Source organism: Sardina pilchardus, chromosome 20 (genome assembly GCF_963854185.1).
Source record: "Sardina pilchardus chromosome 20, fSarPil1.1, whole genome shotgun sequence".
Classification (NCBI taxonomy): domain Eukaryota; kingdom Metazoa; phylum Chordata; class Actinopteri; order Clupeiformes; family Clupeidae; genus Sardina; species Sardina pilchardus.
Window position 1 is genome coordinate 16,571,598 of NC_085013.1, and position 225,162 is coordinate 16,796,759.

The 225,162-nt window shown below is 42.7% G+C and overlaps 13 protein-coding genes across 24 annotated transcripts; 8 read left to right on the forward strand and 5 right to left on the reverse strand.

Annotated features, from left to right (window-relative positions):
- The first annotated feature begins 2,434 nt into the window (after nucleotides 1-2,434).
- si:ch211-132f19.7 (adenylate cyclase type 8) lies at nucleotides 2,435-38,239 on the forward strand. 2 transcript variants are annotated; one of them, XM_062522099.1, is made up of 20 exons: nucleotides 2,435-2,497; nucleotides 3,423-4,367; nucleotides 5,647-5,796; nucleotides 6,385-6,515; nucleotides 6,661-6,772; nucleotides 7,921-8,048; nucleotides 24,278-24,436; nucleotides 25,426-25,657; nucleotides 27,776-27,964; nucleotides 28,772-28,872; nucleotides 29,707-29,908; nucleotides 31,068-31,166; nucleotides 31,449-31,621; nucleotides 32,277-32,358; nucleotides 32,460-32,618; nucleotides 34,707-34,853; nucleotides 35,054-35,146; nucleotides 35,577-35,691; nucleotides 36,510-36,768; nucleotides 37,564-38,239. In XM_062522099.1, the coding sequence occupies exons 2-20, from the start codon at nucleotides 3,468-3,470 to the stop codon at nucleotides 37,709-37,711; spliced, it is 3,579 nt and encodes a 1,192-aa protein (XP_062378083.1). In that variant the 5' UTR covers nucleotides 2,435-2,497; nucleotides 3,423-3,467; the 3' UTR covers nucleotides 37,712-38,239. The 2 variants fall into 2 exon arrangements, with proteins under 2 accessions (XP_062378083.1, XP_062378085.1); XM_062522101.1 differs by lacking the exon at nucleotides 37,564-38,239 and adding an exon at nucleotides 36,995-37,302.
- Nucleotides 38,240-43,856: 5,617 nt separating this feature from the next.
- xdh (xanthine dehydrogenase) lies at nucleotides 43,857-63,928 on the forward strand. Its single transcript, XM_062522098.1, has 36 exons — nucleotides 43,857-44,046; nucleotides 44,366-44,423; nucleotides 45,277-45,373; nucleotides 45,868-45,976; nucleotides 47,816-47,942; nucleotides 48,125-48,186; nucleotides 49,011-49,106; nucleotides 49,528-49,623; nucleotides 49,826-49,967; nucleotides 50,441-50,533; nucleotides 50,906-51,057; nucleotides 51,424-51,517; nucleotides 52,182-52,291; nucleotides 53,334-53,518; nucleotides 53,715-53,877; nucleotides 54,429-54,518; nucleotides 54,811-54,980; nucleotides 55,301-55,427; nucleotides 56,337-56,456; nucleotides 56,783-56,879; nucleotides 57,581-57,705; nucleotides 57,907-58,040; nucleotides 58,159-58,246; nucleotides 58,351-58,437; nucleotides 58,720-58,911; nucleotides 59,538-59,683; nucleotides 60,010-60,091; nucleotides 60,283-60,378; nucleotides 60,862-60,990; nucleotides 61,127-61,201; nucleotides 61,636-61,688; nucleotides 61,813-61,927; nucleotides 62,200-62,265; nucleotides 62,682-62,870; nucleotides 63,193-63,360; nucleotides 63,518-63,928. The coding sequence occupies exons 1-36, from the start codon at nucleotides 43,969-43,971 to the stop codon at nucleotides 63,566-63,568; spliced, it is 4,062 nt and encodes a 1,353-aa protein (XP_062378082.1). The 5' UTR covers nucleotides 43,857-43,968; the 3' UTR covers nucleotides 63,569-63,928.
- A 339-nt stretch (nucleotides 63,929-64,267) lies between these two features.
- Nucleotides 64,268-65,382, reverse strand: LOC134068029 (adenosine receptor A2a-like). Its single transcript, XM_062523529.1, has one exon. The coding sequence runs from the start codon at nucleotides 65,380-65,382 to the stop codon at nucleotides 64,369-64,371; it is 1,014 nt and encodes a 337-aa protein (XP_062379513.1). The 3' UTR covers nucleotides 64,268-64,368.
- A 4,660-nt stretch (nucleotides 65,383-70,042) lies between these two features.
- Nucleotides 70,043-77,458, forward strand: LOC134067779 (protein lin-9 homolog). The gene is made up of 14 exons (XM_062523216.1): nucleotides 70,043-70,109; nucleotides 70,256-70,338; nucleotides 70,465-70,566; nucleotides 70,962-71,092; nucleotides 71,197-71,322; nucleotides 71,550-71,707; nucleotides 72,244-72,377; nucleotides 73,660-73,785; nucleotides 73,942-74,043; nucleotides 74,147-74,227; nucleotides 74,325-74,450; nucleotides 75,073-75,255; nucleotides 75,752-75,849; nucleotides 76,163-77,458. The coding sequence occupies exons 1-14, from the start codon at nucleotides 70,058-70,060 to the stop codon at nucleotides 76,266-76,268; spliced, it is 1,608 nt and encodes a 535-aa protein (XP_062379200.1). The 5' UTR covers nucleotides 70,043-70,057; the 3' UTR covers nucleotides 76,269-77,458.
- Nucleotides 77,459-77,712: 254 nt separating this feature from the next.
- zgc:162964 (uncharacterized protein LOC560569 homolog) lies at nucleotides 77,713-82,699 on the forward strand. 2 transcript variants are annotated; one of them, XM_062522754.1, is made up of 8 exons: nucleotides 77,713-78,194; nucleotides 78,572-78,713; nucleotides 78,946-79,086; nucleotides 79,553-79,711; nucleotides 80,332-80,500; nucleotides 80,697-80,838; nucleotides 81,267-81,536; nucleotides 81,917-82,699. In XM_062522754.1, the coding sequence occupies exons 1-8, from the start codon at nucleotides 77,957-77,959 to the stop codon at nucleotides 82,117-82,119; spliced, it is 1,464 nt and encodes a 487-aa protein (XP_062378738.1). In that variant the 5' UTR covers nucleotides 77,713-77,956; the 3' UTR covers nucleotides 82,120-82,699. The 2 variants fall into 2 exon arrangements, with proteins under 2 accessions (XP_062378738.1, XP_062378739.1); XM_062522755.1 differs by having other exon boundaries at nucleotides 80,700-80,838.
- A 3,070-nt stretch (nucleotides 82,700-85,769) lies between these two features.
- Nucleotides 85,770-90,168, forward strand: LOC134067780 (C3a anaphylatoxin chemotactic receptor-like). 3 transcript variants are annotated; one of them, XM_062523218.1, is made up of 4 exons: nucleotides 85,770-85,828; nucleotides 87,319-87,424; nucleotides 87,686-87,805; nucleotides 88,622-90,168. In XM_062523218.1, exons 3-4 carry the CDS (start codon nucleotides 87,802-87,804, stop codon nucleotides 89,611-89,613), a joined length of 996 nt encoding a protein of 331 aa, XP_062379202.1. In that variant the 5' UTR covers nucleotides 85,770-85,828; nucleotides 87,319-87,424; nucleotides 87,686-87,801; the 3' UTR covers nucleotides 89,614-90,168. The 3 variants fall into 3 exon arrangements, with proteins under 3 accessions (XP_062379202.1, XP_062379201.1, XP_062379203.1); XM_062523217.1 differs by lacking the exon at nucleotides 85,770-85,828 and having other exon boundaries at nucleotides 87,244-87,424; XM_062523219.1 differs by lacking the exons at nucleotides 85,770-85,828; nucleotides 87,686-87,805 and having other exon boundaries at nucleotides 87,244-87,424.
- A 7,555-nt stretch (nucleotides 90,169-97,723) lies between these two features.
- Nucleotides 97,724-101,573, reverse strand: LOC134068172 (C3a anaphylatoxin chemotactic receptor-like). The gene is made up of 2 exons (XM_062523729.1): nucleotides 101,507-101,573; nucleotides 97,724-101,248 (listed from the first exon to the last, which is right to left on the reverse strand). Exons 1-2 carry the CDS (start codon nucleotides 101,526-101,528, stop codon nucleotides 100,188-100,190), a joined length of 1,083 nt encoding a protein of 360 aa, XP_062379713.1. The 5' UTR covers nucleotides 101,529-101,573; the 3' UTR covers nucleotides 97,724-100,187.
- Nucleotides 101,574-103,532: 1,959 nt separating this feature from the next.
- Nucleotides 103,533-105,516, forward strand: LOC134067527 (C3a anaphylatoxin chemotactic receptor-like). Of its 2 annotated transcripts, none has more exons than XM_062522829.1 (3): nucleotides 103,533-103,598; nucleotides 103,860-103,930; nucleotides 104,036-105,516. In XM_062522829.1, the coding sequence occupies exons 1-3, from the start codon at nucleotides 103,558-103,560 to the stop codon at nucleotides 105,112-105,114; spliced, it is 1,191 nt and encodes a 396-aa protein (XP_062378813.1). In that variant the 5' UTR covers nucleotides 103,533-103,557; the 3' UTR covers nucleotides 105,115-105,516. The 2 variants fall into 2 exon arrangements, with proteins under 2 accessions (XP_062378813.1, XP_062378814.1); XM_062522830.1 differs by having other exon boundaries at nucleotides 103,543-103,584.
- A 10,326-nt stretch (nucleotides 105,517-115,842) lies between these two features.
- On the reverse strand, nucleotides 115,843-128,906 carry LOC134068030 (epithelial cell-transforming sequence 2 oncogene-like). Its single transcript, XM_062523531.1, has 20 exons — nucleotides 128,823-128,906; nucleotides 128,631-128,743; nucleotides 128,335-128,497; nucleotides 127,915-128,167; nucleotides 127,455-127,579; nucleotides 126,243-126,369; nucleotides 125,736-125,945; nucleotides 125,314-125,442; nucleotides 124,995-125,087; nucleotides 121,687-121,863; nucleotides 120,975-121,078; nucleotides 120,503-120,637; nucleotides 120,159-120,364; nucleotides 119,933-120,080; nucleotides 119,644-119,717; nucleotides 118,889-119,045; nucleotides 118,536-118,601; nucleotides 117,622-117,710; nucleotides 117,154-117,326; nucleotides 115,843-116,643 (listed from the first exon to the last, which is right to left on the reverse strand). Exons 1-20 carry the CDS (start codon nucleotides 128,904-128,906, stop codon nucleotides 116,513-116,515), a joined length of 2,757 nt encoding a protein of 918 aa, XP_062379515.1. The 3' UTR covers nucleotides 115,843-116,512.
- A 2,180-nt stretch (nucleotides 128,907-131,086) lies between these two features.
- On the reverse strand, nucleotides 131,087-134,099 carry ccdc28a (coiled-coil domain containing 28A). Of its 2 annotated transcripts, none has more exons than XM_062523561.1 (6): nucleotides 133,952-134,099; nucleotides 133,258-133,418; nucleotides 132,906-133,069; nucleotides 132,432-132,586; nucleotides 132,300-132,322; nucleotides 131,087-132,149 (listed from the first exon to the last, which is right to left on the reverse strand). In XM_062523561.1, exons 2-6 carry the CDS (start codon nucleotides 133,407-133,409, stop codon nucleotides 132,095-132,097), a joined length of 549 nt encoding a protein of 182 aa, XP_062379545.1. In that variant the 5' UTR covers nucleotides 133,410-133,418; nucleotides 133,952-134,099; the 3' UTR covers nucleotides 131,087-132,094. The 2 variants fall into 2 exon arrangements, with proteins under 2 accessions (XP_062379545.1, XP_062379546.1); XM_062523562.1 differs by having other exon boundaries at nucleotides 133,258-133,436; nucleotides 133,952-134,098.
- Nucleotides 134,100-134,446: 347 nt separating this feature from the next.
- Nucleotides 134,447-136,707, forward strand: LOC134067820 (uncharacterized). Of its 2 annotated transcripts, none has more exons than XM_062523270.1 (6): nucleotides 134,447-134,587; nucleotides 134,772-134,839; nucleotides 134,979-135,050; nucleotides 135,231-135,314; nucleotides 135,611-136,153; nucleotides 136,258-136,707. In XM_062523270.1, the coding sequence occupies exons 1-6, from the start codon at nucleotides 134,548-134,550 to the stop codon at nucleotides 136,258-136,260; spliced, it is 810 nt and encodes a 269-aa protein (XP_062379254.1). In that variant the 5' UTR covers nucleotides 134,447-134,547; the 3' UTR covers nucleotides 136,261-136,707. The 2 variants fall into 2 exon arrangements, with proteins under 2 accessions (XP_062379254.1, XP_062379253.1); XM_062523269.1 differs by having other exon boundaries at nucleotides 134,976-135,050; nucleotides 136,258-136,705.
- A 1,479-nt stretch (nucleotides 136,708-138,186) lies between these two features.
- dync1h1 (dynein, cytoplasmic 1, heavy chain 1) lies at nucleotides 138,187-178,989 on the reverse strand. 3 transcript variants are annotated; one of them, XM_062522857.1, is made up of 77 exons: nucleotides 178,666-178,989; nucleotides 177,060-177,147; nucleotides 176,548-176,721; nucleotides 175,992-176,247; nucleotides 175,534-175,720; nucleotides 174,958-175,229; nucleotides 174,472-174,699; nucleotides 173,014-174,090; nucleotides 172,624-172,803; nucleotides 172,223-172,372; nucleotides 171,852-171,998; nucleotides 171,498-171,638; nucleotides 171,125-171,301; nucleotides 170,833-170,943; nucleotides 170,546-170,665; nucleotides 169,780-170,019; nucleotides 169,332-169,487; nucleotides 168,763-168,987; nucleotides 168,415-168,624; nucleotides 168,088-168,234; nucleotides 167,694-167,860; nucleotides 167,330-167,503; nucleotides 166,857-167,022; nucleotides 166,557-166,745; nucleotides 166,123-166,317; nucleotides 165,494-165,776; nucleotides 165,160-165,260; nucleotides 164,720-164,879; nucleotides 164,271-164,511; nucleotides 163,852-164,035; nucleotides 163,473-163,685; nucleotides 163,017-163,255; nucleotides 161,057-161,213; nucleotides 160,565-160,792; nucleotides 160,203-160,433; nucleotides 159,751-159,891; nucleotides 159,327-159,560; nucleotides 158,808-159,014; nucleotides 158,469-158,590; nucleotides 158,139-158,304; nucleotides 157,661-157,824; nucleotides 157,088-157,217; nucleotides 156,634-156,767; nucleotides 155,889-156,003; nucleotides 155,399-155,560; nucleotides 154,888-155,102; nucleotides 154,403-154,607; nucleotides 154,137-154,310; nucleotides 153,892-154,011; nucleotides 153,616-153,736; nucleotides 152,095-152,290; nucleotides 151,442-151,559; nucleotides 151,030-151,245; nucleotides 150,586-150,798; nucleotides 150,244-150,371; nucleotides 149,837-149,990; nucleotides 149,441-149,587; nucleotides 149,017-149,167; nucleotides 148,606-148,859; nucleotides 148,178-148,312; nucleotides 147,955-148,049; nucleotides 147,557-147,731; nucleotides 147,131-147,203; nucleotides 146,702-146,862; nucleotides 146,184-146,295; nucleotides 145,871-145,931; nucleotides 145,508-145,631; nucleotides 145,082-145,195; nucleotides 143,657-143,827; nucleotides 143,291-143,508; nucleotides 142,930-143,033; nucleotides 141,355-141,563; nucleotides 140,994-141,147; nucleotides 140,592-140,734; nucleotides 140,002-140,170; nucleotides 139,543-139,667; nucleotides 138,187-138,700 (listed from the first exon to the last, which is right to left on the reverse strand). In XM_062522857.1, exons 1-77 carry the CDS (start codon nucleotides 178,913-178,915, stop codon nucleotides 138,572-138,574), a joined length of 13,923 nt encoding a protein of 4,640 aa, XP_062378841.1. In that variant the 5' UTR covers nucleotides 178,916-178,989; the 3' UTR covers nucleotides 138,187-138,571. The 3 variants fall into 3 exon arrangements, with proteins under 3 accessions (XP_062378841.1, XP_062378840.1, XP_062378839.1); XM_062522856.1 differs by lacking the exon at nucleotides 152,095-152,290 and adding an exon at nucleotides 152,772-152,967 and having other exon boundaries at nucleotides 147,131-147,206; XM_062522855.1 differs by having other exon boundaries at nucleotides 147,131-147,206; nucleotides 178,666-178,988.
- A 953-nt stretch (nucleotides 178,990-179,942) lies between these two features.
- Nucleotides 179,943-215,198, forward strand: ppp2r5ca (protein phosphatase 2, regulatory subunit B', gamma a). Of its 3 annotated transcripts, XM_062522336.1 has the most exons (16): nucleotides 179,943-180,050; nucleotides 180,197-180,265; nucleotides 181,787-181,955; nucleotides 201,541-201,740; nucleotides 203,462-203,572; nucleotides 203,988-204,080; nucleotides 204,187-204,317; nucleotides 204,455-204,514; nucleotides 204,861-204,969; nucleotides 205,311-205,364; nucleotides 206,071-206,241; nucleotides 206,912-207,039; nucleotides 207,934-208,035; nucleotides 208,391-208,463; nucleotides 209,170-209,286; nucleotides 211,462-215,198. In XM_062522336.1, exons 1-16 carry the CDS (start codon nucleotides 180,024-180,026, stop codon nucleotides 211,594-211,596), a joined length of 1,749 nt encoding a protein of 582 aa, XP_062378320.1. In that variant the 5' UTR covers nucleotides 179,943-180,023; the 3' UTR covers nucleotides 211,597-215,198. The 3 variants fall into 3 exon arrangements, with proteins under 3 accessions (XP_062378320.1, XP_062378321.1, XP_062378322.1); XM_062522337.1 differs by lacking the exons at nucleotides 179,943-180,050; nucleotides 180,197-180,265; nucleotides 181,787-181,955 and adding an exon at nucleotides 193,446-193,586; XM_062522338.1 differs by lacking the exons at nucleotides 179,943-180,050; nucleotides 180,197-180,265; nucleotides 181,787-181,955; nucleotides 209,170-209,286 and adding an exon at nucleotides 193,446-193,586.
- The last annotated feature ends 9,964 nt before the right edge of the window (nucleotides 215,199-225,162 follow it).

Sequence of the window (225,162 nt, forward strand, 5' to 3'; positions counted from 1 at the left end):
GCTCGGCGAGGACCGCACAACTAAATGATGGCATGGCCTTCGTGAATAGTGACTTTATCCCTGTAAAGCACCTTCAGGCAATGAGGATTATTGTTGGCAAAATAAATTAAAGAATGAGCTTTGTCCACCGCTTTGGTGGGACAAGAGATCACCCACTTCAGGACATACAACAAGGTAAAAAATGTTTAGGGTTGAGGGTTGTTTATTTGAAGATTGTGTTGAATGCAGAGCTTTAATTAAATCGGTGAATAGCATTCTGATGTGTGTTTTTGGTCCTGTCCAGTGAAGTGCAGTGGAAATTGCATCCTCTGTCAACCTGCTGTGGGTGGAAGGAGAGGGTGATGGTGGCTTAGATTCTTACTCCTAATCGCTGCCTAGATGTGCTCCAGCACTTCTTCAGCACTTGACGGCACGTGAAAGTTCAAGGATTTTCAAGATTTTATATTAGGCCTATTTATTGCATTCCTAAGAGGAGTGTGCTTTGTTATTGCTATAGAGTTTCTCTTTTTGGCCCTACAGTAATATGACTGATGGACGGAGTGCAGTCCTCAGTCTAACTAAAGTCTTCTTTAAAGGCTGAAGACTTAGTTACACTGAGGACTGCACTCCATCCATCAGTATTTTTCGTATTTTTTTTTTGGTGCATTTCTTTGGAGTGAGGATATTACTGCGCAGAGTCTAAGTGCTCCCAATGTTATTCCGCCACACAATATAGTTATCCCTCTTACCTGCTTAGAAATGCACCACGTTTTATTTTGTCTCACCATACTTGGTCGTGTGACTACTTGTGTAACTGTTTTTTAATAGGGAAAACATGGAGGTGTTTGGTCGCTTCTAACTTCATCTCTGTTTGGATCCTAATGAATGCATTGAGCTAGCTAAGTGCTATCAAAGTTGCACCGCGCGCCAGAGCCAGTGAGTGCACGCATTGAAACGTGAGAGGTATGTATCAACTCATCTTAATTAAGCGAATAACATAGTTTGATATGAAAAAACAGTGAAGTGTTCCTTTCAGTCTTGAATTTTCCCTTGGGGATCAATAAAGTATCTATCTATCTAAAGCTAATGTCATAATTTGGTGAAATCAATTTGCTAATTTAACACCATGGGCAAGACATTGACCCACAACATTGATGAGACTTTCCCTCAGTTTGAGATGGGAGAAATACGGATTTCAATGAAACCCATGAGTGGGACTTCAACATTGAAATCCGTATTTCTCCCATCTCAAGGCAAACTGAGGGAATGATGAACGACCATTCAAAAAATGACTGGTTTTCTAAAGATACACCGCTTAATGCTAATCGGTGAAGAGTCCCTTTAAAGTAGGGCCCTGTGACTTGTTTGGAAGGTGTGCATTGGAAACAATGTCCATAGCTTCTGCAGGCAATACTGTACAGATGACTTGGTCAAGTTGCTTTCTGACCTCATGTGCATTGTAATTAACTTGATCAGTATCAGGCACTTGATCCAGCTTATCCCCAGTGCATCAGACTGGAAACTATGGTCTTTGTTTCAGGGAAGGGGTCAGGGGCTGGCTTAACACATCATTCCCAATCAGTGCCCTCAATCCTTGGACCACAAATCTCGGCCAATTACAAAAAGGCCAAGACCCAGGTAAGCCACAAGACTCCAAAAGTGAGTGATCAGGATGTTTCCAGAGGTGAGTGAACATCAGCTCACAACTCTCAGGGCTTTCTCATTACACGTCAAGAATCTAATTCTAAATCCTTCCTGTAACTCCTGAGCTATTGAACATCTTGGACCATACTACCATTTGTTTACAAATGACACACACACCTGGACTTACCCTGGATGGCCTCGCCTGTTGGTAATCCTCTACAGATAAGTCAACCCTCTGCATCTATTTCAGGCTCCCTGGGAAAGAGAAGCATGTAAGGATCATTCTGTTTGGGACACGTTTGCGTCTTCTGTGAGTTTTGAGGCTGTTCAACTCATCTTTCGCTCCTCCTGTGGGAAGGTGGTGGGCCACTCATTTGGATTAGTACCCGACAGATTGCAATCCATCGACCAGAGACAAAAGGGTGAAGAGGAGCTTTTCCCAGGCCATCTGGCTCCGGCTAAGAGGCCGGCGTGAGGAGCTTTGGTGCAGTACGGCTCAAACGAGTTTACAGTACAATCTGCCAAAGTGGTTCCCTGTGTGCCTGCCTGCATGCTTGGAACTAAAGGAATGTGTAACTTGCTCCAAGCTGAGTTTCTTGCGGAAGTGATGTGATGACAAATATTGCTCCCAGGACCAGGTCTAAAGTCTTGGAAAAATAATCTTTCGCCTGTTTACATGGAAATACTGTGGAAAACACGAGGGATGGATTTTGGCAGATGGAATGCTCCAATGGAAAATTATTTTTCCCTGTACTGTACTCTTTAACCATGCTGATGAGAGCAAAGTGCATGTTATTCTTTGTTTTGTACTCTGTCAATTCACACCAGGAGCAGAAAGCCTTCATGGATGCTCCATTTCCCAAATGTCTGTGTGGTAAGTGCTCTAAATATATGCTCTTCAGTGGTAAGGGCTCTAGGTATATGGGTTAGCCATCTCCGTGTCTCTTTGATGTCTATTGTAGTATCTGTTAAGATTAAGGTTGTTTTCCTGTTTAAGTCATTCTATGGTAACACCTTCCGTGAGTACACTTTCGTGCAGCACCCTATGTGCACTGTGTGCTTACTGGCATAGTGTGCACATTTGAACAGAATAGTGTTGTCTCATATCAAACGCTAACCTCCGTGCACTTCATGGAAATGGCGATCGTAACGTTTAAATATAATCATATTGGTGCCCTCTATTCCACTGTGACATGGCCGTACTGTGTCAAAACATGAACAGTTTATGTTATAACTTGCTTGTACCTCTGTAAAGTGTGTTTTCCACCACTGCTGCTTCAGATTTCTCTACCGCGATTTGTACGAGTTCGAAAATACTCCCTCCCCTTCCGTTATATAGCCAAGATGGCGTCCGTTGAGGGCGAAAAGTGTCCATCGTTCCACACTCAACTTTTTGACCGTTATGAGTGCACCATCCGGGGACTTGCAGTGCCCTTCGTATCGTTTGAAGTTTCAGTGTGAACGCCCTCACGCACTCAAATGAAGTATTTTAAGAGCAGAAATGTGCCATTTGAGACACAGTGCTTTACTATGCCCAAGTATCATGAGGTAAATGATGACGAACTTGGACTTTTATTCATTCATCATGTGAATGTGAATGTTATGACAAAAAGGCAAATACAAATTGAACCAGCAGATTCTGTGGATCTTTGAAGAAAAAAAAGTGTTAAGTGTATGAACTGTCTGATTCTGATTCTGTATGAACTGTCTGATTCTGATAGTGCCTTACCCATGTACCCTTGTAAACACTGTAATACATGTGGCCTCGCTGTGGGTGCTGACCTGATCTGTGTCCATAGAGCTTGTGACCAGCCACGTTCTGTGAGCTCAGGTGAGGTCTCACCATGACATCTGGGGATGAAGTCCGCAGCTTCACGGATGTGATGCTACACCCCCCTCCCCCAACGCTGTCAAACGACAACGTCCAAAAGACGCCCAGCCAGAAGCGCAAGCAGCTGAAATGGCAGAACGCCGTTCGCCACATCATGGACCAGCGAGAGCAGGGCCAGACGAGCCCGGACATGCTGACCAAGCACAAAATCATCGTCACCGACGCATACATCGAAGACATCAACCGGCAGATCCGCAACAAGCTGGCGCGCGGCGGCGGCGTCTACAAGCGGCGCTCCTCGGCCGCCCGCGTCCACCCCGCCCGCAACTCCACGAGCACGCAACAGAGCATGGACGGCGCGGGCAGCGACGCCGACTTCTTCGTCAGCTGGGGCTCCACAGTGCGCGGCGTCTTCCTGCCCATGCTCCACCACACGTTCAAGTCCCTGGACCTGGAGACGCTCTACCAGCAGTACTCCTCGGACCAGCGCCGCACCTCGCTGGTGGTCACCAACCTCATCGACATCGTCACCAAGCTCCACATCATCGTCATCTACCTGGCCGTGGCGCCGGAGATGATGGACTCGCTCCGCGGCTGGCTGGCAGGCCTCTTCATGGCCATGGGCACCGTGCTCTGCATCCTGGTGCTCATCTGCAAGGGCAGCATGTCGCCGGCGTACCTGCGCTACGCAGGGCTGGCCAGCTGGCTGTCCCAAACGGTGCAGGTGCTGGGGGGGCTGGTGTACGGCCTGGAGAAGGACCAGTCGTGGTATGTGCTCTTCATCCTGTTTGCCACCTACACACTGCTCCCACTGCCTCTGCTCTGGTCCATATGCGCCGGATGCCTCACCGCGACCCTCCACCTCCTGGTAGAGACCATACAGAACTATAACGACGTCGCCATCGTAAGGAAGGTGAGGCTGACAGTGCTCAGTACACAGATCACACACAATCTGTTGTTTTAGTAGATTAGAGGATATGAAAGTTACAAAGCAGTCAATCAATCAACTTTACTCAAGACACAAAGGTCCATCGAGGCAACGCAGTGCAAATAAGAAAAAAACCAATACAAAACATATAAGAATGATGCAGATTAGGCATCATTTATGAAGCATAAACAGGCTTCAGGTCGAATGTTTCCAAAAGCAAGATGTGTATCTTGTGTCACTCTTAGAAACATCAGCTGGACACAATAATCATAGTCTTACACCCTGTCAGTCTGCACATGAATCTAATTTATACACAACATTTCTTAAAACAGCGTTGAAAAAAGGGCACATTGTTAGACACAAACATTTCCATGGCACTACTCCACCTAGCAATTTAAGCACAACTCTCAGTGCATCATTATAAGCCACTTAAAATGTTTTCATTTTCTCACTAAAATTGCACCACAGGTGGGAAGTTTACAGTGGAGTGCAATAGGTTTTGAGCAGAGAGATTTTAACAGTCGTAGCGCACAATGTGGAATTTGCGTGCCAGCATGTTTGCCTGCCCAAACAGTTTTCCACACTGACGCTGCACATCATCATCATCACAGAGGTCATCTCTGCATGTGTGTCAGTCAGTTAATCCCATGCCCTGGAGCATAGCCCAGGTTAGCAAAGGTTGGCCAGGTCAATCAGATCCTCCTCCTGTGTCTGTCCAAGCTTAGTCAGTGCTCATGACGAGCAGTTTCACTCTCCCTCTGTTATAGTAGTTGTGGGTCTGATCATAAGTGCCTCTATACCAAAATAGCTTTGTTTCGTAAACAATGTCTTAGTCCTAAGTACCAATAATCAACACTGTCCTCCTTGGAGCCTCTAGAGTTTCATTAATGAACTGATGCTTCAACAATTGGAGAAACTGCATCTGCATGTGAGATTTTACCATGGTTAATGAGATTTTATCAATTTATATCACTTTACGTGATATTGATTCTATTGGCACCTGTGCTACTATTGGATTCACATGTCACTTTTACATTGTTAGCATTGTTAAATACGAATTGTTTATGCCAATAATAGTGCTTGTAAGTACTTGTGTACTTACAAATAATGTTCACAAGGAGACCACATGAAATACATGATTTCAAATGATTGAATTGAGGGAATGAAATCGTGAAATCCTCACTTGTATATTCAGGATCGGTAATTGTTCCCAGATTGATGTGAACCATAATCACAAACACTAGAATTTTGGGGGGGATTTCAGGTGATGTCAAAGGGACTGCTGTACATGGGCATGAACACAGCAGGCCTGTTCATCCACTACCTCTCAGACCGTGCCCAACGCCAAGCCTTCCTGGAGACCCGTCGCTGCATCGAGGGCCGGGTCAAGCTGGAGAGGGAGAACCACAGACAGGTCAGGAGCTGGTGTGGGGGTGCTGCTCACATCTGTTCACGTCAGGTAGATAAAAGCACAACAGGGCAGCCAAGACAAGGAGAGGACAGCAGGGGTCCAAAGAGAGGACAGGAGGAATCCAAGAAGAGTGACAGTAGTGAGAATACATAGTCACCTCACCCAGTGTCAAATCCAGGTCTCCAGGTAATAACTCTGTACCCTCCCTGACTGCGATACCAAACCAGACTCAGACTCTGTGATAGCATTCCATCATAGAGACCCAAAATGAGGTTTGGTTATAGAATGAAGTAGCTGTAGAAAAGATCAACAGACAAGTCAGGGGGAGTATGTTATAAGAAATTAAGCTGACAGTTAAGGTATGTTTAGTAAATAAGCTGACAATTATTATTTTATTTCACAGTTTAAACAATTGTAATTGTTATTGATGCTAAATTGATGCAGGATTTTTTTTATTATAATGTTCATGTAACATTATTTCACATGGCTTTGGACAAAAGCATCTGCCAAGAACCAAACAACTTAGAATAGAACTGAACTGAAAGGAACTGAATTGAACTGAACTGATTTTAATTGCATTACTCTCTGAAGGAGCGTCTGGTTATGTCTATCCTGCCTCGTTTCGTTGCCTTGGAGATGATTGCTGACATTAGCACCATGGACGATGACCTCCTATCTCATCAGTTCCATAAGATCTACATCCACCACTACACGGACGTCAGGTACTTTTCATCCTACTTTAAGTCCTTCCAAAAATCCCTCTGATACTGGTAGGCGGTGTGTGTCCGCTCTCTATCAATTACTGTAAGCCTTTAGTGCACCCTGAGCCTGACCTGTAGTCTATGTTTTTTGTTTTTTTCTCCTCAGTATCCTGTTTGCTGACATACAGGGGTTCACTACAATGTCAATGACCATGTCTGCCCAGGACTTGGTGCGGACGCTCAATGAGCTGTTTGGCCGTTTCGATCATCTTGCAGAGGTATGTAAAGCAAAAGCAGAAATGTTGCAGTTGCAGAACAGGAAATGCATGCGCAAGTGCTGTTTCTAAATGAGGCTCACCAGGTGCAGCGTGATTATGATTCATGTTTTCTCCAGAATGACGTCTTTCTCCTGTTGGTCAAGAACACAAATTATATTAGGTTAATGCATGGGTCACCAAACCAAAGCCCGTGGGCTGACTCAGGCCCGCCACCCCTCTTTGACTGGCCCCCCAGCCCCTCTGCCCCCCACCACTTGAACCGGCCCTATGAAGCAATCTCCAAAAGTCGTCATGGCCTATTTTTTTTAATTGCTTTTTGGAAAATAATAGCATGTATGCATCTGGTATTTTGTTGATTTTTTTCAGATAAAAATATTTATTATAAAATTAACTATTTATGTTTGCCGAATTTTCGTCACCCAAAATGCTCGAGATCAAGTAGTGACAGACCACGCACGTGCAGAGAACTGTCAGTGTTCAGGACAGCAAAATGGATAGCGTTAAACAAAAAGTTGAAAAAGAGTGCAAAGAGTTTTCAAAGAATAGTGGACCAACGATTATTATCATACAATTCTATGTTATATAGCTGACCCAGCCTCTGTCCCCCCATCACAGTCGGGAACGATAATGTGGCCCTCAGAGGAAAAGGTTTAGTGACCCCTGGGTTAATGAATTGTTCTAGAGAGAGAGAGAGAAAGAATAGTTTGTACGGTTGGCTCTCTTAAGATTGTTCTTAAGAGATCGATCTTGAGTGAAAAGTGAACTTGCATAGCCCCCTTGCTCAATAGCATCATATAGATGTTTGAAAATCAGTGATTACTGATCCCTGCTGATTTGAGCAAACTCCTGGGTGCTAGCATGTCAGTACATTTCCTGTGATAACACATAGTTTTAACATGTTCAGTTAAATTCATTTCTAAATGGAAGTTTATTTTGTGAGTGGCCAACTCTGGCCAAAGCTGAAGATATAATGACTAATGTATGAACTGGTGGTATGGACATATGATATCCTCACATGACAGCCGTATTACTCCATGATAAATAAACACATCCATGCTGTTTAGTATAACACATTACCTAATAATGTACCAGACTACTTTAAGTGCCATAAATCCATATGTGACGATGGCTCTTTGCTGATTTATCAGGAGCACCACTGCATGAGGATCAAGATCCTGGGGGACTGCTACTACTGTGTGTCGGGGGTCCCTGAGCCCCAGCGGGCCCATGCTCGCTGCTGTGTGGAGATGGGCCTTGCCATGATCAGCACCATCAGGTGGGTCAGGGAGCCTCTGCTCTGATGGCACTGGAAGATATGATCATCAAGATTATCTGGAGGAGGTTCTCATGAGCTTGCTAAATAGCACAAGCTATTCGGTTCTTAAGTCGTCACAGGACCAACAGCTATTTTGTGAAAAGACGTTTACTAACGCAGCCAGGTTTTTGCAACTTGTAATGACTGTAGCTGTGCAGCCAGATGATATATTCAAGGGTAACGTCCAGGCTTCTGCGAAAAATAGCATTTGATTAGGTTGAGGCAAAAAGTCAGTATAAGATGACAATTCCCTTAAAGGCTATTCAGAAAACTGGAAGAAAATTGTTTATTTTACTGTCTATGGAGAAAAACATGTGAGTCTGACAGCTGTTTGACCCAGAAACCACAGTATTACATCATCAATGCAGAGTTCAACACTTTCTAGAAAGCAAAGCAGAAATTTTAGAGAAGTGTTTTATTTCACCATACTGTCACATCAAATATAGTGTTTTTGCGGAACTACCCTCCCTCCTCACCCCTTGTGATTCAAACTGGTTCAATCACCCCGCTACACTCTCTACACTTCTCCAGGAATATTGAGTAGTTAAGATAAGATAAGATAAGATAAGACTTTATTAAATACACACATGGGAAAGCCCAATAACTAAATACAATAACTAAAAATATAGCCGCAAGCGGCGATGGCGGGCCCGAGCACCTGCGGTGCGGAGACCTGTCACATTTCGGAATCTAACAAAGCAACATGTGCGTGTTGGTGGGCATGTGCATGAGCAACACACATGCCCACCAAATTTGGTCAATTTTCCTGAATGTATGTGTCAGCCACAACAGACAACATGCTAGGTAGCGCTATAGAGTCCCTAAGCCACACCCTAGGCCAGAGCTCTATCTCTGACTATCGATAGCAATAACGCACAAGCCCACCAAATTTGGTTCATTTTCGTGAATGCGTGTGTCAACCACAACAGACAATGCACTAGGTGGCGCTATACAGTCCCTAAGACAACTTTGGCCAGAGCGCTGTCTCTGAATAGCTATAGCAATAACACACATGCCCACCAAATTTGGTTCATTTTCGTGAATGTATGTGTCAACCACAACAGGCAATGCGCTAGGTGGCGCTCTAGAGTCCCTAAGCCACACTCTAGGCCAGAGCTCTGTCTTTGACTAGCGGTAGCAATAACACACAAGCCCACCACATTTGATTAATTTTCGTGAATGTATGTGACAACTACAACAGCCTATATGCTAGGTGGCGCTATAGAGTCCCTAAGCCACACCCTTGGCTAGAGCTCTGTCTCTGACTAGCAATAGCAATAACACACAAGCCCACCAAATTTGGTTCATTTTCGTGAATGTTTGTGTCAACCACAACAGATAACGTGCTGCTAGGTGGCGCTATAGAGTCCCTAAGCCACACCCTTGGCTAGAGCTCTGTCTCTGACTAGCAATAGCAATAACACACATGCCCACCAAATTTGGTTCATTTTCGTGAATGTTTGTGTCAACCACAACAGATAACGTGCTGCTAGGTGGCGCTATAGAGTCCCTAAGCCACACCCTTGGCTAGAGCTCTGTCTCTGACTAGCAATAGCAATAACACACATGCCCACCAAATTTGGTTCATTTTCGTGAATGTTTGTGTCAACCACAACAGATAACGTGCTGCTAGGTGGCGCTATAGAGTTCCAAAGCCACACCTTAGGCCAGAGCTCTGTCTTTGACTAGCAGAAGCAATTCCACATATAGCTGCCAAATTACATCCAATTCAAAACCTTTTTTCTGCCTATAACACCAACTTCCTGTTTCTTAATAAAACGCCATAATTCAAACCTTCGCCATTTCGATATACTTTTGAAATTCAAAAATCTGGTCTCAATTCCTCTCGGGCAACCCCTCAAGATCATTTTAGTGATTATATGACATGATTTCGATAAACTGTGTAGGAGAAGTGTTTCAAAATACGTGATGTGCAAAAATCATAATCATAATCATAACTCAAATTCTTCTAAGATTTACTATATTGTTTAAATGTAAAAGTTGTTCAGATTAATACAACACATATGCCCACCAAATTTGGTTAATTTTCGTGCATGTATGTGTCAACCACAACAGATAATGTGCTACTAGGTGGCGCTATAGAGTCCCGAAGCCACACCTTAGGCCAGAGCTCTGTCCCTGACTAGCAGAAGCAATTCCACATGTAGCTGCCAAATTACATCCAATTTATAACCTTTTTTCTGCTTATAACATCAACTTCCTGTTTCGTAATAAGACGCCATAATTCAAACCTTCGCCATTTCGATATGCTTCGAAAATTCAAAAATCTGTTTGCAATTCCTCTCGGGCAACCCCTCAAGATCCTTTTACTGCTCATATGACATGATTTCGATAAACCGTCTAGGAGAAGTGTTTCAAAATACATGATGTGCAAAAATCATAATCATAATCATAACTCAAATTTGTTTAAGATTCACTATGTAGTGTAAATGTAAAAGTTGTTCAGATTTATACAACACATCTGCCTACCAAATGTGGTTCATTTTCGTGCATGCACGTGTCAACCACAACAGACAGCGCGGTAGGTGGCGCTATAGACCCCCTGAGCCACACCCTAGGCCAGGGCTCTGTCTCTGCGTATCAAATGCAATTCTACATATGCCTGCCAAATTACAAGAGTTTTGGAGCATGCCAAGTTGGTGAAACGGCCAAACAGGCTAAGACGAAGAGAGAATAATAAATATAGCCGCAAGCGGCGATGGCGGGCCCGAGCACCTGCGGTGCGGAGACCTGTGACATTTCGGAATCTAACAAAGCAACATGAGGCGTGTTGGTGGGCATGTGCATGAGCAACACACATGGCCACCAAATTTGGTCAATTTTCTTGAATGTATGTGTCAACCACAACAGACAACGCGCTAGGTGGCGCTATAGAGTCCCTAAGCCACACCCTAGGCCAGAGCTGTTTTTCACTAGCGGCAGTAATAACACACAAGCTTGTGAATTTTTTGTGAATGTAAATGTCAACCCAAAACGGCTAACATGCTAGGTTAAGGGCTAAGACGAAGAAAGAATAATAATAATCTGAGCAAAAACAATAGGGCCTTGCACCTACGGTGCAGCCGCTGCTACAGCGGCCGCACCTCGGTGCTCGGGCCCTAAAGATGTGTGGGTGTAGGGTGGGGCATGGACACCCTCTTTACTAGATACAACAGAGCTTGATAAAAGCCATGTCACATTAGGAGGGTTTTGCTTTCTTTTTAGGGCCCGAGCACCGAGGTGCGACCGCTGTAGCAGCGGCTGCACCGTAGGTGCAAGGCCCTATTGCTTCTGCTCAGATTATTATTAGGGCCCGAGCACCGAGGTGCGGCCACTGAAAGTGGCTGCACCGTAGGTGCAAGGCCCTATTGTTTTTGTACAGATTATTAGGGCCCGAGCACCGAGGTGCGGCCACTGAAAGTGGCTGCACCGTAGGTGCAAGGCCCTATTGTTTTTGCTCAGATTATTATTATAGTTTTTTCCGTCTTACCTAACTCCTTTTTTCACCAACTTGGCATGCTCTAAAACTCTTGAAATTTGGCAGCTACGTGTGGAATTAGTAACGCTACTCAGAACCAGAGCTCTGGCCTAGGGTGTGGCTCAGGGGCAGTATAGCGCCACCTAGCGTGTTGTCTGTTGTGGTTGACACATACATACACGAAAATGAACTAAATTTGGTAGACATGTGTGTTTTATTAATCTGAACAACTTTTACATTTAAACAATATAGTGAATCTTAGAAGAATTTGAGTTATGATTATGATTATGATTTTTACACGTCATGTATTTTGAAACACTTCTCCTAGACGGTTTATCGAAATCATGTAATTTAAGCACTAAAATGATCTTGAGGGGTTGCCCGAGAGGAATTGCGACCAGATTTTTGAATTTCAAAAGTATATTGAAATGGCGAAGGTTTGAATCTAGGTGTCTTATAAAAGAAACAAAAAGTTGGTGTTATAGGCAGAAAACAGTGACTAATTTGGATGAAATTTGATGGAGTATTAGTTAGTGTGTTTGTAGTGACAGTCATATACAAAGTTTTGAATTTGGTGTTGTTTGTGATTTTTAAAAGCGCATTAATGATTGTGGTGGATACAGTTTTAGCTAGAATATTTTGAAGCGAGTTGATGAATGATTATAATCATATCAAGCTATGCTGCAATTTTGATTTTAACCATGTTAACAGAAAGTGAGTTATTTTTAATTTCATATTTGCCCAATCACACAGCCCCTCCTCTCTGTCCTTCTCTGCCTCTCTCTCTGTTGCAACTAACAGACACACGCACGCACTCTGTCACCCCCCTTCTCGGGTCCTCCCTAACTAACACACACACATTGACACACGCGCGGCTTTCTAGAGACACAGAGACAGACACACACAGACACACACACACACACACACACACACACACACACACACACACACACACACACACACACACACACACACACACACACACACACACACACACACACACACACTTTGGGCAACCGTGGCCTACTGGTTAGGGCTTGGGGCTTGTAGCTGGAGGATTGCCGGTTTGATCCCTGACCAGTCCACAGCTGAAGTGCCCTTGAGCAAGGCACCTAACCCCTGACTGCTCCCTGAGCGCCGCTGGTTGGGCAGGCAGCTCACTGCTCTGAGTATAGTATATTAAAAAGTATACAAAAGTATATTGAAATGGCGAAGGTTTGAATCTAGGTGTCTTGTAAAAGAAACAGAAAGTTGGTGTTATAGGTAGAAAACAGACTAATTTGGTGAGTATTAGTTAGTGTGTTTGTAGTGACAGTCATATGCAAAGTTTTGAATTTGGTGTTGTTTGTGTTTTTTAAAAGTGCATTAATGATTGTCGTGGACACAGTTTTAGCTAAAATATTTTGAAGCGAGTTGACGAATAATTATAATCATATCAACCTATGCTGCAATTTTGAAATTTTGACTTTAGCCATGTTCACAGTAAGTGAGTATTTAGGTTTATTTGTGTTTGCATATGTCTTATACTCCATCCATTTAGCTGAGCAGGAGTAGGTGCTCTCTCTCTCAGCTGCATGTCTCTCTCGTCCCCTGCTACTTCTCTACACAGACTCACAGACACTCTCTCACCCCTCCCCCGTCATTCTCTCTCTCTCTCACGCACGCACGCGCGCGCGCACACACACACACACAGACACACACAAACGCGCACACACACACACACACACACACACACACACACACACACACACACACACACACACACACACACACACACACACACACACACACACACACACACACACACACACACACACACACACACACACACACACACACACACACACCCTCCCTCTTTCCTCCCTCCCTCCTTCCCTCTGGGCAGCCGTGGCCTACTGGTTAGGGCTTGGGACTTGTAACTGGAAGGTTGCCGGTTCAATCCCCAACCAGTCCACCACTAAAGTGCCCTTGAGCAAGGCACCTAATCCCTCACTGCTCCCCCAGCACCGCTGGTTGGGCAGGCAGCTCACTGCTCTGGGTCAGTGTGTGATTCACCTCACTGTGTGTTCACTGTGTGCTGTGTGTGTTCACTAATTTGGTTAAATTGGGTTACATGCAGAGAAATAAATTTCCCTCACGGGATCAAAAAAGTGTATATTCTATTCTATTGATCCATTTGTCTCTACCCCCTCTGTCTGTGTCTGTCTAGTGTTACTGCTATCGATAGTCAGAGATAGAGCTCTGGCCTAGGGTGTGGCTTAGGGACTCTATAGCGCTACCTAGCATATTGTCTGTTGTGGCTGACACATACATTCAGGAAAATTGACCAAATTTGGGGGGCATGTGTGTTGCTCATGCACATGCCCACCAACACGCACATGTTGCTTTGTTAGATTCCGAAATCTCACAGGTCTCCGCACCGCTGGTGCTCGGGCCCGCCATCGCCGCTTGCGGCTATATTTATTATTCTTTCTTCGTCTTAGCCCGTTTGGCCGTTTCACCAACTTGGCATGCTCCAAAACTCTTGTAATTTGGCAGGCATATGTAGAATTGCATTTGATACTGAGAGACAGAGCCCTGGCCTAGGGTGTGGCTCAGGGGGTCTATAGCGCCACCTACCGCGCTGTCTGTTGTGGTTGACATGTGCATGCACGAAAATGAACCAAATTTGGTAGGCAGATGTGTTGTATAAATCTGAACAACTTTTACATTTACACTACATAGTGAATCTTAAACAAATTTGAGTTATGATTATGATTATGATTTTTGCACATCATGTATTTTGAAACACTTCTCCTAGACGGTTTATCGAAATCATGTCATATGAGCAGTAAAAGGATCTTGAGGGGTTGCCCGAGAGGAATTGCGAACAGATTTTTGAATTTTCGAAGCATATCGAAATGGCGAAGGTTTGAATTATGGCGTCTTATTACGAAACAGGAAGTTGGTGTTATAAGCAGAAAAAAGGTTATAAATTGGATGTAATTTGGCAGCTACATGTGGAATTGCTTCTGCTAGTCAGGGACAGAGCTCTGGCCTAAGGTGTGGCTTCGGGACTCTATAGCGCCACCTAGTAGCACGTTATGTGTTACAAACATTCACGAAAATGAACCAAATTTGGTGGACTTATGTGTTTTTGCTATCGCTAGTCAGAGACAGAGCTCTGGCCTAAGGTGTGGCTTAGGGACTCTATAGCGCCACCTAGTAGCACGTTATCTGTTGTGGTTGACACAAACATTCACGAAAATGAACCAAATTTGGTGGACTTATGTGTTATTGCTATCGCTAGTCAGAGACAGAGCTTTGGCCTAGGGTGTGGCTTAGGGACTCTATAGCGCCACCTAGTGCATTGTCTGTTGTGGTTGAAACATACATTCACAAAAATGAACCAAATTTGGTGGGCACATGTGTTATTGCCATCGCTATTCAGATACAGAGCTCTGGCTGAGGGTGTTGCTTAGGGACTCTATAGCGCCACCTAGCATGTTAGCCGTTTTGGGTTGACATTTCCATTCACAAAAAATTCACAAGCTTGTGTGTTATTACTGCCGCTAGTGAAAAACAGCTCTGGCCTAGGGTGTGGCTTAGGGACTCTATAGCGCCACCTAGCGCGTTGTCTGTTGTGGTTGACACATACATTCAAGAAAATTGACCAAATTTGGTGGCCATGTGTGTTGCTCATGCACATGCCCACCAACACGCCTCATGTTGCTTTGTTAGATTCCGAAATGTCACAGGTCTCCGCACCGCAGGTGCTCGGGCCCGCCATCGCCGCTTGCGGCTATATTTAGGGCCCGAGCACCGAGGTGCGGCCACTGAAAGTGGCTGCACCGTAGGTGCAAGGCCCTATTGTTTTTGATCAGATTCTTCTTATTATTCTCTCTTCGTCTTAGCACGTGCGGCCTTTTTACACCAACTTGGCATGCTCCAAAACTTTTGTAATTTGGCAGCTACATGTGGAATTACAGTCGCTAGTCAGAGACAGAGCTGTGGCCTAGGGTGTGGCTCATGGACTCTGTAGCGCCACCTATTGAGCTGTCTGTTGTGGTTGACATATACATGCACGAAAATGAACCAAATTTGGTGGGCATGTGTGTTCTATTAATCTGAACAACTTTTACATTGCGACTACATAGTGAATCTCAGACAAATTTGAGTTATGATTATCATTATGAATTTTGCACATCATGTATTTTGAAACACTTCTCCTAGACGGTTTATCGAAATCATGTCATATAAGCACTAAAATGATCTTGCGGGGTTGCCCGAGAGGAATTGCGAACAGATTTTTGAATTTTTGAAGTATATTGAAATGGCAAAGGTTTGAATTATGGCGTTTTATTAAGAAACAGGAAGTTGGTGTTATAGGCAGAAAAAAGGTTATGAATTGGATGTAATTTGGCAGCTACATGTGGAATTGCTTCTGCTAGTCAGAGACAGAGCTCTGGCCTAAGGTGTGGCTTCAGGACTCTATAGCGCCACCTAGCAGCATGTTATCTGTTGTGGTTGACACAAACATTCACGAAAATGAACCAAATTTGGTGGACTTGTGTGTTATTGCTACTACTAGTCAGAGACAGAGCTTTGGCCTAGGGTGTGGCTTAGGAACTCTATAGCGCCACCTAGCACATTGTCTGTTGTGGTTAGGGTTGCAAAATTCCGGGAATTTTCAAAGTTGGAAACTTTCCATGGGAATTAACGGGAATATACGGGAATTAACGGGAATAAATGGGAATTAATGGGAATAAACTGGAAATATTGTATCTGGCAAGTTAGTATATAACAGACACCTTAATGTAGTTGGAAAAAAACATATTTCAGCATAATGTTAGTTAAAACAACCTGATTTAATGCAAATTCAGTTGAATTTCTTCCCTGCACACAGGTCAATTACATGCACACAACAATCACCATAGGCTACTAGACATATAGGAAACCTAATTTTCCCGGTGAAAACGTCATTGCAAACGTTATCTCATGTGAGAATAACTGGTGCGAAACTGGGGGAAGTTTGCGAACAGAGTCGCCCAGTTCTTGGCGTGTCATCACTGTTGTCCTCATGTAAATGGAAGAACATAATTTTGCATAAGCTCTAATGGGATGGTTAATAATCATATGGTCATATTACTGGTCTGATTTAGCTTGGCACTTTTAAAATAATCACAATCTGTGAGGTTTGGGGTCATACATGTATGTAATATCGGCATTTTTTGGCCAACCGAGGATTAAAATAAATTCATTAAACATTTTTGTAACAAGTCGAGTTAAGTCAGTGTTCACGGCAGTCTTGGCTAGCTAATGTAAACTGCTAGTAAAAAACTAAATTCCCGTAAATTCCCATTAATTCCCTAATTTCCTGTAATTTCATAAAAGTTTCCAATTTTGAATATTTCCAAAATTCCCCAGCTTAACTTCCCATGGGAAATTTCCAGAAAGTTTCCGGAAATTTACCGGAAATTTTCCGCCCCTTTGCAACCCTAGTTGTGGTTGACACATACATTGATGAAAATGAACCAAATTTGGTGTGCTTGTGTGTTATTGCTATCGCTAGTCAGAGACAGAGCTCTGGCCTAAGGTGTGGCTGCGGGACTCTATAGCGCCACCTAGCAGCATGTTATCTGTTGTGGTTGACACAAACATTCACGAAAATGAACCAAATTTGCTGGACTTGTGTGTTATTGCTATGGCTAGTCAGAGACAGAGCTTGGCCTTGTATGTGGCATAGGGACTCTATAGCGCCACCTAGCGCATTCTCTGTTGTGGTTGACACAAACATTCACAAAAATGAACTAAATTTGGTGGGCACATGTGTTATTGCCATGGCTATCAGAGATAGAGCTCTGGCTGAGGGTGTGGCTTAGGGACTCTATAGCGCCACCTAGCACATTGTCTGTTGTGGTTGACACATACATTGATGAAAATGAACCAAATTTGGTGGGCTTCTGTGTTATTGCTATCGCTAGTCAGAGACAGAGCTCTGGTCTAGGGTGTGGCTCATGGACTCTAGAGCGCCACCTAACGCATTGTCTGTTGTGGTTGACACACACATTCACGAAAATGAACCAATTTGGTGGGCTTGTGCGTTATTGCTATCGATAGTCAGAGATAGAGTTCTGGCCTAGGGTGTGGCTTAGGGACTCTATAGCGCCAACTAGTGTGTTGTCTGTTGTGGTTGACACAAACATTCAAGAAAATTGACCAAATTTGGTGGGCATTTGTGTTGCTCATGCACTAGCCCACCAACACGCACGTGTTGCTTTGTTAGATTCCGAAATGTCACAGGTCTCCGCACCGCAGGTGCTCGGGCCCGCCATCGCCGCTTGCGGCTATATTTATTAATATAGCCGCAAGCGGCGATGGCGGGCCCGAGCACCAGCGGTGCGGAGACCTGTGAGATTTCGGAATCTAACAAAGCAACATGTGCGTGTTGGTGGGCATGTGCATGAGCAACACACATGCCCCCCAAATTTGGTCAATTTTCCTGAATGTATGTGTCAGCCACAACAGACAATATGCTAGGTAGCGCTATAGAGTCCCTAAGCCACACCCTAGGCCAGAGCTCTATCTCTGACTATCGATAGCAGTAACACTAGACAGACACAGACAGAGGGGGTAGAGACAAATGGATCAATAGAATAGAATATACACTTTTTTGATCCCGTGAGGGAAATTTATTTCTCTGCATGTAACCCAATTTAACCAAATTAGTGAACACACACAGCACACAGTGAACACACAGTGAGGTGAATCACACACTGACCCAGAGCAGTGAGCTGCCTGCCCAACCAGCGGTGCTGGGGGAGCAGTGAGGGATTAGGTGCCTTGCTCAAGGGCACTTTAGTGGTGGACTGGTTGGGGATTGAACCGGCAACCTTCCAGTTACAAGTCCCAAGCCCTAACCAGTAGGCCACGGCTGCCCAGAGGGAAGGAGGGAGGGAGGAAAGAGGGAGGGTGTGTGTGTGTGTGTGTGTGTGTGTGTGTGTGTGTGTGTGTGTGTGTGTGTGTGTGTGTGTGTGTGTGTGTGTGTGTGTGTGTGTGTGTGCGCGTTTGTGTGTGTCTGTGTGTGTGTGTGTGCGCGCGCGCGTGCGTGCGTGAGAGAGAGAGAGAATGACGGGGGAGGGGTGAGAGAGTGTCTGTGAGTCTGTGTAGAGAAGTAGCAGGGGACGAGAGAGACATGCAGCTGAGAGAGAGAGCACCTACTCCTGCTCAGCTAAATGGATGGAGTATAAGACATATGCAAACACAAATAAACCTAAATACTCACTTACTGTGAACATGGCTAAAGTCAAAATTTCAAAATTGCAGCATAGGTTGATATGATTATAATTATTCGTCAACTCGCTTCAAAATATTTTAGCTAAAACTGTGTCCACGACAATCATTAATGCACTTTTAAAAAACACAAACAACACCAAATTCAAAACTTTGCATATGACTGTCACTACAAACACACTAACTAATACTCCATCAAATTTCATCCAAATTAGTCTGTTTTCTACCTATAACACCAACTTTCTGTTTCTTTTACAAGACACCTAGATTCAAACCTTCGCCATTTCAATATACTTTTGTATACTTTTTAATATACTATACTCAGAGCAGTGAGCTGCCTGCCCAACCAGCGGCGCTCAGGGAGCAGTCAGGGGTTAGGTGCCTTGCTCAAGGGCACTTCAGCTGTGGACTGGTCAGGGATCAAACCGGCAATCCTCCAGCTACAAGCCCCAAGCCCTAACCAGTAGGCCACGGTTGCCCAAAGTGTGTGTGTGTGTGTGTGTGTGTGTGTGTGTGTGTGTGTGTGTGTGTGTGTGTGTGTGTGTGTGTGTGTGTGTGTGTGTGTGTGTGTGTGTGTGTGTGTGTGTGTGTGTGTGTGTGTGTGTGTGTCTGTGTGTGTGTGTGTCTGTGTCTCTAGAAAGCCGCGTGTGTGTCAATGTGTGTGTGTTAGTTAGGGAGGACCCGAGAAGGGGGGTGACAGAGTGCGTGCGTGTGTCTGTTAGTTGCAACAGAGAGAGAGGCAGAGAAGGACAGAGAGGAGGGGCTGTGTGATTGGGCAAATATGAAATTAAAAATAACTCACTTTCTGTTAACATGGTTAAAATCAAAATTGCAGCATAGCTTGATATGATTATAATCATTCATCAACTCGCTTCAAAATATTCTAGCTAAAACTGTATCCACCACAATCATTAATGCGCTTTTAAAAATCACAAACAACACCAAATTCAAAACTTTGTATATGACTGTCACTACAAACACACTAACTAATACTCCATCAAATTTCATCCAAATTAGTCACTGTTTTCTGCCTATAACACCAACTTTTTGTTTCTTTTATAAGACACCTAGATTCAAACCTTCGCCATTTCAATATACTTTTGAAATTCAAAAATCTGGTCGCAATTCCTCTCGGGCAACCCCTCAAGATCATTTTAGTGCTTAAATTACATGATTTCGATAAACCGTCTAGGAGAAGTGTTTCAAAATACATGACGTGTAAAAATCATAATCATAATCATAACTCAAATTCTTCTAAGATTCACTATATTGTTTAAATGTAAAAGTTGTTCAGATTAATAAAACACACATGTCTACCAAATTTAGTTCATTTTCGTGTATGTATGTGTCAACCACAACAGACAACACGCTAGGTGGCGCTATACTGCCCCTGAGCCACACCCTAGGCCAGAGCTCTGGTTCTGAGTAGCGTTACTAATTCCACACGTAGCTGCCAAATTTCAAGAGTTTTAGAGCATGCCAAGTTGGTGAAAAAAGGAGTTAGGTAAGACGGAAAAAACTATAATAATAATCTGAGCAAAAACAATAGGGCCTTGCACCTACGGTGCAGCCACTTTCAGTGGCCGCACCTCGGTGCTCGGGCCCTAATAATCTGAGCAAAAACAATAGGGCCTTGCACCTACAGTGCAGCCGCTGCTACAGCGGCCGCACCTCGGTGCTCGGGCCCTAATTCTGCTACAGCGGCCGCACCTCGGTGCTCGGGCCCTAATTATTGTATTTAGGACTCAGTCAGGAAGTTAGGTCTCAAGATAGCCACAGACCCAACCCATGTCCTAAATATGGAGTATGAGCTGTTGCCTCTGGGCAAAAGGTACCGACTCCCATTCTGTAGGCTTAATCGATTCAAGTTCTCCCTAGTACCATTATCAATTAAGCTACTCAATGATGGAGCAGGGCAATAGTGCAATAACTGAAGGGGCATTTGTGCAATAGCTAGTGGCTGGCAGCTTCTTTTTATACTATCTTATCTGATGAGCTGTGCTTGTGTTGTGTGTGTGGGGTGGGGGGGGGGGGTATGGGGTGGGTGTGTATGCTATAGTGCTAGTTGTTTTTTATAATGGTGTTGGGGAGGGGGGTACCATACTGTATGTTTTAATGTTTTATGTTGTATGTATGTCATGTTAAAACCTTGTGTACCGCTGATGCTCCTGTTGCCCAAGATGAATTTCTCTCGTAAGAGAGACAATAAAAAGTACTTAACTTAACTTAACTTAAAAGCAAAAGAAAATTGTATACAGTATGTCCAGCATATCAGCACACCTAAAAAATCACTCAGTGATTGCAACATGCCATGGGGGTATGGATGTACAGTGCCTATAGAAAGTCATCATACCCTTTTGAAATAGTTACTTTTTTTGTCTTACAGCCTGAAATCAAATCCCATTTAAAAAAAAATCTTTTCCAGTTTTATTTACAAATGTAGCTGTACAACATCAAAATAATGAAAAAAAAGTCAACAGTTCTGAAAATTAATAAAAAATTAAAAACTAGAATAACAGGGTTGGAAAAGTCATCATACCCCTGACTTAATACTTTGTAAAGCTTCCTTTTGCCTTCATTACAGCCATCAATCTGTTTGGATATGTCTCTATTATAGCTTTGCACACCTAGATAGGGGAATATTTGCCCAATTTTCCGTGCAGAAATGTTAAAATTTAGTCAAATTCTGTAGGAAATGGCGATGGACTGCTCTCTTCAAGTCAATCCACAGATTTTCTATAGGATTTAAGTCAGGGCTCTGACTTTGCCACTCAAGGATATTCACCATTCTATCCTTAAGCCACTGCTTTGTTCTTTTGGCAGTATGTTTAGAATCATTGTCGTGTTGGAAGGCGAATGACCTCCCCATCCTCAGCTGTCTAGGAGAGGGACGCAGGTTTTCCTCAAGAATTTGGGTGTACTTGGCAGCATCCATTTTCGCTTCTATCCTGACCAATTGCCCAGTCCCTGCTGAAGAGAAACATCCCCAAAACATAATGTTGCCCCCACCATGCTTCACAGTAGGTATGGTGTGTTTTGGGTGTGTTTGGGTGTGTACAGTATACTGTGTTTGGTTAGCGCCTGGAGCTCAGTCCAAAAACTTCAATCTTAGTCTCCAAAAAGTTCGATCTTAGTCTCATCTGACCATAAAAGCTTTTTCCACATGGTAGCAGAATATTCCAGATGTGTTTTTGCACTGAACTCCAAGTCCAATGTTTGGCGAAAACCAACACAGTACACCACCCAAAACACACCATACCTAGTGTGAAGCATGGTGGGGGCAACATTATGTTGTGGGGATGTTTTTCTTCAGCGGGGACTGGGCAATTGGTCTGGATAGAAGGGAAAATGGATGCCGCCAAGTACACCCACATTCTTAAGGAAAACCTGCGTCCCTCTCCTAGACAACTGAAGATGGGCAGGTCATTCGCCTTCCAAAACGACAATGATCCTAAACATACTGCCAAAAGAACAAAGCAGTGGCTTAAGGATAGGATGGTGAATATCCTTGAGTGGCAAAGTCAGAGCCCTGACTTAAATCCTATAGAAAATCTGTGGATTGACTTGAAGAGAGCAGTCCATCGCCATTCCCTACAGAATTTGACTGAATTTTAACATTTCTGCACGGAAAATTGGGCAAATATTCCCCTATCTAAGTGTGCAAAGCTATAATAGAGACATATCCAAACAGATTGATGGCTGTAATGAAAGCAAAAGGAAGCTTTACAAAGTATTAAGTCAGGGGTATGATGACTTTTCCAACCCTGTTATTCTAGTTTTTAATTTTTTATTAATTTTCAGAACTGTTGACTTCTTTTTCATTATGTTGATGTTGTACAGGTAAATTTGTAAATACAACTGGAAGAAGATTTTTTTTAAATGGGTTTTGATTTCAGGCTGTAAGACAAAAAAAGTAACTATTTCAAAAGGGTATGATGACTTTCTATAGGCACTGTACATGGGTTTCGCAAATACGTTGAGGCAAGTGGTTCTTCATATACATGCTGGTGAAATCTTCATATCATGTGTACAGTGGAAAATGCACATGTTGGTTTTGAAGTCCAGAAGTGATGACATAACTAAGTAGTAACATTACAGAGTTATATATTATAAGAGTATACATTATAATGGCACATGGAATAAAAGACCTGCGAAAGCGTTCTTTCTTAAATGATGGGTGTAGTAGTCTGTTACTAAAAGAACAGCTTTGCACAGCCACTGTCCCACGGAGAGGATAAGAGGAATTGGCCATGATGGATGCCAAATTGTACAGCATCCTCCTCTCCCCAACCGGTTCTAGTTGGCAGCCCAGGACAGAGGGGCCCTTCCCGCCAGCTTATTTAGCCTCTTCCTGTCCTTCTCAGAGAACCCACAGCCCCCCGACTACAGCAGAAACAATGACTGATGCCACGACTGTGTTATAAAAAGTCTTTAATAATGACCTGCACACACCAAAAGACCTCAGTCTTCTTAGCAGGTGGACTCTGGCCCTTCTTGTACAGCGCATCTGTATTGTGTGACTAGTCCAGTTTATTGTTAAAGTGAACACCCAGGTATTTGTATACTGATACCACCTCAATGTCCACTCCCTGGATGTTCACTGGTCCAATTGGTGGTCTCATACGCCTGAAGTCACCATCTCCTTTGTCTTACTGGTGTTCATCTGTAGATGGTTCTTTCCACACCATTCCACAAAGCTGGTGATGACCCCCCTTTTTAACACAGCCAACAATGACTGTGTCATCAGAGAATTTCAACATAAATTTCAACATAAATCTAAACGCTATATGATATGTTAAGATACGTGTTTTGATCTTGTTGCTGTCGTTATAAAGAGCCCGGGCTTAAAGTTCTCAAGCACTATGCCGGAATTTAAGTGTGTGCTAGGTTGTTTAAGATTTGAAAGTTTGACTGATTCATTCACTGGTGTAGTGATTCTTACACACTTCATGAAGCCGGGTTCACATTGTAGGCACAAGCGGCGTTTTGCCTCTTTGCCGCTGTTGTTTGTCTTGTGGCGTGCTGTAAATCATATTTATTCATCAGTATTTGAGCCTGGCGGCAAGCACAACACATTTCTTTGGGATGTTACCTCAAACAAGAGCAACCTAGTGGCGAGCGGACAATGTGAACATGGCTTAAGACTGACATTAGTTGCTTAGTCTCCAGTTATTTCTGACCCACTATAAGAGCATAGAAGATTAGCAGCGTAGTAGCATTTTATTCATTATTCTCATCTTGACAAAAAGCTACATGTAAGTCTTCCCATAGTTCTGTGCATTGTTGATTGGCAAATAAATGGGTTGCTCATTTGCTGTAAGTTTTAGTGGTTTCTGGCCACTTTGTTTGAATTCTGAACCCAATGCTGCAGGTCTGCGTTATATACTAGATAAAAGAGTCTGCTAATACCAGCCTTTTTACTTTGCTTTGGACGTATCAGGTATGTGCGTAGAGAACTGAAGCACAATGTCGACATGCGCATCGGCATCCACTCTGGCTCCGTTCTCTGTGGAGTCCTGGGCCTCCAGAAGTGGCAGTTTGACGTGTGGTCCTGGGACGTGGATGTGGCCAACATGCTTGAGGCCGGAGGCATACCTGGGTAAGTGATCTTCCTGAAGCTCAGCTGGAGAGCTGGGTGCTCAACCCAATGCCAGGTACAGTGTATGTAGAATGCACATATGGATAGCCTATCAGGCTTGTGCACAATTACAATTGGCCTCCATTCGATTCATGAATTGGGACTTGAATTGAATTGGGCCTGCCCCACAGGAAGTTGAATTTGAATTGGAATGGCAGGAAGTGGAATTCAATTCATGTCAATTCCACAGTCACACAACAGGAATCTCACATACATTCAGTTTTGGGAAGGCTACCTTGGAAATATAATTGGTTACTGTTTTCAATTATATGTTATGTGTTTGTTGCAATCATATCTGACATATATTGTGAAACCTCCTTGTTAAACACTACTCTTAAATTGTGTTTATGAATTTCTTCAAATTTCATTGCATTTTAATTCTACTTCCTTTAATTCAAATTCGAATTATAATTCTACACCCTGTTTTTGACCTCAATTCAAATTCAAGAATTTTATTAGAATTTAGGAGTCATTCTCAATGCAATTCTGAATCCTGAATTCAATTTGGCCGAAGCCTGATGGGGGGATGATTGTTAGGGATCCATCCATAGATCTATCAGGATTACATAGACATTGTTCTGTAGTTGTAACATTTTACTTACTTACAAAATCAAATAAAGACAAGGAAATGTTTTAATTGTAATGACGTTATTTTAATTCTCTCTAATCTAATTAAATCTCCATGAGGAGCACACATTATTGCTTCTTGTTTCTAGTGTTACGAAGCTGTAAGGCCAAATGCTTTAACTTTGTCTAGGGATTAAACTAAACTGAGCCTCTCGCAGTGCAACATCAAACAAACATAGAAAGAATCTGACTTTCCCTTCCTTGCGACCCTAACCTATCCTAACACTATAGTCTCTTCTCTATAAGCCCAACATGACTAATAACTTGGGTGCATGGCATGGTAGCTTATTGTTTTTTTTATCTTTCTGTTCATCATTCATTAGGAGGATCCACATCTCACAGGCCACCCTCGACTGTCTTGGTGGAGTCTATGAGACAGAAGAAGGCCGTGGCTATGAACGCAATGAGTTTTTGCGTAAGCACAAGATTGACACCTTCCTCATCTGCCAAACCCCAAAGGAAAACGTGGCGCCGCCCAAAGTCCGCCGCCCCAGCCGAGAGGAGACTTCTTGGAGCGCTGAGCTGCCCTTTGACAACATCATCGGCATGAACTGCGTGAGTCCTCCATATGGTTCATAGGAACTGAGTTCAGTTCAGTGTTGCGGAATGCACTGGAATGGCGTTTAGTTTTTTTGGTTTTATGTGTGCTCCTCATGGAGTTATTATATAGAACGGGAGATAGGGAAGAAGTAGCCCCCGTTCATTTCAATGGCTCATGCTAATCTAGTCACGTCAGCCAAAAGTGTAAGATTCACCACAGCCATCTTTTTCAAGATGGCATTTCAGAGGGCTCATTTCTGGCACCATGTTAGTCAATTAGGTGCCATATTACCGTGGAGACAATGGTACAGTATATCATCACATCAGATTTGGAGGTGGAGCTTGCAATTTCCTCCTGAAGGGATCGGCCAGTCCACATGGATGATATGATTTGTGGATAATTTGTGTTGTCCCTGTGGATTGGTTGGTCCTCCCAGCAGCAAATTACCAGCTCAACCACCAGTCTACACAGATGGCATAATATATGGCCATCGGAAATGTACTGTAGCACCTAATTAGCTTGTTTGTAAACATGGTGCCAGAAGTAAGCACATTTCGAAAGCCATAAAGATGGTGGCGGCCAGTTGGAATACCAACCTCCTGGTTTTATTGGTAAATGGAAAATGGACTGCATTTTATATAGCACTTTTCTGCTCTTCACTCCAAGTAATTTACAATCTCAAGCCTCACATTCACCCTTTCACACTCATACTCACACTCACACATGGATGGCGGAGGCTGCCATGCAAGGTGCCAACCTACACACCAGGAGCACTTTGGGGTTAAGTGTCATGCTCAAGGACACTTCGACACTTCGACTCAAATGTATGGAAGCCCATTGCCACAATGAAGCTCTCTCTAGCCATTAAGGTTAGTAGGTCTGGTGCTTGTACCTGTTTTCTGTGGTGCTGGGTGGATGAGAGTCATTCCGTCCCCTTGGATGGGACCTCAGTACATTGCAGGTTAGCCCCCAGCCAAAGCTGATACTTGGGTGCATTACTGTAAGATGATGCAGATCAAGTACTCTCTCCAAAGGGCACAACATTTATCTCATATTTCAAATGACTGATGGAATTTTATTTGATGACCTTTCGGTTGCCAGTTCTACTGAATAGAACAGTGAGCAATGCCATCCACTCAGTGAAGAAGTGATAAGACAAACATGTCCGATATAGAGACAATACTTTTAAGCACACCCCTGAATACATGAAAAGCACACAAAGTAGCAATAGAAGATACAGTTAAGAGGCCATAGCTCTACCTTCTGTAATGCTGCACTGAATCTATTGGGCAGTCCTAGCACTGAGCAAGGGGATCTACTCTGCTGCAGGATCAGATGCTCATCCTTACCTAATGGGCCTAGCACTGATTAAATTAATGCTGATTTGGCACGTGGGACTCTAAGGTTGCCTGGGTAAAGTATGCACATGACCTCCACATTGGCATCCACACAGTTTATCTTCAACAGATCAGGTAAAAGTAGTTCATAGCAGATTCAACAGAGAAAGCTTTTAATTGGGTGTTAATTGCTTAACATTAGTACAACAACAGTAGTTGTAGTCCAATACAGTGATCAAATGGAATGAGCTTGGTTGGGAATTGAGCCAGGACATCAGGAAACCCTACTCTTTACACTGATTGCCATGGGATTTATTATGAGCTCACCTCAGTGAGTCAGGTAAAGTTGATTTAACATTTCACACGAAGGACAACATCTTCTACAGTGCAGTGTCTCCATGACTGGACAGAATGGGATTGTTCTGTGACCAGAGGGAAGATGCCTATCTGCCCGTCAACACCAATTCCAGCAGCAACTTAGTTTTCCCAGGTGGTCTCCCATCCAGTCCTAACCAAACCCACAGCCTACTGTAGCCTCAGTTATTCAGCAGAGACAGGGTCTGTTGATCTTGCTGTTAGCTCCAGCAACTTACAGGATAATGTATTTATAGATATTATACTATTTTACACTCCGAACAAAACCACTTAAAAAGATTGAGTCAGTTTGTATGATTGGGTAATTCAAGATTGTAAACAAAACTATGTCATAATGTTAGCTGTGATGTTATGTTTTATAAGGGATCACATTGATTGTTTGATTTAATTGAGGTATAATGCTGTGCTCATGTTCTGTAGATCTTGGCAACGTTCACCAATGGCTCGTTGGTGCAGCTGCCCAGTCAGATCACAGCGGGGAACTCTGGCTCACGGGAGATAAACAAGCGCATCATGCAAGCCATCGAGGTGCGCAGCAGCGAGCTGATGAGGAAGGAGCACATCACACCCTTCACCCTGGTCTTCAAAGATGGACACATCGAGGACAAGGTGCATTCACATGCAACATGATGCACACCCTCTTGTTCTCTGTTTTTCTCTGTTCTCTGTTCTCTGCCCGTATATATACAACAGTATATTTCACCATTTAGCATTTAGCCCTTCTGTCCATAAAAACAAGGCAAAACTGAAAGACAAACGTTGTAGTGTGGACAGTGAAAACACTGAGGGCCAGATGTACTAAGACAGCGCAAATAGCGAGTTTTTGTATGCGCAGAGTGCGAACGCTGTGCTTTGCTATATTGAATGGTCTTTTGCGCGGAGCCCAGCAGTAACCATAGAAATAGGAGCGGTAACAGCAACACAAATCGTAGAACGTTATCTCAACCAAGAGCAACCTAGCGGTGAGCGCAGCGCATGCCGTCTATAATGTGATCGGGCCTTGAGACGGAAAAGCGCAAATAGCCATTTTCAGCTCCCACGGCAGGCAGTCTGCGCGTTTCCCTCATTGCGGCTTGTTTGTACATATCCTCCCCATGTTTATACGCGCACGTTACGCCTGAAATGGGCGCAAAACGTTAGTACATCTGGCCCTGAGTTTCAGAGACGATGATGTGGACTTAAAATTCTAGATTCTAAATGTTATTGAACTGTACGTTCATATATTTGAAGGTTATTGACATCCTAAAGAAATAACATGAAATAAATTCAGCACTCATTCCAAAGTTGTATGATTCAGAGAATCAGGATCATTCTCAAAATGTTACATTGTTGTGTGTAACAACACTGAACCTTGTTACAGTAAGTGACTTTCTTTTTGAGGTCAGTTTAATAAAATAAATGCATGTTTTCTTCCAGTTTTCCCAAATGAGGGATGAGATGTTCAAGTCCAACCTGGTCTGTTCCTTCATGCTGGTGCTCTTCATCATGGCCGTGCAGGTCCTCATCCCAGCCCCTCAGTGAGTAAACACCAGCGCTCGTGTTGCTGATGTAGTAGAGCTCAGCAGTCATCGCCCACCTCCACGAGGGCCTAGTCTCCGAAAGTACATTTCCCATTCATTTCTCCAATCAGTTACGCACGGGACAAAAATATTTGTTTGACCTAGTTATATTGCGAGAAATAATGTGACATTTTCGGGATGACGAGTACACTAGTATGTTGTCCAATATGCTTCATAAAAACGTGAGTAAGGTCAGTAGTTTCTGTTTAAAACATGCTGTATTAATTGCCCCTCCTATGTGTCTCAAACGACACGCATAGGTGGGGCATTTGAGACAAATGTCAACTTACGTTCAAAGTTTGAAAACAGCGCGATCATCCAACATATGTGTTAAATTACACTTGTAACTAAGACACAACACATGTGAGTTGTTGATCACATGATAAAAATGTTTGTGTACATAACGTAATCTTTGAAAAGATCGTTTAACTGAAAAGTGTCTCAATTGACCCGGCGCTCCCCTACCTGTCAGTGAGTCTGAGCTCTTCATAACTCCTCCATCCTCCAAGACAGTAAGAAGTTGGCTGCTTTAAAGAGTCAATATTTATATGATTTAACTCTCTTTGAGTCCATCAGAAAGGACCCAACTTGCATAACAAAATTGGTTATCTTGCCTTCCTCAAAACAGACTCCAGTGAAACAAGGACATTAAACTTGTGGTAACTGTGCCAGTCTTCAAACTGGAAAAAAATGCCAGTCATCACATGTAACTCTGTGTGTGTGTGTGTGTGTGTGTGTGTGTGTGTGTGTGTGTGTGTGTGTGTGTGTGTGTGTGTGTGTCTTTCTCATCAGCATCTGTCCCATGATAGTGCAGTTCTCTCTGTTCCTGCTGGCGTACGCACTGCTTCTGGTGGTGACGCTGGCTGAGGAGTTCAAGTTCTCCCCTGCTGCCCTGCAGTACTTGTGCTGCTGGATCCAGGAGACCAAGAGCGTCCGCAATGTCCTCACCCTCACCGCCATCGCCATCAACTTTGGGGTGGCATCCTCAGACATTGTACGTGAAACAGAACAACTTCCTTCCATCATGCACACAACAAATCACCTATTGCATAACATATGCATAACAATATGAGAGATGTTTTTGTCTAACTGAAGCAAATTCCTGAGTGTATGCAATCAAGTGCAAAATCATAATAATAGACCAGCATAGTCTAAAATACAGTATATTGTACACTGTAAATTAATTAAATTAATAATCTATTCTATGTAAAATCAGTCAGAATCCAGAAAAATGGTTGCTGTACTGTACCATCTCAGATTTTGCTCAGAGTTTATCTACATAATGTTCAGGCCCCAAAATGAAGATTTTCATATTTTCTTTGCCCTTGGATTTTTGCAAACTTAAGAGCCACATTTGTACATTACTATCTGAAAAAGTAGTCTTCCTAGTTAGTAAAAATGTGAAAATCTGTTGTATCATGTTTTCTTCATAGATACATACACATGTACACAGATTACATTGTTCTAGCCCTGCTTTTGCTCTCTTGCTCCTGAGGAGCTCTAGCTGCCTTGTCCCTGTGCAACTCCGTCTAATGATTTATGGTACAACATTGATCATTTGTAGACGAAATGTCTATACATTGAGCTACTTACATGTAGATTTTCAAGATCCTACAAGCTACCATTCATACCATTTTGTAAATGTCCAAATAACACAATTACATGAAATATTCAGATATTTGCGCAACATTATACAATATTGTATTCAAAGGGCACATAATGATTGCCACTTTTTTGTAGAAATTCAGTGAGCATACCATGCAAATGTGTCATGGTTCAGTCATACTGAGAACATGGTTGTCTTCCATGGTACAAAGTCTGTAGGCTATGGATTTGTCAAGACATTGATAATGTGTTTTTAAGATTGTCAAACTAAGTAATATCAATGACTAAATATATGAAGAATATATGAATATATAAAATATATGAAGACAGGATTTGAACAGACATATTTCACAGGTTTTGGGACCCATTCATGGTGTATAATGTTTGAACAAAATCTGAGATGGTGCAGCAACAGCCTTACTAAACTTGATTTGACACATGATAACCCTAACATTTTGCCATTCTATATTGGGATAATTATGTGTGCAAATATTCTGTGTGTATTACTGTGCAAGTCTTAGTCTTTGTCTTTGACTCTTCTCCTGCAGCTTTGGTGCAACAGCGCGGAGTCAGAGGGTGAGGAGACCAACACAAACTCCCAGGAGACGCTGGCCGATGGGCCGGTAAACATCTGCACTCATCCCGAGGTAAGAGGGAAGGAACCACTCTAAGGTCACCCCAGGTCAAAACAGCACACATTTCAGATATTTTTTATCTAATACTTTCACATCGTAAATATCAGTGCACTACATGTGTATCTTACTTTTTTGTGACATTGGTTCTAAATTCTGGATATGTTCCTCTATTTATGTTTTTTTTAACTATGTCTAATAGTGAAATTATCCGTCTTTATTGTTCGGATTTGTTGTGCTGATGACATACAGGAATGGTGACTAAAATGACTCATCATTTGTCATTTTCCCTTGTAGTACTTTGTGCTGAGTGGGGTGCTCGCCATGGTGACATGTGCCGTGTTCTTGCGGCTCAGCTGCCTGTTAAAGTTAGTGGTGCTTCTGATGGTGATTGCTGTCTACACATACTTCATTGAGGTAGCACTGCATGTCCTCTTCATCCGCCAACATCACAATGGCCCACTCCAAAGGTATAGCTCCACAGACGGTCTAAAGGCCTGGGCACACTGAACCTATATCTTTCAATCAAAATTGTTGAATACTTCACATGACTCTGAAATCTTTGTCCATTTAAAAGAAAAAAAAAACATTTGGAACAGGTTTGATTTAGATTTTTTTATTTTTAAATGTCAGAAATGGATTCAGCATCCTCAAACACCTTTAAACCACTCTAATATTGTCTGAATCAGCCAAGCAGTTGCTGAAACTATGCTCATTTTTGCCAATTGTGCAGATTGCCTAATATATGACATCTGCATTGGTGGTGGTAGTGTAGAAGCCGGGTTAGCTTGCTGAAAAGTCATGATTTTTATTCCCAGTTGCTCCCATTCTACACCTTGACTTAACTCTGAGTTACCCTGCAATTAATTGACATCTATATGAAAGTGTCAGCCAAATAAAGAAATAGAAATAAAAATGCTGGGAACCCAAACTATACATTTCGAAAATAAAACTTTGGGGTACTCCATTTCTGGGTTTGCCTGGCTGGCAAACAGACTAATGCAAAGCTACGAGTTTTCATGTGCAAAGGTCTTAACATAAAAATGTTATGTTAGCATACATTTTGATGTGTAGGTCTCAGGTAGAATAAAGGCTATTCATTTATCTTTTCTCACTTTTCCCCAGGTCTCACTACCTCAGAAGACAGGGGATTTCAGTGTTGCTGATGACCATGTTTGTCATTGCTGTGCTCTATAATAGTCGAAAGGTAGGCCCATAACTATATTTGCATTTGAGGTGTTGAATGTGATAATAGTGCAGTTTAACACAGGGTACAGTGAAACATCTCTCAACATACTGCTCACTCAGCTGGAGACGACAGCGCGGCTGGACTTCCTGTGGCGACTGCAGGCTCGTCAGGAGGTGCAGGACATGAAGGAGCAGCGCGAGCACAACGAGTGTCTGCTGTACAACATCCTGCCCACACACGTGGCACAGCACTTCCTGGCTAGGGAGCGCCACAATGAGGTACCGTTACCCCACTGAAGAATCCAATAGAAGAAAAGCACATGAGCTATACCATTTGATACCAAAAATGTATGTCATGCTCACAAAGTTTATGTATATAATAAATATGCCAATTATACCAAAATACAGTCATGGCCAAAGTTGTTGGTACCCTTTCAGTTTACTGAAAAAAATTTAATTTCTCCCTGAAGTATGATAATTTAAAGCAACACTATAGCACTTTTCCTCTGTCGCTCATCACTATTTGTTTGTCCAGCAGTGGTTGCTTTAAAGGCAATTTTCTCATGTACGGCTGCATGTCTTTGGTGAAAAAGATGATAAATAATTGGATTGTAGCGATATTTCAAAGTAACTTATCAATGTATCGGATCTATTTGATCTTGTATTCTGTCATTCAGCCCATTCAAATGGAGAAAAGTAGTCTGCAGTTTGGCATCATTGTGTGTACCAAACTGGACATGGACCAGAGAAAGCGAAAGAGAAGGTTGTTTGAGGAGACCAGAAAGAAAATTATTAACAAGCATGTTAAAGGTTAAGGTTATCAGCTACTTGATGTCCCATTGACTGCAGCTGCAAATACTATTATGAATTTCAAGGTCCATGTGACTGTAGCCTACTGTACATCCTTGGATGTGTCCATAAGAGGAAAGCTGACTAAATTGAACAGAAGGAGTGCTGAAACATATCTGTAGAGTCTGTAGAAGACAGATACAGCTGGACAGTTTGCTCAGGAAAAGTGAACCAAACTACCTGCTGATGTAATGGTAATTAGCTAGTATATAGCTGTGCAGTGTGTACCTTACTGCTCCCTCCCAACACCTTCAGAGACTAGTGCTAGTAGTTAGTGATGCGAGCAGCATAGGATTTTAGCCCATGTGCTAGCATGTTTGACTCCCAACAAACTCCCAACTGCTGTGAGTTGTCTGTTCAAGTTCAGGGAGTTGCCAGGCTGAGTCACACGGGCAATTTAACACAGCCAGACTGACAAATGCAGAAGTGTCATAAAAAGTTACAGAAAATGCTTGGCACTGAGAGCCTTTCATGTTTGTACAACACTATTACGTAAAGTGTGCCATCATTTTTGTCTATACCATGTTGAGTCAAAAGTAAAGTCTGGTTTGCATTAAACAAATAAATGCTCATTTGTTTCAAATTATTTCAGAGAAAAAATGAAGAGTTTTGCATTTTTTGTGGAAGGGTACGAACAAGTTTGGCCATGAACGATGTCTTTATCAATGTATCAATATGCACTGTATGTTATCAATGTCCACTGTATTTTATCAATATCCATTGTATGTTATCAATATCCACTGTATGTTGGGCTTTACAAACAACATGCAAAGAGCAAGCCTTGGTGTGACAAGCCTGTGCAGAAATCCAGCTGCAGACTGCAGGCGGGGCATGAGCGTGGCAGCTGCGTGGCATGTCCCTTTTCATTTCAGCTCCCATGTTAACAGGTTAGAGGTTGCACACTGCCTGCATGACATCTTGGCCTTGAGCCACGCTGAAAACGCGTGCTTGCTAGAAATAGAACCAGCGCCTATGTTTCATACGACACGCGCATGTGTTGGAAGCGTGCCTGAGACGTGCATGTCACACAGGCAGTGTGACTGTTCGCAATGAGTACAAATGGCAAACTGGCCACAGGACGGACAGTCTTTGTGCCCAAGTAGCACTGCTACGCCCCACCCCCGGAGTGGAAAAAGTGAAGGTGGTTGCACGGGCAAGGCCCAAGGTTGGCCCTAGCAGCAGTGGCAACAAAAAGTGCTGTCCAAAGCGAACACAAGAGGTCTCTCAAATGACGTCAGCCAACCACGGTTGATGACCCCACCGATCAGTTGCACCAACCTGCCTGTCAGACACACAACAAAAAGAACAGACACAAAGGATACCCAAAATACACCATAGCAAACCCCACAGGGTCGTAACAGTGATGATAAAGGAATCCCTTGCGCTCTTGCCTCTCTCTGTGGAGGTGGATGCTCATAGAGCAGAGCAGTAAGAGCAGCTAAATACTGTACTATGGGCCACTTCAGGCAACTGATTCCAAGGAAGGCTCCATCCATCTTTTCCTCTTCTGTTCCTCAGGACCTGTACTCCCAGTCCTATGAGAAGGTGGGGGTGCTGTTTGCCTCCATCCCAGGGTTCACCGACTACTACGAACAGAAGGAGCTCAACAACCAAGATGTAGAGTGCCTGAGGCTCCTTAACGAAATTATAGCTGACTTTGATGAGGTGAGGCAAACAGCTACTGTGTACTCATTCTTCTCTCATTGATGTCCTGACAAGCCCCTATGGGAACCCTGCAAATCACACACATTTTGTCAGGTTAAATAAGGATACAACTAGATTTGCTCAAAGATATTCATTGTTTATGAAGTTATTATAATTTCATTTCATTTTTTGTTTGTTTTGTTTTCATTTTTCTGTCTTAGTTGCTTGATGAGTCCTACTTTCAAGACATTGAAAAAATCAAGACTATTGGCAGCTGTTACATGGCTGCTTCTGGGTTGTCCCCCGATAGGGCGGTAAGTTTCCAACTTCCCACCAGTTATTTTGAGACCACAGATGCATGTCAGAGCCAGTCACAAAGAGACAGCATGACTTTGCATGAAGATCCACCAGCTGCTCTTACTAGACAAAGGAAATAATTATCCTTCCAGGCTGACGGTAGATGGCTTTGGTCATTCCATTTTACATGGACTACACTGACTGATTAGTGCAAATTAGTGGCAATCCAGAGCAGATAGACACACTCCCACACACACACACGCACACATGCACATACAAGTACACATACACAGCTTTCTTGGGATCATAGATGATGACTTCACATTTTTGAAATTATACTGTGGACTGTTTTGTAGCTTCTCTTCTAGATTTGCCCTCCTTCTCCTCCACGTTCATGATGAATTTTCTCTTAATTCAGTGCCTGATGACTATGCTTCTTCCCCCTAGGCCAGCACAGATGAATGGGCACACCTAAGTGAACTAGTGCTTTTTGCTATAGCCATGCAAGAGACGCTGAAAGAGATCAACAAAATCACCACCAACAACTTCCAGCTTCGAATTGGTGTGTATGCCAGCTGTGCTACTGACTGAAACATGTCATTTTTTACTGTCTTACTCTTTTTGGATTACAGTTGTGTGCAGGGTCTAGGCTAGCTAACCAATGAGCCTGACAGTTCTACCTGAGACTAAGCAGAGGCAGTAGATCACGTTTATTAAATTTGATATTATCTGGTGGCCATGGTGACTTGAACCTATCCACCTCTGATTTAATTAGACCTTGCTGAGGTACAGTTAATGCTACCAGACCAGTGCACTGGGAGTAGAGTAATAGTGTGGGGGACAGCAATCCATAAAGATTTGATTGCACAGAAGTTGAGCTGAGTCCCAACAAAACAGTCTCAGGAACGAAACCAGAGAGGATAACGTGGATGATTAATGTGAAGTGGAGTGGTTTTAATAGGAAATAAGATCTCTAAGCAGTTCTGAATGGATACAGAAATCACGTTCAGTGTGAACGTGCATTGCTTTTTAGGATGATCGTATTCCAATTAATCACTTTATACAGAGGTGATGGATGATTTAATTTACATCCATTTTGAAAGGTTTAGAAAGATCCACAGCAAGTAGACAGAGAATGATTATATGCTGTTACCATGTACAGTATTGAGCTGTAAGACCATTCTGGTCCTGATGCCCAGTAGGCAAAGTGGAAACTAAGAGGTTTAACAAGGAGGCACTTCAATTCATTCAAGGACACAAAACATCAGCTTTCTGAACTGAAGTGAACTTAGTTTACCATTGTTCCACACAGTTCTGTTTCGTACTATTCCTGCTATATTTTTCAAACCCGGATAAAAATGCCTGCTACTGTACATTTAGGGTTAGCACATGGCCCAGTTGTGGCAGGGGTTATTGGTGCCACCAAGCCCCAGTATGATATCTGGGGGATGACGGTGAACCTGGCCAGCCGTATGGACAGCACTGGGGTCAGTGGCCGTATCCAGGTTCCAGAGAGCACCAGCAAGCTCCTGGTGGACCGCGGCTTCAAGCGCGACTTCCGCGGCGACATCTTCGTGAAGGGCGTGAGTGAGCGGCACGGCGCTGTGCGCACCTACTTCATCAGTAGCCGAGAGCAAAGGTCCGACTTCATCTTCAATGTTGACATGTCCTCTTTCCACCCACCCACCCTCCTCGCATTGCAATACAAATATTATACTGTATACATCAGTGTTTCTTAACTGGTGGGTCGTGGAACTGTTCTGGGTGGGTTGCAAAATAAAAATAAATAAATCAATCAATAAAAATAAATAAATTATTTAAACTGCTACCTTATCAGATCTAATATTGGACCTTTGTTTTTATAGACTTTATTTGTATGGTTGACAAGAAGTAGGATATGGATTCACTTAAGGACAAATATGGGACAGAAACCCCAGTGGGTGGTGTGCAGTGAATTGCTGGCACTTAAGGGCATGAATCCATCAACACTGTCACATGGAAACCGAGCACCGCTGACAAACCTGTCAAGTGGCGTACTGTACTTTGAAAGGTGTCATGAGGAGTTGAAGACTTCATGAATGCCATGCCAAACATCAGCATCTTCCAAACAAGTACTAAGCATGTACTGTAGCTTATGAATGCTAAAGACATTTATGGGTCACAATGTGATGAACATGGGACATTTTGGGTCCCAAAGCCAGACCAGTTAAGAATCATTGGTATACATATTATACAGTATATATTTGATACAGTACTACAGTAACACAATCTGATTCAGTATGGTGGCAAAAAAGCATCCTAATAAAGATGATTATAAACGCTGCTAATGTTATTTATAGTTTTGATCATTTTGTTTGTGTTATAATGGTTTTGTTTGTGCAAGTCACCTTGGCTAAAATGTCTACTAAATAAATGATGTTGACTTAAACCATAGATCCAGCTATGCTGAGCGCCTGACTAACCGCTCAGGCCTGTACGGGCGCAACACACTGGCCGGAGTGGTGTTCACACTGGTGCAGGCACGCAAGAAGGAGACGCTGAGAGAGGCCAACGGAGGCTTCCATCTGCTGGACGTCTCCTAGTGTTTGATCTCTGGGGTCAAGGCAAGCAGGGCCCCTCATACAAGAGCCACAATTGACAGTTGACCAAAATACCTCCACAGTGGATCTGCTGAGCGAGATTTGGCCCCCCTGAAGATCTGTGAATGAAAATGGAGCCGTCTTGTCCTCAGTGATCAGCTGACCACATATCCTCAACTTTGACCTCACTGGAAACACAGAGTTCCATAAAAAAAGTCATCAAGACTGATCATGTAAATTGTGAAGGGAAGTGTTACTCAGTACTCTGCTATGATACTCAGGTAGCCTACCTTATTATGTACACACAAGTGCACAGATGAGGAATTCCAATTTCCAAAAACTCCATTTATAATCATAGGTTAGGTATATGACTTTTTACTGTGACCAGCATACTGGCATGCCATATACTCTGGGGCCCTTCCTGGGTTAGACTATTTCTGCACTATTTTTTTATCATGTTTTTTGTATGAATTCTTTCAACTGTGTACATTTTCCTCACATTTTGTCAAAAATAATTCTCATTAAAATGCTTATGAACAAAATCATACACCAATACCATGTATTTTTTTTATTTGTAGTAGCAGTTTTCACTCCTTTTTTCCTTTGATTGTATAATATATTTCATCATCTAGTAGTACAAGAAAAGGCAAAAATAGTAATGTTACTAAAGTAAAATATCAAGGGGGAAATGAGTAGGTGTGTTGGTAAAGGCCTGCATGTGTGTGTAGATGCAGGGAGAGAATCAGTATGTTGAAATGAGAAATGAAGGAGACAAAGAAAACGCTACAGGAAGAGAGATAATAGGGATGACATGACGATAAAGTGCCGTTCAAAAAAAATATCTAAATAGTGCTCCCAACTCACTGTCATGGAAACAACATTTCCCCCCCTCCCCAGGGCAGACCCACATCCCTGAGTGTAAAATAATAAAGATAAAGAATTACAAATAATGTAACAACAGCAGACCCTAGTACAGCTTTCAGAATGCATCGTTGCAATCACAGTCCCACTGAAACAGATCATTAAGGCTATTCCAAACCTGAACTTAAGTGCCTTAGAACCTCAAACTAAAGTATTAAAAAAATCATTAAAAATCTGCAACATAGTCCCCCAGGTAGCCTGGTCTGGTGCGGACACTAACTGGTCGTGTGGCTGGATTCAGAGGGCCACCAGAACCTGGATCTGGGTCTCGGATGACCTCCAGGTCTGCCGCAGTAGGTGGCGGCACTCGGCGGAGGCGGCGTGCGTGCCACCTCGTTCCATCCGACAAGCGGAAAGTGGCAGGGCCCAGCTGTTCAGTCACTTGTAGAGGCGCGGACCAGAATGACAGGAACTTATGACCCCGTATAGGCCTTCGGACCCTGACCCAGTCCGGGTCTGATAGAGTAGGGGCATGCAGAGACTTTATCACGCAGCTGACCAGCTGACTCATGCCGTGCACTCTGTGGCACCCTTGACGTCAGGTGAGCAGGGATGAACTGTCCGTCGTGGAGTGCTGTGTGGCTCGATAGTGCAGTAGAGTTCGCCGGAGTGCTGCTGAGAACTGGAATTCTTCTGCCATTTTTTAGTGTCTGGTTCATGCGTTCTACACTCCCGTTTGCCTGTGGGTTGTAGAAGGCGGTACGGATGTGTCTGATCCCTCGCTCACTCAGAAAAGTGGTGAACTGTGCTGAGATGAATTGTGGGCCATTGTCTGTGGTTATTGTTGTGGGCATGCCCCAGCGGGCAAACAGCTCCTCTAAAAAGTCAATGACCGCACGAGTGGTGACAGACCTGGTAGAAACCGCCTCAGGCCACTTAGAATGAAGGTCGTAGGCCACGATGAGGAACCGTTGGTGGTGTGGGACGCCATGAAGCTCTCCACAGATGTCCATCTGGATGTGCTCCTAGGGCCCAGCTGGCCACTGCAGTGGCTGAAGGGGAGGTGCAAGTGGAGGGCCAGTATTGCCACTCACTAGGCACGCTGTGCAGTCCTTCACCATGGTCTCGATGTCCTCATCTATGCTTGGCCCCCAGACTACTTCACGGCAACGCTGCTTGACCTTGACGATGCCCAGATGGCCGTCGTGAGCCATGGATAGGACCTGTGCCCGTAAAGCAGAGGGTATGACTGTGCGATGGCCCCAGGCTACACAGTGGTCATTCCAGCAAAAAAGTTCATCTTTAAAGCGGCGAAAAGACGTCAGGCTGTCCGGCAGGCTAGAGGCTGGAGGCCCCCCGGAGTGGATGAAGTAGCGGAGCTGTGCAAACACTGTGTCCTGTTCAGAAGCAGTGACACTGTTGCCTCCAGAGGTGACTGGAGGAGCTGGATGAGGTCGAGATTGGTGTGGTGTCAGCATTGAAGTCCGTAGCTGGAAGTTGTGTGGGGCGTGACAGTAAGTCTGCCACCACGTTCTCTCGGCCCGGTGGGTACTGCAGCGTGAAGTTGTACTGGTGAAGCCTCTCATACCAGCGGTGGATGCGCAGAGGCCTGTGTCCACAACCAGATGTTGCGAGCAGGGCCGTAAGCGCTTGATGGTCAGTTCGTAGAGTGACTGAATGGCCATACAGGTAGATATGCCAAAGTTCATATGTGACGTCATTCACTAGCACTCGGTGGAAACGGCAATATGACCAAAGAAAATGATCTGCATGGAATCATTAGCCACTAACTTTCACCTTCTTCTTCTTCTTCTTTCTAACTGAACTCTTTCGTGGGGAATTATGTGACTCCGCATCTACCAATAGGTCATTGCTACTTGAAGATATACTGTAGTCACACAATTTACAAAGAATGAATTAAAATACAAATAGAAAATGAGTGACCACAAACATAATACAACTGTTAAGTGAATTAGTCCAAGGAGCCTTATCTACAGTAACACACTTCGCAAAACTGTAGGTACAATCCACTGCACAGCACTCTCTTTGCAGAACTGTAAACACAACTTAAGCTACTGCTTTAGACTCAATTTCCAAATGATCAACACACTCTAAAAAAAATATAACTATAGGCTACACATGTATGCCTATTTATTTGCACTATTTTGCCAACTGTCTGTCACTTCATGAAAACTGTTAGATACTGATAGATGTTCACTTTGCAATCAGCCTAAAGCCTACCTTACACTGACAAGATTTGGGAAAGATTATTGAAAGATTATAGTCTTTTAACTAATGCCCCTCATTCAGACTTTACTCAAAAGACTACAGTCTTTCAAGAATCTTTCCCAAATCTTGTCAGTGTAAGGTAGGCTTAAGCAGTATAAATAAGCCACAGGTAAGCTGCTTGTGTGGAGTACAGCAGGAAGAGTAAGAAGAGTTAGAATTAGAGGAGGCCGAGGAAAAGGACGTGGAGGTGAAGAGGAGGAAGAGGATGAAGAAGTGAAGAAGCGAGAAGGAGAGGATGACAAGGAGGTGAAGTTAGGGGAAAAGGACAAGGATGAGCAAGAGTAGGACGAGGAGGGGGAAAGAGGAAGGGTAAGAAGAGTAAGAAATAATATAATCATGGAATGACCCTGCAGAAGCTGCAACAGGTTCGGCCTAACTTGAGCCGAAATGTTAGTCTCATAGGGCTGCTTTGGTCTGCCACTGGTTTACAGATCACCCACTCTTTACTGTACTCAACCACCCCTCATACTCTCCATTCTTGAATCCAATTGAAGAGTTCTCTGCCTGGTGCTGGAAGGTCTATAACCAATGCATAGGCAATGCATTGGTCATGTATCCTTTTACAGGCAATGGAGGGGGAATGAGGGGATATTGGCCAGGCATTATGGCAGATCTGGATATGGCATTACAGAAGATATTTTCCCCGGTGCCTTGGACTAGAGGACATTGCATGTGATGTAGATTCAATTTTGAGAGAGAGACGACACAATGTTTTTTTGTGCTATTGTGTTTGGACTTGGAAAAACACACTTGTGTTTGTTTTGATTTGTGTAAATAAACACCAATACTTGAAGTTTGGATCCCTGTTTGTTTATAGAACTATGACAAACGTATTACTTCAAACTGACATAGCCTACCTTTATGCTCAGAGAAAGCAAAAGCCAGATGTGCTTTTTACTGATACTGTACCATCAGTGTGTAGTTGGTGCATTGTGTGCTTATTAATCTGATGACAAGAGAACTATTTTGTTGATTTGTGAAAGGTTTTCTTATTTGTGTGAAGAGGTTTGAAGAAAAAAACAAAAAAGCAATAGTTACAAAAAATGTTCTTAAGCAATCAGAAAAAAACCCTGTAATAACTTGTCTAAGTGTTATTTAAGGTTGTGAAGTCTAACACGTTCATGTAAGGGAGTCAAAAGATATTCAGATTAGGGCTGTGAATCGATTAACATTTTTAATCTAATTAATTACATACTCTGTGATTAATTAATCTAAATGAATCGCATATAAAATGTAATCGCAAAATCGCAATGTCAACACTACTTCTTTGCAGTAATGTGGTACTTAAGAGTTGATGAACTCCGGTGATATGCAAATTCTGTGCTGCAGACATTGCAGCGGACGTTTTTTTTAAAGTAAATGTTCCAATCAATGATCCAGGCAGCACATTCTCATCTCCCCATTTTACGGTCTAATGGTTACTGACTAGAATGGCTCCGGGTCAAAGGTCATCGATTAATCTGCGTTAATTTTTTTAATCAGTTATCTCAAATTGATTAATCTAAATTAATCAGTTATTTTGACAGTCCTAATTCAGATACAAAAATCAAGAAACATGGAAAAACTATTATCATTGATAAGATTGTTATAGTCGACTCCAGCGGAGGTCTTATGGCCCGAGCTATCCAACTTGACGTCACTATCATATTCTCCAGCCATGGTGACCTCCCTTGCAACAACACAAGAGACCTCACTGTCAATATGAATAGACAAAGTCACTTATGACTATATTAATAATATAAAAACACTTGCCCAAGACATTTTACAGTTTACGACCATCATGAAGGCAGTGTTAGTAATTCATCCTGATACAATTCTCCAAAGTAAAAGTTTGGAATAAGTCTTCTTAGATCTGGCCACTGAGTTAGTAATCTGGGTCAAAGGGTATTGTCGAGACAAATAATGTATTGTCCCTTTGTGGTATTTGGCTAGATAGTAGGCTTATGATTATGTGTAGGATTATACAGGCCGTTTGTATGTAGGATTATGTAGGTTATTTTTATTTGTATGAATTTAAGACTACTTTTTGGTAGGGTCTACCCATGGTGCTATTGGTGGCCTGCACAGCTGAGACCACACATGCCCCAGTCAGAGCATTATGCTGACTGATTATATTTATACTGCATGGATCTCTGCTGGACAAAAAAACAGCCTGATCATCTTAAAGTGGTTTGATGGTTAACTAGTTTGTTAACCAGCTTGTTTGACCACCCTGATGGTTGACCAACTAGACCAGCAAAACTCATGCAAAAACATACCTCCAGCTGGTTTACCCATTTTACAATGGTAATTCAGATTGTTTTGCTTGTCGTACCACCTCAAGCTGGTCATTCAGTTTGGTGAAGCTGGGCATTTTAGTTGGTGTTGCTGGTCTAGATTGCTGGTTTTTACTGGCCATGCCAGCTTATGTTGGTCATGCTAGCAAACCAGCATGACCAATTTACACCAGCTGCAACCCACATGAGGGCTGGTCACACCAGCTTGACCAGCTTCCTCACGCCAGCATGTCCAGCTGGTGGCCTAACCAGCAAAGACCAGCAATAGCTGGAAGAAAACCAGCAAAGACCAGCTAAACCAGCTACCAGCATATTTCTTGCTTATTATTTTTTTCCAGTAGGGATTATTTTAACTAAATTAATGAGGCAGCCGAGTAGGCTATAGGCCTAGGAGTTAAGTAATCCGACCTCCCTCAGAGTTTATTAAAGCTATTTCCACAGTGATGTGGTCCAAAGGTCTGATCTTCATCGTGTTTTTTTGTTATCGTGTTTTTTTATAGACAGTTTATCCTAAACATTTTTTTTTTTTTTTTTTTTTAAAAACCCGAATATTTTTCAGAATTTGTTAAAACTATCAGACATCAGTTTTTGGCAATATATAATCTATCGGATTACGTAGGCCTATGGGTTTGTAATGTCTCATTTTTCCATTTCATAACTTTGTGGCTACCCATAGACCTTTATCAGTAGGCTTGTGATATGCCTTGTCACGTGCTATAGTTCTACAGTCACCAGCTGAACACTGGTGTGAAATGATCATTCACTGTCTGCAGAATCTGTCTGACATCCATCCGTTCCTCGACGACGACGGCGCACAACTGCCACAAAAACGTGATGAGTTCTCATAGGGGAAAACTTTATGCTATGGAAACATCTGGGGATGAACTTGTTTTCTTTGTAAACGGGAAAAAGGTTTGTAGTGGGGAAAACCCTGAATATTCTCGAATTCATTATCTTATATGCGGAGATGTGAAAGTTTCAGAAATAAAAGCCTAGGCCTAGGCTACTATGTATTGGTTCTACCTGCTCACACAGGTGATTTCACGTAGTTTAAGAGTTTGGCAGCTGGTGAAGTGAAGGGTTGGAACAAAAATGTGCGAACTTTTGCTTTCTGAAACCGAACTTTAACATCTTCGCTTACATGATATCCATATGTTGTCGCCAGGCAAGTTTCAGCTGTTACAGCGAAATTGAACATAATCTTTGAACATCTATGTATCGTGTATTGCAGATTGTGGAGCGAAATGCAGAACCAGAGATGACGCTATTGACTTACCTCAGAAGAAAATGTATCCACACCTTTGTGTGTGCACTTTCCTTGTATTTAGATTAATACAATTGTGTTGTATCTGCTGTCCATTTGATATGTAGGCTCAAAACCAGCCCATATAATGATCATAATGCATTACATTTACGATTACTTTTAAAAACAAAATAGATGTAGGCTATTATTTAGCAGACGCTTTTATCCAAAGCCACAAAATGAGGAATAACATTCACGGTACATTGCAAAGCGGACCTTAGGTAACAGTAGGCTACATTAACCTGCCCTATACCCACCAGAGGATGAGGGTGCATAGGTTTATGGCACAAACAGATAGGCTATAACTTCAAACTTAACTTCAAACATTTGGAAGGTAATATTGATTTTAAGAAAGGGTATGGTGCCGGTGAAATTAGGAATGCGAACAATGTAACAGTATCTAGTATCGAGTTCTAGTTCTAGTTTGGTTTCCTATTGGGTTGTGATAAGCCTCCTAACAGATACATTCCTGTAATGTTTTTTGAAACATTCAATATTATGTGTCATGATCAATGATGAACCTGAATAGCCTAATTATGTTTTAAAAGCAATGATACTGAAATGAAATTGCCTTGTGTCAAATTAGAGATAGATTGAAGAGCTTAAACTGTGTGACTAAAATCTAAACATGTTGCCCATGTTTTTTTTATTCTCCTTATAATGTGTCTCTGCCTTTCCTTATCTGACCACTTTTTAGCCTCCTAATTGCCTTGGGTTATAAACAGTTGTATAGATTCAGGTGCATTTTTTGATGCTGACAGTATCTCTGTAGTGCTTGTGAAATATCCCTGTTGATCCATTACCGTGGCGTGTACTGCTCCTTGACGATTGTCTGTCAGTGGGTCTGACCGGAACCAAGCTGGGCTGTGCTGAGGGAGGCTGTGGTGCTTGCACTGTCATGGTCTCCAAGTTCCACCGGCATCAGGACCGCATTGTGTATCCTTTTCAGACAGCTTTTGTTGCTCTCACACAATATGAAATGTACACAGAGACACGCACGCACGCAGGCACGCAGGCACGCACGCACGCACGCACGCACGCACACACACACACACACACACACACACACACACACACACACACACACACACACTCACACACACACACACACACACACACACACACACACACACACACACACAGCCTACATTACTGCTTGCACAACTGACACAATTTCCAGTAATTATAGTCATAATCATGTTATGTGTGGCAATGCAAACACCCTTCTTTCCATCATAGCCCTTTAAATCCACATGAATGGATACTCAAGTCAAGTCAAGTTTATTTATATAGCACATTTCATACACAGAGGTCATTCAATGTGCTTTACATAAACAAAAACCAAACAGTGAGGAAGTGAGAGACAGAGTTAACTGATTTGAAGGAGATGATCCCTGGCGTTCTGTGTCCTTAACTAGCCCTCTTGTTAGGCACCATGCGGTGAATGCCTGCTTGGCCCCACTCTGCTCTTTACATCACTGTGCTGTCACTACCGTGGAGGGTATTGGCAGCGTCGCAAGCAAACTTCATCCTGTTCAGGCAAGACTGCAAACGTCTGCATACATTACAGTTTTTTTCAATCGCTAACAAGCGTTTGTCCATTCAGTTGACACATTTTCAAAGCTCTAAACACAGTTAGCACAGCATTGGTCTTTTGTGGCCATACCATTCACACATTTCACGTTGTTTTCACAGAGTATGCAGTCAGTGAATACATTTTCACAATGCTTACATTTATTTAACAGACAAACTATACCTCCCAACAAAAGAATGGATCGTTTTTGTATTATTTTCGAATGTTAACACACAACATCCCACAATAGTTAACACAATATTCCAAACCTTAGATACAGTATAAAAACCTCTGTTTCTGCAATGTTATCAATTGAAAAGCAATATATGTCAGCTGATAATAAACAAACAATCGAATAATTGACACACAGATGATTTATGTTGGGCAAATTGGGCCAACCACAGCTGATTCCAGTCTATCTTAGACTCAGTGGCAGGGGTCATTGCTCTCTATTACATTGACACTTACACAGTAAAAAGAGGAGGTGATGTTTTTGGAAGCAGAAACTGAATAAGACAAATACCGTACTGTAATGTCTGGACGAGGAAGAGTAAGAGTAAGGGGCCCAGGGAGAAGAGAAGGCCCAGTGACAGATGCAGTGAGAGGTGCAGGAGCACTGAGAGGAGCAGGTGCAGAGATTAGACACAGTAATATTGTGCTTTTTTTTTGTTCACCCCCTTTTTATCTGGGATTTTTGCTGTTGTTTTTTGTTCAGAATGCTCTTGTGTTTCATGGATATTTTGTTCACTGCTCGGTTCTATCATAGTCTACTGTAAACAGTATAGGCTACTGCACCTCCTGTAGGCCTAGTGAACAGTAAAAAAAAAAAAAAAGATTTGCTTTTTACTGGAATGTATTTGAATGTGGACATCTGGACATACAGTTTCCAACCAAGAAATTTAGTGTAAAAATGCTGGATTGCATGTTTTGCATGCAAATACCTGTAAAACTGAAACATAAAAGTCTATGCAGTTTTTGTAATGTCAACAGTAGTCAGTATTTTGAAACCTAGTGTACTCTGATTGACTGCATGTATCTTGTGAAGTGAAAACAAGCTTCATTCTTTGACAAAATAACTTCATTTTGAGTCAGGTTTCCAGTGTTTTGGTAAAGTTAGTGTGTGCAGAGAAATGACGAGTTAGTGTATATGTAACAAAATGTGGTGTAACAACATGGGATGTGCTTTTGAGAGGAAAATGATCCATTTGGCCAATTGTGTTTTGTAGGTGAGAGTCTGTGTTTAGAGTTTTGAAAAAGTGTCAAATGAATGGACAAACGCTTGTTAGCGATTGAAAAAAACTGTAATGTTTAATTCAAGACATGATATTGTGAATCAGTGTCCCTTATGGTACAGTACAACCTGTTGTTGCCAGCAATGTCCCTTCCACCAATGTGTTCACTTAACTATTGACCTGCAGTTTTCTCCACTCAGTATCCAACCAGAGGTTTATACATTGATTTTGCTACATGTCTTCAGCTATGAGGTTTATACACAGGGATTGCATTTCTTTTCTTCATTCTTCTTTATGATTTAGCTTGATCTAATTCTGATTCATTGGGCTATCGGGCACTGTTCTTAATACACAGCAGGTGTGATTAATACATGTATTTTATTATATTTATTTGCATAAAACACTGCCCTGCGGTTTATACACAATGATTGTGCCATTGTAGATCTAACAAATATTTCTATTAGAATAAGACATCTTTTATCACTCTGTAGAATATGTTCCCTTTCTGTTGACCCTGATGGCCAATCTGATGACTGGCATAACACTGGCTTTTGTGTTGGATGTTCTCTGCAGGAGAGGATTGCCAAAGCCCACGGTTCCCAGTGTGGCTTCTGTACCCCTGGCATTGTGATGTCCATGTACTCATTGCTCAGGAACAAGTCACAGCCATCCATGCAAGATGTGGAGGAAGCCTTCCAAGGTGGGAAATTATATTGTGTGTGCTGTATATGCTGTTGACAATGTGGTCCTGGTCTCGTGTGGATTGTGCCAGATTGGCTACACGAAAGTCTATTATTTTGATATTATGTGTTTATTGATGAATATTTGTCCATTGCTGGTACACTGTATGAAGTGTTTACATATATTTATTTGTTTCCACAGGTAACCTTTGTCGATGCACTGGCTACAGACCAATTTTGGAAGGTTACAAGACATTTACAAAGGTGTGGTTAAATATCAGTGATCAACTTAGTGCTAATCCCTGACCTTTCTGTCACAGGCTATAGGAAGTTGACTATGAAATAATGAAATAAACCATGATAAAAATATTGGTAACACTTTACATTACAGTTCAGTAATAAGTGGGTAATGTTATGGTAATATGCAATTCATGGTAATAATATTTTTAAACCACATATTGCAAATGATTAATGTGTAATTTCTAGATAATTACTGTGCAATTACCATACAACAACAATGCAAATAACTTAGTTAGAATAAAATGGTAATAACTGCTGTAAATATGTACTTACCGAAGCAATACATATTTAGTATTAGTTATCATATTGTGATTTGTGACATAATGTTTCTGTAATTACACCAACATGATGGTGCTATGAAGGACTAAATTGTTATGGCACCATTACACAGTGGTCAAAGTTTTTGTAGGCCTAGTAGTTAGTTTGATGGTAAAATGTGACTTGTTATCTGTTATTATGATGAAATAAATTAGGTAATTTCACAATAACTATATGGCATCAGGGCTGTAAAATACTAATAAGTTATTTGCATTGTTGTCGTATGGTAATTGCATGGCAATTGTCTAGAAATTACACAATAATTATTTGTAATATGTGGTTTAAAAATATTATTACCATTAAATTGCATACATATTGCCATAACATTACCCACCTATCTGTAATGTAAAGTGTTACCAAAATGTTCATATGGATTGGTTTGGATGTTTAATATAGTCTTTGTGGTGAAATAATGTAGATACAATGTGTCTTGTCATCATGCCCTGGATCTCTGTCCTATTTCTGTCCAGGAGGGGGGCTGCTGTGGGGGGAGAGGAAAGGAAAATGGCTGCTGTATGACGAATGGAAATTATACAAATGGCGACTCAACAAATGGACACATCAACGTAAGTCAAGCCTGTTGACGTTGATTAATTATCTATTTAGATTACTTTGTGACAGATGCAATATCATTGTAAATACATGGTGATGAATAGTTATCCGTTGGGGAAGTCACTGATGTTGACCACGTTTCGGTCTTCTAAGGTAGTTTCTCCCTGGTCTATTATTCAGCGCATCGTTTGCATTCATGTTTGATAATCAATGTGTCATGGCTGACTTGCACTCCCAGAGCATACTAGGAATCTGGTCACATGTTTGAACTGAGTCTTACTCGTGTTCTGAAGGTCAGGAGGACTACTGAAAAAAGGATAACAGGGCAGGTTCAAAATAATAAGAACTTTTTCATAACCCTGCAATTAGCCATAATCGATCGATCAAACATCATTAACTAGACTGCCATTGATAATTGTGCGTGTTCTATTGCAGGGAAATTCAACTATCTCTGTCCAGCCACTTTATGATCCATCAGAGTTCAGGCCTCTGGATCCAACACAAGAAGTCATATTTCCACCAGAGCTGATGGTTAGTGGCATAACTCTTCTCAGAGCTGATCCTATTTATAGTTTTCTATTTGTTTATCAAAAATACAACCATGAAGGTTATATGCACATTTACACAGACGCACACAAACACACACACACACACACACACACACACACACCCTGAGCCATTTACAGAATATAGAATATACTATGCATATTCAGAGTTCTTTGTTCATCTGCAGAACATAAGTAAGCAATCTCAGAAAGAGCTGAAGTTCAAAGGAGAGAGGGTGCTGTGGATTCAGCCCAGTTCTCTCACAGAGCTCCTGGACCTCAAAGCTCACTACCCAGAGGCCAAACTTGTGGTCGGGAACACAGAAGTAGGTGAGCATATTTCACATGCCAAAGAACAGAGAAAGAAAAGAGACTCAAGCCGATGAACACAGCAGGGCAAAGTCCACACACTGTACTATACAGAACTACTATATAGAATTCATGCCTTTTGGTCAGGTATTGCTAAACCCACCACAGAAATGATTTACCGTTGTGACAGAAGGAATCTGTTAACAAAGACGTCTTGACCTTAGCTCTGGTTTTGCAATGGTATCTACTTTATGTATACTGTACATTAGCATTTTGTCATGGATTCGTTTTTTCCTTATATGACCACCATATTTGAATCTGTGGGCAACTCTTTTTTCAAGATTTTCCAAGTCTTATAATAACTTTGATGTTATCATAACTTGTCACAATCAGTAGTACCTGTGGTAGCTTTCATTATGTGACAGTTTTGTACTTTTATGAGTGTACTCGTTGACAGTAACCCACCCTCATGAATGAATCCCACTGTGTTGTAGGTATTGAGATGAAGTTCAAAAACCTGCTGTACCCAGTCATCCTGGCTCCTGCCTACATCCCAGAGCTCAACAGCATTGAGCACACACAGGATGGTAAGCATGTATTGTAGTGTTATATTAGAGATGCCTGCTTTTGCTTCACAACAGTGTTGCAATACCACTTTTTACATTGACAACCTTCTTGTCCTTCATGCCCAATTGTGGTTGGTCTTTCTGGTCTCAAACTGTGAAATCATGTCATTGTCCAAATGATTCAGAATTGTTTTGGAGTAGCAATGACATAATCCCCTGTACATAAACTGGGCCTCTGTATCAGTGCCTACACTAGCGCTACCCATAATCATTCACAACAGCCTCATACACAAACACTTGAAAATAAAGATTTGACATGTCTGTTTAAGTATGCATGGCTGCTGTGTACTGTTCGTTCATATTTTCCTTCATCTTTGCATTTCTGTGACACAGGGATCGTGTTCGGGGCCTCCTGCACGCTGACAGTGCTGGGGGAAGTGTTGCGCGCGGCCGTGTCCAAGCTGCCCGCGCACCAGACCGAGGTCTTTAAGGCCGTGCTGGAGCAGCTGCGCTGGTTCGCTGGTCAGCAGATCAGAAATGTTGCGGTACGTAACTGAAGCACTTCTCCAAACAAATTCAAGTGGAAAATACTGTTCTTTATCACTTGATACATAGACAATATCATATCACTATGCAAATATGTCATGAGAATATAAATATGTGTTTATCATATCAGAAAAGTTCTCACATCATTAAAAGATCATAGTGATATGGCCTTCCTGGGCAGATTTAATTGAGATGATTCTTGTAGGGGTGTTGGGTGGGTGGGTATTTCTGTGGCTTAGACAGAAGCAAGAGAGTATTTAAAAGAAAAACATCAATATTATTATTGCACTTAGTGCACAAGAGTTGAACAGTTAGCTGTGATGTGGTTTTAGCAGCCCTTTCATATGTGCCCCGTCTCTTTCCAGGCCATTGGAGGAAACATTATGACAGCCAGCCCCATCTCTGACCTCAACCCTGTATTCATGGCTGCAGCGTGCAAGTTGACCCTCATGTCCAAAGGTGCGCTGAGCAGTTTTGTTTTTATGTTTTGTCTTTGCCCAACAAATGGCAGTGGGTGGGTAATCATTTATATAATCTGAACTGATAAGGCGGCGCACTGATATGCACAAGTCATAGGATAGGGCCAGAGCGTGGGCAGGCCTGCCTCATAAACTTTGTGCTGCTCTCTTGTTCAGGAAATAAGCCGGGACTGTGAACTGTAAACATTTCTAGACATTTCTAGATATCTGATTGGATGTGTACACACAGACTTTCTAGAAATGTCTAATGGTGGGGTTAGGGAGCTGCTGAAGCGTTGTGCCACATCCAATGGAATTGATTGTTTGGAAGTCTGCTGAGTTTTCTGAGTAAAGATATAACTGTAGTGTTAACTATTTTAACTATAGTCAACTATTTGAGAAAGTTAATGAATCCGAAATGGTTGCATTATGACCTGCTTATGATCTGAACTCACTGTATGCCTATACCTGCAAAACAACCCAAGTATGCAGCACAGATAATTCACAGTGATCCCTTTTACAGTTATCGGGAGTGTGTTTATGTGAATGTGGGGAACTTTATGGCCAAGACAGATCAGCTCATTGCATGCCAAAGGGCTTTGACATGTACAGTACAGTTAGTTAGCGACATGACCTCTCATAAACCAAAGAACATCTTGTTGCAGGAGGAACACGTGTGGTTGAGATGGATGGGAACTTCTTCACAGGCTACAGGAAAACTGCCCTGAAGCCTGAAGAGATTCTGTTGTCAATTGAGATCCCATACACACAAAAGGTAAAGCATGCAAGCTCATGGAGTCTGTGTTATTGACAACTCGCAGAAGTGTCCCCTTACCTAACTCTGGGGTAGAGTGCAAATCAGCTTGTTTCCCAAAAAGTTGGCATGTTCCTTTAAACCAGGGGTCAGGTGCCACTATCAACAATAATGGTTAAAAACACACACACAAACAACGGAAATATACTTCTACAAATTTGGAATTTTATTTTACATTGAAAATGTGCTAATAAAATAAAATGTTAATTATTATTATTATTATTATTATAGCCATGCATAACAAACGAAACGGCCACAACATTTTATAGGCAACAGCAGGCCTATTTAACTGAACAGTGTGGGCTGAGGCTAAAATGGATCATAGGCTATATGTCTCAATTAAAAGGTATATCTTGCCTACCAGTCAGTGTGATCCCTGTCCTTGCTTTTCTTGGCTGAGCTTTTTTTATCTGGGGTTTGTAGTTTGTCACCTCGTCAGTCTGAGATTTTTTTTTTGCTGATGCTGGTGGCGCGTGCCAGTGATTATGCCTCGGTGTGCCAGCAGTGGCACCCGTGCCATAGGTTGCCTACCCCTGCTTTAAACAAACCCATTCTCAAAAGCAACTCAAAACTCAGAAACAAACCAGCCTCAGCCTCACTCCCAGGAGGAATGGTTCCAAACAATCTCTACCCTTCCAGGTGTAATCGCAACATGGTAACACTTAACTTTAATCATGAATTCATTCATTTATCAATTCATGATAATTGATACACCCTTCCTGCTACCTATAAGGCTGATCTCCCTTCAGTCCCTCGGATGTTTTGCTTGAATTGATGTTTACTGGTGCAGTACATGGATTGTAGCATTACTAAATAAGCCATGTACAGTAAGACACAGAATCAGCTAGGTTGAAGGTTGCAGTTGTAAATATAACATGGCGTATCTCACAACTGTTTCTGTTAGAATAAGACATTCTTTATCTCACTGCACAGTATGTGTCTGTATATATGTGTACATTGTGACCTCAGATTATAACTTATGTGTTCACTGTATGTGCTGCAGGGCCAGTACTTCTCTGCCTTCAAGCAGTCTCCCCGTCGAGAGGATGACATCGCCATCGTCACATGTGGGATGAACGTGGCATTTCAAGAGGGCTCCAACATCGTGAAGGACCTGCAGCTCAGCTATGGAGGAATGGCTCCTACCACCGTCCTTGTTAAGGCCACTAGAAACAAACTCATTGGCAGGTGTGTCAACTGTCCCTATGTCCCTTTGATTTGTTGTTGTTGTTGTTGTTAGCCATTCTGACTGCAGTTATGGTCTCTGGCTTATTTGATCATTACTATGGTCAGAACAGAAAGACCTAACTGTATTCATGACACAAATGTAAGCACACAAGCCCTTATGAATATGATCTGAGTGTGACTGACCCCTGCTGTCCAGGACTTGGAGCGAGGGGCTGCTGGAGGATGCCTGTATGTCCCTGGCTGAGGAGATGGCCCTTGCTCCGTCAGTACCAGGAGGGATGGCGACCTACAGATGCACCCTGACCATCAGCCTCTTCTTTAAGTTCTATCTGACCGTCCAGCATAAATTGGCCCAGGATGTGAGTGCTCTGGTTTCATTTAAGGAGAACATTAGCAATTCATATCGCGTCATCTTTTGGGAATGTAACGGAAATGGATAAATGCACTCTATCATGTTGCTTTATGTAATCGACAGTGTCTGCCAGTCATTATCAGACCACTTCGTCAAACTTCTATAGAAGAATTTTCTACGGAATTCTGAAGAACCATATAATATCATATATCACCTGTTAACCTATAATATGTTATAGCATATATGTTGTTATATATCTGACACTGAAAATAACAGACCAAGAACAACCTTGGTGTGAAAGTACAAAGAGCCTTTTTTTTTTTTTTTTTTAAGATTATTTTTTTGGCTTTTTATGCCTTTTATTTGGACAGGACAGTAGAGAGAATGACAGGAAGTGAGTGGGAGAGAGTCGGGGTGGGATCTGGAAAGGACCACGGGGCGGGAATCGAACCCGGGTCGCCAGCGTACGGTGCAGGTGCCCCAGCCAGTTGCGCCACTGCCGGGGCCAAAGAGCCTTTTTTAATGTGTTAAAATTATGTTGTGTTCATTCTTCTACAGGGAGTGGTTGTGGAGGATGTGCGACCAGATTACAGCAGTGCCACAGAGATCTTTCACCCAGAAACTCCCTCAAGTGTCCAACTCTACCAGGTAAAGCGCTGGCTACGGAATATCTCTCACTATCCTCCCTCCTTTCAGGAAAAGTGAAAAACTCTCTGAATAATATCTGAATATCTTTTTGGTGAAATGAATGAAATATTAGATTGAAGATTGCTTGTAAGGCTTGTAAAGTCCGGAATTAATCATTGGCTTCATGGTTACAATAACAAGTGCATCTGCTTTGGCCACCAGTTAAGCTTTTTTAGCACTGGTCATGTCTAAATTCCACTTAAAAAATGTCATCCCCCATTTCTCACTGGACTTTTGAAAATGTCTTCCTCAGACAGTGCCTCCTGGACAGAGTGCTGACGATGTCATCGGACGGCCCATAATGCACCTCTCTGCCTTGAAGCAGGCCACTGGGGAGGCCATCTACTGTGATGACATCCCTTGCTATGAAAATGAGCTCCACCTTGCTCTGGTCACCAGCACTAAGGCATACGCACATATCAAGTGAGTTCAAGCATCTAGCCTAGTGTGTTTAAGCTGTCTCAGTTATGAGCTGAAACCCAAAGTGAAACTACAGTGTTATCCAGATGCTTATTATGTGTGTCAGATATCCACGACAAAAATCCATCAAAATTCTTTGCTACTCTCACTACCCAACAGTATGTTTAAAAACTCAAAGCTATCAGAGGAATTGTCTGAGATAGCCAGAACAGGAATTGTGAATAGTGAAATTGTGAATGGTGTTTGAAATAGCAGCAACAAAGGAAAATAGAGGTTGTGCATTCCATGAGTTATTGAGAACACTGTCTCTGTGCGGTCATCAGGTCCATTGACACAGCAGAGGCCTTGGCCATTCCTGGAGTCGTCACCTTTGTGTCCTTTAAGGATATTCGTGGCAGCAACATGACCGGGCCAGTGGTCTATGACGAGACCGTCCTAGCGAAGGACACGGTAAGTCCCTGGGCCGCTACACACTACATTGTGCAAGCAGCAGTGGTGGAAGAGGTGGTGGGGGGGGGGGGGCATGTCGTGAAAATCACATGCTGTGTCTTTTTTACCAAAAAATCGATTTCTTTGTGTACACAAATGACTCAGTGATTTGAATGGGCAGCCGTTACACATGACACAGATTCACATGAATGGCCCGCATTCATGAAACGTGACCACAACTGTCATGTGCGAGACGAATGTGTGAGTTAAGCATTAGAGTACTTTCCTCTTAAACCTCAATGCTCACTGATGACTTTACATGTCTTGTATCTTACAGTATATGGTCACAAAAAAATTATTGCCAACGAGTAACTAATTGAATTAATACATTAAGTAAAAAATCTCATCGAATTCTTTTGGATTTTGGCTTAGCATAGTATGAAGTTATCATAAATTAGAGACAATGTGATTTTGTGAGAACTACCTTTGATCCATGTTCTAGTATGCAGCCTACTGTGAATGGTGCTATTCTGAACACTGACACTATGAAGACATGCGTCTTTGTTTCCATGTTCCTCACCTGATGCTGACTTTGCTCCTCCTGGCAAACCGTTTATTTTAGTTTATAGTTATAGTTATAGTTTATATTGCCATCAGTAGTGCAGTTATTCATCTCCTGTAATGTTCTCTTTTATCAGTAACAAGATCAATCTTTAGAATTGAGAATTCAGACTAACCTACTTATCGTGGAGATGCAGCTTTCCCCAAGGTTCACATAGTTGTATCTGTGCTGCACTTGTACAAGAAGAAAAGTCATTCTTACCAAACAGCAGAAAAATGATGTTTTATAATGACGATGCTGTCTGTGTGTGTATGTGTGTGTGTGTGTGTGTGTGTGTGTGTGTGTGTATTTGTGGTTGTCTGGTTTAGGTCACATGTGTGGGTCACATAGTGGGGGCGGTGGTTGCTGACACACAAGCACACGCCCAGAGAGCAGCTAAAGCCGTGAGAATCTCCTACGAGGAGATGAAACCCGTTGTCACCATCCAGGTTGGTGCACCCCCCACCCCACCCCCCCCCCCCCCAACACACACACACACACACACACACATACACCAACACACTCACACACATTCACATACATGACCATATATATTGAGAGTCTTCTAATGATCCTTCTAATGTGTATTTGATGTTCTCTTCTGTGTCGTGAAACCATGTGACAGTGTCAGTGTTATGTAAGCTGGTTTTCCCTCTAACATTTACTCAGATATCAAATTGATGGTATTCATCCAAATCAGGCGATGAGGTTAAATACATTTCCACAGTTCAGATTTTCCACCCTCAGATTTTCATTTTTTTCCACCCTCAAACAGGAAGCCATTGAAAGCCAGTCCTTCTACCAGCCAATACGGACTATAAAGAAAGGAGATGTTTCTCAAGGATTCAAAGAATCAGATCACATCCTTCAAGGTACTGTGAGATTTCATAAGGACTGTAATGTTGATGAAAACAGGTACAGTTTGTGTAATAATATGATATAAAATATATCTACAGTAGCTATCTACAGTATCTATCTATCCATGGTATGGTGAAGGGTATGTGATTATGTGGGGATAGTTTAATTCCAAAGGCCAAGGGAACTTTATCAGGATGCATAGTATCCTGGATCCATAAAAAAATTGGCCTTTAAAAATAAAAATCTGCTAAAGATTTTTGTGAGACCAAGACAAATCAGAAATCACGGTCATGATTTTGTTATACCTTGTAGCCTGGATGTTCCCATCCTGCCTTGCATGGTGATTTGATTCATGCTGCTAAGGCAGTCTGGAAACTACCGCCCTAATTTTTGCCTGAGATAGGGGACCAATCACAGAACAGGGAGGAAAGCAAGACGATGATGAGCTATGCACAGACGCATTTGATAGACATTCGTGGCGCCCAATGAGCGGATCTGGGCTTTTTTTCAAATACGAGAAAATGAACGTCTGGTTGCCAGACCACATCTCATTTGAGAAGTGATAGGCGCTAGCCAGGCTATATACCTCTAGTATTAATTCAACTTTACTAGTATGATACAACTACCATGATTCCTTGGTGTTTACAATGCTCTGTTTGCAAGTACCCAAGGGAGAATGGCTAAGGCCTAACTTAATGCATTTGGGGCACCACAGGGCAGATTCACATTGGAGGCCAAGAGCATTTCTACCTGGAGACCAACTGCACCCTGGCTGTTCCTCGGGGTGAAGATGGGGAGATGGAGCTTTTTGTGTCCACACAAGCCGCCACTAAAACACAGGTCAGCCATGACTGTCATAACGTTAAGGCAGATTTGCTCAAAAACTCATATCTCGTGATTCACAGATGTACCTCATTTTGTATGATAATTATAGAGGGAAATACCTGATACTAATTTACAGAGAGGTTTGTTTAGATCATTTATTGAAGTGCTAATGTAGGTGTTAGCTTCAAATATTTTAAATGCTGCTTTATTCCTTAGACCTTGGTTGCTAAGGCACTTGGGGTGCCAGCCAATCGGGTGGTGTGTCGCGTCAAGAGAATGGGCGGCGGCTTCGGTGGCAAGGAGAGCAGAAGCACCCTCCTTTCAACGGTGGTGGCCGTCGCAGCACAGAAGTATGAACTTTTTGGATTATGGTTTAGTGCCATATCTGTATGTTTACAGATATTAACGTGAAATATAACATTGAATTAAGAAATTAAATTATATTGTTTTCTTTTGTTTTCTACCTAGAGTCAATAGACCTGTTCGATGCATGTTGGACAGAGATGAAGATATGCTTGTTACTGGTGGTCGACACCCATTTTTTGGTCGCTACAAGGTTAGATGTTATTAGTTTTCATCATCATCAGAATACCATAATTTCACTGTTAATCTAAATTTCCCAGGCATGTCACTAATCTGAAATGTCCATTTGCTCCCCAGGTTGGCTATATGAAGTCAGGAAAAGTCAGAGCTGTAGAGGTGACGTTTTACAGCAATGCTGGGAATTCCATGGATCTCTCACTATCTGTACGTATCACCTCTTTCCTCCCTCTGTCTAAGCCCTCTTATACAGCTGCTTATTGTCTCTCCATGTTTTAAAGCTTGGTCACTCCCTTATAATACCTTATACCTACCTAGATTCTAATTTTGGGTGACTGTAGTCTCTCCCAACACTGCAACTCTGACTGAGAAGATAACTAAATAAGCCTTGCTGTCAAAGAAGTATAAAACAATGTTTGTTGAAACAAGGAGGTGGTTTCTGAGGTATAAAAGTGTCCGTATGTGTCCCTATCCTTGTGTTTTTGTTAGATTATGGAGCGGGCCCTCTTCCATATGGACAACTCTTACAACATCCCACACATGTGTGGCACAGGGTACATGTGTAAAACCAACCTGCCCTCCAACTCGGCCTTCAGAGGGTTTGGAGGACCCCAGGGCATGATGGTGGCAGAGAGCTGGATGAGTGACGTGGCACTAGCCTGTGGTATGCCATCTGAAGAGGTGACTGCAGTGTTTACCAAAAAGATATTATGAATACGCAACTGCCCATCTGAAAATTATTTTGAAGAAGGCATCATATCATCTCAACATAGCATCTAACAATGTAGTAATAGAGGATTAGAATTTATAACAATAAACAATATAACAATACAAGAGGTAAATTGGTATAGCTACCTGACAGCTTCAGAGCTCCAACCGTGTTTTTTGTGCAGACGGCAGCTATTTTCTGTACAAACCGAAAAAAAGCCCTAATCGCTGACCATTTTTTCTGCACTAATGCATTTCATTTTAATAGGCATACTATAGTATTAGTTGTAGGGTATATAACATTACATTACTTACTAGTCATTTGAATGATAATGTAATCAGTATACTTATCATAAACATAAAGCCTGTCTTGGAGAAATACAACAGGCAAATCTCCAGATCATAGTAAAATAGTAAAAATAGTAAAAATATCACTCTGTCTGTGTGTTATGGTACTTTATAACATCCTTATGTTTTCAAATCTACAGCATGTACAGGACTTGAATTATAAAGCTGATTTTTCAGTTTTCATTACTAACTCTGGATATTACTTTCCAAATATGCATCAAGTAATTGTGTTAATTATTGTGTTATAACAGTTGAGGAAGTTGAATCTCTACAAGCAGGGAGATCTGACCCCATTCAATCAGTGCTTGCAACAGTTCACCATTGACCGCTGTTGGGATGAGTGTTTGGAAATATCCAACTATCACCAGCGGAAGGCAGATGTGGAGAAGTTTAATAAGTGAGTGGCGGTGGGGAACATTTAGTTACACACAGGTCTGTTGGCCATGGTGATTATTGACAGAGAGACTACACTGTAATCACATCAGCTACTATAATAACACATAACTACATTTCTAATTAAGAAACTATTCTTCAGTGTTCCTCAGTTTAGCCTCTGTTGCTGCCTTTCTGTTATACAATATACTGTATAAATAATATTGCATCAAAACTTTCTGCCAGACCGGTATACGAAGTGATTGACTTGTGTGTCCACACCTCGTAAGTCATCTCATAAAGACCTGGACACTGGTTTTATACTGCTGAGCTCACTCTTTCTGCTCACAGGCAGCATCGCTGGACCAAAAGAGGTCTATGCATCATCCCCACCAAGTTTGGCATCAGCTTCACTGCTGTCTTCCTCAACCAGGTCACTTTAAAAACAGTTTAACACTGATTGTATAAAGATGTATTGATTTTGATGTCAATTTTTAGGTTTTATTGGTCAGGACCATGTGTGTGAGTTTGATCACCAGTGTACTGCTAAAGACAGATAAAGGGGTATGATAGGAGATAGCTTGTGACTTTGCGTTCTCATGTGTCCACCTGGTGCCATAACAGGCAGGAGCCCTGGCTCACATCTACACAGACGGATCAGTGCTGCTGACTCACGGAGGGACTGAGATGGGACAGGGTCTGCACACCAAGATGGTCCAGGTAACGACAGAAAACCCCTGCAGTGTGAAACAGAATTCATACTAAAGTAGATAAATACTAGCTATAGCTAGTAGCTAAAGGAAGATTTTGAGATTAAACTTTAACATTCCAATTCGGAGTAGGCCCTAGTACATTGATGTTGAAATGGCATTCAAGTGAGATACTGGGATTCCAATAAAAACTGTATTGCTATTGGAGAAGATACAGTATAATGTGATATTCTAGATTATAAGAATATAACTACAACCATAAGGTACAGGGCAGGGACTAAGATGGTCCAGGAAGAAAGCCTAATGCAAACTTTTTTTGAAAAATGTGTAATTACTTAACAAGGGGACACAGGATCATTTTGCACCTTTGGTTTGTCTTGTCCTTTGTATGAACTCAGCTCATGAGGGATATATTACAGTATGTCAAAGGAAATGGCACAGTGGCCAGGTTGTTTCTTACTCAAATACTGATGCATTTTCTGTGGCTGTTCAGGTTGCCAGCAGGACTCTGGGAATCCCCAGCTCTAAGATCCACATCTCAGAGACCAGCACGAGCACTGTGCCCAACACCAGCCCCACCGCAGCCTCCGCCTCATCTGACCTCAACGGCATGGCCGTTCACGTAAGACATCCCAGACATAATCACTGTTGTGAATATTGATATTTCAAGATAAGATGTCTACATGTCATTGGTTTTAATGGTGACTCATTGTCCAGCTTTTGCGTAATATATGACGCTCCCTCCTCCTTTGTTCCAGAATGCATGCCAGATACTACTCCAGCGTATAGAGCCATACAAGGCCAAGAACCCCACAGGAACCTGGGAAGACTGGGTCAGTGGCCCGTCATGAATATTGATCTCTGAGCCCAGATAGATGCACCCGCTTCAGCTAGGGGTTTACCTGCAATGGACTAGTGTCCCATCCAGTGGCAGTCACAGTGCAGCGTGCTCTATTAGCCTCCATGGCTAGAGGTGGATTAGCTAACATGTTATATGGAGGTAGTCCTTATCCTGGCACGGCACCTTGTGATATAACAGTTGCCTTGTGCTCAATCATAGCTCTGGCATTGGTCAGTAGTGTAATATTGGTGTAAAATGTGTTTGTAATTCTTGTTTTAATTGCTATTAATTCATATTTATGAATTGATTGTGACTTATAGTAAGGTATACAGTATATAGCAATTAAGTGTCTGCAGTGCAGTCTCTGTGTGATTTTACAAGGAATCTGTTATGAGTTGTGTGCTATTTTTGTATGCTTTTTTACAGGTTAAATCTGCATACTTTGACAGAGTCAATCTGTCAGCAAACGGGTTTTACAAGTGAGTCATTCTACATCATTCATTGATTGTTCCACATGTGATGATCCCATTCTGCACATTTCATTGATGGTGTAATCTTGAATTTGGAACGTATGATGGACTAGCAGCCTACTTTGCATTGCAGGACCCCTGACCTGGGCTATGACTTTGAGAGTAACTCAGGAAGACCCTTTAATTACTTCAGCTACGGTGTAGCCTGCTCAGAGGTGGAGATTGACTGTCTGACAGGAAGCCATAAGGTAACCCACTGGTGCATGCCACCTCTGGTGACTGGAGACACTATTTGTAGCTTGGCATAAAATGGTGGTCAGCTTTCTCGTTAACATCTACAGCATCCTTTATCAGTCCCTGACACAGTACTGTATGAAGTGTTGTGTCTCCCAAACATCCATGCTTTGTATTTACTATAAGCATGGCAGAAAGTATAGGAGAAAAACATGTCACAATTCAATCACTAGCTAGCTACTGTATTGTTTTACTGGTTTTGATATCTGTCTTCTATCCCTCTCAGAATGTGCACACCTCTATAGTGATGGACGTTGGGAAAAGTCTCAACCCAGCCCTAGATATTGGACAGGTGCAGTTACAACTTTTTATCCTTCAATAGACAAACTTGTGCTTCTTTACTATAACTTCACAAGATTATATGTGAAGGAATGTGTTGAGATAATGCAAACCTGTTGATGTTCTAGTGTTATCTTTCTTTCATCCCATCTTTCAAATATCCTAATCTAATATATTAGCCTTATACATTTTTCATCAACATTTTCCTGACTACAGCAGACTTGAGCAGTGTTTTGCATGACTGGTGTTGATGTTGAATTGATAATAGTAATAATAATAATAATACATTCTATTTAAAGGCGCCTTTCTTGGTACTCAAGGTCACCATACATACATAAAATGTGAAAAACAGACAAAGAAACAACAACAGAAAAATAAATAAATCAACAAATAATATATATTGATTGAATTGGCTTCTCTGATGATCAGGTGGAGGGAGCGTTCATGCAGGGCGTGGGCCTGTTCACTCTGGAGGAGCTGCGCTACTCCCCCCAGGGCTACCTCTTCACCCGTGGCCCCGGCATGTACAAGATCCCTGCCTTCGGAGACATCCCCACCGAACTGAGCGTGTCTCTGCTGAGGGACGCCCCCAATGAGAGGGCCATCTTCTCCTCAAAGGTAGAGGGGTCGAAAAACTGGGGATCATGGCGAAGATAATACTGTAGCAAAAGACACCTTGAGAATATCAGCCAGAAAAGCCAGAATATCAGGAAAGATATTTCAGGAATGCACACACCATGATGCCACATTAGTATTTGTCAAGGGGAAAAGCTTGCCATATTTAATCATTTAGCCCATTTGACTGAAAATGTTATTGTAGCTGTACATTCTTTTGTATTATCTAACACTCCTTTTATTCTCTGTCTCTGAGTTTGACTCTTTGACAAATGAAGGCTGTTGTAGTTCTATTGTTCTTATATTCTGCCTTTTTCCCTAACAGGCTGTGGGAGAGCCACCGCTCTTCTTGGCTGCTTCCGTGTTCTACGCCATCAAAGAGGCCATTGCAGCGGCCCGGGTAGAGTCTGGGTTATCTGGCCCATTCAGACTGGACAGCCCTGCCACCCCTGAGAGGATCCGCAATGCTTGTGAAGACCGATTCACAAAACTGGTATGTCTCTTACTAAGCTATAGCTTTCACATAAAGTATGTAATAGTTTACTACAGTTACTACTGGTAATGGTTTACTATAACATTCATTGTGTGTGTGTCTGTGTGTGTGTGTGTGTGTGTGTGTGTGTGTGTGTCTCTGTCTGTTTCTACTTCAGTGTCCTCATGCAAAGCCTGGTACCTTTACACCCTGGGCTGTCCAAGTTTAAACAACACGTGGATTGAAGAGCTACTGCCGCTTCAAGATCTCGCACAGTGTGTGTGTGTGTGTGTGTGTGTGTGTGTGTGTATGTGTGCTTGTGAGTGAGTGTGTGATGTATGCCACAAACGTGTGTGTGTATGCAGGACACAGAGTTGAATTGGAAAAGTGGATCATATATGGTGCAGAAAGACTCAACCCTCTGCCATGTCCTTACCACCAAAAAGACATACACCTTATTTCCACCTTTGTACTTTGCTGTTTTGTTTGTCTTAACCAAATATAAGAGTTGCGTCAGTTCATGTGGATGTTATATAATACTGTATAATGATTTCTTTAAGATAATACATTGAAACATTCAGAATGAAAATATTTGTATTCATTGCACATCAAAATGTCACATACTGTACTCATACATGCTGTACTACATAGTAAAGTATTTACAGTAGACAGCTTATTCACATTAGAACAGCAATTACTGAACAACACTGATTACTGAACTCTTAATTCAAAATAGATGTAATTGTGCAAATAATATTTATTACATATATCAACAGGTTAACAATGGTAATTTAATCAGACATGAATTAATGAATTATTTTAAATAATCCTATTCACCAACAACTATGTATATCTTTACAAATAAATATACAAAGTACAATGTGACCCATCATAAATATTCATCTTCAGTATTCCTCATGTCCAGGTGTCGAAAAAGTTTGTGAAATCACTTCAAAATGAAACACTTTAAAAGGGATCTCTCCTTAGTATGTCTTCATAACACCTTGCGGCCTTTAGAGGGTGATTTCTTTAAGTGGTATTCTTTTTGGCTGTGTCTCCATCTCCTCTGCTACTCTCCGGTTTGACAGTCGCTCTGCAGCACAGGAACACGTTCTTGATGGTCTGGCGGTACGACTTCATCCTATAGGCGTAGAGGAGGGGGTTAAAGGCCGAGTTGGCATGGGAGAGGATGATGGCCATGAGGATGATGGGCGCTGGCACATTGCACTGTGGGCACAACAGGAGGAAGCAGTTGACCACGTGCATGGGCAGCCAGCAGACCGTGAAGAGGAAGAGGAGCAGGAAGAGTGACGTGGCCTTCCTCACCTCACGGCGCAAGCTGGCGGCTCGGCTTGCGGCTCGGCTTGCCGGGACCTCAGCGGCAGTATGGAGCGCCGTGATGCGCCTCATCTGCCGCCGCACCGTGGCGAAGATGTGGCCGTAGATGATGAACATCACCACCAGGAGCACCAGCACACAGCCAAAGAAGTTGAAGTACACCATGTAGGTCAAGTCGATGAAGCAGTCGAAGAAGCAGGGGCTGGACTGAGGTGGGGTTTTGTGCCAGCCCATCAGAGGTATGGAGCCGGTCAGGAAAGCCAAGAGCCAAGTGACAAGTATGATCAGTCTAGCATTACAGGGCCTCATAATCCTCTGGTAGTGCAGGGGTAGAAGAATGGCTATGTAACGCTCCACTGCCACAGCCAGGAGGCTAAAGATGGATGTGTGGGTAAGCATGATGAGTACTGAGAGCATCAGGATGCAGAGATACAGGTTGTGGTAAGGCACGCCCAGGTTTGTTAGGATGGCACAGGGGATGGCCAGGGCTCCTACAAAGAAGTCAGCCACAGCAAGTGACACCAGGAAGTAGTTGGTGACAGTTTGGAGCCTCCTGTTTAGCTTGACGGCAAGGCAGACCAGGAAATTCCCTGTTGTGGAGAAGGTTGCTATGACCAGCTCTGCAGCAATGTAGGGCCCATCTAAATAGGGCTTGGGAACTCTGGCTGCATATATTTCCATACTGATGTTCTGGGTTTCATTCATTTTGAGTGCTGCTGTGTAATAATTCCCTGTAAATAAAGGGAGGACAGTTTTTCAGTCTTTCACCTCTTCACAGAAAGACATCTTCTTTGTTACAGCTTTCCTTGAGATTTATGTGATATCTGAGATTTATATTTCATACTTAAATCAAAGTCAGTTTTCAGACGCACACACACACACACACACACACACACACACACACACACACACACAAGAATGTTACTCTTCTGCCGTATAATGAGATGTAATAAAGACAATCTTGAATCTTGAAGTAGGCCTAATAGTGCATCGCGCAACCCCAAACATGATCATGATCAAATACCTGTTTAATTTAGTGTTTCAGTCACTTTGGCACATTTCTTGAATTAAATTAATGAATTCCTAAAGTCGTTGATCTGTGCACAATAATAAGTAAATTTTTTCAAATTGATTTGTACAAACTGCACCATACCACAATGGATTACCTACAAAAGCATGTGATTTGCTCAAAAGCCTGTTTATGACAATGTCAGTATCATCAGAATGTTCTAGGAAGGTATATTTATTTGCAATGTTTTGGCAAGATTTTGATAGCACTGATTGAAAACAAACAAGTTTATCAATATATATTTATCTGCACGATGTCCCTGTATATGGCAGAGTATAGGGATTGTCCAGGATTCACCAATTTTGACCAACATGACGAGCAATTGAACATGTAAAAATTGAACAGATAATTGCATGATTAACTGCATGCATTTGCAAAAGCATTTGCTGCTTGTTCAAAACTTGCTGACGTGAAGGATGCGTTTTGAGAATTTCAGTTCTGAGAAATGCACCAAAGCGACAAACTCGGGTAACACCACCTGGTGTTACAAAGGCAGTACTGCAGTAACATCAAAACAGTCAAAACATCTATAAATGAATGCATAAATGAAATATAACGCTGTTTCATTTTGTATAATTTTGTATAATTTTGTTTCAGAATTGCATTTTTAAAAATCTAGGTTTAAAACTGGTCACATTTTTATTAAAACAGACCCTGATGACAAACCACAGGCTACATAGTGCTACGTTTTATCAATGAAAGGTTATGAGTAGGTTTTATTCAAACATGTTGATAATGCATTTGTGCACATAAACATTTGGTTATAACTTCATTATTGCATGGGCAACATCACATTTGCATCCATTACAATATCTAAAACAGACATTACATTTAAAATAGAAGACTGTACCAATGTTTTGAAAAAAGAAATCTGCAGTAGTATATGATCTTAAACTATTTTTCTGTAAAATTCTGTATGCCTTATGTAGTTCTGATAGGAACAGCTCTCCTCTACAGCCTGATCGTTTACATTGCAAAAATGTCCTATATAAATAAAATCATCTTTCCTTGCCTTACCTATACATGCACATCACGTATTTCTGTTGTACAGTATATGTTCCAAAAGAGGCAAACTATTACAATGCAAATGACATAGGTGAATATACTGTAAATAACCTACCAACAGATCCTGAAATTCTGACAGACGATGCACAAAGGTCTAATGCTCTTGGACGCACTGCGATAAAACACGGTTCTGTTCATTGAGAACAAGGTGTGACTAGGTCAGCAAGCAAGTTTAAAATGGTCTTAATCCCTCAAAATGGATAATGCATTGACAAAGATGTATTCAATATCAAGAAAAAAACAAAAAAACATTTATAAACCATGGGCTGTCTGGAGGGTTTTTTTCTTATGCGCAATGACGAAAATCACCTGAAAGGGGAGAGTGAAAAAAATGTTTGCTTTTCTACTGATAGCATTGAGGAAGCTGATCTTGATAACATTTGAACATATAACAATAGTCAAGGAGGATGTGTGTTTATTATTTATTGACACTAGAATACATGGAATTAGATAATTATTAACTTAAACTCTTACGTGAAATGTGATTTGATGTTACATCAGACATCATAAACAGCATTATTTCGTGTAGAAAGACAGTCGGCCTACCTCTCAAGAGTAGTCTAGTTTAATAGAACATATCTAGTCAGGGGAGGGGAGAGGAGGGAAAGGGAAAGCTGAGTGTGACACACGTCACGGTGCAATGAGTTCACTAGAATCCATCTTACTTTCTGTAAATATTGTAACCAAGCCTACGTCCTGTCGGTACAGTCTACTCAAACTGGGATGATCAGCACATTTCAAGAGATAAGAAAAACATGAGCAAATTTGATTTACACACCTCCTCTACATTAATGGTGCCTATGTAGAGAGGATAATCCGTGAGAACATCACGGTAGTCACCAAGAAGTCCCAGCAGAAACTTCACTTCCCAAGGGTGTACAGGAAGAACACACTGGATAGCAAGCATGGAGACCTTCCACAGAGTCTGCTTCGAGGGCCTGCTGACATACTGTACAACATTTGTGCTTTACCAGCAATGGGCTACAGAGGATGGTAAAAACTGTGCAGAAACTGGTTGGCCACCCTCTCCCCACCCTGGTTGACATCTACAACTTTCGCTGCCTCAGCAGAGTGAGAAATATCATCACAGACATTGCACACCCATGCCACCATCTGTTTGATCTGTTTGACCTGTTGCCCTCTGGAAGGCAGGCTCAGATTCAGAGCCAGGATCATCCCCAGGGCCATAACCATGTTGAGCAACAAGAACTCATTTCCTCCTCACTGCCAGAGCAATATTTATTAGCATTCCATTCGGACCTCCTGTGTTTAACACCTGCCTATGTATTCTGTTTTTACATACATCTGTGGCGCAAAAATGAATGTATTAAGGACTTTAGCATTCAATCAGGTCAGGTTACTGTGTGAATGTGGCATGTCAGCTTCAAGCCTTGTTGTCTTTTTTTATATTGCATGTGCACTTTAAATCGCAAGGCTTTTAATTTCTTTAAACTTGTCCAATGACAAGTAGCCTACATTTCTGATTCTGATTCTGACATTGAGTGGTTCCTTTAGTGGTAGGCTAATTCAGGTGTTGGCTTGTGTGCTTTTCTGTGAAATGTTCTTCTGTAAAGTGCAGTTATTTTCCCTGAGGACAGTGGACACTGAGGAAAATAACTGCATCATAAAAGGTATAGCCTAAAAAATATTATATTACATTCTGCTTAGTCCATTTTTGTACCCACCAACTTCTCACCCATTTGTTGCATAGCCTACACTGTGAACAGTCAGTCAATTGGAACATCACGGTTTAATCAGCAGGCAATCACTAATAATGTTATTATACTACAAATGCCCTTTATTGGAAACAATATTTTGGTTTCTGAATTGTTTGAGCTAATATTTTAACAATAAGCCTATAGGCTACTTATGGGAAAGGATTTTAAGTGATTATCTGATGCATAGGCCTAAATTGGGACAAAACAATCAGCTAAAACGAGAACACAAAACCCTGTGAACAGATGAGTAGTAGTTTGGTCAGTTACAAAAATACTGAAATATATGGAAGATTATAATGTTATCAGTAGGCCTATTATTAGGCTGCCTAGTAGGCCTATATTATTAGGCTATCATGTCTAATCATTCAACTAGGTAGCCTAGCCTTTCAGGCGTTGATTTTCTATTTCAGCTTTTGTTTTCTGTATTTTATTAAGCATTGACTCCTTCCCAGACAATTTCTTCCTGGTATTAATAACATTTTAGCAACTCCCTAGGTACGAGGAAATCGGTCTTTTGTGGAAAGAACCAACTTGATAGTTTACAGTCTGTAGGCTACTCCTTTCGAATGGCCCTCTTCAGCTGTCTCCATCCCACAATGCACCCCGACCGGCAGCCTTTGAAAACGTAGCGCGGCTGATTCAAGATGGCGGAGATGGAACAGCTGCTGGACGAAAGTGAGTTACCAGCTAACGACGATACACTGGTGGATATTTAGTAGACGTACAATGTTTCGGCTTTAGTAGACCGTATACCAGCATGACGGCCACTTGACAAGATGCTGTGTGCTTATTTAATCAACGTTACACAGTTTATAACTACTTAACATTATTGTTGCAAAAATTGTTTTTGAGCTTCGGACCAGCTGCTGACTTTCGTCTACCAGTTGTTCTCATTTGCTCTGTTTTGACTTTTGCTTTTTGGTTAGTCAGCTAAATATTCGGATTTGTTAAACTCTGTTGTATCCCGGTTTGGGCTTCTCGTGATCTGTTTTCAGACAGATGTCAGTTGGCTTGTCTGTCTGTTAATTATACTGTACTTATTTTAGCTACTGTGGCTAGCTGATGAGGGTCCTAGCTAAGATAGTTGGCTTGCTACTGGATACCTTCGTAGCTAGCTAGCTCCAAACTAGCCAACTAGTGCTAGCCTTTACCTGTATCTGACTGGCTGTCATTTCACAAATACTGCGTCTGGAGGGCCTTGGTTAAATGTTGTCCATTAATGATGACTCGATTTCAAAGAAGCAGCTAGAGACATTACCATGATCTCCAACCCCCTTCAATGCAGTTCGTATTGGCCGTAAATGATTGTGTCGACCCCAATTTCATAACAAATTAGGCATTTTTCGTCTGAACATTTTCACTAGCTATGTGACGTTAGCTTGCTAATGATAACCATGAAAAACATAATATATCGAAGAGGGTTTGCTTTAAATACAGTAAGTTACAGAAAACGCTTGACATTCCACTTAACAGTTTACCTCTCTCCCTTCAGGTTCGTCAGCAAAAGCTCTTGTCAGTCTGAAAGGTAATGCCACCCACCGTGCAGCAACTGATTAGGCTAATAAACATTTCAATTTACCGTAAGAATGTGTATTAACCACAAAACAAGCTTAGAATTTTAATTAACCATATAGCAATCCTGTTGTTAACTCCATAATGGTTCTCCAAAATTCCTTCTGTGCACTGTTACCATGAAGTATTTGTTTTAAACCTTAATTTTCAGAAGGAAGTTTATCAAACACTTGGAGTGAAAAACATGGATCATCCAGATCTCCAAAGGGAAGGACAGATTTTTCACCTGTGGACAATGTATGCCTGACTCTGTAATTCATATTGCGCCTTAGCCTTAGTAGTTTTCATATAGTCGCCTTATGGTACATTAGAATCCTCTGCTTGGAGGCCACTCAAGCTTTGTCTTTCTGATATGAATTGCAGACCAGGGGTTCAAAGAGGAGCCGTGTTCTGTCTGAGGAGGATGAAGGGCCAGTCACCTCCAGATCGCCTAGGAGGAGTCATAGAGTAACCACTATGCCACAGGTTACAGTCTATGTATTTATGTACACTAGTGAATATTATGTTATCTATTGTAATTGTAAATGGACAACTTACTGCTAGACTGGAGAGACCTAGAGAAGGTCTATCTGTTCAGACTGTGACATTAGGCTCAGTTAACAATAGCCATGGTGGTGCACTAATTTATCCAGAATTTTGTTTCAGGTTATTGTGTTGAACTAAGAATATAGTAAAAAAAAAAAACACTGTTTGTGACATTTTTATTTATCTTCACAGATTGTGTTTTTCTTTTCTTTTTTCTTTTAATTTTGTGTACATGTTTGCTGTGAAGATAGATATCTCCAAATGGCTAAAATGTCTATGAAGTTTAAAAGTTATAGCAACATCGCCACTCTCTACTTTTGCCATCCTCTTTCCAGAAATTTGCTGATTTTGCAGTCCCAGACAAAAAGGCTTCTCAGAAGATTGGACTGAGATTGAGAAATTTATTAAAATTGCCTAAAGCACACAAGTGGTGCATATATGAATGGTTTTATTCAAACATTGATGGGTATGTGTTACCATGCACTTTTGTGTTAATAGCTCTCTGCTATTTGTAACATTTCTTTATGGACCACACACTGCCACTGAAAGTGTTTTCCCTATACTGTCTAGACCTTTATTTGAAGGAGACAATGACTTCTGCCTCTGCCTGAAAGAGTCATTCCCAGGTCTAAAAACAAGGAAGTTGACAAGAGTTGAATGGGCAACAATCAGAAGATTGATGGGGAAACCTAGAAGGTGATGTGGCATATGCAATTCTGGTGTCTTTTGAGGTTTCAAATCATCATTGTATACTTCTAGTTCTATTAATCTAAAATTATGTTAATAACCAGGATTTTTTTTACTAATGATTTTTTAAAAAAAAGATACAGTGCAATGTCTGGCCTCAGTCAGTGTTCATTGCACTGTTCACTGTAAATGTCATTTTTGATTGCAGTAGAATGAACTGTGAATGTGTTGGGCAGGTGTTCATCTGGATTCTTTGCAGAGGAGCGGTCAGCCCTGGAGCAGAAGAGACAGAAGATTCGACTTCTGCAGCAGCGCAAGCTGGCAGACTTGTTACAATGCAAAGACTTGCCTGAGGAGATCCCCTTGCCCCTAGTCATAGGAACCAAAGTCACAGGTAAGTTAGTGGAACGGTCTAGGTGTCCGGGGTCTATGTTAAGCATAGGCGTTTTGGCAAGCAGTGATGTTTTGTTTGGACGGAGGTCTAGAAATAGTTCCAGCAGATGGCAGTGTTTATGTGTTCTGATATTTAAGGTCGTCGTCATCACTGCATGAAGATAATACAGATCCTGGCAGACCCATTCAATGAATTTATTTTGTTTCAAACAGTATAAAATGTGTCCTACAGTTGATCACTGAGAACTTACCCACTTACACTATCCCTTAAGTGAGCAGTAAACAGATAGCAGGAAGGCATGTACAACTCTGTGAGGATGTTCTGATTTGTTTACAAGTTCAGTCTATGTTGTATTGCCGTATTGATTATAAACGGAATTCTAGAGACCAATCCCTTTGTCATAGTTCTCAGTGCTAGTTACCAGAAATGACCAGCTAGCCTAGGTGATGAGTGGTGTATATCCTGTTAGACAATGTCATTTCTTACCACACTTTTTGTGAAAATGTGGGAAACTCAAACACCCATCCCTCCCCTAGCTCGCCTGAGAGGTGTTCATGACGGCCTCTTCACTGGCCAAGTCGACGCTGTGGACACCGGTGCAGCCACATACAGGGTCACGTTTGACAGAAAGGGTCTAGGGACACACACCGTTCCGGATTATGAAGTCCTCGTAAGTCTGTTGACCACCGCTAGTGCTGAATGTGATTTGCAGACCTGGTGTAATTTAGTTTGGTTGCATACTGTGTTGTAAATATAATTTTAGAAGAGAGAATTGAAGGTGAACTGTTACCATTTAGGTCTACTGTAATCAGAAAACAACTGAGGTTATTCAGATTTCTGCTTCGTCAGTAGTATCGGTCTGCACAGTGACACTGCTTTGCACTGTTTTTTAGTTTCTTATTAGATATCTGGGCCCGTATTCACTAAGAGTACTCCTAAGAGTACCGCTAGAAGATTTTAGTTAGGAGTTTTCCCTTAAAAGTTATTCACAAAGCCCTTCAGACCTACTTTTAGTAAGGAGAAACGCCCACTCCTAAACTAAAAGTGAGTCTTCGTTGCTATGGTTGACGTCATTACTCATGCACGAGCTTGATGAAAGTGACCACCTTGATTGGCTGGTGATTATAACGCGGGAATGATGGCAAAAACCTCCCCTACGATGACGAGTTGAGTGACAGGTGTCAGGTCTTAGCTGGTGAGAATGCTTGCGCTATGTCGGACTGTGAAGGATGGAAGATGATGAATAAATGGATATAGCCTAAATTAATAAAGAGTAGGCCTAGGCTAAAGCAAATAGCCTAGGAGCATAATGAAACATGGACTGGAGCAGTAGCCTATATTTGCAACATGGTTTAAATGAATCTGTATGAAAGCACGTAGCCCACATTCGCAAGAGGATAAACAATTTAATTTAATTTAGCCCTACAACGACACGTTACATTTAGTTTACATGCAGTGGTGGTTTTTTGATTGTCGGTGGCGTTATTGCATCTCTTAGTTGCAATGCACAATGATTCCCTCGCATGACAGCTCCTGTAACCGCACGGTCATTTCACTACATTGCGACGTGAAATGCCACTAAAAGCGGTTTGTGAATAGGTCTTACTGAGTTAGGAGTCCTCTCGACTTCTTTTAAGCTGTCCTAGACTTAGGAGCTACTTTTAGGCTTAAAATGCTTTGTGAATTACTTTTAGTGAGAAAAATTAGGAGTCCTAAAGTTAGGAGTGACACGCCCATTATTTTTAGGAGTTTCTCCTAAATTCGCCAGTTAGGAGCTACTTTTAGCCCTAAAATTCTTTGTGAATACGGGCCCTGAACCTTATTGTGCATGACTAGGCTTCCTAGGCCAAGTTAGTAGACTACAGTAGACTACAGTTGAAACTTTAATAAGTTGCCGTCTGAAACCTTTTGTCTTGGTGTGTATACTATATACCATTATCCTCTGATTCCAGAGCCATGATCCAGGTGAGACCATGCCACTTTCAGCCTTTGCTCAGAAGCAGCGTCCAGCCCGCCTCCACACCTTCCTGACACCCACTCGAGAACCGTACCCCTCATCAGCCCCATCTGCACTAATGGTATCAGCCTTTCACACTCAATAGAGGGAACACTAGACTTGTGTGTTAGGGTAACACACAAGATCAAATGTATATCCAAAAACAAACCCCTGTCCTTATTTGGCCTTATATTCTACAAATGCTCATGCTTTCATTCTACTGTTTGTTTGTCTGCAGGATAATGACCCTTTGCTCGGTCAGTCTCCATGGAAGAGTACCCTGACCACATCTGAGGGAGATACACTTGGCGGCTTTCCAGTTAATTTTCTTGTTCAAGTTGTGAGTCATCTCCAAAGATTACGTATTTCTAATTAATTAGGCCCTGATTTTGATTGTATTGAATTTTGCGCTGATTGATAATCAGTAATCTCTTGTATTTCAGACACGGTTGTCAAAGATCCTCATGGTTAAGAAGGAGCATATAAAACAGTTAAAAGAGATGAATGCAGAAGCTGAAAAACTGGTATGTGTGTTTTCTGAGAAGTAGATGTATTTCTGTATTGTAATCTTCTTTCTCAGTGTGTTGAAGTATTGTTAATGTCTAAATTATGTTTTTACAGAAATCCTATGCAATGCCAATAGAATACGAGTTTCAAAGGAGATATGCTACCATTGTGTTGGACCTTGAGCAGCTTAACAAAGACCTCAATAAAGTGTTACATGAGGTTCAGCAGTATTGCTATAAGGTGATGACCCATCCTTTCAGACATATATACACAATGTAGGCTATGGATCATTTACCATTGGGGGCCTGCCCTCACATGCCACTTTATTAACCTGCCTGACTAGTAGTCAAACATGGTGGACTATGTAACTGAACTGAGTAAGTTACATCAGTAATATGAAGATTGTGACTAACATTTACATTGAGATTGTCTTTACATCCTCATTTACTGTAGAATACCGTTTTTGCACCTTGTCAGGGATTTTTGGACATTTTGGAAATTAACCCTTTCAATTGTCTTGAATTAATTTAAGGGACTTCAGATGACTTTCAATTAGCTTTAAAAGAAAATTGAACACGAGGAACAATTGTAAGACATAAAATAACTCAATGGAGGAATTGATATTTCTCAATTTTCAATTATATTTAGCACTATAACCATACTTGTGTATCTTAAAGCGGCAAATTGTCATGTTCCTGTGTATTAACAACTCTACATTGCACAACACCAATTGCGTTTTGGGCACACATCGACAATGGCCTAAATGCCATACTCCACATTATAAGTTAGTGTATGAGTTTGAAGCCATTACGTTGAGGTCAAAGAACTAGTGCGTTGTGTTAATCTCTGTCACCTCATACAGCTGGCTCCAGAGCAGGGCCTTCAGCCCGCAGAGGAGGCCATTGATGTGCGGCGGCGCTGCGAGGAGGAGGCCCAGAAGATGGTCAGGCAGGCCAACACCCTCCCCAGCGGTCAGCACTGCGTCAACAGCCCACAGCTCACCCAGCTCATCTCCAACCTCACCACACTGCTGCTGCAGATCAAGGTAAGGAGGCAGCACGGTATCCCTGTCACAGAAAGCATTTGTAGATTAGGGATCAATGACATGAATGGGATTGTTTATGAATTGCTATACATACCTATACCTATACGTACTTCAAGTCTCCTTGTAGTATTGATTGATTTTGGATATTTAGGTAAGTCATTTAGTTACGTGTGTGTTTATGTGTGGTGGATATTTGAATTCAACAGCCAATTGTACCCCTTCTCTTTCCTTACTGTTCTGAAGCACTGTGTTGATTGGCTGGTTGATTTTTCTAGTTCTGAATTCTACCTCAAAAGCAAACCCTGTTTTGATTTTAAATGTGTTGAAATTTGAATTTGAATTTGAATTGAAACAAAGATCAACTGTCCTTGAAGGTCAATTTGATTAGATGCTTGGTCATTGAATTAGTCAGCCAAGTTAAATGCCATCATATTCTAGCATGCAATAATTCTTGTAATATTCTTGTAATATTTAAGAAATACAATTTTTGTTTTAGTGCTTGGCTGAGGGAGGTGATTTGAATTCCTTTGGGTTTAAATCATTGACCGATTCACTCAATGACATCAAAAAGTCAATTGATACTTCTAATGCCAGGTAAGAGCATTCGCTAATTGCATTCTATTACCATGTACAGTGCCCTCCAAAAGTATTGGAACACATGCTTAAAGTTAAATATAAAATCATCTTTTGGAAATGTATCTTAATGCCTTAAATGAAACAATGAGGAACTATTCAACCTATTCAACATAACCTCCTTGGCGGAGGTAATAATAAATGTTGGGTGACAATGGGTAATCATGTTTTCAACATTTACCAACTTAATCATGATTAGGATTTTTGCCATGATCAAGCAGCCCTACTTCCCTTGCATCAGTTTGTGACTGCATGCTTTCCCCCCACTTAACAGCTGCTTCCAGAACAACGTGGAGATCCATGTGTCCCACATCCAGAGCGGCCTGAGTCAGCTGGGGAACCTCCACGCCTTCACGGCCAACAACACCCATAGCGCTTAATTCTTCCAGCATTTAGCAGATATCTAACAATCACTCTGTACATATCCTCTGACATAATCTTAATATACCTCGGACAGCAAGAAGTGCAACTTCAAAACCTCCAGAGAACATTACTCTTGATAGGCCAGAAAGTTGGAAAGTGAAGTTTTATGCAAGAGATTTGTGAGATGGGTAAAAATGTTTGCACAGTGTTCACACATAATCAGGGTTCACCTCCACAACACACACACACGCACGCACACACACACACTAGATTGCAAAGAAATGGACTGTTTCACCCTCTTCTCATACATCACACCAGGACCAGCCCTGTTTCCATGCTGAGCTTTTGACATTGATCCGTTTTGATTTCTTCCCTTGAATGGAAGTAGAAACATTTTGATTGTCCGTAGCTGCACTTCTGGCCTTCAACTCCCTTTTTAAGGGCTTGTTTTACTTTGAACCTCATTCTCACTTTTATTTTTTTAGCACATGTATGGAAGTAATTGTTTTTCTTCCACGGCTACAAACTGTAATTGCCTGGGTCTGCTGATTTGTATCAGTAGATGACGCAGGGCTCTGAATTGACATTGCACAGTAATAGATGCGTTACACAAACTCTCTGCATAGAGAGATGTAGAGCGTAGTGGTTTGTGTTTTGCTGAAGAGGTTTTGATGCTTCTGGGTTTTTTTTTTTTTTTAATGCCATGAGATGTTTGTGTTATAGCATTGCTATTCATCTTTTCAATTTTAATTTCTGTACATTTGTAACACTCAAAATGAGTGATTTCACAGAAATGCAAACCTGAAAAAAAGAAAATCTACAGCCTTATACTTTAACAATATTCTGTGCTATTTTTGTACTCCTGGTAGTGTGCTTATAAGTCAGAATAAGTATTTATAATCATCTCTGGAGTTCTGAGATGGCTGTAATGTTATGTGTAAATACTTCTAAATGATTTTTATCACGAGTCTTTGTACAGTTATTACCATAATTCTGGAAATGTATGTTAAAAATAGATACTTGCCTCCAGTAGTCATTTTGCTTAAATTGCAATGAACCCAACATAAGATCTTATTTATAAGTATATTTTATTGCATTTATGGTGCGTCAATCTCTTAAACCAAAATGGTGCACATTTTCCCTATGCAAAACTGCCTTCGAAAATCTTGTTTCCCCTTGATGTGTGAAATTAAAATGATTTCTCCCACTTCCGTTGGCCAATCTTTGTTCTGTTAGTTATTGTCATCAAATTCTCCTAGGCTCATTCAACTTTATGTAGCACTGCGCACATCTGGTTGTAAGTGAAGCATACTGGACTTTAGCACAATGCAAGCATTGTATTAAGCTCAGTACGCGTCACGATCAGCAGCCAGATCTGCGCAGCGCCTAATGTGATGTACTGACTGCACCTGCACAAGTTTTAAGTGTCTCGTGTCTTTAGTTACACCTGTTACCCTACTGGCCAGGTGCATACCTTACTCAAGTCAACCGTATAAGCCGCCTTGTCAATGATTCTTGTGTGACTACTATAGCCTAATCCTAGCTATTCGAGCAGTGCTTTTCGTTGAAGGTAAGGTGTTGACTTTTACGCGTAAGAGTCATTAAACGTGTCTGCCTAGAGTCGACAAATAAGAGCATTTCCGGGAGTGAGTACGGAAGGCAGTAGGCGACGTGGCCACCTTGTTTGACAGTTCGAAGTGGAGCTATGACTATGGAAGTGCTGAAAACAGAGGCTGACAGCGGCAACCCTTCTGCTCATCAGAATGGTTCTGACAGCCCACAGACGACCTCTGAATTAGATGCCCAGGTGGAACTTTCACCGTCCTTAGAAAGGACAGAGACGGATTCGCGCCCCGACGAAAATGTGGCACAATGGTACATAGACAACAACTGGGGTCTGTCGCTTGAGGAATTGTTTGATATGTCACTGATCTTTTTGAAAGGTAATATTTCATGTATTATGCACAGATTCACGTAGGCTATTGACAATATAGGCCTAGAATAGCAATCAATGGATACATGATTTAAAGATGGGCAGTTGTCTCAGAGGGCTGGGAATGTTTGGAATTCTATGCTTCTATCCCAGCAGACATTTTGCTTCAACTTAAGTTGTTTTAAGTGTTTCTATACAAACCTAAGACTCATATCTTATTCTGCACATAATTTTGTTTTTGGCAATCAGTATTCTCAGGAAACGAATTGTGTTGAACTCATTCATTATCTGCATTTCAGTCAGTGATTCACCAAATAGGTGAACTCACCTGCACCATGTTATCCAAGGTGATTCTAGTTGCTGACGATACTTGTTTTACATTTAAAGAGAAAGATGGCAAAGCTTTCCAACCGACCTATGAGGAAAAACTGAGGCTGGTTGCCCTACATAAACAGGCATGTCAAGGGCCATATGACCCTAATGCCTGTCCGGAAGTAGGTTTCTTTGATGTCTTAGGAAATGACAGAAGGTATGTCAACAAAACATGTACCAATGTGAAGATGCACTAGTGTAAATCACATGTTGATGTAGCTTAATACAAACACTTATACTTGATACAAATGTTCAGTAATACAAGATTGTTTTCAACTATTTTGTACACACATTTCCACAGTAATTAGGCCACATCTTAAAGCCAGGTTGCTTGTAATTCATCCCATTTTTCGTGCAATTTGATTCACTTGTGTTCATTGGTCTGACAGGAAAATATGGGAAAGCCTTGGCAAAATGACAAAAGAAGATGCCATGGTAGGATTCATTAAGCTGCTGCACACCTGTTGTCCTTTATTCTCTCCGTATGTTACATCTCATAAGATAGAAAAAGAAGAACAGGAGAGAAAAAGGTAAGCCTCATTTCCAATCATTTGCAGAGCCACAATTCTAATTTTGGTTACCACACATCTTTGGTTACCACACAGCTGTCCCGGGTATTCTGTCTATGGCCCAAACCTGTCTGTTTCTCCACATCTTGTTAGTGTGAATAGGTCATGGAAACTGAAGGCAGCTGTCTCAGTCCAGGTGTAATACATCTGGTTTTTCCTGTTAGAGACTAGAATGCAAGTCTTAGGGAGTCATTAGAGAGTTCAGATGCCAGCAGATAACCTATTGATTTTTATTTGCCTTGATCACTTGGACTGTCCCAACTGGACCTGGTTTAAAGCTGCAGAGTGCTCAGCTCTTCCCTAATCTGGAATTGCTTTTGTTCACAATCAGACAAACAATTGTAGCGGATATGTTAGCATTACCCTTTGACCTTTCAAAAACCTCTTCCAAAGGCTGAGTGTAATGTCTTCTCTTTGCTGTCTTCAGAAAGGAGGAGGAGGAGCGACTCAGGCTGGAGAGAGAGGAGATGGAGCGACGACGACAGGAAGAGGAACAGTGCCGCAGAGAGCAGCAGGAACAACAGCAGCGTGAGGAGGAGAAGAGGAGACGAGAGGAGGAGGAGCGACTACGGATTGAACAGCAGAAGTAAGTGGGCTTGCTCACGGTAGAAGTCCTGCCTTCCAAGATAACATTAGGCAGCAAGGCATCAAGGCATGTCCAAATCAAATGTTTGTGTAAAATTCAGCCTTGTAAGACAAGAAAGGGAAAAATTCAATGAAAAAATCTTCAAAATGTCTCTGCTTCAACGCCCAGTAATTAAAGTCAGCTGTTCTGTGTCCTGCTGTGTCCTGGCAACGGCGTTCTGTGTTGCTATATCTTGTTAGGCCATCCAAAACAAAGTTCATAGCTTGCACATGCCTGCTCCAACGAGGCTACAGGGTACACAAACCATAGGAGGTGGCAAGAATGCATGTATGATAAACTGTGTATCTTGTAGCCTTGTTTTGGTTTACACAATGGCCGCCACCTGAATAAGGCGAATGGCAAGTTAGACAGTTGAAAGCAGCAAGGCAGCTGCCTTCCATTCAGGACAAACCATATGTCTGCTTTACTTTTGGGCGAAGTCTTTGACCACAAACCTCAAACTTGCTGCAGTCACATGTCTATAACAAAAACACTCAAAATCATTAGGGTAAAATTGATCTTATTCATTATCGGTGACTGTATATGACCAACGCTGGGTCTTTGTTCCCTTGCCATGACAGACAGCAGATCATGGCAGCCCTGAATGCCCAGACATCAGTCCAGTTCCAGCAGTACGCTGCCCAGCAGTGCCCAGATGACCCAGAGCAGCAGCAACTCCTCATCCGACAGCTGCAAGAGCAACACTACCAGCAATACATCCAGCAGGCATGGCAACTATCCCAGCAACAGGTACAGTGATTCCCAATCCTCAACGACTGAACAAGAGGAATGCTTACTGTGGTCTGGAATGTATTCCAGACACTCGAGTGGCTTTAACTGGGCATAACTGAGTCTCTGCAGTTTGCTACAGCTAGCTACACCTCCTGTAAAGCTGAGTGTCACCGGTCTACTACAGCACATTACAGAGCCATGCCTTTTTATCCAGCAGACACAGGTGGAGCCACAGGTGGAGTCTCCAGATTACAGAGAGCAGAGTGAGGCCTGTGTGGGTCCTCACAGTGAGAGTGTGAGTGATCATCTGGACACTAGCCTCTCACAGGAACAAACAGACACTGATACACCACAAGGTATGTGCTGTTGTATGTTTGATTGATGCCTACAATGTGCTGCATTGAGAGCTTTGTGGTGTCTTAATGAACTTTAAGTACATGTTTAAGGAGCAACTCTTTGATGTGCTCAACACCACAGTACAGTGGTATGAACCCAGCACAGTGATACTGACCCCTGCAGCACAGTGACACTGCCCCTACACTGACCCCTTTGCTGTGCACTGATACTGACCTTTGCTGTGCAGTGCTGCCGACGTCTGTAAAAATGCATCATATTATTGTAATGACTGAAAGGTCATGTATTGATTGATACAGTTCAGATACAAGTCTTTTCCATTGAAGTGCTTTTTGGAATCTCTTCAAAACGCTGACCTTGAGTCATTCTTTAGAGAGCTCTCAACAACAGGCCTGTGCTGAACTTTCTCTTGTGTCCTTCATGTTTTAAGGGATCTCGACCCCATCCATGTGGACAAGGCCACTTATCAAAGACTTTAAGGAAAAAATGCACGATGATCCAGACTCTATAATCACAGTTGGTAGGGGTGAAGTGGTCACAATACGTGTGCCTACCAATGAAGATGGCAAGTATATGTTCTGGGAGTTTGCCACGGATCACTATGACATTGGCTTTGGGCTCTACTTTGAGTGGACAAATTTGAACGCTGGTTCCAGCAGTGTAAGCACCGGGATTGAACCTAGTGATGACACAGGGAATGGTGAGCATGGACATCCACACATACACACACATGTTATGAAATTGTTTTGTATTTAATGCAGTCATGGTAAATTACAACAATTAGAACTAGCCTACTGTGTCTCCTGTATTGTATAGGTCACTCTGTTAGTCACAGTGTATTTACAATTTACAAGTTTAAATGTATTTCCATGAGATAAAATAATAAGCAGCCTTGAATGAATACAAGCTTGACATTTTTCATGGAACATACAAACATTTGTGACGTTCAGATGTATGTTACATCTTCCTCAGACACTAGTCTTGTGCACCTTTTTAAGTAAATATACTGTATATTTTGTGAACATCTGTGTGCTCCAATTAGAGCAACTTTTCTCCACTCATTTGTTTCTCAATTGAAAGGGGAGCCTCCAGAGACAGCGAAGGTCACTCAGACGCCTTTGACCGAGGAGGTTGTGCCTGTTTATCGGCGAGATAGCCACGAGGAAGTGTATGCTGGGAGCCACCAGTATCCAGGACAGGGGACATATCTGCTCAAGTTCGACAACTCCTACTCCCTCTGGAGGTCCAAGGTTGTCTACTACAGGGTCTACTACACAAGATAAGGCTGGGGGCTGACCTGTTGGAGCTCAACTATTGTTGCCTTATTTTTAAAAAAATATTAGAAGGCATTACAAAGATCGACGTCTATGTTTTACAAATTTAACACAGTAACCTATTTCAAGCTGTATCTGGTGGTGTGGACCTCATGTTGGTGGTTACACTTAGAGGTGACAGTTACAAAGATAGACTGTGCAATTATAAAATGTTTAGAATAGCTTCACAGCAGTTATTCTCTTCATTTAAAATCACCTTTCAGCACAAACCTACATTGTTGCTGTTTCTCTTTCAAAGAAGAGCCATCAGCTGGACTGATATATTGGGGTGCACAGAACATGGAGTTTGTTTTTCTTAAACCTATGTACTTCCCCCACTAATGATTTTGCAAGCATTCTACTTGTATTATAGGCATACTGTAATTATAACGTCTTTGGCTGCTAAGAAGTAAAGAAATGAATAGCACTGAAGTACAATATATTTTTGTGTGTAGAATAAATATTTAATTTGTAACCAATGTAGTATCCACATCAGAGTACTGAAAAATAATTTCAAAACTGAAATAAAAAATGTATGAAACAATTGCAATTCAATGTCATCTCTGAGAAATTAACATCAAAGACAATGGAACTTTATCATTAAAATATTAATTTATCATTATGCACCAATTTAATTTGCCTCAGGAGGAAGTCCCATATGGACCCTAATTTGAATGATGAGTGAAATGCAGTCTTTAAGTCTAACCAAAGTTAATTGAAATGGCTAAATTAACACCATAGGGATTCCGGAACACCTTAACCATAGACACCGATGAATCAGTCCAACGTTCCCACCTACGAAAGCTACAACCTTCATACAGGAGAACTTTGCTTCTTTGCACCATAACACTCGATACAACAATCAATAATCCTGACATGAACCACCACCTAAAAGCATTGGTTGCACTCCAGGGCCTACACTACCCCTGTAGACCCTAGAGGTTAACCTTGTGACTGGCACAGATGTCTGCAGTTTTCTTTAGCTTAGCCAAAGATAATTAAGGGCGGAGCAAGATACTTCATGAGAAGCCACTTCCTCGAACCCGAATCGCAAGAGGGGGGGTCAAAATCCCCCTTTATGCAGAGCAGAGGCAGCAACTGTTCCATTGAAGTCTATGGACATAGATCAGAATTTCAACTATATGCTAAAATCTCCATTCTCTAGAGTTAGGAATGTGAATTTTGGGCACGGTTTCATGACCCTCAACCCCTTCTGACCACTTCAGGTACCTTTTTAGCATTTTTGAGCATTCCCGTCTGGAGAAAATCGACTTTATATCAGGTGTGCCCCTCTTGTTTATTCTGCTTATTGGCCGGTTGCTACGTACGCTCTACCTTGACAACATATAGCCAGCCAGCTGAACCAAATCCTGATTTGTGCTAACGACGATCAGATGGCGCTGGGGTAGCCTAACTTAATGAGAGCAGCGACATATTTCCATTATTCCATTGATGTTTTTATTCAATTCCTTGAAATGTATGCTTTGTGTGTGTTACTTCCATATTAGAACTAATAAATGTAGAGGGCTTGAAAGAGCAGCAAGATTATTTTGGAACATCATCAAGCATTGATAATCGAGTGCTTGATTTTGTACACCTGTGGAAAGGGACCTGATGAAACCAAGGGGGCAGGCATATTCCCGGAAGTAGAAACACGAAATGAGCTGGTGATCAACACTCTGCTAACTCCCTTGGACGGCCATAGATTTCAGATTTTTTTGCGATCCCATAACTTCATGTAACATGTGCCCTTTGTCTCCCTTATAGCTTCTGTGTATTCTATATAGGGTATCGAAGGCAAAATTAATTCACTTCTTCCCCGTATATTACGTTGGTTTCCCGTAAAGAAGTATTTTAGCATGTCTGTTGTAGGGAAGCTAACGTTCGCCCGTAATGTTTGGATAAGAAGCTGAGTGAGCCTGCACGAAAACCATGACGGAGAGTCATTCGCAAGATCAGTGAAAATGCGTGTAGCCTACGGTAACCTACTGTTTGATAAGGTAAAGCATTACCTAGAGGCAAGTACACATAATAATAATATTAAAAAACGAACGTTAACAATTTCAGAGGTTTTCGATCTATCAGACGAGTTACAGCAGGCTAACGTCACGAACTGAGTACGAGTCTGCGCAGTACGACGGAAATTTTGTTTCAGCCCCCTTCCATTGAGAACAACGGAGTCTGTTTGTCCATTTCTTTTAGGTCTATGGATGAAACCCATGAATACGTCTGACACGCAATGACGCGCCTCTTTATGCAGAGGAAGTGATCCCCGTTTTGCGCCCATAGACATGAACCAAAGATCCTTAAGGCGTAGCAAGATACGTCGTCGTAGTTCATGTCTATGGGCGCAAAACGGGGATCACTTCCTCTACATAAAAAGGCGCGTCATTGCGTGTCAGACGTATTCATGGGTTTCATCAGGTCCCTTTCCACAGGTGTACAAAATCAAGCACTCGATTATCAATGCTTGATGATGTTCCAAAATAATCTTGCTGCTCTTTCAAGCCCTCTACATTTATTAGTTATAATATGGAAGTAACACACACAAAGCATAGGCTACATTTCAAGGAATTGAATAAAAACATCAATGGAATAATGGATCAGGATTTGGTTCAGCTGGCTGGCTAATGTGTTGTCAAGGTAGAGCGTACGTAGCAACCGGCCAATAAGCAGAATAAACAAGAGGGGCACACCTGATATAAAGTCGATTTTCTCCAGACGGGAATGCTCAAAAATGCTAAAAAGGTACCTGAAGTGGTCAGAAGGGGTTGAGGGTCATGAAACCGTGCCCAAAATTCACATTCCTAACTCTAGAGAATGGAGATTTTAGCTTATAGTTGAAATTCTGATCTATGTCCATAGACTTCAATGGAACAGTTGCTGCCTCTGCTCTGCATAAAGGGGGATTTTGACCCCCCCTCTTGCGATTCGGGTTCCAGGAAGTGGCTTCTCATGAAGTATCTTGCTCCGCCCTTAATTATCTTTGCATGAACTACGACGACGTATCTTGCTCCGCCCTTAATTATCTTTGGCTTAGCTTTGTCTCCTCATTTCCACTCATCATTTAGGTCTGCCCTAATGCCTATACAGGGCTTAAGCCTACCTTACACTAACAGACTTTGACGAGATTGGGAAAGATTCTTGAAAGACCGTCTTTTGAGTAAAGCTTGAATGAGGGGCATTAGTTAAAAGACTATAATCTTTCAAGAATGTTTCCCAAATCTTGTCAAAGTCTGTCAGTGTAAGGTTAAGGTATAGGCTTTAGCCTGCATCCACTTATTGATAGCCTGACTCAGGTTTTTAATTGCTTATTTTCCCCATTGAATGAAAACAAATTGAGTGCTTTATAATGCCATAATGGTAAAGGCAACATCCACACTTTGTTTTATTCAATAAGAGCCTATCAGTGGACTTCCTGCATGCATTCATGGATTTAATCAGGTCCCTTCAGGTGTATGTAATCAAGTACCTACCAAGTAGATTATGAATGCAGACTGCCTGGTGCTTGATTAATACACCTGTGGAAAGGGACCTGATGAAATCCATGAATTGGTGTGGCAAACGTGGTATCACTGCAACCACACCCAAGTCAAACATTCAAATCAGCAAAGGGGAAAGGGAAACTCACGTTTGGAAGATGCACCAGTTATATCTCCTTTCTGTTTATTGGCAACAGGTGTGTTTGTGCAGTGAGTGCATTACTGTAGGCCTACTATTATCCTTTTATGCCCTTTCTGTACACACAAAGTTAAAATTACTTCAGCTTGCCTTTGCTTTGTCTCCTCAGTATCACAGGAGTGTAATGATATTTTGAGCCTTATCAGTGGCTCAAAGTATACCTTATTCATGTGGCGGCCATTGTAAAACAAAACAGGGCTACAGAGTACACAAACCATTGTTGTGTTCTATGCATTCACCAGTAGGTGGCAAAAATGCATTAATTATAGTACACCTTAGTCTCCTTTTGGTTTACACAATGGCTGGCACGTGAGGCAAATTTACTTTGATGTAGAGTTTGCCCCCAAGGCTATTGCTGCTATTTGGTTGTTAATGCTATCATAAAGATTACACCCATTTTCATCCAAAAATAGATCCTTGATTGTTCTTATGGAGTTGTCCATCAATGAGAACATTGATGAGTCAGATTAATGCTCATGCTACATAGTAGCTATAGTTGTACCGTGAACTTTATCTTTTGACAGAGTTAGCACTCTGCCCATTTCAATAAGATGGACCATGAAAATGTATTTTCCCTCCAACATCTAAAAGCAAAGGGGACCGATAAGGAGAACTTTGAGAATGCCAGTGATTCATGACCAATCAGTCCCAAGAACATTTTGCATTATTTGTTGGTAGTGAGAATACAGAGCATTGTGGTGGTGGTAGTGACACAAACATGGCAAAATGGGCTTCTCTTTATGGAGTCTATATGAAATCACATTGACTTGCTACAAATTTGAATATTGTTTATGGTTGTCGTGTGGTGTTCACAGCATCATAAATATTCATTCATTATTGTTTATATCATCATGAATATTCATTCACTCAATGAACATTATCATTGCCAAAATGGGAAGAAATAAAACAAACAAATAGTATTGGTACAATTCTTGTATCAGTTAATCAAGGCATACATTCAAAGGTTATGGCATATATTGCAAAAAGCAAAGACTATTGTTATTAGACACATACACTATAATGCCAAAAGTATAGTCTCCTCGTCCAACATCATGTGTGTGACCTAACAAATGTGCTTCTGGAAGAATGGTCGAACATTCCCATGAACACACTCCTAAATCTTGTGGAAAGACTTCCCAGAACAGTTGAAGCTGTTTAGGCTGCAAAGAATGGACCGACGTCTTATTAAACATTACGGATTAAGAATGGGATGTCATATACGTTCATAGGCGAGTCAAGGGAGGTGAGGTCACCCAATGCTTTTGGCAATATAGTTTGTGTGGTGAGATTAATCCCAACTGTAAACACACTGAACATGCAAATGATAATACAAATAATGTGCAAATGCTGTGCTTCCATATAAAGCAGCTGAAATGTCCAGAACAGTGTCATGCAGAGGGTGTTTAACTTGTGCGTCATTGGAATATAATAGTCTAAGAGGAATTTCATATTTTGTATTTTGTATATTGCCCTCCTTTTCTCTTTCAGTCGAACACAGATTCATACATAAAACTCTTGCAGATACACCTAATTTGTCAAAGAAAGTGCTTAATTTATGGATCCGTCATATCTGGATCTAACTGAACCAACAAAAGTAAGTTCCATCCTTTTAATTGTTCTTGAATGTCTTGATGCGTTTACAAGCTTAAATACAGTTTACATATTTTTAATAAAACAATATTATACAATATGCCATTAAAGTAGTACAGATGAACATTAATGTTCATATGAATGCTATGTTTATTAATGTGTGATACTTACTAACACAGAAGATCAGGTGCACATGCCAATGAGAGACAGATTATGAAAGTATACAGTCAGCTATACGTTTATCTCACAGTTATGTCTCTTTTAGCCTATGAAGCCAACCCAATGAGGAAATGATAAGGATTTGAGTTACACCAGGCTATATCGTTATGTCTTTGACAAATTTGATGATTTGACATGTGATCCAAAGACCCAATAGTGACAATGGGTAAGTCTGCAACATGATATACCACAAAAGTTATCACTTCCTTCCAGTGGAATGTTTTGCATTAGCCTGGCAAGCCAAACTCGAAAAATATTTTTGGCAGCTAGGGTGCGTCTATTCTAGGCTAGTTTTGCATATCAGTGGCTATAGATGCTGAACAAAGTCTATAGGTGGACCTAAGTAAAACATAGGATATTCTGTTCATACTGTAGAGAAAATAGTTGTAGATGTTATAATTGAAGGCGAATTCCATATAGCCTAGATCTCTTTTTATCAAGGTCACCGTATACTCTTGTAAAATAAAACAAAATAAAGAAGTCAGTTCTTCCCCCAGCTCGAGTCTGACTACTGTACGTAGGCTACTTCCACTCAATTTCTATTCTCTTCATACTCCGTCTTATATAGCTTGATCCACCTTTGTTTACTCCGGCAAGTGCATCTCCGCCCAATCAGCAAACAGAGGGCGTTCCCAAGAGCGATTACATTTAAGTTTCAAGCCTATCATTATCGTTGTGTCCCCCCGTGGTTATCATGTCATTACCAAAGGTTAGTGATTGAACTCCAATGAATTCAAACTTCAGACAAGCATCTAGGCCAGACTCAAAGAAGAGAGTCTCCAGGCTAAGTTACTGCAGCCAACAGGTAGAGTTGCCAGGCAGCTACAGTGCTGTACTGGCGTATGATCTTGAGCCCCTATATGTTCATGTGACCTTGAGAAACAGAGATCTGTGGGAAAGATTGCCGGAATTCTCCTTTAAGGTGTTATGAATGCTCTACACAGTCTGAAAGTTGAAACATGTCCTGTATTTATTTTTCTAGAAAATTCATCAAGATATGAGATTTCATCGTGTTCCCCTCTGTCAAACAACACGATCCCTAAGGAAGAGGGATCTTTGTCCAACATGCAAATCTTCTCTCTAGTCATTTCCTGTGTCATTTTTGTGCTGGGTGTTATTGGCAATGGTCTTGTCATGTATGTGACAGGCTTCAAGATGAAGACTACAGTTAACTCTGTCTGGCTCCAAAATCTGGCGTTGGCTGATTTCCTTTTCACACTGTTCCTCATCTTCTACATGATAAGTCTTTCCCTCAATCATAGATGGCCCTTTGGAGCTGTCATGTGTAAGCTCAACAGTCTAGTCCAAATAAGCACTATGTTTACAAGCGTTTTTCTACTCACCGCCATCAGTTTGGAGCGCTGCTTGGCAACATGGCTTGTACACTGGACTCGAAACAACTGTACGCCAAAGTGTGCCAGGATCGTTTGCTTGTCCACATGGGTAGTTTCACTGACGTGCAGCATTCCTTTCGTAGAGCCACGCACAGTTGTGGAAAACAAATGTGTAAGAAATAAAGATCCACTGGCCATGAAGCACATAGCCATGTTCCGATTTGTGATTGGTTTTCTGATCCCATTCCTTGTGATCACATGTTGCTATGTAGCCATTGCTGTGCGTGTCAGCAGGCTGAAGATCATGAAGAAGAGGAAGGTGAAGCCATTCAGTTTTATCCTGGCATTCATCTTAGCATTCTTCATCTGCTGGCTGCCGCTTCACATCAATGACTTGATCATCATTGAGCAAGAGTATGCCTTTAAGTATAATCATAAGCACTATAACCAATGTCTGTATCAGAGGGCTAGAATGATATCTCCATTTGTGGTCAGCTTGGCCTTCTTCAACAGCTGTGTGAACCCTTTGCTGTACACATGCATGTGTGAGGACTTTCGGCACAAACTCAGGCTGTGGAGAAACAATGTTACATTCTCTGAAGTGAGACCAAATATGGACGAGGGAGAGGAATTATTGTGATTGTGAATGATGCTTCCCCTTTGCATGGGATAAGTAGCCCCTACTAACTTTCTAAGGTCACAGATTGGATAGGAACCAGGCCTATATAGGCACCGACAGTGACCTTGAGAAAATGGAGATCTATGTAAAAACTCGCTGGATTTTTTCCTTTAATTTTGAAAGCAGAATTTTGTTCTCTGATGTATTTTTGTTTTATATGACCTTTTCAAAATAAAGCTTGATAACAGATGAGTTTAGAATTGGTTTATATAGTACCGACAGTACCGACAGTATTCAGTGACCTTGAGAAATGAAGAGCTATGTGAAAACTCGCCAGATTTTTCCTTTAATTTTGAAAGCAGCATTTTGTTCTCTCTCATGTAAATTGATTATTTTGCATGACATTTTGTCTGCAACAGCATAAACCAAGGGGAAGGGCCTGGAGGGATGAGACGTTCAGATGGTATAAAAAATATATATTTAATTAGAAGGTGCTGTCGAACCTGATAATGTAATGTAATAAAGAAATGCACTTGAGTCCATTGAAAATGTAATACAACCTGATAATGTAATAACTTCCCGATAATGTAATAAAGTGCATTTCCCAATAATGTAATAAACTTTTTACTTTTTAATTACACAAAACACATGCAGAAACAACGGCCACACACATGCAGACACACACCCTCACACACACACACACACACACATACATACAGATGCACAGTACACACACACACACACACACAGATGCACAGTGCACTCACACACACACACACACACACACACACACACACACACACACACACGTACGTTTTGTGAGATGCAGCATTGTGTGAGACCACCGGAGCTGAGAAGTGAGTCTGTGTATGTGATGTACAATAGCCTGTATGTGTGTGTGTGTGTGTGCGTGGGTGCGTTTCTGTGTGCCCGTGTGTGTGTTTGCATGTGTGTATATGTGTGTATGTGCATGTTCTGTGTGTATTCTGTGTGTGTTCTCTTTCTTTCTCTCTCTCCTTCTGTGTCTGTGTGTGTGTGTGTGTGTTCTGTGTTATCTGTGTGTATTCTGTGTGTGTTCTCTCTTTCTCTCTCTCTCTGTGGGTGTATCTGTGTGTGTGCCTGTGTGTATGTGTGTGTATGTGTGTGTGTGTGTGTGTGTGTGTGTGTGTGATCTGATATCGGAGTGACAGTGACGGCAGAGAACATAGTGAACATATACACATAGAGACACATAAAACACACACACAAACAGACAAGCAGACACACACACACACACACACTCATAGACAGAGAAGCACTCATACACAAAAGCAAGCGCACACATGCACACACTCATTTACATACATAAAAGTTGCAGTAGGGGATGGAGTAGGCAGTGGAAACAAAAGCATGCTTGATATTTGCGGAGAGAATGTGCAGGACTGAGCGGCGGTCATATTGTGTATCGCTTTGCGGTACATCTAGTTTTACTGGCTTTTCTGGATATAAGTTACTTTTGTTGTGTGTTCAATTAAATAAACAGTTTAAATACAGTGCCATTGGAGGTCAAAGGTCACCTTTTTTGTTGTATCAGATGATCTCATGAATCTATGTACTATGTTTGATTATGATATGTTAAAGGATAGCTGAGAAATCGTATTTGGATGGATGTCACAGCCAAGCTGTTTTGAAATTTAAAAAAAAAAAAAAAAAAAAAGCTGTTTGACACATTTGCTCAGCTTGGCCTGAAGATCATATGCCAAGTTGCAAAGATTGGACAGAATATGTAGCCCCCTAGTGGCCACACATGCATTTGTGTGTCATGGTCTAAAGATAATCTGGGCAACATCTCGGAAAGATTAGACAACATTTGTGTCAAGAGAAGCCTTTTAAAGGTTTTTGATAAAATCGACGATGGCAGAAAATCCAATATGGCTGAAAAATACATAAAATATACATTGAATTCAGCTTGCCTCAAGGGTTCCAGTGATACATTGTTTGTTAAAAATGGATGAACAGGTCAAAAGTTAATAAACATTCATGCCTGTTCAAATTTGACCTGTTGATGGCGCTAGAGCTCTCTAGCTAGAGTTGCCTACACAGTATCACCACTTGAGCCCCAGTTACGGGTGGTCTGCTGTTAATTTATTACAATATTGGGGAGTTATTACATTATCAGGACCTGCGAAATGAAGGCTAACCTGATAATGTAATAACCTCCTGTTAATGCAATACGTTATTACATTATTGGTAAAAAATGTATTACATTATTGGGAAATGCACTTTATTACATTATCAGGAAGTTATTACATTATCAGGTTGTATTACATTTTCAATGGACTCAAGTGCCATTTCTTCATTACATTATTGGGGTTATTACATTATCGGGGATTTATTACATTATCAGGTTCTACAGGTGCTCTAGACGGAAAACCAAAAAAAACAACAAAAAAAAACATGTGGGCCAAGGCACTCTCATAAAACCACTTTAAAGGAACACGCCACCGTTTTTTCATATGAAACTATGTTATTCTATTAAACTATGCCCATTCATCACGCCTCTTGTGCAGTAGAAATAAAGCACTGACTCCCCAGACTAATGTTCAATGTTAAGATTGTGTTTAGTATGGTGATAGCCAGACTAGTCTAAACCCGTTTATGGACAAGAAGTTATGTTCAAGCACCAATTTTGGCTTCACACAAACAAGAGTACATTTGTCACTGTCTGAAGCTCAGGCAACAATGTCGCAAGAAAAAATGTTTGTAGCCATCATTTGATTGATTAGGAGAGTGAGAGACACCAAACAATTCCCACAGATTAGCAGCCTACACTAAAAGTGGCGGCGTACTCAAAATACACTTAATTTGATGATTAATTGTCCCCATCACTTTTCAAAAACAATCTACTTTCTACTACTTCCCAGAAGGAAACAAGTCCTTGTGATTTGAGAACATTTGGTATATCATCCAGGGAAGACTTTTTAAGACACACACACACACACACACACACACTCTCTCTCTCTCTCTCTCTCTCTCTCTCTCTCTCTCTCTCTCTCTCTCTCTCGAATTCCTGAATTGGCATTGAATCCACAAATCAAATTTCAAAAATGATTCAACAGCTTTGACATTCAAGGATACATGTATAAAGCATCTCCTACTCCACACAGCAAGACTGATCACAGCTAATATGGAGCCAAACTTTGTGTTGCCAGTTGTTTTTCCTTTTGATAGCCCTGCCAGTCTCAGCCCACTCACAGTCGGTTTGTGGACATGTCCCAAGCTGCCAAATATCAATGCCAAAAACGTACATGCATGGTCACTGATTTTTGAAAGGAGGGGTTGACGTTTAGTCATTTTATTACAAAATACTATGTCTATATTCAGATCTTCTTTCTATCTCTATCCATGAGCAAAACATCAGGGGTGCTAGGCATGTTACATCAGAGGTGTTGAACCAGTCTGGCATTATGGGTGTGATTGTTTGTACATAGGCAAATTTTTTTTAAATATGTCTTTAACAGAACTGACAATAATGTTTGGATTGGGGATTGCCCCTTCCTGTTCCATCATGACTGTGCACCAGTGCACTAAGCAAGGTCCATAAAGACATGGATCTCAGAGTTTGGTGTGGATGAACTTGACTGGCCTGCACTGTCCTGACCTCAACCCAACAGAACACCTTAGGGATGAATTGGAGCGGAAACTGAGAGCCACTGCTCGTCCAACATCAGTGTGTGACCTCACAAATGTGCCTCTGGAATAACACACAAGCCTTCCCAGAAGAGTTGAAGCTGTTATAGCTGCAAAGAGTGGACCAACGTCATATTAAACCCTGAGAATGGGATGTCACTTAAGTTCATATGCTAGTCAAGTTAAGTGACCCAATACTTTTGGCAATGTAGTGTACACTCCTCTGTTTATCAAACTTCTTGAGAGATTGCTGAGACCCTCACATTGGTTTGAATATGAACACACACACACACACACACACACACACACACACACACACACACACACACACACACCTAGCCTAAGATGCTTCATGACCTTCTTTTGATCTCTGCTCCCCACACACACACTGTTGGAAGAGGAAGTGGCCATCCCCAAACTGTTCCCACAAAGTTGGGAGCATGGAATTGTCCAAAATCTCTTTCACTGAAACTACAGAGCCAAGCCCTGGTCGGGGATGACCCCTTCCTGTTCCAACATGACTGTGCACCAGTGCAAAAACAAAGTCCAGTAACACATAGATGACAGAGTTTGGCGTGGATGAACTTGACTGGCCTGCACAGAGTCCTGACCTCAACCCAACAGAACACCTTTGGGATGATTTGGAGCAGAAAATGAGAGCCACAGCCACTGCTCGTCCAACTTCAGTGTGTGACAAATGCGCGATGCCACCTCTATCCTTAACATACATTAACAGCCTATTTATTCATTTCTTCATGTAGTTGTGACTTAGCACAATGTTTATATTGTCAACTGAAACATAAAAAGCTCTTTGTCAATACACAGATGCTACTGTATGTTGTTTTACTGTTGGTCATTCCATATCATTGGAAGGGGCAATGAACAGATGACAGAGAGGAAGCAGGGTAGTCCTCCAGGGAGGATGGGGAGGGCTGAGATGCCCAGGAGCAGGGCCCTCCACATGGGTCACAGGTCTCCGTCCGGGTCATCATTTCTCCCTGCCTGCCGGCGGAACTACCCCCTGCATGATCCGTAAACACGGAACCTTTGTTCCACGTCCGGAACAGCCAGGGTGGAATGTAGGGGAGGTCAGACACTGGGATCTATCAAACTTGATGTACTGTAACAGTGAGGGGGGGGGGGGGGGGGGGGGGGGGGGGGGGGCAGTGCCGGTTCAGACCTCCATGGGGCCCTAAGCAAAATCCTGCTAAGGGGCCCTCCTTACTACCTGAACTCTGAGGGCCAAAATATAACCATTAAAAAAAAAAACAAAAAAAATGTGCATATATATATATATATATATACAGACAGATGCACACAGATATATTTAATGTAGGCTATATTATGTGACATAACTGTGCTCCTAATACAATCATCCCAAAACAGAAATTAGCAAATATAATGTTTTCCCCCATAAAGGACCTTCACAGCAAATGTAAATATAATGTAGGCTATAAATAAAACTACGGTTTCGATACTCAGAAATTTGTGGTTTGACACGTGAAGTTATGCAGTTCTTTTTTGTAAGGGTCTAGAGTCTAGACCGTTCTTCACCTGTGTGTCTGCAGACTGCAGTAGGCTACGAGCCAAAGACATAGCTACTGAACATGGCTCCCCTGATTGATTCCCTTCAATATTTTTTCAAACGTACAGTAGACTATTTTAAACAATAATTGTAATACTTCATATTTTGTCTATTCTATTGCCCATGCGGCACAGCGAATCAAAGTTAATAGGCCCAAAGGCTACTTTCCATTTTGCATACGTTCAGTTGTAGGGTATCTAAACCAACTAAAGCTCAACTAAAATATTGTAAACCCATTTATTTAAAATGTATAGTATGGGAAGAGTGAAATCACAGATTCGTTTCGATCTGTTCTCGCATGTGTCTGCTGAAAAACTGTTTCATCCCGAGCTGCACGTAATTATGAGCGCAATTAAAGAAGCGTTTTTTTTCTTCTTATTATAATGTAGCCAGTCGCCGCCTTCAAAAACGGAACGTGGGGTTATACATTATCACAACTTTGCCATGACTGGGAAAGGCTGGCAAGCAAGCCGCAGACAGATTCACTTCAGATTCAGGGGATTCACTTCCTTGTGTGGTCGACCTACAGTAAGCTAGGTCAGCAACATGCGCTGGAGAGATGTGTGTAGCCTAGACATCAAACCATGAGACGAACGCAAGTTTACCCAACTGCTGTTCCTGCTTTTCATTCTCGTTAAGTTTCTTCTTTATTCGGATTCACGTTCATCTTCTTGTAATGTAGCTTATGAAACATTGTCGTTGTGTCTGCATATACCTACCTGTCTGTCACTACCTTGGCTCAAGGGAAGACAGAGGAGGGGGCCTTCATTTACTTGCGGGGCCCTACGCAACTTGCGTAGTGTGCGTATAGGGAGAACCGGCCCTGGGGGGGGGGGGTTGACCACTTTGATAACACTTGATGATCACTTGGAATGCTTGGATATGCTTGGAACCTAAATGGATAAATAAATGGATTATTTTTGGAAGCAGCTGTTTTCAGAGTGCATGCAAATCCGCCACCAGCTCTCTATGCCCACGGCCTTGAACTCTTGAGTATTGGAAACTCTTGAAAAGGCTGTTTCCTTTTTCGTCCCCTTAGAATTATAAGGTCCTATCTGACATTTTTTTCAAAATTCAATTATTGACATGTTCTTATTCTATTCTGTGAAGTTCATAATGTGAGGTGAGGTGTTTTGTTGATATAGTGCGTATAGAAAATCATCATACCCTTTTGAAATAGTTACTTTTTTGTCTTACAGGCTGAAATCAAAACCCATTTTAAAAAAAAACATCTTGTCCAGTTTTATCTACAAATTTAGCAGTACAACATCAAAATAACGAAAAAAAAGTCAACAGTTCTGAAAATTAATAAAAAATAAATAAAAACTAGAATAACAGGGTTGGAAAAGTCATCATACCCCTGACTTAATACTTTGTGGAGCTTCCTTTTGCTTTCATTACAGCCATCAATCTGTTTGGATGTCTCTATTATACAGTAGCTTTGCACGCCTAGATTGGGGAATATTTGCCCAATCATCCGTGCAGAATGGTAAAAATTCAGTCAAATTCTTTGGGAATGGCGATGGACTGCTCTCTTTAAGTCAATCCACAGATTTTCTATAGGATTTAAGTCAGGGCTCTGACTTTGCCACTCAAGAATATTCACCATCCTATCTTTTCGCCACTCCTTTATTCTTTTGGCAGTATGTGATCATTGTCGTGTTGGAAGGCAAATGACCTGCCCATCTTCAGCTGTCTAGCAGAGGGACGCAGGTTTTCCTCAAGATTTTGGCTGTACTTGGCAGCATCCATTTTCCCTTCTATCCTGACCAATTGCCTAGTAGTCCTTGCTGAAGAGAAACATCCCCACAACATAATGTTGCCCCCACCTTGCTTCACAGTAGGTATGGTGTGTTTTGGGTGTGTTTTGGGTGTGTTTGGGTGTGTATACTGTGTTTGGTTAGCGCCTGGAGCTCAGTCCAAAAAATCCAATCTTAGTCTCCAAAAAGTTCAATCTTAGTCTCATCTGACCATAAAAACTTTTTCCACATGGTAGCAGAATATTCCAGATGTGTTTTGCACTGAACTCCAAGCGCTATATGTTTGGCGAAAACCAAACACAGTACCACCCAAAACACACCACCAAGTCACACGACCAAGTATGGTGAGACAAAATAAAACGTGGTGCATTTCTAAGCAGGTAAGAGGGATAACTAATGTGGCGCAGTGATATCCTCACTCTTGCACTTTCAGTTTCACTTTGGAGCGAGGATATTACTGCGCCCAGTGAGTCTAAGTGCTCCCAATATTATTCCGCCACACAATATAGTTATCCCTTTTACCTGCTTAGAAATGCACCACGTTTTATTTTGTCTCACCATACTTGGTCGTGTGACTACTCATGTAACTGTATTTTAATAGGGAAAACATGGAGGTGTTTGGTCACTTCTAACTTCATCTCTGTTTGGATCCTAATGAATGCATTGCAAGCTAAGTGCTATCAAAGTTGCGCCGCGCGCCAGAGCCAGTGAGTGCACGCATTGAAACGTGAGAGGTATGTATCAACTCGTCTTCACCAAGCAAATAACGCAGTTTAATATGAAAAAACGGTGAAGTGTTCCTTAAAGCAAGTGCTTCAAGCAGGTGTGTCATAAAATTGAGAAAAGTGAAGGAGAAAGTGACTGTTGGAGCTTTTCAGTTTTCCAGTTGAATTTCCTTCAAAAAACAAATGTCACTTCCTGCAAATGGCTATATGGATTTGTAGTATTTTTGGGGAGGCAAGAAAATACAGACCAACAGAAAAGGACTGTGGGGATATATGACATAACTACAGAATGTAGTTTCACCAGATTTGCTTCCATGACTAAAAGGAAGTGTACCAATAGCAAAGGAATAGAGTTGAATTTGTTTGCATTTTACAGTTTTTTATTGAGGAAGTTCCACAAAAAAGAGATAAATAAAAAAGACATGTCATTTATCTATGTAAAAGCAATATAAAACATCTAAACACATAACTGGGACATGGAAATTTTGTCCAAAATGGGAATCAATAATGTTTTTTAAAAATGAAGCATTTGGGAACCCAACTCTTCATATATCTATAATTACTTTTGGATTTTAAGGCTAAACTGCATGTTTTATCAGAACAGGCGTATTGTCTTCACAAGGTTTTGTATTGTGCACTCCGCAGCTTCAGACCAGAGGTCCTTCCTTTGGACCTTTTTAAATTTTTTACCGTAAATCCTCAAATTATGGCCAGGATTCTATTTCGATTTATTCCTGAAGTAAATTAAATCCCAAACCAAACGGATACTCTTCTGCTTTTGATAGCCTACAGGCTAAGTGTTGAACAGTGTTGGTCCACTTCAATAGTAGGCTAGCCTTTTACTTTATTTCTATCAGAAACAATAATTAAAGATAAAAAAAGATCCTGGCCACAATTTGAAGATTTACGTTAGTTGTTGATTGGTTCATTTATTGGTTAATTTATCCATCCATTATAACAGTACTGCACAGTCCCTAAATACCCCATGAGGCCTTGAAGCCTCTGTCCCTGACTGACCCATGTAACATACTATGCATATGTTGTTGTGGAGGGGATGTACATGTATAAGGAAATAAGAATAATTACAGTGACTAATGTTATGTTACAGATGCTTTTGTCCAAAGCAGCACATAAATAATTACAACACAATTCAATTAACAGTGAACAATTACAAAAACAATAGCAATATTATCAATAAACAATATAATTCAAGCAATAACCTACTGAGAAATAAACAATGAATGGGAGAATAGCAATTAAACAATCAGTCATTCAATCAGTCATATAATAACAATAACTATGGCATGGTAAGTCTTCATTTTAAGAAGAATAGCAAAAATAAAAACAACAATGTCAAATTCAATCAATGGACTAATTATAACAAAAACAATACTATATTATACAAACCATAACACATAAGAAACGGACAACGGACAAGTATGGGGAAAAAAGCATAATTGGTCGACAACGCTGCAGGTGTAATGTAACATAGACCTGTGTGTGGAGTAACTGAGTGTTATTGAAGGGCACCCGACAGCAGCCAGATCTCATCGCATGCAAGTAATCATACCAAGGCTTTCTGGATCTATTATAGGCTACTACTGTAGCACCACAACAAATTGCAGTACAATACTTGACAATCACCTTACCATGAGCAGTTACCCTCTGACAGATTATTGGTCAAACAGACTTTCTTGGGTGAAAGGTTTAAGTTAGGGTTACGTTTGTGAATGGAAGATTTAGCAGGCCATCATTCTGAGTGTACTACTGTAGTCTAACCAAAGCCAAGTGGTGAAGTGGCGGAACCACCAGTAGGGGGAGGTGTTGCTATAATAGTGATGGTAAAATGTGCCCAATGAAAATGGCAGGTTAATATTACCACTACTGCATACTAAATACTTAAAGAGTCACACCACCCTAAAATATGTTTTTTGAGCTGTTGATTGATTGAAAATACTCATAAGTGGTGAACTGTACTATTACCAGGGTTAATATTGACAAAAATCGTGTTTCTCGACAAAAGTAGCATTTCTCTGATTTTGTATTGGAGATATTGCTCTCCGCGCATACTACAGTTTGAAACATGCCATGGCATGTTGGTCCAAAATGCTATTGGAATTCTGACAAAGTCCTGTACTTCTCGTCCAACACTACGTCACCGGGTCGTTACAAATTAGGAATGAAACGCCCTAACACCTGCTGCCCTGATTAGCCTACCTGTGATAAGCCATGTCTGCAGCACTCATTCCCAGATTGACACGAAATCACCATGGTTGATTGGTTGCAGCAGTGCTGCACTCCCTCTCCAAATTTCAGAACGTCTTGCCCATTTTGAAAGCCTTTTTCAGAAATGTGAATTGGGTGGAGTTATGGGGCGAAGTGACTCTTTAATCTTCTTTTATGTATTCTCAAAATATATCTGATTATATCTCATGCGGTTCCTTAATTTCAGTGAATGTACACAGATACACAATTGCGTGACTAGACACACACTTGCACTGAAATGCCAGTTAAAGCCATCTCGACGTGGATTATCTATTTTGGTATATAATGAAATGCAGCGCATCTTATTTGACATACAGACATAACAGGTTAGCTGATGAGTAACTAAAATCTTCATTTTCTTGTCATTATCTGTCATTGAAATGATTAGGAAAGTGGAGATTAGTTCTGCACATTCCACTCAAGGCAGGAAGAAACAAAACAAACTACCTCACAACTTCCAATAAACGGCCCAGGGCGAAATCAGCAGCTGCATGCCAGCAATGGACAGGTAAATTCTTCCATTTATTAATTCACTGCAAGCAGCTCCATTAATTCCATCTCATCTGCAGAGAGGTTTCCCTTGAGGTTGTGTCACTCCCCTACAGATGGTCTTGTTCCTGAGAAGGCTAACAGGGAACCCAGAGTTCCTTTTCTTTGGTTTGATCCAGAGGACACGGACTGGCGCGACGTGACCGAGAACTGGGAGGTGAAGTAGACCAGATGTTCCTCAGCAAAGGCGTGCTCCAGCACCACAAACACTGAGCGCTTCAGCTTCTGCTGAAATTCCTCACACATGAACATGTACAGAAAAGGGTTTATGCAGCTGTTCAGGAAGGCCAAGCTGGCTGCCACTGGAGCGATCTTTCGTGCCATGTTGTACACATCACTGTTGAAAAGCGTTGGGTCGATGCTGTGAATGTATAGCTGCTGTGTCAAAATTAGGTCGATGATTTGAATGGGTAGCCAGCAGATGAAGAAGACCAAGATGACTGTCAGGATGACGAGGAAAGGCCTCATCTTCTTCCTCCTGCTGGATCGTCTGGCGCGGACACCGATGGCCACGTAACAGCATGTGATTATGAGGAACGGGATCAGAAATCCAACCACAAATCGGAACACTGCAAGCCGTTTGGTTGTGAGTCTGGCTTCAGTCTTTATACACCTGTTATCAGCTACTCTACGAGAGATTATGAAGGGAATGCTACATGCCAGGGCGAGGAGCCAGATAAACACACAGATGAGCCTGGCTTTGTTTGGAGTACGTTTGTTGTGAGCCCAGACCACCACCCATACAGTCAAACAGCGGTCCAAACTGATGGCTGTCAGTAGAAAGACACTCGCAAACATGTTGATTATTTGAATAAGACTGTTGAACTTGCACATGAATTCTCCAAAATGCCATCTATAATTGAGGGAAAGACTGATGATGCTGAAAATGAGGAAAAGGGTAAAAAGGAAATCCGCCAATGCCAGATTCAGGAACCAGACAGAGTTAACTGTCGTCTTCATCTTGTATCCTGTCACATAGATGACAAGGCTATTGCCAATAACACCCAGCACAAAAATGGCACAGTAAATGACTAGAGAGAAGATTTGTGTTGGGGACAAAGATCCCTCTTCCTTAGAAATTGTGTTGTTTGTTGATGAATTATCTAAAAAAAAATGAAGGACTGAGTAAACATTCATAACACATTATAATATCATCTGCAAATATGTTCTATTTACTTTTCAATATGAACAGATTGGAGCAATTTTAAACTCAATCTCCCAACTCAAACTCCAGTTTAAAACCGGTGTCAAACTGTAAACAGAGCAATTGCCCCCTTATGTTCTACTGATACAATTACAGGTTATTGAGAAGGGAGCAGCAGCAAAGTGTAGTGAAAGTTTTTTTTATCTGCTAATCTTACCCATGGCGTAGTCAAGACTCATTCAGCAGACACAAAAGAAGCCACCTTAGTAATGTCGAAAACGTCTAAAGAGACACACAAGATCCCAACATGTCATTACACAAAATCGGATTAAATTTCACATTGTGAAGACAAGAAACATGACTAATCTTTCATCATTTACTTATGCCGAAAAGAGCGTTTGATAACAGATGATTGTTTTCTCTGTTTTCTCAGACCCTCATTCACTGAACACATACAATATTCATTCTGTACAATACTAATGTAGGCATAGCACACTTTTTTTTTTATATGTTTCTTATTAACATTTGGGAAAGAAACTTACAACGTACAAGAGAAAATACAACACTTGCCTTTAGCGTCTTCTGAGGGACAGGAAGCCCAGTAATTTCTGTTCATGCAGCTTCAACTGCTGGTGATGAATGAAAGTGTAGTTCTCTGACTAGCGAGTAATAGACCACCAGATGGAGATAATCTCTATGAGGAAGCAGTCTCATGAGATGAATGGCAGAGTGCATGCAGCCTTTCAATGACTCATTTTTTATTTTTTAAAGGACATTAGCAAAGCCTAAAAGATAATAATTTGTCCAAACCATCTCCATGTACACAATTTATATAGTTATTGTCAGCTATGTTGCAACAATAAAAGTTCTTATTAGCCTTGCAATTTTCTAAATTGTTGTATAACATACCCTAAGAAACCATAGGTATTGACTACAATATATATGTGTGTGATATCTGAGATGATATTTTGAGAAAAGGCAGTCTGAACTTTGAAATATGGGTAGGGTGGAGGCTTTGTCTGATTTCCACAAATTCATGATTGCTAAACATTTTGCTCTAAGTTTCAAAGAACTCAGTTTGAAGTTTTAAATAGCACATACCAAGAGAAACTAGTGGACACACACAGAAACAGTCGCTGTTTTTTTCTTCTTAGAACTCTGCTGAAATATTCTTCCAGTGTTTAGTGAGGCATCAGTTTAGTGGTAGGGAAGTAAACCTACTACTTTTTGTCATGACAGTTGTCCCCACCACTTTTTGAAACCCCTCTCTTAAACTAAATGAAGGGAAAAAAAATGTGTAGTCATCATTCGGTTGATTAGGTGTGAGAGACACCAAACAATTCCCAGAAATCAGCAGCCTACACTGAAATGAGCAGCATGCTTCATAGAGAAATGCACCAAAAGTGTCCGGATTCAACACGACACTATACGCTCATAGGAACAATGTGTTTTTTATATTCACTTCCCTCTACATCAATACTTAACTCCTAGAGACAGAGTGAATTGGGCATATAAATATGTCATCTGAGGTACACTGTAAAACTATGGAATGAAATGACTGAAAAAACGTTTGTATTCTGTAGATTATAGGCCTAGTTTGTACTCGTAGAAATGTTTTGTACTCGTAAAAATATAAATATAAAGCCTTCTCTAAATCATTTTCATTAGTGCAAAGGCTGTACGTAATTATACTGCACGTGTGTCCTGTTAGTACTCATCATAATCATAACACAGATTTATTGCACTGGGGATTTATTGCACTGCAATGGCCTGTTTTACATTTGTTTTTGGAACATGCCTTGGTTGATCCCATCACAAGTGGTCAGCCGAGACACATTGTCATTTACTCAAAGGTGTGCAGCCATAGACAGTGTTTAGATTCCGTTACAGCCAATGTTGCATACATTAGATCTCCCATTGTCCAGGACACATCAGAACACATTAGAGTTTATTGTGATACGATGTGACTAGTGATCATGCCTGAATACTGAAGTGCATGTAAACTCAGTCTTTGTCAGGGGCACCATCTTTCTTTTATGAAAAAGGGTTCTTAGTAGTCACTTTCATAACAGTAACAAATAACAAACAATGCATTGATAATATGTATGACTCTTTGAAAGCCACTAGCTACTTCCTCAACACATATCGCAATATCATGAATCCAGCCACACAGGGGGCGTTATCTGATATTACTGCAAGAGCAGGCGAGCTGCTGTGGATTTCCTGTTTTTATTCTGAGCTCAGAGTGAGTTTTCTCTCTTCTGTTTCATGCATGGGACACATGAGGAAAGCAAGGTAAATCTCAAGAGGTAAGCACACCTTTAATTATTGTAATATACAGTATTAGCTCACCCCTTTGCTTGTAATGAGAGACTCAGGGTAGTAAGTGTGGTTTGTCTGTTTGAAGAAATGTCAGTATATGCAGAAATATGTTTTAATTATAAAATTATAGAATTATATTATATAGATAATCAAATATCAGATGCTACCAGTAATTACAATATCACTGTGCTTGTGATACAATATCTGAGTGTTTAAAATGGTGTGGGCCATTTTTGTCACTTTTTTAGACATTTCTCTGTTACTCCTATTGCACGGTGTTGGATACACTGGATGACCTTCAGGCAAATCTTCACTATGGGTAAAAAATATCAAAGACATCACATCTAGAATGTTCAGACTGAACCCCTCTGTGTTCTATATAAAATGCTATTAGGCTGATAGATTGTCCTTTTTCATTTTGTAGATAACTCCTCAAGTAATGGAACAACATCAAACAAGGATCCCGTATCTCTCACCTCCATACAGATATTTTGTATGGTCACATTCAGTATCATTTTTGTGCTGGGTGTTATTGGTAATAGCCTCGTCATTTACGTGACAGGGTTCAAGATGAAGACGACCGTCAACTCTGTTTGGTTCCTGAATCTGGCATTGGCGGATTTTCTTTTCACACTCTTCCTCGTTTTCAGCACCATCAGTCTTTCTCTCAATCATAAATGGCCTTTTGGAGAATTCATGTGCAAGTTCAACAGTCTTATTCAAATTATCAACATGTTTGCAAGTGTGTTTCTACTGACAGCCATCAGTTTGGACCGCTGTTTGACTGTATGGGTGGTGGTCTGGGCTCACAACAAACGTACTCCAAACAAAGCCAGGCTCATCTGTGTGTTTATCTGGCTCCTCGCCCTGGCATGTAGCATTCCCTTCATAATCTCTCGTAGAGTAGCTGATAACAGGTGTATAAAGACTGAAGCCAGACTCACAACCAAACGGCTTGCAGTGTTCCGATTTGTGGTTGGATTTCTGATCCCGTTCCTCATAATCACATGCTGTTACGTGGCCATCGGTGTCCGCGCCAGACGATCCAGCAGGAGGAAGAAGATGAGGCCTTTCCTCGTCATCCTTGCAGTCATCTTGGTCTTCTTCATCTGCTGGCTACCCATTCAAATCATCGACCTAATTTTGACACAGCAGCTATACATTCACAGCATCGACCCAACGCTTTTCAACAGTGATGTGTTCAACATGGCACGAACGATCGCTCCAGTGGCAGCCAGCTTGGCCTTCCTGAACAGCTGCATGAACCCTTTTCTGTACATGTTCATGTGTGAGGAATTTCAGCAGAAGCTGAAGCGCTCAGTGTTTGTGGTGCTGGAGCACGCCTTTGCTGAGGAACATCTGGTCTACTTCACCTCCCAGTTCTCGGTCACGTCACGCCAATCGGTGTCTTCCGGCTCCACCCACAGAAAAGCAACACTGACCTCCCTGGTAGCGTTTGAGAAGTCACCAGACATAGACGAAAGAGCAGATGCTATTGTGTAAAAATCCACTGCTGGGTAGAGAGGGCTGACTTAAAAAGTTTCATCCATGCTGGGTCTAGCACTCTCGAATGATATTTTTTTCTTGCTTATTTGATTTGATTTGAAGCTATACTCTCGGAAATGCTTTTTTTTTAATATGCTGTGTCATTTGGTGTTTATTGTATTTTACAAGACATAAAGATGTTTATAAGACATTAAGGCTGAAAATAAAAAGTCTCTTCTTGTAAACATTGCAGAAGTGTTGTGTCCTTCACAATAGAATCCAAAGTTTTCTGACTGTATAATATGTGTGTGTGCAGTATGTTACAGTGCTAGTGAAATAATGTGTCTGTGTCCCATGTACTGTATGTGTGCTTGATAGACCTTTGTATACAGACTGATTCATTTCCCACACAATAAAGACTATTATATAATTTGTCTATCCTCCCTTCCATCCCTCCTCCCGTCATGCCTTTTTTTATTATTTTAAGGTTGCATTGTAGTTCATGATAATTCCTAGCCTGGTCCTACCAAACTCTCGTTCATTTCATAATGTACAGAGAGTCTGGCCACTTTCCATTGCAAGCATTAACTTCCTTGAAGGTGGGTACTCTGTTGAAGTTTCTGCCCGGAGCCACTCTGGATTTGCCATAACCAATCACTAATGTTTGGTTGTGACTTATGTCATGCTCAAACTAGCGCACCACCTCAAATGTCATCATTTTCAGCTACTCTCTCTGTTTTCTGATTGGACCTGCAAATTTTGGCTGGAGAAGACTCGCATATATAGGCGGGGCCAGGCTACATAATTCCAGCATATAAACGACTTTTGTTGATCTATTTACTAGTTTATTGTCACAAATAAATCCCTACGAACTTAAGAAACATTTTGGACAAATGATAGCACAATTCTGACTGATAACATTCCGCATTGGACCTGTGTGTCCTCACGCATTGGGCCTTCCGCCTCCCTCCTCTCTCTTGCCTGCTCTGGTTGAAGTTGGATAAATGGGACATTCTCGATGACATCGAGATTTCAACGATTTACGGGGCATGAGTAAGAGGACAGAGGAAAGAGGCCGTACGCAAATAGAGCTTTGACAGGAGAGTGACCCATCTATCTATTCTGGTGAACGCAAATAGAGCTTTGAGATGAGCCCCATCTATACTCTGGAGAAAATGTTTATGTAGACTCAAGTCTTTTTCTCACAAAGTGCCATGAAATTCTTGTGTGTTCAGATTAGAAATGAACTGTATTTACTTGCCTCAATATACATGCAGAGACTTGCATAATCTGTGCTGTTATTTCATGATTTCATTTCACATTGTCTTGATCATTACCTCATGTTCTCATTCAGCAGTCATATGCGACCCTCCACCCTCAGAAGAAAGGATGTATGCCTGCATAAACAGGACATGATCACCTCTTGTAGGGGAAACGAAAAAGTTAGTTATCAGCAGAAATCTGATGATAATCTGCAAAAACCATCTGCACCGTCATTTTTGTGTGCAGCACAGTTGCTCAAACATATTTTGAACTAATAGTTCACATAGACGTACAATCATTGACGGGCCAGTCATGTTCTTACAGAACAGGATAGCATTAGAATAGTCTGTTTTTGATATTTTAAATATGAAGAGACAGATAAAGTATGATAAAGTAAACACCTGTTACCAAGATCTAAATAGTCAACCATTATTCTAGCCACCATGACCTAATGCAAGACCTACTTTTCATTCTACTAACAGCAATCATTTCAACAATGTGTAGTTTGACCAGTGTTAAACTGGAATGATTAGAATTCTAAGAATAGTAGATACAATTTGAATAGATTAATAAACAAAAATAGTGTATTTTACATGTATTTCATGACGAAAGGTTTGAGAGCACATGCAAAGCTTTCCCCTCAATCAGCTAGAACAACCACAGCTGTTAACCATCCACCTGCTGAGACAGCAGAGGGTTACCACCAAAAAAAGAACTCAAAACAGACAAAAAGAACAAATAGACTCAGGCATCAACAAGTGCCAAACAAAAGACTTAAACTCAAGCAAACATTACAGAAAAATAAGCCACACTCCACCTCCCAGCAACTACTACATCCATGCACTTAGACACCTAGCCGCATTTTATTGACCAACGTGGTAATAACATGTATACCGGTATGCCTGTTAACGGTGAAAATAAGCAAACATGGCAACATGGCGCCCATGATTTGAGTTTGCCAAACTCTCCATATATTGCTCTGAATTATATCTTAAAGGCCTGCTGTGAAAGCTCTATGATCACACTGTCAATCTTTGCATTCTGTCTTTGAACATGATCCTCATGAATTATATTAAATATGTCTTGAAGTTCAACTACAGTACAGAATGTGCACAAGAGCAAGGTGTCCTCGGTAAGAGTGATGGAACTCAGAGATACATACAGTATCTGAGCAATTTCCTTCCCACTTCCCACATTTCATGCTCCAGTTAGCATCACATTCTTTCACTTTTTTTTACTGTCACTATAAGGTCTCACAGTAGTACATAGTACTACATAGTAGTAGGCCTACATAGTACATCCATGTTTCAGGGATATTAACCAGGTCTCTTAGATCCATTTACTTGCATTGACTTGTCAACTTGTATACCTTAATTTCCCAACTATTAGCCACCCCTGCTGAAAAAAACAGCAAGAAACCAGCTTAGGCTGGTAGCTGGTTTTAGCTGGTCTTTGCTGGTCTTTGCCCAATACACAGTTATTATTGCTGGTCTTTGCTGGTGTAGCTGGTTAGGCCACCAGCTAGACATGCTGGCGTGACCATCTGAGGAAGCTGGTCGTGCTGGTGTGACCAGCCTGTCGTTTGGGATACAACTGGTTTAAGATGGTCATGCTGGTGACCAGCCTGTCAAGCTTGACAAAGATGGTCAAGCTGGTTTTCTAGAATAACCAACATAAGCTGGCGTGGCCAGTAAAAACCAGCAATGTAGACCAGCAACACCAACTAAAATGACCAGCTTAAGGTGGTACGACAATCAAAACCAGCTGAATTACCATCATAAGCTGGGTAAACCAGCTGAAGAGTTTTGCTGGTCTAGCTGGTTAACCATCAAAGGGTGGTCAAATAAGCTGGTTAACAAGCTGGTCAACCAGCAAACCACCTTTAGCTGGTCAGGCTGTTTTTTTCAGCAGGGACGGCTTATACATTGACACAAAGGCAGTATTTAACTAGCCTGACTCTCGCCAGACCCTTGTAATTCCGCCATGCTCCATCAGAGGTGTTTCGCTGAGTTCAGCGAACGACAAGAATCTGGAGAGAGTCGGGTCAGTATTTAACATTTTGCAACATGAAACTGGAACAAACTGCCATAAGATGTCAGGTATTTCAAATGTGGACGCTTGTACTGTGGTTTTGCGATTGTTGTAACAGAAACAGTGCAACAGCAGCCAGATGGTAGGTAGATGTGCAGTATGTCTGTTAGGGCAGTGGTTCTCAAGGTGAGGCCAGGGGGCTCCTGGAAGTCCATGACCCACAGCCTTCTGCAGAGATTTGGAGATGAAAGCGGTGATGCATTGGGCAGTTTTCACCACCCTCTGTAGTGCTTTCCAGTTAGAAGCAGAGCAGTTGCCATACCATTCTGACACAGTTGGTGGAAATGCTTTCGATGTTGATGGTGCAGCGGTAAAAGTTCACCAGGATCTGAGGAGACAGGTAGACCTTTAGTCTCCTCAGGAAGAAGAGACGCTGGTGATCCTTCTTAATCAGGGTAGAGATGTTGAGGGTCCAAGAAAGTGCCTCAGAGCACTTAGACTCGGCACAGTACTGTAATATCCTCACTCCAAAGTGAAACTGAATGTGCAAGAGTGATGATATTACTCCACCACACAACATATCCCTCTTACCCACTTAGAAATGTACAACGTTTTATTTTGTCTCATACTTCGTATGACTACTCGTGTTCCTGTATTGCAATAGGGAAAACTGGAGATGTTTGGTCATTTCTAATTCATATATGTTTGGATCCTAATGAATGAACTGGGCTAGTTAAGTGCTATCAATGTAGCGCCGCGCGCCAGAGCCAGTGAGTGCACGCGTTGAAACGTGAAAGGTATGTATCAACTCATCTTAGTTAAGGGAATAAGGTAGTTTAATATGAAAAAACGGTGAAGTGTTCCTTTAAGGCTTGTTACAATGGAATATTTAGGCACCGGCATGATAGAGGTGGTTTTAAAGCATGCAGACAGGCATGCATTAAACAGGCTATTGTACATCAAACACCCACCCACCAAGCCTCAGGTCTGCCTGGTGCAGCATGAAATTCCCTTGATAATGAAGCACTTGTGCGACAACCCTACCAGCGGATTCCCCTCTTCCCAGTATAATGCTGTAAGGGCCCACATTCAACAGCTCCTAGGCCATAAAATCATTAGGGAAAGCAGTAGCCCAAACATATCTCCCCATGTTGGTACAAAATAACGATGGCAGCCTTCAGATGTGTGTGGATTACAGGCAGCTGAATGGCAAGACTAGGAGAGATGCATATCAACTTCCAAGGATTGAGGAGACCCTTGATGCCTTGACAAGAGCAAAGTGGTTTCTACCATTGACCTAGCTAGTGGTCATAACCAAGTGGTGAATGAACTCATTACAATGCCTTTGGTCTTGCAATGCATCGGCAGCCTTCCAGCATTTAACTGAGCGAATGTTTGGGGATAAATGTTTTCAATCTGTTTTACTGTATTCAGTTGACACTATTGTTTTTTCTAACATTGTCCAAGAACACCTGCAGCTGTTTAAGGAAACATTTTCCCAACTCCAGCAGCAAGTCCTGAAGGTAAATCAAATACCTTGGTTACCTGTCAAAGGATGATGTGGCCACAGATCCAGCTAAAGTGGCTGCAGTATAAGAGTGGCAACGACCTCAACATCTGGCAGAACCCTCATCCTTCCTTGAATTCACTAGCTACTATCATAGATTTGTGGAGGGCTTTGCAAAATTAGCGATACAACTCCATGCTCTAGTGGCCAGACTGTGTAGCTCCTGCCGAAGGGGTAAGACACCTAATCTCTCTGGATGGCTCTTGGGATGGTCAACCCCATGAGATTTGTAATTGCACCTGTTTTAGCCACTGCTATTTGCCTGGTATGTGGACAGGTGGTGCAAGGCGTGCAGACAGTGTATCCTGGCCAATGCTGTCAAGCATAAAATAAAGTTGTAGAAAGTGCACGCACATCAGGTCAGTTCAGTTCAGTTTACTTTATTAGTACCCGTATGTAGATTTGTTGTGCAGTAACAGGAGAGGGCGTCACACAAACATCGATGACAGGACAAACAGGAGACGGGTTAACACACAGCATGAAACAGACATGGGTACCTCCGATGCTCACTGAGCAGGATCAAAAGCAGATAAGATATGACAAAGTGTTGATACAAGGGACACTAGGTTTAAAAACCATTTTCAATAAATAGAAATAAGTAGATAAATAACATCCAACTTGTACAGGTGCAAGTTAAAATGAATGCCGAACCCGCACACTGTTGCTGCTGCTCCCGAAGTGATTTAATGACACAACGTTTCGACCAAGGATGGTCTTCGTCGGGTGTTAACAGAGCAACAGGACTGGAGGGGATATATACACATGACAATAGGTATTGTTCTCAACTAGCCAATCAAGGCTTAAGTGACGTCATGCAGGGCAATTAAGTACTAAGTACCAAGTCTCTTCAATGCAAAAGTATTTAGGACAATATTACATAATGTGTATAGGTACAGAGATGTTTGCTCACTGGATACAAAATATACAAAATATATATATTTTGATACTTAATTATTTAATTTTATCAGGGTAATTTCTAGAGGCGTGTCTACTCTTTATGGAGGACACTTCTGCATTGAGTTTTAACTTTCATATGATCACCTCATTGTGACATGAGCTGCTGGGGCAGTGGTAATTGTATCGTCAGCTAGTTTCAAGCAAAAGCTTGATACAGAAAACATACACATAAACACACACACACACACACACACACACACACACACACACACACACACACATAAACACACATGCACATACATACATACACACAGTAGACAGGCAAGCATACGCACGCACCTGCACGCACACACACAAACACTACACGCACACATGCAGAAACACCCACACGCATACCCACACACACACCCACACGCATACCCATAAACACGCACACACACACACGCCCAGCCTAAGATTGCTTCACGACCTTCTCTTGATCTCTGCTCCCCCACATACACTGTCGGAACAGGAAGTGCCCATGCCCAAACTGTCCAAAATCTCTTGGTTAATGCTGAAGCATTCACACACACCCACAAGTGAACATACACACACAGAGACACATAAAAACACACACAAGCAGCAAGCACAGGCAGACACACACACACACGCACAAAAGTTGCAGTAGGATGGAGTAGGATATGCAAACATATAAGCTTGATTTATTTTTGTGGAGAGAATGTGCAGGACTGATTTTGTACCGCTTTACATCTAGGTCTGTATCAGTTCCTTTAGTTTTCATGCACTATTTTGTTTTTGATTAAAACTAGCTGACGATACAATTATCATTGCCTTAACACAACATCATGGGTCACGTAGCCTAGTTGCAGTCACATAGCCCTATCTACCACAGTGGACTCTGATTTTTCTTTAAATTTTGTTTCATATATTAAGTGAAAAATGCTGACGAGACCATTATCCTTGCCGCAACACATTGTCGGGTGACACGTAGTTGCAGATAGTTCTAGGCTACCTCTGACATGTCAAAACGAATGAGAAAGCTACTGGTTAAAGATGCAATAGGGCCGACACTGGTGCTTATCTGTACTGGAAATGTCATGCTTAAATTTAGTGGATCAAATGTAGTGCTGCTTGGCTATGGATGGTGCTTTGGGCTGAAAACAAACATTTGTGTGTTTGTCTGGCTCCTCGCCCTTGTGTGCAGTATTCCCTCCATAATTTGACACAGAGTAAAGAAAGACAGCTGTGCCAGAGGACGAATCAAGATTGAAAGAGCAAAAACTGCAAAAAAAAAAAACTGTCTCAGAACTGCAGATGTGCACATTTCCCTAAGACAACGTGTTCAGTCTTCAAAAACAGGATGGGGGAAATGGAAATGATTATAATCTACTATAAGCTGGGCAGGGTTGTCAACTCTCACGTAGGCCTATCTAGCGTGACACTCACGCTTCAATCAGCATCAATCTCACGTTCTCACGCACATGCAAGAAATGTCATGCTAAATCCATTCTTCTTTGTTTTCAATCCGTTCATTTTCTATTGATGACTGGACTAGACCCCAACATATTGTTTCTAAATGACGGGACAAAGTTAAGGCATAAATAGGCTCTTTAGACCAACAGCAGGTATAGGCCTAGATCTAATATCTGCATGTTCTCAGTGCAGTTTTCTCTTTGTTGATTAGCTGACTATTTTAATCCCGCCCCCAACACCTTCATGGAACACACTGCTACTTAGATCTATGAGGCAGACATACACAAAGTGGGGCCACCTATAATTTTATGTTGAATTATTGTCAAAGTAGCCAACCCATCACACAGATAGGCTATCACACCAGAGGGATTTGTCCAATCTTATGAACGGTGCTAACCGCTATTTGCTGTGATAAACGGTTTGTGAGATAATTAACTAAGAATTTTCAAGAAATCACATTACTCTACAAACAGCTCTGCGCCTATCTTTATTTATCTTGGTATAGGTGGAATCTCTCACAAACTCTCAACTCAACACATAAAAACCATACAGTGGGGGGACCCTATGCTAAAGTTGACTTAAAAGAGTAATATAAAATCATCTGTGTGTGTTCCTTTAAAGGCCAGCTATTTCATGGAGCTCAATGCAAATCAAACAGGCTAATAGGCTAACTGAAAAAAAAAACACCATGCCAATCTCTAGCTATGGTGAAGGGTAGGCTATGTGATGATGTGGGGCTATTTTCATTCCAAAGGCCAAGGGAACTTTATCAGGATGCATAGTATCCTGGATCCATGAAATAGCTGGCCTTTAAAAATGAAAACATAATATAACATTCTCCTGCTCTTATGGGAATTTAACATATGGGTCAAATACTTATGCCCACTGTATTTAAGGAAGAACCTCTATTTATTTATGATACATTCTTCAAATTGGTGTCCGGTTTGATTTTTTTTTTTTGATTTTTTTTTTTAAATTAAGGCAATAAGATAAATTGTCAAAAGATGATTTATATTCCTCTTTTTAGTCAACTTTAGCATGGGGTCAAATACTTAAGTACCATGGTTGATTGGTTGCAGCAGTGCTGCACTCCCTCTCCAAATTTCAGAACGTCTCGCCCATTTTTGAAAGCCTTTTCCAGAAGTGAAGTGGGTGGAGCTATGGGGTGAAGTGACTCTTTAATGATTTATTTTCACAAAATGATAAGCATGCATAGCCTGGCCCTGAAATCACCGCGCAAGGCAGGATGGGAACACCCAGGCTAAAGCATGCAGGTAAGGGTCTTAAAACTGAGCTGTGCTTAAATTGATCAATACATGATTTCATAACAGGCCAAATAGAAAACAAAAGTTAAATATTAAATCTAGCCTAGGAACCTAAATATTAAAATTAGATGATGCAGGCTACAGTATATAGAATCAGATAAAGTTGGATAGCTCCAGAACTCACACTAATGGCTTGTGTCGTAAAGGAGCCATACTACTTTTATGACACTAGCGCTGTTCTGTTGACCTTTAGGTGTTGCTACTGGGCATGAAAGACAGGGCATTTTGATTTGAAGATACAGGTTGATGGTCTACCTGCTGGGCATTACTGCCTGACGCACCTCCAACGGTGCCTTTTCAGTGCTCCCCTGACTACCTTAGTGGGCATGCTTGGGTCATCAGCTGGGGACCACCAGTCATGGATGTTTCGCTCCTTTAACCCCAGTACATCTCCTGGTGGCGGAGCGATGGCAGGGATCTCTCCCTACCACCCCCTGCTGATGCCCTAGGTGTTCGACCCCCACCCCTTATGTTTCCTCTTTAGCCACAGCCAGAAGCTACCCCTCTCTGCCTCCTCTGCTAGCTCCTTGATGGCTTTCCGACGCCCTGCTCCCGTGCAGCCAATGTCACGAAGCAGGCAAACCATTGAGGACCCGACAAACCCCCTACATCCCACTTCGACAGGGCATGTGATGGCTTTCCACCCCGCCTCTCTGCATTCTGCCGCTAGGTCTGCATACTTGGCGCGCTTGCGCTCGTTGGCAGCCTCCATACCCTGCTCCCACGGGACAGTGAGCTCCACCAGCAGGATGGTCTTGCGTGGCACTGACCACATGATCAGGTCTGGCCGGAGCGACGTCTCAACAATTTCCCTGGGAAATTGGAGCTGTCTCCCCAGGTCGACCTTCATGTTCCACTCACTGCCGGGTGAGAGGAGTCTTGCTGTTGCCCTCTGGTGGGCAGGATTGGGGTTCTCCCTAGCCCTTGCAAAAATGATGGGCAGACTCACTGGAGTGGAAGGTCTGCTGTTAGCCTCCTGTCTGCAAGACTCTGCCACCTCTGCCAGCTTCCTCAGCACCAGGTCGTGTCGCCACCTGTAACGGCCTTGGGACAATGCAGTCTTGCAGCCTGATAGGATATGCTGGAGGCTTGCGTTGATGGTATTGCAAAGGGGGCAAGTCTCTTCTGCACCAAACCATTGGTGGAGGTTTCGGGGACAAGGTAGATGATAGTAATAATGAGTAATGTCCAACATTGGTGGTAGGTTTAGAAAAGCACATTTTAATCATATTGCAAATCAAATACTAATAACTGTGACCAGGGCCACAACAACCCCAGGGGGAAAATACAGGTCTTTTCAAGTGCAATCAATGAATTAATTGTATATTGAGACTTTTCCATTTATATGTATATAGATAGATAGATAGATAAATAGATAGATTCTGGAGAGAGAGAGAGAGAGAGAGATTTTACAGTATACATTTATGTATACTGTATTGCATGTTGTACAATGTATATGTAATTGTCTGTCCATACATCTATTCTATGTGTACATGTAACTGAGCTTTGGCAATAATGTTATTGAAACGTTCATGCCAATAAAGCTTCATTGAATTGAATTGAATTGAATTGAGAGAGAGAGAGAGACCATGAATTAAACATAGCAAAAGAGTCCAGGGACAGACATTTTTAAAATAGGGTTAGGTTTTTTTTTTGCTGTGTGCGCGCACTATGACTTCACAAAATCCCACTCTAGCCAAGCACTTGAAGTTGAAGTTGTCAAAAGCTGCACATCCTCAACTCAACACCCACACCCAAATTCTCACTTATTCAACTGGAATTTACATCTTTCCTCCTGTGATGTTGTCAGATAAGGGCAAAGCTTTCCTTCACCACCAAACTCTCCACACATGCAGCCACACAGTTTCACATACTACATTGCTAAAACTTTGATGCTGTGCCTGAAAACCTTGACAAGAAAGTCTAATATACTATGACAGAATCCTCAAGAATGAACATGACAGAATAGACCCATTCAATGTTCAACCAGAGCCTACACATATTTGGGTGAGCGTGGAGTCAGACAAATAGACCATCATGTTGAGCTGTCAAGGAATTAACTGTCATTGTCAACCCAGGACCACAAACTGTACCTTAATAAATTAGTCTTAGCTAATGGCAATTGTCTGCTTGATTTTTATTTATTATTTTATTTGTCAGGGACAATGCAGCGCACATTATTACAAACATAGCTATCACAATCAATGCCATATAACAATGTCTGTAGATGTGTTACTGTACATAGAAGGTTTCTAGCCAGTTGGCTAATTTGCAACCCCAGTCCCTGGTTAGACCTCTCTAAAAACCATGTTGTAGTCTAAAAGTATTCTAAAAAGTGTGGGCTATACTGTACGTGTGCAAACACCTCTCTATACACATAGAAACCAACAAAACATCAAGGGTAATATTAGTGTTCATACCCTGACCATACACAACAGAATAACCACAACATACATATTGATTATTGATTATTCCTTGATGTTTCAGTCAATTCACACACACACACACACACACACACACACACACACACACACACACACACACACACACACACACACACACACACACACACACACACACACACACACACACACACACACACACACACACACACACACACACACACACAATTCAATGGGATGAAAAGCTTTCTGACCCCGATATGCATATGCGTACACATTTTTCTCCTGAGGTAAGCCTTGAAGGGGTCAATAAACACAATGATGCCATCCATTTCATTAACTGTCTGCCCCGCGTGTTGGCCTGATTGAGATTAATTCAAGGCAAGAGCTTCATCTGTAGCCATCCACACAGTGAACATCTCAGACAAGCTGTCCACAGCAACTGCACTGTCCGGCTCTTAGCGCTCCTTTAGGGCAGCGCTGATGGCCCTCTTCAAGGCAGACAGCCACGTGAGCTTGTTGTCCTCTTTCTCCGTTGCACAGATCCACTGACGCTTTGGGCCCTCCAGCACAAAAGCGTTGTGAACATCTATGAAAGGAACATCAGAACTGAGTCAATGTATATCAGCAGACTGATTGTAAAGAAACATACTCGGTTGCACCACATACAATAAAGATTGCAACACACAATTGCAGTTCTCTTTGAAGTCTGCAGAAGAACAGATGAAAATGAACATGTCCTTTTGCCTGTACTGTACCAAGCACAGAGACAGCTAATCTGGATCCATTTGCTAACCTGATCTACTGTACCTGCAATTACAATGAAGAGTCAGAATTGATCGGATGTTAACACAGTACATTAAGATTCAGATGAGCCACTACAGTATGGCCATTAGCTTGGATGTCAAAGAGTTATCAAAAAAGTCAGGGAAAAGATAGGGGTTCAAAGTTCTTAACCATGACTTCTCGTCTGTCTTTTCTCTACTGGGTTCATCTGTACTGACTACCTTTCAGTTATTATGGAGGATCAAGATTTGAGTCAGCTTAGAAATGCAGTACACTTCGAAGGGATATTGAGAAAGTCATATAGTACACTTACATTTGGTGTCTGCTATGTCTCTGAGGACAAGACTATGGAGCGCCACAGAGGCCAAAAAGGTATGGGATGTCCTGAGAGCATGGCTGTATGGCTGGTAGGAGACATGCCTCTCACTTAGCACCAAAGCGTCATTAAAAAGGAACAGTCCCAAATCTCTGACCTGCTCGTACATCCTGACAAGAAGCACCACAGAGAACAGAGAAAGGGAATAACTACCAACAAACAAGTTGTCTATGATTCTTTGATGAAGTCATATGATTTCCTATCCTATTACAATGAAGATGTAATTGGCCAGTATGTGTGCCTCATGTAATGGAACACATATCAAAATGATTGTTGTGCTGATCTGTAGATCTCTGGTATTTATGTTACTCATGCAGTTGGTTTAACCTCTTCTTCTCATTCACATTCATTTGATGATCCAATATATGACAGATATTACATTTAGTTTCTGGCTTCTTGTCTTACCTGAGGGAAGCAATGATGTCCTCATTTGAGCACTTCAATAATGCCACATCTTGTGTTGTGATTAAATATCTATCCCCCTCTTTCAAATTCTGAAATGACAAGTTTTGAAACCATATTAGGAACTACAGAACTGTATTCCGTGTTATGTTTAATGGAATGCTGTGGCCAACCTACCCCTGAGCTGGCTCTGAACTGTAACAATATAACACCTTGTGGTGGAAATAACAGGCTCATATAATCACTACCTACCTCAGAAATATCTCTCTAACTTCCCTTGACACTTTGGGCCTTATTTTTTTTATTCAGTCATTCGAACATTATTGGGGTAAATGTTGCTTTTTTCAGGCTATGATTTCGATGGCAACCTGTTGTCAGTCAATAGTGAAAGTAACTGTGTATAACTATTTTGTCATTGATTATGGTGACAAAGTTTGATTTTGCCCATGAGTTAAAATGATACACGAGTATAGATGTGTGGTTATATACTGTGCTAGGTTTTAGTACCAGTGACCATCAAAATACTGATACGCTGTTTGAAGTCGCACTGCTTGTTGTTAGAGGGAATGACAGATGTCACTCTGATTGGTTTAAAAGGATGTTACGCCAAAAACACACCTCTGGTTAATTAAAAGTATTAGTACCACCTTCTTCAACAATGCGCCAGATGGAATCAACATGCATTTGGGCTGGCCACGCCCAAAAATGTAATCTAAATATATTATATAAAATATAATATATATAATTTTTGAGCAGGTGACAAAGCGTTTTAGACCGTCACGATAGAAGCCTTTGTGTGCGTGGCCTATCTGCAACCCTGAGCATGACTCATATTACACATCTTTGCCTGGATCTCTTCCTGTTAAGCTCTGTCAAACCTGGCGGCTGTCATGAATAATGTAGGTGTTTGACTTTACTGGGCAGCTCTGAATCATCCGCTGGGTCTCCTGCATTCTCACGTCACTGTCAACACTCCTCTTCAGCTGAAACCAGGTCATGGGGAACGTGAAGGAAATGTTTTAGATGAGGAAGAGGAAGACAGAAATGAGAAAACTGAATCAATTCCTCACACTGTAATAACTTGTTATATGTGAAGCATTTTCTATTGAATAGAAAATGACATTGGCAGACCGTCAGCATCTAGATTATGCAAACACGCAGAATGTACAAACAGCTGTAAAAATGACTAACATTTAAAAAAAATATAACCACTGTCTTCTTATCATGCCATTTAAGAATTACGGCAAAAATGGTTGTGGAGGTGCTGCACCTTGCATAAGAAGGACCTGTAGCTGGACAATGTGCTCAGGGCAGACGTTAGGTGGCCGTGGTCTTTGTTTTCAGGAGGGGTGTGCACAGACAGGGCCTGCAGTAGAGACACATACTCCTCAATACGGGCAGAGGGGGTTAGCAACAGCTCCTGGAGACTTCATGGCGAGGAGCATTGGGAAACAAAAAGGAGAGAGATTAAACATACAGTGCATTACTTTAAGCTACACAAATGCTTCCAGTAACATCACATATAGCGCTAATAAGGTCAATATAACTTTTCCACCATCTTCCACCCATGGTCACAGATATGAGTTTCTTCTTAAAATTCTGCGCCTGGCAAGACATAAATGGTGTTTTGTGGGTAGAAATTGGGAATAGTAAGCTGAAGCATCTGTTTCTCAGTTTCCAGCACAGCTGTGCACTGGACACTTGAGATTGTAGTTTGATTAGGGGCTGATTGCTGTTTTGTAAAGCATGAGGAAAGTCTCTTTGATCTTGCTTTTTAAAGACCGTGATCAAATCATCAAGTGCTGAGGTTCAAAAAGGGCAGGTTTATTGCTTCAGCAAACTAAACATTAGTTTTCAAATGCACCAACATAGCTGCAAATGGGATTCTTCATGGCTTATAGTGAATTATAAATGCCTTTTTATGTTAACTTAACATAACGTGCCATTGAACTGCAAGAGTGATGGTTGTAGAAAATGTCCCTTTTACCAGTAAAAATGTAAAACTACTTTCACCGCAGTTCGTACCTTAGCATAAATGTATTCGGTGTTCTATCGTGTCTTTTCAAAAAGGATCGAAATGCAGGTAGCATTTCTTTGCACTGTAAGAAGACAACAACATGAACATGTTCAGTCATTTTGTTTCATGTTTTGTACACTGTTTGCCTGGCAATATGATTACATCAACATGATAGAGAGAGTGATAGAGAATGGCATATTCATCACTCATTATACATATCATCCCTCACTTACTACAGACTGTATTGTTACAAAAAAAGCACATTTTTGGTTCGCCAACATATGCCAGCACATGTACCTTGTCTATGGTTTTGAGGATAGTCGGATAATTATTGAAGAAATTGGTATAGACCCACAGCTTGGTGCAGAATTTTTTGAATATGTCACCAACACACTGCTGTGGATTCCATTCCTCTAGACGCTCAGTCAGGTCCCTCAGAAAGACACTTCACGAAAGACAGTTAAAAAATGTTTAGTTTTTTTTCTACTTTCTGGACATAACTAGTCAAAGACCAAACCCTTACCTGTTGACCTCCAGTATATCGAGGACAGGAGTGAAGACCATGAGCATGTTGGCAGAGCTGAGGAGGGCCCGGTTGGAGTCCAGGGCCGCCCTGAGAGGGGTGTAGTACTCTCTTCCCACACTCTGGAGGTGCTGGATGTATCGGCTCTCACTCCGCTTCAGCTCTCTGGCCACCGCCCAGCGCCTGTTCGCCTCACTGACAATGTCCTGTGGGGGGGACATGGATGGGGAGAGGTGAGGACAGGACAGGCATGCAGAGAAGAGACCATGGAGAAGGAGAAGATGAAGCAGAAGGAGGAGAAGGAGAAAGAAATATTCCACACAGCGTAGGACATGAGCACGGACCTGTGGCAGCTCAAAGAGTGGACTGAGGACTCCTTTATTTGTGCTCTTGGTCTGGCCCGCCGTGTCAGGCTCCATGCCAGCAGTGCCCTCGGATCCTCTCATCAAGAACCTACCCAGAAACTCCACAGGCCTCTCCTGCACCACCACACATTCAGGAAGCTCATCGACAACCACTCACATAACCATGGCTGAGGTTTCACATCAACAGCCCAAACATCATTAATAAAACATCAATATACAGTATATGACTGTACAGTAAGTGCTATCTTAAGTGCTTTAGCCATGTTAAATACTTTATAATAAAGTAGTTGTCAGTAAATGTAAATAAAGCTATAGTCTACTGATTTGTAATGGGTGAGAACACATGTACAGTGTACAGTAATTTTAGGTGATGGTATTTGGCAGACTACTTAACAATAATAGTTTAAAATGTAAAATAATAGTAAAAGAATATAGTTTCAAATAATCTCACAGGTCTTTCTACACACAGTGCCATCAGGGCTTCAGTCAACACTGTTGTGACCTCAGACTTGACAAGGGTGTCTGGTAGGTTCACTCTGTCACACAGAAACTGACCTAAAGAGATAACACGAGAGTCATAGGATTTATCTTAAAAGTTACTACTGAACCAGATATTTTCAAACCCATTAACCCACGTCTACATAACCAGATGCTGAAAACGAAGCAAACATGGAATAAGCAAACAAGGGCTGATTAAACATTACCGTATCAGTGATATACATTGCAATATCTTTGATAACAGACTACTAAAGTCATCCATACCAAAAGATTGGATGGTCACATTATATAAGGAATTTCTCAAGCAGTAACAGTTGGTATACATCACTTCAGGACATGACAACACTTAAATAACTTGACAAATTAATCTTCAATGAACTGAACATTAATACAATTATGAATAGGACAGCACTTCAAATACACTTTTTAATCACCACACAGACTTTTAAGGCCAGGCAGCCTTCTACTGGTACTAATGGTAAAATAGTGCTGTCCTACTTGTTGTTACCCTCATTGTGTTCCAAGTCCATTTAACACATAATCCTTCAAAAGTCTTTGAATATGCCCAATTTAAGATAAGTGCATCAATTTTATTCCTAAAGAAAAAAAACGCCTTGTTGGAATTCATCAATGTATCCCTGATCTTCACCCAGAGAGAGACTCACCCAGCATGCGGCCCTGTGTCTCTCTACTCAGCCTGGGGAGCTGTGGCCCCATGTGCTCCCTGAGGCCCCCAAGGGCCTCCTCCAGCCACTCGGCCTGCCAGCACCAGCTCAGCAGGGGCCCCTCACTGAAGTACGTCAGCGGAGGGAACTGGCCTGCCCCACACCACTCACTGAGGACTGGAGAGAGTGAGAAGGACGTGGGTAAATCCATTTCTCACTCACAGAGGATGGTCTATACACTGAGCATACACTACAATCTTTCAGATTCTTTAATCCAACAATTTAACCCCCATAGAAAAAAAATACTAGTCTGATCTACACCTGATACAGGATACTCTGAGTTAAACTACTAAATACACTGTTTAGTTCAGATACTCTGAACTGAATATATGTGACCCTGCAAGGCGAAACCAGTCGCTTGGTAAAATTGACTAAATTAAGTTATTGAGAATATTAAGTGCTCACACGAACGGCCATAAACTAAGCTTTCCAATGATATATATCGAGGGTATTGCAGATAACCACATTCAAAGTTGACATGGTTCTCCCGTCACAACATGCCCGAAGAGGAGAAATCACCTTTTTAAGCGATGTGGACAACAGGAATGACTGCTAATGTGTTGAATCTTCACCAGGTTTAAGAGTCAAAACTGTAGTGGCAGAAAAAGTGGCAGAAAATGTGAACCGTGGAAAAGTCAAAAGATTACTTGAGATAGTTCACTAGATAGAAGTCTTAATATAACTGCTTGATTCCAGCTGGCTCTAAACCAAATAAAAATGTGCAGCAATGATAGATAACTGGTGTGAAAAGAATATTTACTTAGACTAGAAGAGTGATTTTACGTAAAGCTTAAAGAGACCCTATGCAACTTTCTGCAGGAGACGATCGCTCCTTGTTTACATCTGGAAGTCTGAGACGAAGAACCACGCTTGCAATTTATATATTTAAATATAGCCTATACATGTATAAATATACACGCTAAAGCTGTCGGGGAAGCTCTGCAGAGAAAATGCAAGCATAAAACGAGCGAAAACGAAAAACGAAACCGAAACCAGAGATGAAATCGCCAATCCTGCATAGTTCCTCTTTAAGTGTGGTTTTGTTTAACTTGAGTGTGTTTTTTCTTAATCCTTTAAAGAAAGATTGTTTAGCCTTTAAAGTGTTTAGTCAAGCTTATAGAGTAATGCTGTGTTAGAGTTTTAAGTGTAATAGTTTCTGCGTAGAGCCACGTAGGCAACATCCGTGTGCTGTGTCTGAATTTTAAGTGTGAAAAGTTGTGGGAAGCCACCAGAAAAATAAACAAGAGATAGACAAACAGCTGACTGTGATAAAAGGTTCAGCAGGGGATATACAAAAACGTCCCGTTACCGGGGCTCTACACACGCAGAGCTCTCCATCACCCCTTCGGAACTTCACCTACTGAGAGCAAGAAGATTTTTTTTATTAAATAAAGTCAGAACCCATGGGGAGCGCTGTTGCGCAGCAGGCTACAGCGCTCATACCACATATGGGTCCGAGTGCCCACAGGGACCCAGGTTCGAGTCCGGCCTGCGACCATTTCCCAGTCCCACCCCATCTCTCTCTCCACTTACTTCCTGTCTCACCCTTCACTGTCCTATACAAATAAAGGCAAAAAAAGCCCCAAAAAATATACTTAAAAAAAAATAAAGTCAGAACCCTAACCCTTGGTTAGGGATTCTGTTAAAAGGCAGCAGAGTCCTTTTGAGTTTTCTTTGCCTCCCCTGTGTCAACAAGAATATTGAACTTCTTGCAAGAGGCGCACGCCTAGAGGAGACCAGGTGGGAAGCTGGTAAGATTGTCCGTTTGAGGGCTTACTTTCTAAGACACTGTTAATGGGCAAAAACTTACTGCACAATATACTGACATACACTGGAGTAGCGAACTCAGCCGTGTATTTAGGAAGGGAAGTCCTATGTACTGATGCAGTCACAAAACCAACCGGACTTTATTTAGCGGGCGTGGTTCTGTAAAGAATAAAGTTCGGGGGCCTTTAAAAGGTCCAAATGCACATCACACAAGCAAAGATACGGAAATCTGTTTTTAGTAACTAATGTATGTAAAAACGGAGTACAAATTATCAATTAGATCTGTTATATGCCATGAATGCTATACAGATTTGTCCTAGAAAAAGCCCATATTGAATCACTTGGCCCTGTCAATAGAATTAGATTAAGTTTGTTGCATGTTTCCGGTGGGATAAGAGAAACTGTTTCCCCCAGCCGTGTTACACAACCTACAATTAGGAACATAGGACCCCTTTAACCCCAACTATTCACCCTCGTCACGAGGAGGAGAATATAATTATCTGAATTCCCAATCCCAAATTAGATTTACTAGTTGTCTTCTATGTCAGAAATCTGTCACTAGAACAGTTATATATGAATTTTTCTGACCACGAGGAATAGGTCCCCTTTGTCACTCCATTGACGGGCGACAGCCTTTGTAACAGGAGGAAGACTTTTAGAAATCATTGTCACAGATTAGTTTATGCAGTAAATGGCCAAGTCCTCCTATAAGAAGAGAATCACATAATTACAAGCACGATTGCAGGTAATAGGGAGAGCCTCCTATAAAATATCTACTTGTTGACCCTGAACTCCTGATTAAGGATCTTGATTCATAAAGAGAGAGAGCCTCTCCCTTGTATCAGTCCTTTCGTGCATCCTAAACCCGTTGAAAAGGGGCCTTTGCAACAGACACAACACTGAAAATGACCTCCCCTTTTTCGCAGAGCAGTCGCCTCACAAAGTGGAAAAGGGGAAACAAGCTATAGATAGTATACACACACAGATCTTTTTAGAAAGTGAGGGATTCACATATTGAGGGATTCACAAAAGTGAGGGATTCATATAGTGAGGGATTCACTGAAAATCTAAAAGGTTTATACGCACACACCCAGAGTAGCGATCTCAACTGTGACTATAGGAGCGGAGCACTGTAGTCACCAGAGTAGACACAAAACGCAACAAAACGTATGTTTTTCCGTGAAATTTGTTCACAATATGAAAGTTTAGACTGTAGACTGTATACTGCCGAATTAAGCGAAAACGTGAAATTCAACATTTCAGCTTGTACGTTTGTTTATTGTGTATTTGCTCAATATAGCATCAAGCGCAAAGCGATTGGTTTTGCCTTGCAGGGTCACATATAAAAAACTTCTAAAAATATTTTACTCTGCTGAATAAACCAATGCTATGTTCTAATGTGTATTGGACAGCCAGAAGTTATTGGAAGTGCAGAAGTTATTTGTTGCTGTTCCAGGACTTAACAGCCAATGGGGGCTTACTGTGTTGGTAGGAGCCGGTGCAGATGCCAGAGGGGACCCTAATGTCCAGCCCAGTCAGAGAGGCCAGCTTCCTCACCAGGTTGGCTCCTGAGGCTTTCCGTAGGTGGAGGAATAGACCAGAGAGTGTTCTTATATCAAAGTCACCACATACGCGTGGTTTAACACATTGACATTCACAAAGATTAGTATAGGCCTAGTATTTTAGCCACATACTACAGCCATACAACGGCTGGTTACAAGGTTCTTACAGTAAGTCCAATGTCAAAAAATAATCTTCTCTCGATAAATTGGATTCATCACAACAATTGTTTTCACTCACTGGAGGCTGCCAGAGGTAGGAATATATCCAGGCTTCCCCCCTCAGTCTGGGGAATAATCCAACCTGATATCTTTTCCCAGAATTCCCTCACCTTGGGATTAAGGACTGTGCTCTCACTAACAGTCAGTCCTGTAAATACATTTGACAGACATTTAACTTCCTTAATTTCTGCCAAGATCACAGACACTAGCAACACAGCAAAGTCCAGTGCAGAGCCCATACAAAGGATGACTACACATGTACAAAGAAAGAGAAACAAACAGACAGACAGAGACAGACCACAACAGACCACAACATTTGTACAACATTGTAAGAACATTAAAGATGATGTGTGTGTGTGTGTGTGTGTGTGTGTGTGTGTGTGTGTAAATGTATATTACTGTGTGTGTAAATGTATATTACTATATGATGTAATAGCACACCTTGTATGATATTAATGTGGTCAGTGCCCCCCTCTGTGAGGAGGCCTATGCTCTGCACCCTCCGGCCCTGAGTGAGCCTCTCAGCCTGAGTCAGAAGCAGCTCCAGGGTGGCAGTGCTGTGGTCATACAGGAGCGGCTCCACGGAGACACGAGCGCCAGCCAGCAGCAGCTGCAACACAAGTACTGTTGAGCAATTCACCTGCTCTTGGACTTGCAATTGAGCAAGAAACGTGTGCAAGAGCAAGAAAAGACAAAAGAGGAAGAACAATTTCTGAACAATACTCGCAATGCTAGCATTCTTTTTGGCTTACCCACCTCATATGCAGGTACTCTAGATGACATCAGGAGCAGGTTAACAAAAGATGGACCTGGACATGCTCTGAGACTTGGCAGCTTTATATGTGACCTGTGTGGAAAAAAGGATGTGTTGCTGACCATGTACTGTATCATATTTTGATAGGACACGACACCAAATCAGCTTTGAATTATTTCCCAGCAATGTCTCACTCTGCAGATACTGTATATTAAGAGACCTCATAGATGTTGTAAGTGATGTCTGCTCCATGTCTGATCTTGTGCTTAGAGAAAACACATCTTCTTTATCTCGCAGCAACAACTGTGACCGGCACTTTTCCTAGACATAAATGCAAACACACCCACATCCTTACACACTTGTAGTCAGGGATTGGCAAAAATACATCAAAATGTATTTTAAAATAAAACATCAAGGTCCCTAATATCAACATGAAATTAAACTACAAAATATCAAAGCCATAGCATATATCAAAATAAAATACTGTATTTTTGTATTTTGAAAATACTAAATACACTCATGAAATCACTTTGCACACCTTCAATTTCAGTCTATTTAATCTTTTCCTTCATCAGTACACTGACTGTTGATTAAGTGGACAGTGTTAGAGAGCAAGAGCTTTTCTCTCAATTATGCGGACCTGCCTGCTGTGCATCTCATAGCCTAAACACTGTCTCAGAGATGCACTCACAACTAAACTTGTCATAGTACAATGTGGAGACACGTCTCTGACATTGCCAATGCATGCCCAGATTGCTTGATATATTGCACTGTATAACCGGAAGTATCATGAACCTTTTGTTGGTTTTTAACTGGGTACCATGTAAATGGTGATGCATGCAATTTGTCAGATGGTGGGGGTACGTGAGCCGAGTCATGGCATAGAACCTGGTACACGGGGTAAAAGTTTGGGAATCACTTCCTTAGGGGATACATGAGTACATGAGCCAACTTTTTGAGTAATGTTGCAGGGCAACCACATAACTGCTGCCATTTCCGACTGGATGATTCAAGTTCTCATGAAACTTGAGGTTGGTGTATGTGAGAGTGAATCATCTTGCACCAATGAAAGGCTGCATTCATTGCGTTACACTTTTACGTCATATTACTAAATGCATTGATTTTACCAAAAATATTTGGCAATCTTTTTTAACTACTAACACACACACAACTATAAAGTATTCTGAAACAACCCAATAAAATACAAATGACAAAATACCATTTTGTATTGGTAATGAATTTCAGATAATGTATCATAAATACTGCACATCCCTGTTTGCAGTGCTGCATTTATATACTGTACTGATGAAACTTTCATAAACTCATACATTTTACTCTTCATTACATATCATCATAGTCATCAAATTCATGTCCACAAGAACTTAAATGTCTAATCCTTGCCTTACCCCCAAAATGACCAGAGATGAGGTTGACCCCATTCCTGATGGTTTCTGGTGGCCATGAACACTGGCCTGTGATCCAGCTGTCCAGCTGTTACTTAACCAGGCTCTTCTGGATTTCACTGAGCCTCCTATAGGAGAACACAAACCTATACTGTAAGTCAGGGGTGTCAAATATACGGCCCTGGGGGATAGATACGGCCCGTAAACAGGTTTTACAGTATACATCGACAATAAATGTGTGTTTTTTTGGGATGTCCAAAAACCGAATGACACAAATGACTACGGTCATAAACATCAATAATGTGTCATTAATGTGCATGACGCGTCATGTCATTCTGATGACGGTTTACATGTCACCCTATATAGACCCCTTCAAATAAAGTGTTACCAAATAGTCACATCCAGAATCACTGCATATTGGGCCCACAGGTGGACCTTATCTTGAATATACGGTAGTACATACTCTTCAAATCTGCAGCCTTTTCCCTGATGGCCTTTCGTATCATGTGCTCTCTCAGTCTCTCCTTCTTCTCCTTGGTGTCGTCAACGGTCTCGTTCAGGGTGCCATACACCTCTGCAGCCTCCCGTGGTGTCAGGTAGTCTAAACTTGAGGCACAGCTGATGTAGTGAGTTTTCCAAGCTCCAAACTCCCTGTTGGATGGGGTGTATGGCAGGAACCAGCCTCGTCGCACACACCTGTCCGACCATAAGCAGTCCTACAGATATCAAGAATTTTGAGAAAAGCAGGACACTCATTACAAATAATAATAAAGAATACTTTCAGTACTACATAAAAGTGCTTTCATTACACTATTAACAACACGAGGGGAATGCATGAGGATATGTGGGTTATCATTAACAGTAGACTATGGTTTTAATGCACCTGTTCTGCCAGAAACTTCCAGTGCCAGGACACTTGCGCAGCTTTGCAGAGCTCCATGGGGTTGAGGAAGGAGAGGATGTAGAGAGAGAGGCAACGAGGTAGCACTGATGTGAAATCCATGTGCTTGATTGGCACCACTTCTATCAGCCAGTCTCTAGCAAACCTGTTTACATGAGTAAGAATAGGCACAATCCACAACTCATGTAATTAACCTTCTAAGCAGGTGGATAGTCTGTTCTGACTCTGCAATTAGTTGACAAACAACAGTGTGATGTTTAAGTTTTAATTGGCTTTACTTCCGCTGTGAATTGGAGCATCTCAAAAGTAGAGCATCCATAAACTGTTTCCTCTGCTGGTCAGTCCAAAGGTCAAACCAATGAAATATTAGAGTTGTTCTCTCCTGAAAGAGCTGAAAACAGATAACAGCATTCACAGCTTATTGGAAATCATGAAAATGAAATATACTAAAAGGGCTGTTTCTAGCTTACCTGCTGATTTGACGATTTATTAATGATTGGTGTCCAAGCACTGAATCTGACATCCGAGACATTTTCATTCAGTAATCCGTCCATTAATGGGGGCTGGTCTCTGGACCTAAGATCCCACTCTTTGACGCAATAAGGACGTGAACACTAGCCGTTAACTGACTGAACGCCGCCTCATCCGCGGCTAGGTTTAACCGGCCATTCCCCGGCTAGGTCAGTGAGGACAAGAGGCGCGATATTCCAAAGCCGCCTCGGTGTAGGCGTAAACATGTAAGAACTGGGTGTGAAGTTGAACAGTGACGTACAACAACATAGGCGTGGAAGTCTCGTGACACTACTGTCATTCTCAAAACAGCGGTGCAGCTCTCTGTCAAGTTCTCTGCTCCTCCGTTTGATATTTCTAGATCTTCTGACTAAGTTTACTCTACTTAGCCAAACTAACGACATCACCACTTTCACTAGATATAAAGCAAACATTGATTTTCACTCGGTGCTATTCACTGACCGTAAAAAAAGTGTCATTAGTAGCCTATGCAGTATGCACCTGTTCTATACAGTCTGGTATGCACTGTTGTTTGTGGCTAGCTAGACTTGCTAGCTCGATGTGACACAATATTGTAGCACGGCTCGGATATGCTTGTGTTACGTTCATGCAAGGGGGAAATGTAGCCTACGGCTAAGATGGTTAAGCAGCCTGTTGTCATAAGATAGTTGACAGTTACGCATTATATAGGTGTACTAGATAGTCAGCTGATGTGTTGTGGGATAAGGGGTTTATGTTACGGGATGCCACCCATGTTGTGGGATATAGCCACGGGGATCTTAAACAGGCCACTTCCATGTAATGTCATCCCTCATATTCATCTGGTAATAAACATTTCCTAACAGAGTAATTCTTGCCTCATCACAATATCAACTCTCCACTCATTCCGCTTGGACTGTGCATTATACCTTTCACTGCCTCACGTCTGCCAGGTTCCAAACTGTCTTCCTAACAGCAGTTACAATCAGTATTTTTGTGATAACAACAAAACAGCTCTGCAACGTTTAAACCAACGATGCTAATCGCGACTAGCGATTAGCCATTTAAAATGCAGAGCCTACCCTCATAAGGAGACCTCTCCAATTCAGAAAAATGCATTAAACTAAAATTGGACAACGTTGTTATGTTTCTTAAACCTTAGGGTGGGTATGATATAGGCCTAGCCTACATGCTTTAACGAAATACGTTGTCAATGGTTATTTGAGCAAGCTAGCCAAGGTCTAGCTAATTTATCCTGGCTGTAGATAAAGCAGGATAGGCTATGTTTTCCCAATATGCTAGCAATTAATAAATAAATGCTGAGATGTTTGGCGATTTAATTGACATTTGAAAGAACAGTGTGCTAGATGGACCACAAGGACCAGTGTTAATGTGAACAGTATGATGATGATCTGACAGCTGTGCTCAGCATACAGTCAGCCAGCTATTTGCTGATTTTAAGTCTTTCAGCAGTGTGTGCACAACTCTCGTTGTTGACAGCTCCGCCCATGTCTCAGCTAGCCGCCGCATAGGCGGCTCGGGTGCTCACTGCAGTCGCCCCGGGAATATGTGTACCCTCAGGGGAGGACAATTGGCAGCGTAAATCACCTCGGCGATTAGCCGGCTATCAGTGAGTACAATCGGGACTAGCCGGCTAAAAGCCCGTGCATCGCCGGCTATCTGTGCAGTCAGTAAACGGCTACTGACTGCTAGAATGTAGCGACTCCAATTCCATCTAGCCAGCCAAACAGACGACACACTACTGTAGCTTCGCAGAGCAAACTTTGGTGATTGCCAAATGCAAATTATTGCAATGTAACAATTTGCAACGAAAGGTTTGGCGTCGTCGTAAAATTTAAGTGGGACTACATTTGAATAGAGAGCAATTTCTGAGGTTTTCAGACGATGCTTTAGCATAAGCCTACAATGAGCGAATCACTTTCCTGTATTTCCCACGAGCATTCTCCACATACCTATGGTTGTACCACATTACCCAGCCAGGTTTCCTTAGAAACATGATAACAAAGGAGGGTACTGGTGCAAACAAATGCGCCTCCATGGTCGGCTTTTACTGACGGGTCGGACTCAACGAAGTAGAAATACAATAACGGAGGCTCTCAAATAATCACATTTTCTCTATCTATCCATAACGCAGGCCTTCTCTTCTTACAGTTCAATTGCGTATAGCATGGCATGCATGCAGATGGGTCTTTTGAGAGAAGTGTGCACATAATAAACAAATACGTTTTCTCTTAATTAGATTTTTATTGACATTCAAAAACCTCTAAAAATAAAATTCAAACAAATCAGAGGGAAAAAATCATCCCGTTCCCATGCCAATAATATCTCTTAAAATCCACCTTAAATTATAGTAAACAAAATATGAAATTTACAATATTAGGAAAAATAAAATACACATTACAATCACCTTAGCTGTAATTAAAACATTAAACTATTTAATAACATTGTATCAGTAAGGCAAATAGTAAAATGTTGTCTTTTGATACCTTTACTCAGTGCATTACACTGGTATGTTAATGCCTTTCACCCATTGTGGATATTTTCCCAAATGCACGCTCTTGTGGGGAAAAGTTTTTTTTTTCAGTTTGTCCAAATGGAGGAACATTTAAGAATTACACCGGCAAGTTCTTTAAGACTTAAGAGTTCTAGACAGAACCCTTAAGGTGTCAGAACTCATACTTCTCTGAAGGCAAGCTGGGGAACCCTTTATAGGTAGACCATTTACTGTAAGAGTGTACATATGGTTTAAAAACACAAGGGCTCACCAGTATATTGGTACTGTAAGAGGTGAATGCTGGCATGATCACAACACCAAGTACATTACAGTGTTAATATAAAGTAATACAGACTAATTAGGAAAGTGCTTGATGTGACAAAAGCATGGATATGCATAAAGAAGTTTGACTGGATTCAAACTGCTAGTCTTAACACCCAAAGGCATGACATTACCAAAGATCCTTTGGGAGTCATTCCCAAATTGTGATCCGTTGGACAGTCCACATTTGATCAAAGACAAATGAGCATTTGTCTTAGTGTGTCATCTAACACGACACACACACACGGGGCAAGCAAAGCATGCCCCTGAAGTCACTCTCATTCACATAATACTGAATCCATGTGATAATGTGATATGCATTGCTGCTTCACCCTATTTTGATGCTTGATGGTGCAGGTAAAGAGATATGTACAGCAAATGGAGCTCTCCTGGATAGGGATGCACAGTGCTGGAACATTACATGCTGGATGTCCGGGGCACATCTTGACTATCTGCAAGGTTGAGCTTTAATCTACGGGTAAAATCAGTTAAGGATTTTTAAGTACTTTATATTTTTCACAATGTGCTGCTTAGCCTCCACAAATACCATACAACAATAAAACATTCTATGGTGAAATGTTAGATTGTCTCTTTTGGTCAGCAAACAGAGGTTAAAGGATACATTGATGAACTGAGCTCTTCCAGCTGAAAAAGAAAACAGGGGAAATAACTTCAGCCACTACAATGTCATAGACAGATTAAGTGTCCAACAAGTGACTCAAATGATTTGTGACTGCCTACATGCTTTACTCACATTCATCAGTAATTTATCCATGTTGGCATCACAGGCTTGCTTGTGCTGGTCTTCTGGCTTCTCATCCATCTCTCCGTACAGATCAAAGTGCAGCCTGGCAAGTTTCTCCTGCATCTCTCTGACATGTTCCATTTGATCAATGGAGCACTCATTACCTGAATCAAAAGAGGTTGTCAGAATTACTGTGAAAAGATGTTGGGTAATGCTTTGGATGAAATCGGCTAAATAACAATGGCGTCCTACTAAATCCTAATACTCTACCACTGATCGCATGAAGTGGACCAAGAATTGTTTCTACATTCAATAAATCTTTTGTTAAAAATTCTATGCCAATGATTTGTGCATGGTGGGTGCTTATTGTCTTTCGTAGAATGATTCAAATAACCCCCCAAAATGTTAGATGACATCATATAGAAAGAAATAACAAGGAACAGAGATAATTTCACTTTACACCAGGTGTTGCCTGTGACTTACCAAAAGCCTGAAGTTTACCAGAGTGAAAATCATTCAGTAAACTGAGAAGACCCTTTTCCATCTCCTGGACATCGGAGACATCTGTGAGGAAGGTGTGTTGGGTGGGGGCAGTCTGTCCGCTCTTTCCTGATTGGCTCTGTGGTCTTGGCTTGTCTCTCATTCCCCTAAAGCACAGTGAATCCACTGATCAAACACTTCAAGACAGCTTAACTATATTATTGAAATGATTTCAGACATATGGCTATCACTACATTACACTATACTACTATGCTATTTCAGGAAATGGTGTTTGAAAAGTGTTGAGTGAAAATCTAAACACAGTATTTTACATGCTCACGTGTTAAGTCCATACCTTTTATACTTGCTCTTCTGACTAGAATGCGTACCCATGCCACTGAAGCCAAGGTTTTTACTTGATGCATTTTTCCTGGCTGTACTAGGAGGGCCAGATTGGGAGTTTGTTGATGGCCTAGGGCTTTTACGTTTAATCTTCCTTTCCTCCATTGTGCCAACCTACGAGTACACACACGCCTTGAAAATGTCAACAGAACAGCAAGCAGGAACAAAACACTGTCTGCCATACACCAGTCACAGTTTTAGGAATGACAAGTAAAATCGACTTGAATTGATACTGTTGAATAGAAAACGGCAAACGATTCCCCGCCAAGCACTTATGCACAAACATTATACATTGTATATTAAGCACTCTGCATGACATCTATCCAATTAAACAGTTGTCTAGTTGTTTGGCTCCAATTCACTTTAGCTACCGTGCTAATCAACGACTGATTTTCCATGCGTCACCAAATCACTTGGCGAAAACAATCCTTCAAACGGTGACAACCAAAATGTATCTACATATTTACTTACACAACTTGATTTTAGTAAATAGCCACGAGTGAAAGGATAAAAACCCCACTACCAACAGGTCTAGCTCTCAGGCTAAAAAAACGAGTTGCATTAGTTAGTTTGGTTAGCTAATCCTGTCTTTGGCTTGACTGCACATAGACCACTGACTTTAGTATATCAATGAAAAGTAAACCAACCTGGAGTTAATGTTACTGCGTGTAGGACGTTTCCTCTACGCCCTGGCATAAAAACAGACTATTTTATCGCTGATATATAACTTAAAAGTAACTACAACTGCCGCATCCTCGCGAGTTGACATTCCACTTCCTGGTCTTTACGTGCTGTCATCACTACGTACGGCTGTAGAAGGTACGTCATCGCACACAACCCTTCACTGGATGTAGGCCTAAACACATTATTCGAGCAAGCCTGCAACATGTTTAGTTTAGTTAGCCTAGATGTCAAACAGTAAACACTAAAGAAAAACCGTGTGAGTAGATACTGTAAATGTCAAAGAATAATAACGGTAGCCTAGGCCCATAGTTGGTGTAGAAGCCCATTATGAAATGCTAAATAGCTTTTATTTACTTTAATAATTAGTCTCAATTTGGATGATTCATAGATCAATGGAACAACTTAACATTGTTTAGTTTTTCACGATTGGCAGTAATTTCGGACTATGCTTAATACAGGGACAATGATAGGCTACTTGACGTTTTGGCCAGCTGCGGTGCAGGCAGGCCAATGTTGATTGAGGACCACGGCGCTTGTCAGGCTATCATCAATCACTAAGATGTCAATGTGGAGGCGACGGTCAAAATATATTTGCAAAGGTAACCACTTGAGTAAAGTATAGCTTCATAAACGTGCGTAAACTTTGTAGCCTACTCGGTTTAAAAGGATTTAGGCATAGGCTATTTCTCGCGCCTCAAGCACGTGCTGCTGCTTCACATTCACCTGCAAAAGCGATTAACAATTGCTTTCAGATAGCAGTGTTTTGATACTTTCCCTTTACAGCAAATCGAGAAGACAAACATGTCCATAGAGGCCCAGACAGAGTGGATATACTAACATTTAAATACAAGGTGAGGTTACCCTGAATGGCCATTTAAAGTAGCCTAGTGAAATATCCACCCCAATGGTCAGGCCTAACTCATGTTATCAAAATATGTTAATGAACTCTTATCTGTCACGTGCCTGAAAACATGTTTTTTTCATTAGGAGATGTGTAAAATGGACTCAAGCTCTGACTCAGAGTCTGACGCAAGCCCTAGGTGGTCAGACACCAGCAGCAAGGTAGGGCTATGGGTAAATCAATGTCAGCAGTCAGCAACCACACCTGACACTGATATTAAAACCCCGGTGCACTGCACCATCTCTTTCTCACCCAATGGCATAGAAATAACAATATAGCCTACACATTGGAAAACAATTAGAATATGCTGTCTTCACCTGTCTGGATCTCTTTGATGTCAGGGCAACGTCAGCGGTGCAGCTGAAAGAAAATCTGCACAGAAACTGCCATCGATGACACACAAACAGACTGGATGGCATAATGTGGTGAGTTATGATGAACACGATTGAGTGTGTGTGAAACAGAGAGCACCTGACTTTGGAACCAGAGGCCTCCTACAGTGGCCTACAGTGGCCTGGTATCTGGCTTTCCAGTCGGTTACTTTATTTGTAGACTTGCCTAATGTCAACAATCAACAATCCCATCCCATAGATAGCAAACATATAAAACAAGAATAGAATAAAACAACATAAGTGGTCCTTACCATAAGAGTACAATGGGTAGATAGACAGATCAGGATAAATGTGTGCTTATAAGTAACATTGCTGATACACCCCTTCAGTGTATAGATCCGTATGATGGAAGCTCAGAGGATTCTTGCACCTCCACAAATGACTCCAGACGGCCAAAGAAGGGCAGTTGCCGGTTTTGGGTAAAGTTTCGGAGAGGGACAGCTATGCATGGCCCTCTCCCCAAGGAGGTGAAGAGGAATGGCACAGCTGATGGTGCAGGAGGCTCCCATTTTGGAGACATCCACATGTTAAGCGACCCAGAGATTGATATCACCAACCAGAAGGGCAACTGGCCATCTAGCGATGTGAACGATTCAGAGGCAAAGGTGTTAGAGGATAGTGGCGTGTTCATCAAATCTCTTTCAGACTCACCTAGCCCTGCGCTGTTGACTGATGGAGGTGATTGTGTGCAGTCTTTGCATGGTCCATCCAATGGAAACAGTCAAGAGGCAGCAACACCGCCACCTGACTATATTACAGGTCATGATTCACTTTTCAAAAGGAAGCTGTTTCCTGCCCAGGGTGAAATGGGGTATTGGCACAGGAAAAGGCAATGTGTGACTAAAATAGACAGAGAGAGCAACAGTCCTGAGGTAAGCACATTTGGGTGTACTGTAACTGGGAGAGGCAGTTATTTGAAAAGAAACGAAAATGTGTTAGTGAAATTGTTTAAGTATGCCATCTGTTCTCTCAACAGTGAAATGAAGGACCAAGGAGTTGCAAGATCAACCACTGAAAAATTTTGAGTTACGTAGACTGCTTACACTGTAAATAAAGCACTTGGTGGTACACTTATGTATTTCAGTTGTTGATAATATTGATGAAATGACAAACATTTAGTAGGAATTAATGTATAAAATTGAGATCTTATAGAACACTAGAGATCAGGAATTGAAAACAGAATGATTTTCATTATGGTTAGTTTTGAGCTTAAACTTTTTTGTTCCCGTTCCAGTTTTCCAATAGCCCGGCCACGCCTGTCTACGCAGTGCAGCTCAATTTATTTTCCCTTCAGTACTCTGTCTGATCTGCTTTCGTTTACTCCGCCCAATCAGGGAACAGAGGGCGATCTTGAGAGCGATTACATCCCTGTGGTTAACATATGTCATTACCAAACGTTAGTGAACTCAAATGATTTAAAACGTCAGACAAGCGTCCACCAACCAGGAAATAAACGTTTGTGAATGGATCTAGGCCAGACTCTGCGGAGTCATGGTTTTCCAGGCTAGTGTTCCAAGGCCACTCCTCTAAATGGTAACCAGTTAGAACATTATAGAAGTTAAAATTTCTTTAAGAATGCCATTTTATTTTGCCCAACAGCCTAGCTTACAGTAAATCAAAGCATATAAGATATCAAGGCTAACTGTTAAAAAAACATTGTTAGTGAATTCAGCCATGGGGCAAAATTTGAAAGTAGGCACTTAGCCTATATAATATTACATCTTCAAAAATGTCAATAGGCCTACTTCAGGCACAGACAATTTCCTTGTTTATCCCTTGTAATAGCCTAACCAATGTGTGGTGCTACCAACTGCATGACACTAGGCCTGGATATTTAGTTTCTATGGAAGCCTGTTATTTCACACAATGTTACAGCAATTTATGCTACATACTTGGAAAAGGCAGTTAGGGAGTGGAGGATATGAAAATCCTTTTCATCAACTCATATTAGGCCTAGCCTATTATACAGGGGAAACACTTGATTAATAAAACTATTGTGTGGTCAGGGGACTTTCCAAGCCTATGGACTTTTGAATAATATTCTAAGAAAGGTTAATCAGAACAATTAATACCATTATTAACCAGTTATCTGAAATTGAAAATAGCCTTTTCACTCCAGAACAAGTGAAATTCGGTTTTCAGTTACGCTCATCCAAAAATGTTGTTCATTTCCGGCTTGTGTTCGTTCTTTGGGCCGTTTCTAATCCCTGGTAGAGATGAGAAATGTTTTTTTTGTGTATTCTGAATCATGGTTCTGATGCCCATTGGGAAATTAAAGATGGTATGAATCACATTTGCCGTAATTGTTTTCCAAGTTTTAGACCAACAAGGACAGACAAGAAAGGAGAAACAAAACCAGAACATGTTGTGGGGAAAGTAAGTTTGCGGTCTCAAACAGCAGCCAGCTGCCACTGGTAACAGTTATGACCACAGCTGTATGCCAGCAGGCTGGTCAGTCATACAGTGCTTCCCTTTTGCACATGTTGTGAAATTGTTATATGTCAGCAATTATATGGTGGCGTTGAGTGTACAACTGAAGGTTAGTTCCACTTATTGTTGAAGATACTGAAAATATGCTTGACATCTGCCTATTAAATCCCAGTCAGTTAACACAATGATTTAAGCATTGAGGCAGGGGGATAAGTGGATTGGGTTAGTGTGCTTTTTTTTGCTGTCAAAAGCACCAATGCTCCATTATGTCCAGACAGCCAATGAAGTTACAATGCCAAGATGCCTCTCTCAGCAACACATGTAGCGCTGTATTAAATGCATTGCAAGTAATTGTGCGAATGACCGTGGCTGCATTTACGAATGACCTTTAGGAGGGCTCTTGCACCAATATGGGGATTGTTCAACTACATGCATTGCGAACACACACTTCATTTAGAAATACGCCACAGCCACATTTAATGAATACCACCTTTAATGTAAACAGACCTACAGACATTGTTCCTTTCTAAAATACATACAGACATCCTTCTTTAAAAACTTCCCATTTCCCTTCTCCAATCTTCCTTAACTTTCAAACCTCCTGCCTTCGTCCCCAAACCTTTAGTCTCACTTTCCACAACCTTTCTTATCTCATTCCAAAAACTGAAATTTAATTGTGCTGACACTTTAGATAACTACTCTAATAAAAGCAGTGTTTAATAAATGCAAGTGTACGTTTGAATCATGTTTAACAAATGCAAGTGTATGTTTTAATCATGTTTATGCTAGCAAACTACTTGTAATACAGACATGCTAGTTACTAAGAATGATTAACCACTTTTCTTGGTGAGAAGTGCTCTCTACTCTGTGCAGAGAATGGCAACCCCACGCTCGTAGAAGTTGTGAGGATCCTCCTTGGTGGCGATGTCGAAGTCGACGGTGAAGATTAGGTCGGCGCGAGTGAAGTTGAGGTACACGGGCAGAGTTACCTGCAATAAGAAATTTAGGATTGTGGGATGAGAATGTGAGTAAAATACTATTATTGGCAACACTTGTGACATGAATGGCAGGTGATCTCTACCAAGAGGCACTGGAGAAATGCATTGATAATAAAGTTTGTCAAGTTCCTGTATTTGTGTTTCCTTTTGCAATGTAGCTTGAAAATTAGTTGTCAGTTGTGAGTTCCTTAGGATAGAGGTGTCAGCTAAATGTGTATGAAAATGTGTGTGCATGACGGAGTGAGAGGATGTGAGTGAGTTTGAGTGATCTGAAATGATCTTTAATCACTCTACCATCTCCACACCCAAAAAGTGAACTGAAACTACTTGACAGTAGCAAAGTTGTAATCAAAACTATAGAAATGACTAATTTTGGCACTGGTTGCAATCAAGTGTTAAAAAGTCAAGATATAATCTTGAACTCAGTCCACTAAAAGGGGACCAGAAAGAAGGGAGACAGTTTGTAACATCACCAGTATTTCCATAACAAGGCCTGGAACACCATTCATTGAAACCAGATGTAACCAAAGTTAGCCAACTAGATGTCAAAAAAGCACATTAACAGACAATAGAGATCCTCAAATAAATCAAGTACTCCCCCGTCTCTCCTTTGTCAAGACTGTATGGCAGAGTTTTGGTCAAAGTCACAAAAGCTCTCTTAACAGAGCAGTGTTCTAACAGTTCTAAGACCTTGCAACTACAAGTGGAAATATTAACACACACCACTGCAACTTCCAGCACCACCTGTATCTCATTGCATATCTGTGTTAATGTCCTTGAAGAAAGCGTGTGCATGAGTGTTCAGTTTAGTGTGTGTGTGTGCGCGCGCTCACCATGTTCCTCTTCTCAGCATTGGACTGCTTGAGCCAGCGCAGCTGTGTGAGGGGCAGCTCTGTGGAGATGGACGTGGAGAGGGACAGCTTGTTGTTGCCACAGGTGGCACCTTGCAGTTTTAGACCTGTGGGGAAGCCAGAGGTTAATGTATATACCAAATGATGGCTGCATGACAAAAAGGCCATACAGGACTATGTAGAAATGTAAAACACAGTTTTGATGCAAGTCATAACTGACATTCCTACTGATCGTTTTCAAGGGCACTGAAATTACATAAGACCATCATGCTAGACATCATGCTCTGCACAAAGCAATGATGCAATTTCTACACACAGCGCCCCTGTTATCTCAAGAAATCAGCCTCACAGCAAAACGCAGCAACTTCCTTTTTACATGTTGAACTCTATCACCCCACTCCCCTTGTTGCACTGGGACTTCTCTGGCCCCCTCAGCCTCACCTTTGATGCCAAAGCTGCAGGCGTCCAGCTGTGCCCCCTGGAGGGACGTTACATTCACCTCCAGACACAGCTCCTCCAGAGACCAGCTGTTGGCCTGGGCCACGTACTGACGGGTGGCCGTGATGTAGGCTTCCGGCACAAACAAGCTGCCCAGACACACATGAATGTTCTGCGGAAGGGGGAGAGAAGATCAAATAAAAATCAGTGAGAGCAAAGTCTATCAAGCTGATCCCTCTTTTTTTGTATTTATGCATTTTTGTTGAGAATCAATATTGTCCAGTCTGCAGTTATGAGCGGAGCCATTATGCTGAAGTTCTAGAATGTTCTTTCTGGTATGCTAAGCACCTTAAATACCACCAGAAAGAGCTTAACACATAATCTCACATTTACAGACATTTACAGATATTGCAAACAGAAGCATAGCCATCCTTAACTCTTAAATTAACACATTTAAATGAACACCAAGAGGAAACAATTGTTGTTTTCTATCCAGAGTGCAGAAAAGTGAAGGTAGACATGCCGATTCTGTCACAGCTATGGCATGGTGTGACCACTATTGTCAAATCTGATGCCTGCTTGCATACACTGACCTTCAGCTCTTTGGCGCCCCCACTGGCAGCTGCCTGCGAGATCTGCTGGAGCTGCTTGATGCGGTCGCTGAAGTCGGCCACCCACTGGATCACAGTCAGGGAGGCTGGCACTGTGTAGCGGCACCAGCTGCGTGGCAGAATACCTGCCCACACAAACACAAAGAGTTCATTTGAATGTACATTTCACAAATCACTTGATTAGTTATATCTGTACCTTTAAATATATAGGACCAATACCTTGCCCAAAGTCACATATCCCCCCCCCCCCCATCAAGTTCTGACACGCATTGGCAAATAGCCATTTTTGATTAAAGGTTTTTTATACTAATCGGGAGTGCCTCGATTCTTCTGCTTTTTCATAGGTTCTGCCTAATACATATTTGAATGAGTAAGATGAGTGACCTTTGACCAGGTCGTTGATGAGGGTACGGAGGTCGTTGGTCTGCTTCTTCTTGCCCTCGCACACCTGCACCACATCAGTCAGGTCCTGGCGCACATCCTGCAGCATGCGTCCTCCCATCTTGACCTCGCGCTCGAAGAACCTGAACAACGGATCCTACACACACACGCACAGCCATTAGCAAAGATGTGGCGAGCAGATTCTCTTTGGACAGAAACCCAGGTATCTTGCTGGTGTGAAATGTGGAGAATTACAAGGTCCTGTGTGTATAATGTTTTAATTCAGACTCATACTACTTTTATTCGTCATGTGCCCAGACTAAGAGGAATACCTACTGCCACGCACACACACACACTCCGTTACCTTGATGTTCTCGACGGTGCGCTTGAGGGGGTTGACGGAGTCGGGGATGAGCTGCAGCCAGTTGCTGGAGGTGGTGCGCAGGATGCGCATCCAGGCGGGCTGGGTGTCCGAGGAGCTGCTGGTGCGCTGCTTCTTCTCCGTCTCGTAGGCCAGGTCGTCCTCGTCCTCCAGCATCTGCATTTTCAGCATCTTACCCATCATGTCAGTGCCTGAGCAGCACAGCCACGGGCCACGGCAGGAGTGGGGGACAGGGAGGAAGGAAGAGGACCAGGGAGAGGGACATGTGAAACATGGGTGAGAGAGAGAAAGAGAGACAGAGAGAGAGAGAGAGAGAGACAGAGAGGAAGAGTGTGAGGAGAGGGGAAGAAAAGAGAGAGGAAGGAAGAGTGAGGAAGAGAGAAAAGAAGGATGTACAGAGGAAGAGGAGGAACAGAAGTGGAAGGAGGAGGTTGGTGGGGGACAGGATGAGGAAGGATGCAGGAGGAAGGACCGAGGCCATTGGTGATGCAGGAGAGTTGGGGTGGGGGAAGGGAGAGGGAGGGAGACCAAATTAATAGTGGATGACAAACTGCAGCGCTGCATTCGCCTTTGACATGTTAACGCACATAAAAGGGATTTAAAATAAAAACACTTAACAAGACTGTTTCAACAAAAAGTTAATAGGGAGACAGTAAACAATTGATCCATGTTGTTATTAAGGCTTTGAAATAAAAGCCCAACAGTAAGGTGGTGAATTATAGTGGTCCCATGCATGTTTGTGGGATGGCAGGTTTAGGTTGAGAAGCACAAACATGGAGCGCCGTGAGCAAAAGCATCAAACTCATGAGAACCAAAAGTCAACCAAAAGGTTAGGGGAGTGCGTAAGCAGCTGCTGGAGCCGACACGACTGATGCGAAATACAGCTGCCAGAGGGTGAGGACTACACCCCCCCGCCCCTGGCAGAGCATACCCTCCAGTGTGTACACATCACCAACACACACACGGGCACATCACTACCTCTTACAGGCGGAGCTAAGGTTAGCTTACAATTAAAGCACTGGTTACAATTCAGAAACAACTCCGTATCTTAGCATGTAACCAGTCTTTAAACAATATACTAAGGTTATGCTATGCGACTATAATCTTATAGTTCAAGAATGAAAACTTCTAATTCCATTAGAAAGAGCCGAAATTCGACCAAGAGTTAGTATAGTGAATAATACGTTTAGTTCTACAGCTGTTAACTTCTACTGGAGTAGTAGACCTATTTAGGCAAGTGTATTATAAACATGGCGAGCAATGAGAGACAGTGAGTACTATACACACTGGACAGAATGCTCCGTCAAAAGCACACCGAAACTCTTAATTATGTGGTTACGCGCTGTATGGGTTAAAATGTGGCAAGATGACGGCCTGTGAACACAACAACTGAGAGAAACACTGTTAGAGTAGACATGTGAAGAAGCATTGGCAAGGAGCCCAAGATGTCAGTGAGGCGGGCTATGAGGAAGGACACCTCTCCCCTTCTCATAGCCCGTTGTCACGGCGTCGCCATGGTGAGCCATGGTGAGTGACAGCAGCGGCTGGTGGCCATACCCTGTGTGGTGAGCAGGACCCTCTCGGCGTTGCTAGGCAAGCCTAGCCAGGACGGCGTCTGGGTGTCCGGCAGCAGCTCCACCCAGTGCATGAACTCCTCACGCCTGCAAGGCACATGGCACACAAGCCATCAAATCAGTCATTTACAGATCAGATCAGGATATCGGTGTCAGTCAAAGCATTTTAGCGCTCAAAGTAGCACCTAAGTTTGGGAGAGCTTAGAAAGCCTAAAAAATAAAGCTTGAAGTTGGTACCAGCAGCTTTGTGAATGGGTTTTAAGAGAATATCTCGATTTAGGAGTTTGAGTACTCTCAGCGGTAAGATTCTTTGTGAATACAGGCCCAAATGACCCAGCACTAACCTAATACCGTCGGGCATCTTGATGTCCTTGTGTCCGTCCACCTTGAAGGCCAGCTTGAACTCGCTGTCAAAGCTGCCGGTGGTGAAGAGGCGATCCAGGAAGGTGTTGAGCAGCCGCTGGTCAAACTCGTTGTCGATGCGCCCGCCGTAGATGGACTGAGCCATCAGCGTCTTCAGGGCTGCCCACGGGATCTTATCTGGAGAGATGTTCTGACGACCCTGGAGCCGAATGGGGATAGAAAGAGCTCAATCGGTCAACATCCGTCAACTAAATCAACACACACACACACACACACACACACACACACCATCACAACAGTTAAATGTGTGAAATCAGTGTTTGTGTGCCAGTGACATGATGCCACACCTTAGCAGTGTCGTCCAGCCAGGTGTCGATGGTGTCACAAGCGGAGCGCAGGTCCGACTCTCCGAACTCGTACTTCTTGGACCAGCCGAGTGGTGCGTAGCGCAGACGCTCCTGGATGACCGCGTGGAACCAGGCCAGCAGGAAGTAGAGACGGGCACGTTCGTTGGGAGCCTACAGTGGTCAACACACAACAGTTAGCACAACACAGATAGCTGCAACAGCATGAGAAGCAGAACAGTCGGGACTTTCCAAACACATTTAGTCAGAGCAGCCAAGGCTGGAGCTATTTTTGAAAGAGGTGGACCAACAGACAAAAAAACGAAAATAACGAATAAGGAAACACAATTTGGAGTTTTTAAACTCGATTAGTTGGATCTGCTGTATAAAAGATAGACCTGTTGTATAAAGCAATATGGCATGAGAAGTGGTGTTGGTAGCAGATATGGTCATGGCTGTGATTGGTATATCTTCTACCAACACCACGTTCATTTGTACCATATTGATAAAGTACATGAAATTCTTCATGGTATTTTCTGAAATGCAAGTTGATGCAGAGAAGCAAAGATGGTTAGCTGTGGTAAGATGTGCTCTGCTGCAGACTGAACCACAATGAGGCCACACTCTCACAGAAACGTGCAACTTGCAAAGTGCAACCCTACCCCTCACTTTGATTCCCAGCTAATAAATGATCAATTCACTCAAGCAAACATGAGAACGGGGTATATGCAGGAATCAGAGATGAATTTACTACCTTTTACTACCTTCAAGTAGTCCTAACCTTAAACCTAGCCCTAGTCTGGCTATCACCATACTAAGTTCAATCTTTTAACATTGAACATTAGTCTGGAGAGTCTGCGGACTGCTTTATTCATGCAAAATTTAAAGCGAATATAAATGATCTATTCACTCAAGCAAACAATGAAGAATCAGTGTTGCCACCACAGGGGTTGGTACCCTGGGTAGCTGGTCATGTGAGAATGGAGGAAGTCAGTGTTTCTCACAGACTCCCTCTCAACTTGTGGTGGTGGTGTTGGGGGATGTCACAAGCTTATTGCCCTGAAAACTTTATCGTGTTTACCAGTGCGCGTGGCATTGGTTCATGACTATGACTGATTATCTGCGGTACTTCATACCCGAGGCCAAATCACAGCCATGGCAATTATCGGATAAAACTGCTTTGCAACACAAGGACAGGGTAGATGATAATCGGACCGTCACACAGGTCAAAGCAAACCACACATTTACAAACTGCTCTATTTTTTGCAAGCCTTTCAAGCCCTCAATAGAATCTCTTCCAGATTTCAGATTTTAGGTGTGCAGATTTGTCCAGGTATTTTCCTGGCCCATTGTGCAAAAAGAAACCTTGAAAAGCACATAAACAATGAAAACCCCTGTGCTGGTTTTGGAGGCTAGTGCTGATCTCACCTTGCACATGCGAGCCACTGGGATGTTGGAGAAGGTCCTCAGCATGTTGGCCTTGACACCTGGAGGCGGCTCGAACACAAAGATGCGACCGGCACGCAGCAGGTTCACTGGGACCTGTGGATGAGGACATCAATCAAGGTGAGCAGTTGGGTGATCATGTGCTCTGGGAAGTTCTCAAATGGATCTGGCTTCTAATGGTTATAGTCTAGCAATTATACTTGAAATGCTGTTTTTTAAAAGGTATAATAAAACACTGAGTAGTTATGAATGACTAATTCTATATACACTTCCATTTAAAATAAACAAAAACCATACATTCTTCATAACCATAGTTTTACACAGTATACAACATACTTTATGAATATAAATCTTAGTGCTTTTTTTTTTTTTTTTTTTTAAAGAAGCTTTTTTTTGATTGGGACGAACCTTGGGGTTGATCTCCATGGTGAGGAAGAGGCGGAAGCTGGCATGCGGCTGCATGGAGTGAAGCTTCTTCTCCAGCTGCATGAGCCAGCCGGGGGCCAGGTGCACGTTCTCCAGCATCACCCACCTGCACGGGAGAGAACACACCAGGGGGTCACCTCAGCACACCTGTGCAAGCTCACAACGTCCTGAGGAATGCCATTCAGCCATTTACTTTTTGAGTCCCTACACTCGGGGTAATCGCAAGTGACCCAACTACGGTCGATTGAAAGTTACTGGTTAGTTAATTCTTATATAATAAACATGACAAAGGATTTCGGTTCAACTCCAAGAAGAGACAAAGCGAGCACATTCACAAACACCAACCTGCCAGACTTCACAGCGGTGTTGATATCACGGTCAGCTTTGTTGAAGCCCTCAGCAGAACCTGTGAAATAGGGAGAAACCCCAGGAGTTTATCCCAGCATCAGTTACACCAGCACTACCAGTGAATCACAGTGTTGGTGAAACTGATGTGATTCACTCGAGTAGATAATGTGACTCACTGGTTGGTGTAACTGATTCACATTATCTACTCCATCTTCCATCAAAGCTCAGTGCAATCAGACAAATGGGTACAGTACATTCTGGAGGTGGACTTTTCGACGTCGGCTTGACTGCGTAGGCGGTGTGGTCTTACCGATAGAGATGGAGGTGATGTGTTTGTTCTGCTCAGCAGCGAGGTCTCGGACCAGGCCGCTGGCGTCGTATCCGGGCACAGAGCACATCAGCACAGGAGTCCCAGGCTTGACCTAACAACCATTCAGTCTCATTAGTAGTGCTCAGTCCAACCCATTCAGTCTCATGAGCACTGTGCTGAGTCAAACCCATTCAGTCTCATTAGTAGTGCTCAGTCCAACCCATTCAGTCTCATGAGCACTGTGCTGAGTCAAACCCATTCAGTCTCATTAGTAGTGCTCAGTCCAACCCATTCAGTCTCATGAGCACTGTGCTGAGTCAAACCCATTCAGTCTCATGAGCAGTGCTCACTCAAACCCATTCAGTCTCATGAGCAGTGCTCACTCAAACCCATCCATCTCTTAAAACAGCTCTATTACTCTATACTCTATTAAAAACATCAACGATTACATTTTCCTGAGAGCATTGGACAAAGTTATTTCTGTGAATCAATTGCTACTTTAGCTGTAATTCACCAACCTCAGTGTCCACAATGTTGGCCAGGTCGAGGGGCTGGTCGATGATGGCCATGAAAGTGTCACCGAGGACCTTCGAGACGAAGACGTGGGACATAGCCAGCATACGGTCGGGCCTGAAGGCCTGGATCAGCAGCAGCTGGTGCACCGCCTGGCCAATGGGAGCTGAGAGAACAACACAAGTATATGAGTGAGAGGCCAGACATCCAATCACAAGGCAGATATCCAAATAGGGAGGAAGCTAGTTTGTCTCCCTCTATAGTATGTGTTGTGTCAACTGTACAGTAGTGAAATCACAAAGAAAGTCTACGACCTAAAGTGGATGGATGGCAATTGTATACTCAGGTAAAGCAGCCCACTACAAACACCACACTGAGGCTATGGCTTTGTAGTGTGTAGATGTGTTGGCCTATGAGCGGGTTTAAGGACTTACTGGAAGTCTTCTCCTCAGCCCAGATGTAGGGCACGGACAGCTCAGGGGAGTTGCTCTCCAGCCACATGAAGAACTGCTGCAGACACAGACACAAGAACTCATGTTACATCTACAGTTCAGTTTTCAGCTGTTCCAGCACATGTCACCTTGAGGTGGTACTGACTAATTCATACTTGTTTATAAAACATTTACACTTGTTTGTCATCATGAAATGACAGGTGATCAAAAGGAGAGAAAAGTAGGAATGTTTGCGCAGTACAAGATGTGATAGAAAGTACTGTAGGTGAGTGTGTGTGTGTATATCTTTAAGAAAGAGGGCAAAATCCAGTGCCACCACAAGATCCTGGTTTCAAGATATAGTATCTTTCAGACAGTTGGACACGTCAGAGATGTGCCCTCTGTGTTTAAGCACACACATCCGCTCACCTCATCAGCCTGCACTTTGGTCACCAGGTCTTTGAAGGCGGGCATGCGGCTGAGTCGGACCATGGCCTCGCTCTGGTCCGTGGTCAAGCCTTTCACCTTGGGGATGGCCGTGCCGGTCAGCACAATCTCCTTCCCACGCAGGAAGTGCTGGAACTCGACGTCAAAGGACAGCTCACTACGCACAAAATGGGAAATCACATGCTCGTTTATGCACGCATAGGAGTGTGTGTGTGTGTGTGTGTGCGCGCATGTGCGTGCGTGTATGTACGTATGTATTAACAGACACATGCAAACATCATTAACCATTTATACCATAAACATTTATGCAAAGCTGTGTTTAAAATTCAGTCTAGCTGTGGTAGGCACTGTGTTGCTGATGTGTGGATGGGTTAGGTCACCTGGGCATGCCCTTCAGGTTGATCCTGGCCAACAGCATGGCAAAGGTGATATGGTCCTGATGCAGCATCCCCCTCGCCACACGGTTGAATGCAATCTGTTAAGGTCAAGGAAATACACCATTGTTAAACTGTTGGACCTGCTAAAGGGGTCTTTTCCTTTTGATCATCTGAATTGGATAATTCTACTCGTATCTCCTTCACAGCCTGCGTGTCGGGGTTGTACCTGGAACAGGTCTTTGGTGATGACAGAGAGACGCTGGCTGTGGTCACTGATGCCCTTCAGGTTGGCGTTCTCATACAGGACCGTGTGGTAGATGTCCAGAAACAGGTGAAGAGAGTACTGGTACAGGAAGTGAATCTGAGAAGAAACAACATGAGATGAGTGCTTAAAACCTTTAATAATTGTCCCATCATTAACTTCATCATGCACCAAGTCAGATAGATCTTTCAAGCTTGCTATATTTGAATATACTGTATGTCTATATTTCTGTAGCAGACACACAGACAACACATCACACCGCCTTGCATGGCAGCCTGAACCATCGGTGTAAGAGAAAAGTGCTATATAAATGCATATCCCATTTATCAGCCATGCCACATTGACAGGGTAGATGGGTGCTGTTGTGTGGACCCTAACTGCAGTGTTCCCACCTGGTTGAGGGCCTCCATGGTGAAGTAGATGCTGCTGCAGGCCGTGGACAGAGACAGGTACTGCTGAGAGACCGTCTCCACCTCCTGCATCACTATGTCCGTCTCCTCCACCTTCCTGGTCACCTCCGCCGCCTCCTTCTTCAGGTTCTCCAGGGTGGTGATGATTGTGTCGTCGTCAAGGATACGACCCTTGACCTCGTTCAGGGCCTGCAGGAGGGACTTCTCAAGCTGACGCAGACGCAACTGGAACTCACCTGGAAAGCGGCGGGAAGAAAGTCATTTAAGTTTACTAATTGATCTATATGAATCTATAAAGCTGGTCATGGCTGGCTATTAGCATATTATATTGTTAGAGTGATGTTCAAATCTCCAGCACACTACAGGGGACAGGGGAGCAGAGGAGGAGCTCACCCTGCAGTTTGAGGAGGTCGGAGCGTTTCTCGTCCACGTCGGGCCTCTCTGCCTTCAGCACCTCGTTGAGGCACTGGCTCTGCAAGCTGCTGCGCGTCACCGTGAAGTTCACAAAGGTCACGCGAGAACACAGGTCTGGCGGGAACTCAACCTGGAACACACACACACACAGAGCATGGAAAATTACAACAGGTCCATTGGTATATCAGCACAGATCAATTGGACTGAAGAGCCCAACGTGAGATCCTTCAACATTCATGCATAAAAAGGTGACAAATGTATTCTAGTCACATACGTGATATGATTTGCTCATCAGACCGAACATTTTTCTCATGCATTTTCATTAAGCAAATCTGCATCTGAAGCGAAAACTCGTATAAAGCTTAAGTATTTGTGTGAGTGTGCTCGTGTGGAGGACACTGACCGTGGGGTCGCGGGTGGAGAGGAAGATGACGAAGGACGGGGACAGATCGATGTCCTGGTCTCCCAGCGTGATGAGGACACGGCCGCCCGTCCTGCGCACCTCCCTGTTCAGCACCGGGTTCAGGATGGGGTCGTAGCTCTCCACGTCCTGCCAATCAAAACCAGTCATCAATGCCACGCAATCATTCCAAAAGGCACTGCTACATCAAAACAACTTCTGGAACTTTATGCATTTATGTAAAAAATGATCAAGATAAAAAAAATCGATAATCAATAATAGGTTCGTTCAAGAAATGTACCCTTGAATCAAGTATGGATGAAAAAAACGAAACACACCAAAATTCGTCCAAACCCTTTTGCAGACCTTTAAACACCAAAGAGCCGCAGTGTGGCATACCTGCACAAGCAGAGGGTTTCCAAATCTCAGGGCGCTCTCCAGGTTCTTCCTGAAGGCGTCGTCCAGGAAACTGGTCCTGGTGATCTTGCGGTCCTTGTACTCGTTCATGATGAACTCTGTGGCCTGGCCTGATGGGTCGATGATCAGTGGGTACCTGGACAGATAAACACACGAGTTAAATAGGTCAACACTTCACGTGAGAAGCAATCTCGGGGTTTCATATTTTTGACAGTGCATGACACAAACACATTGCAATCAGCGGTGTTTATGTTTAATGAAAGTGGCTATTGGCTGAAAAATGGCTATTGGCTTCGGTCAACACTAGGTGGGATACATCAGGAGAGCTTAATGATTAAAGGACCACCATATGCCGGTCCAGGTGTTGTGGTCGTGGGGCGGATGCTCACCTGTTGAACCTCTTGAGCATGATGGCGTTCTCAGTGCACAGGTCATCAGCTGGCAGAGAGTTGGCCTGCCAGCGCAGCCGCTCGTCAGCGTTGGACAGATACTCAGTCCTGGCGATGTCTGTGCGGAACTGTGGAGGAGAGACCAGAGCACCGGTCAGTCTGGTGCTGTTGTGTACTGTAGTACCATAAGGGTATTTACTCAACATGAGTAAAGTAGTATTTAACAGATGCCTTCATACCACAGCAACACAGACATGAATTCAAACTCAGGCAAACTGATGGTAAGGCTGCAAAACTACCAATGCTTAATGCCCCATCAGGGTCCAGTCATCCTGGACATACCTGAACGTTGGCCTGCTGCAGGTGGTGTGACCAGGTGGTGAAGAGGTTCTGCCTCATCTGCTGGTCGAAGTAGCCGGCGTAGGCGATGAAGGCCGCCGACAGGAGGCAGTCTCCGGCGATGGTGGACATCTGGTTCTTGAAGGTCTCGCTGGTCTTCTCCCAACGGTCCCTCTCAGCAGACAAGCTCTTCAGCAAGGCTGTGCTGCGGTTCACCTGAAACGTACGTAAGGCACATTTGGGTTAAAAAGCTTGATGTTGCAACATATACACACAATGCTTTTACAAAGTCTAATATTGTGCTTTTCACCTCTCTATCTTAAGCCTCATCTTCACGAGTGTGAAACATTTGTCTTTCTCAATTTTACACCACCATCAGAGTTGAGGGGTCATTATATTGGAGGTCAGTTCTCAATCAAAACAGGCTTCCGGAACTCCTGTGCTCACCTTGGCCTCTACGGCGGCCAGGTCGGCCTTGATGGCCTGGGCCTCTGAGATGAGGATGGCGTATTCCTCTTTGTAGCGGGAGATGCTGGACTCCAGGTCCCGGATCATGCGCTCCACCTCCTCGCCCTTGGACTTGTTGTCGGTGGCGTCGTCCTCCAGCTTCTGCAGCTCGTTCCTCAGCGGCTCCACCCGTTTGAGCATGTCCGCATAGTTGAGCTGTCACACACACACACACACCGCAACACAGTTAAGCCATGTGACCTCGTTAAACTCACTCACATTTGCTTATATATCTTAAAAACGGTGTATGTTGGATGAATGGAGATGTACGAATCAAGTGTGTCTGAATGTGCACTACTGGGCAGTGATGCCCAATAGAAGGCACCCAAGACTAAATGAATGGAGCGCCTACCTGAGCGATGGCCCATTTGACCATAGGGCCACAGGCCAGGGAGGCCCTGTTGACCTGCTCGTAGTTGTAGGATGGGTTGGACATGTAGTTCTTCTTCATCTTTTCACGGATGGAGTCACTGTTGCCCCAGACAAGTTACCCAGAGATGATCAAAATGAAGTGTGTGTTAGTTCAGAGCGCCAAACGTCATCCACGGTATTTAGGGAAATAATGTTAGGAAGCACACAGGGGTATGGATTGGTATGAATGACAGTGGAGAGAGAGATATTATGAATTAGGAAGGATAGAAAGGTGGAATTTTCAGGCAAGACTGAAAAGTACTTCATCGACATCATATCTATATTTATATTTATGGTATAGATTTTCTACTACCTTTTACTGATTTTTCAATTATTGAATTTTCAATTTTCTGCATCTGGGGGACTACTCTATCTGTGGCTAATTAAATGTAAAATGTATTGCAATTAAGCAATATAATTAAGTAATTATGAGTGCACAGTCATTTAAAAAAAAGAAATACACCCTGTATGACCATTACCCCATGTGCAAATTGCTTCAGCAGCCCCAGTGAGTTGCACCAGGATTGTGCCCATAGACAGGAAACAGAGACAAAAACATACTGTGAGAAGAGACATGGATCTGAATGACAATACCTCATGTCCTCTGAGACAAAGTTGACTATGCTGGTGATGAAATTGTCTCGGATAATAACTTGTCTGATCTTTTTCCAGTCATTAGTCTCCTCTCCCAGCAGGAGACAGATAGACTCTAAGGCCAGCTTTACGGCAGGGGGAGGGTTGGCCATGGAACGCACTTCGACAAGGTGCTGCTTCTTTATAGAGCTGACCGCTGAGGATGGGGAGGAAGAGGGGAGAGAGAGAGAGAGAGAAAGAGAGAGAGAGAGAGAGAGAGCGCGAGAGAGAGAGAAAGAGAGCGAAAAAGGATAGAGAAGTGTAGATGAGGGAGAGAGAGAGAGAGAGAGAGAGAGAGAGAGAGCGAGCGAGAGAGAGAGAGAGAGGGAGAGAGAGATAGAAGGGGAGACAGAGGGATGCTGGTTTTAGAACATGCAGGACAGATGGGGTGGGTGGGGGGGAGGGAGCCTGGCAGCTGTGTGGCACTGAGGAGGGGGAGGTTGACTTAGGGCTGAAAAGCCCATCAATTAATGATTTTGCCCTAACAATGATGTGTCAGAGGACCACAACACATCGGGTAAAGTCTATACTGTGTATTGATTAGCTAGCGCTACCACTGGACTACGTGAGGATGTCCACCCCTGCCCTCTGCCGTGCCACACAGTCACCTGAGACCCCACTCCGCACACGCCAGTCACCTGATCTCATCGGCAGAAAAGTTAACAATGGTGGGGATGAAGTTCTCTCGCATAATGATGGAGCGGATCTGCTTCCAGTCGGTGGTGCTCTCGCCCAGAAGCAGGCAGATGGACTCCAGGGCCAGCTTGACCGCCCCGGGCGGGTTGGCCATGGACCGCACCTCCACCAGGTGCTGCTTCTTAATTGACTTAACGGCTAATGGCCACAAGAGGACGCAGTGGAGCAATGCAGGAGAGGAGAACGAGAGGAGAGGAGGAAGGGAGAAAAGAAAAAGCAGTTGAATTAGCAGTGACGCCAGGACATCAGTTTGAGCAAACACCCATGTGTATTCAAACCCACTCAAACACGCTCTCTCACACACACACACACACACACACAAACAGTAACACATGACAATGACACACAAACTGTGTCGCAATTGGAACTTTTCTGGCAGTTATTTAAACATAGTGGCAAGCTTTGAACAAATTGTGGGATTATTCTGCCAGGATTAAAAGTTCCAATTGGGACTTGACAAAGAGCAGAGGAAGGATAAGAAACCCCCAAAGATCCCCAAGAGGAAAACCAGACAAGAGAGGCCAAAAGGAGAGAATTGCTCCAACAGAAGAACGCGTCTCAATAACCCAAAGTCTACTTACTGTGAAATGGCACGGGTACTCGGGAGAATGGATTTTAGCCGCACTCAAAGCTAGGCAATTCAACATCACTTTCACACAGTCAAGAGATGTAAACAGATACAAATCTACACCCATCATATCTACTAAAGTTGTTCAGGAAAGACACAGTGTGAATAAGACAAGACATGGAAAAAATGTAAAGATCAGCAAACAGTTTTTTCCATACCATTCTGAGCCTCAATGACGGCAGGCTCCACCTGATCCAGATCTTCTTTCACACTCAGCTGCTTGTCTTTGATGACTTCCTGTTGCTTGTAAATCGATTCCTGGATCTCCTGACTCATCACCTGTGATTATCCCATTTAAAATGTCCAACATTAAGTCAGTGAAATGAACACAACAATCGCTAGTCTTGACCAAATCACAGCATGAAACTCATTCCCACAGCACTTGACTTCATTGGGTTTCCTCTGAAGCATGAGATAAAGCAAGGTGGGCTTGCCTTCTTCTTCTCGGCCTCCTGCTGGTCCTTCACCATCTTCTTCAGCTTGTCGTTGGCAGCTGCATTCTTGGCCTCCAGCTCCTGACTCTTGATCCTCAGATCCCTACGCAGCTCCTCCACCTAGCCAAACAACATGACATGATTATTCGGTCTATTTTGTGAAAAGTGGACAGGCGACAGGTGGACTGCCATACAGAAACCATGTTAATAAATCCATCATTCAGTCTTTCACATTATTATTTTACCTGGTCGACGGTCTCCTTGATCTTGCGCAGGCCGACGTTCAGATGCATCTGCTGCTCCTCCAGCTCGCTACGCTTCTCGTTGAACAGGTTGGCGTAGTGGTTGATGAAGTCCAGGTAGTGGCGCGGGGTGATGGCCATGGTGCGGCCGCCACGCTTCGCCAAGCGGTTGTTAGCCTGAAGGGGAGAGGGGTGGCGAGCGAAACGTCAATAAGCTGAAATACAGCGACTATTGAGTTCTGAATCAGAGGTGATGTGTGGAGTCTGACCTGGTGCAGGGTCTGGTGGACAAACACACAGCCGTTGACGATGGCCTCCCTGTGAGTGGGGGGCTGGGGCAGCTTGTCGTAGACGATGGGCATGTAGTCGGGCACTTTGTAGTTGGGCTTCTCCAGGTCCATCTTGCTGGTGAATTCTTTGCCGACCTGGTAGAGGGCATCAGTGGACCAGTCACCAAACCAGTTCAGCACACACCTGTGGAAGAGATGGATTGTCAAACATCAGTCACAAATGACCAACTTTCAATACGTCCTCACAGGTACGGGGTACATGGGTGTAGAACTACAAAAACGGTAAAGAATTCAGCCAATAAATCTACTCCGCTTCACAGATTAGATCAGCCACAGACTGCTGTATCCACCCCAAAAATGCTCTGAAATTTGGTAGATCTTCATGGACTTATTATCCTTGTACCAGCTCGACTGAACTATGGACACTTGGAGGTCTCCGAGGGTGCGTTGATGAGGCCACTCACCTGTTGAAGAGGGCAGGGGAGGTGGCGGCGCGGTCCTTGAGGCCCTCGGAGGACGGGTTCATGGTGAAGACCACGTGCAGGTTGCGGATGACCTGGCTGGTGAACCACTTGTAGAGCTCCTCGTGGGTGTCCAGCATCAGGCCCTCCTTCTGGGCTCCCTCTTTGCACTGGGTCATCAGCGTGGCGTACTCGTCACCCTCAAACAGACCTGGCACCTACAGGGGCAGCAGGGAACACACACAGGGCTCGCGCTTAAGACCCACTCACACAGCATGCTGAAAAAGACCCATGTAGCACAATAGCCACAACATCCCGCATGAACAAATACATTATACCACTTGAACACATTTTTGGTCTGTAGAAAGAAAAATAAAATACAGAATCTTTATCTTTAAGCATTTTTATACTTATCAAGTGATTAGTATCCATGTCATAACACAAGAAAACAAAATGTATAAAACTATAAATGAATGGAAAACAGTGAATCACAGATAATGAGAGCGTTCCTCACCTCTCCGTTGGCCAGCAGGGTGTTCATGCGCTCCAGGAAGCCAGAGTCCAGCACGTTGGACTCGTCCATAATGAAAGCGATCTTCTCGTTTTTACAGCCGGAACGACGCAGAACCGTACGCAGGTCCTCATCGAAGTCCTCACCTGTGTACTTCCTGTGAACCTGTGGAAAAGAGAGGCTTCATTTAGAGCTCTGCTAATAAGCATGTTTGGTTTGGTAGTTGGCTGTGGTCCTGAGATGCCTACAGCAGAGATTCTGTGTAAACAATGTCCACTGGCACCCCCTATGGGTAAGGGGGAATGTGAGCCAGTGAAAAAAAGGTGGGACAGTTTACCAAGTTGGAGTGTGTGCAAGCAAGGAGAGATTAAAAATCCTAGAACCCAACAGTTGGGTGAGTGACGGCTGCCAATCTATGCAGAGAGATCCTGGATTAAAAACTTGATTGGATTCCAAAATGCTGAGTCTTGTCTTATCAGTGCACTGTACAAACCTTGATCTGATAGACACTGAGGCCGTTCATCCAGGCCACAAAGCGGGACAGAGTGGTCTTTCCAGCACCGCTGACGCCAATGAGCAGCAGATGTCCCTGTGGCTGACGGAAGATTCTGGAAACACAGGTGTGAACAAGGTCATTAAGTGCCCAGTCGGTGGTATGCACCCTTTGAACAGTTATGGCAAAGGGAAAGACAACCCAGAGAGAAATACATTGTGTTCATTCACTACACAGAGCACTACAATGAATAACTATATGTTGGTTATTCACTACTATAAAATGTACTTCTAACTATTGAATGATATCCCTGTGTCAGAAGAGTTCACTTTAAGGTCCTTTAATGGTCCCAGAGGCCTTTCATGATTCATGATTTGCCAACTTCTGCTACACTAACTCCCTATAGCTATTCTATCTCTTCCCTTCAGTGTGCAGATGCAGAATAACTGGCAGGCAGCCATATCCATCTCTAGAAGGGTCCTAATGGATTAATGCATTGGCATGGAGGTGAACAATTCAGCTGAGGACTGCAGAGCCTTAGGGAGTCCCTGAAGTATTTTTGTTTAGAATTCAAAGGCCGCTCACTTAGAGCACAGAGCCAATTTAACATGCTTGACTCCGCAGTTAAACAGTCTTTCGGAAGGATTAGTCTCCTAAAGCAACTGACTGGAGACCAGTGACTCTACAGCTGGGTGATGTGCAGGATTCTTGAAGTGGACGAAGTAACTGATTATTTGGTCTTTACCGGTCAATTCTGAGGACGTGATCCAGGACCTCATTGAAGAGCACCAGGGGAACGTCCAGCTCCTCCTCGTAGAACACCTTCAGACGGGCCTTCACGTAGTCCCTCAGCTCCTCCTGCTCCACTGGCACATAATCCTAAAGAGAGAGAGCATTTGGCATGTGTTACAAACAGCATTTACAAACAACCCACACAGCAATCAGCACTTCATTAGATACAACAACCAGAGGTCAAGTTCAGAAATCAAATGCTACAGAGTAGCTTATTTTTTATCTCATAAGCGGCTGGTTGAAAACTCTTCAAAGCTGTGAATACATTAGCAGGGAATGGGGGAGGTGATTATATCTGAACAGTCGCACACAATTACACTGAACAACCACTTGAGCTCCCTCCCCAGAGTATACATCTATTTCTTTAGACACTGGAGTGGTTCTATGGGTCAGGCATAATGTCTCACCTTAGAGAGCCAGTTGCTGTAGAGGATGGGCCTGTTGAGTCCCTTGTCACGGTCAATGTTGGGGAAGTGCTTGAGAGCCACAATGTCGATGTTCTCATCTGTCCAGCGTCTCTCCTCATCCTCCACCAACCTGGAGAACAAAGGACACAGCAGGTGTCATGTTAAAGCACTGGCTCATTTTTTAATGAAACCCTCGGAACTGATAATGTTATTACAGTATATACACAACTGAGCTAAATACAAGACTTTCTGGTTTGGACAGACACAGACACTTAAAGTGACAGGTGATGAAAAGCACAAGTTAAGGCCAGTTCAAACACAAGATCCGAGACGAGACGAGCTGCAACATTCTAAAAACCAGCAACGTTCTAAAACTCTGCAACTAAGATTTGACATGTTGAATCTTTAGCGACGGCTTGAAACTGCTTGCAACTGCTTGCAACTTTTGATTCACACCGCCGCAACTGCTCTCCGCAACCGTCTCAGACCGTCGCGAATCTTCGGTTTGAACTGGCCTTTAGAATGACCGCATGCTGCCCTTCTGCACATCTCCACAACAGCGCTTTGCCCCACCTGTCTTGGAAGAGGCGGAGGGCCTCGTGGGCCCAGATGCGGATGAGTCCCTCTACAGGGAGGGTCTCCAGGGGCCGCAGGGCCTCGAAGATGCCCCTCACCCAGCGGGTCATCTCTCTGGGGGAGTAGATGTAGTGGGGCTGGGTGTCCTGGGTGAAACGCTCCTGGAGGAGGCAGAGAGAGAGGGCACGAGACACATCAGTAACACATGGGGTAGGAGCAAATATGAAAAGGCCTTTGCATGCATTTTAAGGTGTTCAATATTATAAACAGAATAGGACCACCACAGGGTGGGGCCACCTACTACAAAAAATAAAGCATGCCTACCAACCCCCCCTTATCTCTTACACTCTGCAACTGCTTTTGCAATGAAGCAGTAGCCATAATAATCTATTCCGTTTTTATTCTAGAAGTACTCTCTAGACCACGGGTTCCAAGTTCTACGCGGTACTGTGCTGCACAGGCCAGAGGTGCTGACCTGTGACATGGTGTAGAACTCCACCATGGCGGCGGTGAGGGGCTCTGCGTAGGTGCGCAGTGAGGGGATGAGGCGGAGCATGGCCCGGTTGAACGTGCCGTAGATCTGGGTGAGGGAGGCCGGTCCAGGGTAGTCCACGTACACCACAGGCACGTGCCTCAGGAACCTTGGGAGAGAGAGCCACAGCGCATACAGACCATATAGCTCAACACAAGCAGTTGAATGGGGTTGTGTATCTGTGATAAGAGTTCGGTACAACAGGTATTTAAAGTACAAATTGAGTGACTCTGGACGTGTCAAAACAGCATGATCGAGTGATTGACAGCTCACCTGTGAGTGAGGGGCTTTCTGCCAGGGTCGGTTGGGGGGTTGCAGGCGCCCACAAACTGGATCCTCTCCAGCTTGACCCATGTCTGGTCCGAGGTGCGGTAGAAACCGCCGTGCTCCACCATCTACAGCACACACCACAACACAAGCCAGGTGACCCAGAGCACAACAAACAAAAAAACAAACAAACAAAATGTTTTTTTTCTTTGGAAATGATTGTTTACATGTTTTTACTACATTTCCTAAATATAGTACGTACGTATACGTATTAAGTATATAGTACGTATAATAAGGCTCCAACATCCTTTCATCAAATACACACACACACAAAGCAAATCCTACCTGTCTGATGAAGGAGATGACCCTCTGTGTGCCGTACTTGTCCATGTCCGGCAAGTTGATCTCGTCACAGAAGAGCACGAGCCACTTGCCCAGCTGCACGGGCGCCAGCACCACCCCGTTGGGCGTGCGGCGGTACTCGCAGTAGTGGTCAAACGTCTTCAGCAGCAGCTCCGGGGTGGTGGCGCTGGAGAAGTTCAGACCCACAACCTGGACAGGGACGGAGGGAGAGAGAGATGACGAAAGAGTGAGCCATGGTGACCTGGTTAGCGAGAAACCAGGCGAGGAAGGCGACATTTTGTCAGCTTTCCTGTTCATGGTTTAAGCCTAGTCCTACATGAGAAGCTGTTTTTCTGTAGAGGTCTTCATTGAAGAACTAGGCTTACTCCACGTGTGAGAATCCCAGCTATGGACTAAAATAGTAAAAGACTAAAGAAATGCATGTATGCTTTATAAGTTTAAAGGCAACCTTTCAAGTACAATACAGTGTTGCTATGCGAGGGCAGTCGGGTTGGTACGCACCTCCATGTCGGGCAGGGCTCGGAGGGCGCTGAACAGGGTCATGGTTTTACCAGAACCCGGAGGGCCACACAGAACCAGGGGCTTGTGCTCGGCCAGCCAGGTGTAGAGCAGGGCCTCGTGGCGCACAGTGTCCAGGGTGGGCACCACCACATCTGGGGAGGCCACTTTGTGCGTCTCCACCTCAATCTGGGGCACCTTACCCTGCCAGGACTGCCACTCGCCACTGATGGAAACCTGGGGGACGGCAAGAGAAAAGGGTCACAAAGGAACATAGCTTCATACGAACACCGGACACAGACAATGAATGTGCAATATTTTCACAGATGTTGAAATCAGCAGTAAATGGGTTAATAAGTACATTTATATTCATATCCAGTATATGGATGGATATACACCAAGTTCGCACAGTAATAACCACACGCACCTCGTAGTCGATGATTGGCACATTGGGAGCAGATGGGAGGGGCACAGTGGTGATGCGGCGGATGTACTCTCCAAGCTCCGCCCGGATTTTCAGTCTGCCATCTCCAGAGAAGGACCAGAGCACGGCGTAGATCAGGTATCTCTGCAGGACACAGCAAAGCAGAGTTGGGGGTTTTAGGATGAATTACAAGGTAACCATCTGGATAGGCCAAGCTAACTAACTCTTTTTAGACTTATAAAAACATTAAGCAGAAAAAATAAATAGGTTCTATGAAAAATCATATATTCACAAGCCTTACTTGCAGGTGAGAAGCCACAATAAAATACTTTCAAATCCCCTCAACAAACCGCCAAAAGCAAAGCCACCATAATTGTTGAAAACAATCAAGCTTCAATTTCATGGTCAGTCACTCATTCACATCCTGGCGCACACACACACACTGTGGTACTGACCTGCATGTATCTCTCGAGCTGGTCGATGGGCATGGGGAAGTCGTGGTGGTTGTTGTTGTACTGCGCCACGTTGCGGCAGGCCTGGTGCAGCATGGAGAAGAGCGAGCCCGTGCAGCGCATGCGCGTGAAGTCCATGATGTGCTCCAGCTTGGAGGCGTGCTCCAGCGCCTTGATCACCAGCCCCGTGGAGGTGAAGTACGGCTGCAGCACGGCCGCCGCGTCTCTCTGGATCTGGAGGGCAGAAGACGGTCAGATGGGGTCAGTGTGAGGAGGTTCATAGGAACATGGGACTCCAGTGTGGGCAAGTGCGATACGATGAATACAATTTCACTACAGAGAGAGCCGCAGGTGTGTGGATGTACCTGCAGCATGGGGGAGGCGGCCTCGTCGCCCTCGTCCTCCATGCCCACGCGCTTACGCAGCGCCTCGTCCTCTCCCTCGTCCAATGGGATGCTGCGCAGGCGATCCAGGAAGTTGAAGAAGATCATGTCCGTGCTGAGCACGTCCTCGCTGAACCACACCATCCCGCAACGGGACACGGTGGCCAGGGTGGCGTACTTCAGGTCCTGCACCTCAAACATGATGCGCACCTGCAGGGGGTACAGGAAGGCTGTGTTATGTAGTCAGAAAGTCGCTAAATCACAAATGATTAAAGCACCAGATGACTGCCAATGATTGACTGCGAACACTATTCTTAGATTGGAATACCTTATAGATGTAACTATTATGGCAATGTAATGAACAGAGCGTTATACGTTATCTACTAGTGGTTTAAAATGTAATGGTGACCTAAACAGTGTTAAGTTTCCAACAATACTGATGTGCGTGTGTGTTCTGCCCTTCTGTTTACGTACGTTGGGAGGCAGGCTGAGACGCTCTCCGTTGGGCAGAGTCAGAAGCTTGTTGTCGTCCAGCACAGAGTTCAAGTTCTCAACCCACTCTGGGTCCACGTCACCGTCAAAGATGATCCACTGCCTCTTCTGAAGCTCCCCACGCACGTTATCAATGATCCTGAGATGCACATGAACAGTTAGCTCTCTGGTACAATCTTGCATACTGGAGCACAGATTCAGCAGATGGCAAAACTGTAGGAAGTGACCATGTAAGAGTCTGCAGAGCTTCTGCTCCTTATGTATTCAAACCACATTAACTGAAACATATTGTACAGACAATAGGCAGCAGCAAGAACTGCATCATCAAGGTAGTTATTTTACTATCCTTTAAAGAAGCATATTCAATAGAGCAGAGCACAATTAGGCTGCCAGCTCAACACAAGCATGCCCTTTCTGAGATAATTGGTCTAATAAGTCTATCCTCCTTAATTACAGTGCATGAAAATGCACTGTACTGTTCTTCCTAGGCTTGTTATCTGTTATTATTATTCCGCTTACCACTTGTTCTAAGTGCAATTCAGCTTCAACCGTTTACAGTTTTTTTTGATTGCTTTGACGCAGTAGTCGACTCAAAAAACCATGTTTCAAAACTCTTAACGCAAAGGCCTAAACATTGGCACCAATGGTCAAAATGACTAATTTTGCCTGCAAAAAATATGGACCAAAAGCAAATTTTGCCCTCAAACAACACAACTTGCACACAAGTGCATAAGCGCTTCCAATCAGTCATTAGACAAGGGGCATCAAAATACAAAATTCAGCCCTCAATGTGAATCAGTGCTGCATTACTGGTCAGCAGCTTACATATCAGTGCCAATTTGCTTTCTTGCAAAAAATAGATCCAGAATCATATACAATGATTTTTCAAATTTTACTGAATGCAGTATTTATTCTTTTTCTTTTTTTTTGAGATTGTGGCTAAGAAATGAAATATTCCAACAGAAACCACATATATACTGTAGTATGAAAGAAAAAAATCCAGTAAAATCCATCACTGTGTAAGACATAAGGAAAATAAAAATAAAAATTCTGTCTGTACAATACTGTAAAGACAAAAATCTCTTCTAGTCAATTCTTACTCTCACTCATCTGCCTTGATCATCCATGCTTGCAAGTTACAACACACAACATGGCACCTTTTAAGCCTGCAGACTGATCGCAAATTGAAAAGTTTTGTGAAGCAGTGTCAAACAGGTGCTTCAGTGATTTCATACTGGGCAAGAAGTTTCTAAGAGATGGGAACATATAGTTTCTGTTTGGTTACCACAGCTAAGGCAATGGAGTTTGGACTGCTTGAATGACATCTGCGTTAACTGATTTGCAAAAGGGTGCGGGAAGTGTGTCAAAACAATGACAATGGGTTAACTCATTTGCAAGAGGTGTCTTTTGGTCTGCTGAGAGAGTGATGATGAAGACTGAGAGGTCACCAGTTTCTTCAACCAGGTCAAAGCAATCAAAAAAAACTGTAAATTAACTTTGTAACGTAGGTCTTCAATAGGGGGAGCTGCTATGTATTTTTCAACTTTGTAACTTTTATACTTTTTAAACTATGAATTCAAAATGATTAAAAATGTTCCCATAGACTTAACATTGCGCCGCCATGTTATGGATACCAACAACCAGCTACTTCACGGGCATGGTAAGCTAGTCCGTGGCTAACTAGCATAGCTATGACTAGCATTAGCTGCGCAGCCTCATAGAGTTAGTGAGTCTGAGGCTAACCAAAGCCCATTTGACACAACAGGGTTGTTTATGATGGTTAATTCCGAAAGACTGAAACCTGAGTTCTGAGCTATAATTTAGTACACATAACCAGTTCTGGTTGAAAAACTACATTTTCATGCACTCGTAATTCCCTGGAATTACTTACTCTAGTCTTAAGAGCTGTGATCTTAAAAACAAACAAAAAAACCCTACTTACTTCCTAAGCACGTGCGTGAACAACCCGTCGGTCCACTCGCGAGTGTTGGGATCCAGGGTTCCGTACAGGTGGTCTTTGCTGATGGCTTTGGGGTCGATGATGTGTGCCACCCCCTCCACGCCCTCGAGCCGCTCCAGGGCCTTGAGCAGGACCCTCCAGGCCATGGTCTTGCCACTGCCCGACGGACCCACCATCATCAGCCCGTGGTTGATCTGGGTGATCTGGTAAAGCTGGAGGACCTGGGAGAACACAAGGACACACGCGGGTGTTAGTCCATTTCCATCTCTTACACAGAATCAGATGCGGGTATTGGTAGGAATTAGAGGAGTTCAAGTACCATGAGCAATACACTAAATAGTCTAGCAATGGAAATATTATAGCATTATAATATTATTTATATTAATATATTATATTCATATATTATAATATTACAATAAGTATTTAGCGTCTCCTTACCTTCTCCACCCACGTGCTTCCTACGTCGTCTCCATCTCCGTAGGTGAGGTACATCTCGGAGCAGACCTTTTTGAGCTCCTCACGGAGAGCGGTCATCTCCCCACGCATGTACTGGATGCCAGGGAACACGTCCGACAGCAGGCTGAAGAGCAGAGGGATGTCCTCGGCCACCAGCTTGGGCACCATGGTCTCACACACACTCTGGATAAGAATCTGAGGAAGGAGAGCGGTCATTTTAGTGAAAGAGCTCTTATTCTTGCATTGCTTTTCAGAATACAATATGATTGGCGGAAGAAAAATGTCAAAAAACACTTAATGCAAAAGTAAATTAGAATAAAATAAAATGAAAAAATTAATTAACAATAATACTGATACTGACCTCTTGTTCCGGAAGGTTTTCTGCGATATCGTTTTCATCTACAACTTCTCCGCGTTCGCCCTTCTCCCGTTTGATCCTCTGAATGCGCTCACGCTTCACATTGCCGGCGCTGATCAGGACACTCTTCAGGGCTCGCAGGCCAAAATCATAATGAGACTGAGACGACAACTGCTCATCACACAGCCTGTGGAGACACACACACACACACAAAATTGAACCACAGTGATGTAGCGATGTTTTGGTAAAGGAAAGTACCCTATTGAAAGCCCTACAAAATGACTGTGTGTTTTACATGGCTTCATCTATTAGTGTTCATCTACTACAGTATTATGTATGTTTCATGCAAAGCTAAAGAGTGTGCAGTACTAGCTAATAAGGAAAAACAGGAGCACTGGAGGTGGCGTGGAGGAGGCACGTACTTAAAGAATGGCACAATCTTCTTGGCCAGGATCTCAGCCGTACGGAAGCCTTGAGAATACAACATGACCTGAGCGATGAGCTGGCGGTCAGGCTTGGTCATAGCCAAACTCCTGAACAGCTTCTTCAGGTTATCAGGAAGGTTGGAGCGCCCAGCGTAGCCAGGGTTCATGGTGATGAAAATGGCCATATCTGGACTTACTTTAACTTGTTTATTTAACAACTCGGTCATTACAGGAACACCTGAGAATACAAAGGAGGTCAAAAGATCACATACGACTCATTCACACCATGACCTTCACATCATTCCCAGCTGTGACTAGACTGACTATTAGTATATTTGTGCAGCAAATTAAAGAAAATGTCACTGTCAGTTACAATGTAAAACAAATATTTCTGTTTAAAAACAATGGAACATAAAACGAGATGTGTGGGCTTGTGGGCTACGTACTGCGGTCTCTGTTGGGGTTGCTGTGCTCCCTCAGGGCCACCTGGATGTACTGCACCTGCTGGGACACGGCCGACAGCATCCTCTCCTCCAGACGGTTGAACTCGTCGAAGCAGCCCCACGCACCCACCTGACACAGACCCACAAAGATACGACCCATAGCCTGGAGGACGGAGCAGAACAAATGGTTAATACCAGAGTTAGATTAAATGTTATGTTTAAGGAGATGATTTAGTATATAACTACACACAGGTTAAACAAGGTTTAATTGCACTTTAGAGAAAGATGTGATCAAACACCTATCCACCATTCCATGGAATTTTACATTCAGATTTTACTTCATACTATATTAACATAGAACACACCGATTTGAGGACAAAAGGTCTTTTATAATAGCCTTATTTACAGTATACTGGTTTTACATCTAGCACCAGCAGGCATACCTGGAAGTCAAAAGTCTCGTCACAGTTGAATACCAAGACAAAACGCCCGAGCTGATGACCCAGAGCCTTCACAGACTCAGTTTTTCCAGTTCCAGCAGGACCTGAAAGATTCCAGGACAAATGTCCTCGTCATCATTTTAATAACAAAAACAGCTTACCTGCATATGTATATTTAATATGCTTTGGATTTTAAATCACTAGTAATTTTAATCTCATTTAATCTGTTTATCATGATTAACTTTAAAACCTGCTCCACCTGAAAAGCACTTGGCTACAACAAAACACTAAGCTACAGGATGCTATACACATATATGTGTCTTAATGCTCAACTGACCGAACGGGGAGCCTCCCAGCCTGGCCTCTAGCGCCTGTGTCATGGTCAGGTAGCAGCGGTCAGTCAGGGGGGTCTGCACAAGTTTCTCCTGCACGCCCAGGTACTCAAAGCCGTAGTTGAACTTGGCGTTGGCCATCTGGATGGAGAGCTGCTGCAGCACGTCCGTCTGCTTGGGGTCGAAGTAGAAGCGCATCTGGCTCAGCCACTCGAAGGACTTGGGGTTGTCGATCTTGTTCTTCATCAGGGTCCTGGTCACATCCCTCTGGTGCACCAGCTCTGTGATCTGAGCAAAAGATGGTACACAAGCACAGTTAAAGAAGCGAACAGAATAAACTAGAATGCTCATAACCAGTCTGCATAAAAAGGCTAAGGAAAAAAATTGTTTGTGATTAGTCAGATGGAATACGGGTGGTTATATTATGGATACAGTCACCCTTTAGTGTTTGGTAAAAGGTATGATTAAGTTGGAAAACCCAAAGTGCAGTCTGGCATTGAACTAAAGCCTTTGTGTAGTAGCATATAAGAGTGCAGATTCATTCATGTTTATACATGGCATAACATTAGGCCAAATTAGCTCATAGCTATTTTTAGTTTACCAGCCTCTGGTGCATAATTGGGCCTCTACTCACCAGCTGTTCCAGCTTCCTCCTGCGTAGAGGCGGCTGCTCCATGAGCACAGTGTCGGCCAGCACGTTGAGGGTCGCCTCCACATTGGACAGGACCCCCTGCAGGGGCGCAAGGTTGCCCCCGCCTGCGATGGTGGTCAGGGCATTCTCCACATTCTCAGACCAGTCAATCTGGGCAGAGAGCACCACCAGCTGGGCCTAAGGGGCGAGACAGACACATACAAATGTAACATTCCTGTGCTTTTCTCATCAGGCCATATTACATCTAGTTAATGTTCAACAATTATACTTGTATTCCTACAAAAACAACAAGCTCATTATGTGGGTCTGGGTTTAATGTAAAAGGTAGACACGTCATTGGTATGTACAGGAGAAACTAATCATAAACATCAGCATTTTTAATTGAGTTGATAAGCTAATGTGATTCGTTGATGTACCTGATAGCGGTCAATCCATTCAAGGTAGGTGTTGAGGTCGACGCCGGTGCCTTTGTTGAAGGCGCCCACTTCAGTGACTGACTCTGCGAGCAGCTTAGCCAGAGTGACCCTCATCTCCTTCTCCACCAGGGTGAGCCACTCGTTGATCTTGGGGTGCTCAGTGATCGACACTGGTGTCTTATATATGATCTGAAAGGATACACACAAATAGGTAAACAATACAATATTCATCAATGCATCAAAAAGGGAAAATAATAATAATAAGAGGAATAAGAAGAATAAAACAATGTGAAATCTTACCTCCTCACCCTCCCTGGAGGAGATGCCCAACACTTCTGTGCTGTCTTCGTTCAGCAGGATGCTGGACACGCCAGCAAACATCTTTTTGAAATGCTTCTGCAGTTTGGCCACGTTCTTGCTGTTACCAATGATCTCAAGCAGATCTTCATCACCAACGAAGTAGAATCTGATGAACAAATAGGTCTCAATGAACCACCTTACGACCACGGCCAAAACTACAACCACTGCCGGATCTAACATTTCATTTTAAATGGCCATTATGAGAATAGCATGGCTTTTATTACAATTACTAACAACCTTGCAATTCAATTTTCTTCTATTAAATATAATTCATTCATCTGCAATATAACGTACAAGACACTAGAGGTCTGTGGGACAAGTTTTGAAAGCTCTATGCAGGAGCACACCAAAGAGGAAAATCTGAACTTCCTAAATAGCACTGAAGAGTTTAGAGACCTAAAACATATTCTCACCTGGGGAAGGACGAACGCTCCCTCTCCAGGTACTCTCCCAGGGCCTTCTGGATCTTTCCAAGCAGGTCGGCCAGCCTCTCGAGCGAGCGCTGCACACCCTGGATGTTGAGCACGTCCATCACCAGCGGGGACTTGGTCACCTTCTTCATCAGGGCCAGGAACTCTGTGCTGATGCTGAAGGGATGAAAGAAGGTCACCAAGTTAATGCAAAAAAAAAAAAAAAAACACCTATGCAATGATACACAGTACAGTACTGTACAGTAAGTGATTCAATCAACGGAAACATAAAATGCCAGATGGATCAATACCCTCATCAAACCTGTTTATGGTTGTTAGACCCTGAACCTTCACTTCTTGAACTCACCTCTGGAACCTCTGGGTTTCCACTGGCAGCAGGTGCTTGATGTCAGCACTACCAGTGAAGATGCCCTCCAGGTAGACCCAGCGACGCTGGACATCGATCCACACATCAAACAGCGCCATGATGCGGTTCAGCTTGTCCTCCCAGCTCAGGGCATCCTCCTCAAACACCTGTACAAAGCAAAATGATCAGCATTAGCAGCTAATAATGCCAGAGATTTCAGACGACTCCTGATTTCCTCCACTCACTCTCATTACTTTTATTCATTTTCTGTATAATACAGTATTCACTACAGCCTATAAACAGGCACTACATGGACATTGTACATTCAAACCCATCATGATTGGTAGAGGTGAGAGTACCATTGTCCGATGTCTTAATTGAGTAGGAGACTTGCCTTGTAGTAGGGCGAGAGCTTCATGGCGGACACGCTGTTGATGTGCTCCTTGACCTTGTTGAAGAGGTCGTCCCATCCTCGGATCAGGCGGCACTTGTTCTGATAGTTGACCAGGTCCAGCTCGTAGGAGTTCCAGACCTCACGAATCTATGCAGAATGACAACACAAAACGATTTGACTGGGGGTCATGAATGGGGTCATTATTCAAATATCCATACAAAATGACATTCCATGTGTCAAATGTTTAGTGAAAAGTGAATTATTCACATTGCTGTTGACTATCTAGAAATTCATCATAAACACAGCTCTGACTGTCCTGGGACCGACCTGTTTGAGGAACTCCTCCAGGGCCATCTCTCCCTGGGCCACGAGCAGCACGTCCTTCACCACCATCTCATTCTTCTGCAGGTCCACATCCCAGATCTGACCCAGGGTCAGCTCCGACAGCACCCAGTTCACATGCAGGCGCTTCATCAGCTGTTTCCAGTGGCGGTCCTTCAGTGCCTCTGACTTCAGCTCAATCACCAGCATGTTCACCTAGGAGAGGACGGCCAGTAGATTTTCAAAATGAATAATTTCACTCCCAATAAATGATCTGCCTTCAACTGATCCAACTCAATCTTCAGTGGTGGTTAAGACAGAGAGGCTTCAAGGTGTCTGTGTGGAGCTGCTCACCTTCATGTAGCCCTTGAGGAGCCGCTGCACAAACTCGTAGGAGGCGTACTGGCGCAGGCGGGCCGGGAAGTTCTTCAGCTGGTTGAGGAGAGCGTCCAGGCTCTGGCGGAGCTTGCGAGGCTGCACAGACACCCACGGCTGCTCCTTCATCTGGTCAATCTGCTCCCAAACCTTGGACAGCTCTGACCACACACCCTTCAGATCCTGAAGCTCCTCCAAGGCAACCTGGAAACACAAAGAACAAGCAATGTTCAGGACAGGAAGCAAGATTCTATCCATCAACAAACCTCAATATGTGGCAAACAGACAATTTCTCATTACTCAAAACACCATAAAAATGTAACAGATTACACAGGATACAAAATTTGACTATGGAGTTAGTTTTAAAGTATTTGGATTTCTTATGACCGAGTAACCTGTAGTCATAATGGTTGACATGAGCAACACTCTCTCATGTGAAATAGATCTAATGTCACAGTGCAGTGCTATGGATACTACAGTATGTGACACTACGAGCTGGAGTACGGATGTGTAAGGAGTATTGGAGCAGGCCTGGGCAATGGGCATACCTGCACCCTCTCCTCGCTGCCACTCAGGAGGCCGGTGTCCGTGAGCTCCAGAGCCTCCTTGGCCTTGGCACACTTCTCCCGGTCATCCTTCAGACGGCCAAACTTGCCCTCATAGATGGTGAGGGACTGCAGGGCCTCTTCCGGACGCAGGCTGCCCTGTGGTCAGAAAGGAAGAACATACAGACTGTTAAGAGATTATGAATGACACTTAACACATTTAAGCAGCTGTTAATATCTCAACTGCAACAAACTTCATTCAAGCAACTGCTTCTAAAATGAATAACTCCGTATGACCTTGCTCAAAAGAATGCATTTTTAAAACATATCAGGATTTAGTAATCCAGTGAGTGGCATTTGTGATGGCAAATTGTTGACAATCACGCTACTGCACCACCATGGTTCTTCTGAACCCACAACCCCATTCTGATCACCCCATCGCCCTACGTACAGCCACGGGTTTGGTCTTCTCCCAGTCGGCCAGCAGGTCGGTGGTGCGGTTCTCCACGGCACGGTCCTCCTGCACGATCTTCATCTGCAGGTTGGCCACCTGCTGCTGGATGGCCGTGTCCTTGCGCTTCATGATGTCGCTGAAGGCACCCCACTCGCCCTCGATGTTGTCGATGTAGAGCCACGAGGGAGGGAACTGGAAGCGCTGCTTCTCCAGCAGACGCTGGCCATTACGGAAGAGCTGAGGGAGAGACCGGAGAATAGAACCGCTACGTTTACACCCACACAATCCTGTTTCGCACCTTTCAAATCCCTCCATAACCTGGTTCCCTCCTTTTCAGTGAACCTATACTTCCTATCCCACTTTTTTGAGTCTTCTAGCAACCTACTTATACAAGTACAATTATACAAGTATAGCCTGCTGCTGTGAAATAAATTGCAAACAAAACACTGAATGTAGTTTGAACTTAATACTATGGGTGATCTTTAATGTTGGCATATGATGTCCATGATCTATTGCTATGAGTCAATAAGGTTAATATCTACTGAAATCCTGCTATTGCTATTAACATTGAGTGTTGTTTTGGAAAAGCTACAGTAACTTCATGGTTGTCTGATCCAGAAATCTGTGTCTAGACTTGCCAATTAGACTAAAAGGGTAAAGGGAGAAAACCACCAGAGCAAAAACGGGTAAAGAGTCACTTTCTGCGGTTGGACTTTTCCATCCCTGAAAAATTAAGCAGGCGGACGGGTTCACTTTCACTCACATCCACTTGCTTCTCGAATGCCTTGATCTTGCGCTTGAGCGCCTGCACGTAAGTGATGAAGGTCACAGCGTCAGAGGTGCTGGCCGTGTCCACAGAGTGCTGCTCCAGCTCTTGCCGAGACTATGATGGACAATATCACAATAAACAACACAAAAAGATTAAAACATTAATACAGATATGGTTACTTAAGCATATATATTAATCCAAAGTTAAAATTCAATATTAAGGTGAGAAACTAATTGTCACTACTCTTTCCATCCTGGCTTTAATAGTACTGGCAATCTCACCTTGGAGATCTGGGAGTGGAAGTCCAGCATGTTGTTGCCCAGCATCTGTCCAAACCTGCTGAGGACTTCTTTGTGCCAGGAGTCATACTTCAGATTCACCTTGGACTGGACCTGTGTTTTAACAAAGTTACAAAATTGTTAATTACCTTGTTTGTTTAAAAACAGCACACGCACTAACCGGTTAATAATAGTATTTCTCATTCCAATTAACCTTTCAGTTTGAGGACAAGAAAGAGTGCATCAAAATAGTAGCAACCAAAGAGAATTGATGATAGCACAAGTGACCGTATACCTTGCCATAGTCAATGACCACAGGGCCAAACTCCTTCCTGGTCTCAGCGTTGTCAAATGTGCCCCTGGCCTTGCGGATTTGCACCAGCAGGGCCTGCCACTTGTTGAGGTCTTCACCCAGGCGGTTGTAGATATTCTCGGCCTGCATGTCCCACAGGCACTGGTACTGGAGCCACACCTAGAGAGTGAAGAACAGAGAAGAGAGGCGCTCAGTTAGAGGAAGATTTTCACAAGTAACTTTGTGTGGTGTTACCATCTGATTGTTTCCCAACTCCACATTTCAGCAGTACTTCTATTCTCAGCACAAAGCACATTGTACATTTACGAGTTCTCAAATAAAGAACCAAACCCAAACGGTGACAGCTGTGGCTCACCTTGACGTACTGCTCCACCTCCTGGACGTTCTCCTTGACAGCGTTGTAAGCCTCCTCCAGCGCCGCTGGCCCGTCTGGCATTCTGGTAAGGGCATTGCGGTAGAATTTCTCCTCCTCAGAAAGCTCATAATGCACACCAACCTGCTCAACACAGCACAGAATAAGAGATGCAGTTACCATAACTGACCAAGGATATCCATGTACATCTAATGGTCAAGCCCTACCATCAAAAAGTGCTTTTTGCTTTGTTTATCCTGTTTTCCATCATTTTATAGTTTTCTAGTGATGCCGTGCACTTCCGCCAACACCATGGCTACTAAATGTTGACCTGAGATGCTTAGAGCAGCTACAGACCTGGTATCTCTGGCTCTGGATCCTGGGTAGGGCCAAGATGACCATCTTCCAGGCAAACAGCTCCTGATACAGCTTGTAGCGGCAGTCTTCAATGGGAGGATTCAGGTAGATCACCTGGTTGGTGATCCTCAGCTCATGGACAATGTTCTGTAGGGTGCAAAAAAAAGAAAGCATGTTATAGTTATGGTTCTGGCTCTTGGAGTCTTTTGTACTTTTGTCTACCATTCGCAAGATATGTCTTTAATGCCACTTTCATTACAATTTTAATGGCCTTTTCTTTAAGTCTATACATGACAATTTCTTCTACGGTTCAAGGGAAAAGAGCTTAAAACAAAGGGCTTAGTTATGGCACTGTAATGTTGCACACATACCTTGATCTTTGGTTCTCCTCCAGGCTTGTGACTGAGTTGCGGAGCCTCGGTGTCCATGTCCACATCGGCTTTGTCTTCCATCTGTCCCCTCAGAGTCTGAGTCCAGGCCCTGAGTCCAGCCTGCAGACGCACTCCCAGGATCCTCTCAATCTGCAAAAGGTGGTGAAGAGCAAAGCTTTTAGCGACTCACAAACTCGACTGACACTCAAGTATAAAACCGCAAACAGTAAGACAGATTTAGCAAAGTAGAAGTTTCACAAGCTATGCCAAAGGGAGAGCTGAACAGTTCAAAGACATGAACAATGCCTTTACTTTAAAACTTTATTAAACCCATATTTATAATACCTGTGCTTGTTATGGCACTATGATCTAGCATCAAGTCATAACCTATTAATACTGACCTCAATGTCCAGCTTGTTGACCCAGATGGGCAGGTTGGAGTAGGAGTGGAGATTGAGGTCATCCACAGCCTTCTGCACACGGTTGAGGATCTCACTGAAGGTCTTCATCTCATACATGCAGGTCTCCAGAGAACGGACCTCAAGGTCAATCTTCTCCTCAATCAGGAGCAGGTCATCCACCTGAGGTCAGAAGGAGAGCAGGGAAACAAATGGAGGAATTCCATTAATGAAACATTTCAAAGTCATGCTGATCATGATTCTGCTTCTACTGTAATAGGTACATGTAGGGAGACAACATATTATATTTTCAGCATATATGTCAGTCTACTGCCAATTACATCAAATGGTGTTTATGACCACAATACTTTCAGAAAGTTATGAAGGACAAACCTTCTCTTGGAAATTGAAGACTGTTTCGGCCAGGCGCTGGACATACGGGTCCAGCTTGTAGGACTCCCACACGAGAGCGATACCCTCAGTGACCAAGGCCTGCACTTCCTTCTTCAGCCCTGCAACCAGCAGGGAGATGGAGGAGCGTTCCTCCACCTTCTCACAGGTGCGCTCGTAGGTGCGGACGCTCTCGATGAGGGAGATAGCAAACGGGTAGAGCTGATTGGCTTGGTGGGCCTTGTTGACGATGGCCAGTGGGACGCGGAAGCTGAGCCACTTCAGGTTGCGCACCTCCTTGGACAGGGTGATGATCTCGGGCAGGAAGTTGACTTTGAGCTTGAGGATGTTGCCCGTGCGTCCGCGCGCGCGGGTGCTCTCGATGGTGAAGATGCGGCCCGACACGCCCAGGTTGCGCTGCTGCACCTTGCGCGCCCAGTCGTCGAAGATCTCCTGCGTGTTGAGCTTGGCGCGGAAGCTGTCGCCGTCCTGCTTCAGCTTGAGGCCCTCCACGTGGTTCTCCCAGCCCTTCCCCAGCACGTCCTCCACGCGCTTCATGTAGGCCGTCAGCTGCCGGTCGATCTGCTTGGCCCAGATGATGGAGCCGGAGACGGGCGGCAGGTCGCGCACGTGGCTCATCTTGCACGACTGGCTCTGCGGGTACTGCACCTTGAACTTGTCGTGGAGCGACTCGATGTCGTCTTTGACGCGCTGGATGAGCTGGGTCTGGTACTCGCGGATGGCACCACGGATGTGCGGGCGCACAAACAGCGCGTTGAAGCGCGAGAAGATCCGGAACATCTCGTTGGCGTTCTTGGCTGTGCCCAGCTGGTCGCGGAGGCGAGCGGTGATGCGCGTCTCCACGCGGTCGATGCGCTCGTCGTAGCGCTTCATGGCCGCCTCCCAGGCCTCCATGCCCTCCTTCGACACGTCTAGGCCGTCCACCTCCTTCACGTTCTCGTAGGCCAGGTTCACCTCCTCAATGGCGTTGGCATCAGCGGCATCGAAGAGAACCTCGGCCACCTTCATGTCGGGAGGATCCACCGCCTCACCTTGAGCGTGCTGGGGCACTGTGGACACCTGAGGCCAGAGGAGACATAAGGGTTAAAGACTGCTGGCCCGGGAAGACCCAAATGAACAGATCAATATTTATCTGCACACGACCAATGTAGTGGTAAAACAGATGCAATTGTTATATTTCTAAGCATTCCATTTAGATGTACACTCAATTCATTTCATACTAAATATATATGCATCAGACTATTTTTTTGGTGACTTCAGTACCCTTTTGCGCTTAACCAAGCCATTCAGGGCTTCAAAGAAAATGTCCCTTTCTGAATGAAATTGTTGAGGCTGTTCTATATACGCCACACCTCAACTTAGACATAATGCCTGAGAACTTGCATCTTTCTCCTGTGGAATCGTAAAAAAGTAAAGACCTCTCTCCACCACATCCTCTACCTGTGGTCTCAGCACGCGCACGATGACGGCCCTCAGCTGCTCGTGCTGGCGGCGGAAGCGCCTCATGTGGTCCAGACGGGACTGGAGCTTGCGGTGAGCCGGGCTCAGGCGCCACACCATCTTCAGGTTCTCCTCACGCTTGCGCTTCACAATGTCCCTCAGCAGCACCTGCAGCTTCTCATACTCATCCTCCCAGGTCTGGAACACCTCGAAACAGGCCACCATGACCTGCAAGCACACAAGAAACGACTTGGATGTTAGAGATGGCATGGTAATGTGTGTAAATATAGTTATATCACACATTACATCATGACAAATATGCTTTATGCATTCAGAAAGGATGTCTGTAACTGATATATTTGAGTATGTTGCAAAATGTTGCAATGGTGGTCAGAGAAAAACATGTGCTTGCTTGTTGTATACAGTAAAGATGTCTGTATCAGCCTTGTATTTTGGTAAATGGACAGCAAACAAAGCCACACGCACCTTCTCAAACTCTTCATAGGCCACATGCATCAGCTTCCTGGTGCCCAGGACTTTGAGGAGCTGGGAGCTGAGGTCACGCGAGATGGCCTCCACCAATCGCAGGGCACGCTGGATGGGGTACTTGGTGTTACGGATCTTGCGCAAGTGGGTGAAGATGGCAACCAACGCCTGGCGGATCTTGTCAAGCTCGGTGGCCGAGAGCAGATCGTTGAGTGGGAAGTCCTTCATCAGGGGGTTGTAGTCGTTCACCGTCTCCACAGCCTGCTTCAGACCTGATGTTCAAAGAGCAAATCAATTTCAGAACTTTATTATACCTTCTCATTGTTTAAGCGAAAACAAAAACCCATGGATGGATAGTTGACAGTTTGAGAGACAATGGATCAAAATCAATTCTGTTCACAGAAACTGAAATTCTTTTCTCCTTTTTAAAATATAATGTTGCTAGTTGCTAATTACTAGTTCTGGCTTTACTCTGAGGACCACTCTGTGCCAAACTTCATACCACAACAGAGAGAACATTGGGGGTGGTACTGGGGGCAAGGAGTGGGATGGTGCCTTACAAAAACAAGCCCTCACCAGTGTCAGTGTCGAAGCTGACGGTGGCGTGGAAGCGTTTGCCGTGCTTCAGGATGTCCAGAGTGAGCAGAACCTCAGGACTCTCACGCTTCTCCTGGATGCGGTTGAGTGCGCGCTCCAGGTTCAACCAGAAGCTGATCTCCTGCAGGGCTGTGCCAGAGGCCGGATCACGGTCCAGTTTGGTGACCTGACGGAAAGGGAGAGAACAGAGAAATGTTCAGATACCATAGGCAAGGAGTTGTGTACAATCCATGTGTGCATAGCCACCTCACTCCCCCAGAGATGCTTCCTCTTCAAACTCAGTAACTGTACAACATTTTTGGGAGACCATGAGACCATGAGACCATTTGATGCACCATGAGAAAGGACGCATCAATCTGAAAGCTTGTTCACTTTCCCCCCCATTCAAGTCATCAACCTAGCTGAGAGGGCCTTCAGACACTACCCCAAATCCTCACCTTCTGGATTTCCCTGATCCAGCGGTTGACACCAGACTGCAGCTGGTTGAGGAAGGTGGGGTCTTCAACCTTGTCGCCGAAGTCGGTGACCTTGGGCTTCTCACCACGCTCGTAGCACTGCTTGGCGATGTTGGTGATGACCGGGTGGATGAGGAGGCTGATCTCCGGGATCTCGATGTTCTGCTGGAGGTGCAGGAGACCCATCTCCAGCTCAGCAATCTTCTTCTCCACCGAGGGCGCCATCTTGTCACCATCCCTTAAGAAGGAAATTAAGAGGGTTTCATAAATATGCTTCACTCCGCATTGCTTTCAAAGGTTCACATGCTATTCAACATTTAGAGAGGTTATCAAATAACACCATGCAGACTCCTCGGACTGCTGGAAAGCAGAGTATTTTCATACTTAATGCACTACATCAAAATATAAATCCCTGAAATGAGTCTTGTTTTCATAACAAATCTTACTTACCCGTAATTCAAACAATATCCATATGTATCTATATCAAATTATAATATTGTTTGCTACAGAAAAATTCCTTGATATCCTGCTGGCTTACCTGTCTGCCTTGCCAGACTCGCGGATGTAGGACTTGAAGAAGGGAGACACTGCATTGCTGATGAAGGAATGGAGGGTTTCATAGGGGGAGTCCTCACTCAGGGTCAGAACTCGCACCTGCGTAGAGATGGGCTTATCTGCATCCACCACTCCAGTTCTCTTAATGAAGGCCAGACTGAAACACAAAACACCAAAGTCAAAGGTCAAGGCAGAATTGGGGCAGTCAGGAGGCTATGACCTGCAATTATTCAGAAAAGTGTGTAGGAAGACCGACATACAAGCATACATTTAGTCATACAAGAAAGAATGGTACAAAGGCAGAAAGTAGGAAACACAGACCAAAAACAGATAAAATGCAAGGAAAACATGAAGACGGAACAAAGGAAAACAAAACGAAAAAGTACATGGCAATATGGATGGAAGGTGCAGCCTTCACCATGACTGAAGGCTGCGTCACTGTTAACTAATGATGTGGTGAATACGGAACACAGGCTGGCGAGTGTGCAGGCATACCTGTTGGACTTCAGGCCGTAATGAATGTCGACGCTGATGTTATAGGTGATGCACTCCCTCTCCTCTTCACCCTCATCTCCCACATCCTCTGATGGAGGAGACAAACATTAAACATGCAGGTCAGCACACCTGGTAAGGTAACTGATCATGATCCAAGATCCTATACAGTTATATTAAATACAAATTAAACTTAATTACTTGTGTAGAGCCCAAATAAGCAGTGATGACCCTCTTGAAACAAGAGCCTTGCCCAGATTTACAAATAGAACAAGTGTTCCAGTTTCCTAAATTGGAAGAGCTGGGGACAAATAACTTAACTAGCCTACATATGGCAGACTGTGTGACAAAAATAAACAAATGCATAAAACAAGTAAAAATAAAACACAGCCCAAAGATGAGACTCCATTTACTGGTTTACCACTGGTCCTGCATCAATGATTTGACCACAGAAATATGAGAACCCACAGACCAGACCACCACAAAAAAAAAAAAAAAAAAAAGTGTTTAGTCACTGTAGCCTTGGGTTAGACGGGAGACAGGCTGGTCTTGTGTTCAGCTCCCTCCCTGTCACATGCTGTGCCCCAGATGAAGTCAGTGCCACAGAGCAGAGCTGAGGCACTCATCTGCATTGCAGTAGGGGTTGCTACTAGACACGCATTTAACTTCAACGGACATTAGTATTTAGATGCACCACAGAAAAGTATAGGCCTACACATTAATAAAATATTTTGTTTAATGTTTAATGGGGGATGAACTGCCTACATCAGTGATTATATAAAATACCTGTCAATCCAAAGGCTAGAGATAATTCAAATATTCCTGGCTATAGTAAATTGCATGATCACTTGATGCAATATGGTAGAGGTGCAGTTTATATAACGTTGGAAACATTCAGGATCACAACAATAACGAAGGCTACATCTTACACAATGCGAGACATTTCTAAAAATCTCAAACCGAAATATTTTTTCATGATTTTAATCAAATGCGCAGCAAAACTAGTCAAATTGGGGTTTATATATTAAGTATCTGATCGTATGACGTTAGATGTAGCTGAAACTTTAGTGTCAGTGCAGTGGGCATAGGGCGTGGTAGGCTATGGTACAGTAGGCTACATGATTAATCAATATATAGCATTCGTGAAGCTAGCGAGTGGGCAACCACCCTATGCCTGAGCATCAACAGTGGCAGTGACAGATGTTCGTGCACATGGTAAAATAGATGGTGGAAAACGACAGTAACTACTTACTGACTAGCTAGTTAGTGTTGGTTGCGTCCATTTAACGTAAGACAAATGCAGAATCCCTAAAACGACGTTAGCAGCTAGCGAACGCCTTAAAACCATCTAAATCAATGCATCTAGCCTGTAATGTCTGTATGCCAAATTTCTTGAAAATGTTCCAACATTTACAAACACAGCTAACGAGGAGACTTTGGCCAGACTGCTCCGCGTAGGCTAACGCTGTCAACCTGAGCTAACGTTAGCGAGGCATTGGTTAACAGAGCTGCTAGCTGCTAGCTATCAGAAGCAGACTGAATTGCTTTGTTATGCTAACGACCGTCTATGAAAATGAGCAGGGGTTTTAAGACTGAAAATCAAACTAACCTTTTAGGGTGCTCCTTTCTACAAGAACGGTATGGAGTTGAGGATCAGAGAGAAATTTCTTCATTTGCTCAATAGAGCTTTTTTCCTCTAGGGCGGTTTCCAAGGCGGCCGGTACCTCGCCGCCATCTTCCAGGAGCAAGGGAACAAGTTTGCGAAAATGTTTCTGCAAAACAGATACATCTGCAACTGTCTGCACGGCGGCAGACACTTCCATTGTGCCGCCATCATCACCACCCCCGCCGTCAGACATTTTCACAGATTGTGAAGCGCCAGAGACTGTAGACTTCTCAGGCCGAACTACTCAGCAAGAACTACTACGTTCACTGCATCAACCGATTGATGTGTCAACCCGCAGCAAGGGAGAATGCGGATACAGGACAGCCTTGTGAGATTTATGGATGCATGGCACTATGGGGATTGTAGTTTTTGATGGTGAATTAGTATTGGTGATAACCCGCAAAACACTACAATACCCACAATGGAAAGGAAATTGTTAGGGAAGTGTCCTGTGTCTGACGTTTCCCCATGACAAAGTGCTTTGTTGCCCCTCACTGAAACAATTATAACAGCATTTTATAATGGATTTTGACCAAATATGTGTCATTTCAGGAAATATGAAGACGTTACATTGTTAATTGGAATATCACTAGGGCATACACTGAACTTGTGTAGCTTAGGCCTAATTATAGGCTATAGGTTGCTCATAATTGACTTATGAATGACTGATCACACACGACAAAACGCTGTATGTAGTTTGTAGCCTAGCCCATAGGGGATAGACACCTATAACTGTGAGAATGTGGAAAATACTGTATGATGTTTATTTCATGTCATATTCTACCATTGGGGGGCGATAATGTACATCTTTGATTCGGTCTTACCTGTCTCATGCTGCTAGCAAATTGCAATTTCCATGAGGCAGACAAGTTTGTAAAATCAATTTGCATTCAAACAATAAAGTGCAATAGACCAGCCTACATAGAATTTCCTGAGATAAGAGGATACTGCGATAATTGATAAGCTAGGCCTATGTTATTCTTGTGAATTTGTTGGATTGCTTTAATTCATAGACATGTAATCATGTGCGTTATTGTCAAGCCATTGGTGGTGGAAGCAATGTAGCATACTGTAAAGTCACATGTTGGTCAACAACGAATCAAGTTGTAGGAGTGTGTGTGTGCGTGTGTAGTAGTGTTTGTGATTGTGCGCACTCTGTAGAGCGCATACGTAGGCTACTGGGCTATGCGCGCGTGTGTGAGGGAGGGAACAGCACTCTCAGCTAGTAAAAGTGAAGGTGGAAGACCGTTAGCGTCCCGGGGGTATATCCGTGGAGGGCACGGGAGGAGCTCTCAGAAAAAATGCCGAACAAGTCCAAAAAAGATAAGGTAAGAACAATGGAAGAATATGACACTATGTATTTACTATCTAGCGTATCTATCTAAATATATATCCATTTATCTATCACTAAAATGCCCAAAGGACATTGCAGGGTAAAGTGGAGAATGTAATGCAGAACTCATTTTATTTTTAGGAATCCTCAAAGTCTGGGAGGTCAAGCAAAAGTGGGAGTAAAAACGACAATCACAACTCTGAAAATGAGGTAGGTAGCCTACTGTATGTTATAGGCCTAAATAGCAATTGAGTAGTGCACTTCAATCATTACTGTATGTTAACCTCGTACATGTGTCATATGATTCTTTTGAAAATACAAACAAGAAGGGTGTCATTTGTTTATGGTTCCTGTATTTGTTCTTCACCTGTATTAGGCTATATTAGTATGGTGGAAATATGGAAGCTGCATTAGGTAAGTGCCTCACCAATGGTTCTGCAGGCTTCTAACTGAAGAGACAGACCATTAGAGGTTAGGTAATAAGGGTTAAAGACACTCAGAAATAGGCTGGGGAAGTTGTCAGAAAATCCTCTTTCGTCCCTCAGATCCGATCTATATTCAGACACACTTATAAATGGAATGAGGAAAAAGCTGCATCCCGTTGTGAAAGCTGTTGAGTTTTATCAAAGTTATCTTCATTGAAAACCGTGATCCAAACGCCTCCTCGAGTTCAGATGTGTAGTTAGTGTTTGTTGTGGCAATGGTTGACTGATGAATTGTAAAGGCTCAAACAAACACACCCAGAGTTGTTTTGCTGGTGTGGCTGTTTTCTCTTTGCCTCCCATTTTCCCTCTGCTTACTTCTTCTTGATGTTGCTGTTGTTGAAGGATTTTTTGCATGCCTAGATGTTTCAGAAAACTGTCTGTGATGTGAAATGTCACTCCAGACAGTGTTAATGTGCAGACAGGCATTGCAACTAGCTCAATGAAACAGAACACAGTTTGAAAGTTTTTCTATTATGTGGATTTGGTTTGCTGTAATGGTATTACTTTTAAACCAGCCACTTTTAAATCTGTTAAAGCGTTCAATCATAATGCGATAAAAAAAAAAACACACATTGAAATATTGTCCTGTTTTTCTTGCAACCACTGCAAGATTTGTAGGTAGCCTATTTGTCTGTATGGCTGTCTTATTGTCGTTATGCTGTACTTAAAACAGCTTACATATTATTGAAACAAACTTAATAGTGTATCATAGGCTATTGATATAATAGGTGAGTATTCTGTCTTTGTCACGCTCTAGCATCCCTAACATTTAACATGATCTAAGCATCATGACGTCACCCGTGCAAGGCCTTATTTAATCAGAGGAGCTGTTCCGGCCATTGGTTGTCTGAGGAATCAGGCTGTGTCTTTTGACATGTTGGGATTAGGGACACCTCAGTGGATCTGATGGCCCACACCGTCATCACTATCACCATCCACAGCAGCAGCAGCACAAAGCCGGTGCTCAGATTGCATAAACAGGGGAAACACCTGATCTTGCTTGAACAGGGGCAACATGACCCCTGCAGCCAGTCACGGCTCCTGACGGCCCGTGGCCCATGGCCCGTGGTTGTGGTTTGATAAACCCCTCCTGGTAACCGTGATCCACAACTTCCTCAGACAGGAACTCAGGGTGGTAATGGGAACCCTACCCCCCCCCCCCCCCCCTCTCTCTCTCTCTGTCTCTCTCCCTCTCTTTCTATCTCTCTATGACCCTATTGTTGTTCTTATTGTTGTTTTTATGCAGGGCACCACCATGAGGGGTAGCAGTGGCACCCCTCCCACTGCCCAGCTTCTGCGGGTGAAGCAGCCATTGTCATCATCACAAGCCACACTCAAGAAGGAGCGTCGCCTGAGCAACTCGTGCTTTCCCATCAGCAACAACCGAGAGCTGCAAAGGCTGCCGGCCTTCAAAGGTTAAGTCCCACAAACACACACACACACACACACACACACACACATGCAGACACACACTCACAGAGAGAGAGAGAGTGTAAGAGAGAGAGGGGAGAGAGAGAGAGAGAGAGAGAGAGAGAGAGAGAGAGAGAGAGAGAGAGAGAGAGAGAGAGAGAGAGAGAGAGAGAGAGCACGAGAGAGAGCACAAAATGCCACAGAACTGACTGCACTGTGCTGGCTCTAATCAGAACATTCCCACTGCACATACAGTATGCGCCATCACATTGAAACCCTCCAAGGTTAGAAGGTCATTGTTGGTTCACAGTGGGAGAAGGCCACCCCATTTTTCTCCTCTCAAGCATTGCATGTAGTACACAGGCACAGCCATTCACTCAAGGCTGATTGCAAGTAATGGCTCAGAGCCTGCCTTGCACTGACCCACTGTGTGGAAATCCAGGCCTTGTATTAAGTATTCATGGGCTACGTGGATTCACGGCCTTTCTGAACGTCCAGAGGATAGCTTTCTGCATAATTTATGGCGTAGCGGATGCCAGTGAATGTTTACCTTGAATCATGATGACAAGCACCCAAAGCCCTTATCTTGAAGACACATTGGATCCCAGTGATAACAGAGGGCCTGCATGGATTGAAAAGAGGTGGTCTGTTCCTCTGGCCGTGGCCTGCAGGAAGAGAATAAGTCAGCCATTATTCAGATAAGCAAACGGATGAAACTCCTCAGATGCTTATAACCGTAATATTATGAAACTGTTACATACCAAAACGTGTATGTCTATTTGTACTATGAGATGTTTTCCATAACTTCATGTTTGGGACAATTTGATAATATATTTGAACTAGAAATGCAATTCCAAGGAATTACCAGTGCATGAAAATGCAAAAAAATATATAGATAGATAATGTAGATATGGCTACTAAGGTATAGCTAGGGTAAACATGGTGGTTGCATAGTTTAAAGAGAGTTGATAGTGTTTAGGTAGACATTTTAAAGCTTAAACATTCCTGTTCTAACTTAACTAATGATTTCTAACAGGTATTCTAAAATGTTAACTATGCTAACAATGATAACCAGGTTGATTGGTTTACTTGGCTAATGATTTCTAGCAGTACTGTTAAAAATGTTAACTATGCTAACAATGCTAACTATGCTAACAATGCTAACCACGTTGATTAGCTAACTTAGCTAATCATTTTTAGCAGTTATGCTAAAAATGTTAACAATGTTAACTATGCTAACAATGCTAACCAGGTTGATTAGCTAACTTAGCTAATCATTTTTAGCAGTTATGTTAAAAATGCTAACTATGCTAACAATGTTAACTATGCTAACCATGCTAACTAGCTAACTTGGTACTGAGGACTTTTATTTTGAAACATTTGTTGATGGGGTATCCATGGCTGCCACTATCAGGAATAAAGAAGTTACTGTAGTAAAATCATGTTGGTTGCTATGGAAACGGTCATAAACGCTTAATTTTGATGGTTGCTATGTTGGTTGCTAGGTGCATGGAGGTCTCATGTAGTTGACTGGAGGCATAGTTGATGATAACTGACAGTTGGAATGGTTGAACAGTTAAATAGTTGAGTAGTTTCAATGGTTAAATGATTTAATAGTGTATTATTGCAGTGAGGACTTTTATTTTGAAACAGTTGTGGAAAGAGGAAACAGTTAACAGGATATGTAGTCTTCACAGAGAGATTGTATGCTTAAAGCCTGAGAGAGAGAGGGCTGCTGCAGGTGGGGCTGGCCACCTGGCATAAGATTCTAATTGCTTAATGATCCGATTGTGATGTCATAGAGGCCAATGTTAAGTCTATGGGGAAATTTGTAATAGTTTTTAATTTATAGTTTAAAAAGTATAAAAGTTACAAAGTTGAAAAATACTTAGCAGCCTTCCCCTATTTAAGACCTACGTTGCGACGTTTGAATGAAGTTTCTAAGTTAAACGGTTCAAGCTGAATAGAAAAAATGAATTTGATCAGCGGAATAATAATAACTAGAAATGCAATTCCAAGGAATTACCAGTGCATGAAAATGCAAAAATATATAGATAGATAATGTAGATATGGTTACTAAGGTGTAGCTAGGGTAAACATGGTGGTTGCATAGTTTAAAGACAGTTGATGTGTGAAGGTAGACAGTTTAAAGCTTAAACATTCCAGTTGTAACTTAACTAATGATTTCTAAAAGGTATGTTAAAATGTTATCTAACTATGTTAACAATGATAACCAGGTTGATTGGTTTACTTAACTAATGATTTCTAACAGTTATGGTAAAAATGTTAACTATGCTAACAATGTTAACCAGGTTGATTAGCTAACCTAGCTAATCATTTCTAACAGTTATGTAAACAATGCTAACTATGATAACAATGCTAACTATGTTAACAATGCTAACTAGGTTGGTTAGCTAACTTAGCTAATCATTTCTAGCAGCTATGTTAAAAATGCTAACTATGCTAACAGTGTTAACTATGCTAACCATGCTAACTAGGTTGATTAGCTAACTTAGCTAAACATTTCTAGCAGCTATGTTAAAAATGCTAACTATGCTAACAATGCTAACTGTGCTAACCATGCTAACTAGCTACTGAGGACTTCTATTTTGAAACATTTGTTGATAGGGTATCCATGGCTGCCACTATCAGGAATAAAGAAGTTACTGTAGTAAAATCCTGTTGGTTGCTATGGAAACGGTCATAAACGCTTCATTTTAATGGTTGCTATGTTGGTTGCTAGGTACATGGAGGTCTCATGTAGTTGACTGGAGGCATAGTTGATGATAACTGACAGTTGGAATGGTTGAACAGTTAAATAGTTGAGTAGTTTCAATGGTTAAATGATTTAATAGTGTATTATTGCAGTGAGGACTTTTATTTTGAAACAGTTGTGGAAAGAGGAAACAGTTAACAGGATATGTAGTCTTCACAGAGAGATTGTATGCTTAAAGCCTGAGAGAGAGAGAGAGCTGCTGCAGGTGGGGCTGGCCACCTGGCATAAGATTCTAATTGCTTAACGACCCGACTGTGATGTCATAGAGGCCAATGTTAAGTCTATGGGGAAATTTGTAATAGTTTTTAATTTATAGTTTAAAAAGTATAAAAGTTACAAAGTTGAAAAATACTTAGCAGCATGCCCCTATTGAAGACCTACGTTGCAACGTTTGAATGAAGTTTCTAGGTTAAACGGTTCAAGCTGAATAGAAAAAATGAATTTGGTAAGCGGAATAATAATAACTAGAAATGCAATTCCAAGGAATTACCAGTGCATGAAATGCAAAAATAGATAGATAATGTAGATATGGTTACCAAGGTGTAGCTAGGGTAAATATGGTGGTTGCATAGTTTACAGAGAGTTGATAGTGTGAAGGTAGACAGTTTAAAGCTGAAACATTTTGATTTGCTGATTTCTATTCATGTTAAAATGTTAATTATGGTAACAATGATAACCAGGTTGATTGGTTAACTTAGCTACTGATTTCATGCAGTAATGGTAAAAAGGTTAACTATGCTAACTATGCTCACAGTGTTAACCAGGTTGATTAGCTAACTTAGCTAATGATTTCTAGCAGTTATGCTAAAAATGCTAACTATGCTAGCAATGCTAACTATGGTAACAATGCTAACTTAAACTAACAATGCTAACCAGGTTGATTAGCTAACTTGACTGATGATTTCTAGCAATAATGCTAAAAATGCTAACAATGCTAAAATTGCTAACAATGCTAACCAGGTTGATTAGCTAACTTAGTTAGATGTTTTTTGCAGTTATGCTAAAAATGCTAACTATGCTAACAATGTTAACTATGTTAACCATGCTAACTAGCTAACTTGCTAGTGAGGACTTTTATTTTGAAACATTTGTTGCTAGGGTATCCATGGTGGCCACTATCAGGAAGCAAGAAGTTACTGCAGCATAATCATGTTGGTTGCTATGGAAACGGTCATAAACGCTTAATTTTAATGGTTGGTATGTTGATTGCTAGGTACATGGAGGTTTCGTGTAGTTGACTGGAGGCATAGTTGATAACTGACAGTTGGAATGGTTGAACAGTTAAATAGTTGAGTAGTTACAATGGTTACATGATTTAATAGTGTATTATTGCAGTGAGGACCTTTATTTTGAAACAGTTGTGGACAGAGGAAGTAGTGAAACAGAATCTGTAGTCTAAATGAGATTGTATGCTTAAAGCCTGAGACAGAAGGTGCCTCTCATATAGCGTTTACGCGTCCTCTCTCGCTCCTCGATCCTCACTGATCTACATAAAGAATGATGGAGCGGCAACAATGGGATAGTCTAGCCCTTCTTCTATCTTTCTTTATGTAGATCATTGAGGATCGAGGAGCGAGGTAGGACATATAAACGCTGCTTGAGAGGCACCCACAGTAAATACTTTGAAAGTTGTATGTAGATAGTCTAATTAATGTTGATAGACAGAATGTTTAATGGATGTTGATAGGCAGATTGTTTAATAGATATTGATTGACAGTTTAATGGGTGGATGAGTGAATGGTCTGAAGAAGATGAATGGATAGAAGGTTGGATGGAATGTGCCTTATATTCTTGTTAAGAGAGACACTGATACAGCTCTCTGAGAGTAGTTGATACAGGTGTAATCAATTTAACTGGCTAGTCTTAAGAGAGAGTGTGCTTAAAGCCTGAGACAGAGTAAATCATTTAAAAGTTGAATGTAGATAGTCTAATTAATGTTGATAGACAGAGAGTTTAATGGATGTTGATAGGCAGATTGTTTAATAGATGTTGATAGACAGTTTAATGGGTGGATGAGTGAATGGTCTGAAGAAGATGAATGGATAGAAAGTTGGATGGAATGTGCCTTATATTCTTGTAGACTGGAGAGACACAGCTCTCTACTGAGAGTAGTGGATACAGATACAGGTGTAATCAATTTAACTGTCTAGTCTTACGAGAGCCAGTGTATGTAGCCTGAGAGAGAGAGAGAGCTGCTGCAGGTGGGGCTGGCCACCTGGCATAAGATTCTAATTGCTTAATGATCCGATTGTGATGTCATAGAGGCCAATGTTAAGTCTATGGGGAAATTTGTAATAGTTTTTAATTTATAGTTTAAAAAGTATAAAAGTTACAAAGTTGAAAAATACTTAGCAGCCTTCCCCTATTTAAGACCTACGTTGCGACGTTTGAATGAAGTTTCTAAGTTAAACGGTTCAAGCTGAATAGAAAAAATGAATTTGATCAGCGGAATAATAATAAGAAGAAGAAGAAGCCTTGGAAGAACAGTACAGTGCATTTTCATGCACTGTAATAAGAAGAAGAAGCCTTGGAAGAACAGTACAGTGCATTTTCATGCACTGTAAAAACAGGAAATATGTTCAATTCTCTGGGCTATAGGTAGGGGATTTCACAGTGGCCAATCAATGACCAAGCCTATTTAATATTGCTCTTCATGATGCAAGATACAACAACAATGCACAATAGGCTGCCAACAGTCGCTAACACACTCCATGTTATACCCAGGATCCGTAAAGGCCCTCCCTCACTGAACAATGTGCATGTGCCAGTAGCAGGAATGCCCTAGCCTGGTTAAAACCAGATTCCTTCACTTTGTGAATAGAGTCTGGGGACTCATGATTGAGAAACGTTTCCAACACAAGCATGATGATGGGTGTAGACTTTGCAATCATTTTGAAACAATTTGTCCAGCCGAACCAATCACATTGATCCATGATTCCTAACGTTACTTCCTTTTTCGCCTAAATTTTACAAATTGATGTTTGTAGGCCTACCTTTGCTGTAAATGCATTTACACATTCTTCCGACTGCAAATTATAATGTTTGCAGGCAATGCTACTATTCTTTACCCCCAATTGGCTTATTGGCACAAGCTTACCTTTGTAGGCTCTGATGGAAATGCTGTTCAAGACAAGTATCTCTCTGAAAGGAGATCTAGGTGGGTGTGGCCAGGGTATGAATGCCCAGTTAAAAAGCCAAAGCAGCAAGAACATCAACAACATCAACAAAGCAACAAGTAGGCCTCTTTAGCAAGTACTTATTTACAGTTAATGTACCCTGACCCAAGAAAAAATAATCACCAACAGAGAAGCCATCATGAGCATTTCACTGCAGTTTTCAAGCAGGCACCTTCCTTCATCTATGGTTTTGGTGAATTAAGCCCACAACACCTCCAAAAGGGTTAACAGTGGGTTAGGGTCTGATGGGTCTGATGGGTTAGGACACATTACCAACAGAGATACCGAAAAGTGTTACCCCAGAAACAGAGACAAGATTTCACATATCTCCCAGTCAGTTCAGGTCATAAGATGGCCCTTAGTAGTCTGTCCCTCATCCCTAACCGTTGGCTTGCCTTTTCAGCAGCCTCAGACAACTCCTTTAAAGTTATTTTCAGTGACTAACCTCAAAAAAACAAAGTTGGTCCAGTAAAAGTGTTGTGGCTGCAAGTCTCCTATCTGTCTTGTACAGTATGTGCTTGCTAGCCTTCCCTTGCTTCTGCTACCTGTTATGCATCCTCTAACTTCCTTTGAAATGCTTGCCCCATTGCATCTTCAAAGGGAAAAGTTAGTTCAATGAAGTAGGTGGTGCGTTCACACTCAGAATACAACACCATGCCTGTGTCTCAAAATAGTCACAGCAATACACTGTGGGACTTGCAGTGGCCTTTCAACATCATCTTCCTGTATTTCTTGTATGTGCCTGACGTTCACTCTTCTGACCCTTTCACACAACATTAATTCTACTGTACCTGTCATTAACCGGGCAAAGAGTTCATCTCAACCCCCAGTGATTTTAAAACCGTGGTTCTTTCCAGCGGATCTTCCTCCTCTCAACATCACGCCCGTTTATCCATTGCCCTTGTTTCACTTGAGACGCCGTTATTGATTGTCTCGCTTCCTCTTCTTGTTCATAAACAAGCTGTTATCATCTGTCTCTTCCCCTGTGCTGTAGCTTTACCCCATGCTTTTCAACTGCCATGATGGCCAACCTCTGCACCTGCCCAAACAATGTCCCTGCTGCTGTACGACTTCAGCATGATTAACTGCTCTCCTGCAATTTCATATTTATGACATGATTTGTTCATGAACTTCAATCATTCATGACATTCACATACAGTTACTACTGTGTGTTGTTTTGCTGTACCTGGTTGGTCTACCATTACAACTCAGGTCATACTTTTAAGAGTCTCAAGGTGTCACCAATGACCCATGACTGTTCATGGTATGCAGTTGACTGCTGTTGACAGTGTGAGTGAGGCTTAAGCTTAACATTACTATCATGTTACATAGAATCCCAGTGTGGGAAAACATTGGTCATCCCTCGGTGATTAACCCCAATTGCCACTCACTGATATCCTTAAGAGGGGTTAGTCTTGCCTGGCCCCCTCCTCAGTCTGTGGTCTTGTTTAGACAGCTACCTGGAGGAGGTGGGAGCCTCCTGAGCATGTCTGAACTTGAAAAGGTTGGAGTGGCCAAACACTGATTACCCCAGCATATCTGAGGACTGAAAGTAGGTCAGGGCCAATGGGATGTTTGGACAACATGAAGAAGATTCGGACGATTAGCCCGTAATGTTCCCTAAATGTACACGCTGCACAAAAGTACAAAATTCTCTTTTCTCTATACAACACAGTCACAGTGCAAAGCATGCAGTCAGAACAAAGCAGATATATCTCAACATGCCTTCGGCTTTGGTTGTGTTGGCGTAACTGCCTTCTTAAAACTGTCAATCTATGTGCTTGTCATTAATATTTAATGGGCATGAGTTGCCTCCTGAATCAGCTCAGATGTGCTCAGTGGGGGTTGCCTGTGCTCAGAGGTTATGGGATTTGTCAATGAAGTCAAATAAGCACTGGGATCTCCGGCTCCCGGCACTGGTAAAGGGATTGGTTATTTTAGGAAGTCTTAATTACATTCGGCTTCCTCTATTTACAGACAACCCTACCAAGGCAACCTAAATACTTAGGTCTCATAAAATCTTTATTATGAACAAATAGTCACATCAGTCTCTGCCAACACCATAACTGTATGACAGGTGATAGTGAAGGACCCTGTATAATAGTCTGTTTGTGAGGAAATGTGTCTCCCTTTTGAGGAGATGATCTTGTTATCTTCTTATGGCATTGGAAATGGTATAAAGCTTCTCCTGGAGAAGAGAGGTACATTAATCTCTATTTTCCAGGTAGTGCTCTTTGCACAACCACTTCCCTCGGATAGTATTATTAGACTCTGGAGGAGCTTGCCAGTCTGCCATTCTCCTCGGGTAGAAACGTCAGAGACCCATTCCTGCTAAGTCATGTTGCAGTATTTGGGTTGTGACTGACCGTGGGCAGCTGTGATGTAGCTTTTAAGAGGCGGCTCCCAGTATATACCAGCGTTTCATAAGTGGTGCTTGGTGTTCTTGTTAGCATAGTGTGAAAACAGAGTGCGCACAGCACAACCATTCAGACATGTCTGATAACAAACAAAACAAAACATGGGAAAGTTTCCTTTGATATTTGCTGTACACTTTAACCCCTCCTATGTAATGTATCAAATTAGCCTTTGTAATCAGTCAAATTGTGAATCAAATTAATTCACCAAAACGTATGTGTTTGTGGTTTGCACTTCAGAAAAGTCAGAAAAGCTAAAGGACACACATTTAATTTGCTAAAGATTCAAATCACAAAAACTTAATTTGTTTCCTATCACAATATGTCTGAATTGTGAAGAGAGAAATTCACTATGCGTTTGTATTTCCGTCAAAGGTGAACTGCTGCCATCTGTTGGCAGCAGTTTATCTGACAGTTTGTCAAGTAAAAAGTCCAGAGGCCCCAATCTGACTAAATTCTCTTGACTCTTAATGAGGAGGGGAGATAGTTACTGTTAACATGGTACAGTACATTGTACATTGAGGTGCGTTTGCTGTATAGTTTGACTTTTTTTTTTCAATACATTTTCTTTAATAGATTTATCTGACAATGATACATATGGAATTGCATGGCCTTAGTTGTGCAGTGTTGTGACTTACATGTTACATAGAGGAACCTCTCTCTGGCTAAATAGCAGAATGACGTCATGACTAACCTTGTGCTTGAAGTTTAAACTGCACCAATTATCTTCCTGGAAGCATGAAAGAGGAGTTTGTACTCTGAGGAAGACTTGTGTTAGTCTTGGGAATTAGATTACAGTAATGTTGAGACCATGGGCAAACAACCAAACAAGCAAGCACACATGAAAACACAGTGTGAAGACAAAAGTGAAATACTGTTTAACATTCATACCACTTTTCCACAATATTAACTTAGACAAAGACTAATGCTATGAAGACACATGTTATGCTATGGGTACATTCCTGTTCCTTTACTAAATTTGAACTAAACCCCAGGCGTAAGACTAATGCAAAATATATGCATGTTTGTGGTGGTAATGTGACAGTTGAGTCTGAGGAACTGCCCCTCACACATGTGTACCCTCCTGAGGCCAGAGTTGCCATTCCCTTCAGAACTCCGCTAACCTTCCACAGGATGCTTCTGTGGTTGCCATGGATATTGCATGCTTTGGCAGTGCTCTGAGAATGCCTGGTCTCTGGGAGGCCTGAGCCCAGAGGTCTATGTGCTGGTTGGGTGTGAAATAGAAAGCCGTGAGGGTAAGAGAAAGAGAGAAGTGGGCTAGTGGTTACATGCTGTGCACTCAAACTATTCTTTCAAATAAAGGTTCTGGTCCAATTTGGTTCCTGAATCGGTGCCAGAAAAAGATCCATTTGGTAATGAGCTACAATCTGAGAACTTTCTATGGAAAGTGACTCTCAATTTTAGGCTGAGCTTGTTTACAGAGAGAAGTGATTAGCAGTTGTATGTTGAGAGCATTTGGACACATCTGAACTGCTCTCAGATGACGTGCTCTTGTAAGAAACAGATCAGGACTAGATCCACTCTCTATTGAGCTTCAGTCTGGGAACTGTGTGAGAAAAGAGCAGTGCCTCCCCACACACACACCAAAGAGGAAGAGGAACTGGAGAAAGTTTCATGTGGACAGGCACAGTATTCACACCCTGTTAGGACATAGCACTGTGGAGATGCGGATGAACAAAACACTATAAAGTTTAAAAATAGACATATGCCATGAATAGTTGTCATGCGTGTTCCTCACTCGGATTTACACCTTAGATAATAGCTTCCCATCAGTGGGTGTTGGTGGTTGAGTGGTTTTGAAGTTCTGCTCTGGTTTAGCAGATGCCGATTGTTTTGTTCTCTTCACCAATGTTACCTTACTTTCAGATGAGCAGATACATACATAGCTTTGTCTTGAGATCTTATCAGATAATATCATATTTTACAGTAATCCTGTCCAATATAGCATGATTTTGTAGTTATCTGGCCTGTCTTAACTATTAAAGAATCCAAAATAATCATAGAAATCAAGATAATTTTATATCAATAAAATATAATATAATCTTTTGTTATATTTGTGTCTTTGTCATGCTGGATTATCTTGGACGTGTTTATGAACAGAGTTGTGCCAGAGTAACTACTTCTGAGGAGTGCTTAAGAGCAGTATGCTTTACTCTAAGGGGCAACCTGTGCTCCCAGCCATGGGCCAGTTTTGGGCGTGTGAAAAAGAAGAGCATTTGAGTGTGCGGGAAAGAGCAGAAGAAAAGGAGGCGATGCTTCTGAGAAATGTTTAGCTGATGCTTTAGCTCGGAGAGCGAGCTGTCTGCCTGTGAGTGCGGTTATCCTCGTTAGTCAGCTGAGAGGCAACTCCCTGAGTATGCAGCTCTCACCTCTCGCCTTTTTCATTTCCTGTTTGCACGGTGCATGCAGTCGCAGCGAGAGCGACATGCTCGCTTATTCTCTCGTGTACTTACTGGCTTAATTACTCAGGTCAGAGTGCCCGGAAGGGAGGGAGAATAACTCAGAAATGTTTTTTTTTTTCATTTTTACCACAAGTTCCTGAAAGTCTTGGCAGAATAAAGTTTTTGTGTCAAATAACAGGGTTTTTTTTTTTTTTTTTTCATAATAATTCAAATTCATTACTGATTTATTACTTTTGTTTCTTTAATTTAATGAAAAAAGTTCTTATTCAGATTGTCTTGTTTGATCTCTAGTTGATATGTTTTTTCCCCCCATTCAAACAATGTTTCTTGTACATAGTTTAAAACAATATTTTGCCTGGGGTGATATGTAAAAGCTTCTCAAGTGTTTGTGTTAGTTACAGGTTAGGAGCACAGATGGCTTGAGAGTGCACTAAATACGCTTATGCTATCATGGGGTTTCTGCCTTTGGGAAAAGGCGCAATATCTTGACAGCCACAAATGAATGGAGGAAGAGTCTAAAGGGAGCAGTGGTCCCGCCTCTTTTCTCTCCCTGGCCAATGGCTTCCCAGCCCCGTGTGCAGCTCTATTACATCATTCTCTCTGGCTGCCCTTAGCCAATCACTGTCACCCTTCCCACTGACATCACTAACTAGCCAGTTCCCTCCAGCAGCCAGAGCTTCATTTTCTGATCTGCTTTTGTGCTAAAATGGAGGCTGCTTCCTTGCCTTAAGTGGATTGCCTGGTTGAGTATAGATGTTGACATGCAATAAAGCTGGAGGCAGGATGGTTGTAGATGCACCAAACTCCAACGGGCCTTTTCAGCCAGTGGCCCTAATGCACTTCAGAGGTAGGCTGAACACTTTTATTGTCATTTGTTTGATCCTGAGAAAGGAGATCACCCTTCTCTCATTTCCTTACCCTGCCTTGTGTGTGCTGCTTTAAAGCTATCTATTTAGAGTTGATTTGTCTGCTCGCTGTATGTATTTTCAGTTGAGAGAGACCACAGGCTTTGTTGTTGTGAGGAGGGCGGTGTGCTAGCTGGCTAATGTTGCTAGTTGGTAACAGAGTAGCCTAATGTATCGCTCAAGCGTTGCATGCAGAGCTCCGAGGGGAGAGTCGGCTGTAAAAAAAGAGCTAGTTTTACTACCCTCTGCCCATCCCCCAGTCTGCCTGCTGATGTCAAAGGAAGTGAGATCACAGCTCTGGATAGGGTTGTGTGTGTGTCTTTCTGTATGTGTGTGTGTGTGTGTGTGTGTGTGTGTGTGTGTGTGTGTGTGTGTGTGTGTGTGTGTGTGTGTGTGTGTGTGTGTGTGTGCGTGTGCGTAGAGAGTGTTTATGTTGGAGTTATCCAGTAAAAGAATCTGTATTTTATAATGTTACAGATGTATCTTATAATGTAACAGATCACAGGCCATTCAAAATTGGAAACATCAGGCATTGCCCTCGCTGTCCTCTATTACAGTCTCTACCCCCCACCTCTCTCTCGCTCTCTCTCGCTCTCTCTCTCTCGCTCTCTCTCTCTCGCTCTCTCTCTCTCTCTCTCTCTCTCTCTCTCTCTCTCTCTCTCTCTACCCCCCCAACACACACACACACACACACACACACACAGTCCAGTCTTTCTCACTTGCTCTCTCTCTCTCTCTCTCTCTCTCTCTCTCTCTCTCTCTCTCTCTACCCCCCCCCCCCCCGCCAACACACACACACACACACACACACACACACACACACACACACACCACACATAGTCTTTCTCACTTGCTCTCTCTCTCTAGTCTCTCCTCTCTTCACTTGTGCTCCTGTCCGTTGACAGTGATTTGCGTTACACTCCAGTTCATCTGGTCACAAATTGGCCTGAGGGTGTAGACGGCCTCTGCAGCAACGCCATCCCCTCCCTCCCTCCCTCCCTCCCCACCCCTCTCCTCCTCTCCCTCCCCAGTCAAGAAGGAGAGAACGGAACCGAGCTGATCACGGCGCAGGAGAGGTCGCTGGCTTGGCCAGTACACGGGAGACCAAGACTCACTGATACCTGACGGCCATAGTGCAAAAGAGCATTCAAATTAAGCAGTGCCATCCTCCGAAGCTGGCTGAATAAGCAGCTATACAGAGCGAATCTCGGAAGCAGCACAGCTCAGGCAAACAGCTATTTAACCGCTACACTACTGTATTGACAAATGTATTGACTGCCAATGATGAACCCCCAACCCCCACCCCATGTCAGATTGTATTTCTTCATGTGGAGAAGGGACAGTCGTTTTTGTTTCACTGGGGCTGACCGGCTCCCGAAATACACGGTCTGTGTCCGTCCCAACAGCCAGGCATGAATGTTGAACAGTTTGAACTTTCGCTCTCACGTGTTTTGCATACGTTGCGTTGCAGAGGACGTCTGGTCCTGACAGGACTCCGGCTCGGTGTGTATTGTACTTCACAGTCTTTCACCCTGTGTGGCTTTGGAGTCCTCAGGCCATGACAAGTGGAGCAGAGCAGAGTCATCCGTCCAGCGAGCTTTTCAAATCTACACTGGGACGCTTGGTCAGGAGTACAGTACATTCCAGAATGTAAATACACGGCAGCATAACACACTTCTGTTACATCCCCCAACCCCCCGCGACCCTGTCACCCTTCCCACCTCAGCTGGGGTATTTTAGGCATGTGCCGAAACATTATCAGCGTTATGCAATCCGAACCATCTACCCGACTGACACACAGTCAAGGTGCTCAGGCCGAGGGGTGCGTGAGAACTGATACCGAAAAAACACACGCGCCCACACCGCGACGCAACAACGCTGCCCTGAGAGCAGTGGGCCAGGCCTCCGCTGTTTGGCTTATCTTAGTGCTGCGACGCAGCAGCAGTGGACCAACAGCACTGCCCCTGGCCATGACACTGCTGCCCCACTCTATGGCGGACTATATGCTCCAACCTCAATCATTCACGGTCAAGACCACCGCTATTGCCAGCATATTAGCAGAATATAAAGGCTGTTCTCTGTATAGAAGATTTCTCATCTGTGTAATCGTGTAATCTATCCATGTAGAGTATCTAATATTATTTCATGTATTAAAAAAGACGTTTCATCGTTGGCAAAAATGAACTGAGGTCTTGGAAATCTCATGTCCAAGGAATAAGTGCAACTGGAATGGTGGCCTCTGTCAAGCGCACTTTGCCTCTGTCAAATGCCCTTTGTCAGCAATTTAGGTCAGGGTGTACGCGTACGTATGGTCAAAACTCAAGCTATCCTCCTGCTCCCTCTCCTTTTGTCTGAGAGCCCATTCCCCTTTAACTAGAAGTGCTTTCCTCCCAGCTGGGATGAGATGCAGGAGTATTTTGTGTGCGTGTGTGTGTGTGTAGGATATGTCCTCTGGCGTTTACTGGCCTTTGTGTAAATCTACCAAAATTAGGGCAAGTTCTTTACCTATTAGTTTCACTGCCTGAGTTTAGGGACGTCCTTAAAAGGCATGGGCTGGCCATGTTACCCCCACACACTTCTCCAGTTGTTTGAGTGCTCCGTTGATGCGCACAGAGGCTTGATTCTGTGCTCTGTGCAGCCCTGCGGTTCTGTTCTGATACAGGAGGACTTGCACTTGTTGAACCCAGTGAAATTGTTTTGCACAAGTTTGAAATGAAACATTAACTTGAACAGATGCTATCCGACGACATATAGTTGTAATTCTGTATGTTTAAACCATTAGCAATGTATTGTATTTCCTTGAGAAAATAGGGTGTCTTTAAATGTAAATCTCCAGCTATTTAGTGGTGGTTTAAATTTAGCATTTGCATCATGATCATGGGGTTTTTGTCCTTTGTTATTATGGAATGTGGACTCCTCTTCATAGAGAGCATGTTGAGCTCCATAGCTTGGTATCTTAAAACATTCAGGTGAATGAACTGTAAATGCCATAGAAAATCCTGTTATATGCTTGCAATCAATCATGACATCTGATTAGGGAACTCCCAAAACTGAATTGCTAAATCACAAATCACAAAAGGAGAAGCTTAAGGACAGAGCAGTTATTATTATTATACAGTACATCATCATAACTAGGTTTTTTAGGTGCCCAGAATTCCCCATGATGTGTTGCCCCTTTCAACAGGCAATGGTGCACATTGGGTGAATGCTTTTGCATACAGTAGTTCTTTTTAAAAAAAATCTCTAAAAGCAAATATTTTAAATAAACCAACAGAGGGCTGTGTATTGGATAGTATTGGTAACTGGTCATTTAATTCCTCTATTGATGTTGATCCAGAAAGGATTGTAATGGTTTCGTTTCACAAAGACCGTGACAAGCAAACACTACTTTATACACATTACAGATGTAAGAGAATTGCCATAGTTACTGATTCATTATTTTAATCACATACCTCAGACAATTCAGATATCAGGTAAACATACAACAGATAAGAACAAAGTTCTTGCTCTTTGGGATTGTGGAACGTGGATTCCACGTGGAAGTACCTGGTGCACTGTTAAGCTTTGTGAATGCCATAATTCATAGTTAAATGTCATACCATATGCCACGTGCCATGGCCTATGCACATTGTCAGTGTAACTCCTTTTGTTACTGTCTGTAGCACGTCTGATATTGCTCATAGTTTCGGGAATCCCATGCGTGTCAAGAGAAAGCCTTCAGTAAGGGTGGGAAGGATTAAACGTTTAATGACGTGAATTTTCTAACCCACTCTAAATGCCTCTTCAAGGCAGGGCTCCAAGCAGGAGGAGTCTACAAGTAAATGTACATGTGGAAGTTGTGGGTGGGTCTTAATGGGAAGGCCTTAAGGCGTAACTTTGCCGTTGTTCGTTTTTTGACGGCCTGCAAAGCTACAGTTTCTTTCTTTCACAAGTGCTGAAATCATGGCTGGCCCCACAAGGCTAGGAAATCCCCAAATGGTCTTTTCCTGTAGCTACATTAAAAAGATATTACAGGGAAAACTAGACTGATCTATATGAGTGGTTCATTATCGGCATTATTTGCTGTCAGATTGACTACTTTCTCATGGATGGAGCAATTTTCCTTTAAGGAGGACTTGCAAGGGAGTACTGTACGTGAAATACTCCAGGGAAACATAAGGAGGATGCTTTCAAAGTAGATCAGCTTAATTGGTGTATTTCCCCAAACCTTTCCCATTTAATTTTCATTTGTGCTGTTTCACTTGCCATGACGGGTGTAATGAGCTATGATAAGCGTATCTTGCATTAAACACAAACATATTGCCACACTGTTACTGTCAACTAAATAAATGTAGACTGTCTGAGTTACAATTCAAAGTGTATTTCACAAAAGCAAAACCTGGGCTAACAGGACAGCACAGCACACCAAACCTTATCTTTTGAACTGTAACCTATAAATCTTCTTAATAGAAAATACTGCACATGTTGGTAAGCGTGAACAACTCCCTTCATCATGCTTTCCTCCTGTGTTTGATATCTTTGATGGCTGTGATTCTGACCCACTCACAGCAAGCAACTTCAGCTCCAGGCTGTGATGGTGGTGGTGGTGGTGGTGGTGGTGGTGGTGGTGATGGTGATGACAATGATGATAATGGTGGCGACGATGCAAGGCCTTGTCTGACGGCAGCGAGTCCCGAGATGCAGCATGCAGATTTGCCTCAGCGGTACTCTTGATGGATGTGCCAGGGCTAGGCATGCGCTGCTCTCATTTGCGCTCATCAATAACCTCTCGCGGCACAAAGTGGCCAGCCCCCGGAGCGTGGTGTCAGCGCTGTAGATGGCGTATGGTTTATGGTTGACGGACTGGCATGTGGACCAGGAGAATATTGACGGGCGGGCTGGGACGGTTCGTCAGAACTTACTCATCAATTGGATTTTAACAAAGAGGGATGGGGGGGTGGTGGTGGTGGGGGGGGGAGTTATTGCAGAGGTCATGTCCCTAGCACATTCCCATTGATTAGTCCAGGCTTACTCACTCATGTTGCTTGAACAGCACATATCTTGGTTGACGCACCTTCACTGGCATAGAAAACACAGTTTGTTTTTGCCCTATTCGCTTCTTACTGAAATACTGTATTACCTCATGTGCTGTTTGTGTAGCGGTTTCGTCTCTGTTATTGTTAGAAATCACAAAAAAACGCAGGGCCCAATTTACACCTGCTTGGTGTATAATAAGAAACCAGTGGTCAGATGGGGGGGCAGTGACTCCTCACTGGTCATTTTTATTTTTGTCCGTCTGTTTGGGGCTTTTTTCGTTCCTAGCCGTGGCCTGATAAGTGGCCATTTTGGCTCCCTTGTGATGAGCGTCATGTGTCTCCCCTTTTGCCTCTGTGTTTGTCCTCTCTGCTTGCTCGAGTTGATTTTCTGGAGAGTGCCAGAGGTAAGAGAGACGATGAGAATACTCAGGCCCAGGCTGATATATTTAGACCTGTTCTTATTTGGTCAACCGCAGGGGGGGAAAAAAGCACAAAAACACTCAGAGACCAGTGATGTTCCATTAAGGTTAGATTGTGGTTAGGTTGAACCATGACGCAGTGTGGCCTAAAAGAGAAATGAAGATTGACACTAAATTGTATGCACTGCCGAGGTAAAGATGTGTTTGCATTAAAGGTTCCTAATTGAATGAATAGTGAGCTGAATTCATTTGTAGGCCCCTTAATGCCTTTTCTGTATGTAAAAGACTTAAGAAATGTAATGTTGCTATGCTATTCTGCTTCTAAGACCCGTACAGTTTCCTCTCCTTGTATAGAATCTAAACATACAGTACTCAGGAATCCTTATGCACGAGGTTACTTGGTAGAAATGTGTTTACTGTACCTGTTCAACAAAGGCTAAGCTTGCTCACTAATGACTTCCTTACATATATACTTTACCCCTTTGCATTATTTGTGTGTGCACACGTGGGTTTCTGTGTAAGTTGAACTGCCCCTAAAGAAACCTGAACGTGACAAGTTCAGTATACAATCTCATGAACGACTCTAGCAGTTCCCACACTCTGCCACTCAGCTAAATTGTGTAGCAGCTAGTCGGTACATATTTGTTGAGGTGTTCTTCATATTCAAAATGATATTGGGAAGCTTATTTCTGCACTTTATTGTGTGCTGCCTGCGAGGCACCGTTTTTTGTCCTGTGAGCACAAACCTCTCCCGTCCTCAACACCACCCCACCCACCACCACCACCACCACCAGCACCCTGCCGGCCCTCTCCCCCTTCTCCTGTCAACACAACCTTACCTGACAAATAGGTCTGTGCTGCTGTGGAAGACTGTTGCCTAGTTACAGATATGGCCAGCCCTGTGTGTCTGAATAGTCAGTCTCTCTCTCTCTCCCCCTCTCTCTCTCTCTCTCTCTCTCTCTCTCTCTCTCTCTCTCTCTCTCTCTCTCTCTCTCTCTCTCTCTCAGGGGCTTGCTCTACCTTTCTTTGCACGCTCTATAGTTCTGTCATATCCTCTTTATCACTCTCTCACTCTCTGGCTTTCTCCTCACCCCCCTCCTCTTACTCATCAGGTAGCCACGGTGTGCTCAGCTGTAATGTGCCCAATGCCACCAAGTGACACACAAGCGTATCATACATGCTGGTTGTGCACTGTGTACAGTGTCTGTAATATACCACACGTGCCCATTTAGATGCTGTGGCTGGTCCATCTGCAAGAGGAAACTGATCTCCTCATTCGCAACCTTTGCCAAGCTCTTGGACCATAGCTTTCATGAAGGCTTTGGCAACATCCCCCCGTGTTGAAATGGAATGATGTTGAAAGGGATCTGGCCTGACTGTTTTGATGTTTTATGTTCTTCAAGTATGCCTGTCATGTGGTTTGGTGAGAGCACGAGAGGTCTACCGCTTCCACTCATTTCAATCTGAACGGCAGGCCAGATCAATGCCAGTTTAGGGTCAGAGATGACTGCCTACAACCGCGCACACTCTCAGACACCTCTGGATCACATGACTCATATTCTATCAGTCATCACATCATCAGATCACTCATATGTTGGGATTAGCTTAAAGGTGTGCTCTGTGATTTCTATTTCTGTCGCATAGATCTGTGAGATTCACATTATTGCTTCAGAAAACAACAGTCCAGGGCCAGGCTTTCTAAATAGGAAGCAAACATGGCTGTGTGAACTGAGCCATAAACCATTGCAGCCTATCAACATGTTGCTTTAGGGCCATGAAGACAGGGCTGTGATTTGATAGTCTGTTGAGCTGAAATATTAACCATTTTTCTCCAGAATTATAGACTATAGATTTTTCTCCAGAACTATTAGACGCCTAGACTGCCTTTGCTCTGTCTGTCAAACGAAAAAGTGACTGTTAGATTAGGATGCAGCCTTGTCCTTGACTTTGATACAATGTTGTATTAGTACACAACATAATGCAACAAATATTCTGTAAAAGAATGTCATTTGGCAACCACATTAGAACCATCACCAATCGTTTATTTTCCCACTGAAATGGCACATGAGTTAATTATTCATCTATATGCACAGACACACTGCATAACTAAGGTATATCAATCCAATGTTCTGTATGTGCAAGCAATGAGAAGAGCTGCCATACAACATTGGCTCTATTTTAATATGCATATGGCGTGGTGCTTTCATTTAAATGGATGTTTATGTTTCTTGCACACAGCCCTGAGCACTGTCAGGTCATTTGGTTTGATTATGGTTTAAAAATGACCTGTCAGAACTGAAACATTAAGTTCTTACACCGAACAACTGCCTGAAGTCAACGTATAGAGTGTTGCCTCTGAAACTGTATAGAAAAGAGCACTCTTTTCTCCGCATGCCCATGATGCTGGATGCGTTGACCTCCGACCCTCTGACCCTCTGACCCTGTGACCCTGCCCTCCACAGATGTAGCCCCGGCGGAGCAGGAGAAGCTGTTCATCCAGAAGCTGCGGCAGTGCTGCGTGCTGTTTGACTTTGTGTCCGACCCCCTAAGTGACCTGAAATGGAAGGAGGTGAAGCGGGCGGCGCTGAGCGAGATGGTGGAGTACATCACCCACAACCGCAACGTCATCACCGAGCCCATCTACCCAGAGGTGGTGCACATGGTGAGTCACGCCGAGCGTCCAGCACCTCGCTCCTCTCGCTCTCTCTCTCTGTCCCTACGCGCTCTCTCTTTTTCTCACTCCCTCTCTTCCTCTGTCTTTCTCTCTCCGTCTTGGTCTCACTCTAACTGTCTCTCTCTTATTTATTTTCTATTAGCTTTGTGTCCATCTTTTCTGTCTCACTGTCACTGTCTCACTTTTTCTCACCGTCTCCCTCTCTGTGTCTCTTTTGTCTCTTGGTCTCTCTCTCTCTTTCTCTCTCGATCTCTCTCTCTCTCTCTCTCTTGCTCTCCTCTTACTCTGTTCATCCTCGCCCCCTCACCTTCTCCCTCGCTAGCCGCCCTCCTTCCTTTGATCTCTCCCCTCTACCCAGGAGCATAGAGAGCAGCCCAACAAACTATCCCTCTCTCACCTCTCTTTCTCTCCCTCTCTTTTCTCCACCTCTCTCTCCCTCTCTCTGTCTTGTTTGTCTGCACAGCTGTTTTCCTATCTCTTTATCTCTCCTCTCTCTCTCACTCCATCGCTTTCTCTTTTTTCTCTCTCCTCTCTCACATGAGTGTCCTGTGCTCCTGTGTTGAAGCAGGCTGCCATAGCCTGGCCTGTAAGCGTCTCTCCCTCTCTATGAGTTTCTTGTGTTCTCTCTCTCGTTCCCCTTTTCCCCCCTTCTTCTCTGTGGTAGACGGACGGAATTTGCCAGAAGTGGAAAGCATTGTATAGCCCCCCCACACACACACACACACCCCACACACACACACACAGAGACTCACTCACACGCCCTTGAGCGGTCATACATGTTGGCGCTCAGAATGTGATGGCGTCCCCTCGGCTGTTTTTGCAGCCCAGTGCGGTTTTTGTTGTTTGGATGGCAGATAGCAGGAGATGTTCTGCAGCGCGGCGCACCCGCTCAGGCCTGTGGCACAGCTCTGTGTGCGGGGAGCAGGCGCTGCAGCACGTCATCATGCCTCACACACACACACACACACACACACACCCCTTGTGCTCGTCATGGACGTCCTCCTCACACAGCGAGCCCCCAACAGGGCAAATCAAATGATCTAATTGGTTGTTGCTCAAGGTGGGCAATTTATTTTATGCAGTGTGTTGAAATTCAAATGTGTCAAATTGTCAGAGACACCATTATAGTCCAAACAACACAACACCCCCCCCCCCCATCCTCCTTTAGGCACAGGCTGACTTTGATGTGCTCGGCTTTAATCATCAAAGGCTGAGAATGGAGATGCTAATGGATTATGGGTAGAGCGAGGTGCGCTGGGCTCGGTCAGACTCGCTGAGCGCTTGTGTCTGCTCCTCTCTCATGCGTGCATGTCTTCCTTTTTTAACATGACCATCTTTGATTGTCGTGTTCCGCTTGACTGCTTTTGATTGTGATTACCCCCTTTGAGACGGCTGGTCTGTCTCTGTGAATGGCTATTATTATTGTGTTATTCCGTTAAATAAGTATTCCCTTATTATTATCCAACACTAAACATGTCTGCTCACAGGGGTTCACACAGAGCAAAGAAAAGCATTATGTTTAATCAGTGCTTGCTGTTTTCAGGACTAATTGTTTACTCTTTTTTTAAGACTACATACGTTTCAAACTCTCTCACACACACACACACACACACACACACACACACACACATACACACACACACACACATACACACACAGAGAGAGAATCCGACACATCAAGCTAATGCTCTTGGGTTTGTCCATTGCAGTTTGCTGTGAACATGTTCCGTACGCTGCCCCCCTCATCAAACCCCACAGGGGCCGAGTTTGACCCTGAAGAGGACGAGCCCACTCTTGAAGCCGCATGGCCGCACCTCCAGGTATTGTGTGTGTGTGTGTCCGTCTGTGTGTGTGTGTGTGTGTCCGTCTGTGTGTGTGTGTGTGTGTGTGTGTGTGTGTGTGTGTGTGTGTGTGTCCGTCTGTGTGTATGTCCGTCTGTGTGTCCATGCGCATTGTTTACGGAGGGTTAGCAGTGGTTTTCCTCTGCAGAGACTATGGCTCGGTGTGGGATGGCATTAGGCATGATCACTAATATAACTTGCACTGCAATCTTGCTCACTCAGAGATTTGTAGATGCAAACATGCCAGGGTGATTCCCCTTTGCCTCTTTGATGTTTGTTGTTTTGCATCGCTGTTGTCAGCTGTTGTTGACATAGCATCTGATGTTCTCCCTAATTGTGTTGCTTCTTCTTTCTCTCCTCTTCTCTTTTTCTCTTTTCTTTTTTCCTTCCGCAGCTTGTCTATGAATTTTTCCTTAGGTTTTTAGAATCTCCTGACTTTCAACCCAATATAGCTAAGAAATACATTGACCAGAAATTTGTCATGCAGGTAAGATCAACCTCATTTGACTCCATTTTGTTGCCATCATGTTCTGTCATGCCGTCTCGGATGTTTTGAGGCCCCTGGTGACGTTTCTATTTGATTTACCCTGCAGCTTTTAGAATTGTTTGACAGTGAAGACCCACGAGAAAGGGACTTCCTGAAAACCACCCTCCACCGGATCTATGGCAAGTTTCTCGGCCTGAGAGCATACATCCGGAAACAAATCAATAATATATTTTATAGGTGAGTGAAGGCTGGCTTGAAAAAACGCTTTCATTCATCTTGACGGTATTGCTCTTTGTTTTGTTTGGTCTTTAGTCTTTATGTACCAAGCAAAACCTCAACAAGACTAATCAAGCTTTGTTGTTACTCTTTGATAGATTCATTTATGAGACAGAGCACCATAACGGAATAGCTGAATTGCTGGAAATACTTGGAAGGTAAAGTATATGAATTAAAGCCAATTTGAAACTCAACGATTTTTGTTGAAATGTGAATATTGACATAATTATAACATAAAATTATGACATATAATGTTAACAGTTTGGTTTAAAATATTCTTGTTAATGTAATCACATAAGAGTTTTTAAAGAGAACTCCTGAGTATTGTAAACAATGAGTTTTGTTCAGCAACTGTACATCATTGCACAAGAATAAGCTTTTGTATCTTCAATATCTGTTGCTGTACAAATGTTCTCTTTGTGCTTTTGCTTGCTTATTGTGGCACTGTGGTTTCAGTAACTGATTCCATATAAATGTTCTTGCTGTGCTGTTGTTGTTTCACAGTATAATCAATGGCTTTGCCTTACCATTAAAAGAGGAGCACAAGATTTTTCTGTTGAAGGTGCTTCTGCCTTTGCACAAAGTGAAGTCACTCAGTGTCTACCACCCACAGGTATGTCTGACTGACACTCTCTCCCCCACAGGCGGATATGACTCCATCTTAGGCTTAATGTTACTGTTGTCCCATCCCCAATGCCAATTAAGAGATATTCATAGCATGAGTCATGCTCAGGTCTTTGTTCTATTATTCATACAGTCATATTTGGCAGTACTAATACAAAGGTGTTCTGAAAAAGTTATTTCGTCTTTAGTTTTCACATTAAAGTTTACTTGCATGTGCCATTAAGGAGAACACATCTCAGCATGGCAGAGTGAAAACAAACATTAATTTGCACAGTATTGTTGTGGAAGAAACACTATTCATGCTTTTTGCAACTTTCTGTACCCTTACAGTTGGCATATTGTGTGGTGCAATTTCTGGAGAAGGACAGCACACTTACTGAGCCGGTGAGTTGTTTTGTCTTGGTGTGCGTGTGCGTGTGTGTGTGCGTGTGCGTGTGCGTGTGCGTGTGCGTGTGCGTGTGCGTGTGCGTGTGTGTGTGCGTGTGTGTGTGTCCAGAATTCAAATGGAGCATTTTCATTTATCTATTGACCAGATATACGCTAGAGGATTTTGAGTCACCTAATTGCTTGTTCTTATTGTTGTTGAAGTAATTACGTTTGCATGCATGTTCATTAATGTTCTAGACGGGCAGGGTTTGCAAAAGGCATCAACTGTTGACAAGTACTGTAAGCACGCTATGAAATGGTCTAATGGTGTACTACTATGATGGCAGTTATTTATAAATGTTGCAGTGCCTTCAGACTTAGAAACTGAAACTCACAACATCTCTGTGAAAACAAAGCTGTATGTGGTGCTATTCTAGAGTGTTACTCATTTATGGAAAATTTGTTCAGAAAGTCTCTCTCATGTTGTGCATGAGTGACTCACAAGAGCCTGCGTACACCATTTGCTCCTTCCTAATATCCAATGTTTTAGAGTCACTATGTGGCATAACAAAGCACATGCACACACACATTGGTAATGAATCGGGTACACTTTGTGGTCTGTAGGCAGGATACAGTTGCTTGGACATTGTTTGTCCCTAAAGGAGGGTCCTGCAGGTGTATCCTATGACACACAACCATGACCTTTTGACCTTTTGGTTGCTAGGTTGTGATGGCCCTTCTCAAGTACTGGCCAAAGACCCACAGCCCAAAGGAGGTGATGTTCCTCAACGAGCTGGAGGAGATCTTGGACGTCATCGAGCCCTCGGAGTTCGTCAAGGTCATGGAGCCCTTGTTCCGACAGCTGGCCAAGTGTGTATCGAGTCCGCACTTTCAGGTGAGTGTGTTCTGCTCTTCGTTCCATTGTGTAGGCTTAAGAGAAATGCCTAATATTGAATCTATGAATTAATGATAGTAATGAATTCTAATTACCACATTGGATTTGTGGTCATAATAAAACCATCATATATTTAGATTTTTTCATAATTATTATTAAGGATTTGGATCTTTATTTTATTGATAAACATACTTGTAAATATGATTGATTGTATTTTATTATTATAGAATATGAAATAGTGGAAACATTAACCTCAGAAGCTGGCCACCCACCACACCATACTGTTTTGTTGCACCCACTGACAGACCTTTCTTTAGAAGCGGCACTGTTTGTAAATCAAAAGTGCAGCTGTACAGTGTTAAGGTCACCCTCTGTCTATGTGGCACATCAGGCTAGCCCCCCGCTGTTGAGCAGGGGGCTTCTTGGTGACCGCTCGGTGTGTTATGAAAGCCTCGCTCTGTAGGGGCTTGCGTTCTGTGTTCCCTCTCTCTCTCTCCCCGCCGCCGGAGATGACTCATGGATGTCATGAGGAATCTCACTGACTCATACTGAGATGAGCTGAGCCCTGCTCTGCTGTGCTCAGCTATGCTAGCACTAAGCTAAATTGTGCTGCGCTGAGCTTTGCTGAGATGCTACATGAACACTAAGCTGAATTGTGTTGGGCCTGCAGGTCGCAGAGAGAGCACTCTACTACTGGAACAACGAATACATCATGAGTCTGATCAGCGACAATGCCGCCAAGATCCTCCCCATCATGTTCCCTGCCCTCTATCGCAACTCGAAGACCCACTGGAACAAGTAAGCTCAACCGCCATCACAACCCCCCACAACCCCCATCTCCCTGTGTCGCAGTGACTCATTGCCCCAAGGTCATTTGAATGTCAATTGCTTGCTCGCCCTCCGCCCTCCCCCAGCCTTTGTGTCCAGTCTCTGCCCCCTACACACCCACTCTGCTCACGAGATCTAGAATGAAACTGGTGGATGTGACTCAAGCGTGTGGCGGCTCCAACGCTGGGGCCCTGGCCTCAGCACATAGTGGGAAGAGAGCAATGTAACTTGAGTTTTTGGATTTGGATATACCAGGGAAATGGGGATTAGGAATTCTGCTGAATGCAGTTTGAATGCAGAAAGAACAATTGCTCGATTTTATTGTGCCCTCTTTTCCTTGAGCCTCATTGGCATTGTTACATTATATATAAGTTGAGCCTGATGCTCTTATCTAGTGTGACTAACAGTGACTTAAATTAATTGCAAAATAAATGCAACACTAAAGAGTTTTTTTGTACCTTAAAGTAATGTTTCCAAAATAATTTCAGCAGTTCATTAACTCGTAACAGGGTGAACGGCACTTCTGCATTCACTATCGGCTATAACCGCATATGAGAAAAGAGACATAAGAAACACAAATTTGACTTGTTTCGATGTCGCAATACCTAATACTTTCATAAAATCATGCAACATACTCTACATTGATCTGTGGACATCGTTATTTTCTGGATAAACAAATGCATGCATGCAACAGAGGAAAAGTGCTTAGTGTTGCTTTAACTAAAGGACCATTCCCCCTGGAACCTACTTGAGGTTAAATGTCTTGCTCAGTGATGCTGGACTTGAACTCACAAGGAAGGTCAGATCCCTAACCACTAGACCCCCACCTCCACTATTCATTTGTTTTTGTCGTCTAATTCTCAGGACCATCCATGGCTTAATTTACAACGCTCTGAAGCTCTTCATGGAGATGAACCAGAAACTCTTTGATGACTGCACGCAGCAATTCAGGGCAGAGAAAAACAAGTGAGCAAAGCAAAGCTTCAGAATTGTCAACCTTTTTGAAATCATTCTTTAGTAATTCTATAGTAATCACTGTAAATGTGTTTTCTAAGGTTAGAGAAGAAATATTGCTTCACATGATATCTGTATATTCTGTGTATGTTGTTTCCCTGTTTGTGGTGTATGTAGGTATTCATTTATGTTTGCCTGAGCATTAAACAAATGACAAAAAAAACCCTGAAGCAACAAAAATGCTAATGTTTAATGGCTTTAGCATGGCAGAGTTGTTTAATTGTCTAGACAACAAAAAAAAAAAGGGAGGGGGTGTCTCCCGGCCACATCTCAAAATGTGCACATGTGTTTTGTGTCTGCGCTGCAGGGAAAAGTTAAAGTTGAAAGAGAGGGAGGAAGCCTGGATCAAGATTGAGAATCTTGCCAAAACAAACCCACAGGTGAGTTTTTCTCAGGGTGAGGTGATATCTGACCTGTGTCACTGGCATGGAATGATTTGATCTTGGACATTTATCAGCAGACTCTACAGCAGACTGGAATATTGTATCGTATTACGTCCAGTACCATCTGGGTCTATGTTTAATAACAGTTTAGAGTGCTGAAACTGAATGGCATAACCCCACGCCTGGCCATGCTTGACACTGACTCAACAGGAGGTTAATGGAAATTATACCCCTGATACAGCATGGCTGTGCTATTGTGCTTCCAAAATTAGCGATAGCCTTGTTCCTTTTCTTAGCATACGCTAAAGTCAATGGAGCTTGCGTAGTTTCTTGACCCTCAGTGAAATGGCTGACATTACTTCACTTTCTCATGTTGCTAATCATTCAAATCAGGTTTTGGCTTAATTTCAATTCACAGTGTGACATTTGCTATGCCATGGCTGAAACTTCTACTGAAACCTGGCCGAAATGCTGCTAGTCATGTTTGTTTCAAGACGCATGTGTGGAATTATGCTTTCTTTTGATTTGCTTCAGAACATTTGCTCAGTCTATTTCTCTACATCACTCAATCATTTTCAGGAATGCCAATCTCCTTAACCTCCATCATTTTGTTTGTCTAACTCATCTCCTCCTTTGCCTGCAAAGCTGACTTATCTTTTGAAAATTCATCCTTTTTTTCTTCTTTTGTTTTTCCTTGCAATAGTTCCTTATGTATGTTGATTCCTCTGGCCACAGTAGTCCCGTAGAAATGGAGACTGATGGTCCTTTTATAGAAGATGTTCAGATGTTAAAAAAGACTGTAGCGGATGAAGCCATTCAGGTAAATGTTGGTTTTGTCTGTTCCTCTACAGTTGAGCATAAGGTAGCTCTTTCTCTTTCTCTTTCCCTCTCTTTTGAAAGGTATTGTAAGCCAGGACTAGATCACCGGAATCAATGAGGTAGTTTTAGCCGTGCTCTTACTCATCTACTTGTTGTGTGTCCTATTCATTTGCATGTCTTTAAGGGAAAAAAACATTTATTGTAGATTTGGGTTTTATAACTTTTGTGTTTGTGTCATCAAGCATGGCTGCATGTCCCTTTAAGATGACAACCTCTTTAAAACTTATCTATTTCCATTAGGGCTGTCAAAATCAACATGTTAATCATAATGATTAATAATAATAAAAAAGTTAACACTAATGAATAGCGGGCAACCACGACTGAGCCTCATTCCACTTTAGAGGCTGAACTACAGTATGCTTATTCCTAGGATGAAGACTATGGTATGACAATAACTAGTCAACCATGACCATTGGTATCACTCTTGACAAGCAAGAGGAGAAGAGGGCTAAATAACAACACCAACTCCAACTCCAACACTAGTCATTTAAAAGAAAAAAGGTCTCTCAATATTTCTCCCTCTCCCTTCCGCACTGTCTTCCATATGACTGCTGTTTGTTACATAGGGGATTATTGACCTTATCGTCTGTTCAAAGTTTAAAAGATTGAATTTAAACAATAGTATTTGAATTCCTTGTGGTTGCATATTATATTATATCTCCATTTCCATTATTGTGATTAGCATCAATTAATTGCTACAAATATGTGCAATTAATTAGATACATATTTTGATAATTTGACAGCCCTAATGTTCATACATTCCATAGACTGATTCAAGTAGCCTATGTCTAACTGGGAGTATTTCTTGATGGTCTCGCATATCAAAAGGATATCTCAATCTCCAACACTAACAAAAGACTAACGTGACTGTTCAATATAAGAATTAGCCCTGTCTTATTCCAAGTCTTTTAGTCATCGAAAGCAAACCAATACATTTCAGAGCCAGTAATGGTTTTATTCAATGAAATAATGCTGGTTTTAATGTCCACAATTTGTTCCTCATGAAGGTTATGCACATTCCATGTGTTAGGCATGTGTGTGAACTATTTATTACCTTTGCTATATACTCTCATTAGACAAGAGAGTGTGAGCTGCCTTCAGTCTGTCTGCACCATAGATTGTGGTCTGCATTATAATTTTCACAGAAAACAGTCAGGAAACCATGATCGAGGAAGTTGAGAAATATTTGTAATAACAGGTGTCCATAAATGTACATAAAGTAAGGAGACGGACAACAATTTAATTGTCTTTAACCAGTGGTTGCCACTGTAGGCCATTACAATATGCTATGGACAGATGCACCCCATTACTGATACTGATGATGCAGCACAATAACTGAGATCCACTGCGATTCTCCCATCCTCCAACACCGGAATGTACTTCACTGTCAGCTATTCAGCTGTTATGTGAAGTCACAGAGGTCGCATACAGTCCTTGAAAACCTGACAGTCCAATTGACAGTTAATTAGAGGAAGCGCTAAAGAATTAAACTGGCTAACAGCTTGCACAGTTAAAAAGAGAAAAAAGAGAAACACATCTTGGCAGCAGTGAGACAGGCTAGTGCTGAGCTGCCAAGGTTTGATGTGGCATTTGCAGTCTCCCACGGTGTAACCTTTACACACACTTAGATCTGTTTGGCTGGGCAGTTTGAAAAAAAAAGACCTTAGCATTGGATTGTATTGATTTGTTGACAAGTAGATGTATACTTCTAATTCTTGTTTTTTTTTTTTTTTTTACTTTAATTGTAGCGATTATTATTTGTCTGGCACGGTGTTGCCTGGAACAAATGAATATTATTGAAAGCATGTAGTATTTTATTCTCTCTTTTCCTCAGGAAAATCAATACTTCAGGGTTTTTTCTTTTTTGGCCTTCCTAGGTGTAACACATAATGATTTAGCTCAGCTACAGTCAGTCTGCAGTTGTTAATGGTGTTACTCTGAGGATCAGTGGAGGCAAAACTATTAAGACTCACTTGTGTTGTCTGCTAAGGGCATTTAATTGGTCCTCAATGGAGTCTGAAAAAACAGAGTAGCATTAATGGAAATGATATATCCAAGCTGTAGGTCTGCTACAGACGAAGCTAACTTAACCCCTTCCCATTACTGCTCCGTCCAGATCCAGAGAGACCAGCGAAAAGACCGGCCACTGGTGCGCCGCAAGTCCGATCTGCCTCAGGATATGTTCACCACGAAAGCCTTGGAGTCCCATCGCCGTGCTGACGAAATGCTGACCACTCACGACGGCCAGTAGCTGTCCAGCCCTGTCTCTCCCATCTCTTCTCCCAGTCCACGTCCATGTGTCCCCCCCTGCCCCCCCGTCCTCCCCCTGGAGCCAGCTCCTCCCCCCACCTGTGCCCAGCGAAGCTGGCGTTCAGCATTGGAACATAAGCAGCACAATGTCCCTGCCCCCTTTGCCCTGTACCTAAAGAAAAAACTAGTTTGTCTTTCTCAGGTTTTTATTTTGTTTTTAAGTTTAGGAAAGGACTGGGTTGCATCTCTCCCTCCCCCCCACTCTTTCTTTCTCTCTTTCTGTCACTCTCTCTTGCTCTGTGACCTCCCTGTTCCCCCCTTCATCTTTTCCTCCACCTTATCAGTTCCTCCACCTCCCTCCCAGTGTCCTCCCTCTGGGCATCACGTGGCGTACTGTATATGCCATATTGCTCTCCCCTTCCCTCCATCCTCTCCTGTGCGTTCATCTGAGAAACACGGCGACAGAAGCTCCCGCCGGTAGCATCTCCTCTCCCTCTCGGCGGGACGCAAGGAGGGGCCAGAATGCAGATCGAGTGGAAGCCAACCTGTTTCCTCGTTCTCTGCCCAAAGGGAACAAAGTAGGGACTTGGGACTGTTTGGAGAGGGAATTCTGATTTATTATTTCCATTTTGTTTTCTCTATTTTGTTTCCTTTCTTTCACTCTCTTTCTTTCTCAATCCCAGAAATGTTGCCAGTGCCAACACCTTTTATTTTCGAGACCATTCTGTCACTATGTAAATGTTGTGTGGGTGTGTGTGTGTGTGGTGTGTGGTGTGTATGTGTGTGTGTGTGTGTGTGTGTGTCTGTGTGGATTTCTATGCTGTCAATCAGGTGTGGCTCCGGGGGGTAAAGGGGTGGAGTGTGGTCTGCCTTGTGTCTCTCGCCATTAATATCTTTGATTCTAAAATGTGTTCAAAGTCTGGTCTGATAGAAGCGGGAATTAAGGGCTGGAAGGTTTTCTTTCTCTCTCTGAGAAAAGGGGGGGATGCGATATACTGTGGAGTCTCAGTGTAGATCCACTTTCTTTTTTTCTTTTTTTTTTTGGTGCCATGACAGAAAAAAAGCTCACAGCTTTTATGTACCCATACTTTTTTCCAGGGTTGTTTTCCTTTTTCCCCTCGTTGGCAATATGCTCACCGTGGCATGGTGGGATATTGACGGTTCAAACAATGGTACTCTTCTTTCAAACGGAGACACAGGACTAGTGTCAGGTGGCAAAGTGGCACAGCAGCAGCGCCCATAGTGCTTTAGCTGGCGTGGGGTGCTGCGTACCGAGCACAGCTCCCATCTGTCTCGGATCCACCTCGCTCGTCTGTGCTCTATCCATCTCCAATATTGCTGCTGTGTAGCCTACTCTACATTCCCTCGTCTTTGCACTTTTCTCTCTCAACTCTTTTCTTGACACACGCACACACACACACGCTCTCTCTCACACACACACACACACACACACACCTGTAGTCCTCATCTGTCTTTGTTTAGTAGACTGCCATCTGCACATGTTGGCTTCAGGCCGCATCAGTGGACTATGCTGTAGTACAGTATACATCTGAAGCTCAAGGTGGAGGAGGTGGAAATCTGGCTCTCATGTGAGTGGAAGGCTTTAGACGGTTACGCTTGTGTGAAATGTGTAAACCAGAGCAGCTCTTAAAAGGCCAAGCTCTCAGTGCATGCACAGTGCAGGTTGCCCCGACCAGCAAAAGTCTCAACAAGTTGCGTCATGTACTCTTGTGTAATAGTGACAGTCAAAGGTGACATTGGCTATCAGCTGCATGGCGACGTATGATGCCAGTTGGACGCAGTGGTCATTTAGGATGTCAGACATTCAGGAACACACCATCTTGATTAACAACAACACAACACAAAACAAACACTTGACCAGTGAGCTGTCTCGTTCTCTCTTTCCAGTCCCCAGTCACAACCAACTAGAGAGGGCCTAACCCTGCATTGATTCAACATCTTGTATCGTTCACCCCAACTGCCCTCTCTCCCATGGCTTCTGTAGCTCTCTCACTCTCTCTCTCTCTTTCTCTCTCCTTCTCTCTATGCGTCTCTGTCTTGCTCCTTCTCACTCAGCACTTCGCTGTGGAATGGAAAGGACTGTTATTTTGTTACATACAAATGAGAGGTGCACAAAAAAAGCCCCTCTTCATTTTCAAAGATACGTTAGTGCCTTTCTATTACCAATGTAGGAGAATTTAAACACATGAAATCCATCCGCTGGATAGAGGAGAGAACAGGAGGGTTTGGCAAACAAGGCACTATTTGCTAATTCCCTATACGATGTCATTCTCTGTTCTCTTGCACAGGTATTTATGGCAAATAAGCATTATTGAGACATGGGCATGTTCACCTACAAATATACTAGTGAGGCTGACAAATTGATTGTCGCTATATTTTAATCTCTCTCAAGAAATAGAAATAGAAAAGATCATAAATACATGACCGTTAGAGATCTCCACAGATGAAACAGTCTAATGAACTACCTAGAAGCACTTCCTGAAAACTTGAAAGATTTTAACGTTTTTCTTTCTTTTTCTTTCTTTCTTTTTGGTCAAATAGGCAGGTTTTGTCATCAGTCGTGAATCTATGTATGTATCCTCCCAGCATGAATACATGAGTATAAAACCCTAAACTTATGAGGATGATGTTAATATATCTTTTTTTTCCAGTGAAAGTGTCTTTCCGTACCATTGTTTGAACTTCCACACATGAGGATGTTCAGTATGCTTCTTATGGCCTCTGCCTCTCTCTCTCTCTCTGTCTGTCTCTCTCTCTCTCTCTCTCTCTCTGTCTCTCTCTCTCTCTCTCTCTCTCACTATCTCTCGTGTAAGAGTTGTGTTAATATTTGCTTGGATGTTATCAATGTAATGGTGACTACTACTAACCCCCCCTCAACCCCCTTGAAAAAAAAAAGAGCGAAGACCGAAGGAAAAACTTTCACCAAATTGTTATTTTAACCCTAAAGAATGCCAGGTGGTGTTGTATGGTGATTTTGATTATGTGGGAAAATGTTGGTTTTCATTTTGTTTGTGTGTTCGAAATCTGTTCTGCTAACTTTAGCTTCTCAGATAAGACTGAAATAATATATTGTTTGAATTATAGAAAGAAGAAATAACATTTTGGTGACTTTTTTTCTGCAGTCACTGGTTCTTCACTGTAATAATTGCAGGTTTTCATTTCTGCATAAGCTTTCCAAAATATTATAACATGACAAGTGTCCTTTCATATTACCTGTATTATACAACTTCATTTATTATTGTATATATTAAATACTTTGTTTTACGTAGTGTTATATATCTAGATTAATTTGTACAAATGGTCTCATGTACAGAGTCAAACATAAATAGCAACTGCAGAACACTTGGAATGTGGCACAAACCTTTTTTCCATTTCTCTGTAACTGTCTACATCAGGAAAATGACTATAATATTTTTAAATCAGTTTGTAACTCTACAAAAAATTGTTTGTTTGACCATTCTTATGTCTGTGGCAAGATTTTATTCATTAGCCTTTCATTGTGTGCTTTTCTCCAACCTAAAGTGGTGTACTATATAGAATGAATAAAGAGAGTATGTGGATTTATATTTTCATCCAAAAGCACTATTGGAGTCTCGTCCCTTTTGTCTCCTTTTGATTGCCGTAAAGAGATGAGATGGCATATTTACAGTTCATTGGATATGGAGGCATATGCATTGTTCATAGATCAATTTATGAAAAATATAATGAAAGCAATCTACATATATGTACAGTACATAGTGGTGCTTTTATTTAAAAACTTTAGTGTTCACAACCGAAACGTGAAATTCCTAAAAATATATATTTATGTTTTCATGAGCTATAACCTTTCCATTACCAATGAATAGGAATTTAAACATGTTCAATCCATCAGCTGGGGGAGAAACATGAGGGTTTGGCAAACATGGATCTTCCTTATATGCATCCTCTACTTTTTCAAATCTGTTGTGGAAAGTTAAACCTCACTATTTGTCCCTGAATCCATGCATGCATCTATTCAAAGTCCCTAAAGCCATCCTTACAACAGAAGACTTTGACAAGATTTAGGAAGGATTCTTGAAAGATTGTAGTCTTTTGAGTAAAGCTTGAATGGGGGCCATTAGATGTATGGGTAACATTAGTAAGTAAGTAAGTAGGTAATGTTTATTTGTATAGCGCATTTTAACCCAACCCAAAGCGCTTCTTTACAGTTGACATTACAGTTATCTACAAACTACAATGTCTCTGTTTCTGCAACTTCTTAATGAATACTCTAGTTTCAAGTATCAAGGCCTTTCCTTTTACACAGCACACTGGTTACAACATCCCACATAGAAAGGTGTAATTATACAGTGAAAATCTATGGAAGGAAGCATTTACATTGATTAGAAGAGAACTGTGGTTGTAACCACTAGAGGGCACTGTATGTCTTTTGAAGCAACAGCAAGGGAACTAGTATTGGATAGTGTCTGTCAATTCATAATGCATGATGTTTGTACAACCATCTTTCCTGAATATGTGTATAGACAAGTATGAAAAGGAGTGAGTGTTTTCCATTAGTAAGATCACATACAGTGTCACATTCACTGTACGCACTAAATATAATCCGTGAGCCGGAGCAGACTGAACTCACAGTACACTAAAAGGGAAATGTGTGCACAGGAAGACAACCTGAAATGCCATTGTAGAAAAAAAAAACCAAATTCGTCTCTTGATTCAAAATCTGTCCAATCACCATATGCTGTCTCAATTAGGAAGACGAAGACTTCAGCTACAAGTTTTGATCCTACTTTTCACCTCCATTTAAACACTGAATCATAGCTCAACCAGAAAGACGCTTGAAGCAATAAAGAAGGTTAAGCACAGGACAATTTAACTAGGCTATAGGATGTATAAGACCATAATGCTGAAAATGTGTACAAAGCCTTAGATGTTTATGCGATTATAAAAAGTTACACACATCTATAGCATTGCGTGAGAGTTGTGATGAGTGAGGCTTTACCAGGTCTTTTGAGGATAAGTCAAATATAAGTGTTTTACTGTCCGCATGTTTCATGGATTACTTCCTGTCTGAGTTTAAATGACGTTCTTTCTCTATCTCTCTATCTTTCTCGCTCTCTCTTTCTCTCTCCTCTTTTTAATTTCAGCTTTTACGCCCCCGTGGCATCTGTGCTTCTGTGTATCAGACTTTTCTTCAGCTAATGCTGGCTGGAGGAGCTGAGGCCGAGGCTGGGGGCGAGCGTGAGTCAGCGCTCACATGCGCCCGTGTGGGCCGCCGTCTGAGGAGCGCTCAGGACATTTACACAAGGAGATCAAAAAAAGCAATCAACTGGCTAAAGGAAATCTATTAGAGTGGACGCTGGTCAGGGAACATCTGAGGATGGATGGATGGATGGATGGATGGATAGATAGATAGATAGATAGATACAGTAGATAGATACAGTATATAGATAGATAAAGAGAGAGAAAGAGAGAGAGAGAATTTGTTTAACATATTTCAGTAAAAGTAAACAAAGGAGATCTGGAGCTGTGCAAGTGTTCATTATAGACCCTGTCACTCATGGAAAAGTTAAAGTGTAACAACCCATGGTCAATTTACGGTAGTTAACAACCTCGAACTTTTGATTTAGAGCAAAATTACCTTAATTGGTGGCGTTTTGAGCAAGACCATTTATTTGCATTATCACATGGGCTCACAGTGATGTTAATAGGGCAAGGTGCCACGTGGCTATTTTATACCACTAACAATGCTCAAAATATCGTTACACTTCTGTGGTCGTATGGTAAGGTTTTCTACAGACAAACCAAAGTGTTGTAAACTTTGAAAGTGTACAGAGAGGTTGTAACAAGACTTTGAGTATTTGAGTGTCAGTTAGTCACTGCATTTCCTGAGGTTGAAGCTTTCAGAAACACACCACACGGTGCATAGCAGCATAATGCCAAAGCAATCCCTCTCCCAGCATAAATATGGCCTACTCTCCGCACTACAAACATAATCTGTGGTCACCCCAGCAAATCCTGAAAAGACTGGAGTTTAGAGAGGATAAAGCATTTACGCACTCATACATGCCAAAGCCCCCCCCACCCCCTCCTCCAACACACACACACACACACACACACACACACACACACACACACAAGACCAGACTGTGTAGGGAAGTGGTGTAAGGATTTATGACGACATTATGCTCAACATGATAGCATTTGTCCCTCACAGGATATCTTAATAGCATGGTGGAACATTAACAGATGAAACCGTTACATTTGTTTAGTGTTGTTTTTCCCCGTGCTTGGGTGTCATTCTCTCCTCTGACGGAGGAGGCCGAGAGTGCAGCACGTGGTGCACTTGTTTTAATGTGGCCTGACCTGATGTTGGTGAAAGTTGTGGATTAGTTACGACGTATCCTTCTCACTTGCTCCCACGCACCTGCTGTGCTCTGAACCTGCTCAGTTCCATGCACTCAAGATGCCGCAATACATATGTGTCCGTGTGTGTGTGTGTGTGTGTGTGTGTGTGTGTGTGTGTGTGTGTGTGTGTGTGTGTGCATGTGTGCCTATGTGTGCGTCTGTGCCTATGTGTGCCTATGTGTGCGTCTATATGTGTGTAGTAAGTGGTTTGTGTGTGTATGTGTGTGTGTGTGTGTGTGTGTGTGTGTGTGCATGTGTGCCTATGTGTGCGTCTGCATATGTAGTAAGTGGTTTGTGTGTGTATGTATGTGTGTGTGTGTGTGTGTGTGTGTGTGTGTGTATCTATCCGTTTGTGTGTATGTGTGTGTGTATATCTATACGTTTGTGCATGCATGTGTGCATGTGTGTGTGTGTGTGTTTATTCATCACTGAGACTGATGCAATACACGTCAATGCACTTGTCTGTGACTGAAGCCTTAAAATCTGCCAGAGCAGCTATTATCTGCTTTTGACACAGTCAACCACTGCATCCTAATCTCCAAGAAGAGACTTAGGCATCATGATTGATGGCCAACTAACCTCTCTGACCATGTGGCTTCTGCCGCCCGGGCATGGCGGTTCGCTCTTTTCAATATAAGGACAATCAGACTGCACCTAACTCAACACGCCACTCACCTCCTAGTACAGACTATGGTTATATCACTTGACTACTTGTGTGGTGAAACTGCTACATTTGGTCCAGAACGCTGTGGTCCGTCTGGTTTTCACTCAACCAGAAAGGGCACGTCACCCCACTGTTCATGGAGCTCCACTGGTTTCTCTTAGCTTCAAATTCAAGTCACTAACGCTTGCATACAGAGTGATTGCAGGATCTGCACCCACTTACTTAAGTGCTCTCATAAAGGCTTATGTTACCCCTCGGCCGCTGTGCTCCTCTAAGGAACGTTGTCCGGCACTGCCGCCCCCACTCCCATGGCAATCCAGACATTTTTCATCTGTGGCCCCCCAATGGTGGAACAATCTGTCAAGCTCCATCAAAGCAGGAGTGTCTCAGAATTCCTGCTCTCCTAACACTTCTGACAACGTCACACACCTAATACGTACTTACCACACTCTTCCCCCTCTTCCCTCCTCCCACTCCACTTCCCTCTCTTTTCTTCCTCTTCTACCACTCACTTCAACTAGTACTTAAAGGTGCTCTATGAGATCCTGATTGATGTTACTGTTGACATTCCACGTAAACAAACAAAACGCTACTTTCCGTTGCATGCTATACTAAATCAAGTTTACTCACTGCCCCCAACCCATATGTGCATGCTCACTAACCCCCAACCCCTCCCCTAAACATCTTTTTGGTGTTTGGTTGAAATATGGTTTGTTGTGTTTTGGTACACAGCCTGTGCCTTGGTGTTTGTTTGACGTTTTACAGCCCCTGTGTTGTGTCCAGAGACCGGATTTTTTCACAATGTATTCCGGGAACAGGCAGCAAGCTGATCAAAGGGAGATGGCTATGATTTGAGACAAAAATGAAATTGCTCTAAAAACCATGCAAGATCTCATAGTGCACCTTTAATATGTAGGCACTCCTTGAGTATTATTGACAGATACAGCAATAATTCCTGGCTATATTCTCCTCAGCACATTATTCATTAACTCTGTAGCTGTGGCCCTTTAGTTTAAAAGTTGAAACGTTAAGATGCTAAATGTTAATAGCCTAAATCTTATTCCATTATTGTAAATTGCTTTGGACCAATGCGTCCATCAAATTAATACATGATGTAAATGTGATATGATTCACCCCTATTGCGATACAGTGTAGACTAATTCAACACAATGTGATTCAAGACAGATCAATTCATGATGCAATGTAAACTAGAAAAACACTCCGAGAGCGCAGACCTCCACCAAACATCTCCTGGACCCAGACAGTGATCCAAATCACTCCAAAAATTTCCTTCGGTCATTTCAGACCTTTCCTGAAAATTTTACTGAAATCCATGCAGAACTTTTTGAGATATCTTGCTAACAAACAGACAAACAGACAAACAAATCCCTGCTCCTGGAACCAGACGGTGATCCGGATCACTCCAAAAATGTATTAGTTTCTTCCGTCATGTCAGATCTTTCCTGAAAATTTCATCGAAATCCACCCATAACTTTTTGAGTTGTCCTGCTAACAGACAGACAAAAAGACAGACAAACAGACAGGCAAACAGACAAACCTCGATGAAAACATAACCTTGGCAGAGTAAAAATGCCATCATATGCTTGTCTTCAAAATGGGGTCATTTATTAAAGTTGGTGTGGCCAATATAAAGAAATGAGTAAATCTATTGCTATGCAACTGCTAACTCAAAGAACATGGAATGCCGTCTCTGGTCAAAGCGAAGAATCACTCGTCGCGGAGTGATTATTAGCTGTGAAGAGTCACCAGTGGTGATATTGCTTAATATCACCACTGATAGAACGCGTCTCGTCCAATCAGATATTGCTAAATCGTTCGACCGGACCTAACTGTTGTATAATTTGTCATTTGAATTAAATGTATAGCAACTGATGAGCTTACTGCCTGCCATTCATTGAAATAATAATAACGTCAAAGAATCAGTTCCATGAGGTAGTTGCAGGTAGTTAAAGGAACACGTCACCGTTTCTTCAAATTAAACTACGTTATTCCCTTAGCTAAGACGAGTTGAAACATACCTCTCACGTTTCAATGCGTGCACTCACTGGCTCTGGTGTGCGGCGCAACTTTGATAGCATTTAGCTAGCCCAATGCATTCATTAGGATCCAAACAGAGCTAAGGGAATAACGTAGTTTAATATGAAAAAACTGTGAAGCGTTCCTTTAATACTTTACCTCCACAATGAAAGCATTTGTATTGAATACAGGGGGATAAGATGCGGGAAGTTTACTATTTACAATAGCAGTGGGTAACTTATAAATACATTGCAACTTTGGAGGGAGCTTTACAGTCGCCAAAAATACCTAAACCTGCATAGTGTACCTTTAAGAGTTTAATGTGCATCTTGAACTTAAATTCACCACTGGTTACATTCCATGGAAAATGAGAATGAACTGAGAATGGCCAGACCATGTCTCCATTGAGGATCAGACAGTCAGCCTGGCTAGTCCTGCACCACATATGGGCGGGTATCGTGCAGAGTGCTCCTATATGCAAACTGGCCTGTCCTCAAAGCACAGCGGGTGAAAACGGGAAATGTTTCAGAAAGTGGCTTAAAGGACTCCATGTACCATACGTGCAATGCAGTTGTCAAGAGCTTTACAACTAAACAGAAAAAACACCACTTCAGTTCTAAGCTTGTAAGTAAAGTGTATTATGTGCCAAAATAATCCAGAATAGTAGCCTAAATCATTTCGTCATAAATCTTCTCTGTGTTCAATACACAAACTAGTCCGTCTGATTTAGGATCGAGTCAGTGATTTGTCATTTTCAATCAACTGTGATGGACACACAGTTGAATAATCTGAAGGAAGAACAAATAAGAATTGAAATAACATAAGGTATATCAAAATGTGACCGTGAAGACTAGGAAACATAAAATCCCTTAAATGCTCTTCTATCAATCTTATGTCTCCTGTGAGACCTGCAACACTTCTCAGTGTTTATAAAAACAAAGGTGTCTTTTTTCATTATGCAACTGAGAGCACATAAGGTAAATTATTCTCATGACCCCCCCCCCCCACACACACACACACACACACAGATATACACACACACACACACACACACACACACACACACACACACACACACACACACACACACACACACACACACACACACACACTTACACTTCATAAGCATGTGCCAATGGGAGGATGATGGAAGATCTGGATTCTTTTTTGTGAGTCCCAGGCATGTTTTTGCAGGAGAGCCATTCCCATTCAGCATCGGCTGTCTCTTCTTTCATGGTCTCTCCCTGTATGCCCTGGGGGTCGGAAATGCAAGAGGCCCCTTCTCTCTCTAGTCCATACTCCTGCTTTCTCTCCCTCTCTCCATCTCTCCCTCTCTCTGTGTTCTGCTATTCATCTCCCTCTCTCCCTCTCTCTAACTCTCTCTCTTCCACTATTCCTTTCTTTCCCTCTTTCACCATTTCTCTATCTCTATCTCTCTATTCTGCACCCCCTCCACCTCTCCCTAGCTCTCACTCTCTCTTTCAATTTTGCTTTCTCCATTCCCACCATCCTTTCTCTCTCTCTCTTGCTGTCTTTCGTGCTTCCTTTCTTTTAAGTCAAGTCAGGTTTATTAATATAGCGCAGTTCATACGCAGAGGTCATTCAGTGTACTTTACATAAACAAAAGCAAACAGTAATAGCTAATAAAAACATAACAGTAGTCAAAGAATAGTTTAAAAAGTCAAAATCAGAGGAATAGAAAACTTAAAAGGCACAAAGTAAAATAAATTAAAATTAAAGAATAATTTGAAAAGATAATATATAAGATATGAGGTAGAATAATTAAAAGAATGTGTAACAAAAGTACAGCAAAAGTACAGCTAGCACAAGGCAACTATTGGGACCTTTTTGATGTCATTTGAAAATTGTTCCAGAGCTGAATGGCACAGGAGCTAAATGCTGCTAGACCATGCTTAGTTCTAACAGCACGTTTTACTAACAGCTTTTGCTCTTGACTGAAGCTTGCCTGGGTATTTAGGTCCTGCTCCATTTACTGATTTATAAACAAGCATTAGTGCTTTAAAGTTAATTCTGTGACTTACTGAAAGTCAGTGCAGGGACCTAAGAATTGGAGTAACGTGGTCAGTGCGTTTAGTTTTCATGAGAACCCTAGTTGCTGCATTTTGTTTCACCTGAAGCTGTTTAATAGCCTTTTTTGGTGAAAAGCTGATTTAGTTATAGCTTTCATGTGGCTATTGAAATTTCGATCACTGTCAATTAATGCACCAAGAGTTTTAACAGTGTCCTTTGCTTTGAACCCTTTTGTGTCAAGGAGAGTGGCAACTCTAAGTCTTTCCTCCTTTTTACCAAATAATTACATTTTGTCTTTGTTCAGCTGAAAACATTTCTGAGAAATGCTCACTCTTTCCCAACCCTTTCTCTCTCTCCATTTCTCTCTTTCCTCCACTTCTCTCTCTTTTTCTCTCTCATTCCCTCTCCCCATCAGCCTCACACCATGTTCCCTCCATCCTCCACTGAGGTCTGGAAAAAAGGGGCCCCTCTCTCCCAAGCTGCCACTCCAGCTCCCAGCACAGATGAAATTTCAGCCGCCGTAACATCATGGCCGTCACGCCTGCTAGGAGACACAAAGTCCTCGAAATCCCCCCTCCAATGTACTTCAGCTCATCTTAACCCCCAAAACCATGAACCACTCCTTAATGTGCACCAAGGGTGGCCTTAATATGGAATCAAACTCTATTCATCTCTAACTTAATCTGTGGGTATGTGGTAGTCGAAATTCCATGTTCACCTTGAATTCCAAGCACAAATCAATACAATATTCCTACAAAGATAACATTGATGTGAAGTGTTTGGGTTGTATTGGGCCTCAGAGTACATACCCACCAGCAGGCCTGTCATCAGTATAGGGGTTGAGGGGCCCCATTCTCTTGTGAAAGGCAGGCCTGGGCCCATTGTGTGTGTTAGCTACACTGTTCAGGGCAGCCCTCAGGGTTAATTTCCTGCAGACTGATGCAATGCAACAGTGTTGCCTGTGTGTGTGTGTGTGTGTGTGTGTGTGTGTGTGTGTGTGTGTGTGTGTGCGTGTGTGCGTGTGTGCGTGTGTGCGTGTGTGCGTGTGTGCGTGTGTGTGTGTGTGTGTGTGTGTGTGTGTGTACATACTGTATGTTTGTGCCCATACATGTGTACATGTATGTACATGCTGTTTAAGGGAAAACATACAGAGCTTGTCTTCACTGCTTGAGACTGAGAGATCCCTACGTGTCCCGTGTGTGGGTGTGCACACACAGTACGTGTGAAAGCGCTCCAAGTTGTGGGCTGGCATCTCCACACATAGCTTTTTCTGTGGGAGCGAGAGGCCCCGTGAACCATCCTATAAGGCCACTCCTGGATATGCTCCATCTCCCCAGTAGCTGAGCCCTCCTGCGTCCCCTGATGGCTGGGCCCGTGCCTGGAGGTTTCCGGCTGGTAAAGGTGCGCTGTGTGACCAGCTGGTCCTCCTCGCCCCACACTCTCAACAGGACCTCTCTCTCCATAGAGGAGCCCACCATCAGGAACCAAACCACACTCAGCCTCGAGCAGAGAGCTTCACTAGCAGATCCAATACCCAGCAGGACAGATAGGCTAGTCTACAGCTTGGCAAAATATATTTCATCATGACAAGCTGATGAGAGAGAGAGAGAGAGAGAGAGAGAGAGAGAGAGAGAGAGAGATGGAGTTGTCAATGACTTCAAATGTGTACAGTAAAACCGTTTTTCACTTTTTGTCTGATTGTCTGACAGCATTGTTTTATGCACAGATACTCACTGTATAATTTAAGTAACCATTTTCATCAACATGTGTTGCCTAGGGAATTAAACCCATGACCTTGGTCTGTCAAAAGGAATTACAGGGACATAAACAAACATTACACTCAGATTAGGACATTTTGGTCGTGTAATCCAGCATGGGTAATGATTGTGAGAGGGAGTTCCTGGAAATAATGCTGTGTTTACATCTGCACTGACATCACTGCGGCATTCTCTCCGTATAATCATCAACACTGTGTTCACCTGCGTCGACCCGTGACACCCGAACACGGACATGACCAGAGAGTCCGAGGGCCACGGTGGTCCGGGCTGCCGCTTGGGAACGCCGTCCTTCCTCTGGGCACACTGCCATGTGTCCCTCGGGGATCTCTCACCTCTGACATGGAAAACCCACTGGACTGGGTCGCTGCTGGGGTAATTGACTTACCAGGATTGTCCGGATGAAATAAAGCGAAGCTAACTCAATTGGAAGCCGCTTGTTTAGCAAGCAAGTACCCAAAGTGAAGGGAGAAAAAAACGTATTATCTCCTCATCCTTCTCCCCCCCCCCCACCACCTCTCTCTCTTTATGTTTCTCTCTCTCTTGATGTTCCTTTTTTTTGCATTTGTCCACGCTGGCATGAAACGAAAGCATTTGGAGTTTTTGAAGAAAACTGTGCTCAGAATAATTAGAGGATATCACCAAATCAATGGGA

Coding starts and splice junctions, on each gene's coding strand:
- si:ch211-132f19.7 (XM_062522099.1), top strand. CDS start 3,468: ATGACATCTGGGGATGAAGTCCGCAGCTTCACGGATGTGATGCTACAC. Junction 5,797..6,384: donor AGAGGGAGAACCACAGACAG/GTCAGGAGCTGG, acceptor TACTCTCTGAAG/GAGCGTCTGGTTATGTCTAT. Junction 8,049..24,277: donor GCCATGATCAGCACCATCAG/GTGGGTCAGGGA, acceptor TGGACGTATCAG/GTATGTGCGTAGAGAACTGA.
- xdh (XM_062522098.1), top strand. CDS start 43,969: ATGAGTTCTCATAGGGGAAAACTTTATGCTATGGAAACATCTGGGGAT. Junction 48,187..49,010: donor GTTACAAGACATTTACAAAG/GTGTGGTTAAAT, acceptor ATTTCTGTCCAG/GAGGGGGGCTGCTGTGGGGG. Junction 49,968..50,440: donor GGTCGGGAACACAGAAGTAG/GTGAGCATATTT, acceptor ACTGTGTTGTAG/GTATTGAGATGAAGTTCAAA.
- LOC134068029 (XM_062523529.1), bottom strand. CDS start 65,382: ATGAATGAAACCCAGAACATCAGTATGGAAATATATGCAGCCAGAGTT.
- LOC134067779 (XM_062523216.1), top strand. CDS start 70,058: ATGCCACCCACCGTGCAGCAACTGATTAGGCTAATAAACATTTCAATT. Junction 72,378..73,659: donor TTCCGGATTATGAAGTCCTC/GTAAGTCTGTTG, acceptor CTCTGATTCCAG/AGCCATGATCCAGGTGAGAC. Junction 75,850..76,162: donor ATTGATACTTCTAATGCCAG/GTAAGAGCATTC, acceptor CCCACTTAACAG/CTGCTTCCAGAACAACGTGG.
- zgc:162964 (XM_062522754.1), top strand. CDS start 77,957: ATGACTATGGAAGTGCTGAAAACAGAGGCTGACAGCGGCAACCCTTCT. Junction 79,087..79,552: donor GAAGAACAGGAGAGAAAAAG/GTAAGCCTCATT, acceptor TGCTGTCTTCAG/AAAGGAGGAGGAGGAGCGAC. Junction 80,501..80,696: donor GGCAACTATCCCAGCAACAG/GTACAGTGATTC, acceptor CTTTTTATCCAG/CAGACACAGGTGGAGCCACA.
- LOC134068172 (XM_062523729.1), bottom strand. CDS start 101,528: ATGAGTCTTGACTACGCCATGG. Junction 101,249..101,506: donor GAGTCTTGACTACGCCATGG/GTAAGATTAGCA, acceptor ATTTTTTTTTAG/ATAATTCATCAACAAACAAC.
- LOC134067527 (XM_062522829.1), top strand. CDS start 103,558: ATGCATGGGACACATGAGGAAAGCAAGGTAAATCTCAAGAG. Junction 103,599..103,859: donor AGCAAGGTAAATCTCAAGAG/GTAAGCACACCT, acceptor TCACTTTTTTAG/ACATTTCTCTGTTACTCCTA. Junction 103,931..104,035: donor CAGGCAAATCTTCACTATGG/GTAAAAAATATC, acceptor TTCATTTTGTAG/ATAACTCCTCAAGTAATGGA.
- LOC134068030 (XM_062523531.1), bottom strand. CDS start 128,906: ATGGACGGATTACTGAATGAAAATGTCTCGGATGTCAGATTCAGTGCT. Junction 127,580..127,914: donor AAAGGCTGCAGATTTGAAGA/GTATGTACTACC, acceptor GTTCTCCTATAG/GAGGCTCAGTGAAATCCAGA. Junction 126,370..127,454: donor CATCTCTGGTCATTTTGGGG/GTAAGGCAAGGA, acceptor ATTTATGTCTAG/GAAAAGTGCCGGTCACAGTT.
- ccdc28a (XM_062523561.1), bottom strand. CDS start 133,409: ATGGAGGAAAGGAAGATTAAACGTAAAAGCCCTAGGCCATCAACAAAC. Junction 132,587..132,905: donor TGGTAAACTTCAGGCTTTTG/GTAAGTCACAGG, acceptor CTTTTGATTCAG/GTAATGAGTGCTCCATTGAT. Junction 132,150..132,299: donor GAAGAGCTCAGTTCATCAAT/GTATCCTTTAAC, acceptor TTTTACCCGTAG/ATTAAAGCTCAACCTTGCAG.
- LOC134067820 (XM_062523269.1), top strand. CDS start 134,548: ATGTCAATGTGGAGGCGACGGTCAAAATATATTTGCAAAG. Junction 134,840..134,975: donor TACTAACATTTAAATACAAG/GTGAGGTTACCC, acceptor TTTTTTCATTAG/GAGATGTGTAAAATGGACTC. Junction 135,315..135,610: donor AGACTGGATGGCATAATGTG/GTGAGTTATGAT, acceptor ACACCCCTTCAG/TGTATAGATCCGTATGATGG.
- dync1h1 (XM_062522856.1), bottom strand. CDS start 178,915: ATGTCTGACGGCGGGGGTGGTGATGATGGCGGCACAATGGAAGTGTCT. Junction 176,248..176,547: donor GAGTCTGGCAAGGCAGACAG/GTAAGCCAGCAG, acceptor TTCCTTCTTAAG/GGATGGTGACAAGATGGCGC. Junction 171,302..171,497: donor AGGTGGAGCAGTACGTCAAG/GTGAGCCACAGC, acceptor TTCACTCTCTAG/GTGTGGCTCCAGTACCAGTG.
- ppp2r5ca (XM_062522336.1), top strand. CDS start 180,024: ATGCCGAACAAGTCCAAAAAAGATAAG. Junction 180,266..181,786: donor ATCACAACTCTGAAAATGAG/GTAGGTAGCCTA, acceptor GTTTTTATGCAG/GGCACCACCATGAGGGGTAG. Junction 208,464..209,169: donor TTGCCAAAACAAACCCACAG/GTGAGTTTTTCT, acceptor TCCTTGCAATAG/TTCCTTATGTATGTTGATTC.